This window comes from Malus domestica, chromosome 04 (genome assembly GCF_042453785.1).
Source record: "Malus domestica chromosome 04, GDT2T_hap1".
In the NCBI taxonomy this organism is placed as follows: Eukaryota; Viridiplantae; Streptophyta; class Magnoliopsida; order Rosales; family Rosaceae; genus Malus; species Malus domestica.
The window spans coordinates 28,069,246-28,343,717 of record NC_091664.1 but is presented as its reverse complement, the minus strand read 5'-3'; the positions used below and the strand labels follow the sequence as shown (position 1 = coordinate 28,343,717).

Here is a 274,472-nt window from a genome sequence, read left to right as displayed (position 1 = left end):
CTTTATTGTATTTGGCACAATACATTGAATGAAATAAAGCTTATTTATTAATATCTCTAAGAAATTACAGATATATACATACACATGAGTTAAAATAAACAAACAGGATGGAGCCTTCACAAAGGTTACTCATGTGCAGCCTCAGTACTCGGAAGTACCCCAGAAGGAGGAGGCACTGGAGATTGATCATGTGACACCCCAATACTTAGCAAAACACCAGAAGGGGAAGACATCAGTTGCTTTCGGAATCTAGCAACAAACCTCTGGTGATCACTTTGAATTCGACTTTCAGATTCCTGCAGTTGGTCGAGCTTTCTTTTCATGCTCGTAGTGTAACTATTTGCAAGCACGTGTAACACCCTATTCTCGTGTTTGAGCCCTCTGATCTCTTGTTTAAGACTTGCCACCTCCGCCATCAATAATTCAACTTGGCGAGTTTGAGCAAGTAGGCGTTGGCCCATATTGGACACAGAGCCAGCACACTGAACACTGAGAGCCAAGGAGTCTTGAACGGCCGACTCTTCAGACCGTTCTGAAAGGATCTTGTTATCCCTTGGAGTGAGAAGATTCCTAGCTACCACAGTAGCGGTTATGTTATTCTTCATCACAGAGTCCCCAACCGTAAGAGGACCATTCGAAGATAAGAAGGACGGGCGCCATATATTATCATGACGTTGCTCGTCTGTATCACTCCTAAGACTCAAATCTAAGCAAATGTTAGATGGGCAAGTCATTTTTTTCAGAAATGATGAAGGAAAAATAGAGGTCAAATAAAATTTCAGAAGTGCAAGAAGGTGGAAATTTCTCAAGCAGCAACTTTCTGAGCATACTCTTGAACGCAATTGATGTCTCTATAAAAGAAGAGGCAACAGAGCCGCTTGTTCAAAGATCGAAGCGACACGGCTCTCCGAATTTCAAAAAGCCAGATTTTCCTGAATAAAGTTCGTTGTCATTTTTCAGACGTAATCCCAGCTTTTCAGATGTCGCGTGCAATTTTGTCAAAGATCTCTGACAAAGTTGAAACCGCGTAAATCTTACTGTTCTATTTACACCACAGTTGCTGACAAGAGTAAAAGCACAGCACCACCACTTGCTATTGGGAAATCTCTATATATGTCGACCTATGTTCTTCATAACAAGGCAGACCTGCAACACTGCAAGAATACCTAACTTTTCCTCATCTTCGAGAATGCATCTTCAACATAGCATCTCGAAATACTTAGTTTTCTTCCTCTCCGAGAATACCTCTTCAAACATGTCACACCAGAGCAAGATTATCACATATCTTCAGGGACCAGAGCAAGATTATCTCATATCATGCAATCTCCCTGTCATTTCCTTTGTCCTTGTTCTTGCCTACGAAGACAAGGATAAAGAAAGCAATATGTCGGAACTTCCACTCAAACGCCCGGTAAGGAACCGACTGCCTGGAACCTTTCCTGATTGCTTACCTAGTGTTGCTCTCGAGTAGTCATCTTTAACGGTTGGAGCTGGGTCTCCAGTCACCAAGAAGTGATGAACCATTCAAATGCAAGGGTTTGCATTCCTCTCCTGCATCAGGGGACAAATCCTACAAGAGAAGATGCCACACATGCATGGGGGAAAAGCAAGGAAAATACTACTTAAGCAAGGGGAGCAGGTAAGGAAAGTGAAAATGATACATTGAAGCATGTGGAGACAAGCGCAACAAACGCGTGCTGATTCATCCCTAACAAAACTGAAGATCACTTGCCACATGAAGCTCCTCATGGTCCAATTTCATTCAAGATCAATCCTCGAAGGTCCTTGAAGAAATCACAAGTCCGATTCAAGATCAAGTGTCCACCACTTTTGAATCAAATTCCGCTCCAGATAAAAGGAGTAAATTCAGACCTTTGGATGCAAGTCTAGCAGAAATTCCTACAACCCAGTTCAAGAAAAAGCCTGTGGAAAGTTAACAACAAGTAAAGCAATTCTTTCAGCAACTCTTCTTACTAAGAGACTAAAGTAGAACGATCAACGATCAACCTAAATGATTTGAAATCAGGAGGAGATACTCATCAGGGGGAGCATTTAAAACAGATCAAGATTTTAACGAGTCAGTCGAAGATTTGTGGCCATCCAAGGGGGAGTGTTGTAAATATTATGTGGATGGCCCACATGAATAGTTTGTTACTATTTATTCACATTATTTTCACTATTCATTTGTGGAAAATTTGTAAGGTGAATAGTGTCCTCTTTGATTATAAAATGAATGAGAGGAAGAGGAAGAAAGGGGTTCACGGGAGAGAAGAAGGAAAAGGAAGAAAGGAAGAGAGAGAGAGAGGAAAGAAGAGAGAGAAAGAAGAGGAAGAGAGGAAGAAGAGGAAGATGAGGGGGAGATAATAAAAGGAGTTATATTTGTACTTCTATTATTTCAAATTATAATGAAAGCACCACTGCTGCCCCGAGGACGTACTCCAGTCACACTGACTGTAGAGGAACCTCGTAAATTTTGTGTCTTGTTTCATTTACTCCACTGCACCCGCCATCGATTTTACAACAGATAGCCGAATATTCTCAATAACACCCCTCAATCTTCAAGGCGTCTTGTACTTGTAAGGATTATTTGTAATATCAAATGGTACTTTGACTCTAATTTTTTAGAATGAATACGTGATTCAAATATTTTGTTTATACACTTTAGACAATCAACCATGTCAATAAATAAGATTATAACCCAAATGAATTGATTAACTTTTAGTTTTCTCAACACAATCTTTAATATGTCGTGCACAAGCTAAAAAGTAGAAAGTCATCCGCATACATATCAAAAGAGTTTTTATCAAGTAAGGACCTAAGATTCCAAAGTTGACTGAGATAGATTTACTTTGTATACAATGTTGTGGATTAGGATTTAGAAGAGCTTAGTGGTTAAGGTTGGATTGATTATTTTCAATTGCTCTCAACGTTAACCACTAAGCTCTTCTAAATCCTAATTTTGAAAAATAAAATTAAAAATTTCCATCTAGGCGAAGGCCGATAAACCTCCACATAGGTCTGTGCCTATTTTTTATGTCAATTTTATGGATGATAAATAAGAGGTAAACAATTCGCACCCTATTTTTGAAGAACATGGGGTCAACTGCATGACCATCACCATAGTTACCACCGCCGCCGTGTATGTACTATTCCATTCTCACTTCCATCGTCGTCACCATCACGTTGTCACTTACATCATTTATCGTCGTCACCATCACATTGCAACTTACGTCATTCAGTGACAGATTCAGAATTCAAATATTGGGAATCTCAATGTTAAAAGGTCTAAGCTTTTTTAATAGAAAAAAAAAACTAGTTTATTCATTGAGGCATTTCGTCAAACACTTAGTGAGTTTATTGTCGTCATGCTAATCATATTGCACATACATCAATAGAGATCAACTTATACTGAACCAATATGATGAGGTCATCAAGAGAATTCGTCAAGTGCTATCAACGCAACTTGTCGAGTGCTGCCGAAGTATGCTCAAAATATCCCCGTATGTATATTTTTCAGACACCAAATAATCCTGAGACCACCTTGATTCCAATATGTATCCGCCACTGACGACACCGTTGTTGCCACCACTATTAACACATTGGTCACCTACCACCTTTCAATATTCATTAGGGGTGTGATATCCACACACCCTATTTTACTTCTCACACACCTTTTTAATTTTTGGCCGTCGGATCAGATGAATTGAAGAAGATCAATGAACATAAATTATCAAGGGGTGTGTGAGAAGTAAAATGAGGTGTGTGGATAGCACACCCCATTCATTAAACAGAAAGTCCGAGTTCAAATATAATTTTCCTAAAAACAAATTTTGAGTAGTGCTTAGATCCCAACCAAATTAGACTCACAAAAGAAAGACTTTGACATCCCACGATGAAAGACTTTTGACATCCCACGACGCAGATGTCAAGCGCCCACGTCCCATTAAGCAATTGACTTCCTTCGCTCGACTTCTCAAAATTCCCAAACACGCCCTCCATCTCGAGAAATTTTTTTATTACGATGGAATATGGTATAGTTTTTATATAAACGGTAGAAAATTTTATTTTTTAAGTTATTAATTTTTCAGCATATATATTTTGTCATTTGTTTAGTAACTCGTAATATACTACTTCGTGTGCCGATCACTGATAAATCTCTCCTCAATCTCCTTCAAATATTTAATTTAATTAAATAAAACTCCCCACAAATCCCACAAATAATACGTTGCTCTTGCTCTCTCTCTTACAAGAAAACGCACGAAGCATAGACCCGTACCCGTTTGAGAGAAAACAGAGAAAAAATGGCTATGGCTCGGGCGAGCTCGGGGCTCCAATACCCCCAGAGGTTTTACGCGGCGGCCTCCTACGCCGGCTTCGACGGATCTCCTCGCTCCGCCTCCAAAGCCGTTCGCGCCAAGTTCAGCTCCGAGTCCGCTCTCATACTCTACGCCTTGTATCAGCAGGTACCTCCCTCTACTTCCTCCTCCGATCCCGTTCCTCTCACATTTCTGAAAATTCGATCTCAATCCCTATCTTTCTAATACTCGATCGCATTGCTCGTGCAAATTCCAACTGCGCGGTTGATGTGCTTCTTACTCCGCGGCAACTTTTTGCGTTTTCGATAGTTACTGATTTTCAATCTCATTTCTGACAATTTTTGCTCGGGTTTGTTGCCATGGAGTGGTTGATTTGCGTTCTGATGTGGTTTTGATTGGTGATGTGGTTTTCGATTTCGATTGTTCAGTAGAGTGTTTGATTTCTGCGTTGTTTATTTCGCGTTTAGTTTCTGCAATGATGTTGTGTGTGTAATTAAGGTAGATCTGGAATATCGAAATCCAGATTTGTATATTTTGGATGTTGATCTAATACTTGGATTGAATTCTCCTTATCTATGCAATTGTGTATGTATCTATGTGTAATTATGGATGCATGTTTGTGAATTATGTCAATGTAATGTGTTATTGTACGCATTCAATTGGTTGTACAATTGCAATGGCAGGCTACCGTAGGGCCTTGTAATGCCCCGGAACCTAGCGCTTGGAATGCTGTTGAGAAAAGCAAATGGAGCAGGTACGCTTCTAGTTACCACTTTCGTATTCTCATTTTAAGATGATATTCATGTGTCCGGAGGTGTGTACGATATATACTGAATCTGGACTGATTAGAATTTTTTCATAGTTTCATTAGTTTGGTTCAGTAGTTGCTGTTTTGATGGTTGAACTTACGTACCACTGAATAACAAGGTCTGACTATAAGTATGGAGCACTGGGACGATGTGGATTTGGTGTATCGGTATAAAAAGATTAGATGTCGAACCCCGCAAGTTATCTGTGGAATTTTTGGGCCTATGACTGCTAGATTAGAGAGAAATGTAAGCTAATTATGACTGATAGGAATAGGTTCACTGAAATGAAACCATCTGTGAAAATATTGACGGAAAATCTCTCTATATTGTTGCATTTCATTTAAATCTATCCTTTAGGAACCTCGCCTATGATACAATCCTATACAAACCTTTGGGTAAAGGACTGCAACTGTGTTATACTGCAGCTGCAAATTGTGTTTTATATATGCAATATTATGCATGTAATCGTACTGTATTGAGTTTGTTTTTAATGGTATTTCACATATACAATTTCCAGCTGGAAGAAGCTTGCAGACATGGCTTCCACTGAAGCAATGCGTCTTTTTGTGAAAATATTAGAGGTAATAAGATTTTCAGGTGTATGTTTTTGTCTTGCGGCTGAAGCTCTGCTAATATATCTTGATTTGCATTATTTTTTGGGTAGGAGGAAGACCCAGGTTGGTATTCAAGAGCATCAAACTTTGTTTCAGAGCCTGTGGTAGATGTACAAATGAATGTGAGTATGGAAGTTGTTTCTATGATATTCTATTTTCTTTCTTGTCAATTGCCAATTGATCATAAACTAGAAGAACTTGCTTAATCTGCAAATCTCTTAGAGATTTCAAGGGTTGCTTGTCTTCTTGGCTAATCCATGATTATTGTCCCTTACGGTGAACATGCGACTCTTCCTCAGTCTTTTGTACTTAGAGTTTCTCTGTGTTTTTGTTATTTTTGGTTGGTTATAGCAAAATTCAAGTATTCAGCCAGTTGTCGAGAATGGTAACTCTTTTCCCGAGACCAAGACAATCTCCACTGAAAACGGGAGCATAGTGGAAGCTCAGGATAAAGATGTTGTCTCTGAAGGCTTTGGATCAGTTGTTGTCTATGATCAATGGACTGCACCTCCAGTATCTGGCCTTCGCCCAAAATCCCGATATGAGGTATTTGGATATCTGTATCTTTATTTTCTTCATCTTCTCTGCCTTCTTCTTTTTGAACACAGTGTTCTCACCTTTTCAGCATGGAGCAGCGGTTATTCAAGACAAGATGTACATACATGGTGGAAATCACAATGGTCGTTACCTAAATGATCTCCATGTAAGCAACATATTTGCATGTATGCACCTATACAAATTCACAAATCATAAGTATTCTACATTGGACGGTTGGCCAAGTCTTACTATGGTGTAATTTTTGTGTTTTTGTTTTATAAATCCTTTTTCTTGTTCTTGCTAATTGGAAGTACAATACAGGTCTTGGACTTGAGGAGTTGGAGTTGGTCAAAGATCGAGGCCAAATCTGTGGCTGAGTCAGTTGAGGCAGCCTCACCGGTAACAGTAACCCCATGCGCCGGTCATTCGTTGGTTAGTAGTGCCCCTTAGTTAATACATGAGTATCCATCTCTTTTTGCCAACTTTTGTCGTCACGATTATGAATACTCACAGTAATGTGCAATCATTTCTCTGTTTCTGTAGATACCTTGGGAGAATAAACTTATTTCAATTGCTGGACATACAAAGGATCCTACTGATTCTATTCAGGGTAAGAACTAATAATAATTATTATTGTAATGCCCTTTCGTTTTCTGATGATATCAGACCTTGGGTGATATCTCAGTCTTTCTGCTTTAACCATTGCTCAAGAGAACCTCTGTCTGCATTCCAGTTAAAGCTTTTCAGGACTGGTCCATTTAAGTATTAAATTTGTGCTTTCAAAGTAGTAAGACAAACACATTTCACGTTCATGCAGCCTCATTATTTTGCCATATTTTCTTTGCCTTGATTCAATTACTGCTTTCTTATGCTTTCCCCCCTGTATTGGCTCGACAGTGAAGGCATTTGATCTACAAACTTGCTCGTGGTCATTGTTAAAGACTTATGGGAAACCGCCGGTATTTATTTATTTGCTCTACTGTTCATATTTGTGAAAATCTGAGTGTAAGCACAAGAGTGGGGTTGGAATTATGGGAATCATGGTCCTTTCCCATGCATGTTTTACAGGCATCGCGTGGAGGTCAATCCGTGTCTCTTGTTGGAGGTAACTTGGTTATTTTCGGGGGACAAGATGCAAAGAGATCTCTCTTGAATGACCTGCATATTCTTGACCTAGAAACAATGACGTGGGATGAGATTGATGCTGTGTAAGATTTATCTTGAAACTTCAGAACCATTAGTAGCATGTTGTTTTTCTCTTTTGATGGTTTGACTCACATATTGGCAAATTTTGTTAAAGGATGTATACTGCTGTATTTGAAAAAGGCATTTTTCAGCATTAATGATAACAATAAATGTTGGCACATATTTCTACAAGGGCTTGGAATGGGATAGACTAGAAAATATATGTTCAAGACATGCTCGTTCTTTGATCAACTTTTGAGGTTCATAAATTTCAATCTTTCACAGAGGGGTGCCTCCTTCTCTGAGGTCTGATCATGCTGCTGCGGTCCATGCTGACCGCTATCTTCTTATATTTGGTGGTGGTTCTCATGCCACTTGTTACAATGATCTCCATGTCCTTGATTTGCAAAGTGTGAGACAACTAGTCAATTCTGAAATTTGTTTACATGCTTGGTAAAACTATCACTCACTCATATATTTGGACTGTATAGATGGAGTGGTCAAGACCCACACAACAAGGTGAAATACCAACTCCACGGGCTGGACATGCAGGTGTAACTGTTGGAGAGAATTGGTTCATAGTTGGCGGTGGTGACAACAAGAGTGGTATGTATGCTATATTTTTTTTTGCATCTGGTTGGTTTATGCTATAATATTTGCATCTGGTTGGTTTTGGAATTCATAAAACTTCTGGTTGATCTATTTTTTAACCGGAATCCACTTTACTCTACGCGGTTAGGTATTGATCTCTTCATTTTTCATTTTTGCAGGCGTTTCAGAAACTGTTGTCCTAAATATGTCCACGCTTGTTTGGTCTGTTGTAACTACTGTTGAAGGGCGCATTCCTGTTGCTAGTGAGGTATTCGATTCTTGGGAACTCTGTATAGTTAACCTAGCTTGAATGGCTTTGAGCTACATTCCTTGGTACCACATTAATTATGAATCATGATAAGATCTTTGCATCCATGATCGATTGGTACCATGTAAAAGTTGAGATGATTCACTGCCAGCAGTAATGTAGTGGAATGACGATCTAATTGTTTCCATTTTCAGGGACTAAGTCTGGTCGTAGGTTCTTACAATGGTGAAGATGTCCTCGTATCATTTGGAGGATACAATGGGCGTTACAACAATGAGGTAAGGATGAGCTTTCATGGTCTTGTAGCGTATGGTGCTCCTGTTCTATTGTCATGTTAAATTTGCTTCTCTCTGTTAGGTTAACGTTCTGAAACCAAGCCACAAGTCAACCTTGCAATCAAAGATGAAGGAAACTCCTGTTCCAGACAGTGTTTCTGCTGTGCATAATCAAAGTGCTACCAGAGATGTGGAGTCTGAAACAGGGCAAGAAGGAAAAGTTAGGGAAATTGAAATGGACAATGTTGACTCAGATGCCATGGTATGTGATGTTAAAAATTATGTGGAGATTTGGCCACAATGTTGCGTCTTGCGTATTATTTTACTCAAACATCTGAACTCTTATGCAGAAATCAAGAGGCAAGGGTACCAATGAACATATAGCGACCCTCAAAGCAGAGAAAGAAGAATTAGAATCATCACTCAGCAAGGAGAAAGCGCAAACTCTCCAATTAAAGCAAGATTTAGCAGAAGCAGAGACTCGCAACACTGACCTGTACAAGGTACTTTATGTTCACAAAGAAATTATGATTGTGCATTTTCAAGGGCACAAATAATTCTTGGACAATTCTCTCGACGCTGGGGATTGGACGGAGATTTTTTTTATTGTCCACTATTGGTTTTGATTATCCAATTTTTCAAGAGCACATGTAATTCTTGTATGTTTTCTGCCCTATGAGTTTCCATTGATTTTCTCATACTGATTTTGTAGGAGCTTCAATCAGTACGTGGTCAACTAGGATCTGAGCAGTCAAGATGTTTCAAACTTGAGGTATGTTATCATGTACTAACCGAGTTTACCTTTTGCCTCGCAAATGTGGACGACTATCACTTGATTCTCGGTTCATCAAGATGATTGCGTCGCCAAACAAGATATGTTGCACTTCTGGGTTCAAATTTTCTGCTAATTACTCTTTGAACGAGCAGGTTGAACTTGCAGAACTACGACAGAAGCTCCAAACAATGGACGCATTGCAGAAAGAACTTGAACTCCTCCAGCGACAAAAGGCTGCATCTGAACAAGCAGCACTAAATGCTAAAAAGCAGAGCTCAGGTGGCGTCTGGGGCTGGCTCGCGGGAACCCCTTCTAATGAAAAAGCTGATGACGCCTAAATAGATTTCGAAACCAATTGGCAGTAGGGATTGTTACTCGTAAGATTCGGTTCTCATTGACTTTTCTTTTAATACCATTCGACATGATTTTGTTTTGCTCTACCAAAGTTCTTTCCTGGGATAGAAGAAATAAGATAATACGAGGTTCTTATCGGCGAGAGAGGGCGGGAATCCCCCTTCGGGGTTTTTGCGTGAATACATACATGTACTGCAATTTCAGCTTTGTAGTTTCATGTCTGTGAGTGCTTATGTTGTTCTTTTGGGTCACAATTTTTTGTTGTAGTTTGTATTCAAAGTGAATATATTAAGTGGAGGTGTAGATCTCATTTGTTTATAATTTGTGTCTAATGGAAGTATATTTGGGTGACCTTTCACATCTTTCTTCCCTTTGAGGCTTTTGTTATTTTGTGCACAATGTAATTATTAATTTTCATAAAATGAGTGATACACTACAAAAAATTTATTAAATTTGTTTATATATATATATATATATTGTTTTTTTTAAGAAAGGAACCAGCTGGTGGCGCGAAGCCACATCAATCCACTTTTCTGAGGCTGGGCAGAGTTACAGAGACATTTTAGTCTTCTTGGCCATCATCGTGTGATTTACCAACTCTATGAATCAAACTCAGGGCTAGTCGTGTGAAATGAAAATGTAGATCTTTATTATTTGTCGAAAAATCAATAATACTCTCCCACTTATAGCCTTTAGATCCAATCCAGTGGATTGAATTTAAGGGCTCTAAGGAGGTTCCCAAGCATTGTTGCCTCACCCTTTCTTCATTTGCTTAAAGCTCATATATTAATGGAGGTCAGAGGGCACACCTAATTTGTTGCCTGCACATTATATGGTTTCAAATTTCACTCAACTCGTGTTTTTTTTTTCATTCGACTGGGTTTTTAAATCGACAATTTAGAATTGGCAAATCTATGTAACAAAAAAGTTCTCATTTTAATACGAGCCATCATGGTACTATTCACTTTACTCTTTATTTTGTCCTTATCTTTAAAACTCAAAGTTTTCAAACCATTTTCATTAGTTTCCTATTAATCTAACCTCTCAATATTTTTTATGTGATTTACCGAGAAAGAAAAGTAAAATATTTGCGAGAAACATTAGTAGATGAGTAACACAAAATTGAATATGAACACACTCTAGATTCCATCTGTCACTAAGCAAGAGAAATTTGTATTCGTTTATTTTTCACATAAAAAATGTTGGGATGGACGCTAAGTGTTTGTTTGCCATCGTTAGAGTTCACTGGACTGGATTACTTTGCTAAAATTGGTAATCCCGTGTTTGATGCAAGTTGGACTAAACTTAAATGAGACTAAGTCGGACTCGTTTTGACTAAGTGCTTCGCTAGGTGGTCCTAGTGAGACCCCCCAAATAGCATGGGATTCCTAATCCTGTCTCCAGCATCATTTGCACGGCTTTGTCGTCTGCAGCTCCGACTCCCTTACCCATGCCCAAATCTCAAACCCACTGCCTAAATCTCAAAATCAATACCTAAAATTCAAAACAAAAAAATGCAAAACCCCCAGATTTAAGCACTTGCAGACAAATCCCCCACACAATTTCAAAATAAAAAGGCAAAATCACCAGAAAATTTTGAGATTTTCCTAGAAAGTCAGTGAAGGTACTGGGTGGAGAGCTCCGATAAATCCTCTGCGCGGATCTCTGCATAAGTAAAAGAGGGGGAGAGTGGATGAGGAAAAGTGGGAGAGGGGAGGGAGAGAGTGGGTAGAGGAAAATAGAAAGAGGTATATGGAGAGGAAGAGAATTCTAAAAAATGGTGAAACAGGATACAGAGAGGAGAGGGAGAGACTGGCGGAGGAAAAGAGGAGGAATGGGTTAAGATGAAAAAACATGAAAAGATATTGGCAGACAGAAATGATTCTAGAAACAAAAAAAATGATAAATTAATAATATATTATTAATAAATATAAATTAAATAATATAGTATTTGAATCTTTTAGTTACCTTCTTCTTAATCCGACACTGCATCAAACGCTTCACTAAGTTAGTACAGTTTAGTCTAGTCTAAGCCAGTCCGACTTAGTCCCTACAGCTAGTCCAGTCCGAGACAGTCCGGTGCAACAAACGCATCCTAAATTCATAAAGATTGTTGCTTTCATTTTGATAAAATAATTTGGAAGTTAGGTCAGTAAGCTAAGGCATTATTTTTTATACTATTCAGTATGCCGGATCAGCATTGCATGGTCATCTTGGTCATCTCCTTGCGGATACACGACATATCCTTCAGGGGTTTAAGCAATGGAAGATTTCTTTTGGACCGAGGGAGACGAATAAAGTGGCACATCGACTTGCACGGTTGAGTCTTACACTTGATTATCCACTTTCTTGATTCGAAGAACCTTCTGATGTTATTAATGATTTATTATTAGAGGATAGTCTAAATAGTTAATTAGTGCGAGACATTCTTTTTTCTTTTGATCGGATTGAAAGTCCCGACAAATTTTTTATTAAGATCCATTGTTAGCATCAGATCCTTATGTACGTATTTCTCTATTGAATGAATATCGTACCTTATCCTAAAAAAATGGCGGTTGAAACCAGTGAAAAAGTGAAAATTGGTCAAGCAAATACAAAAAAGAAACTTTATATATTGACGTGGCGGCATCCTTTTCCTTGTATAATATCTCCACGAGAGTGGAGTGAACCAAACTATTATTATTTCATTTCTCCAAACCCTGATAAAATCACAATTTTCCCCTAAATTTTCTTACCATCCAAACACCCTCTTCCTCTCTCTCTAGGGTTTTATCTGTATCCCTCAAAATCCCACACTTTCTCGCGTTTTCCCGGAAAATTACGCACTTTCAAAACCTCATCATGAGGTGTTAGAAAGCTATGCCGCCTCATTGGGACCCGCCAACTGTGTTCGTCCAGAGCTGCCAGAGGATTTGAATTGCTCAGCCGGTTCGAAGATCTCTGTGATGAACAACGATATCGGATTGGACGGGAAATCGGATGCCACTGAAGAGGCCGCGGAAGCTAGAGCTAGGGTTTCGCCAATGGAGCTCGATTCGGGGAGTGAGGCTGGCGGAAGATCTGAGGAGGATGGGGCTAGGGTTAGTACGGAGAGTGAAGGTGGAAATGTGGATAAAGTGATGGAATCGAAGGGTTCTGGAATTCAGGCGGATAGAACTAGGGTGGAGATTTCATTCAATGATGATGAAGACGATGTTTTCGACATTTCGCGGGTCGAAATCGACGACGATTCTGATAAATCTGAGGCTCACAATGGTGAGCACCCGTCTTTGTTGTCTGAGTTTGATGAGTTTGTAGCTAATGAGAAGAGTGGAATGGCTCTCGGGACGAAGAGGGCACTGAGCTACGGGTTCGAAGTGGGTGATATGGTGTGGGGGAAGGTAAAATCTCATCCGTGGTGGCCGGGACACATATATAACGAGGCGTTGGCAACGTCTCAGGTGCGGCGGACACGGAGGGAAGGTCATGTCTTGGTTGCTTTCTTTGGTGATAATAGTTACGGATGGTTCGACCCGGCTGAACTCATACCATTTGATCCCCACTACGCTGAGAAATCTCGGCAGACGAATCACAGGGGTTTTCTGAAGGCCGTGGAGGAGGCTGTTGATGAGGCGAATCGTAGGTGTGAACTTGGTCTGGTTTGCAAATGTAGGAATGCCTATAATTTTCGGAAAACAAGTGTGCAAGGGTACTTTGTTGTTGATGTGCCGGATTATGAGCCAGGAGCAGTGTATTCGGAGAATCAGATAAGGAAGGCGAGGGATAGTTTTAAGCCGATTGAGATGCTGTCTTTTGTAAAGCAGTTGGCTTTGTCACCACACGGTGATCATCAGAAGAGCCTCAGCTTTAATAAGATCAAGGCTACTGCTTTTTCTTTTCGCAAGGTTGTTTTTGAAGAGTATGATGAAACGTACGCTCAGGCATTTGGTGCACATCCAGGACGCCCTTCTCGTAGTCTAGTTCCAGCTCCAACTCGAGGTATATTAATAATTCTCCTCACCATTGGTAATAATGTTATAAATTTTGGACCTTCATGCTGTAACTTGTGTCTGTACTAGTCCAAGGAATGCCCGAGTAGGGTGCGATTACATTGCAGCAAAATATTTCAATAAATAGGTTCAGTAATTTGGATTGTAGATGTTGAACTCAAAATGATCAGTTACCTTAATCTCCATTCGTATTTGTAGCTATAGCTTGTAATGCATATATCAGTTTATGGTGATGTGTTAAGATATGTTCTTGACAGGAAGTGCCGTTGTAGTGGTATTTAAGTGAAGCATGGGGTCTAAACCCAAATTATTTGTTTTGTTAATTGGTATTTGTGAGATGATTTATCTTAAACCTTAAATTTGGTTTGACCCATAACATTGTGCAAATACGGAAAAAATGTTTACAAAATCCTTCAACGTTTTGCCTGAATTTACATTACCATTTGTGCTAGTGTATCATTGAGTAGTAAAATTTACAAGTTCGTCGAACCTTCTGCCCCTTTTTCTTCGTTTTAGTTTCTACAAAAGCAAAATTAGATGTTTCCCATCTGTATGCAAGTTGAATTCGCTGAACATGCTTTTCTAATTGGATTGTTTCCTTAACCAGCTGCTTTGAGTGGTCCTTTGGTGATTGCTGAAGTTCTGGGAGGGCAGAAGAGTGCCACAAAACCGATGAAAGTCAAGGACCATTCAAAGAGAGACAAATACCTATTGAAGCGGAGAGATGAACCTGGGAACTCGAAAACCCATCAAACTAGCCAGGGCCAAGCTAGTTCCTCAGCCCCATCTGCCGTCTTGGAGGGGTCAATATCAGTAGAAGATGAGAATTATATGTTACAAAAGAGGGCTCCAGATGTATCTGGAAAAGAAGCTGCAATCATTGATCAGGCAACAAATAGCTCTCTCATCCCCCAAGATGTTACTGTTGATGCAAAGCCATCTCTTGCAAAGGGAAGGGGGGCTCTGCAGGAAGTGAAAGAGGGAGAGGGAGATGGAGATGTAGGTCCTACAGCCACAGGATATGTAGATTTATTGGGGGATGGGACCAAGCAACGTACAATAGATGGTACATCACAACCTTTAAAGCAGGAAGGTGAGGGTGTAATAGAGTTTAAATATGAAGAGAGTGAAAAATTGTCTGGATCATATGAAAAATTTCAACAACCTTCGAGTTCTTTGAAAAAAGTGGAAGTAGCCTATGAACGTGGTGTTGGAGATCCTTTGCCAATTGAGGCAAAGAGTTTAGGTGGTAAGAAAGCAGCTGGTGGAGTGAAAAAACCGAAGGTTCTTAAACGGACTGCGGAGGACTTGAACATTGATGACTCTATGATGGGGGATAAAAAGAAAAAGAAAAGGAAGAAACAGTTAGATGCGGAAGCTAGCGCCAGAAATCAACAGAAGCCTCTGACTTCTGGAAAGGTACTGCACTCAGGGAGTAAAGCAGCAGGAAATGCCAATCATGTAGGTTTGGCTGCAAGAGAGGATACCCAGGTTGAACATAAGAAAGATGTCACTTACAGTAATAACTTGTCTGAATCTGTTGGAAAATTACCGTTTTGTGGCTTGGAAAATGTGCAGCTTGATATACCACAACTGGTAAGTGATTTGCAAGCCCTTGCCCTTGATCCTTTCCACGGTATTGAGACAAACAGCCCTGCAATTGTTCGGCAGTTCTTTCTGCACTTCCGGTCCCTTGTCTACCAGAAAAGTTTGGTTCTGTCACCACCCTCAGAGACTGAACCTGTTGAAGTTCGCTCCTCTAAATCTTCATCTGGTGTGAAAGCCTCTGATATATCTCCTACTGAGCAAGTTAGAGATTTATCATCCTCAAAGGCAGCAAAACCCATGTTCAGATCCGACGATCCTACCATAGCTGGGCGGAAACGTGCTCCATCTGACCGTCAAGGAGATATTGCGGCTAAGAGGTACAAGAAAATTACTGATATAAGAACATTGGCTGCAGAAAAGAAGGCTATTCAGAGACCTCCTATAGACTCCAAGCGTATAGAGGCAAAAGAATCAGCAACACCGGTTATGCGGAAGTCACTCAAGCCAGGTTTTGCAAAGAAAACGGACCCTGCATCAAAGGCAGTTGAGCCCACAATGCTGGTGTTGAAATTCCCTCCCAAAATCTCTCTCCCATCACCTGCAGAACTGAAGGCAAAGTTTGCCCGATTTGGGCCTATGGACCAGTCCGGTCTCCGTGTCTTTTGGAAGTCCTCGACATGCCGGGTTGTCTTTCTGTACAAATCTGATGCACAAGCAGCATTTAAGTTTGCTACCGCAAACAGCTCCCTTTTCGGCAACTTTAGTGTGAGGTGTCAAATTCGAGAAGTGGGTGGTCCTGAAGTTCCAGAGTTAGGCAAGGGTGACAATCCCAGGGAGACGCCACGGGCTAAGGATCCATCAGTTATGCAATCACCAGCATTGGCATCGGCACTCAGACAGCAGCAGCAGTATCAGCAGCAGGCTCAACAGAGTGGAGTGCAGCTGAAGTCGATTCTGAAGAAGTATTCAGGCGAGGAGTCAGCAGGAGGGCAGGTGACCGGTGGGAATGGAAATAGTAAGGGGACTGCGCGTGTAAAATTCATGTTGGGTGGGGAAGAAACTAGTAGGACTACTACTTCTGATCAATTCATGATGCCTGGTAATAGAAATAACAACTTCAACAAGAACAACAGTGCTAGTTTTGTGGACGTCGACGGTGCACCGTCTTCTACTACTTCCACTGCTATGGATTTTAATACAACTAGGAACTTTCAAAAGGTCAATCCTCCTCCAACTTTTTCATCACCACTGCCTCCTCTCCTCCCTAATCCTCCCGGCCCACCTCCACAATATGCCAAACCCCCACCCCATAGCAATTTTCCGCAGCATTCCGAACTGGCACCACCCAGAAATACTAGTCACAATCTTAACGCACCACCCACAAGCACTGTCGATATTTCGCAGCAGATGCTTAGCTTGTTGACTAGGTGCAGCGACGTTGTATCCAACGTGAAGGGCTTGCTCGGCTATGTGCCTTACCATCCTCTCTGATGAAGCCACCTCGAAAATTTATTACGCCATAAAGCCGCGTCACCAACAAGATTCGAACGCAGCATTTCAGGGCTCGAAAGCTTTGCTTGCGTCCGAGTTTTAAAGGACGTGGACGTGGGGCGAAAGTTGTTAAGAGGGAGAGATGCCAAACCAAAGAGAGTGGTGGACTCGGCGTAAACTTTACATGTAGTAGTTTTTACAAGTTGGATACTCTCTTGTACTGATGATATTGATAGTGCCGTTTTGTTTGCATTTTTTAATTTTGTTTGTATTTTTGTTAGGGTGGGTTTGACTTTTGGCCCGTAGGCCGGAATACGGCACAACGGGGGAGCTTTGTGTCCGAATGTCATATAAGGCATTCGGAGACCTTTCCTTTTGGACATAACTCGTGGTCAACGTTTATAATGGGGCGGAGAAAAGAAGGAAATTGTAGAGGACATAGTTGATGGGATGCCATTTATATTCCATTGATGGAAACAATGATTGGTAAGGTGGATTTTATGTGCTATGTTGATGGTTATGCAATTTTTTATCCTACATTTTGTACCAGCGATGCAGGAGGATGGAGATTCAAATTTGAGACATCAAGAGTACGAAAGTGGATATTTGTAATCGATTGAGTTACAAGCTGCTTGTATATATTTTTTATTATTTCTCTTCTCTTACACTCTTTTATTGATTAAATAAATTAAATAAAAATTAAAAGACAAACAGAAACAAGATTGCAAAAAAAGAAAACGAAGGTATCAATTTGGATTGACTTTTTATGCTTGGAAATTGAATGGTCCAAGTTGCAAAGCTTTTTTATTTTTTTATTTTTTTTAAAGGGAACAATTAGTGGTAAATTATGATTATTCATCTTTTTAGGGGCTAAAGAGGATATGAGAAATTTCACCTACCTGTGATTACAATTAAACAGACTCAGCAATTCAGAGCATCGAACTTAAGACCTCTCATATTTTTTTGTTTTTTTTTGCTCGCTCTCATATTTTTTTGTTTATTGAAAAGCCACAATCCGCACCTCTACCACTGATCACAGTCTTACGTTGCAAAGTTGGAGATGTAGAGAATAATGAGAAATGGACTAACATGACCTCGGCGTGAACGGTGGAGGTGGAATCTTATCCTAAATACCACGTTACGCTTTTTTAGGTCAGAAGGCTTCCATTCAACGGCCATATTTCATCAACGCAATTTATTCCTTCTTTCGTAAGCATCGACCAAAGCCAGTCACTCTGTCACTCACTCATTCCCACGTTCCATTTTTGTAAGGATCCTCGTCTTGATGATTCTTCAATCATATGTATTTATTGTACATCGTACGACCAATTTTTGTTAGGTATTGTTTATATTCAATTTTAAATAAAAAAATTTACAATAATTTATGATCACATAATGTACGATGAACGGATGTGATCAGATGATCCCCAACATCATCTTGGATTTTTTACGTGTTTTTCTCTAAAAAATCATTCATGATATTATTCACTTACAACACATTTTTATCATTTTCATTAAAACTCAAAATTTTCTAACTATTTTCATTAGTTTTTCTTTTATCCTATAAATGGTGACTTTTTATGTAATGTATAAATGACACGTGTAAATCAGAACAACACATGACAGTAAACTTGTTCAACGTGAGTTGCTTTCCTCGGTATATTTTGATGTGACCATGCTCTTGTTTTAATCTTGACCATCCAGTAAATTCAATGGATCGGATTATACATGCCAAGCTCTAGAACAAACTGTTTTTTTTTTTTTTTTTTTTTGAACAAACGATATTATTTATACTAAGGGAAATGAGATGGGCTTAACCTTACAATAGGCTAGCAGTAATGTGGTTCAAATTCGTATTTGGCGATAATCAAACCTAATACCTCTCACTTACAAATAAAGAGGAATATCATTAGACTGTAGTATTAAACGGCAGATCAAAGTTCAAACTGTTGTTTGAAGCTCCAACTAAAACTGTTATTCTGGAAGCCGTGGTTATAAATTTGGGTTTAGTGCCAAATAGAAGCCTTGTTCGAAATTAGAGAGTTGGTAAATTAATAACCACTCTGATTAGTTTGGTCCATGGAATGTTTAGTTTAGTTAAACATAACCAACATAACCAAAAAAATCAGAGGCCTAGATAGTTCAGTTTAAGGAAAAATTAAACAGATAATTAACAGATAAAAATAAAACAAAACACATTTACAAGAACAGAAAACCAGAAAATTAATTAATCAGAGCAAAGCTTGATTACTCCTTTGTTTACAAAGCATTAGAAAAAGGATCCAAAGTGGAAGAGAAAAGAGAGAACGAATAATAAAGATGGGAATTTGCTGGGGTTTTCTGGGTGATCATCCAACACCACTAGGCTCTTCTGGATACAGGTATCTATCTCTTCATTTTCTATTTTTCATTTTCCTGGTTTATTATTCATACAAGCAATTTGAGGGAAGAATTTTGGGTGCAAAGATAAACGCTTTTAACTATTTAAGCGACAAACTCTGCATTTTTCTTATTCTATAGTCTTAACTCTTAACAAATTGTGAGTTCGCATGAAAAAGTAGAAAAAAAAAATATGAAAAATACTTAGCTCCTTGGATGTTCTTTCAAGGAGATGCCAAATAATAGGTGTAGATGCACTATGCACATTTGACACAAGAAATTCTTTCAATTGAATTGTTATTTGCTGACTGGACTTTAAACTAATGAGCAGTCAAATTTGATATCAACGTCGAATTTATTTTTGATTAGTTTAATGGTAGGTCCCTTATTCCATAACATTTTAGCCAATAAAAATTTTGTTTCAAACAATTTTTCTAATAAATAAGAGCTCTACACAAATGATAAAATAATATTTTATATTTTGATTATAGAAACATAAAATTTGATATAAGATTTTCGATAAACATACCAACCATGAATTGTAATTCAACAGATATGATTTGACACGTTCTTAGAAATGTCAAATCCATGATCTATATATACGAAAAAGATTGATATATGTTAGTAGTTAAGGAGGAATAACTCTTTGAATGTATTTTATATGTATACATCCAAAACAATATCTAAAACCATTAGCATATGAGCATATTCTAAAGTTAAAGAATTTACAATACCAAATTGTGTGATTACGTCAGATGGAATTCATTCATTTTTGTTTTTTCCCCCATTAAGAATTTAAGATTAGACGCATTCCGCAGGACAAGGATCATTTTCGGATTCTCTTTATAAGGATTCAGATGATTAAGTAATTATGTTCGTTCATCGTATATTGTGCGATCATTTTTCGTTAGATACTATTTATATTTATTTAAAATAGTTTTAATTATACGATGTATAATAAACGAACACAAATAATTGATCTTTCGAATCCCAGAAAGGGAATCCTATTTACATTGCGCCACGCAAAACGTCTGTTGCTTTGCGCGGCTTTTACGTGTTTCTGGCCTGTCATTGTGGGACCACCGCTGCCCCACTCGCCTTAAATATCTTAATGACTAATCACCAAACCAACTGACTAAACTCTCATTAATCAATTCATTAGAGATAAGACAAAACGTAACTAGTCCTCGTCAATTGACTACACCCCACTCCACTCCACCATAAACATTATCTTCTCCAATATTCACATGAATTCTTTCACTCAATTTTAATTGTTGATGTGTTTGATCAATTTGATGAGAGAACCTTTTTTGTGAACAATGCTCTATTTGCATAATTTGTTGACATACGTCAAGTCAGTTAGTCAGGAAAGTAATGTTTTCTTCTTCGCGTTATGTTCAAGTGATAAGAAATATTTATTTTTTATGTTTAGATTTTTCTAATTGGTCACAACAGTGTATCGGCACTAAATTCAAGCTCAATCTTTACATTATAATCACATCAATCCTTTATTAGGCCAAATGGCACGTCAAAGAACAAAAACTATTAAACAAATAAAATTAATTTACGCGTTTCTCAAAAAAAAAAAAAATTTTAATTTACGCGTAAATATTTATTCATGAAAAAATCAATTTAAAAAAAATACGCGTAAACAAATATCCTAGGAAATACTCGAAATTAGAAAAGAAATTTATAACGTTGCCTAATTAACAAAATTGTAAAAAAATTAAATTAAAAATGTGACCCAGTGAAGGTTCACAGAAGCTGCCTTTTCTTTTGTCTTCATCCTCACCACCACTACTCTATAAATTCAAGATTTTTATCCCAACACTTTACAATTCAAGAATTTTCCAAATCTACCAAATCTAAGTCGAACAATCTTCTTCTTCCAAATTCCAATTTCAACAACTCTCAAGAATCATCGCCATGGATTGCAGGCCTCTGGAGGTAATCATCGACTCGGCCAACGACATCAAGGATGTCAACCTCTTCTCCAAGATGGACGTCTACGCCGCCGTTTCGGTCGCCGGCGACCCGCGCAACAAGAAGCAGAAGAACAAAACCCCCGTCGTCAAGGACGGAGGCACCAACCCCAAGTGGACCAGCTACCCCATCAGGTTCACCGTCGACGAAGCCGCCCTCCTCAACAACCGCCTCACCCTCAACATCAAGCTCGTCTCCGAACGCACTTTGGGAGACACCAAGATCGGCAAGGTCAAGATCCCGCTCAAGGAGCTACTAGACACCATGAGCGGCGGCGATGATCAGAAGAAGCAGATCAAGCACGTCAGCTACGGCCTCCGATCGTCGAGCGGAAGGCCCAAGGGGACCGTCAATTTCGGGTACAAATTCGGTGACAAGTTTTCGGTTCCGGTTCCAGTGCAGAGGAAAGTCCACGAGCCCGTGATGGCATACCCGACCGGACAGCCCGGGTCAAGCTCCGGGTACCCGCCCGCGGGTGCCTACCCACCTGCCCAAGCTTACCCATACCCGCCACCGCCTCATCAGCAACCGGGTTACGCGTACGCTCCACCGCCACAAGCCGGGTACGGATACCCGCCTCAGCCGGGGTACGGGTACCCGCCGCAGCAAGTTGTGCACCCGCAGAAGCCTAAGAGGGGCGGAGGAGGGAACATGGCGATGGGTGTGGGAGCTGGGTTGCTGGGTGGATTGTTGATCGGGGATATGATTGGGGATGTCGGTGAGATGGGCGCTTACGATGCTGGGTACGATGCTGGGGTCGGTGATGACTTTGGTGGTGGCTTTGATTTCTAGTGATATATATATATATTTTTTTTGGGTGTTTTAATTTGTTGTTTTGAGTTTTTGGTTTTGGGACGAAGGAAGACATAAAAATGTTAGTGGAGGTTTTAGGGTTTAATGTTCAATAATCATCAGTGGATTTTCACATCTTAGTTGGCCCTGTATATTTTTAAGCCATTTTAGTATGTGTGAATCATAACATATGACGTTGTATTCATATTCTGGACATACTGAAAATTTCTTCAACATTTGAAATAATAATAACTAAGTGATAGTGCAGTTACCTATATCATAACATATGGCCTTGTTTTTGATCCGTATAAACAGCTAAGATAAACTAAATTACAACTTCCTCCTCATTCTTCTATTTTCTTCTACCATATTTGTCTTTTTTTTTTCTCTTTTTATGAGTGATTCTATTATGCGCACCATGTGGTCAATGAAATACCTAAGTTGAAAAACCCTTGGCAGTCTTCAACATTATTCTACAGTATTCTTCATCTACCCTCGACAAGCCTCTATAAATAATAGTTGTTGATATATGTTCGCATAAACTTCCAGCATATGTCGACAGAAATTAACAAATGTCTACTAAGTGCTAAACGAAATGGTCTAATAAAACTTTTTATGTGATATTATGACCCATTATTTTAGAATCATGGCTACACCACTATTCCCGTCTAAATCCTGTCTTCTCGAGTCCCCTCCTCTCTCACTACCCTTTATTTCTTTCTCTTTCTATATAAAAAAATAAATAAATAAATAAAAATAAATAAATAAAAAGGTTACCACCAGATGTTAAACGCGGTTTAATTGCAACGGTTCAAATATGTGGGAATTGGAGGGCAGGATAATTTGAAGTGAAATTGGAGAAGTAGGTAAAGTTCACTTTCCAGTTTGTCAATCATAAAAACTATTCTGGACGCGTTGAAAACGATTTTAGTGACGCATAAGAAGAGTTATTGGAAGTCAATTAGTTGTCGGCAACCTATCCAAATCGCTTCCAGTCCAGTCCTTCTGCTTACTAAACTTTCCACCAAATAAAAGTCAAGGAATCCTTGTGTCAGTCACAGCGTCTGGCTCACCCAAGAAAGACTTTGGTGAGCGGCATTGATCATTTCAATTAGGCAATCGTACAAGGCCATGGCTATGGCGGTCTGCGTTCGACGCAGTGCAGGCCAAGGCTGGGCGAAGGCACACAATAATATGTAATACATAAAACCCTCATCCTGGTTCCATAGATATAAACATCAGCTTTCCTTTCCAAGACATTCGTAACCTCAAATGCATATTCTTCAACTCGCATAGAAACTGCAAAGGTGCTCCGACTCTACGGTATCATATCATAACCTACACCTTAGTGTGGAGAGACCATCCGAAACAGGAAACGAAGTTACTCAACCATCAGAAAAACCTAGAGTAAACTGCCGATTTGCCCCCTGAACTATCACCCAACTTTCGATTTCCCCCCTAAACTTTTTAATTGGAAAATTAAGGACTTCAACTAATTTTTTTTGGCCTATTTGCCCCCTGCTGTTAATTTTTCATTCATTCCATCCAAATTTATGTTAAATGGAAGCATATGCACAACATGTGTGAGTAGTTCGGTCGCTTCATTATTTAAAATAATTGAAAACCTTAGATTTTTATAATATAAACCTATGCAAATACGTGTGATTATATAGCTTTTGTGTCTGAATGTCTAGTAAAGTAACGCTTTTGTCCACAAATGAGAGTTACGTGGTTTGCACATGATAAGAGTTAACATTAATTTGGATGAAATCTATTAAAAACTAACGGTAAGGGGGAAATCGGCCAAAAAACTTAGTTTAAGTACTTAATTTTCCAATTAAAAAGTTCATGAGGGAAATTGAAAGTTGGGTGATAGTTCATGACACGTCCAGATCCCAATATTTCCCCGAATACCAGGATAGGCACGTGCTGACCGACACCCGAGGGTGACGAAAGTCATTTATTGAGTGCAATTGCTGAAAACAATGAATAGATAAGGTTTATAAATATAAAAGAATAAAGAATATGCATTTAAGGAACATGTTTAGAGTATACGACTAACTAGAATACTAAAATAAATAATATAAAATTGAATGAATAAAAGAATGGGTCCCACATCAAAAGGACTCGAAAATGCCGATGCAGAAGTGCCTTGATGCCGGGATTGTATGCCTCGATTCTAAGTCCTGAAGGGGGCACAAAACAAACATGAGCGGACAAAGTTGATATATATATATAATAAAACAATTATCAACGTACTAACCCCTAGGTTTTATGAAAACACATATATAATGTTAAACATAGGTTTTCCAAAACCTAGCATGCCGTGCAATGTCTCAAATCATAACTCATATATAATAATCACTAGTGACTGTCCGTTAACCCCTATGCCCCATGCCGGCTCCCCGTCTTTGAGCAGACAGGCAGAGGAAAATACACTTCAGGCCCCATACCGGCTTCCCGTCCTTGTGCTAATAGCCAGAGGAAACACACTTCAAGCCCTATGCCAACACCAAACCATCACTCGGGACAGACCGAAATCTATCCCTACGTCTCGTAGCGGAAATGACCACTAGGTAGGTACAAAACAATTGAACATATATACATTGAAAAGCAACTTCATAGTATAAAGTCATCCATCATCTATACAATAAAGAGGTGTGCGAAACATGTTCTAAATATCTGTTTAGACCCAAATTTACACCATCGGCCTGTGCAATCGAGGTCGTTGGTTGAGCATAGTTTCACACCGTCAGATGAAAAGTGGAGATAATTCATTTTATTATTAAAGGATAATGTTATGGTGATTTATCATAATTATCTTTTAATAGTAATTTATTATGAAAGATGAGATATATATTTCCAACTGGAAGAATGGCAGCACAAGTCAAGCTGACTTGGGTGTTCTGACATGCGAATGTGTGGTGCAAATTGATTATTGTTTATTTAAAGTATGTGAAGAAGCCTAAATAGGATAAGATTGGATTGGATTTTGGTGGTGATGTGATAGGCCTAGGTTGAGATGATGACACAACAAACCTAGGTAGACTAGGCTTTTTATGTGATTGAAGTGAAGGTTTTTGCTAGAGGTTTTTAATAAGATCAGAAGCCTAGGTGGATTAGGTTTATGATGTGGTGTGATAAAGCTTGGATGGGCTTTATTTTGGAAGTCGCAGAACTTTAAAGGCCACTGATCAAATTTTATTCAGCGAGTTAGAGTTGCAGTCAAACTCTATCTAGCCGTGCCAAGCAAGTACATCAATCACTATAAATACAGAGTCGCGAACAACGGGAATGGGACCTTTAATTCAACACACAAAACTACCCTGCGCAAACCCTCTTAACAACTTTGAGATTTTTTTTATTTTCTTTTTCGCCAACATATCTTCAGTTTGGATAAACAGCACTGTGAAGGCAACCGGCGAACATCTTCAGTTTGGATCACTGTTGCTATAGAATCAGCCGATCGCGGAGCACCTTCAGTTTGGATAAACAGCATTGCGTCGAGGCCGACTAGTTATCTATCCAAGTCTCGATCGAGAAGGATTTTCGAATCCTTATTGGTCGAGGTCATCTTGTTAGCCTTTTTGGCGAAGTGGGGTGTTAAAATTTATTACATTTGGCACATTGAAAGCCGAATTTGATATTAAACTTCGCAGAACTAGCAGCCTTGTCTTCAGGCTCTAGAACCTAAAGGCCGAGACGTGTTCCTTCCTCGGCCGCAGTCGCAAGATCAAGAAGTCAGCAGCACACTCAAAGCAACATCAACAAATTTTACTCCTCGATCGAGCTCGACCGACTAGTTGGCACGCCCTGCAGACAACCGAATGACGTAGTTAGCTTATAGATTACTCGGCCTGCGCGCCACGTATGCTTGGTAGTTTTTAGGGTCAACATTTTGGCACGTCCAGTGGGACCCAATGCTAATACTACGAAGTTCATATGATATATCAAGATTCCAATCTGGCTCAACGTAACCAATTGTACGAGCTCCTAGAGGAATTGAAAAAACACAATGAGGAATGTAAAAGATCTTTGGAAGTGGAAAAAGTTCTTCGTGGCCATAGAGAGATGCAAAAGTCATTTGCTTACATGTTGAGAATAAAAGCTCATGTTACCCTGCAAGAGCAATAGGTAAATGAAGACAGGGCTCGATTTAATGCCTGGCTAGATGATGACAGTTTTCCTTACGTATCTGATTACAGATCAATTCCATTTGAAAAATGGTTAAGTCCAAAGGCCAGGGGGCAATTTTTTGCTCCGGCCACTATTAAAATTCAGCCTCAGAACATTGTCGAGACATTCAAAGAAGAACCTAGGCCACCTGTTTTTTTGGTCGAGACTGAAATTATGGTAGGCCTAGAAGTAAAAGTTCAAGTTGCTGAGCCACAAATCGACTTAGAAAATGATTCGTCAGATGAGTGCTCCAATGACGAACAAGGCTGAGACATAAGCCTAGCCAAACAAACTACGCTACTCGATATGATTATTGGGGATAAAGCCGATATGAAGAAATCTCATTCGGCTAAGTTATTTGAGTTAAAAGCTGAAATTGACCAAATTATTATGCTTGGAGGACATAATAATTGTTCAACACATTCGACAGCCGATGAAAAATATTTCGCCAAGTCAAAAATATTTGGAGAAAATTCTTTATTTGGCCCAAGGCAAAATCAATTTGAAAATTTTGTTATTGCAAGATCTCAGCTTGGAATAAAGCATCGTTGGCCTCTACGGCTATGCAAGCCGATGTAAAGAAAATGGGGGGCAGACATTATAGGCTAAATCTCAATAAGGCCTGATGCTTGGTGCAGTACTGGCCTGTTGCTTGGTGCAGTACTAGCCTGATGTCGTGCAGTGTGCAATTTGTTTAAATTTAAAGCCAACATCATTATGGCATGATGCCAGGTTTGTTTTATGTGTGTGTGTCTATATATATATATATATATATATAGACAGATCACATCAGCCAGGCTACCTATTTAGTCATGATTGCTGACAATGGGTTATATATATATATATGCATGGCCGAGAAACAAGCTGCCAAGGAAGATCTTTCCCTCGGCTTAATATGTATATCAATACGACGAGATGTTGTCGAGCAGTACAAACATTACCAATGCGATGGCCGAAGAATTGATGGTAAACCAAGCTGTCGAGAATCAAAATTTTCTCGATCTTGTTTTCTTTAGCCAATTCCTCGACCGAAGACCTTTTCATTAGCACGTGGTTCCACTCGGTGGCATTTGTGAGGATAAAAGTTCGGCCACTACATCAGGCTACTTATATATATATATATATATAGGAAATCTTTAAGGAAAGGGATCCCTATTTTTTTATAAAAATGGGGATTAGTTGTGGGGTCCACATTACATCGAACTTTAACGATCCGAACCGTCTGTTTTTCAAGTTGCACCTCATAGATCATCCTTACAAAATATTAGCCAAATCGGAAATGTTTAAGACATCTAATTGGGTTCAAAGAAATGAACGAATACTTTGTTATATAAGAAACAATGAAATTTTATCTTGATAATTAAATATGCAAATGGTTTCGGATTAAATTGAATTTTTGCAAGAATGATCTATGAATTGAGACTTACAAAATAGACGGTTCGGATCGTTGAAGTTCCATGTGAAGTGAGCCCCATACCTAATCCCCATTTTTTGAAAAAAAAAATGGGGATCCCTTTGCATAAAGGGCCTGTATATATATACGCGGCATCCTTTTCTTCTCGGCAGTGAAAGCTGCAGTAATTTTCTCTTCTTTTCTGCTAGTCTGGTGCTCTCGGCTCTGCTCTCTCTGCTCTCTGTTGCAGCCTTTCTGCTATCCCACAAATGGTGCTCACTTTTTCACACCTTCGGCTGCTATCATTCGACGATAAATATATGTGTATATATATGTATATTATATATATATATATATATATAAGCATAATCATGATGTCTACACGTCATGATGATTTTCTTTAGCCGAAAGGTGATGTTGAGTTTGCCATCCAGGCCATTAATTCAACATTAATTTGCTTTGAGATAACAAAGCATTTGATGGCAGGATTTGATCAGTGGCATTCAGTCAAGGAATGGTGACCGAGGGTTGTTGGTCGAGCTCGACGAAAATTTTCTCGGTCTTATATTTGCCCACTAATAAGTAGGTCGACTAGTCGAAGAAAAGTGGATTAAAAATTTTTATGATCATGATTCCACTTTCCCTGACATGATGTGGTGAAGCAGAAAGATTTGATGTGACTCAAATATGGTGATATTATTCATTTCAAGCTTCTCGACCTCGGCTCAATGTATATATCTATATAGCAGGCCGAGCTGCTAAGGAAAATTCTGCTCGACCTCGGTTCAGTTTTTCTCGGCAAGATACTAAGAATCAAGTGCACGGTACTAGATTTCTCTCGGTCTGATAGGTAGACGGTCGACATACTCCTGATTGGCTGGAGAGACTTAATTTCCTTTACCATTCGGCTTACGAGCCGAAGTTTAAGGAAATTGGGGGGCAATGTTTGGACATAAATTTACATCATCGGCCCGTGCAATCAAGTCGCAGAAATTTAAAGGCCACAGATCAAATTTTATTCAACGAGTTAGAGTTGCAGTCAAACTCTATCTAACCGTGCCAAGCAAGTACATCAGTCACTATAAATACAGAGTTGCGAACAACAGGAAGGGGACCTCCAATTCAACACACAAAACTGCCATGCGCAAACCCTCTCAACAACTTTGAGATTTTTTATTTTCTTTTTCGCCAACACATCTTCAGTTTGGATAAACAGCACTGTGAAGGCAACTGGCGAACATCTTCAATTTGGATAAACAACACTGTTGTCGTAGAATCAGCCGACCGCGGAGCACCTTCAGTTTGGATAAACAGCATTTCGTCGAGGCCGACTGGTTATCTATCCAAGTCTCGGTCGAGAAGGATTTTCGAATCCTTATTGGTCGATGTCATCTCATTAGCCTTTTTGGCGAAGTCGGGTGTTACAAATTATTACATTCGGCACATTGAAAACCGAATTTGATATTGAACTTCGCAAAACTAGCAGCCTTTTCTTCAGGCTCTAGAACCCGAAGGCCGAGACGTGTTCCTTCCTCGACCGCAGTCGCAAGATCAAGAAGTCAGCATCACACTCAAAGCAATATCAACAAAGTTTACTCCTCGGCCGAGCTCGGCCGACGAGTTGGCACGCCCCGCACACAACCGAATGACGTAGTTAGCTTATAGATTACTCGGCATGCGCACCACGTAGGCTTGGTAGTTTTTAGGGTCATATCGTCATCCATCGGATATTCTATAAGAACATGGATTATAGGAAAAATAGTAATAAACTAGCCTTAGTAAGCATGTTATCTCAAAGCGTTTCATAAAACGTAATCATTAAATCATGTCTTTCATGTATGCATTTCTACTATTAAAACATGCATTTTTAGAAGAGGGACACTCACAGTACTTAAACGCCGAAGAGCCACGCAAACTAGTAACCATGAAGACGTCACAATTATTGCCCCTAAGCACATAAATGGTACATTTAGTCAAACTCTACTCAAACGATTGAATTTGGGAAAACGAACTTCAAAAACAGATCCAGGACGTCGATTTAGCATAGGAGGGGTTTCAGATGTAATCCCGAAAAGTCAACCCTAAAGTCAACGCTGACCGTTGACCGATCAAAGTCAAAGTCAACAGGTCAATCGGTTTGGTCAAACGGTTTAGGGTTAGGGTTTAGGTTTAGGGCTTTTAGGGTCTAGGGTTGGACTTAGGGGTTTAGGGTTTATGGGAAATAGGGAAAAGGGTTTAGAATTTGGGTTTTAGGGTTTAGATAAATAGGTGGGTTAGGCTTAGGGGTTTTAGGATTGGGTTAAGAGATCTCTGGGCTCGGGCCCGGACCCACACAGCCCGAAAGCCTAATTCGAAAGGGTTTAGGGTTTTAGATAAGGCCCAAAGGCCTTGGTTTAATAAATAAAATAAAAACAATTTAAACTAAAGGGTTTGGGTTATAAAGGGTTTTTGGATTAGGTTGAATGGCCCAAATGCCTTTAATAAATAAATTAAAACAAAACAAAACAAATAATAAAAAGGGGCTTGGGCTTTAGTGGCAACGGGCCAAAGGCCCACGTTCTACACGGCCCCAAGGGCCTGGGTAAAATGGTTGGGTAACCCGGCCCAATGGCCAGGGTTGAGGGTGGTTTTCAGGCCACCCTTTGGCTGGTTTGGTGGTTGATTTTCAACGGCTCATAACTTCTTCGTTACTCGTCCAAATCAAGTGATCCAAACATGAAAGTTGTATTACTCGACGATATGAAGAGATTGATACCCTGCACGCCGGCCAACTCACAGCGGTTCTGCTGGAAAACACCTCGAAAGGGGCGGTGCTCGTCGGGAAAACTGGGATTTGGCCGAAGGTTTGGGGAATTTTCAAAGCTTCGTAACTTCTTCGTTACTTAACCAAATTGAGTGATTCAAAAGCCAAAATGTAGCTAGAAATGTGGAGAAGAGAATCATACCAAGTGGGGTCCAAGTGGTGTCCGGAGTTGGCCGAAAAATGGCCTGAAAGATGGCCAAACGACCACGGTTTATCGTCGGAAAAACTGCTAAGGTCCTCCCGAGGTGTTTCTACGTCCTACAGCTATCAAAGCTACTCAATTTCATCCCATAATTCCATGTAAACACTAACCAAGGGATTCTAGGGCTTACCTACGTCGAAGGGAGTAAGAACTCGCCGAAGTTCTCCATTTCCAGTTTTCCTCCGATTTGAACATGGGTCCAAGGATTGTTCGACGAGTTTAGGCTCGGGGAGGAAGACAAGACGATGTGAGGATGATGATTGTTGTGTGTGTGTTTCCAGAGAAGAGAGGAAGAGCTGAAGAGAGAGCTAGAAAGAGAGAGACTTTTCAGAAAAAAAAAATTAAAAGAAAAGGGGAGAGGGAGACTCACGGGTCCAAAGGGAAAAGAGAAGAAATGAGGCCGGGTAGGGGAGACCAAAAAGAAAAGAGGGCCCCACGGACACACACATTAAGATTAAAAAGCAATTTTAAAAGTAAGATAATCTTAAACTTAGTGAAAATACAATTTAAATTAAAGGTAGGTGTAACAGTTTATGGGTCAAATTGACAGTTTACTCGAAAAACCTATATGATCAAAACATAGACCATGCCTAACATGAGTACAATGTGGCTGCATCTTCAAAGAAGTTGCACCCAATTCTAAACACTTTTGAACACCCTAAGGGGTGGTTTAGGAGTGAGGTGCTTAAAAAAAAAACACACATGAAAAAAAAACTGTGAGGGTTTTAGGTGTTTGGTAAACTAAAAAAAAAAAAGCTTATTTTGGAAGCTGATGTGAGAATAAGCTGAAATCAAAGGAAAAAGCTGAAGCAGCTATTTGCAGCTTTGGAAAACTGGTTTTTTTTCAAAACACACGGAGCTACAGTGCTCCTTTAATGAAAAGACCTATTATGTTTTTTTTTTCAAAAAGCACTTTTACAAAAATATTTATCAAACACTCTGCTGATTTATTTCACAGCTGCTTATTCTCATAGCACAGCCGCTTATTCTCACAACAGCTTTTTTTTAAAGCACAACAATACCAAACCAGCTCTAAATCTTGTCATTGTACAGTTGTACTCCTAAATTAACCTTCATATCTTAAAGAGTGCAACTATGAACTAAATAGTCGATATGCTCTTTGTTTCCGGAGCTTATAGCATAAATCGAAAGTGGTCAGCGGGCGAACTCTGCAGCAATGACAAACTAACTAAACTTCGATCAATTGATAATAACAATTACTGCAGCTCAAGCTCCTCGAAAAATAATTCCTCAGCGACAAACTTAACTCGTTTTATCATCTAAAAACTTTACAAATACTTAACACAGCCTCTCAAATAACCAAAGAGAATCCAAGTTAGGCAACAACATTTTGATAAGAGAAAAGGTAACAACTTTCTATCAGTCAATGAGTAACATGCCCTGTCATGGCGGTCTAACGTCTAGCGCTTTAAAAAAAGTACACTTTACTCTTTAAAAAAAGTACGCGTAAACGGATGTTCCAGGAAATACTCTGCGAAGCTTCACATCTTCATCCTCACAACACCTCCCCTACTCTATAAAATTCAAGGTCTTTATCAACCAATTCACAATTCAACAATTTCCCAAATCTTCCAAATTCCAGTCAAACAATCTTCTTCGTCCAACTTCCAATTTCAACAACTCTCAAGATCCCCCACAAGCACGTCAGCTACGGCCTCCGATCGTCGAGCGGAAACCCCAGGGGACCATCAATTTCGGTGACAAGTTTTCGGTTCCGGTTCCAGAGCCCCAGAAGAAAGTCCACGAGCCCGTGATGGCAAACCGGACCGGACATCCCGGTGGTGGGTACCCGCCACCGCAGCAAGTTGTGCAGCCGCAGAAGCCTAAGAGGGGTGGAGGAGGGCGGCAGCAAGTTGTGCAGCGGCAGCAAGTTGTGCCGCGGCAGCAAGTTGTGCAGAGGCAGCAAGTTGTGCAGCGGCAGCAAGTTGCGCCGCGGCAGCAAGTTGCGCCGCGGCAGCAAGTTGCGCCGAGGCAGCAAGTTGTGCAGAGGCAGCAAGTTGTGCAGCGGCAGCAAGTTGTGCAGCGGCAGCAAGTTGTGCAGCGGCAGCAAGTTGTGCAGAGGCAGCAAGTTGTGCAGAGGCAGCAAGTTGTGCAGCGGCAGCAAGTTGTGCAGAGGCAGCAAGTTGTGCCGCGGCAGCAAGTTGTGCAAGTTTTGCAGCTGCAGCAAGTTGTGCAAGTTGTGCAGGCGCAGAAGCCTAAGAGGGGCGGATGAGGGAACATGGCGCTGGGTGTGGGAGCTGGGTTGCTGGGTGGATTCTTGATCGGGGAGATGAGTGGGAATGTGGATCCGCCGCAGCAAGTTGTGCAGAATCTCATGGCGCAGGGTGTAGATGCTGGGTTCCTGATCGGGAATATGTTTGGATCGGGGTGATGACTTTGTTGTTTGAGTTTTTTCAATAATCATCAGTGGATGTTGTGCCTATTCATTTTTCCACCAATTTTTTAGTTGTGCTGCCGAATGATTTTCACATTTAAGCCATTTTAGTTTGTATGTACGGCACAATGAAAATCTCAACATTACCGTCGAGGTCGGTCACGTTAGGGGCCTCCGAGTGCCTATTCATGTTAGGGGCGTTTTTGGCATAATTTGGGCCTCCGAGCTCCACAATCCGCCGCTCCCAATGTACCTTCTCTCGAATCAGCTTGTTGATCTCGTCGTTGAGGTCGCGGGTCCGGTGTTCCCCGAGGGCTTCGTTCTGGATCTCGGCGACTTTCCGGCCGATCTCCCCCATGATTTGCTGCCGCCATCTGGAGGCCTCGGCGAGGTCGCGGCACTCGGAGGCGAGGTAAGGGCGTCGCTCTTTTGGCTTCTTCTTCTCTTCGGCCTTGAGGGCAATGAACCGATTGAGCATCGACTGCGCTTTCTCTTCGTTACGAGCCATTGCGATTGATTTGCAGTAGAGATTGATTCAGGCGAGAAAAGTCGATGAAATTTGATTAAACCCTAATTTGATATACAGAGCGTGAGGTTTTGGAGAAAATTGGGGATTTTTTTTGTTCAACCGCAAGAGCGAAATAAATATAATCTTTTTAAATCGAAAAATCTCAAATTTATAAAATAAATATTTATATTAAAAGGTCGAAATACCCAAATTCCCAACACTTCCACCGCCCTTCTGATTTACTCACCACTCCCCACATGGCGCAGCCGCAGTCAGAGCAGCCTCCCAGTTCGGCCTCCGATTCCGAACCCGACGACTCCCGCTCTCCCTCCACCCACACGATCCCGAACCAAAACCCCAAGCTCCTCCACCTGTCCTTCAACCAGGACCACAGCTGCTTCTCCGTCGCCACGGACTCCGGATTCCGCGTCTACAACTGCGACCCCGTCCGCGAGCTCTTTCGCCGTGATTCCGATCAGCGGGGCGTCGGAATGGTCCAAATGCTCTTCCGCTACCAAATCCTCGCCCTGGTCGGAGGCGGACCCGACCCTCTCTACCCGCCCAACAAAGTCATGATGTGGGACGACAACGAGTCCCGGTGCATCGGCGAGCTCTCTTTCCGGTCGGAGGTCAGAGGCGTCAGGCTCCGCCGCGACCGAATCGTCGTCGTTTTGGAGCACAAAATCTTCCTCTACAATATCTCCGACTTAACGCTCGAGCATCAGATCGTGACCATCTCCAACCCTAAAGGACTGTGTGAGGTCTCGCAGGGTTCGGGTCACCCCTTGCTGGTGTGCCCGGGGCTCCAAAAGGGTCAAGTTCGGGTCGACCATTACGGGTCAAAGCGGACCAAGTTTATCGCCGCCCACGATTCGAGGCTCGCTTGCTTGGGGCTCACGCAGGACGGCCGGCTCCTCGCTACGGCCAGCAGTAAAGGGACCTTGGTTCGGATTTTCAATGCTTTGGATGGTTCATTACTACAAGAGGTATTTAAATTTCAAATCTTTTACTCTGAATTTTCAAATTAATGTGTTTTTGGTGTTAGTCAAATCCGAATCGAATTCTCAGTGTCTGTTCTTCTGGGTTTGATTTCATGTGAATATGAGTGTGCTTTTGTCGAAGTTGACATTCATGTTTGATTAAGGTTTAGGATTGATTAAGGTTTTATGTTTCAATTGACTGGTTTGCGAACTTAGACATCGTTATCCAAGTTTGAGGGAAACCCGAAACCAAGCATGAGTTTGTCATAAACGTAAGGTGTTAACTCTGGCACTGGATGCTGCTGAGATGTGTGCTATATTTGTCGTCTGTTAGAATGTTTCGCTTCAGGAATCGTGTTCTTTACTACTCTGCGGAAAATATATATGAACGCTTCTGATCACTGGAAAGTATTTATATCTGACAACTTACTTGGTATCTTGTGCAGGTAAGGCGAGGAGCAGAGAGAGCAGAGATTTACAGTCTTGCTTTCTCTTCTGGTGCACAATGGCTAGCTGTGTCAAGTGACAAGGGCACCGTTCATGTTTTCAGCGTTAAGGTTGATTCGGGATCCTTGGGGTGTGAGAGATCACACAGACGCAGTGCATCAGAATCCAATCTTCCTAGTCCATCAGGCATTTCATCCCTCTCTTTCATGAAAGGTAACATACTTTGCATAGCTTATACTTGAGGGCTCTTCGGCGACAAAAATGAAAATTTGATTTTTTTTTTTTGCTTATCTTGTACTTCAACTAGTAGTTTCTCGTTCTAATTATTGCGAAATACTAAAAATTATCGGTTGGGGGGTTGAATATAGTGAAAATATTGCATCATGTAGCCTATTCTTGCTTCACGGTAACAGCTAGTTTGCCTTTTAACTTAAGCTTAACTTGCAGACCCTGTTTCTCGGAATATCCTATGCCTGCTGTGTGTTGGATTAACGTCAATTTTGAAATGAATGACAGTTGCGGATTCTGATCTTGGTCTTTCGGTTTCATTCTAGGTTTATCGTTCTCAGGCGTGCTGCCAAAGTATTTCAGCTCAGAATGGTCAGTGGCTAAATATCACTTGCAGGAAGGTTTGCGGTACATTGTTGCCTTTGGCCACCAGAAGAACACAGTAGTGATTCTCGGCATGGACGGAAGGTAAGGGAATTCGTTATTGTTTGTTGTTTTTTGTTTATATGTCTATTGATTCCGTGGAACTAGCTTCAACTAGGACGTTCTTGATTTTAGTTCGGAATCAACTTCATTCTTTTCTTAACCGCGTGTGAATATTACTCGTCTAATCCAATTATCGAATTGCCATTGCAGCTTCTACCGATGCCAGTTTGACCCCGAAAATGGAGGAGAGATGACTCAGATTGAATACTATAATTTTCTAAAGCCAGAAGAAACTTCCTGAACTAGTGCAAATACAGAGTTTAAATTATTTAGGGGTTGAGATTAGTACGTTATAAATATCTGAGGAGATGAGGAATGTGCTAGAGATTGTTCAACATCGGGGTTGCATGTATATAACAGTTGGTTAGTTTTTCTGGTAAATTTTCATCTCCACAGTCGCAAAAACAAGCGCAGTGACGTTTTAAGATTCATACATCAGACCCACATGGTGAGTTAAGGCTTTGATGTTGTTGCACGTCAATTTACAAAATGGTTCACATCAATATCAAGAGTGTTTTCTTTCAACCTTACACGAACGCGTGCTTACTAGCTGGCGAATACATATGCTCTTCTTCCTTTAAGTCACAGGATTACAGGAACCAAACTAACAACAAACATGTTGAAAACAAAAGGTTTTCGCTTACATATCTGAATTGGACTCCTCCGGGATCACTGTTAAGGTCACTATATCGTCTCTCGCTCGTATCACGACTACCCCGATGGGCACCCCGACTCGGTCCCCCATTATTTCAATGATCTGTAACAATTTCACTAGTCATATGAACCATCACATTGCATAATCATGTAACCAAGTCATATGCTAAAGTTTGGAGTGAATACTATTGATGTCTGCTCGGATAAATTTCAACAAAAACCAGCCATATGCCTAATTTGGTGATTTCAAAATGTAATGATATTATGATAAGGGTTCTGAGTACCTCCTTGATGCTTCCAACAGCGTTTCCATCAAATTCAATAACGACGTCGCCAGGACGGAACCCGGCTCGTTCAGCAGGAGACCCAGGAGTTACCTATAATACGACGAACAATGGGAAAATTATTAGATGATTGATCCAGCTATCTTAACAGTCAAACGTAATTACAAAATACTTGTGCGTGAACGTACGAAGAAAAAGCATCGTTTTCATATTTGTACATCACACACCCATTTAGAAAATACGGATACATAAAAAGGAACTCTTGGCAGATTGGGTACGAAAGTACGAAGTCATTTAAATGTCTTTGTGATTCAGAAACTGCCAAAGGATGGTATGGATATATTCCCCACCGCTGTGGAAGTAAGAAAATATGTACATACCATTGGCACAAGAATGCCTTTCTTCACGTTTGGAAATGTAGGATCTCTTTCTTTAAGCTGGGTGATGATCACCTCAGTGAGATCAACCATCTTTAGTCCAACCCAAGGCCGAACAACCCTCCTGCCAAACATGACTGGTTAGCTTCACAGATGCTTTCATAAAGGAAACCGATTTGTCATACAGTTATACTTTTAGAGTCCTAGAATATGAGTTTCATGCTGAAACAAGCGAACCCGCTTTTCTTGAAGTGCTCCATGATTTTGGTGACTGAATCAATTGGGAAGGCAAAACTCAATCCATCAGCAGCATAGACTTTCATAATATTAACACCAATCACTTCTCCGTCAATATTGACCAAAGGCCCCCCAGAATTTCCCTGCACCAGGCAAGTGAGATACCAGAAAAAAAGGAGCCAAATCTTAGACACATTCCATGGTCATTATTAAGGGACACACAAAATGAAGAGAGAGATACCGGGTTGATTGCACAATCTGTCTGTAAATACTCTCTCCGCACTCCACCAAGACCCAAGTCAGTGCTCTTTCGGTCAACACAACTACATTTCACAGAGAAAACAAAATGAGGAAACGACAAGAACAAGGATGCTTACCATTGTCAATTTTAGAGACAATGCTAGCTTTTCTTAACATCTATCATCTACATAACATGGAAGGGTTGAAATTGTTTCGTTGCTAGGAGTTTCATCTCATAACTGGTAAAAGAAAAGAACAACTCCTTATTACTCAAAATTATTATTTTTACCTTACAATACCAGCTGTGACGGTATTCTGAAGTGAAAGTGGACAGCCAACGGCTATCACCCAATCCCCAGGTTGAAGTTTACGCGAACTGCCTAGCTTTGCCGTTGGCAGTGGGGTTTTAGAATTTATCTTTACTATAGCCACATCAGATTGTAAATCTGCATTGACCACGGTACCCTCAAATGTTCTACCATCTTGCAAGGTGATATGGACCTGTACCAAGTTACACCAAACATCAAACCTACTGCATTTCGTAACTCAGTCTTACCACTCTTACCCCTTCCAATATGTAACAATGTGATATCTTAAATGACGAGAACTGGGATGTTGTACCTTCCCTTTGGATGAAGCTCTCAGGCCATAAAAATCAACTACAGTATGAGCACATGTTAAAATTGTACCGTCCTCATCAATAATAGTCCCAGAGCCTATACTCTTTCCCGGAGTGATCCCATATGCACCTACAAGACTCAGTTGACAAACTAGCATTATTGTCGATTTCTCGATAAAATACAACTACCTCAAATAAAAATGCAAAACCAGAAAAACAGAAAACCCAAAATCCGTTCTCACCCTCTGGAACAGAGATGTTGACAACAGCAGGACCGACCTTTGCAGCAGCCCTTGCGAAAGAATCTCTGCCCAAACATCCACAACATGGCTTAGGGGCCTCTTCGGATGGGGAAACACCAGAAATATCCTTCCTTATATCTGATGATGGAACTGAACTAGTTCCCACAGAAAACAGTGGACCCAATAGCCCCGTTTGCCATGGAAGCTGCAAGGATTCGCGCAATGGCGCAGTGATTGACACTGATGCCGTATAATCTAAAACCCAATTCATGAGCAATAATATGATTATTGTAGCTACAAACAAATGGACTAAAACCACATTTAATCAAATTAAAACCCCACTAATTTTTAGTTAAAATTTATAAATGTTAAGGCCAAAAACATCTCATATGAATTACGAATCTCGATCTCAATTAAAAGTTTGATCAATCAAAACCCAACATTTGACATCTCCTCAATTACCCACCAAGCAAAAAATGCTTGACAACAAGAAAAGACCAAAATTCAATTTGGAACAATAAAAAACAAAGAACTTGGAGCTCACCGGAGTTTCTGCTGCCGTCGGATAACAAAAAAGCCGACCCTGCAGCGGCGGCAATGGCGGCAATCCGGTACGGAGTTGAAAATTTTCTCTGCCGGATTCAGACAGGAAATTCATAAGTTTCTAGCGAAGTAACAAAATTGAAAAAAAAAATTAATTTAAATTAAACTGCGAGAATACCAGAAAATGGTTCATGAGTAAACAGAAAAAGAATGCTTCTTTATTGCGCCTGGAAATTTAGGAACGCAAAGCACCCCAAAAACCCGCCCTTTTACTTTTGGCGACGGTGCCTTAAACCTCAGAGACCAAAGTACTAGTAGCTTAATGGGCTCTTCGACCCACCGTGAAGTTTTAATGGGCTTTGGCCCATATCCCAATAGGTTACTAAGCTTCAAGCCCAACAAGGCACGAGGTACCCAAAAATTGCCATCAGAGGGTTAGGCCTTCCGGATGGTAATACAAGGGTTTTATGGTAAATAGCAAATTGGTACACAGTTAATAGAAAATAAATCAGGATTAACAACTCTTTTATCCTTAATCACATAGTAAGACGGAGTTTTAATCCACAAAACCAAAAGCTTTTCCATTGAAATTTTCAGATATACCCCTACTGCATTTTTGCACTACATACAATACATCCGGTTACGATCGCCTTAGTAAAAAGACCAAAATACCACTGAGCCTTACAGATCCCTACTGAGATTGATTAGTCCTAAAAAACGACATGCGTTTTAAGCCTTCTTTGGGGACTTTGCTGCCTTGGGAGACTTGGGCGCCTTCTCGCCTTCTTGGGAGCCAGAGGTCTTCTTCGGAAGCAAGACTGGATTGATGTTGGGGAGCACGCCGCCGCTTGCGATGGTCACGCCGGCGAGGAGCTTCCCCAGCTCCTCGTCGTTTCTCACCGCCAAAAGCAAGTGCCTCGGGTTGATTCGAGTCTTCTTGTTGTCACGCGCCGCGTTTCCCGCCAATTCCAGCACCTGATTTCAATCCGCCACCACGAATAAATTAGCAAAAGTTAAAAATATATATAAGCGGAGAATATTTAGATCTGAGAAACGTGGATCGGGAAATCACCTCGGCGGCGAGGTATTCGAGGACGGCGGCGAGGTAAATGGGAGCGCCGGTACCTGTACGCTGGGCGTAGCGTCCCTTTTTGAGGAAACGAGCGATACGGCCGACAGGGAATTGGAGGCCGGCTTTAACTGACTTGGACACCGACTTCTTCCTCTCTCCGCCTCTTCTTCCGCCGGCGCCCTTGGTGGCTTTCGTGGCTTCCATTCTCTCTGAGTTTTTGGGGAAACGAAAACGATTCGTTTAGGAGGGAAAACGAATTGTTGAAAACTGAAATGCGCTCGGACTTGAATTTTGGTCTGGAGTGTTTTGGTGCGTGGTGTTTTATAGTGGGGTTTGCCACGTTGGCGATCCAAGTGCTTTTGGGCTGGCCAATTGGATTGGTTTCAAACAAGGGAACGGTTCTGATTTTTTTATGAAGATGAACGGCTGTGAGTTAATGACATGCTGGCAATCCAAGTCCTTTTGTGGCAACTCGTTGGAGCACTGGATAATGCTTTTGGTTAAAGCGCTATTTACTCGTATTTTTTCCTTTCACATTGTCAATTTTTTATCATTAATATTTTTTAATTCTTTCGATTCGACAGTTGAAAATTGAAAAGTTTGAGAAGTAAAAATCGGTGGGTGTGGATAGCACCGGATGAGGATCCCATCCTGATCCAAATGGTGGGGATCCTCATATACTAACCGTTCATCGTATATCGTACGGTCAAAAATCATTAGAATTAAAAGTAAACATAAATAGTAACTGATGAAAACTGACCGCACGATATACGATAAATGGTTAAGATGTGAGGATCCCTAGAATCCCCACCATTTAGATCCAAATGGGATCCTCATCCAATAGCACCAACCTTTCTCGGAAGGTCAAAAAGGAAATACTTTTGTCCACCACCCTATTTATTCAGTGACAGTGATGTTTAGCACCCTATGTATCATCGTTAGATAAATTTAAATGGGTAAATATCAGTTTACTACCCTCAAGTTTCATGGTTTTCAACATTTAATACATGAAGTTTTTTTCATTCCAGAGTCATTCATAAAGTGTTAATTTTGGGACAATCTCATGCATCTGTTAAGTTTTCCGTTAGAACTTATGTTAACTGATGACGTGACACCCATGTGGACAATTACTGGATGCCACGTGTCAATATGGGCCCACTTTAAAAATAAAAAATAAAAACCACATCATCTTCTACCTCCCCCTAACCCGTCTCTTCCTTCTTTCCTCTACAACCCCCACCCTTTCTTCTCTCCTCTACAACCCCCACCCACCCTCCCTCCCTTCACTCATCTGCAACCCACACCACCCACCCTCTCTCATCTCCTCTGCAACCCGCACCACCCACCTCACACCAATGGTCCCACCCACCTACCAAATCAAAATCATAGCATCAATGGAACCTTAACCCTAACCCCCCAAAATTATCATCACCCTCATCTTTCCTTCTCTCCCTCTTTTCCTCTTTTCTTCTCCCTCTTAGAGCAAGTCCACCGGAGGACTTTTTGCCCAGCACCCAGCTGAAAAAATAGACCAAGACCCAGTGAATCCCCTCCAACCGACCCAATTGACTGACACCCAGCCCAAGCCAGTCTCTAGCCCAGCCCATTTTTGACTGACCAAGGTACTGGCTTGTTTGCTTTTTTGCACTGGCGCGTGGCCTTCACGCTCGCGTGGGCGCAAGTAGGAGACAAGAAATCAGGCGGCGGGGCCCGCGCGCAGGCGCACTCATACCACAACCCGGGCTCGGCGACGTGGCCCACTTGCAGCCATTGGATTTCCAATGGCTAGTTATTCTAGATCGTTGGATTGTCAACGGTAAAAAAAAAATTGAATTTCACTTTTAAAAAATACATAAACTTTTTAATAAATTTAGATATTATTATTATTATTATTATTTTTTTATAAATTCAGAAATAAAAAATAAAATTATTATTTTTTAATAAAATGGACTAGGCTATTTTTTGTTAGGGGTGGAGATGCTTTGGCCTATTACTGTTCACTGGAGTCTATTACTGTTCACTTGAGTGGATAAATGTGTTGGGTGCTGGCACAAAGTCCTTAGGGGTGGAATTGCTCTTAGAGTCGGAGCAGCAAAAAACCCACGCACGCTTAAATCATCATTTTCCAATTTCAATTCTCACTCTAAAAAAAAAAAAGGAAGAGAAAAGTGGGATTCTCTCTCCCTCTCCATTCTAGGGTTTCCGCTTCCGCCATTGCCACGCACGTTCACGCATTCTTTCCGCCACTACGACCATTGCTTGCTCCGAGCTTGCCAGAACTTTTGATTGCTGCCAATTGGGATTCTCCGATTCGGTGTCGTTTTTGGTAATTACGAGGTGTTTTGTTCGAACTCGAATGAAGGCTTCTTGTACGGACCATGGTGTAGGTGAGGTTCATCTGTTGCTTGATTTTTTATTTCAATTGTTTGAAGTGGTCGATTAAGCACTTATGCGAATTGCTCTTTAGGTGGTAGGGTTTTAGGTTGTGGTTTGCACTTTGATTAATTCAATTTTTTTTAGTTTTGTTTTGCTAAATTTGTGTCTGAATAAAATTATCATCACCCTCCTCACTATCTTTGTCGATCAAATCAGAAGCATCCTCGAGCTTTCCATCCAAATCAAAATCAGATCCAAAATCTTGGTCTGTGTATCTCATTCTTTCCACCAATTCCCCAATCAAAATTTTGGTGCGAGGTGGTTGGTGCGGGTTGCAGAGGGGACAAGGGAGGGAGGGTGGGTGGGGGTTGCAGAGGAGAGAAGAGAGGGTGGGGTTGTAGAGGAAAGAAGAAAGGGACGGGTAGGGGGGAGGTAGAAGATGATGTGGTAACAGATTGTTTCCTGGAGGGCAATGCTGGAGAAGATCGGAAGGCCTGCTGCCACCGACTTTACTAAACAACATTTCGAGCAACCTGTTCTGTCGCTCAGCAGAACTGACTATCGCATCATGCAGTTTGTCGATGCCTCGACTAAATGTCTGCTCGACTGACCGAGACTGCTCGTCTAGTCGCTTTCGGAGAAACGACCTCGTTGGTGGGTCAGATCCTTCACCACCATCCTCGTCGCAATCCTCTATTATCCCTTCATTGAGAACGCACGTGTTTCTGTTAGGGATCTCTAAACCACGGGGCTGACCGCCGAGATTAACTTCTCTCTCTCGGCGAGTCGCGCTCGTGGACTCAGGTGTCGCAGCGCTAAGGAGGTTCTGCGCCTGTGGCACACTCTGTCCTATGCTCTGACTCGGCAAATCGGCTGTCGACTTTCCCATAGCTGTTTTCTTTTTTACCAATCGTGTTTCAATTGGCATGAACTTCGTAGTTTAGCACTGGGTCCCACCGGGCGTGCCAAAATGTTGACCCTAGAAACTACAGAGCCTACGTGGCGCGCAGGCCGAGTATTTTCTAAGCTAACTACGTCCTTCGGTGATTGCGGGGCGTGCCAACTCGTCGGCCGAGCTCAGCCGAGGAGTAAATTTGTTGATGTTGCGTTGAGCGTGCTGATGACTTCTGTGTCTTGCGATTGCGGCCGAGGAAGGAACAATTCTCGGCCTCTTGGGTTCTGGAGCCTGAAGACAAGGCTGCTAAAATGCGAAGTTCACGAACCGAATTCGGCTTTCAACGTGCCGAATACAATAACCTGGTAACACCTTACTTCGCCGAAAAGGCTGATGAGATGACCTCGACCAATAAGAATTCAGAAATCCTTCTCGACCGAGACTTGGATAGGTAACCAGTCGTCCTCGCCGTAGTGCTGTTGATGCCAACGGAAGATGCTGCGAGATCGGCTGATTCTACGGTGACAGAGCTATCTATGCCGACTTAAGATATCACCAGTTGCTTTCACAGTGCTGTTGATGCCAACGGAAGATGTGTCAGCGAAAAAGAAAAAGAAAAATCACAAGTTGTGAGAGTTTGCGCAGGGCAATTTTGTATTGATTTTGTAGGGGCTTTTCCTGATGCACAGCGTCCCCTATTTATAGTACTGAACCTTGAGTCCGAGTTTACATCCTACTCGGACTAGGTTTCCATCTCCGGATCACCTCGACCAATCCTACACCTACTAGGACTATGAACCTAGTCCTTAGCTAAGCTGGATTAGTTTCCTGGATATCCGATCCCGTCGAGACTCCCCATTGCACTAGGATTCGTCCTAACCGCCCTAGGTTTGGACTCCCACGGGTTGACCGATCCATGGTCCTTTTGCCGCCTGGCCTCCTGGGCCGAGAGTGATCCTACCCTCGGCCCAAACTATTATTTTGGGCCCAAACATTGCCCCTCGCTTCTGAGGTCCTCGGCCTGAAACCTTCGGCCGAGTTTCGGCCTTGAAGAAGCGAATCTACCACTCAGGATCCTAATACCCGAGTTCCAAGGCGCATTTATTGAGCACGATCGCACGATCTTGAACCTGCTAACCCACTCGCCACGTGGCGTCTTCTAACATGGCCAATCCCCCGTAATGACGTCTAAGGCGTGCGGCAGCCTGAACCGTCTTGCCATCATGACCACTATCTCAATCCGCGAGCCACTACCTCAGTCCGTGAGCTCACTATCGTGCGGGCATCGAACCGTCTTTCGTCATTAATTTCGCCGTCACACGCAATCCTGCGCCCCCAAAACCCTGACCTTCGGTCTTCTCAACCGCATTTCCCAAATGTTCATCATGATCAACAATTTCTTCGGTCGATTTTGCCCTTTGTTTTGAATTTCGAACGATTGCTCTTCCCCCTATAACTCTATAAATACCGAGATTCCCTCATTTGTACCTTTACGCTCTCAAACCTCCTGAAATCCTCTGCCGTTGATTTCTAGTGCATTTCCCCTATTCCAAGTCTTCGTCTTTAAGTCCCCAACCCAGACAACCCTTTTACTCCGTGCTTCTTTCTCACAATGGCGTCCTTCATCTCCAAGCTTTCCAGGGAATGTGACCAACATCAGAAGATTTTTTATCGGAGCTCGATCAAGACCATCCGGTTTGAAAACGACATGAGCACCCAGTACCAAATCCTGGGTCCTCTCTTCAAGGCTACAATACCGCCGACTATCATCGGCCTTCTACAGGAGCACTGCCTAACACCCTTGCTTCAAGGGTTTGAATGGTCGCGATGGGATGCGGCTAAACCCCAGGGCTCTTGGCCCTCGACGACCACATCCTGGGCAGCCTGGGTCGTTCGAATGGAACGACTCTTCGGCGAGCAATGGAAGGCCCTTGGCATCTACGACGCCATCCTCCTTTCGTCTATGGAAATTGTCCCCGACAAGGAGCTTCTCCAAGCCGCTCTGTGCTTCTGGTGCTCAGCCACCAACACAATGGTCCTTCCTTTGGGTCCCATTGGTCTCACCATCCTGGATATCACTGCCATTCTGGGGACTTCGGCGACCGGGATCCCTGTCGACGCGACCCTCTCTGGGCATCCGTCGAATATCGACCTGAAAACGCTCTTCGACCGTCGGGCCTCCGAGACCTTGAACCGTGACGGTCATATCCCGTCGAAGGAAGATATTCAGAAGCTCCACAAGAACTTCTGTAATTACAACACCCTCTATCTCCACTTCGCCGGCCGAGGAGAAGAGGACCTGCGAGAGGAAGAGCATGAAGCCTTCCTCTTCTACTGGTACAACAAATACATTTGTTGTACCAAGTCAAACAAGTGTTTGGTCGAGAACATGCCGGTAGCCGAAGCCCTGGCTAGTGGTCACGTCTTGGCACTGAGTTCCAACATTCTCGCCCAACTTTTCCGCTGCCTGGCCGAGGCGACCCTCCACAAGGTCGACCCACACCAGAATGGTCCTCTCTGGGTCTTCCAACTCTGGTTGCAGGTATACTTTGCCTCCCTTCGGCCGGCCATAGCTGAATTCTCACCAACAGAGGCGATTGGGCCTCAACTGGCCTCTCGACCGACACCTCCCCATCAAGCCGAAGAGGTATTTCGGTACCTCTTCGCCCTTGACGACTTCTCCAACGACGAGTTCCTAATATGTCGTCGTCGAGACTACCCTTCCTCCATCAGGCTGCCTACCTCCCCATGGAGCGCAGAGGAAGACGCCGATCTTCGTCAGACCTGGGGGTCGTTTGTGCTTGCCCGTGACCTCCCTCTCGGCTGTGATGGGAAACGGTCAGGTTGGGAAGTATATCATCCGAACTTCCTTGCCCGACAGCTCGGCTACCTTCAGGGCTGCCCTATCCCCCTTCTCTCCTCCCGAACGGTCCTAAGCCGTGGACGCGAACCTCGTTCCTCTGAGAATGAGTGTAGAACCGCCGTGAGGGAGTTCCAAGAGCGCTGCCAAAAATTCCGCCTTCGACCAGCCACCCCGGAAACCCATTGCACCGACACCTTTGGTGAGTGGTGGGAGAAATACACCCAGGAATTCTTTGGTGCGCCGGTCGGAGAGGTGCTTAGCAGACTCTTCGGTGACCGGCCTAAGAAGGCCTCGGCCCCTCATCCTCAAGGTACCTGTTCCACTTTCCTCATTTCCATCAACCTTGCATATTGATTTGCCTTACTGAATTGTCTTTATCTTTTTAGGTAGTCGGCCTTTGAGAAAGACGGAGGCAGTTGCCGCTGCCACGGCCGGGAAAAAATCGGTCGTGGCCCAAAAGGACAAACCCGCTGGTAGGGCCGTGATGATCAAACGGCCTCGCCAAGAGGCCGAGCCGGCTGTCAAGCCTTCCCCGCCTGCTAAGCGGGTTAAACAAATGGCGAAGAAAGGTGCACGGGAGATCCACGTTATCTCCAGTCACACGACGACTCCCAGTGCTTCCCCTTCTCCCGCCGCCGGTCATTCTGGGGTCGAGAAACAGCCGGCTTTGGCCGCAGAGACGGCCCCAGCGCGGCCTGCCTCTGTGGCCGGCGCATCAATTGTCCCTCCCTCTATCGAGAAGGCACCTGTCTCACAACAGGCGGTTTCTACGACCGAGGGAACCTCTCCCAAGAATCCAACGCCCTCGGTCCTCGTGTTGGAAGAGAGTGAGGGGAGCGACGAGGTCCCGCTGGCGCATCGTCCTCATACTCGTCGACAACCTCCTCCAGTATCCGAGATGGCGGTTCAAACCGGCCCCTCCTCGGCTAATCGTGGCAAGCGCACGGTCGAGGAACCGACCCCGGTGGCCGAACCTCTCGTTCCTTCTCAGGACCAGGACGTCCCTGCCTCCTCTGAAGCAGCTGCGCCAGTCGGCCCATCGGCAGCCGACCGTGGCAAACGGCTGCTCGAGGAACCCGAGGCCACGGCGGAATCGCCGGTCCATCCTCAAGACCAAGGCTTCCACATTCCTCCACAAGAGGTTACCTCGGCTTTTGTAAGTACCTTCAATTGTCTCCTCCTGATTGCTTTTCTGCTTTAGAATTCTAAACAAGGAAAATACTAAATGTCAGGTGCCTGTACATTCTTTTCACCGTCAATTCTATGCGCCGAAGGGCGTTATCTATATTTCCTGGCCGCCTCAGTGGCCATCAAACGTAGATAACTTCCATAGGCCGCGTGAAGTGAGAAGCAATCTGAGACACTGGGCTCGGCCATTGAGTTCTTTAGGTTCGAGCAACGATCCTGGGGACATGGCCGAGGTCTCCTCTCGGCAGGTTAAAAAAAATGACACATTCTTGCTATTCTTATCATGACTTCCTCTAAGCTTAACCTTGTCTATTCGTGCAGGCTTCATGGGAGGTTGAATTCAAAGCCCTCCTTTCCAGCACGACTGCAGAGTCCGGCCCTTCGGCCGCTCCGACTGAGGCTGCCGATCCAAGCGCCTTAACCCAGTTGCGGGAAGTCCTGTCGCTCTCATCTTCGCAAGTACTTGAACGCAACGGTCTTGATCTGCTCGGCGTGTGTCTGAACGACCTTGGAGCCGACGGTCGCCTGAGCGGAGATGCCATTGTTCGGGCATCGTCTGCCTTGGAGCGCATTCGGGAGACATTTAGTATCTTCCAGACTGCGCTGAAGGCCGAACAAGACCTGCAAGCCGCCACGGCCGTTCAAGACACCCTCCGTCCGAAGATTGACGATCTACGGGCAAAAGGAGAAGCGTTAGCCGAGCTCGACCGTCAGATGGCCGAACTAGCAAAACGCCGGTCGGCCATTGCTTCTGAGCTTGCGAGGGACTTCGAGTCAGGTGGGAATGATCGCCTAACTGAGTATGCGGCGGCCAAAAAACGGGTCGAGCGGCTGAAGCTGGACAAAAAGAATCGGCAAGCCGAAGTCATCATGGCCGACGTGCGGTGGTTGGAATTGAAGGCTCTGCTCAGCACTCTTCTTCCCTCGTCTCCTTGAATGTATTCGACCTAATCATTTTTGTAATACCTATCAATCTTAATGGAATGATTTTTTTTTGTACTGGTACAACAATTTTTTATTCACGCATTTCCCATGTGACCGGATAGTATTTCTTCAAGAACTTCCCATTAATCGGTAATTTGTGAACTACTCCAGTCCGGTCTTTAAGATGATACGCCCCTTTGCCGTATACTTTATGCACAATGAACGGCCCTTCCCAATTCGGCGACCACTTGCCGAACCTAGGATCTTTTAATCCTATGGGCAACACCGTTTGCCACACCAATTCACCCTCGCCGAACGTTTTCTGTCGCACCTTCTGATTATAGCCTCGCTCGGCAATCTGTTTTTGTACCACCAGTAAGTTATAAGCATCAAGTCGTGCCTCTTCCAAATCTTCCAGTCCCTGTCTCATGGACTGATTATATTCGGCGCTAAACAAACTACTTTGTTCAATTAATCGCAACGAATTTATGCTCAACTCGACTGGTAGCACCGCATCGTGTCCGTAGGTTAATGCGTATGGGGTTGTTGCAGTCGCCGATCGGGGCGACGTTCGGTATGCCCATAATGCCTCGTTTAACTTCAAATGCCACATGCCAGGCCTTTCTTTTATTATTTTCTCGAGGATGCCGATCAACACTTTATTACTTGCCTCGGCCTGCCCATTCGCCTGTGGATAATACGGTGTAGACTGTTCCAGCCGAATTTTTAAATTGGCCGTGTATTCTTTGAACCTTTCGGCTGTGAAGATTGTTCCATTGTCAGTTATGATCGTTTCTGGAACACCGAATCGGGTCACAATGTGTTCCTCCACGAAATCGCAAACTTCTTTAGATGTTAACTCGGCATATGATTTTGCTTCGACCCACTTAGTGAAGTAATCAGTTGCGACCATTATCCATGCATGCTTAGCAGCTCCGGAAGTCGGCATGATTTTGCCGATTACATCCATGGCCCATCCTCTAAACGGCCACGGCTTAATGACCGAATGTAGTGATTCGGCCGGGACCCTTTGTATAGGCCCGTGGATTTGGCACTGCACGCATCCTCGTGCAAACTCGATACAATCTTTCAGTATTCTCGGCCAAAAATAACCGTGTCGTCGGAGTAGCCATCGCATTTTTCGTCCAGACTGGTGAGCTCCGCATACCCCTTCATGAACCTCTGCGATCGCTCGAGCACTCTCTTGGGGGCCGAGGCATAGCAATAACAAACCATCTTCGCCTTTTCGGTACAACTCGTTCTGGTACGTGACATAATTCGTGGCGTGAACCCGTGTCCTGTGACTATGTTTTCCGTTAGGATTGTCAAGGTACTGCATAATGGGCTTTCTCCAATCATCTAGTACTGCCTCGGCCACGCAAATTTCTATAGAGTCCTGCCGATCTAACAACGAAGGCAAGGACATGACCCTGGTGCGTATCACATTGTCTCGACGGAGGATTTGCTGATCAACCAAGGCCGGGTATAATTGTCGTAATATTGGTATCTCCCGGCCTAGCTTGCCCCCCAGGAGTTGTGCACCGGAGGCGATTTGAGCCAACTCGTCTGCGTCGGTATTATGAACCCGAGAAACATGCTCGAATGTAACACCGTCAAAAGACTCGGCCAAATAGCTGGCGACCATGTGGTAAGGCGCCAGAGTACAACTCATGCAGCGAAAAGACCCATTAATTTGGTTAATCACTAATTCAGAATCCCCGAGGACGAGGACACGAGTGGCGTGTAAGTCAAGAAGGAGGCCCAGACCAATGACCAGTGCCTCGTATTCGGCCTGATTATTGGTGCAGTCGAAATCCAATTTGAGCGAAAAATACCAACGATCGTTGTGGGGAGATTGAATGACGATGCCTGCGCCGGCCGAGGACGAAGTACTAGAACCATCGAAATACATCGTCCAATAGTTGTCGCGGGTCACCACCATGCCGATTTCGATGTCAGCACTCCCAAACCCGTAAGGCGAAGGGTGCTGGGCAAGGAAATCGGCCAATGCCTGTCCCTTCACAGCTTTTTGCGGCACGTATTGCAAACTGAACTCGGACAACGCCATCGTCCATTTCCCAATTCGGCCCTTCACAATTGGCCGGGTAAGCATGTACCGGATAACGTCGGTCTGGGCAATGACTTGGGTGACCGACGGGAGCATGTAATGCCGAAGCTTGGATGCAGCGAAGAATACGGCGAGACAGAGCTTCTCAACGGCGGAATAATTGATCTCCGGATGACTCAGATTACGGCTGAGGTAGAAGATAGCCTGTTCCCGTCCGGCATCGTTGTCTTGCGCGAGAAGGCAACCAATGGACTCCTCGGCCGCCGAAATGTATAGCTTGAGAGGCTTACCGCGCCGAGGAGGGACCAGGACAGGTGGATTTGTGAGAGAAACCTTGATCTGTGTAAACGCCGCCTGATGCTCCTCATTCCACACGAACTTATCTGAGTCCTTGAGCTTCAAAAGTGTAGAAAACGCTTTCATCTTACCTGCCGAATTAGCAATAAATCGGCGTAAAAAATTGATCTGGCCGAGTAAGGATTGTAATTGCTTCTTCGTTGTTGGGGGTGGAGCATTGATGATTGCGCGAGCCTTATTCTCATCGACTTCAATCCCACGATGATGTACGAGAAAACCAAGAAAATTCCCGGCCGATACACCGAAGGCACACTTGGCAGGATTCATCTTGAGGTTGTGCTGACGCATGCGGAGGAAAGCCTGTCTGAGATCGTCCAGATGTGTCTGTCGGTGTTTAGATTTGACGACAACATCATCGATATAAACTTCGACGATGGTGCCAATTAAATCATGGAAGATAGTGTTCATCGCCCGTTGGTACGTGGCGCCGGCATTCTTGAGGCCGAATGGCATGACAACCCATTCGTAAGTGCCGAGTGCCCCCGGGCAACGGAAAGCGGTTTTGTGCACATCGGCTTCGGCAATAAATATTTGGTTGTACCCGGCATGTCCATCCATAAAGGACAAGATCACATGATTCGCCGCGGCATCGATTAACAAATCTGAAATCGGCATTGTATACTCATCTTTGGGCGTTGCCAGATTCAGATTTCGAAAATCGGTGCAGATGCGCAGTGCACCACTTTTCTTTAATACAGGAACAATATTCGCCAACCATTCGACATATCGAGCTGTCCGAATGAATCCGGCTTTCAAAAGCTGAACTAGTTCGTCCTTGATACTGAGTTGTACTTCGGTCGAGAATCGACGAGGTGGCTGACAGAAAGGCTTGAATCCGGGCTTAATACGTAATTCATGCTCGACCAGAGCACGATCTAAACCGGGCATTTCATGATAGCTCCAAGCAAAACAATCTTTGAATTCCGTAAGCAAGGCCCGCAACTCGTCCTTCATTTGTTGAGGAAGTAAAGCGCTAACAAACACAGGCCGTGGGTCACCGGCCGTCCCAACATTAATTTCTTCTAGGGGGTCCTTAACTTGGGGCCGATAATCCTCGAGCTCGGCCGGGGCGGCTCGAACTTGATCAAAAGATAGGGCAGGACCAGGATCCTCTTCGGCAAGGAATTCGACGAGGTTAACGCCTGAATTCGGTTGCCGAGATATAGTATACCAATGGGCCAGCAGTCGTTCCATCGTAGATGAAACCGCGGCCCTACGTTTGTCCTGGTCTGTGTCAGACATCAGACTCGGGGAGAAAATTGGCCAATCCGAGTCTCGCCGAATCCTGGTGGACAGTCTCGGCGCCAACCTCGATAGCTTTCTGAACCGAAATCCGAGTCGGCGGTCCGTCTTCATTAAAGCCTTGCAATGTAATGTAGCCGACGTGGTCATCATAATACCGGGCTTGGATCATGTTAGCTTCGAAGGGTTGGCTATCGGCCGGATGAACAGTGACCGATTTGCCGTCCCAAAAGACAAGCACTTGATACAACGAAGAAGGAATACAACTGGTTTGATGGATCCAATCTCGGCCGAGCAATGCATTATACTCGGTTTTGGAATCAACCACGAAAAAGGCGGTCATGTGGGTGCGACCAGCAATATTGACGGTTAACGGAAGTACCCCTTTGGTTTGGGACTTGTCGCCGACGAAACTACTCATTGTGATTCCTGACGGAATAAGCTCGTCATTCGAACGGCGTAAGGCCTTCATGATGTTCAGGGGCATGATATTGACGGTAGCCCCACAGTCGACAAAAACTTTAGAAACTGGATACCCCTCAATGTGGGCCGTCACATACAATGGCTTTAAATAGTGAAGTTTGGCCGACGATGAACGAGGGAACAATTCGGCCAAGGCAGCCTTTAAACCATCATCTTTTGTTGCTGACTCTCCTTCAGCAACCGACACAAAATCAATATGGCCGGGTTCTTCGGCAACCACATCTCCATCGAGGAAATTTGGTTGAGCCGTGCGTGATTGAAAATCGGCAGGTAACACATGGACCATACTGATTTCCATATTCTCCAGGACTGATGGGCCCATTGGGTCGATACCCTCCTTGCTCGGTTGGTCGGCAACGAACGATTCCGTTGCTGTCAAAGTTGGACAACAAGACTCCTCTGTTTCCTCTGTGATGGCTTCATTCGGCGGTGCTGCATCAGCGAGTCGTTGGTCCTGTGCGACCGCTTCAGGCAGGGTCAAAATTGACAGTGCTCTTGGGGCCAAAGCCTGAACCTGCTCTTGATAGTGGAGCCGGGCATCCCTGATGTCGAGATAAGCATCTAGACGTGCGACACGTGCAACTTCATCGGCCGTAAGGCCGAAGAGAGAAACAGCCGAAAATACCTCGAAGTGATCTCGTAAATACTGAAGGTCCTCCATCGAGAAAGGGAGGTCAGCTGCAACGATATCGGTGTACGGGTCAACTTCAAATCCAAAGACACGAGCTTCTCGGATATGCTGGAACCTTGCTTTTAATCCTGGATCTGAGGTCTTTTGGATGACTCGCTCGGCATCCGGACAAGTCAGGACCAGATCAATAGTGTCCTGGCATGCCTTCGGTAAACCATACAGATCGTTGGCCGAATGCTTCTTATGAAATTCTCGCATATATTCCAAGGCCTCCCCAAGAAATGGTGGATGCAAATTCCGTCGAATTTTGATCAAAGGTTCTTGTATAGCTGGCGGTGCGAATTTGCTTTCGGCCTCTTGTCTGAAAAACTCGAGTCGTGCCTTCATCTCCCCTGGCCGAAGAAGAAGTTTGATCCGTTTATCAGCCTCCTCGAACGTAGTTTCAACATCTCGGTCGACCAACCGTTTCCCTTGAACCAACTCTGTCATGATAGAGGGACTTGGTCGCTCATCATCGGGAGCAATTGTGTCCTTCGGCCGCCATTTAGGGACCGAAGTTTCATGGGTTGCCCGTCGGCGAGCCATGCAATCTATCCTTTGGTGCCTACGTTTCTGGGATTTGGACAGTGCCGTGTAAACTCCCCTCGAAGAATGATATGTATACCACCGTTGATCTTTAGGTTCAGGAGGTTTGAAGGTTTTCTGGCTCCGCGATGATTCTGAGTTGCTAGAATTGCGTTTGTAGTAATCATCGTCATAGAACGAATCATCAAAATCGAGGCGTCTCCGGACCGGGGGTATCTCTTCCATCCGTACTTTAGGACCAAGCCTGTCAAAAACCCCTTGATGTTGGCCTATCTTGGCAACATTCCGCCGGGTTGCGGCCACGGGTCGTTCCGTCCCAAGTAAAGGGGGCTTCTCCTCTGGCTCACTCTCGACCTTTGTTCTACATTTCCTGCACAAAACCGCCGTCCCGCTGTCTTCATCGGTAGTATAATCCATCATAGGTTTGACAACAGCGGGTCCTGTTAAAGCCGTAGGTGGTGCGTTTGAACGGAAATCGGCCATGAAGCGTGGCCGAGAATTCTGAGTCCGAAAACGTTGCGTCGTAACGACTTCGGCCTTCCCTTTCCCTTTGTCCTTAGGGAGGCACGCATCGACCATATTCACGGTTGCCGTGGGGAACGGATCAGCGTCAATACCCATCTTCTTCTCGGGAAATTTCAGTTTACCATTATCAATCCAGCTTTGGACGTTGTCACGAAATACGACACAATTGTTTGTCGTATGTTTGCTTGAATTATGATATTTGCAATACACATTTCCCTTAAGCTCTTCGGCCTTAGGAATGTTGTGACCAGGCCGAAGCTTGATAATTCTTGCGGACAACAGTTGGTCAAAAATTGCGTCAGCCTTGGTAATATCAAAAGTGTAAACCTTCGACGGTTTCAATGCTCCTTCGGTAGCCGAGCGACTTTTGACTTCTCTAGAATCAACCTGAGTCAACGCCTTGCAAACGTATGGCTTATCTATTACTATCTCGGCCGCATCCACACTAACACATTCATCCTCGGTGGACGCATAGTTGACAGTAGGATTCTTGTAAAGCGTCCCCCGAGATGGCGTTTTCGAAACCTTCTCCTCGCGAAGCAAATAGTCATACTGTTCGACATGTTGGGCTAATTCGTACATGTCCCGAAAATTTGCCCCCAAGAATTTCTTTTTATATTCGACGTCTAATCCGTTCAAAGCAAGCCTGACGAATTCTACTTCGGGTAAAGGTACTCGGCACCAATTCCTGGCTGACTTGAACCTAGTAAGATAATCCATTGGTGATTCATCAGATGCCTGAGCCATCCTTGCCAACGAAGAAACTGACATCTCCATTCCTGGCCGATAAAACTGCTCATGGAATTTCTCGACCAACTCTTCCCAGTTCTGGACGGAATTGGGGGGTAAATTAATGTACCAAGCGAATGCCGAGCCGGTCAATGAGAAGTTGAATAGCCGTAACTTATGAAAGTCACTATTAACATCTCCGCATTGCGCGGTAAAACGAGCCACGTGTTCTAACGAAGATAAGGACGATTCACCGGCAAAGAGGCTAAAATCTGGAATCTTGAAGCCTTTAGGGTATCCAAACGTTTCCACGTAAGCTGGGTACGGATGGATAAACTTAGGAAACTTCGGCCCCTTTTTCATGGCCGAGTCAATCATCCGCTGGACTTCGGTCATATCAACAGGTGCTGCTTCACTCCTCTGGTTGGTTCCGTCTGACCCGCTATTCGACCCTCCACCTTTTTCCAATTCAATTGGTTTGGGGCGAGCAGGAATAGGTTCGGCCGGTACAATTGGTAACGGATTGTTTCCTGGAGGGCAATGCTGGAGAAGATCGGAAGGCCTGCTGCCACCGACTTTACTAAACAACATTTCGAGCAACCTGTTCTGTCGCTCAGCAGAACTGACTATCGCATCATGCAGTTTGTCGATGCCTCGACTAAATGTCTGCTCGACTAACCGAGACTGCTCGTCTAGTCGCTTTCGGAGAAACGACCTCGTTGGTGGGTCAGATCCTTCACCACCATCCTCGTCGCAATCCTCTATTATCCCTTCATTGAGAACGCACGTGTTTCTGTTAGGGATCTCTAAACCACGGGGCTGACCGCCGAGATTAACTTCTCTCTCTCGGCGAGTCGCGCTCGTGGACTCAGGTGTCGCAGCGCTGAGGAGGTTCTGCGCCTGTGGCACACTCTGTCCTATGCTCTGACTCGGCAAATCGGTTGTCGACTTTCCCATAGCTGTTTTCTTTTTTACCGATCGTGTTTCAATTGGCATGAACTTCGTAGTTTAGCACTGGGTCCCACCGGGCGTGCCAAAATGTTGACCCTAGAAACTACAGAGCCTACGTGGCGCGCAGGTCGAGTATTTTCTAAGCTAACTACGTCCTTCGGTGATTGCGGGGCGTGCCAACTCGTCGGCCGAGCTCGGCTGAGGAGTAAATTTGTTGATGTTGCGTTGAGCGCGCTAATGACTTCTGTGTCTTGCGATTGCGGCCGAGGAAGGAACAATTCTCGGCCTCTTGGGTTCTGGAGCCTGAAGACAAGGCTGCTAAAATGCGAAGTTCACGAACCGAATTCGGCTTTCAACGTGCCGAATACAATAACCTGGTAACACCTTACTTCGCCGAGAAGGCTGATGAGATGACCTCGACCAATAAGAATTCGGAAATCCTTCTCGACCGAGACTTGGATAGGTAACCAGTCGTCCTCGCCGTAGTGCTGTTGATGCCAACGGAAGATGCTGCGAGATCGGCTGATTCTACGGTGACAGAGCTATCTATGCCGACTTAAGATATCACCGGTTGCTTTCACAGTGCTGTTGATGCCAACGGAAGATGTGTCAGCGAAAAAGAAAAAGAAAAATCACAAGTTGTGAGAGTTTGCGCAGGGCAATTTTGTATTGATTTTGTAGGGGCTTTTCCTGATGCACAGCGTCCCCTATTTATAGTACTGAACCTTGAGTCCGAGTTTACATCCTACTCGGACTAGGTTTCCATCTCCGGATCACCTCGACCAATCCTACACCTACTAGGACTATGAACCTAGTCCTTAGCTAAGCTGGATTAGTTTCCTGGATATCCGATCCCGTCGAGACTCCCCATTGCACTAGGATTCGTCCTAACCGCCCTAGGTTTGGACTCCCACGGGTTGACCGATCCATGGTCCTTTTGCCGCCTGGCCTCCTGGGCCGAGAGTGATCCTACCCTCGGCCCAAACTATTATTTTGGGCCCAAACAGGGTAGTAAACTGATATTTACCCAATTTAAATTTTAAGATCTATGTAGTGGATAGACACCAATATCAAAATTTAAACTCATTCAATGATAATAAATAAAGTAATAAACATTATCATCACTTGAGGATAATGAGGAAAAATGCACCCATTCAAAAAGACATGCGTAAATCATTTCCAAATTTATAACACAGCAAAATGTTAAATTATATCAACCCACTAAACTATTTCTACACATAAATGATCACAAAGCTTTTATTGGGATAAATTTTTTAGTGTGTTGAAAACATGATACATCAAGTGACAAAAAACAAGTGGTTGCATATTCGAAAAAGAAAAAAAATCCAACAACTTGTGTTATGATATTTGGTGTACCGGGCTGTATTTTTGGCACACTGAAAAATCTCTCCTCTCTGAGTATTCTTCACGAAATAAAAATATCATGGATTGGTCTTTAAACAAACTTCCTTGAATCATTGGCATTTGGAAATGAAAACTGGTCATTTACTACGTCATAATTAATGATTAATTCCAACATGATCCTATCATTAGCTCCTAATTAATTAACCTGCATGTGTTATCATGGCTACAAGCTGATCATCACTTGGGAAAGAGCAAATGATCTTCATCTGCAACTTCCTCAAATTTGCAGCAAACTCCAAAGCTTCATTCATCGCAGCCCGAGAATCGGCCAACGCCCCCTCGAGCTCCTTATTTATCAAGTAGAACGAGGATATCTGACGTAGAATTTGATCATGCCTCTTTTGAAACCTCGTCGCCCTTTTTTCCGCTTGCTTCAATGCTTCACTGATGATCCTCAGTTTTTCAGTCGTTACTTGTTGCGTACGCCAACTCTTGACGTTTGGCACGAAGAAGAAGAGCGAGGAGGAGAAGCCGATTAGAGCGAAAATTACGCGGCCGAAATCCATGGAGTTGGTGTTCATTTGTTGAAGACTTGAAGAGGAGATGTGAGAAAAAAAATGGAAGAAAGAAGGGAACGTAGTTGAAGGTTCTTTACTTTAAGGGATGGCATTTCAAGTAGAGGTACGTACGATATGGGTTTGCCATATAACTCGTTAAGGAATAATCTTTACTTTTCCTTTTTGCCTGGTATTTCAAGGAAACCTGCCCATCATCTCTAAGAAAGATAATACGTGACATCATCTCCGAAATTATACGAGACCTCTTTATTCTTTGAGACGGGTTAAGGATCTCGACAAACCTTTTCTCAAAAAAGGCGGAGCTTGTTTTATAAGATTGAGGTCATAACTTTAGCCAAAAAAACTTATTTGGATCATTTCATCACGCTTCTGATGAGTACATACCAAATTATGCTACATTCTGTTTAGTTTTGTCCAGGCTTAACAAGTGAAACTTTTTATTGAACATAAGAAATATCAGAGAAAAAAAAAAGACAAAGGAAAGGAAAAAACAATCTACAAAATAACTATACATGGGGTAGCAAAACAGAACCATCAATTTATAATTCAGTGTTTTTGACTTATCCTTTCAGTTTGCCGTAATTATATATAAGTGTCGTACACAAATATACAGATAAACATATATTGATGTTATAAAGTTATTGGCATCAGCAAACAATGGACTCATGTTGGCTCCGCCACTGTGTATTGGTTGTTACTTCATATGTACTAATGTTCTTGTCATCTTAATGAGTACCATGCTGATTGTAAAAAGTATAAAATGTTAAAAAAAACTCGTGCGCATCCAGGGAATCGAACCCTGGTCAGTACCGTGGGAGGGTACTATGATACCACTACACCAGATGCGCTCGTTGTTGAGTGGGTTCTCCGTTTGCATTTTCCTTATATTTGTTTTTCTCAATAACAAATATACATCTTAGAAATTTTGAAATTTGTATGCTCCTAAAAGCTAGACTGATTTCCTCTATAAAAACTGCGCTTAGATATATAAAGACAGTTTATGACACACGTATTAATTTTTTTGCCGATTCACGTGATGTCAATAATAAAGTTGGTTTGGTGACAAAAGAAGCGTCATCAGTTTCACATGAAATTAACAACAAAAGAGGTGATACATACATAATAATTACAAAATTTAAATATCATTTACTTGCTTCACGTGAACGGACATATAAAGCGGGCAGTAGTTACATAAAATAAAGGTTAAATGAAACAGTTTTTTGACACACGTATTAATTTTCTTGTCAGTTCACGTGATGCTGATAATAAAGTTAGTTCGGTGAAAAAGAAGCATCAATGGTTAAACGTGAAATGACAGAAAATGTCACATATGCAAAGCTTTTCATTTCCTTTTTTCACATATTTAAATCCTTGATCACATCACAATGTCTTACATGTAAATTCCAAACTTGTCAATGATTCAAGGACCTTGGCCGGACACTTTTATTGGAGAGTTTGGCCTCTATTCTACCTCGACCAGTTTTCAAACTTGGACTATTTCGTTGCCTTCGTGACTTTCGTCTTCCTCTTTTACCTCCGGAGCTAAATGGTTTTCTGTTGCCTCGAATGCTCTCTAACCGCTGACGCCGAATCTCAGGATCAGCCCAGCCTTTGCCCCAGTCCGAAAAAGTTGAGAAAGATTTAGGTCTGCTTGCAGAGAGTACCATATCCGCTTCAGGGTGAACGTAGAAAGTTTGCTCCGTTTTGGATTTGAGAAACTCCAACCCAAGTTCTGTTAGCTCGGGGAACTTTAGCTGAACGTGTGTCTGCGTAGAATGTTTAAGTCGAAAATGTGAGATCACACCAAGCAAGAAACTGACGCACGTGTGGTGAATCAAGCATGCAGAGAAAGACTTAGCTGATCAAGATAATGTTTGTACCTTTGTATCACCCTCTTTGACGTAGCCTTGACCTTCCACGATTCGAACAAGGCCTTGCCACCAAAGAAGTTCGGTTGCCATAAATTCTTGAGACTGCAAACAGCATCCATGCCCATCGTATGAAAATGACCAAACAATGTGTTAGAATTTGAGTTGCATCTTAAGTGCCACTGCAAGAATTTTAAAGAAGCGGAGAGCGAGAGAGAACCCACCTGCTCCCTTATTTTACTGACAATCATCCTGAGATTTAGCTTTCCCATATACCTCTCATGTCTAATATCAGTACCCATGTCATCATCATATAAACCGGTCCTGTATTTACTTGAATGATGAGCAGCAATAACCTGCATTAGGAGATCCGTCTCCTTCCTCAAATTTTGCAGTTCGGGGGGTCCATTTACACACACATCACAGCTGCATTGAAGCAAATTGATTAATATGCATAAAATATGAAAAACCGTCACGCACGAGTAAAGATAAAACACATTAAAAATAAACTGGCCAAAAGCAAACTCTGGTGAAGAAAATATACAAAACAGAACCTCAAAAGAGGAGAAATGATACATACAAGAGACACTTTTCATTACTGAAATCCTCCCCGAAGTACTCCACAAGTTTTTTAGCCCGACAGCATGAAGAATTCATTCCATACCTGCAAGTAAACAGAGAAGCATAGAATACCGGTCCTGTATTTGCCTGCAAGCGTGTGAAACAAACAAGGTTGCAAGGAGATGTATTTAACATAAACCTGAAACAATCTGATAACATCTTATATGCTTGCTTTGTCTGCTCTTCACTTCTTCGACTCGGCAAAAGTGACGGAGCTCTTGTTAAGTTTGCAAATAAAACTGCTCAAGAGAAACAGACGAGGTTTAAGTCCAATCCCGCAATCTGGACTTCAGAACAAAAGTCACATTTAACAATGCAAATATAAGGAGAAAAAGCAGATATGTTTCAAGCAGAATATACATGAGCTTGGAATGCATAAAGTTAGCTTATGTCACAAAGAGAAATATAAGGTTAAAATTTTCAACTAACTTAACCTAGTTACAGCTCATATTCTGAAAATCAACTTACTGCAGTCGGCTAATTTTCCATCTCTACCCGCTCGACCAGCTTCTTGATAGTATGCTTCCAAACTCTATAATAGAGCAAAATGTTATAAGAAGCTCACACACAGCAGTGTATAGTTAAGTAATAAACCAATAGCTGTAGTCCGCATATAACTGCGTAAACAAAGAAGCAAACTACTGAATCTATGTTTAGTTAGAACAAACAAAATGAAGCAAAACTAGAGTAAGAAGATCACCTGTGGCCAGCCATAGTGGATGATTCTTCGGACATTTAGTTTGTCAATTCCCATTCCAAATGCAATTGTTGCAACAACAACCTACAATGGGAGGAAAATAATTTTAATGTCGAGTTTAGATTCCCCACCTTTTCTCTTCAATACTTGGTTTTTAAGTTTAAGATGATTATTTTTCAGAACTTAATGGATCATTAATGAACACAAATGAAACTATAAACCTCAAGTTGCTAAATTGAAATTTATTAACAAATGCCTCAAACAAATTCCAATGCTTAACAGGTGATCCAGCATATGCATAAAAAATCTGTTTAAGTTTTAGATGTGATATACATATACGTATACATATAGAGCACAGAACAATCAGGAATTCAACATTTTTAGCATCTTCCGTAAGCCTGAAATTCATACCTCTAAAGTATTTTCATGAAACATCTTGTGGACCTGCCTTAGGTGCGACTTTGGCAACTGGAGAAAAATTAAACCCACATATATGTTAGCAAACAAGAGATAGACTTCAGTGGCAGCATGGAGTATCTTCAATTTAGCAATTGGATAGCAAACAAGAGATAGACTTCACTGGCAGCATGGATCATCTTTAAGTTAGCAATTGGATAATGAGTAGAATTCAATAATGAACTAGCATGATAGGAAAGTCAAAAAAATCCATCACCAACATTCATCTAGAAGAGAACACTAGAATAATATGCATTTATAAAAACCTGCAACTGTCATAAATCCATGACGTACCGCTGCATTATAGGCAGCAGCTTTCACCCCGCACCGACAAAGATAATTTGCAATGCTCAACGTTCCCTTTCTAGTAGGAACATATATGATGGTTGACCCTTTCTGTAAAGGCTCTTGCACAAGTCTTAGTCTTTCTTCCGGTTTATTTGGCAGATCAGTTATATTAGATCTAGTTTCTTTTCTAGTATTCCAGTCATCACGAACAGTTTGTCTCAAGAATTCACCGCAGCTAACTGTATGAAAAGATAAGTGCATTGAACAATAATCATATCTGACAACTATCAAGTCTATTACTGATATCACAGGAGTCCTAGATCATATAACAAAGGAAAGGATAAGAGAGAAAAATAATAGAAATTGCAAATAACAATACCATCCCAATCATTCACGCTCTGGAAGATGTCAAGGTCATTTTCCAAGTAGTCAACTGACAGCTCCCTTCCCTTTGAAGCACTTGAACCATTTTCCTGGGATGAACTTGCTTCATCATCTCTGTCAGAGAAGTCATCCTCAATATTGGCCAAATCATCCTGAGAAATGCTATCTGCCTCTGATATGGTATTATTAGCAGAGCAATTCAGGAGGTCGTTTATTTCTTGTGACATGATCATTTTTTTCTTTTCACCTGTTTTTCTCTTTCCAGTATACATGTCTACCAATTCACGGAAATCATCCTCATAAGTTGATGCAGATGTTCTACTATGTTGTACCTGTAAGTTATGATAAAAGTAAATGGATGAAGAATATAAGAAATTATCATAACTGGAATCTATGATTTATCCATGCAGAACAAAACCCTCTGCTGATAATTTTATTAAAAGAACCTAAAATAAGACTAAAACTTTTTCTAAAACTAATACAATAAACTTACCTTAAATCTTAGATTTGGCCGGAAAAAGGAAGTTAGCACAACCTTTGTTTCCTTTGACATGGACAATGACTTAAGAATGTCTTCCCGGACCTGAATTGTGGCAGTAGCAGTCAATGCCATCAGTGGTATATCATATTTTAAGAATTTTACCTTGCAAGCACTGAAGTTCTTTCGCAACTCAGACAATTTCCTGAAACATTTGGAAATACGTGTCAAGGAAACATGATAACTTTCGAATCCAAAAGAACTAAAATGATGCCATACCGATTTGGAGGCTAGATCCAAATGACTAATAATGCTCATGTCATCTATGCCCACGTTTAGGACATGCATCAGTCATTCCTAAATCCAACCATTAATTTGTAGTGGTGTATATGATGCACTTGTAAACAGACATCTGGCAAACCTGTAGTCAGGCCGAAAATCATGCCCCCACTTCGAAACACAATGGACTTCATCAATAGCGAAAAGTGCGATTCCACGATTTTCTGCTAATTTTTGAAGTGGCTTTATCAGTCTGTAGCACGATAGATTGCAATTTCTCAGACACTTCAAGACATTAGTAAAACAAAAGCCACTTAATAAAGAAGTCTCTTACCTCAAGATAGTTTCAGGACAAACATATACTATGTCGTACATCCCTGTCATTGCTTTGTTTTCCACAGTACTATCTGGTTGCCCAGATCCAAGAAAGCAAGCAGAAACCCCATGTTTTGCCAGCTTTAAGCATTGATCGTGCATCAAGCTTATCAACGGTGAAATCACCACCACCACCTTCCCTGTCAACAGTGCTGGAATCTGGAAGCACAGAGATTTACCTGCATAAAAGGTAATTATGAGTAAATGTAGCCAACCATCTAACAGAAAGATAAGGAAAACAGACACAAAAATAAGCAAGAAATAATACCAGACCCTGTTGCGGCAAGAACAAGAGAATCTCGGTGAGCCATCCAAGCAGCCAAGACTTCCTTCTGGAAACTTTTTAATGATGAATAACCAAAATGCTTTTGCAAGAGACTGTTAGCTGTCTTCTCCCAATCTGATTGAATGTCCAGGCAATCCGATGCAGACGATTCTGTCAAGACTTCAACACTATGATCCACACCAGAAGGAGGTCTCTCACATTGTTCTACAGAAGCACATAGTTTTGATCCAGAAACAGAAACGTCAGGTACAACCTCAGTCTTAATCCGTTTTGGTCTACCGGTGGAATGAAAATGATCCAGTATGCTAGACTGTCGAATTTGACCCGGAGCAGTAAAAGCCCTTTTCCCCAAAGCCTTCACATTCCTTGTGGTGCATCTTGAACTACTCAATGCTCCCTGATTGTTTCTACTACAACCATTCAATACATAATCCAATGCATCATCAAATGAAGGGCCTACTTCTTTTACAGCATCTACGACAGCGGAATTCTCAAATCCCATATCAAGCAGTTTCGCAATGACTTCATCTTCATCAGATGAGAAGCCATTGACATTCATGGCCACGAAAAATGCTCTCTAGCGAAAATTTACGAAACCAAAAGTCAAACATGCATCAAAATGCAAACCAGAAAAACCGGATTCCCATATGAAAATACGATTCCAAATCCAATTGAAATTAATTTTCAATTCAATTTCTCGTTTTTACTAACAAAAAAGGGATCTTGCTCTTGCCCTTAAATTTAATTACCTCAATGAACAAAAGAAAATTAAAACAAGTTCTAATTTTTAATTTCTTCATAAGAAAACTGATTCGACTAATCGACAATGGTGTGAGATTCACCTTGAGCAATCAAAGTTCAATGGTGAAAATTAAAATTAAAACACACCAAGAATAATTCCACGTATTCAATTAATTAATAATTAAGCAAAAATTGAAGAAAGATATGTACACTAATCAAGATTAAAACTCAAAAGACGAAAATCGAAAGCATGAGCTTACTTTAGCCCTTCAGCCCGCGCAACGGCGCAAGCGCTCTCTTTTCTCTGGGAAGTTGGGAACTCACCCCGCCAAACTCCGAAGTTGGGAATTTTGAAGTGGAGGCGTTTCGCGTGTATTGTCTTCTCTCATCCTACGTCATGTCGTCCGTCCGTCTTGCGTCAGTAAAATGACAACATTAATAGTTGATAATACAAATATAGGCTCAATTAGCCAACACTATTCTCTCCGGATCGTCTTTGTAAGGATCTCGGGAATTCGTGAATTATGTATGTTCATCATATATTATGCAGACAGTTTTTGTCAGGTATTGTTTGTATTCAATTTTAAATAAAATGATTTCTGACAGTAAGATGTACGATAAACAGACATGATTCACTAATCTCTGGAATCCTCAAAAAGATGATCCGTATTCCTCAATTAGGAATGGTTTCAAAATCATGAAGCGCTTTTCGAAAAAGAAAAAAATTTTGAGTTCCAAAAACATTTGAAGTATTTTCTACAAGAAACACTTTATGTGTTTTTTTTTCTTCCTATAAACACTTAAATGTTTTTCCATGATTTATTTGTATTTTTGTTAAAGATCAATTTCACAAACATTTTTACAAAAGACGCTTTTAACTATTTTAAAAAACACTTCCAACCAAACTCATAGATAATTTAACTCGGACACAACCTATTGCTTCTCACGCATTGTTCCATCAAAATCTACTTGCACTGGTGTAGGATAAATCGAAAAAAAATTCCAATTTTCATTCAATATTAAAAAGTTGTAATTAAAGTTCAAATATACATCTTACTAGACTTAGGGCTGGTTTGGTATTGATGTGTTTTGAAAAAAAAACTGTTTCTGCTGTACTGTAAGAATAAGCTCATTTTTGCTGTTTCACGTTTAATTTCAGCTTTTTTTCACCCAAAATTGTGAAAATAAGTTGTTTTTAAGTGTTTACCAAACACTTTTTTGAGCTCAGTTTTTTTTTATAAAAGCACCTCAGTACCAAACCAGTACTTACTCTAATTCTTGGAGTAAAACTTAAATTTTAGGTTCTAAATCTATCTCAACTTGCTGTCAACCCTTGTGGGTCAAATATGAGTTTTAACCCCAAACTCAATTTTGGGGCAAATTTAGCCCAAGATTCCACTCGGTTAGTGTGTTGGGCCCACCATATGTGTATTTTTTTTTAGTTTTGTATTTACAAATTTATTGAATCCAACATCTAAGAGCATCTCCAAATGAGATGTCAAAATTGCCATGTAGACATACAACAGTAAAAAATGGTAGCAAACTCTCTCCAACTGAACCTTCAATTTCTTAGGTAGCGCTGAGTCATTTGAAGGCAAAGTCTTTTGCAATCAAATTTGATAGCAGATGTCAAATTTATTAAATGATATTTTAACATATTAATATAATATATAATAAATATTGTTATGTTTTTGAAATATTTGATTGGTTGCCTTAATCATTGGACTCTGTTTGTACCATACTTGACCAATCCCGAAACTACCGAGCACCGGCCAACGCTATACTGTCAAGGACCCAGAAGAGTTCCCCTTCGACCAGGAGGCCAATCACTACTCGACACGTGTCAAGATTAGAAGCCAATCAGAGCGCAGCACGTGTCGACATCAAGAACCAATCATAACATGACACATGTCAATGTGACAAAGCTACAAGTTTTTCTATAAATAGGGGTCATTCCCCCACAATATTGGCTAATGCCATTTGTGTTAAATCATTCATAAGAACTCACTAAATTGAGAGCTTGATCCCTTGTACTTGTGTAAGCCCTTCACTACTAATAAGAACTCCTCTACTCCGTGGACGTAGCCAATCTGGGTGAACCACGTACATCCTGTGTTTGCTTCTCTGTCTCTATTCATTTACGTACTTATCCTCACTAGTGACCGAAGCAACCAAGCGAAGGTCACAAAACCTGACACTTTCTGTTGTACCAAAGTCTTCGCTGATTTTGTGCATCAACAGACTCCAAAAAAGATAAAAAGCTTATTAAATGACATTATTATTTAACATATCGGGAACAAAATATTATACAAAATGTCAATTGAAACAGTCCAATTACCCTTGGTTTCTTCCCCGCCTTCGCCACTGAGAACTCCACCTTGAACTGCAGCACTGTATGCAACAGCCTTATCAGGATTGACCCCCTTGCTTGGCTCTTTCCCATCGAAGAAGTCTTTCAACATCTCTTGCACCTTAGGAATTCGGGTACTCCCTCCAACGAGGACAATCTCGTGAATATCTTTCTTCTTCAGGCCTGCATCTTCTAAAGCCTTCTTTACCGGTCTCATGATCTTCTTGAACAAGTCCATGTTCCTTTCGAAGTTTCCCGAGAGCCTTGGGTCCTTGCTAATATCCTTGTTATATTTCTTCTTGATGAACTTGATGACGTAGTCCATCACTCCATGGTCGAAGTCCTCTCCTCCCAAGTGAGTGTCTCCACTCATAGACCTCACCTCAAACACGCCGTTATCCATTGTCAAGATGCTAACATCAAATGTACCACCACCAAGATCGTAAACTAATTAATATGTGTTGTGATTGGCTCATATTTTGAGCTGGCAACAATGAAGTGATATGTGTTTGCTTTCGGTGGAAATATCACATGGTGTGGGCTGCATGAAAGTTGCAGACAAGTGTTGCAAAGTAAAATCAAAAGTGGGTTTGCCTTTTGACTTTGGGAGCATTGCAAGAAATGTGATGATGACTTGGCCTTTATTTAATGCAAGGAAATGTTTGCATTAGGTGTGCTTGCCGAGGGAGAAGGTTTGCATCAGAAAAGCATCCAAGGTGGAGAGAGCATTCGACTCTCCCATGGGAAAGGTTGAACATGGGTTGAGAGAAAATCAAGAGAGCTAGAGTGAAAAGTATTATAGTGAAAGAACTCTTGGGGTAGAATGAGGCTCTTGGAAAATTTTATGAGTGGGTGTGCAAGGAATTCAGGATTGGGTTATGTTGATTTAACTCATGTGTACTTGTACTGTTATTCTCATAGTGAATAGCAATATCTCTCCGGGGACGTAGGCATGATTTTGCCGAACCTCGTAAATTTCTCAGTGTCTTTATTTCTTGCATTTTATTCTGTTCAACTGAGTGTGATTTGGTGAGGTTGTAATTTGAATCTCGTTTCCGCACTAACGAACGGGCTAAGGCACAACAATATGTTATTCTCTTCTTTCTTGTCGGATCATAATGGTTGCGGCTGTAGGCTCGTTGATCATCCGAGCCACATTGAGCCCGGCAATGATGCCCGCATCCTTGGTAACCTGCCTCTGCGCATCATTGAAATAAGCTACAAGAACCAATCAAAAGCAACCCATCAAACCAACGAACACAATAACATAATCACTATGTTTTCTCGTTGTATTATGTAATAACCATCCGCAGAACTATAGAAGATTTAAGTGAGGAAATTTTCGAGCATCACCTGGAACGGTTACCACGGCGTCTTTGATTTTCTTCCCGAGGTAGGCCTCCGGCGGTTTCCTTCATCTTACCCAAAATCACAGCACTTATTTCCTCAGGGCTAAAAACCTTGGTTTCACCTTTAACGTTCACATGCATGTAAGGCTTCCCATCTTCGTTCACAGCTTTGTAACGTAAAAACTTAATATCTCTTTGAACATCTGGATCATCAAACCTACTGTTTGGATCAAAACTTAAACTTTGGGCTCGGGGGAAGTTGGCCCAAAGAGCATCCTAAAAGGAAGAACCCCAGTCAAGGCCAGTCAAAACCCAGCCGAAGTCCAGAAGACAGGAGAAGCCCGTTTCTGACTAGGTGCAGGCCATGCAGACTACTTGCTCACCTACCCAATGGCCAAGTGGTATAGACCAGCCAGCTAATCAGCCCAAAAAGTACTTTTTAATGGCAGTACAAGTAAATAGCTGATGAGTCACTATCCTTCAAACTACATTCGGGCAAGATTATTGCTACAGGAGGCCAAGCCAAAGTGTCTATAAAAGGAGAAAGAGAAGTCAGAATCAAGGACACTCAAACAAACAAACAAAAGCCAGATTTGCCTTCAAAACGAAGCTGTAGTCAGCCCAAACCTTCATCCCTTTCGGGATAAACCCTTTGTAATAGCTCTGATACCCTGCTCAAAGCCTGCTGTAGTATCGATTTTCTTTCTGCAAACTCATTTCCCAACCCCTTTTCTAAGCCTTCAAACCTTCTGTTAACCCACAAAGATAGGAAGTTGCAAGACGACCAGCCTTGCCCGACCTGCTTTGTTTTTGTTTTTTTCATTCATTAGCCTAGCAATATGTTGTATACTTCAAGTTGTATCCAAGTTATTTCTAGTAATATGGCTATTAAAAGACTCTCTCAGCACTTGAATCTGATTTGAATATGTCTTCACAGTTCAAACCAGATCTAAGTTCTAAGCCCTCGGGCATATAAGATTTGATCACCCTAAAAGTCCTTGGCCTCAAGGCATAAAAAAGAACCTGATGTGGACTTAACCCATCCACTACAAGCTTTGATAACAAGAAGTCCGAAGTTACTTGGGGCGCAAGTAATCGACCTGCCACTTGGTTTTATTTCTGTTATATTATGATGACCATATAACGTTCGAGTACATGATGAATTCTGATGGGAAGCCTCAAGGCCTATTCAAGGCTCCACAAATGCACCTATTTGGATTCATCATATTTCTCGGGCAAAAACATTGAGTATAGAAGGGTTTCTGATGGGAAGCCTCAAAGCCTATTCAAGGCCCCACAAAGGCACCTATTTGGATTCATTCTGCTCTTTGAGCTCAGGTAATTAGAAGTATGATGGTTATAAGACTCATATAACATACAAAAGGAACCTTATGTGTTTGAGTACTAAGTTAGTTATTTACGGGAAGCTTCAAGGCCTACACCTAAGGCCCCACAAAGGCACCTGTCAATAACTAACATAGTCTCTCGAATATATATAATTAAAACTCAAACATCTGTTCTACATTTACCATGTTGAAGATGGTAGTGGCACGCCTAAGCAATTCAAAGTTAATCTTGATCGTGAGCCTCAAGGCCTACATTCAAGGCCCCACAAAGGCACATTTCAAAGTTAACTCTGTCCTTCTTTTTCAGCCTTGCCCAACAAGCCTTGCCCGACAGGCTTTGCCCGACAAGCCCGCCATTAAAGCAGAAGCCCGACAGAAAGCATCAACCGGCGCCAACCTCTCGGGGAGCTGTGTGCTCGTCGGCCAGGAAGCATTCCCCACGGAAATTCCCACCACGAACACCTACAAATCAAAACACCGAATTGAACAAAACCCAATTAAGTTCATAATCCAAATTAAACACACAGATAATCCACAACATCTTCCAATCCAAGTACCATGTAAAGTTGCTTAAATTCTTCCCATCTAAGTTCATAATCCAAATTAAACACACAGATAAACCACATCCCCTTCCAAATAAGTTAATAATCCAAATTAAACACACATAAAATCAGTCTCTTTCGCCCAATGAGCCGCTTGACGTCAGAAATGGTGCGTTCTGCGTTGAGAGGGGCTTGATTCGTGGCCGCCTCTCCGATCAGACGCACCGTATCAGTGAATGCGACCCAGGAGGGCGCCTTGATCGTTCGCATGACCGTTCTTGTACACTCCCACACAGGAATACGTTGTTCCGAGATCGATTCCGATCAGAGTCCCAAACTTGGATGAATCATAGGCCGCTACTGCTATTCCACACAGGAATTCTACCCACAAGCCAAAATTAGAAAGAACAATTCTTCAGCAAATATATGAAAATAAATAAACTAGAAATTTTACGTGCATGATGTTATGTTCTTAAAACCGAGCACATGTTAGTTGTAGACTTAAAATGAGTCGCATGTTGATACATTTTGTTAACGACAATGACATGTTATACATTACCGATGACAGATTAACGTTCGTTCTTTAGTATTTGTCACTCAATAAAAAAAGTAAGACGTTCGTTTCATAGCCAGACTAGTTAAGAAATTAACATAAAAGATTTGATTATGTTGTACCTGAAACAAAGAGAAGTAGAAACGCGAACGACATTCTTGGATCATCTTCGCCTCCATTGATTTCCTTGTTTTTTTTTAAGTTGAGATTTTTGTGTTTGGGAATTTGAATTCTGAGTGTGAAAGATGAAGGTTGAAGGGGTTTTTATAAAGAAAATTAACGAAAAGTTAAAAAAAAAAGTTTTAATAATACTAGAGAAAGGTAAAAATGTGGTTTTTCGTTAAAACTAAACAGTACCGGAAATGTTTCGTTTAAACTTCATTATTATATACTGTGGGGCCCTGTGCGGCAATGTTTATGTCGTGCATACTATTGGCCAATGGCGATGCGCCACGTTGGCAATTTTATCAGTGCACGTTGCTGCCTTGGGACAAGGATTGTCTGCCTTCCTTGTTCCTATGCCCTCCTGTTTGTGTGGTCACGGTTAAGCTACGTCAACATTTTATATTACTATTTATTTTTGTCTTATTATCTCTATAAAAAACATTATAAAATGTTGATGTGGCTTAACCGTGATCACACAAAACAGGAGAGTACGGGAACAAGGAGGGCAGACAATCCTTGTCCGCTGCCTTGTTGCTGGGAAATGTCAAATGGCGTATGGGAGGTTGACGCGTGGAGTCTGTTGGGATCCAGACTGTTCTTGAATTGTAAAGACGGGAAAAAAGGCGTGCGGGGAGTGCATGGCAGTTGGAGGGTAAAATGGGTATCGGACGAAAGAACGAGGGTGTTATAGTAATTTGGACGCTTTGTTTCAGATGTCTAATTGGGTCTTTGAGTCTGGGCTGGGCTGGACCACAATTGCTTTGTTTTTATTATGGCCCATTATCACTTTGACCACACGGAAGCCCAAATCATTCCAACATGACATGACAACCTTAGTGGTGGAGAAATTCTTGAGTTCCGGCAGTCGTCCACGTCATCCGTCATCTGAAAAGACACGTGGGACCTCGACATTCAGGTCTACCAAAATGGGACCAGGTGTGGGAACCGGATGAAGGAGAAATTCTCTTCACTAAGCTTAAATTTTAATAGCGTCACTGTTCAATAAATATTTGTCACGTGTTTAAAAAGTGCATTATCTATCTAATTGATTGGTAACATGTTATTGATTGATTCTCTTTGTATGTTTCTTAGGCGAACTAGTTGATGTGCACAATTACTCACACCAAGATTATCTTTTAACTTTCTATTTCATATTAAGTTCTCCTAATACTTTAAAGCGTGTCAAATTGGCACAAAAGGAAAAATGTATCACCTATTCCGTTACTTTTTCATCACTCAAATGAACAAAATAACCCTCGATTTGACAGAAAAATTGACAGATTTGACGATATGAAACGACACATTTTGGATGAGGTAATGAAATTCATATCCAACGCAGCCTTAAGGCCGAAACCCTACATACAAAATTCAAAACCAGGTTAACGTTCTTGCTTAGTGAATGAAAATCCATCATATGAACACACCAAAACAATCTCACAAAATCTACAGCCTATTTGAATGGAGCCAGAGGATTTGGAGTGCGTGGAGCTTTTGAGCTTCTAAGCTCTTTACAAACATGATCCAACATTCCCAAAAAGTCCCTAACAATCACGAAAATCCGAAGCGGATTCGCTTCTTCCTTGCTCACATTCCCGTGAAAATATTCTGTTATCTCCTTCACCTGTGACAGAACCCTACTCTCATCACCCTGCAACTCTCTCAAATGTTCCTCTGCATAACATATGAACGATTTCATCGAATTGACCAAATTACCACTGTTCTCATCCATGCACAACTCCTTGTGTATGAGATGTTTGATGTTCTCCATTCCATCGGAGAGATTTGATACACTGCTTGCAAGAACATCCAAGTCCAATGTGGCTGTTTTCTTCGCGTTGTAGAGCTCGGTGCTGAGGCCGGAAACTAGGTCAAGCCCCATTCTTCTGTAGTCTTCTTCTTTCTCTTCTAGGGTTTTGGTTTTGTTCTTCTGGCTGATCTTCCCCATGATGCTGTCCGAAACTCGAATCCCTTCTGTCCGTATTATTTCTTGCACAACAAAATGTAGCAATGTGGTTTTTCCATCGGTTCCTTTTACATCGGAGAGCTTGAGGAGAGTGTCTAGCTTGAATGCTTTGGCACCTCCTCGGATCGTTCCAACATTCATCCGGTTTCCTGTTTTCAACACCGCTTCGAGTAGCTTCAAGAAGAGCCTGCTTGACCTCAGTTCCTTACAGGCCTCCTATAAACCATAATTTACACAAAAGAAAAAGATTATTTTGTGCTCAAATATGTTTCTTGTTGTATAATAAAAGCGGATCTAGCAGAAGCGCTTATAAACAGAAGGCTTCTTACATAAGTATATTCCCAAACAGGCCTACCTCTAGCACTGAAAAGGAGTTCCTAAGGTGAACCACCTCATCTTCAAACGTTTCTCTGTAAAGCATTGCTTCAACTCGTTGGAAAGCGAAAGGTACTCTAAGCACCGCCTTCACAAACTTCTCCGCTGACCCGAGTTCATTGATGTCTCCTTTGTAGCCGGTGAGCTTACCCTCTTCCTCCTTGGTGAGTTCCATCCTCACGAGCGCTTCCAGTTGTTGTAGGCGCAAGCCATTTCCTGTTAATGTCGTAATCTTGTTAGGTTTTGGTTGTTTATAGTACCAGTCCGGCTCTGTGAAAGACGTCCTGATTTGGTAAAGTATATTTATAAGTTTAGGAGTTGCATATATACCTTGCACTAGTGCTTCACATACTTGATCAGCGGTTGAATTCAGGGCTTTCGAGAGTATGGTTATGTTCTGTAGTCTTTTCGGCTCAAGAACATGCTTGCTTGGAGAAGGGCTCTTGCTCTTTGCTTCATCATTCTTCATTGAGCCTTGTAGATTGTATCCGAAAAGCGATTCAATCATTTCCTCATCCAGCCTGTTTCAAGACTCATAATCAGGTCAAGGTTTTAAGCAGAAAAGTAGATACCAAGACACATCTGAAACATAATGTAACTTACTCGAACGAGCTTGATCTCAGTTTGTCCCACACCATAGAATGATCCGGTGCAGCTCTGACTTTGTCCCAATGCAACGGCTTCAGTTTAGGCAGGGGAGTTCCATCTTTCCCCAGTGGTGTAGCCTGAGGGAGGGGTGGAGGAGGAGGACCTTTCAAAAAGCTATTATTCGCTTTCGAAAAGGGAGGTGGGCAGGGTGGTGGAGGAATTGGAGGTGGAGTTTCTGAAGGTCTAGAGGAGTTCTGAGGCGAAACAGAAAATCCGCCTTCAGGGGTTTGATTTGATCCACAAGAAGAACCTGATTTTCTTGGCGGTGATAGATTTTGCAATGTAGAAGACGAGCACGAAGCTTTCGATGCAATTCTAGTTGATCTGGGAGAAGAATAAAAATGAGGAAAATGTTTGATTGGTGGTGGGGGTGGAGGAGGTGGTGCTGGAGGAGCGTTGACATTCTTTTCGCAATTGGAAGAGCACGGTGCAATCAGAAGTTTGGATTCTTTATTTCGGATTATGGTTTCTGGTTGATCTGGTAAGTTTATAGAAGGTGCTTCTAAACAAGGTTCTATGTTCGACACATTTGTGGAGAGAACATCTGATGAGTCACCTAGGCTACCAGCTGAGGCATTTGAAAGGCGGATGTTGGATGAATTCGAATTGTCGAAAGAATGGAAAGATTCATCATCGGAAGAATACGAATCAACAGGAATAATTTTGTCACCGGTTGCGGAATTAGCACAATCAGAGGCATATTTCACTGCCTCTGCAATTATATCCTCGTGAACAGACATAATTTCCCCAGTGGAAGAACTACTACAAGCATCGTCGAATTCCGATTTCATCACTTGTTGATTTGTTTCTTCCCTCTCAAGCAATGTATGATTTCGTGACGTAATTACAGTTTCGCAAGTTTCTTTGGAACAAGAAATATGGTGCTGTTGCTGCTCTAAATCCAACCCTAACGAATCAGGATAAATGAGATCAGAACTAGTGGTGGTGGTGGCAGCATTTAGTTTCACCTTGCTTGGTGATTTAGCTCCTCCGTTTTGGCCGAAAACCGAAATCACGCTCGTGGGTTTCTTCTTATGTTTCCTCTGCTTCCTGCAACCCCAAACGATGCCGAGCACACAAATCACAACCGCAGCTCCCGCAGAAACAAGAACCGGTACAAGTATCCTCGCCATTCCGCCTCTGTCTTCTCTGTGAATGTCTTGAGGCTTTGAGGTTGAGCGCAGGCGATGCGGATGATGCGAATGCGCATGGATGTGGGGCGCCGGAGAAGGAGCAGGAGCGGGAGCGGGAGCTGGACTCGGAGCTTCAGCTTCACTGTAGGGCGACGGAGAAGGAGAAGGAGAAACATTTCCACTGTCGGCAGCTGACGGCGTTCGCTTGTGGAAGCTGTTCAGTCCGAGTAAAGCTCTGAACTTTTCGACAACCGGAACTGCATTCTCTTCATCTTCCCCGGAAACTCTGTGAATCTGTAAGTTTTGGGGAGCCTCGGCATTGTCCTCCATGAAATGCAGGTGGTGTTGCAGGCCATGAACATTGAAGCATTCCTCTGCTGCATTGTGTAATGACAGGAGAAAAGATATGATGAAAAAGATCATAAGGAGGAGAATCTGAGAGAAAATATATGCCATTTTTCTCTCTCTCTCTCAACCCAAAAATCATCAAAGCACCAATCTAACTTTCTGATTATAAATCATCTTCTTTTTTGTTCATTTATTTGGAACAGAAGGGAAAAACAAAAAGTTCTTTGGGTGGGTATAGCAGAATAGGTGGTGTGCAATGAAGGTATTGCAGAGAGAGAGAGAGAGAGAGAGAGAGAGGAGGGAGGGAGGGAGGGAGGAGTGAGGGAGAGACTTTAATGCTACTCCAAGGAACCCCTGAGCCTGGCAGTTGAAGGTGTACTGACCATTCTTTTACTTCTGTGTTCATGCAAATCTTATCTCTTCTCACCTCCATTAATGCCTCTGCAAAAACATTTTTAATTTAATAAAGAGCTGGTGATATAGTGGTAAATGACGGATTACGAATTTTTTTAAAATTAAAAACTAGTGGTCACATGTTAGAAACTCGATGTTGATGTGGAAGTCAGACTTATGGTTAGGGAAATGTTGAAATGCTTCTGTGAGTCTTCCCAACCTCCACAAGAGATGTATAATCGTAGTTTGCCACCACTTATCCTTATTTTGAAAAAAAAAAAAAACACATTTAATTTGCTTCCTATATGTCTCTCAAACAATGTTCTATCTAAACCCTAATTTTAACACAATTTTTAGCCTACTTTTTTTCTCTTTAAATATTTTTTAGTTAAGGAAAGTTGAAGATGTTTCTGCTATATATTCCTCAATTACCAATCATGAAGTTGATCATTTTTTTTTTCAGAAAGTTTTAGTGATGATTTACAAGTTCATGAAGGCCACTGTACATGTTAAATGAGTCATGGGATTTGCAGTTGAACGTGGCTTTTTTAGTAGAGACAACTCATCAAAACAAAACAAGGCTTCGTGGGTCCCATTTTGTTTTTTCCCTACCTAACTCTATACATTGAAGATTTTACCATGCAATTTTTTTGGGACCAACAGTTTCGTCATTACAATTTATTTTTTGGAGGCAGAGTAGATTCACATAGCCACTTCAACTTTCCCATAACCATCATGGTGTGACTCACTAACGCCAAAAATGTTCAATAGGTGGTTAAAATTCTATTATGCATTGATGTATTGCAAAAATGTTCAATAAGTCATCAGCAGATTGAAAAATGAATGGTAATTTATTTTTAGATTATTTAGGATCGATAATAAATCACCATTTTAAGTGTATTAGTGTCAATTCTTATTAACAAATTCAAGGGGGGATGATCTCAATTTTTAGTCACCAAGTTCCATGATGTATTGCCACATTGTCTTGTAGGATCTTGCATGAAAGAAGCCATTACAAGACTAGTTAGGGACATCATCTTCCTGGCGTCTTCGTTTCATACGAATACGATGCTCTCTCCCTATGTAGAGCGGGATGGCACCAGTTCTCTCCAACCCTTATAATCGCAGAGCGGAATATACAAAGAGAGCGGACCATCACTTTCCCATGTGATCTTCGGAAGCCAAAAGGAAAACATCAAGTGTAAAATGATAAGATCTTGATGGGTGCCAAATTATGGGATGCTTAAAAGTTTATTAGCAACTGCTTGTCCCTTTCTCTATTTCTAATGTATTGCTCACATATTCTTGCTTTTGAACTTGCATCCAAATTTCAGTGGGATTAATGTTGGTTTTTCACGACCTAATTCAATGTGTCATTAGCTTCTGCGTTGTCCCTTTCACCTAACCACAGAGAGAGAGAAGAGGAGACTCAAAGCTACAAGACAGAGACTACCTGCATGTCGTGCTAACCTTAGTGGTTGCTTAGAATTTAACACTGTGCAGTGGGGGACCTTACCTTACCATGTTACTTCATGCACCACTTTCTTTTGGGAACAATTAGCCTGCACTGCAAGGCTACAACCAATTTGTTACCTAAGTTACTGAAAAAGCATAGAATATTTAGCTTAAGAAGTTAGTACCATTTGTAGAAACATCATAGTTTAATATGCATAAACTGTTCTTTTTGTAATTTTAATTAATTGCTTTCGTATATATTCACACTCTAGTTTGCAGTTAAGTAAGAATGTCTCGTTTGTAAGGAGTCAAGCAATCTTTTTGAAATGAAAGGTTGAGTCGAAATTTCAAGTTGTGTTTTATCCATCATCTTCAGCACGCGATTTGATCAACTTACATATTTTCTCCTTTGTATAGAGTAATTTAGACTGATGGTTAGTTTCACATATATTTTTCTGGAAGCGGAGCCCGCTTGGATTTGCTCATGTAAAGTGCGCCTCATTTTGCGAGCCACATTTTTCATGTGTTGAGACCGCCTTGTTTAGTGTGATAGAAGCTTAGCTTGTCTCATTTTTCGTTACGGAGCCTGCCTCATTTTCTGTGCTCTCGGGTTCCCCTCGTTTAGCATGCTTGAAGTGCATCTCATTTTATGAGCCACGTTTTTCGTGTGCCGAGCCCGCCGCATTTTACGTGCATTGAGCCCTTGTTTTTCATGCATAGAGCTTGACGGAATACGCCTCATTTTGCGTGCACAGAGCCCACCTCGTTTTTTGAAAACATGGGTTTGCCTCATTCTGTGTGTAGAGTCCGCCTTGTTTTACGTGTTATATTTTTTCGTGCACCGACCTCAACTCATTTTGAGAGCTATAAGTCCGTCTCATTTTCTGTGAGCAGAGCCCGCTTCATTTTTTGTGCGCCCGAGTTCGCCTCGTTCTGTGTCCGCAGAGTCCGCCTTGTTTTGCAGGTGCGGAAATCGCATTTTTTTGCACCCACCAAGTAGGACTTCAGGGAAATGTTTTGCATGGAAGTGAAGAAAAATGTTGCAAGACCTTTGGATGTAATCCCACCGTTTATTAGGTCTTGGAACTAATTTTTTTTTATATAGATTTTTAAGTTGAAAAGTAGAAAAAATAATATAAATTAGTATCAAGGCCCCCAAAGAGATTTGTGGTGTTGAAATTTTTTGGAATGTCCTAAATTAATTTTTAAAAACATGTGTAGCGAATAGAATGACTCAAATTTTGGCTTATAATAAATCTTGTAAAAGTTATCAAAGTCGATTGGAAAACGTGGGTTATAACTCATAGTTTTTGTGAACAAAATTGAAGTTTTTAGTTTTAGAAAATATTTTGCATGAGAATGAACAAAAATGTTGCAAGACATTTGGATGTGATCATACCGTTTATTAGGTCTCAAAACTATTTTTTATTGATTTTTAAAGTTGAAAAAATAGAAAAAAAATAATATAAACTAATCGTGAGGTCCCCAAGGAGACTTATAGGTATCGAAAATCTTTAGAATGTCCTAAATTAATTTTAAAAAACATATAGTACAAGTAAAATAACTCAAATTTTGGCTTATAATTAATTTTGTAAATGTTCTCAAAATCGATTCAAAAACTTGAGTTATATGTCCATTGAATGTACCATAATTGTCCCCTTGGCCATACCATAATTGTCCCCTAGGCCATACCATGTCTGTCTTTCAATACAAACATGATGTACGGTCACAGCTTTTACTTGAAAAAATATGATTCACTATTCTTTTGCTCAAACCTCATGCTGCTCCGGTTGGTCATTGTTTCATTTCATGCTAATATGTAGTAAGTTAATTCTTAGTCATGATATATTGCTTTCGTTAATTGTTTTCAGCAGATATTGGTCTAGTCTCCCCGCTTGTTTTACTTTTCTTTTTTCTTCATATTATTAATAAAATCAAGTAGAGGGGAACGGGCGAGGGGTTTTCTAGGTGCAACGGTTCTTTCTTTTTCGGGGGAGGGTTGGTGCCTTGACATGACTGTTGACGAATGATCAATCTCGCCTAATTCCTCTCTACAAAATTTACATAAAAAAAATAAAATGGTGAATGTAGTTTAGTTTTGGTCAAAAAGATGATGTATTGGGATAGTCAATGGGTGCCCATGGATACTCCATATATTCGTCATCATCACAAACACAAATATCACCACTCTTCACTACATTAACACATATCTACACGTAAATAAACTTCCATTTAACTAAATAGGGGAAAATGATCGTCTCCGGATCCCTTCCACCTAATCCTCTTCATCAAACAATCCGGGCTTTTGAAATTTGACCCAACGGCTAAAAACACAGGCCCATTTTAAAAATTATAATAATTTTAGCTGTTAGATCAAATTTCAAAGATCCAAATTGTTTGATAAGGAGAATTAGATGAAATGGATCTAAAGATGACCCCTTTCCCTAAATAGGTACCCATTGACCAACCGGGTACAGAGTCAGTTGCTAACCCAGAAGCAGGTCCCAACTGAAGAGCACAACCCTACACGGCATACGGCAGTGGTACAGGAGGCTGGCCTACTTGATGGCCTACTTGATGGAGGACAACTGGAGGAGGATTGGGGTCATTGCCCCATGGATTTCAATACTTTTGGACCACTTCACTTCGAAATTCATTCAGTATAAGAATCGGGCCATGTTTGATGTAATGGGCTATTGTGTGTTTATAGCTAAGGGTGGAGCTGAGACCCTCAAGTTCAACATGGCCCTAATTCTTCTACCAATTTGTGGAAATTCAATTACTTGGGTGAGAAGCAAGACCAAGCTACGGGTTATAGTCCCTTTTGATGACAATATCAATTTTCATAAGTTAAGATGCTAAAAAACTTTACCTAGATGTCCCTAATGAATAATGTTATCAATAAATGTGATGCATGTTACATTATTGATAACATGTCGACACATGTTATAGCATCTGTTTATACCATACTTAGAACCTCCGTATTTAGATCTTGTATAAATACTTGGGGAACTCAAATGTAATTATGTAATAAAGGAAGTGACAAATATGTAATAAGTGAAGAGCCCTTATTCTATAAAATGACCCCTCACCCTCACAATTGAGGAGGGCCTGACCCTGACCCTCAGAGGCCAATTCTTAGGCCATACCCTCACCCCTCTCAGAGCTCTCATCCTCACAAAGAAGCTCTCTCTCTCCCTCTTCAACATCTCAGAAATACAATATTAGTGTAGACGTAACCCAAACCTTGGGGTGAACCACTATATATCTTGTGTTATTTACTTTCTTGCAGATTCACGGTCGGATTTACGTTGTTCCAAGACCTCTTTGGTTTTGTGCATCAACAGCATCGATGACACATGCAACATGTTCTTCAATAAGAAAAATGTTCGTTTTATAGTATGACTAATGCTAGTTATCTGAAACTGTTTAGGTGATCGCATTTGGGATCCTAGTTGGAGTTGAGCTATATGTCGGTTCACATTTGACATGTGACTTTTGTAGACCATTACACTCGACCGATGATGAATTTAAGCCGATTAAGCTGTTTTACGGGACCAATTGGCCAGACGACTATTGGTGGTTCGTGTTTTCAATAGTGCTTCAGTGGTGTCTATATATTGCTTTCAATTATAACCTTGCTATGTCCATTTATTGTCACAGATGTAGATGTATAAGGCTGTTCCAGTCCTACTCTACGCATGTGAGGGCTTGATTCGTGCATATTCAGATCGGGCTAAAAAACTGTTAACATTTTGAAGGTCCGTTCGAAAGTTGATCAACTTCTTTCTCACCATGAACATCTTTATCGAAAGGATAAATACAAGCACTATTTATTGTTTTGGTCAAATCTTTGATTAATATTTCGGGTTCCAGTTTATCCTGGAAATGTTTTGGCACTGCATATGTCAAAACCTCAAAGATTCAAATACACTCGTGGGCGGTATATCTATGTAAATTGTTCAGTGTTTTTTTATTCAAAATGGTCTTTGAAATTGACATATTTCTTCATTTTAATCTTTGAAATTTAAAATCGATGGAAGTAGTATTTGAGATTGTCCACTACCAATCATTTTTGTCATTCTATGAGAAATTTCTATTAAATTGAGAGTATTTTATCAAATCAACCGCTCCCCTTTAACTGATGGTTTCTTCAACTTAACAAAGATTTTTCACAGAAAAACCAAAATGATTGACGGTGGATAGTCTCAGAGACTACTTCTATCGATTTTTAATCTCAAAGACCAAAGTGAGAAGTTATGTTAATTTCAATGACCATTTTGGCTAAAAAGCTAATTGTTCAACTACATCCCCATTTCATTGGTAATTTTCTGTACGCATAATTTTCATCATCATTAATATTTGCTTACTACTACATTACTAATACAAAGTAAATCCATGCATGAACATGATGATTTAGTCTACCGATACTTAGTATTGGTTTGATACTGAGGTGGTTTTATAAAAAGTGGGTATCAAAAAAAGTTGAGCCCAAAAAGGTATCTGATAAACACTTAAAAACAACTTATTTTCACAATTTTAGGTGAAAAAAAGCTGAAAACGTGAAGCAACAAAAATGAGTTTATTCTCACAGCACAGCAGAAGCAGTTTTTTTTTTCTTTTCAAAACACAACAATACCAAACCAGCCCTTAGTCTAAATTTTGATTTTAAATGTTATAAACGACAGTAATTGATAAAAAATAAAAATAAAAATAAAAGATAAAGCTATTGATAGCCAGAATTGATGTGTTTTATAGGCATCTATTCTCGATTACTTCGGCTCCCGGAGACGATTATTCACATTCAAACATAAGGTGATTGGATATCATAGCTCAAACAACTTTTCTCTAAGGTAATTTCATGTGTATAAATGATGCAGACAAAGTAGCACTTGCACACAGGAATTATTGTGATAAAATTCATGTACGAGGAAGTCCATGCAGTGCATTAAAATGTAACTTTGGCTTTATAATATTTCGTGTTCATTAGGATTATCTAAAAGTCATCGTAAGTATTTGGTAATAGGCTCATTGTATTGGGATTAATTGTGGGTTCACGCCCAAAAAAAAGTGGGTTAATTAAGCTTTATATTTATGCCAATATTTAACAAAACCAAGAAGTAAAAAATTGTTTATCTTGTTTTGCATTTAGAAAAGTGATTTCCGCACATTATACTCTGCTTCTGCAAACTTGTATAATTTTTTACCTCTAGAGTAAATAAAATGAAGAAAAATTAAGAGATAAAATTAAACAAAATTGTGTAGGATTAGAAATAAAATAAAGAAAAATTAAGGGTTTGTTTAGATGTGAATTTAAAATAACTGTAAACGCTTTTAGGAAAAATGTTTTTGGGTTCCAAAAGCATTTAAGTGTTTTTTACAAGAAGCACTAGTTTTGTGCTTCTTCCAAGAAGCACTTTAAGTGCATTTCCAAGATTTACTAACATTTTTACTAATGATTGTTTTTTTAAATATTTTCATCAAAAACGCTTTCAGTCATTTTAAAAACACATTCAAACGAGTTCGAAGTTGGTTTTCTTATGTCCTTTTGCTGCAGGAGTAATTTACTGTGGTGTACATGGATTACTTGGGGAGTTAAAGAGGTTACTTAGGATTTTTCCCGGAAAACCGAGACCAAATTTTATTTCCATAAAAGAACTTTTAAATTGACTTCCTTATGCAACTTTCCCTTTTGGGTATAAACGTAATGAGCAAACAATTATGTAAATTAATTCTATATTCTTATTAATTTTTTAATTTCAATTTTCTAGTTGTACCGTTGCAGACTATAATATGTAGAAGATTTGTAATTTTTTTTAGGTCAAACTAAATAAATTTTATTAATAAAAAAGCTAGTACAAGATCTCAAAAGGCGTCCAAATTAAGCAACCAAGTATAAGCAAAATGTTTCGTAGGTTCATTTTTTGGGTGGTGGCGGTGTCTTTGCAATGGAGGCGCAGCCGTTTGATGGAGGTAAACGGTACTCCAGATCTAAGTTTTTCTTGCTATGAGCCAGCTACTTTTGGGCCTTTTCACAAAAGCACGAATGATGAAGTTTTGCTTTAAGTTTCTTCCGTATTCAAAGATGCTTAATTCTTGCATTATTACGACAACCCGTTGGCAAATTAACCGTAAGCAAATTGGCAAATTAACTGTAAACAAATGTTTAAAAAAGCAGATTTAAAGGCATAAAAAAAATGAACCAGTAATTTAACAGTTAAATAAAGGGAAACTTTATTCTCAATGCCTTCTAATTGGAAAGTTGTTCATACAGCCCATAGGTGGTACCAAATTAAGCAATTCATGTTAAAAGGCTTCTTGTTTTCTTTATTTGTTTGTTAAAAAACAGTACCCTTTTCAATAGGCTAACCAAAATTTTCTTTTTTAAACTCTTTCATAATTTTTAGCTTTTGGATTTTTAACGAACCATTAGTTTAACAGTAAAATTTTCAGGTAAGTTTCTCTTAAATTTGAGAGAGTTTGTTGGGTGTACAACTTTTCCACTACGGGTGTTTAGACGAGAATAAATTTTAAGTTTAAATCTTATAAACGACAGTTGTTGAGAAAAAAAAAAGTAAAGCTATTGATAGTGAGGATTTATGTGTTTTCTAGGCAGCCCTTCTCCATTATGCTTTGGCTTTTGGAGACGATTACCTAAGTATTAAGACCATCTCCAATCGAATGGTCCAAAGGGGTAGATGGCCGAAAATAGCCCGAAAACCATCTCCAACCAAGGGTTAGGCCAAAGGGCTCGGGGCCCCACGGGACAAAAAATGGTCAAAGGGCCAACCGGCTGGCCAGGCTAGCCCTTTTTTTTTTTTTTCTAATTTTGTTCCTACACCATTTCTTACATATTTTTCACCATTTCATACTATCTTACCTCATTTTATTTCAATTCTTCACATTTCATACTATGGTCCTTTGGCCCTCGGTTGGATACGGTTTTTTGTGACATGGCTAAACGAGCCCTATGGCCCTATGGCCATTTGGCCCTCAATTGGAGATGGTAAGAAATATGGTCTTGTACTATTTATTAAAATATTAATTTATTGGAGGGCGAGATGACTAAAATGAGTCAGATGGCCCTCATTCGGTTAGAGATGGTCTAACATTTGAAGATTAAGTGACTGGGCATCACAGCTCAAACAAATTTTTTCTAGGTAATTTCATGTTTATATCTATAAACATCACTGATTTGATTGATTTCTTGTATATGTATATGGGTTCAGACCCATTTATCCTCTTTCTACACCCAACTTATAGTTTTTAATCTTGAAATTCTGAATTTGCCCAACAATTTTCTTTCCATACCTATAATGAAAAAGAACAAAAAAAATAAAATATAAAATTCCAACACTAGAAAATCCAGGCCATGCCATCACTCCAAACCCTAACCACCCCCAATTTCTACCCCTCCCTAACCCCTCACCACCATCTTCTTATCACCCACAATGAAACCCCCCAAGATCTCAACCATCAATGTCACTTTCCCGACCTTTCACCGGCCACACAATAGCTCTCTCTTCCATGCAATCCTTCTAACATGTCCGAATTATGCTGAAATTGTCATCGTATCGAATCTAATTGTGTTGGACCATATGTTAATAATACCATTAATTTTTGGGAACTTTAACGAAAAGCTTCCGGTATTGTTCACTTTAACAAAAAATCACAGTTTTACATTAAAAAGTCAATCATAGTACTATTCACTTTACTATTTATTTTGTCCTTATTGTTAAAATTCAAAGTTTTCAAGCCTTTTTCATTAGTTTTCCTTTAATTTTTCCAAAAAATAAATAAAATATTGACATGTTTATTTTGGGTTTTTTAATTGTCGGGTGTTGGGAATAATGTTCTAATTTCCAAATTGTTGTGGGTGGTAAGGGAGGTGGCGGTGGGGAGTTGGGGAGGTTAGAAACTGAGTGGTTGAGGTTTGAAGAGATAGGATAGCTGGAGTTGCCTATTGCTAAATTATTATTATTTTCTTTTTGTTCTTGTTGGGTGTATAAAGAGATTATTGGGCACATTTAGAATTTCAAGATAAAATATAATAAGTTGGATGTAGAAAAAGGATAAACAGGTCTAAATAAGATTTCCCAAACCAAAAAGTAAAAAATTGTTTTCCGTGCTTTGCATTCAGAAAAATGATTTTCGCATATCATATTCCCTTTCTGCAAACTCTTGTGCAATTTTATGGCTTATTATATTAGCATCCCACAAATTGTTGAATAAACTCACATACTTAATACACCTCACATTTACTTTTTCAATTAAAAATTATCTTAATACACCCCACTTCCTTCCCCATAATACCCTCATACCCTACATTCTTAATACACACCTTACATTTTCTATGCACACCCCACATTTTTTATACACCCCGCATTTCTCAAATCTTATAACAGTCATTTTTAATTTTGCCGAATGATTTCAAACCATCTAAACTTTAGTTTGCCGAATGATTTTCTAATTGAATGACTTGAAAAAATGTTTAGGTTCATTTGAATGTTTTTCAATAACAATAATAATGATTTCAAAGCTTTCGAAACACCAATTTCGTGTTCCATTCGTCAAAAATAATTTTTCTTAATCAACATGTTTGTAGTTTCATTGCTTAGAGTTTTATTCAACAATGGAGGATGTAAGGGGTTTTGATAGTTGAAGGAGATAAATATTACGTTAAAAATTATTTTTATTTTTATTTTTTAAACCTAATAATGTCAAAATTGTCATTGCATAGTAGAGTAAATAAGTCATTAATATTAAATTTTAATGTCAGGTGCATTCAACATTTTGTGGGATGCTAATATAAAAAGCCCTTTTAGATTAGAATAATACTAGAACGACTAAATTTGCAAACCAAATATGTCACTAATAAAAAATAAGCGCATTAATCAATAATCGAGTGATAATCCAATTGCTATAAATATCCATATAAGGAGAACTTGTAAATTAACTTCCTTATGCAACTTTCCCTTTTGGGTATAAACGTAACGTGCAAGCGATTAAGCAATGATCTCATAATCATCATTCATGTAAATTAATTTTATTCTCACTTTTTACTTGGAAGTAAGAGATTATAGGTTCGAATCTTGTGGATGATAAATTGATACCAAATTAGGTTGCCTATTGTGTGGCTTTACCGAACTTCCTCTCCACTCTGTGTAAAAATATCGATGTATCAAAAAAAAAATTTCTATAATTTGATTATTTTTAATTTCAATTTTCCAATTGTATGGTTGCAGACTATAATATGTAGAAGATCGTTAATTTTTTTTTTTTGGGTCAAACTAAATAAATTTCATTAATAAAAGGAAGTCTTAACAAAACAATTCTTGTATTATTCACTTTTAACGTTAAGGATATTTTTACTCTAAAAAGTCATTCCTAATATCATTCACTTACAACATCATTTTGTCCTTTTGGTAAAAACTCAAAGTTTTCAAATCATTTTCATTCATTTTCCTTTAATAAAAAGGTAATATAAGTTAGGGTAAAAGACTATTTACTACCCTCATGTTTCGTGGTTTTCAACATTTAGTACATCAAGTTTTTTTCGTCTCAGAGTCATACCTAAAGTGTAAATTTTGGGACAGTCTCATACATCCGTTAGTCAAACTGTTAAGTTTTTCGTTAACTGTGACGTGGCGCACTGACTGGGCGCCACGTGTCATCTACGTTTTTTTTTTTTTTTTTGCTTCTTTCTTCTCCTTCTTCTTCTTCCTCCGACTGCAACTTTCTTTTTTTTCTTTTTTCTTTTTTTTTTTTGCTTCTTCCTTCTCCTTCTTCCTTCCCCTTCTTCCTTCTTCTTCCTTCTCCTTCTTCTTCTTCTTCCTCCGAAATCTGGGGAAGTTTGTTTTTTTTTTTTTTTCTTTCTTTCTTCTTCTTCCTTCTTCTTCCTTCTTCTTCTTCTTCTTCCTCCGACTGCAATTTTTTCTTCCTCCTTCTCCTTCTTCCTTCCCCTTCTTCCTCCTTCTTCTTCTTCTTCTTCCTCAAAAAAAAAAAAAAAAAAAACTTTCATCTTCCCCCAAATTCGGAGGAAGAAGAAGAAGAACGAAGAAGGGGAAGGAAGAAGGAGAAGAAGGAGGAAGAAAAAAAAAACTGAATCTAGGCAAATTCGGAGGAAGAAGAAGAAGAAGAAGAAGAAGAAGAAGAAGAAGAAGAAGAAGAAGAAGAAGAAGAAGAAAAAAAAAAAAACTGAATCTAGGCAAATTCGGAGGAAGAAGAAGAAGAAGAAGAAGAAGAAGAAGAAGAAGAAGAAGAAGAAGAAGAAGAAGAAGAAGAAGAAGAAGAAGAAGAAGAAGAAGAAGAAGAAGAAGAAGAAGAAGAAAAAAGAAAAAAAAAAGAAAAAACTGAATCTGGGTAGATTCGGAAGAAGAAGAAGAAGAAGAAGAAGAAGAAGAAGGAAAGAGGAAAGAGAAAGAAGAAGAAGAAGAAGAAGAAAAAAAAAACAAAACAAAAAAAAAGCTTCCCCAGATTCAGGAAGAAGAAGGAGAATGAGAAGGAAGAAGAAGGAAGAAGAGGAAGAAAGGGAAGGAAGGAGGAAGGAGGAAGGAAGGAAGAAGGAGAAGGAGGAAGAAGAAAAAAAAAAAAAAAAAAAAAACGTGGATGATACGTGGCGCCCAGTCAGTGCGCCACATCACAGTTAACGAAAAACTTAACAGTTTGACTAACGGATGTATGAGACTGTCCCAAAATTTACACTTTAGGTATGACTCTGAGACGAAAAAAACTTGATGTACTAAATGTTGAAAACCACGAAACATGAGGGTAGTAAACAGTCTTTTACCCTATAAGTTATATAAAACCCAAAAGGCATTCCACAACAACCAAGTACAAGCACAACGTTTTGCAGGTTCTTTTTCTTGATAGTGGTGGTTATTTTGCGATAGAGGAGAAATTTTTAGTTGTGATAGAAACACGAGTGGTACACCACATATTTTAATATGAACGGTGAGAAATTTTATTTTTTAAATTATTAACATTTTAGCACACATATCCAACTATTTGTATAATGATATATAATGTACATCCCGTGTACCGGAAAAATCTATCGTGACGTAGCTGTTTGATGGAGGCAAACGATACTCCAGATTTAGGTTTTCTAGCTGTGAGCCGGCTATTGTTGGGCCTTTTTGGAAAAGTACGAATGATGAAGTTTTGTTTTACGTTTCTTACGTATTCAAAGATGCTTAATTCTTGCATTATTTGACAAACCGTTGGCAAATTAACTGTAAACAAATGTTCAAAAAAGCAGATTAAAGGCAGAAAAAAATGAACCACTAATTTAACAGTTAAATAAGGGGAAACTTTATTTTCATTGCCTTCTAATTGGAAAGTTGTTCCTCCAGCCCATAGGTGGTACCAAATTAATCATGTTAAATAGCTTCTTGTTTTATTTATTTGTTTGTAAAAAAAATAGTACCCTTTTCAATAAGCTAACCAAAATCTGCTTCTTTAAACTCTTTTATAATTTTTGGCTTTTGGATTTAGGGTTAATGAACTATTAGTTTAACAGTGATTGCATTTCTGGGAAGTTTCTCTCTAAATTTGAGGGAGTTTGTTGGGTGTAGTTGAGAGATAACTTCAATTATATTGTCTAAATCTCTTTTAAGGAAACATGATACTCAAGATAACTTTGTCTCAAACTTATCACGTGTCATGTACAAAAGTTACAGTATACGTCAACACGTAATAAATTTAGGGTAATGCCACATTGACAACCCCATTTCCTATAAGCTACTATACTCTCGAAAACTAGATCAAGATTTATTTCATAGCAAATTATACTAAACTATGTCTCAATCTTATCATGTGTCGTTATATGTATTAATTAACACGAAATTCGAAATTTTGTAGGAAACTTTGCCAATGACCGAGGAGAATCAAGTTTCTACTCAGAAGAGTAAGGCATGCAATTGACCTCCATCATTAGCACATAAGTGTCACTTGGGTTTTGATGATTTTGATAGTTATCTCCATTCTCCAGTCCAGCATAATGATCACACAATTATTCCCAAAAAACCAAGACCCAAATGATAGAATCTTCACAACCGAGCCAAATCACTGCACTCTTAATCTCTTATTACAATTTTAATTGCAAATATAAGAAGAAAGATTTGGGAGGGAGAGATGTTTTAACGTGTTTGGAATACAAATGTTATTATACAAGTAAAAAAACATTTTTTTTTTAAAAAATATTTATTTACTTGTATAATGACATAAGATGTATGTGCCCGTATTTTGGGAATATTGAAAAAATCTCTCTTTGGGAAGAACAGTGAATGTGTTACGTTTGTTGAACTTGTTCGAAAAACAGGACGGAACACTACATGAAGAGTAGTAAACGTGTTACGTTTGCTGAACTTGCCTGAAATACAGGGTGAAACACCACTTGTCATTATACCATTGAATATATTTTTTTTTTCTTCAAGAGCTTTCTAATTGTATAATAACATTTCATATTCAGTTATGTATTTCGAGTACAATGAAAAGTCTCTCCGATTTCAATAAGAAGTTACATGATTTGGTATTATAAAACTCAAAGTGCTAGTAATCTTAGCTAGCAGAGGCATCAAATCCTACGACATTTCATAGGTCTCCAAAGTTTCAAATATAAAATTAGGAATTTTATATAAAAAAAATTTATTTCACAATAATTCTCATTGTACTAAAATGAAATTTAAAAATATAGAATTCCCCCAAAACATTTATAAAAAAATATAAAGCCACCCCACCAAGCACCAACTTCAAGGGACCCCACTGTAATTTCCACTGTGCAACTCTGTTCCCCTTCAGTCACTAGATCTTTCCCCTCCATCATAAACCCCACTTCCTTCTGAAGCATTTCCCAGTTGCCTCACTCATTGCAAACCTCTCTTCCTCTCCTCTCTTCCTCTCTCTCTAAAAATCAAGAGTTGCTCACTCCCTCTGATTCTGTCTAATGGCAAAAGCTGAAGCTAAGTCTGAAGCCAAACCAGAAAAACCGAAAGAAATTGAAGAAGTTTCGGTACCCACTCTCAAATACAAAGTAATTTACTTTCGAAGAACACCAACTTGTTATTTTTTCAGAAAAAGGTTTCAACTTTCAGATTTTCTAACAACTTCTTCTCCGTTTTACAGATTTGGGTTTTGAAAGTCCCTATACACTGTGGGGGCTGCAAGAAAAAAGTCGCAAAAATCTTGAAAAAAATAGATGGTAACCTTGAAATCCCTCTGATAGGATTTTAATCTTTTTTTTTTGTAGTTTTTTTAATCGTACGGTCCTTATTGATTTGATGGTTTCTGATTTGCATGTCTCCTGTTTCATCAACTTTTTTCGGTTACAGACTTACAGTTCGGCTCAAGTTTTTTAATTTTTACAACTATGGGTTTTGTTTTTGATGAGTTTTTATTGTTTTAATTCAAAAAATTATGTGAATTTTACTGATTTTTTATGATTTCTTTGGTGGGTTTCCAGGGGTTTACAAAACAGAGTTCGATGGGAGCTTCGGGAAGGAAAACAAAGTGACAGTGACTGGGAACGTGGAGCCGGAGATTTTGATCAGGAAGCTGGCCAAGGGAGGGAAACATGCAGAGCTGTGGCTTGATCAGAAGGCTAACAACAGCAATAATTCAAACGACAAGAAGAAAAAAAAGGGGAAGAATAAGGAGAGACAGCAAGGGGAAAACGCCAAAGGGTCGCAGGACGGTAACCATGGCGGACCTGGCTGCGGCGGCAGTGGTGATAAAGAAAGGGAGGCGGTTAAGGCTGAAGTTGTTCAAGTCCAGGATAATGGTGGTAAGAAGAAAAATGAGGGTGCTGGTGGCGCGGGTGGGAGTAAGAGCGATGAGGGGGCGAATGCTGTGAAAGTGATTGAGGGCGGTGGTGCACCGGCAAAAAAGGGCGCGGGTGGCGGTGGAAAAGGCAAAGAGGTGAAGGTTGAGGTGGTGAGGCAGGGGAAGGCTGTGAACGTGTCAGGACAGCCGGATGCGGCGGAGAAGTGTTTTGGTGGGGACGACGATGACGATGACAGTGACTGTGCGGTTGAGAAACGTGGAGGCAGCGGTGGAGGCCGCGACGGTGCTGGCGGCAGTGGAACCAAGAAGAAAAAGAAGGGGCAAAAGGGGAATGCAAATGCTGGGGATTCGGATGAGAATGAGCAATGTGGTGATGCTGCTCCAGCACGCACTGGATTACCGCCTAATCATGGCAATGTGCCACGTGGTCCTCCCGTGCCTTACATGTTTAATGGGTTCAATGCGCCTCGCATGCCTCCATATGGTACTCAATTCCCAAACTTTGCTCCGGCTCCGGCACCAGCTCCAGCCAATCACATGGCTCCACATCAGCTGCTGTATGAGTACCAGTACCCCAGGCATCCAATCCAAGCTATGAACTTCAATACGGCCTACCCCGCCAGTAGCTACGGTGCATCCCAGTATGCTGCACCACCACCTCACGCACATTCTTACTCTTATGTGTCTCAAAGTGTGGCAGCTGAGACCGAGCCCCGGTCCTATCATTCGGACTCATATCCGCAGTACCACCCGTCTCAGCCGGTATATAATCCGCCGCAGCAGTCCGATTCCTTCGTGCTGTTCAGCGACGAGAATCCGAACGGGTGCACCATTATGTGAAGCATCGTGGCCAGTGGCAGCATTGGAGAGTTCGGAGTTGGAAGGTGAAGGCCGCATAAGGGCTTATATTACTTGTATAAGTGCTTTCGGGGAACTTATACTACTTGTATAAGTGCTTTTGGGGAATGACTTGGAGCTTTGTTATTTGTTATGTCATCTGGCAATGTGAAGGCTAATTAATCCTAGCTTAGTGGGGAAGAATAAATGGGGTTTTATGGTGTTCTATGTTAATTTTCTATTAGGGTTTCCGTAGTAGTTGGTCGTTATGTCTAGCTCTAGGCTAATTATCTTTAAGTTTTTGCTCTTTTAATCAGTTTTAAAAGAGTAGTTAACTATGTAATGATCGGATTAATTAATTATTTAAGTAGGGTCTCTAATTATGTCTCAACTCTGCGTTCTGATGTGTAAAGTAGATTATGGCAATTTGGCTTCTTATTTCAGCTGTTTGTTTACTCGTAAAGAAAAAGAGGGAAAATACATTTCGACCATTCAAAATTGAACTATATCACTTTGATGATCTGTCTAGTTGCAAACAAGAACCCTTTCTAGGTTGTTGAGAGAAGGGTCTTTGGAGCGACCATTTGGAACTTATTTGTTCCGAATATGTCATTGTGGCAATATTTCAAGCTTGTAATGTCATCATGACGGTCTTTCAAGCTTATAATGTACTGACACATGTTTACATTTTTATTGTATTACTTTTTGCGTGTAATTTTGAGAGTAAGTTATAACAATGGTCTCTCAACTTTAATTAAATTGGAGCAATGATCCCTCAACTCATCAAAACATGTAGGTATAGTTATTTTCGTTAACTCCGTCAGAATTCTGTCAAAATGAATTATGTTGGAATGACCATTGCTACAATTGGATTAAAGTTGAGGGACTATTGCTCCAATTGGGCTAAAGTTCAGGAACCATTTCTTCAGTTGGATTAAAGTTGAGGGACCACTGATACAATTTTTCTTATTTGATTTTTCATATTTGCCCCTTGATTCAGCCTCACATGCATGACACATGACTCATTTTAACGGAAGTTCTAACGAAGTTGACGAAAAAGATCATAGTTACACATTTTAATAAGTTGAGGAACCAATAGTAATGGATTTTTAGTTGAATGACCATTGCTCCAATTGGGTTAAAGTTAATGAACTATTGCTACAATTTTTACTCTAATTTTAACATTTTCACATGGATGTTTATGGTTAGTTTTGAATATCACCATATGGAAGTTATTGTATCAAACTTTTGCAAGCAATGTCCATGGTGCTTTTTCTTGGTTAGCTTGTAGGGCCATTTCAATCGTTTGAAATACTCTCTTAATGATGCGTAAATGGGAAAATTAATAGAGAAAGTGGAAAGATTAGTCAAAACTATTTATTAGAGATGTGCTTAAAAGGATGCTAATCACATTGTTAACTGGAAATTAAGAAGCAAGTTAGTGTAATGTCTTAGATTAAATGAGATCAAATCTTTTGCATTCATTTTGTGTGTAACCTCTCTGTGGCCTAGCCTTTATTATTTATTGACACGTGTTAATAAACTTAACTTACATTAGAGTTTATTATCATAAACTTAACACATGTCAATCAGACCACATACAAAATAGTTCAGAAGATTTGATCTCAAATGAATTTTGTCTTTTCTAAGATGTGGGAAACCCATTTCTAGATTCCAATAAAGTATATCCGAAATATTGAGATAGGATTTATATGTTTTCTATGCTGGTTTTGTGAAAGAAGAAAATGTTTACATTCACCAAATGGTAAAGTCCCTTGTTCTTTACTATAAACTTGAAATTTTAATATAATTGATCTCCTTTGAAAGTTTTTACCTTAAAGAGGTTGAGGATCCTTTCCGAATCTACTTTGTGGGGATCCTAGGATTCTCATATCATAGTCATTCATTGTACATCATGCAGTTAGTTTTTATCAGATACTATTTGTATTTAATTTTAAATAAAAAAAGTCAAATGATTTATAACCACACGATACACGATGAATAACTCATATATGGGAATCTTTAGGATTCCCACAAAGTGAATCCATATGGGATCCAATCCCTTTAAAGGGTGGTGTTATCTACACTCATGTTTACCTGTTACACACTCTTTAATTTTCAGTTGTCAAATCAAATGAATTAAAAAACATTAATATATAAAAATTAAAGTGTGTTATATCCACACATCCTTTTTACTTCTCACACCCCCTAGTTGATTTTTATCTTTTAATTTTCTTTAATTCATATAATCTCACGGTTGAAAATTAAAAAAATGTATAAGAAGTAAAAAAAAAAAAAAAAAAAAAAAAAAGGGTTAATAGTACACCTCAAAAATTAATAAAGCCGTGTGCAAAATAAAAAATAATGTGTGAAAAAACAATGGTACACTTTAAAAAGCAATCTCTTACTTCCATTCCCTTTTGGAGTTTGTGATGGGCTGTCCTCTTTGCTTTAGTTTTCATTTTTTTTCTTTCCCTTCTTTAATCTGTAGGCTAGTGCTTTTGGATTTAAAAGCACTTTTTGGAGATGATTTTAAAAGCAGATTTGTACGGTAGTATGGAGGCCTTTTCTTTAATTATTGCTTTTGAGACCTGTCTCCTGGGGCAAGCAACCCCACAAGCAAGCAAATCATGTCCACGATAGAGTCAGAAGCAGAAGCACGATGCTTTTGCTTACAAGCTTCTGTTTGACTTTGGTTTAGACTGTTTTAGACTAGATTATGAATTATTATTAACAAAACTTGATCACAATTATCTGTTGTTAAGTAGTGACACTTGGCCAAACTCCACCCTAATTACTTTAGTCATGCCTAATTAAGGCTATTAGGTTTATTAGCCAAAATGGTTCATGAAATTTGTATAACTTCTCATTTTGGTCTCTGAGATTTGAAATCAATACAAATGGTCTATGAGATTGTTTACCATCAATCATTTTAGTTCTTCCATGAATAGTTATGTTAAATAAATATTAAAATGACAAAACTACCATCAATTTAATAAACAATAGGTAAAAATGATTTGAAAAAAAAAATAGTTATTTTTGTCATTTTATTCTTATTTAATGGAGATTTTTTACGGAATGATCAAAATAATTGATGGTGGACAAACTCATGCACCAATTCTATTAATTTCGAATCTTAGGGATCAAAATGAGGAGTTATGCAAATATCAGGAATCAGTTTGAATAAAAAGCCTTTAATTAATTATTTACCACTATTTTTCTATTTTTCCTACCACATGCGTTGGTTTATATTCTGGGGTTTTTTCTTGGGTCTTATCAGTTATAATATTTATGAGAGATTTTTCGTGTTCTTGAAGCACCGCACATATGTTATATGATATTATATAAGTAGATGAGATATTTGAAAACAATTTTTTTCTTTAATAGTATAGTAACATATAGTCTACCGTTCGTGTTCCGAACACGTTGAAAAAGCTCACAATATTTAGAGGAAGGCCAGCATCTGATGGGTCCTACATGTTATTCTCCATTGCCAAATATTGAATGGAAATTATGGACTTATAATTTTCCGCAACTTTAATCTAAATTTTGTTTTGGTCACAGTTGAACCCAAAAAAAAAAAAACCCTAATATCTTCTAATTTATTGATAAATGGCCACTTTTTAGGGTTTTATTCCCTTGTCCACTCGTGGTCAATTGACATTCCAAGCTTTATAAGCAAGAGAACCTCTTTGTTTTATTCTTATTCTTGCATGAACAATATGGTTTCTCGAAGATAATTATACTTATCCTTTATTGACTAAAAAATAAGGTAAATTTCTAGACACACTGCTTCTTATTTTGGCTTTGGTTTTCCTTTGATTCGTTTAATCAAATAACAACAACAACAACAAAACATTATCTCATTAAGTGGTTTGCTGTATAACTGCTAGAACGTCACTGTACTCAGTTTTACGCCAAGTATTCTTTTAAGTCTTTCTAGGTCTTCCTCTACATTTTTTGCCTTGAGGTTCTGTCTCATAGTTGCATCTTCTAAGCAAAGTTTATATAGGTCATCGGTTCACATGTTTAAACCACCTTAACCGATCTTATCTCATTTAATCAAATAACTAGAAAAAAAGTTGTGCAGAAAGTAAAATAAAGGGTACAAAAATTGGCACTTTCCTAAAAATAAAACAAAAACTGTGCTGCTATGCAGCTGTTGTATTACTCTATGCAAAATTTTACCCACCTACAAAAACAGTAAACTCCACTTCCTTTCAGATAAATGAATTCTGAAGCTTCCGACCAAAAAAATGAATTCTGAAGCAGCTCAAAAGGGTAAGTGTGGTACAAGGTTTTGCCATATATATGCAGGAAGACAGGAAGAAGATATAATGAATTATTGAAATGGACGATGCGTCCATTCTAATAATTCATTAGAGAATCTTAATCCAAAAAGAAATCCATCGATTCATTAGAGAATCTTAATATATAAACAAACACTTTATATTTATATATTCAATCACTTGAGCCTAAATACTGTCCCCATTTGCATATTCTTCCTGACGAGTTTCTGGGAAATTTCCATCTAACAATCTGGAACCTGGTTCCCTTTAATCCAATCAACAAGCTCCCATCACAAATACCCTGTTATTTTGCCTTTAGGCCGTTCACACTGCAACAGAGGTTTTGTGACGTTTGATATCAAACGTAGTTGTAAACACTTTTAGTTGTCAAAAAAACACTTTTAATCATTTTAAAAATAATATCAAACAAGCTTTAAGCGTTATTCACTACGGAAGACCTCAATTAGCCTTCATTTACGTTAGTTGTCTGAAATTTAGGTGGCAAACGTATACATACATACATACATATATATATATATATATATATCCATGAAAAAAAAATGATAAAAACTAAATCTGCACGACATTTACAGCATCCGTTGGGAGTCATGAACATAATTGCTGCTGATTCCTTTTATCCTAGGCTGTAAACAAAGCTATATATCTGATAAAAAGGGGAACGCCTCTGGAGTCTGGGGCCATGTTGCCCCCCTTCATCGACGGCTCTGGTTAGCTGTTTAACCCTTTAACCACCGTAGATCACATGCACAGCTAACAAGGAATATTATATATATATGTATGTATGTATATATATATATATATGTATGTATGTATATACATGTATATACACTTTTTCTTGGGTGAACAGTGTCCTTCTTTGCACAATAGCAATGACAAGGCCCTAATTTTGCAAGCACAACTCTAAGTTAACCAGAAAGCCATGCCTACAGGTTGTAATTTGGCCTGCACTTGCACTCGCAAGTACACAATGTTCTCTGTCCCTTTTCTCAAACTGTTCGACTTCTTTGCTTCTTTTGGTTGAGTTGATCAGCCTCACTTCACGAGAATCAAGAGGCGTGGCAGGTTGAGCATTGCACTCCATACTCCTTTGGATAATGAACAGTACACATTTCTGGAGGATCAAATGGGAGAGGGGATTTTTAGTGCACATGAGGAAAGTTCGATTCAATTATTTAAAGGGAACTTTATCGAAAAACTCCCGATACTGTTCATTTTAACGAAAAATTATATTTTTACACTAAAAAGTCAATCTTGGTACTATTCACTTTACCCTTTATTTTGTTATTTTCGTTAAAACTCAAAGTTTTCAAACTCTTTTCATTAGTTTTCTTTTATTTAAAAGGTAGGGTTGGAATTGGATATGTTTGTTTGTTTTCATTTGGGAGGGAACTGGAATAGGGGGATCAATCATTACAACCTTAAGTGTGGGTGATTAGTTGGGATGATGTTAATTAGGTTGGTAATGACCCCAATCATGACACATTAATACAATGATGCAAGCACCTCAAGCTACGCTATATGATATGGTTTTTACCTAATCCAGATCCTCTTCGGATCTTTGTGTCAGGAGCCAACAGACTAAGAAATCCGGATTACTCAATTTAAATTATGCGGTCCTCATTAGCACATCTCATTAACCCATCTCACATAAAATCTAGCCTTTAACGGTCTGAATCTCTTTCTTTCTCTTCAACAACTTGGATTCTTTGGTCCGTCAGCTCCGGATATAGAGTTTCTATAAAGAATTTGAATTCATTTTTACCATTGCATAACCAAAGCTACTTAAAACTTTTTGTGCCTAAGATGCTATTTAAACACATAAAACTAATCACATTGTTGATACCGTCTCCAATACAAGTGAGGTTCAAATACAATGACAAAAGTCACCTGTAATATTTGAGAGTGCCTCAGGCCCTTAATACAATGCGATCAATTTCAGTAATGTTATTTGAACACTTAAATTTGAGACTAACATCATTGCTGACACACCCTTTAATACATAAGGGTTTCACAAACAATAATACGAGTCGTATACATGTATTAGAGGAGCATCAAAAATGTAATTAGTTTTGTGTTTAAATAATATTATCGAGGATAAAGTACTAATTAAATAGAGATTAAAATTAGGGAGATGTCTCCTTAAAATGAAACCATGTCCCATAAATATTGCATAATATGGGATTTGAGCCCCATGCTATAAGTTGGTGTAAAAGTGAAAGTGTAGTTAGTTATGACCATCAAAAAATATGTGCTGGGTAGCACTTTGGCTTTATTTCCTTTTTCTTAAACTCAAATCTTCTCAACTTAAACAAAATCCAAAACATCATGAAAACAGTATATAAAAAGACAAAAAAACATAATGAAAAGTTGAAACTATCACAATAAAGCGTGAAGCTAATACAATCACACAAATTTATAATTGTGATAGTTTCAAACGCAGGAACGGCTGATGCTAACATATCTCTCGTATAATTAAATAACATGATCAAACCTACCCAACAAAGTGTTTGATAATATTCATATGTTTGTGTAGCTTTATAACTTGTTTGGAAATAATTTTAAAATGTCTAAAAACATTTTTAGTGAGAATGTTTTTGAGTTTCAACAACACTTGAAGTACTTCAAGTTTTTTTTTCTTCAAAATTTACTTGTATTTTTTACTAAGAATTAATTCCAAAAGTATTTTTATCAAAATTTTTTACAGTCATTTGAAAAACATTGACAAACACTCTAAACATGCAAAAGCAAATTGCCGTAGCACACAAGTAGTTGGAGGCTAGCGTTTGGTTGGTGGGTTTGAGAAGTGTAGCGTGTTTGTATAGACCAAGGCAAAGGACCAATGAAGAGTTGACACAACAGCCTCCTCACATTTAATAATGTATTGACATGTAAACAAAAATTATACACAAGCATAAAATATATATGTTCACCGGTACGTCATATGACGGTAAACCATACACTACATAAATAATTTTGAATATAAACGATTCATTATTAGGTTAATTAGTTTCGTATCGCTCTTCCTTTTGGTTTCATGATTTAGGATACTCTCATTTTACTAGCCAATTCTAACCACTAAGATATTTCAATTGTATCAATTAACAACCATTAATGGAGAGTTTACTCTACGGAGAACTACTCAAGTTAGTCAATATCAACTTATGCGGTTAAAATTTAAAGATATGCTACGATGAGTCGCTCACGCGTGTATGCATGACTTTCAACGGTTAAACTCTAACTGTTGATATATGCGGAACCCTTGATACATCAATGGTTAGATTGAAGGTGGAAAATGCTAGCAAACTTGTAAAATTACTCCACATGTTTGTGAGAACTATTCTCCTTCTAAGAATTGTAAGGATTTTGATTAAATCTAAGCTTGTTCAAGCTTGTAAAGTTTTTCTTTTAAAAAAAAAATTAAATGCAAGCTTTATATATATATACAGTGAGAGGGGCCTATAACCCAACAAACCCAACTAAGTAAATACCCACCTGACCTAGCAACTCCAGCCGAATCCTCTTAATCAGGGTCAACATCTCCTTTAAGGTACCCAAGCGTTGCAAAACTACAACCCAAATAAGGGCTTGTTTAGAAAGTGCTTTTAAATTACCATAAAGGCTTTTAGAGAAAATAATTTGGATTCATAAGCATTTGAAGTGCTTCTTGTAAGAAACATGGTTATGTGCGTCTCCTAAAGCTTTAGCAAAATTCACTTGTATTTTTACCAAGAATTGGATTAAAAAATATTTTCACTTAAATTGCTTTCAGCCATTTAAAAGCACTTCTTAAATGAGCCCTAGGTCCATGTGTGGGACTCAGGGACTGTTTATGCAAAAACTAAAAGCGCTTTTTTTTTTTAAATAAAAAAACATTTTTGGCTAGTTTGACATCAAATTTTTCTATATCACAGGAGCGGGTTACGAAAAATAAATTATGAAGTGTTTTTTTAGAGAACACTTCAAGTGATTTGAGTTGCTTCTTACTTAAAGCTCTTATAATGGGAGTGATTTTGTTGTAAACAAGTTTAATGTTTTATTAAAAACCCAAGTTTGAACATTTCATGCTTCTCTAAAAAGCATTTGACTTGTTTAGAAATATTTTTAAAATGACTAAAAATAATTTCGAACTCACTAAAAACACTTATGTTAATATTTAGCTGTTAATATTTAGCAAAAGAAGCTAAAACTTTCCTTGTACTACAGGAAGCAGGCATTTCAAGTGCTTTTTAAGAAAGCACTTAAATTTTTTTATATTAAAAATATCAATGTTCTTCTAATAATCGCTACTGAAAAAAGTGCTTTGTAGAAAAGCATTTATAAGTTTAGCCTTGAAAATGTGTTTTAAGTTCTTCTAATAAAAAAGCCCGCAAGTAAAACGGGCCTTGAAAAAGCTCGAGAGTAGTTCCATTCCATTGATACTTTGTTCCAAAACCGAGTAAATCCTTCCCGCCAACGCCAAGTTACAGAGCGCGGCCCTCTTCGTCTGCGACCGATAGAGATGGAGTTCAGTGTGAGCGGCAACGCCCTGAAGACCTTCGCCCGCTCCATCACGTGCCTCGCACGCATCGGCAACGAGCTCGCCGTCCAAGCTTCTCCTACTCAGGTTCTCTCAGAAACTTCCCTTTTTCCACTTTCCCTCGCATTTTCCCTCCCTCCAAACACTCCACACAGTCTTTACTTATCAGTAATTAATTAACACCGCACGCCTCAAATTCGTGCGTGTTTCTTGTTAATTCGGTTTTAATGCAACAAAATTGATGAATTAACTAGTTAATTAATTTCAATTTTATGCAGAATCGGGCCGTTAATTTCAGCAGTTGTTTGCATTTTATTGTTGTAATTGTGATGAAGCTTGATGGTAGAATCAATTTTAGTGCCGTTAACTACAAATCTGTGGCGCGATTCGATCGAGTTCTCATATCATTTAGTACTACTGGCAATTTGTATTTTGAAGCAATTATCTGTTGGTAGATGGTGATGAGTATTTAAGGTTTTGCTTGTGCATTTTAGGGTTTTGGAAAAGATCTGTATGCTAAGTTATTAAATTTATCCGGGGTTTAGATGAATCGTTTGTGAGTAGTTAAAGAGATTAGTAAACGGATGCTAGGTTTGCTTCCAATTGAAGCTCAAATTCATTGTTACTTTTGGTTTGAAATGTATCCTAATTTGGGGATTGGCTGGTTTATGTTTGGTATTCAGTGAAAAGAGCTCTTGAGGTTCTCGGTATTTATTCAACCGTCTACTTCATAGTTTGTTTTGTTAACCTGCGTACTGATTTTTGTGAAATATAATGGGTGGACATAATTGGAGACCAAAATCGAGAAAATGAGTTACTAATGATTTTGATACCACCACAGCTTTACTAAAGATTTTATTCTATTGTATCCAGCTTGCTTTGCACTCCCTCAATACGTCACGTTCTGCCTATCAATCGAGCACATTTAAGCCTGATTTCTTTGACGTCTATACTGTAACTGGTAATCAGGTGCAATGTAGTGTGCTTTTAAAGGTCAGACATCATCTTTCTGTGGAATTGCGTTGTTTAACAGGTTTGAATAACGTGGTAATCTTACTGACATAGTTTGTTCAGGCTGTTTGCTCTGTGCTTAGGACACCTTTAGCAAGTATAGATAATTTGAGCGTGAAATTGCCTGATCCCGATGCATCAAAACTGCAATGGACTTTACAGTGCTTCAGTGGTAAATTATCCTTTTTCATGTTATGTGCTGTTGATTTTTTATACAAAATTTGGTATGACAGAATTCAATCAACTTTTTGTAGCTGATTTAACTTCTATTCACAATCAAAACGAGGGGGCTTCTGGAATTGTAATTTGAGCACACCAATAAAATTTAGAATGCGTTGAGTTTTGTTGTGTAGAGGGGTCATGATGTCGTACTAGACAATTTCATTTTGCAGCTTTCCTTATCACATAATTTTCCTTTTATATATGTCGTTCACTTTCCATCATTTTAAACTTCATACCTACATTTTGCAGGTATGAAAAAAACCTATTGGATTAGTTGCAATGTTGAACCCGATATACAACATTTGTCTCTTGATAGGAGAAAATTCCCAAGCAGCTTAGTGGTGAGACCCCGAGATCTGAACAGATTGCTGGCTAATTTTCAGTCATCGCTTCAGGAGATTACAGTCATAGCAACAGAACCCACTTCCTTGCCTTCTGATGCAGCAAGTGAAATTGGAGGAAAAGCTGTTGAACTTAGAAGTTATATTGACCCAACCAAAGGTAATAAGGATTTTGCATCTCAGTTTCTTAAAATTGAAATTACCACAAAAAGGATGTTTATGCTTCAATTTTTGACCAGCAGACAGTGATTCATCACTGCATACTCAACTATGGATAGATCCTACTGAAGAGTTTGTGCAGTATACCCACACTGGAGACCCCATAGATGTGACATTCGGTGTGAAGGAGTTGAAGGTTAGTAAATTTGTTGTCTGGGATCTAATTGTATTTGAATTTGTTTACACTGTGAACAGCATTGTCCAATTTGATAAGCCTTGTCTTTTAGATAGAGATAACATCCAGCTAATTACTGTTGTTATCATCCCAATTAACTTCATTGGTTGAGGCTTTCTAGTAAGGTGTATAGACTTCCTAGGCTATTTTTTTCTAGGGTGCTTCACATTCTTTTTAGCTGAATCCTAGGTCCTCCAATTTGTCATTTCATTTTTTTTCTCGAATTATTTCAGGCGTTCCTTTCTTTCTGCGAGGGCTGTGAAATTGACATCCACTTATATTTTGAGAAAGCTGGACAGTAAGATATACCTAGTTTCTTTATCTTTCGCTTGCATTCTTTTTCCTGTATCCCATGACGAGTTTGAGCTAAGAGCTTAAAGCTCATATGCAAGTATTATATTTAGCAAACTGTGACTTAAAGATTGGTTAATTATATGTTGGGATTGCAGGCCTATTCTAATGGCACCAAAGTTTGGTCTAGATGATGGGTCCACTTCAAATTTTGATGCTACGCTTGTACTTGCAACCATGCTAGTGTCACAACTGCATGAAACCAATCCCGCAGAACCTCCACAAGCAGCTACCGAAATGCACATTCGGGATGAGCATGGGACAGGGTCAGAAGCACGACGAGAAAGGTGTAGGCCAAGTGGCTCTGAGCATCCATCTGACCACACCAGAATTTGGTCTGATCTTTCAGGTAACAGTTTCTTCAATGTTTTAATAGTGACAAGATGTTGTACTCTTATTTGTTAACTGTTTTACCATTTTCAGGAAGTGGTGCAAGAAGTGGCAACGGCACCGAAGGAGGACAGGTTCAAGGGGAAAGAAATTTGAATGCTAATGGACAGAGAGAAGTCCAAAGGATGAGTAAACTGCATATTTCGAATCCTGCATCTGCTGGGGGAAATGAGCCTGTGGATCCCAATGCGTATCCTAAACCTCTCTATTTGCTTCAGTTTTTGCTTATATGATAATTCTGAAAGTTTTCTTGTTCCATTACGACTTCTGTCCCAGTCCGTATTTGTTTCTCTCGTGTGGGTCGGACCAAAGTCATTGCATGATGAAATATATTCTTCATCTATTACAAAATCGTTCTCTTGACTTGTCATTCTAGCTGCCACCCTGAGGAAAATGATCATATGGAAGAACCTAGAGGTTTGTAAGAAAATAGTTAGGTTAATCTTGCTTGTTTTATACAACTGTAGTAACTAAAGCTTGTGCATTCTGTTTCTTCCAGATAGATCACAAATTAACGGCGGTGGGTTTTCACAACACCATCCTAGTAACTGGGTAGACGCAGATGAAGACGACAGTGATGAGGATGAAGAGAATGACCTTTGTATTCAGGCAACACCACCATACTATGAAGAACAGTAGGTTCGTGGCTGGAGTGATGGTTGGCCAAATTTCTTCTTGCTCTCATGTTGTAAGTCTTATCTTTCTCCTCAAATGACATGCTTTAGTTCTAATTTCCTTCTTGTCAAGTACTTAGCTTTACATATTGAGCACGACTGCTTCGTGTTTTAGTTTGAGGGATTAATGGATTATGCAATTATTTAAATAGAATTAAGTACCGGAAATGGATCAGAAACTGTGAAATATATCATTAAATTCAAATGGTTGTTGATATAGTTTGTTTGCACAAAACTGTGAAACGATTCGTGGTGTCAATGTTACCAAAATTGGTGGGTTTGGATCAAGAATTCACACACGGACGTTGATCCGTCACCATCACACGGCAGCTTATAGGACCCCTACTGTTTTCATGGCCTTAAATGTGAATCAGATTTTAGTGTTGATTTAACATTACCTCTCTAGTCTCTATTGCAATGAAATTCTGTCTGTCTTGAGATGGTTTTCCCGTACAACTGGTAACGAAAACAGTCGGAAAAATTCAGTTGCAGTGAATTCCTGCCTCTCCATTGCAGTGATTTCCTGCCTTTTTCTCACTTCAACGTTCAGCCATAGAGGACACACGATGCTTGGTGTAGAAACACGGTGTTTAGGGAGTTTGTTATTAGTTTGGAATGCTGTCACCGTAGCATCTGGGCTTTCGTCTCCAACTTAGGACCGTTCTTTGGATTGCTTATTCAATTTAGGACCTTTCAAGTCGTTGATTGTGAAATCTTAAAAACCTGCAGTTGGGACCCACTCACACCTAGTCGGCTAGTTATCTCAAGAATTTTGGGGCGGTATGTGTTTTTCTAGTTAATGTCAGCATGAACCCTGAACATAGCTACGTGCCACGATGTATTATTTGCTCGTTCTTTTTTAATCTTTTGGCACGCATGGACTGCAGGTTGAGTTTTGGCACCTGGATATATATATATATATATATATATATTTTAACAAACGATATTATTTACATTAAAGAGAGAAAGGGATGTGTTTAGCCTCATAACGGATTAGCAATAATGTGATTCAAATTCGCCTTTAGCGATAATCAAATTTTAAGACTTTTCACTTACCAGTGAAGAGAAATACATTAGATTATAGTACTAAGTGTCAGCACCTAGAGCTATTTTAGATACATTAATTAAATAATAATTTGGGGTGAGGGCACTTCTGTCCATCTGTGAGAATGTCTCTTCATCCGTTTCAACCTTTGAATTTTTTTTACCAAAAAACGTTCACTTCCAAAAAATAAAATTTTAAAAATGATGAGGCAAGATTCACGAGGAAACAGGAATTTAATTAAAAAATTGCACATATTATTTCTTTTAAAAAAGTATAATATAATAGTTTACTTTGTGAAAAATAAAGGAAGCGAAATTAAAAATATTTGTAGGGGGAAGAGTTTGGTAAGGAACCAGCTGGCTTGAGGGGGACTGAGGATTTGGTGTTGGGACGCGCAAACACCGTCCTAGCGATCTGCGGCGGGCCCGCGACCTATCTAACGGCTACGGCACGTAGCCGCCTAATCTAACGCCGCTTATTTAAACAAGGTAACCGTTGTTCCTTTTCAGAATGGTCAGACTCATAGCCATATGATAAAAAAGCGCGGGTATTTAGTTGAAAACAATAGCAACTATAGACTCGTGCTATATGCAAATGTCAATGGCATACACATGAAGAAGAATTATTCCAACATTTCTACGTGGATCCAACTCAACTTTTCAATTTTTTGTTTTTTCCTTTTTGATGGAATGATTCAAACCATATATTTGATTTGACTTGATTGGATAAATGATCTCCGTGGTAATAAGGTATTTGGAAAATAGCTGTAGTAGTAAGGAAAATATTATTTAAACACTTGTGATGTAATTCGTTAACAAATTCAGTTTAAAAGTGATTTTCTGTTAAATGCAGGAGTACAAAACGTATTTCTATCTCACTCTTTCTTTCGTTTCACCTCCTCTTTCCCTCTCTCTTCTTCTTTTTGTAATTTGTATCTTCACCTTATTCACGTCTTTCTCTCTATGTGCAATCATTTTAACGAAAATATCATTTTTGGACTAAATTTGCTAATGGACTATACCACAAATGTTCCTAATTTTTTTTAGTATGAGAATTATCTTTCAAATGTCATATCACCACGAAGACCAGTTATCCTATTACGTTTGGTAAATTAGTGCAGTCGTAATGGATGAAAAACGAAGAGTAAAATGGGGGACGGTTAACAACTACAAGTGAGGTAATACAAAACCTACAAGGGGCACAATAATGACTAGCTATTACTCACTGATAAAATATTAAATAAATTATCAAATAAATAATAAATAATCAAATAAATAAATAAAAGAGAGAAACAGGTAGGAATAGGATTAGGAAGGGGAAAACGTGTATCGGTTAAGATTCTTTGGATGGACGTGCCCACTTGGGATAGGCGTAATGTAAAACCCTAGATGCCGTCTTCCATCTTCTCTCTCTGATCTCCATTTTTTTAAAAGAGACAACCAGTCAACCATTTGTGTTTCTTAATAGTAGGTTGGGTTATGAATGTGCAAATGATTTTGCTTCTAATTACTAGGTTTGCCATTTGATTTATGTAATTTGGTGTGAGTTTGAATCTTACAATTAGCAATTTAACTCACTCACGTTATCATTGTAAAAAGAAAAGTAATCAATCCTAAAAAAGAAAAAAAAAGGGATTAAGATAAAAAAAAAAAAAAAAAACGTACATGAACATAACCATATTGAATAACGAATAAGCTCTCTTTGTACTCTTGGGGGGCGTTTGTTTCACCTCCTTAGGAGGGACTGGACTGGACTGGACTACAGTCCCATGTTTGATAGGTGTTGGGACTAAGTTAAGTGGGACTAAAGGGGACTCGTGTGGACTACGGGGCTCGCTAGGTAGTCTTAGCGAGACCCCCAAAATACCACCGGATTGCTAAGATCGTTGCTCTGCTCGACTCCTCAGCGCTTTGCTCGACTGCTCACCCTGCTCGACAACCTCACCGGACCATCCCAGGACAACCGCCGTGTCCTCGTAAATCGTCGCTCTCATTTCCTTCTTCCTCACTGCCTCGCACATTAAAAAATCCAAAACATCCAACCCCAGATTCAGAGTCCACAACCTTCGACAGCCCACAAACAGAGACAAATTTAACAAAGAAGACAGAATCCAAACAAAAAAACAGCAGCAGAGAAGACAGAATCCAACCCCAGATTCGGAGTCCACAACCTCCGAATTTTGCAAAATGAAGAATCGAGCTTCGTTTTTCTCGTTTGTCCACCGGGTCTTCCTCTTCGATTTGTCCACCGGGTCTTCCTCTTCGATTTGTCCTCCACCGGGTCTTCCTCTTCTTTTTTCTCCTCCTCTGGTGGACAAGCCCGACGATCCCATGAACAAAAACCAGAAAAACGAAGCTCGATTCTTCATTTTGCAGAATTTTTTTGGCAATTAATCAGTTTTGGCAATTAATCAGAAAAAAAAAGGAAAGGGACGGAGAGTGTGGGACGGAGAGAACGAGGAAGAAAATGATGGAGGCTTTCAGAGAGAGGGAGAGTATTATTAGAAGAAAAAAAGATAGAATTAATTAATATAATATTATTAGATATGAATTAAAAAATATAAAATATTGTAGTTTGTTATTATCCTTCTTTTTAGTCCGACACTGCACCAAACGCTTCACTAAATCAGTCCAGCTTAGTCTAGTCTAAGCCAGTCCAGCTTAGTCCCTAAAGCTAATCCAGTCCGAGATAGTCCGGTGCAACAAACGCACCCTTGAAGTTCTAATTCCATCTCGTAGTTAGATAAAATTATAGCAATAGTTCCTCAATTTTAATCTAATTGGAGTAATGGTCATTCAACTAAAAATGCGTGACTAGTGGTCCCTTAACTCATCAAAGCATGCAACTATAGTCATTTTCGTCAACTTCATTAGAACTTCCATCAAAATGAGTGACACTAAATCAAGGAGTAAATATGAAAAACCAAATGAAAAAAATTGTAATAATGGTCCCTTAACTTTAACACAATTGAAGAAATGGTCTATCAACTTTAACTAATTGGAGTTATGGTCCCTCAATTTTAATCCAATTGGAGCATAGTCCATCTAATAAGACCTTTTTTGACGAAAATTCTAACAAAGTTGGCGAAAATGACTATAACTGCACGTTTTGGTGAGTTAAATGACCAATAATCACATATTTTTTTAGTTAAAAGATTATCACTTCAATTAGATTAAAGTTAACAAACCATTGCTATAATTTTCTCAGTATTTTAAGCAAGTTTAAAATAAAATATCGCTAGCTTCAGTTTGAAAGAAAGAAATAAACCCTCAGAGGGGCACCATTGTAAATAATGCCCAATTCCAATGTCATTTGTTGACAACGGGCCTCTTATAAGTCCTTAACCGAGATTTAGCTCTTGTCTAATTTCCCTTGTCCTCGCTCTCCCTCCCTCTCTCCCTCTCTCTCTCTCTCTCCCCCTCTCTCCCTACTGGTGGAGATAATCAACAAACAAAAGGAAACAAAGGGCAAGAAATTAAATTAAAGAAGAGACCAAGAGAAAACAACAACTAAAGCAGCTCAAGCAAAAATCAAAGAAAGCATTCAGCTTTGAAGAAAATCAACAAACGAAGAAGAAAAAGCGAGTGGAAAAGCTTCTTACTTTGGCAGAAATGGCTAGTCTGCACAGCTTCTCACTCCTCCTCCTGATCTGCGCCTCAATCTTGGTGGTGGGTTCGTCAAATGGGGACCAGCACCACCTCTCCTGGATGCCCACCGCCGAAGCCAAGTCAGCCTCCTGCAAGGGCTCCATAGCCGAGTGCGCCTTGGCTGCCGGGGATGATGAGGAGTTTGACATGGACTCGGAGATCAGCCGTCGCATCTTAGCCACCACCAAGTACATCAGCTACGGTGCGCTGCAGAGGAACACCGTGCCTTGCTCCAGGCGCGGCGCCTCCTACTACAATTGCAAGCCCGGGGCCCAGGCCAACCCCTACAACCGCGGCTGCAGCGCCATCACAAGGTGCAGGAGTTAAATTGCTTTTCTTTTTTCGTTTTTTGTTTGTTTTTGTTTTTGTTTTTGTTTTTGTCCATTTGGAAATGGGGTTTGATTGTTATACATGAACAAAGGGAGAGAAAGTTGGGGTTTGGATTTGGAGGTGATGTGTCATTGTTTTTGTTGTTAATTAATGGAAATATTGAAGTTATCAAATCATATTTTGCAATGACTGTTGTAAAAATTAATAATTTGCTAGTCTTTTTTCTTCGAATTTTGTAGTTTTTGCCTCTCTTTTGAATGAACCCTTTTTGATATATTAGTCATTCTTAGAGGGAGAGGGCGAGTTTTGAATGTTGCTTCTTTGTGACCAAAATCACGATTCGAGTTGTGAAAACAATTTTTCTGCAGAACAAGAGTAAAGTTGCGTACGATACACGTCTTCCTCCCGACTCTTTGGCTTGGGATCACTCTTTAGTAGTTCTTTTTGGGAACGTAGATAGTGTAGCTATAGAAAATTATTCCCCCTCTCATTTTTTCATGACCAACATATCCTTGTCTCTATAGAAAATTACATGTGATAAATTATGTATTTTGTTCATGAAAGTTAGCATCTTTTGGGGACTTGTGTTTGATGGGATGTAGTGTTGGAGTGTGCTAGTTGTGGAAAATCCTCTTCCCAATCCTGGTGCTTGGCTTCTTCTCATTTTCTTCTCAAACAAGAAAAAGGAAAACCAAAAATTAGGAAGTTAGATTGAGACATAAACAAAGCAAATGACAAAGTATCAAGAGAAGAAAGAGAAATTGGTGACCTGTGATGACAAGAAAGATGTAAATTTGCAAAAAGGGGAAGAGGGACAATTCAAAGATTGGATCTCTTTTTATTCAAATTTTTTTCTATGAAATATGAATCATATTTCATATTGTTTTTTTGTCCTTTTTCTTTCAAGTTCTTTGCTTGAATGGTATTCATGCAAGAGGGACAAATAAGTTGATGGTTTCATTTGATATAAGCTCAAATTTGGATGGAGTAGATGGATATTTTCAGGGTAGAGCTAACCAAACACCAATTTTACTTCTCACCACATCTCTTTTAATTTTCGGTTGGATCCAATGAATCGAAAATAATCAATGGCCAAAAAGTAACAAGGATACGTGGAAGGTAAAAATAAGTGTGTGAATATCAGTTTCCTTATTTCTACTTGCAGTTGGCTTTCCTTATTTCTACTTGCAGTTGGCAAATGTCAAAATAGAAATTTACCTACTCCATGGATGTCACTATTGTGGGCTTTTACTGTTTCAAATGTCAATGTGTAATAGGCTTGGAATACTTCTACAGTGATTTCCCATTGGTGGAAGTTCTCAAATTTTAGACATGACGATAGACGTATTTCAAACCAATCGCTCGCTGACATGTTATGATTTTATTTCATGATAATGTGTCATTGACTTGAGATATCAGGATTGTAAGGTTATACTTTAATTGCATGGACAAAGTGAATTTGTACTTAGAGTAGAAGATCCACAAACTAGTCCTGCCAACATAGCTCCATTGAAATTGTCCTCCCCCATGTCCCCATGATCATAATGGTCTCATAACTCATAAGCCAGAAGGTCTCGATTGCACCCATCTCTTTCAAATATAATTTGAAGCTCCACATTAAATTCTTCCACGTGAAGGGTATGAAAGCAATTGAAAGTTTTGGCTTAATTGTTATGAGAGCCATGTCAATAAAAGATGATATGATCCCCATGATTTAAAATTTATGTTTTATAGGTGTGCATTGTGTTGGGTTGTTAAATGCCTTTAGGTACTCCATCACATCACTCCAATAGTAGAAGTAATGTTCACCATTTTATTTATCGTCTTCAGATCTTTGAATAAGTTTAAATTTTAAGATTTATGTCTATACGCTACACAGTTCTCAAAATTTAAATTTATTTAACGGTAATAAAACAAATGATGAACATCACTGTCACTAGAAGATAAAGAGTAAAAATATTCTTTAATAGACATATGATCAAATTAAAGGTAATGGTTGTTTGTGGTCCCTTTTGCCAAATAAGTAGTGCCAAAAGGACACCTATGAGGTCTCTTTGGTTTTAGGCTGCCGGTAGCTTTTTGCTTGCATTATTGAGGGTTTGGAATCTCTTAGGTTTACTTTTGAAGCACTTCAACTGTTCACGATGGAAAAAATTGGATTCTTTCTTAATTTGTTTTGTATTAGTTATCCGCATGCTGAACAGTCTACTAAAATTATAGCATGTTTAAGCACTTTAAAACGGACACAAGGAATGAGAATGCGATCAACTACTTTCTGACGTTTCTGTAATTAATTTAATAATTGAGTTTACAAGTTTTGAATTATTGTAATGTGGGATTAATAAAAATGTATGTGTGAATAAACGCACGAAATCATTCCAATTCCTAATTCTCGTAATGTTCACTAACATCCAAGGGATAATAACATCAATAATCAAATACTTTCGAGAACTTGAATTGGACCAATTAGGGAGAGTAGTTGATTCCATTCTTATTCTTTCCTTTGTTACCACATTTCTGATAAGTAACCATGCCATAAAATAATTCGGAACGCTCATGTGCTAGTAAACACAAAAAAAATAAAGAATCGAAACAATTCCAATACTCAATCTTATGTTGAAGTTAGCTAATGAACCCAATAAAGTTGTCAACAAAGATGATGATATAATGGTGATGTCATTGCATAAACTAGTTAACTTGACTGTGATTTTCATAGTATTTAAAATGGAGTTGGTGGAAATTTATATTGAAACAATCTTTGGTAGGTAAAAAGTAACAAATTGAGTTAAAAATGGCTTCTGTGACTGCATTTTGTGCACTATCATTTAAGTGGTGATAATGCTCATCATCTTATTTATTATCGTTTAATGAGTTTAAATCTTGAGATTTGTGTAGTGGATAGAGATAAATTTCGAAATTTACACTTATCCAACGATAATAAATATGACAGTGAACATTACCAACATCATCATCACTTGAGAATTAGGTTTAGTGTTTAAGGTGGACAACTTGATATAAATTCAGTTTGGTTTGTGCTGAGCTACTTTAGCCTGTTGAGAATAAATCAATTATCGGAAGAAGTGTTTTGCGTAGGCTTATAAGTAAGTTGAATCATTACATTTATTACCAATTAATTTTAGGGAGTTTTAACAAAATAATCCCGGTACTTTTTACTTTTAACGAAAAACCATATTGTTAACTTTAACTGGTACTATTCACTACTTTAAAAAGATCTTTTCGTTAAAAGAAAAGCTTTTTTAGACTTTTTGTTAGTTTTCCTTTAATTTTATGATAAACCAACTTTCTTCACAATATCATAATTATATTGTCTCACGTCCAAAGCCTAATAGCCGCACACGATCCATATTATCTCATTTGTGATGTGAGACTCCAAACAAGCCGCTAGTACACAAGCAGACCAGTTCAGCACACCCATATGTGTTTGCCAGAAAACCAAGTGAAAGAATTTAATGTTGCAGAAACTGAAAACCGGATAACCTGATTATGTTTGCCTTTTCCCTTCCGTTAATAAATGAAAACCTGGTAGTTGGAGAGAATTTTCAATGTGATCAGAACATAGGGTGGTATATCACGTGTTATTATATAAATAATGTAATATGTGTGTTAAAAAGTTAATAACTTAAAATATAAAATTTTCCACCACTTGTATAAAAATATGTGGTGTATCTTCTGTATTCCCGTCACAATGAAAAATTTCTCTGATAGTTGAGAGAGCGTTTTGTATACGACTACTCCATGCGGCATCTCCATCTATCAATCGGGTGAGAAAAAAAGTAAGGATGAGAGAAAAAAAATTACATGCTGTCTTTTTGTGTGGTCTTATTATCACGTGATTTGACAGCCAGATAAACCTTAGAAATTTTTTTTCTAATATTTGAACTAACCATGAGCTTGAATTGAACACTAATTTGGGAAAATTTTCAAAATCAACCAAATTTTGGATGGACCATGTTATAGAATTTACCCTTTTCTTTGAATTTTAGAAAGTTTCATTCGAGGAGGATGTGAGTGTTGCTCGAGTGATATATTTTTAAATTTTTGAAAAATCGATTAAAAGCCCTTAATCACTAGAGATTTGGCTTACTTGCATGTATTTTATACAATCACAATCTCGATGATCAGATGATGATTGCATTTCAGATGATGATTATATTAAACACATATATAATAACAACATTAATTTTCCAAATTTTTTCATTATAAAAATGCTAGGAATACTATATTTTTATATCATATTTTGTAAATCACATAATATGACGATTAATGGTTGAAACGCAACATCCTATAGTCTACAATATATAATTCAAGTAAATAGTCTTTCTAGCATCGTCATTTCCATTATATATGTGCTGTATCTCAATTTGGGCCTTAAAGTCCAAAGATTCTCAATGCCTCATATTATTATATTGGACCTTGAAACCTAACCCACCTTGACCCAGTGGGTCAAGCACGACCCAAGAACCTTCTCGAACTTAGCCCCACCGCCAAAAGGTCCAAAACGTCATTCTCCCCACGCAGTCAACGGCTTAGCGTTGACGGACTCCTTCCCCGCCAAACATAACAAACTTTCACACGGAGTTCGGATTCGGTTGGCGTCGCCGAAACACACGGCCACCGATCATTTCTTAATTGCTAAGATTTAACATTCGGTTTTCTTCCTCCTATAAAACCCTAGTCGTCGTCCTCCAAATCTCCAACAAATTACAGCAAAAACCCAATCTTTACCTTCAATTTTCAATTCCAACCAACGAGAAAGAAAAGCATTCGGTTATGGCCCAGGAAGACTTGAGCGTGCCGGTGCAGCAACAGATGGTATGAACCGTGAAATTCCTTCTGATTTTCCTTGTTGTGTTATTTATTTGTTGATTTTTGGAAGATATTGTTGGTGTTTGGATGCCCAGAAAATTTTGAAATTGAGAAGTTGACGGGCTTTTTGAGAAAATACCCATGTGTTGTTATTAGCAATTTCTTTGATAGTGTTTGGATGCCCAGAAAGTTTTGGAATTTAAATTATCATGGGATTGGGGTTTTGAGATTTTCCCTAGTAATTTACCCTTTGTTCTTATTAGCAATTTATTTGTTCATTTTGGTTGGAGTTTGATAGTGTTTGGCTGCCAGGAAATTTGGAATACAAAATATAATGTGATCGTAAGAAAAACAAGTTTTGTAGTTTTTCCCTTTTGCTCTTGCCATTTTTTAAGATAACAGTGAATAATTTTGATTAGTGTTAATTACTTATGTTTTTGTTGAAATGTTTAGGCTGAGTAGCAGTTACTTTGTTCATTTGTGATTGAGATTGGCTGGGTTTGGCTGCCTAGAAAATTTGGAAAAGAAAATATAAGGGGATTTTAAGAAATAGTAATTTACCCAAGTCATGTAATTTGCTCCTTTGTTCTTATCAATTTCTTAAATTGATAAACAAAGAGTTATTTTTTAAGTGTAATTGTATTTACTGATATTTTTTTTTGTAATTTTTTAGACCGAGGAGGAGGAACAGAGGCTCAAGTACCTCCAATTTGTTCAAGTGGCTGCTGCTCATGCCGCGGTTTGCTTCATAAACCTGTACGGTTTTGCCAAGGAAAGGTCAGGGCCTTTAAAGCCTGGTGTTGAGTCCGTGGAAGGAACGGTGAAGACCGTTGTTGGACCTGTCTACAACAAGTACCATGATGTCCCCGCTCACCTCCTCACCTTTGTGGATCGCAAGGTACTTCGATTTTTTCATGTTTCAAGGTTTTTTCCTTGCTATCGTGGCGCTCGAGTTACGTAGGAATTCTTGAACCCAAGAGCTGAGAATAACCATGCTCTTCGTTACCTAGAATAGAATAACCACTTTAGAATAAACGAAACAAGTTATATTTGTCAAAAAAGAAGTATAACCGGTATAAATTTGATCCTCATTGCGCATCTTGATCAATGCGATCGCTTCTTTGTACATTTTGATGTGCCTTACGGTATTTGGGTTACTGTGCGGCAAATCAATGATTGCATCTATTTCGATTTCAACTAGCTTAGTTAAATTGGTGGTTGTATTACAAAGGTGCGAAGTTGTTAATTATGATGCAATTGGAACTTCTTCAGGTTGATCAATCTGTTACCAAGCTGGACAGCCGTGTGCCACCACTGGTTAAGCAAGCCTCATCCAAAGCTCTATCCGCCGCTCAAAAGGCTCCAGAGGCAGCACGAGCGGTTGCCTCTGAGCTTAAGCGTGCCGGGGTTGTAGACACTGCCTCGAGCTGTGCTAAATCTGTCTACTCCAAGTGTGAACCCGCAGCTAAAGACCTGTATGCCAAGTACGAACCACAAGCCGAGCAATATGCTGTTTCTGCTTGGCGAAAGGTGAACCAAGTCCTCCCGAAGGTGGTTGATGTTGTTGTACCAACCGCAGCGTATTGTACAGAAAAGTACAACCAGACCGTGCAGAGTACTGCGGAGAAGGGTTACAGGGTCTCCTACTATCTGCCTTTGGTTCCAACAGAGAAAATTGCCAAGGTTTTCGCCGAGAAGGCTCCCGAAGCAGAGCCTTTGCTTGCAAGTCACGGTGAAACTGAAGTCGCCACTCATTGAATGGGTTCTTCAAGTGTCGGTTTTGTTTTACCCTTTTGATTGATGATTTTATGTAAGAATTTTGGCCATCCGTTAGGCATGGTTTTTTACTCTGTGTCAAATATTTAATATTTATATATGTTTATTTGTTTTTACTACCATCTTGTGTAACTGTGTTGAATTGTTTTACTTAGCTTTTATTGAGGACTATGGCTTTTACAATAACTAAAAGCGTTTTTAGAAATGAAAAAAAAAAGTTTGGTTTTTTTTGAGTTCAAGAAGCACAAGTTATGTGATTGTAGGAAAAATTTCAAGTATTTTTCAATAATTCACTTATATTTTTACTAAATGTTTGTTCTAAAAGCATTTTTACAAAAAACGGTTTACGGTTATTTTAAAAGCAGTAGAAGTTAGTCCTCATTTTATATTGCTTTTTAGAGTGTATGATAATTTTATATTGCTTTTTTGAGTTTTATGACTATTTAGAGTGTCAATAATCTTAACAAATGTTTTTCAAAATTTATGACTCGCGTGTTCGCAACCAACCTTATGATAACTCTGATTCATAATGGTTTGTTGTCTAATAATTAGTTATTGTGAAGGGGAAGTGATTTTCATACACTTTTTAGTTTCTTACACATTCTTGTTCATTTTTTACGTTGATTTCGTTTTATTGAATCCAATTACTATAAATAAGGAAGAGTGTGGAAAGCTAAAAATGGCTTGTAAATGTGATTCTAGAAGTTGCTTTGTCATCTACTCATCGCCAATGTGATGGCATACAAATAATCTTCAAAATTTATATAACTCACACGTGGACAACTGATCCTAATACAATTGAGCGAGGTGAATTGTATAAGTTACTCTTTTCTTTTTATTTGATCCATCCACGACACATTGAAATTTAAAATTTATCTAATAGTGATAAATATAATGGTGAGCATCAGAATCATTTGAGGTTGGTGAGAAAAAATATTCCCTATAAATGTACAATTACACTCAAGTAATAAATCAAAGGCTCGGTTGGAAGTGTCTTTAAAATAACTGAGAGTGGTTTTGGTGAAATTGAGTTTGGGTTTCAAAAACACTTTTAAGTGCCTTTTAGAAGAAGCACCATATATGTGCTTCTTGCAGGAAGCTTTAAGTGCTTTTCTAGGTTCCTCTTGAATTTTTGCTAAGAATTGTTTTCAAAAATATTTTCACTAAAAACGCTTTCAGTTATTTTAAAAGCGCTACAGTGGAAAAATAAACATCGAAAAGTATATGATTATGAAGTGTTTATGATGCCAAGTATTTTTATTTTTGGGCCGATATGGACAACATTTTGTGGGCTCTAAAAGGGCCAACAGAACATCCCCAACTTCTTCCCCACCACTACCAATCCAAATTCCCAGCCGAAGCTTCAAAGCCTTCCAAGTTCCGACTTCAACGAACCAACCACCAAGTATCTCGAATGGCGAGCAGTTTGCAGCTGCCAATCTCCATATCGTCAGCATCTACGTCGTCGTTTAGACCCAGAAATGCTCGAAAGCTTACAGCTTTTTGCTCCGTTAACGCCAAAGCAACGACTAAAATCCCAACTCCTCCAATAAACCCCAAGGATCCCTTTCTTTCGAGGCTCGCTGCGGTGGCTGCCAAGTCCCCGGAAACCTTGCTGAACCGGCCGCCTCAAAATTCCGACTCTCTCCCGTACTTGGATGTGTTTGATGAACCAATTCTCATGGCCACTCCCGCCCAAGTACCCCTCTCTCTCTAAATTTTTACTTAGAAGTATGAATTGCTTCTGTTTTTGAAGGATTGAAGTGAAATTTTTTAATTAATTTGATGGGCACCATTGATATTATTGAAAGAATCTTAGTTTTGTATTGGTTAAGCTAGTTTTTGTTCAAAAGGTTTAATTTTGAATTAGTTATTTTAAAAGAAATTAATAAAAAATACTTGGAAAATTTTGACTTTTAAGGAAAATGACAAAAGAAAGGCAAAGTAAATAGTATTAAGATTGATTTTTTAGTGTAAAAATGTGATTTTTCGTTAAAGCATGCAGTACCGAAAAGTTCCCTTAATGGGGGGTTTTAATGATATGGTGGTGCTAGTTGGATTTTCTGGTTTTTTCACTGTATATTGATTTTTGTAATATAGTTAATGCTGTAGTAGTAATTAATGATTTGTTTCCATGTTATTTTCAGTTAATCCGTATTTTGTTTGGTTATTAATCTTATGCTGTTCTCTGCTTCAACTAGGTGGAAAGATCGGTTTCTTACAACGAGCATAGGCCCAGGAAGCCACCTCCAGACCTGCCCTCGTTGTTACTCCACGGAAGAATAGTTTATATTGGCATGCCTGTGAGTTTTTGATTCCAATATTTATATTATTGTAGATGCCATCTTATGGAAGTATCAAATTCTGCTGTCTTTTCATAGTACATGTCGTTTTTGGGGTGCGAATTGGGAGGCCAGAGAGCATGTCTTCGGGGCTGAGATTAAGGTTAAGGTCGTACCCAGTGCACAAGGCTCCCGCTTTACGCAGGGTCTGGGAGAGGTGAATGTCGGCTAGCCTTACCCCCATTTATGGAGAGGCTGCTCCCAAGTCTCGAACCCGAGACCTACCGCTCATGGGCGAAGACACTTGCCATCGCACCCCAAGTCTTCGGGGCTGAGATGCAAAAACAAAATGGGCGAGTGTTTGTCTTGATAAAGTAGCACTGTTTCTGAGTGTAAGCCTTGAATTGTACTGGAATTATACTGGAATAATGGCGAAACTATTCATAATAGGTTTCAATCAATCTTATTGTCACTTCGTTCGTGCATTTTGTGAAATCTGTTGAAAATTGCTCTTATGTTTCAGTTAGTGCCAGCGGTCACAGAGCTTATTGTTGCGGAATTGATGTATCTGCAATGGATGGATCCTAAACAACCTATATATATTTATATTAATTCGACGGGAACCACCCGTGATGATGGTGAAACCGTAAGTCTGGTGTTTCTGTTCAAAGGAAGATGCATATGAAATGATGTCTCTACCAATTATCTTTATCATGTATTCCAAATGCTTATTTTTCAGGTTGGCATGGAGTCAGAGGGATTTGCCATCTATGATGCTCTGATGCAGATGAAGAATGAGGTGATTCACTTTAAGAATTGTTGCACTGAGCATAATTATTGCTCTAGTTTTAGTGTTCTGGGTGTCAGTTTGGAGCTACATGAGGTGTTTCTAGATTAGCAATTGTGTTAAGGTGGAGATATGCACATGCAAGTGGAGCCACATGGAGTGTTTATTGACATTTTTATGTTCCTCTTCCTACTCCCCGGACTACATGTGCGAAGGGTTTTGGGCATTGGAAAATATGGAAATGATTTGCTTTTGTTTATGATATGAATGTTGTACGTTTTACCATAGTACATACTTGTTCTTGCTCATTCAGATACATACGGTTGCCGTTGGGGCCGCTATAGGTCAAGCATGTCTATTGCTTTCAGCAGGAACTAAGGGCAAACGATTTATGATGCCACATGCCAAAGGTATGACACATTTTGCTTTAAAAGGCTGCAATCTCAGATCTTTAAAACTTTTGTTAACTTCCTTCAATCCTGTTTCAGCAATGATCCAGCAACCTCGTGTCCCATCATCTGGACTGATGCCTGCTAGTGACGTTCTTATTCGTGCAAAAGAGGTGAATTCCTCGTTCATTTCTTTCTACCATTTAATTGTTCTTGTCCTAATCACATATTTGTGCATCACCTCTTTTTTTTCCATGGCCTCCGAACTTATTTGGAGGATTAAAAATAGGAAGGTTTCTTTCACTTTGTTATTATCTGTTCATTATGCAAAATATAATGAGAGGAAATTTCTGAGGGGCTGTGAGGACGTAAGCTTTCATTTCATTTATAACATCACAATCTTTTGAATTTAATTTATTTTGTGCATTTTGTGGAAACTTTTACATTGGGTGAAGTACTTTGCAGGTAATCACAAATAGGGACATTCTCGTAAAGCTTTTGGCCAAACACACTGGAAATGTAAGCTCTCTTTATAAGATTTAATCAGCATATGAGCAAAAGTAGGGAACTTATGTTATCGTGTTATTTTGTATTAGTCAGAGGAGGCTGTTGCTAAAGTGATGAGAAGACCATTTTATATGGATTCCACAACTGCTAAAGAATTCGGGGTGATTGACAAGGTAAGTCCTTCTACATAGTCTTAATGTAACCTATTTCTTCAATATTTGTGGTTGACTGATCTCGGGTGGGAATACCTCCTGCAGATCCTTTGGCGTGGTCAAGAAAAGATAATGGCAGATGTAGCCTCCCCTGAGGATTGGGATAAGACAGCTGGCGTCAAAGTTGTAGATGAACTCGGTGGTCTGTAATTGAAGCAATGTGGTCGTTATAGGTAACACCTTTCCTCAGTATGCAACGATTGTCATTTTCCTCAGTATGCAACGACTGTCATTCATGGTTCACTAATTATAGTGCAGGGGCATGACAGGTCGATCAGTGTTTATTTTAAGTGCACAGGCTACAACGCCATTAAACTAGTTGTATCTGTGCATAAGTGTCGGCGTGATATACATGTCAGGCTGCTTTGCAACTTGAATAAAATGGCACGAATGACAGATTAACTCATGGTTATGCAAGAACGTTGCAAGCTAGTGTCAATACTATTTCCGTTCTTATATGTTGTTAATGTATTTGATGGCAAGATCCTTACGGCCAGATTTCTGATCAGAACGCTTCTCTTGGTGCAGGAGTTATAACATGGATACTGTAGAAGTTACATGGTTGGTTGCTTGTTGGAGGTTCTTCGGTGATCGGCGAAGCATTAATGTAAAGAGTGCGAAATCTTCATGTGGGGAGTATAAAGATGAAGCGACAAGACAACCTGTTTATGTGCATTGTTTGAACGGAAGAGATGGAACAGTGATGCCAAAATTGCTTCTAGCACAAATCTGGACGGTACACAAAACACGTACTATTTGAAAGTTGAATGACAACACTTCTATTGTGTTGAACGCTTTGGAAAATTTTAATATCACATCTTGACTAAGTTTTATTTTATTTTGTTTTATTTATCTTTTTTTATGAATGACATTTTGGAGGCGGTCAATTTTTTTTTCTTAAAAAAATGATCAACTGGTGGCTTCGCCATGACAATCCACCATTTCGAGGCAGGAAAACTCAGCCTGCCATCATCATGTTTGTGTAGAAAGCATTGTTTATGTTAAGGGAGGCAACAAACAAAGGACATACATAATTCTATTTCTGGTTAGCAATATCCAATATCTATGTTTGATTTGTCCGAAGATAATGAAATCATCTGTCTTTTTAAATGGAGTCTCATTCTAGTTCCCACCAAGGGTGGGCATTGGGTGAGTTGGTCAGGTTGGATTTTAATCCATTGGCCAACTCAATAGGTTCATGTCATTATTGAATTTGAAAACTCATTTTCACCGAAAAATTGGACGAACGAACCCACCCAAACCATTGTAAGGCGGGTTGGGTCGGACAGATTTAACAAGTTGAGATTATTTACTTTCTTTCTTATTCCTAAAGGGAGTATGAGTGACAAATAATTTAAAACATATGTAATAGTAAACTTAAATCTTGTGAATTTGGTGTTGTAGAATCACTATTTGTTACTTAATACTTAAATTTTATCATGTAACTAAAGTTGTAAATAAACAAATGTGCTTAATAACTATTAAATTTTATTTCAACAAACAAAAAAAAAACTATTAAATTTTATGCATATGAGTATGTAATATATACGTATGGTAAAGAATTGTTGATATTCGGATGGATCGTTTTTAATCGGTGAATAATATTTTAATTCAACTTAACTCACCCATTGGACGGGTGATCGGATTTCTATCCGGAAATAAATTTTTTAAAGTTTATAACTTAACCCAACCCAACAAATTTCAGTTGGATTAATCGGTAAACCCACTAACCGAAGAAAGTCAAACTTACATCATAAAATTTAGGGAATTTTAGCAAAAAAACTTCATGTACTGTTTACTTTAATGAAAAATCACATTTTTACATTAAAAAATCAATCCTGATACTATTTATTTTATCATTTATTTTGTTCTTAAAACTCAAAAGTTTTCAAATTTGTTCTTAAAATTAATTGGCAAATATAAATCTCAACCATATTTTGTAGGGGTGATGTTAGAGGAGAGGAAGAGAGCAAATGGGGAAGCCCTCTCTCTCACTACGACTGACAATCTTCCTCTCCCTCTCTCTCACTGCTTCCTACTCCATCTCAGCCTCTTCATCTTCCCCAATCTTTCCACGACGATCTTCTCCAAACCCTTCTCTCAAAGCCACTCCTTCGGACCTGCTCTCTCTGCTGGGCCCCAAGTCCCATTCTTCGTCCGTTGACCCCATTGTTGCCCAAGAACTCACTTCCTGCTTCAGATTCCTCGTACCCTTTTCGCCAATTGCCAAGAAAAATTGCCCGCCAAGTTATTTGAATCGGAAATTCTTGAGCTTGAAGCAAAAGGGTGGTGATTTGTGTCAGCGGGAGGAGGATGAGCTCGTTTGGTGGCCGCCTCGGCCGGTTTTGGAGCTGGCTCGCCTGGCTGTTGACTCCGGCGGAGACCCGGCTGCGATTCAACGCGCTTTGGATCCGACTATGATCACTGTCAGTCTCCTTTTCATTTTTGCTTTTAATAATTGCCAATTTATCATGTATGTAATTGCCTTTTGTGCTTGAATTTGGAGAAAAATTGTAACTTTGGTGTAACATTATGATAAATTGTTGCAGAGTGATTTCCAATTGTTCCGTAATCGGTCTTCATTGTGTTGGATTTTAGTTAGTTTGGAGATGGAACTGAAATTATGATGAATTTAAGTAATGTCCGGATTGTCTTGTTATTTTTTCCACTAGTTGTAACTAGAGGATGTTTAATTTAGTAATGTGTTAGGTGCCTGATGTTGAAGGATCGAAAGAGGACAGATGCGAGCTTACTAGAACTCCGTATGGGAGACGATTCATAAGTGAGGTTTGCATCGAAAAAAATGAAACTTCAAGTTTTTGAGTTGTTCTAGTCATGAAATTAATCCTCTCTTTGAATTCATAGAGTGCTTTTCTGTTGCATTGCAGGAGTTGAATTCATATCTTGAATTTTTGTTTGAACTTATTCTTGCTCGGGGTCCCAATATTGGATTGAACGTGTCGTTGAGTCGCTATGATTTATTCCATGGACACCTTTTTCTTGCCATAGACAGTGGAAGACTTGGTATATTGTAAGTTGGTATCTTTCTTGCAGTGTCCTTTTGTCGGAACATTTGAGCTGTAATTTGCATGGCAAACAATGTTTAACCATCATTGGCTCGTTTAAGATTATGTCTTTTTATGGTTGATAGGTTCCATGCTAAAGAATACCCTGCATATGACAAGGAAGTATTTCCATACAACATGGGATACTGTCAAGTAGGTAAATCCCTATGTAACATCTTTAATTTTTCGCAATTCATAGATCTGTTTTAGTACTCGAATACTAGCCATTCTGCTTTTGTAGTGACTTATCTGAAAATAGAAAAATTAACGAAGAAACAAGCTAAAGTTGAATCCTCCTTTCAGCATTACTAATTTGTTCCTCGAATTTTTGGTTACTCATATCAAGCAATTACACTGGTGATATAATGTTGTAATACCTTGTAGTGAAACGTGTGTTACCCCTGTTGTTCTAATATCACCTCCTTTAGGGTCGAATGTGACTTATGATGATTCAATGAACTTGCGAAACATCCTCTGGCTTGCTCCATTGCCAAGCGATTCAACTAAAGCTTGGGCAGCACCAGGTACCTTTGCCTAACCAATTTGAAGAAATTAGCTTCAATGGCTATCATATCATAAACATAATGTAATGCGGCTTGTTGATTTTCAGGTGTCCTTGTAGCGCTGGATGCCCGTCCAGATGGAATCATATATAGAGATCTCATACCCGAATATGTAAATATTGCAAGGACTATATACGAAGGTGCGATATTTTATCTTGTCATATGCCATTTTTGTTTTTCTAAAATAAGTTCCTGAAGATTAAGAATACAATTTTTTCATGGCGCTGGTCAGACGATCTTGGGGAAGTTGCAGTTGATGTGAACTACTTGGATGTTGGGAATGCGGGGTCAAAGTTTAAAATTTTTATTTGCTGATGCTCGTTTCAAGGTTCATGCCATATCCTTTCCCATCATCGACTAGTCTATTACGCAACAACGCCAAGTAACCATGTACAGAATCTCTCTTCGTTTGTACCTATTAGTCTATAAGTTTTCCTTGGTCGTTTTCTGTTCATCCAGATTGATGAAATGAGCTTCTAGTTTCCTTTCGGGCCAGTTGCAGATTATGTATCAAGGGTGATCCTCAAACGAGAGAGGGGCGATGTATGCTGGCCAGGATGATTCCTTTGGTGCTTGCAGAAAGTAGGATCCGGGAATGCGAAAGAGATTGCTTTGGTTTACTCTGGTGGCAGATTGCGAGGCAAGCAAACCGAATGCACGAGGGATGTGATCTGCAAAGAATGTGCATTACTATTTACTAGCTTGTTAATAAGAAATTCGGGAGGCCATGAATGAAATCCCTTCAAGTGTTTGTTAGCAAACATTGTCCCTCATCGATGTGGGACAACTCTCAACATTTGTTACGAGGTTGAAACTTGGAATTGAATGATAAATTAGAGTTATCTGCATAGTTGAACAATTACATTGCAAACTGTTTTGGAGTTTTAACTTTTGTGGCGGAGCATTCTACCTTCGTACGCGTGATAAAATTAAGAGTTCGACTCTTGTTCTTATTTTTGCGCTGAAAGTTTCGAGTTCGATTCCTCTTTCTTATTATTACTTGCATAAAAAATAAAATATAAAACAAAAACTATAGTATTATGTCCATTAATCTATATAGGGCATGATTTGGGCCTTTTAATCCGGCCCCCAAAATATCAAGTAATCCAAATAGAACGGGTCGGGTCCGGGTTTCTATCCGGACTCCCCCGCTAAAACAGCACCAAGAGGAGAAAAACCCAGGGTTTTGTTCTCACTGGTTACTCTTGTGACCATTTTCTCAGCAACCAAACACCTTTGACAAAAAAAAAAAAAAAAAAAAAAACACCTCATACAATCTTCAATCGCCTTCTAATCAAAATCCGTTCATTGTTTCGTCTGGAAGATTTAATTTTCGGTAAGAAGTTACTTTCTCGTCGTATCTCCTTCAATTTTCTCAGCAACCAAACACAAACTTGCACTAGTTGAGTGACATTTGCTGATTGCTGTATAGTATCTTTTTACTTATTATTTGGTATCTGTGATCTTGAATTGCATAGACGCACGATTTTTAATTGGGAAATTTTCTTTTTTCTTACTCGGATATTTTTTCCCGATTTGTTTAATTGTGAATTTGTGATGCAGAATTCGGTGTTCTAGGGCTTGATTTTGGGATTATTATCTTCATATGAATTGTTAATTATTTGCCCAGTTAAATTCCTTTAATTGGTAATTATTTTGCTGCAAATTCCAGTTTTAAGATTTCTGCATAATTTTCAGAAAGCATTGGGTGAAATTATGGATTGAAGAAAATCTGCATATAATTAGTGCTCAATGATTTGCTTATGGGATTGGCTAATGATAAGTTGGATTAGTTATTGATGTACTTGATTAAGTTTTAAACCTTTTCATGACCAATTTACCATCATGTTTTTTGCGGTTAAATTTCCATTGGATTTCTTATTTACTGTTGTTTTTTTGCTTGGCGTACGACGTTCAGATTCAAGGTTGTGCAGGCTCTAAATTGAACTATTTTACAGTCATGGCCACCGAAGAGCCAAGAGACCCGTTCAAAGGGGTGGATTGGAAAGCTGTAGGCAATGACATGCAGAAGGACCCTGGTGTTAAACCAGGGATAAAGAAGCGGCTTCCCAGAAAGATTAGGCAGATTCCAGATTGCTATTTTCTTCCTCGAAGATCCCTACCCTACAACATTGCGTTTTTTGGAGCATGCATTGCTGGTGGAATTGGTGCTGGCATGCTTTTGGAGGTCTGGATAAACAAGAAAGTTAGAGGTATGCCCTATAATTCCGATGTTAGTTTTCTTTCCTTAAGGTAGGGGTTCAACCTCTAGGGCCGAAAACAAGAGTAGGATTGAACACCTTGCGTTCTGCATACTGATCACAGGTTCTGGTCTGGTCAAGAGACAAATACAATAATTTTAGGAAAACTAATGAAAAGGGCTTGAAAACTTTGAGTTTTAACGATAAGGACAAATAAAAGGTAAAGTGAATAGTACTAAAAATGTGGTTTTTCGTTAAAGTGAACAGTACCGGAACCTTTTCGTTAAAGTTCCCTTATAATTTTCACCTTTGCAAGTTTATAATGTTTTTGGTTAGATGCAATGCTAACAGTAGACAATGTATCTTTGAGCATTTTCCATGATGGGGAATTATGCACTTACGGGTTCTCGGTTTATACTGGACATCTGAACATTAGGAAATTACGAAAGATGTTATAGTAAGAAATTTGTGATCAGACTGCTTACCTTCACGGCATTGTTTGTTGTAATGCCTTAATAAGACATGTACAAGCATTTTTTGTTGTATATCAAGAGAGATGGTTACCTTAGGCACGCATTCGATCTCTTTTGGTCTGTGCATTCGATCTCTTTTGGTCTGTGCAATCAGTTTTAGCCAATCTCGGTTGTTCTGAACTGGCTTATACATATCTGATTGTTGTAAGTTTTGTCCTGCTTCGTTTATAGAGCTTATGCTAACATATTCCTGCTTCGGTGTTGCAGAGGATGGAGGCGTCATATGGGAGTTCGACAAAAAATAGCCTTAGATGGATGGAATTGTTCAATGTGACGGCATTAAAAACATCCCGCCTTCTTTCTGTACCTCTTCTCTTTCGGAATTTTCTTTAAGTCGGCATAGGCTGTGAAGCCATTGGAATTCGGTTTCTACGCCGATGTTTGCTCTTGAAATTTTTGTGTAACGACTAATGAATGAGCATACGATGTTGTTCTCACAGCCTCTTTCGGTTTGTTTCTTACAATGTTCTGCATGCTATGATTCGGATTTATATAACGGAGAATGAACCGAGGGGCAATACACTTGGGCCTGAGATGGGCCGAGTCTGGACACCTCCCATGCATTGGCCGGAAAACCGATTGTGAGTCTGTGCCATGTTTTGGGCTATGATTCTTTCAGCATTCACCAAGTAATAGTTGATTTAGTGACACAAAATCTCAATTTTTTCGTGGTGATTCTGAGTTCAAATCTACGCATTGTTTGATTGATTAGAAATTTACATTGATAATTTTTTCACTTATAATTGTCTTTTTCAATTACTAAAATTGGAGTTAGGGAGTTTATATTACTAAAATTGATAAAAATTTCAATTTATAATTGCCATTTCAAATTATCCAGGTTCGAAACTTACCCCTCGTGAATTTTGAATCCCCTCCCTCTTTATAATAATGATAATTTAAAAAATAAAAAAATTCCCAAACACATTTGAGTTGAAAATAATACCATATCTACTAAAACAATCTATCGCTCCCAACTTTTTGAGACAGTTTGACAAGAAAAGACTTCTTTTTTAAGACTTGGAGAGAAACTTTTGGGATAATAACAAAAGATATTACTTTTTAAATCATATAATAATATGATTGTTGATAATTAAATTATTAAATTAAATATTATAAACGTATTTAATTCTTATATGTGACGCATCATATAATTTTTATATTCGGTTTAGAAAATTAACCTAACATTATCCAATAACGAATAGTATAGGCACCACGGGCCCGGGCACAACGAACGTGAACCCAACACTCTCTATACTCGCGCTTAGGTACTCTCTCTTTCTCTTGAATCGTCTCGAACCTCAGTGTCTCTCTCTCTCTCTCTCTCTTCGATTTCTGATTCAATTGTAATGGCTGCTGCGAGGGTTGAGCGTGGCGATCTATGGAAGAGCAAGGCCCTGTCGGTGCAGCTGCGGCTCAGGCAGCGGTTCAGGGTGGAGGTGGATCGCCGCCTCCGGCACCACCCCATTTTTTCCAACGACGGTTACTTCTCCTCCACATTGCAGCGTTGGCTCGAGCGATTTCGCGACTTCCGCCGTGATTCCCTCCCTTCCTCCACCGCCTTCTACCGCAAACGAGGTCCTTTTCCTCCCTCCTTCCTTCAATTAAATTGAATTCATTTTCTTTTTATTGTAATTTTCGTTTCCGATGGATTGCAAATTTTGATTGATTTGTTTCTGTGAAGGAATTTCAATTTCCTAACTTTGTGTAGTAAAAGATTGTGTCTTTCTGTTAAAAATCAGTTAGCTAACTAGCATAGATAGGAGGCAAGACTGATTAGCGAATTTAAAAGTTGCATCTTGAGGACAATTTCCGGTTCGTATCGGTATAGGCTTGCATTTCGCTATGATTCCATTAGCGAAGTGAAAATCTTTGAGCTTGAAGAATTTGCATATGTTTTTAGGAGTATTTGATTAGTTTGCGCGTTTGTAATCTACCCAAGTAAGAATCTGCGGCGGTTTTTCGGTGAGGACAGCAGTATAAGGGCGATTTTTTGTATTGTGGTGCCTGCAGTGGGTAAGGATTTCAATGCTGAAGAAGAATCAATCCTTCTACGCATGCTTCAAGCTGTGGCTGTTCCGGTCATTGGCAATGTTTGTCATGTGTTTATGAATGGATTAAATCAGGTTCAGGTAGGTGAGATTGTGGGGTATTATGTGTTTTTTATTTTGTAATTTTGTATTTTGAGGGCTGCAAGAATAATGTGGGTTTTCGGGTGTCATAGGTGTATGGTGTAGAAAAATTACATGATGCCGTGCTACGCAGACCCAAAGGCAAGCCTCTTATAACGGTAACGCCCCAGCATCCTATTTACGGGTCTAAAACTTAATGCATCTGAATTGATTGGCATCAGTACCATTTGCTCCTTCGCTATTTCTGGCTTCCCATTGGTAATTATGGCTACTTTTTTAATTCTCATTTCAGGTCAGCAATCATGTTGCTTCTATGGATGATCCGCTTGTTCTCTCTGCGTTGCTTCCTCGACATGTTCTTCTGGATGCTCAGAACTTGAGGTGGACACTTTGCGCGTCTGATCGTTGTTTTGCAAATCCTGTAACTTCAGCATTTTTTCGATCTGTCAAAGTCCTGCCAGTTTCTCGTGGTGATGGGATTTATCAAAAGGTAGTCTTTTAATTATTTCACTAAGTTTGTTGAAGGTGTTGGGTAGTTTGTTAGTACTAGTGCCGTCATGACACGTATAATTGCAAATAAAACCAAACCTCTGCAGCATATAAGTAGTGCTTTGATGGTTATCTTCTTCTTTTCATATGTTTCTAGAAATGGGTCCTTTAGTATGATAAATCAAAAGATAGGATGCTCTTTCCTTACTTGTTTTGAACATTTCATATGTACCTTGGGTCTACGGAAGGGCTAAAAGTTATAAATTTGTCTTATAATTAATTGGCGCTTAACTGAATGATTCTGGTGCAGAATGATGGATACAGTTCTATATACTCTATATGCAGATTTTAGTTATTGATGTTTGATTTGGTTTTTGTTCTTCTATGTTTTCATCAGTCACGTTTTATTTTATTTTTTGAGTAATGACAGTGTGAGAACCATGCCACGTTCTCATCTTTATGGTTTGATTGATTCAGGGAATGGATGAGGCTATTTCAAAATTGAATCAAGGTGGCTGGGTTCACATCTTCCCAGAAGGTAGTCGTTCTCGAGATGGTGGAAAAACCATGGGGTCTTCCAAGAGAGGTGTCGGGAGGTGAGGATCCGATCTCCCTTTCTTGAAAGATATATTGCTCCCTTGCTTGTATCTGTAAGCTGTAAAGAGAGTCTTCAATAGTAACTTATGGCACATTGATTAGACCAGCAATTGGATGTAGTGTTCTTTTCATTGGAACACTTTGCGGTAGTAACTATTGCGTTTTCTTACTTGGCAGGTTGGTCCTTGACGCCGACAATATTCCCATGGTTGTTCCATTTGTGCATAGTGGGATGCAGGACATTATGCCTATTGGTGCTAGCATCCCAAGGATAGGCAATACGGTAAGTCCAATACTTGCTATTATCAGTACATATTCAGTGTTGATCTGCTCAGTTTCCGTTCGATAGGGTATAATCCTTCCAGCTAGATACTTTGATACTTAGAAATTATACGAGTGAGCAGATATACCTTCGCATGTAGCCTTGTCTGCTGTAGGATTTGATTGTTGTTTTTACCATTACAGTCCATGACACCTTTCACGCTTTATCCAGTGTTTTGTTCTTTTATGATACACTAGCTAAGTCGCACACGCGATGCACGTGTAAAAATTCTTTGTGGTCTCACTGCAAAAGCCTTCCTACTGCCGCCCCCCCCTACGTTTACCTCTATCAAATCTCATGTACCTGATGTGTGCCAATTTTTAATTTTTGACACAAACAAAAAAAAACTTTTGGAAACCCGATACGACATCGTCCTTCTTGGCCCCAAAACATTTCATTTTTTTGTCCTTCTCTCTCACCTGCTTCACCGTTTCGTCTTGCATACCAAATCTCTCTCTCTCTCTCTCTCTCTCTCTCCCTCTCCCTTTCTCTCTCATCGTGAGCTCCTCGCACAAAATCTCTCTCTAGATTCAGCCAATTGAATAACCTTCCTCCTTCGTTCTCAATCCCAAATCCCCAAGTTCCGCGTGTGCCTTTACTGAAGAATAAAACTCCTCTGCAAAACTGAACTCAGAACCCAGCATGCATCATAGCCGACGGAAACCGCACCTGCGTACCAAATCTCTCTCTCTCTCTCTCTCTCTCTCTCTCCCCCCCTCTCTCTCTCATCGCGAGCTCCTCACACGAAATCTCTCTCTAGATTCAGCCAATTGAATAACCTTCCTCCTTCATTCTCGATCCCAAATCCCCAAGTTCTGCGTGTGCCTTTACCGAAGAATAAAACTCCCCTGCAAAACTGAACCCAGAACCCAGAACCCAGCATGCATCATAGCCAATGGAAACCGCACCACGCCCTCAACTCATCACCACCACATGTCTCTTCCGATCTCTGTCTCGTTCCTATAAAAAATCTACCCAACCACCAAAATCCACGAAACACCGAGTTCTCTTGTCCAGAGGGTTTAATTTTTAATTTTAAAATAGGGGCTGTTATTACTACATAGCAGTGAGGTTCATATAAAAAACAGTAAAATTTGTGTTTATGTAATTACTAAATTGTCCATAATTGTTAATTCTGTTTTGTTTTGATTAGAGGGTTAGAATTATAATTTCATAGGGTGGTTGACAAACAGGGTTCTATTAATATGTAGTTTATATATTGTTCAGCTTACTGTTTTCACATATAATTGGACAATGTAGGTAACGGTGGTTATTGGCGATCCAATCTACTTCGATGATTTGTTGAATTCTGAAGGAGCTAAGCATGTATCAAGAGGAAAGCTGTACGATGCTGTATCTTCAAGGATTGGTCATAGACTAAGCGAACTGAAAGTTCAGGTCGACAAATTAGCTCAAGTAACTCGGTCACAAAATCTTCCTGCGCAGAACACAGACCGAGCTGCAGTGATTTTGCAGCATGTTGATTGGGAATCATTCGGAATGGGGAACCTTACATCTTCCGAAGATGATGGTTCACCGGTGCAAGAAACTGAGATCCAACTAGCTGCTCCTCCCCATACGCAAGAACCCCGGTCTGCTGATTGGAGTTACAGAGTGGGTTTCTCCCGTGAAGGTGGCTTTGCATCACGGATGCGTAGTTTCATGGACCAGAGTGAGTTTATGGGTTTCGCAGCCAGAGGCATATTTATGAACCGTAGAGTCCAAGAAACCTCTCCGAGCGGCCGAGGGGTTGGTCCGTTGAAAGCATGGAGACGATACTTGGAGGCCAATGTATTACCACAATGGAATTAGTTCCAACATAAATCTGGCAAAGGCTTATGTAAATTAAAATTTTGGTGTTCATCATAAAAGAACTGAAATTTTGGTTGAAAATTTTCCGTTTGTTATGAAGTATCAAGCTTTGGTTTAGAACGTTTTCAATACCAAAATGGTTAAAGTTTCCTATTAGTGGTGTGTTTTTAGGACGTTTTGTTTATATGTATTGTTTGAAAGTGCTTTTATCTATCATTAACATGTCACCTGCATTGTTAAAATTATCGATACCTTGACTACATCATTACGTCACTTGATAAGGTCTATTGAACAAGACATGAAACCCAGCCTCATAATCCAAGACTTACAAGCACTTGCATCTCTGACCAATAACACATTATGTATGGAAAAAAAAAAAAAAACATTGCGTTATTTGTTTGAGAGATCACCAAAGTGACGGTGAAAGTAATCACTAGAGTTCTTCATCCAAGTTATCCTCATAAAGGTCTAATGATCGAACGGATCAGATCATATCACTCATTGACCCCAGTAGGTTTTAGTGGTTACAAAGCCATCCTCACCACTCAAAATCATTTCGGTTCACAATTCATAGACTCATCGCCATTTAGTACTACGGTCTAGTAATATTATTTTTTATTTATAAGTGAAAGGTTTTAGGTTCTATTCTCGGTAAAAGTAAATTTGTTATTACTAACTCATTGTGAAGCTTAGTCCACTACCTTCATCCTTAGTGTAGGTAGGGATGGGCAACGGTTATGGCGGGCGAGTAACCGCGATTATTTACCCATAACCGTTTATGCTCATACCCGCATAACCGTTTACCCGTTGGGTAATTGCCTAAACGGTTATATCCATATCCATAACCGTTTATGAACGGTTAACCATACCTATAACCGCATATCCATTTAAGCGTAACCGTTTAATACCCGTTTACTCATTTACCATTTTTAACCCGTTTATCGTTTTTTTTTACCATTACCCATTTTTCACCCGTTTACATGTTTTTTAACAACTTGAAAATTAAAAAAAAATGTCATAATTTTCTTTTTTTTTTGACAATTAAACACCGTTATAGATACATTCATCATACATTTATGTATTTTAATTTTTTAAGTCCTTATACCATTCCAATAATTGAAATAATAGTTTACGGATGATATTTTTAACTGTTACCAATGAAGGTAAATATAATATTTACCAAGTATTATTGGGTTACAAAAATTGTTTAGAAGACATTTCTGTCAAAACATTTTTGTCAATTTCACGGTTACCCGCAAAGAATTTAAATTAATTTGGTGAATTCCTTGATGATGAGAATCATCATTCCTGTAGCAGTGTTATTGAGAGAATGACCTATGAATTCCTTGCTAATGTATTAGGTGCTAAGTATTATTGGATCGAGAATATGGTTTGTGTTAGTTTTTTTACATATATAAAATAAATGAGTAAACGGTTACCTATTTATAACCGCGGTTAATACTCATAACCGCCCATTTAAATTTCAAGAATAAACGGTTATACCCATAACCGTTTATTTATCTAAACGGTTACCCATAACCGTAACTGTTTAATTTAAATGGAAAGGGTAACCGCGGTTACCCATAATCAATGGGTATTTGCCTACCCTTAGGCTTTATAGACTAGCACTAAAAAGACCTAGCATGTGATTCGCATATGCCAACTAAAGAGCCACAACAATTTGGGTTTAGGTCCGCGTAGAAAGGGTCGAGACCCAACAGGACTGAGCCATCAAATCCAACACAGAGGGATTATTCTCCTGAGTTTTCCTTTGCCCCATCAGGAAGTACCAATCTTTTAGAATACAAATCTTCTGCGTCAGAGGTATCACTTCCATTTTGTTCACCCTCGTTATAGCAACACCCCTCACGGTTCCTCTCAGAATGAGCAACTCTTACCAGTGATTTGCAAAAAGCCCCAAGTTCGGCTTCAGAATTCTCATGATGATAGTGTTGTTCTGGAAAGTGAAATTGATCTGGCTGTATCATGCTTCAATAACGCACCACCTCAAATTTGGGATAAAAGGGACCACATGGGCTTACAAGCTGGTATGAAAAAAAGTTAGGAACTTTTTTGTGTTTGGTAAACATTCAGCTTCAGTTTTTTTCACAATTTTGAGTGAAAAAAAAAGCCAAAAACAAGAGGATGCAAAACCCAGCTTTGAAAAACCAACTTTTTTTCGCATATGTTTTACATAAAAGTTTACCAAACACTCTACAGGTTTATTTCACAGCCGCTTATTCTCACAGCACAGCAGAATCAGCTTTTTTTTTCAAAGCACAGCAATACCAAACCAGCCCTACAAGTTACAATTAGCTTCCTCTCACAATTGGCATAAAAGAGATTATGCACCTCCTCACAATTGGCATAAAAGAGACGAACTCCACTCCTGATGCGATGCTGTTGAACTGGTGCCCCAGAATCACATAATCTGACTCAAGTAACATGCCCCTTGTGATTCTCAAATCAAGCAAATCAAAGCAGAAACCGCGCTCGCCATGCTCTCATTTGAAGGTACAAAAACACAGAGCAGATAGATCAGATGTATAATGTGCATATTATCCCAAAATCTTATGATCCGAGACTGGTAGTAGATTCACGGTTACGGAAGATCTGCTACACTGATGGCTGGACCAATCTAAAAGTTTACTTCCAGGAAGATACATAAACAAGGAAAGAGGTTGCAGATTACCCTGCAGAATGAAAACAAAGGTAAACTGGACCTGCATTAGATATGTTTCGTACTTTCGCACGTAGAGAGAGAGAGAGAGAGAGAGAGAGAGAGAGACATGATGAGCTTCCACAATATCTTCAAATAGATTTTGCACCAGCTGGAAGCAGTTTGAAAATGTCAAGTAAAGATTCTTGGGAAAAAACTTGCTTGGTCTTGAAACAGATTCCAAAGCTGTGCAATCATGGGCATCTATGAACCTCATAGTTGATGAAAGCTCTGGTATTGATTTCAGTCTCTAGCAACCTTCCAATTTGAGACTTGTTAACCAATGAAGCCAATTCATTTCTGCAGGCAAGCTCTTAAAATTGTTTCTGCAGAGTTCTAATGTATTCAATAATGATAAATGAGCAATACCCAATAATTACTTTGGGCAACCAGAAAGACTAAGATAGTGAAGGGACTTGAGATCACAAATGCCGCTTGGGAGACTCAAGTTTTTTGCAATCTCTTAGGTTCAACGTAATAAGCCCTGGAAGATTTCTAATTGAAGAAGGCAGTTTTTTAATTGTAGTCCCATCTAAATATAACTTTGATAGCTTCTCTATAACATCTGAAATATCTAGAAACTTCTCAAAGTTTTGAGCAAGCAGAAAGATTAAGGGCTTGAAGAGATCCCATATGAATGCTGCTCGGCTGGCTCTTCTGTTATTGACACCCATATAGGTCCAAAACAGTAAGGCCCGTGAGTTTATTAATGGACGAAGGCAGTTCTTTAATGGCAGTCCCATCTAAATATAACCTTGATAACTTCTCCATAACATCTGAAATATCTAGAAACTTCTCAAGCATTGAGCAACCCGAAAGAATAAGGGTTCGAAGAGATCCCATATGAATGCTGCTCAGCAGGCTCTTGAGTTCTTGACAACCAGATAGGTTCAAAACAGCAAGGCCTGTGAGTTTATTAATTGACGAAGGCATTTCTTTAATGGAAGTCCCATCTAAATATAACTCTGATAGATTCTCCATAACATTTGAAATATCTTGAAACTGAGCAACCCGAAAGAATAAGGGTTCAAAGAGATCCCATATGAATGCTGCTCGACAGGCTCTTGAGTTCTTGACACCCAGATATGGTTTCATCTCCCTCTTTGTTAATTTGTTCTACATTTAATATTTGTGCCTTATTTCCCTTGGTTGAGCTTTTGTAAATTAAGTAACTTGTGCTTGTCTCATTTCTTTGAGTCGTTGTATATGTGGTTGTTGGCCTTCCGCGATTCCGTTGAGTGATGGTTCGGAATCGTATCCACTCGGATTCCGTTGAGAGATGGTTCGGAATCCCTCATACTTCGCGATTCCATTGATTGATGGTCTGGAATCGTATCCACTCGGATTCCGTTGAGAGATGGTCCGGAATCCCTCCTACTCCGCGATTCCTTTGAGTGATGGTCCGGGATCGTATCCACCTCAGGTTTCATTGAGTTTGGATTGAGAAAGCTTCAAAAATGTAGGCTTCGGCCGAACTGCATCCCTCTAACCCTAGTTTTTAATGTATATATGAACGATGGATTTTGAGAATCTTGTGCTTTGAATTAGAAAAGTTGTTGGATATCTGGGTGACTCCTTCGAAGTTGTCAGGGACTTGATTATGATTTCATAAAGCATGATTCTATACTTGATGTTTATAGATTGTGATCGATGACACAAATTTTACATGCGAGAAACCGATTGATAATTTTGGTTCCGTTAAGTGATCTGGAACCCAATGTGGTTAGATTCCGTTGAGTGGTCCGGAATCGTATTCTGATTTGGAATCTGTTGAGTGGTTCGGAATCCCTACTCTTGCTCATATCCATAAGTTAGATTTGTACACTGGATTCGAGTGAATGTAAATTACCCACAATAGATCTTGTAAATATAAATTAGAATTATCAAGTTATTACTTGAAATCCAGGCAGGGTATTACATAGAAGTCCTTTATTAATTTTGTGCATTGAGGTGTGATCTAATTGATTGATTAACATAATTAAATGTTAATATTGTGTCTCCTTGATATCATGGAATGGGTTACTAGAGATTATTGTGGAATGATGTTGAATATGATTGTTATTAATATGATTAGATCAGTGATCATTGCGACTAGAGGATACTATTGTGCTTTATTGATTCTTTGATATATTACATGATATGAATAACGATTTTATGCTGAAATATAATGATTTATATGATAGATGAAATAGAAACTTTGATTGTCATGCGGGCTGTTATGTAGTTTGAATCGAATAATTCATGCTCGTTAAGTCCAAATGTTTGATTGAGGAGTGTTATGCATTTTGGCTTGAACAGACTGTGTTATATGTCGAGTTATAGCGAAGTTGAACTACGAATGGCTTGATCTCTATTGAGGGTGCGTAGACAGTCTAACGAAGAGCTTAGATGCAGCCATAAAGTATACAAAAATTACTACGCAATTTGGACCTTGAGTGGTGCTTTATTCATATCCCGGAGATGGATATGTTAGATATACAAGTATTTGGTGACGTCGCGTGTCGATCTGGGACGTATGTCGGGATCGAGGCATGACAATAATATTGGAGAAAGGGAAATTTTATTTGAACCCAGTTAACTTATCTCTACATCTATTAAATTTTTGATCAATTTTATATTTCAATTATACCCTAAAAAAAAGATGGGTGTAGAAAGATATTATCAACTAGCGAATGGGTGGGTCAAACTTGAGAGCCCCAATTGGCAGCTGGGTGGGTTGCCGGAAATCGAAAAGAGGGATTAATGGAGGGTGGAGAAGAATGGTAAAATGATAGTGGAGGAGGTTTGTGGCCTTCAACGATATCGGGAGAACGTGTTGCTAGAGCTGGGTTGGGTTCGTCAGAGAAATATAGGGGTTCTGATGTTGATATTGATTACTGCCACAGTAGGTGGTTAAGTGAGTTTATGTGTTTTTGTGTGTGTGTGCTTTTTTTTTTTTTTTTAGTTTGTCAATTTTGTATATGGGGGTAAAAAGGTAAATTAACGGGACAAAATTTTCAGTGTGGGTGTGAAAAGAGGATTATTGGGTATAAATAAAATCTCCATTGGGGCAATTAAAGGATAATACTGAGAGGCATTATCCATTACTCAAAACTTGCTATGTGTCATTAAATATGATTTTCTCCAAAACCGAATTTAAACCATATTATTATGATTAGTTCATTGTGAGGCTTAATGTTAGATCCCACATCACCCAGATGAGTGGATCTTCTATGCCTTAAATGCACATACCCACCTTTATATAACATGAGGCCTTTTAGGAGCTCATTGGCTTCGGGTTCCGTAGGAACTCCAAAGTTAAACGAGAATGGGCCAAAGCATTCCCAAGATGAGTGACCCACTAGGAAGCTACGGCAAAAGCGGGGCCGGGATGTGACAATTTGGTATTAGAGCCAATCTCTGGCCAAAAGTGTGTCGACAAGGACGTCGAGCCTTTAAGAGAGGTGGATTGTTAGATCCCACATCGCCTAGGAGAGTGGATCCTCTATGCCTTAAATGTACATACCCACCTTCATATAGCACAAGACCTTTTGAGAGCTGATTGGCTTCGGGTTCTGTAGGAATTCCGAAGTTAAGCGAGAATGGGCCAGAGCATTCCCAGGATGAGTGACTCACTAGGAAGTTATGCTTGCGTGAGTTTCCAGAAACAAAACTGTGAGGACATGGTCGGGGCTCAAAACGGACAAAATTGTGCTACGACGGAGGAAGGGCCTGGGAAGTGGTGAGGCCCAGGTCAGGATGTGACACTTAACCCACTCTCTCACCGCTTAATGTAGATACTATCGTTTATTAAAATAAATAAAAAGATTAAATATGATTTTTTTAATTTAAATTTTATATCTAAGAAACATGAAAACTTAAAGCATTATTTCAAAAAAAAAAAAAACCTTAGATAGTAGACGTTAAAGGATGATACTTGCATCCTCTTGGAGATGACCTCGTTACCCACTTGTAAACAACATATCTTCAACATAGAAATCTCATAAGCGGAACCATTCAATCTCTTAATCTTTGAAGATAATCATTACAAAAATAATTTGAATTAGTGATCGTTTGGTCACCCAAACATATCAAATAAATCAACAATATAAGTACTAAATAGCATATTCATGATAAACCTGTAAATATCAAGTAACATACTTGAGAAATTAGAATACTATGACCATGTCGACTAAATTACAGGTTCGAACAAGAACAACTGAATCACATGTTTTGCAGTATGGAGATGAGTCATAAACAAGAGTTTATGTCCTCGATAATTATTTGATTAATAATTCATCTCTTCATGATGTTAGTCAGTATTAAGAAACCCAATTCAGCTCTTCATGGATTAATGAATTTTTAATCCAGTAATTACACAAAATCTATATTAAATTTTCTCACCATGGAAGTTGTGAGAGATAGAAAGTGAACCTTGCGATTGTGGTTTCCGTGAAAGCTACGGCTTTTAACAATTAAGAAATGCTAGGGAGAATAAATTTGTTGACAAAATTTTGTACTCTAAATGACATGAAAGTAAATGATTGGAATTTGGATTATTACTTAAACATTGAATAAATATGTTTATTTATATTGGTGACACATCATTTAGTTTGCAAATTTTATCTCCAAATTTAATCTACTTAGCATTGCCCCTCTCAAAAGTGGGATTTGCTGCCACCTTGTGTTTTTGGCACAATTCTAGTGCTAACATTATAAAACATTATGCCGAAAGTATGAGATGTGAGAAAAGTCCACGAAGAGTCACATTTTTTTTTTTTTAAATAGTCTCCTTAGCATTTCTCATTTACTTTTGCATATAGTTTTTTCATTAATTTCATTACGGTAATGTTAGGAAGACACAATTTGTATACAAAGTTTTGAAAACTAAATGACATGGAAGTTGATGATTGGTTTATTACTTAAACGTTAATAAACGTGCTCATTCTTATTGGTAATACATCATTTAGTTTTCAAATTTAATTTCCCTAGCATTACCTATTTCATTAAGATATAAAATTGAAAATAAGAAATTGTAAAAATGCTTTTTAACACATGGCAAGTTATGAATGGAATGGTAAAGCAAATCCGTATTGATGAAGTGGCGAGAGGGTGCTTTAACTTGATTTTTCTTTAATTACAAAAATAAATAAATATATTTTTTTGTTGGATAAAATTTAGGAAGTTTTAACAAAATGCTCACGGTACTGTTCACTTTAACGAAAAACCACATTTTTACACTAAAAAATCAAACCTAGTACTATTCGCTTTACCTTTTTTTTTGTTCGTATCATTAAAACTCAAATTTTTTAAGTCATTTTCATTAGTTGTCCTTAAAATTTAAGAATGAGCCAATTAGCACATTAGCTAGCTAGCTAGAAAATCATGTCAAGAAGCAGAGGAGGCTGCTTCATCATGATCATCAATTCAGCACATTAGCTAGCTAGCTAGAAAATCATGTCAAGAAGCAGAGGAGGCTGCTTCATCATGATCATCAATTTGTCACCGTGGAAGAACCGACTCCGCACCTTCTGATGCAGGGTATTCGGTGCTGGTGCCCTGAAATCACTTGTAGACACTCGACTTTCAACAACAATTTCAAATGTGGCCTCATCGTCCGGTTCACTTCTTGGACCATGGCATATACCCCAGGAACATATGTACTTGAGTAACCTGTCATTTTTCCTATTCCAGCAAACCAAATTGAACATGAAGCCCTACTGACCATCGTTTCCTTTTAGGGTACATAAACATTTAGGAGTTGATACCGTCAAAGTTATTAACAGCGCAGTCAGCAAATCCCGAAAGCTCATGACTGAACCAATTTGGTGGCAGCTTCGCAGTTACGGAAGATCGCATACTCTGACTGCTGAATCAATCTGGAACTTCATTTCCAGGAAGACAAATAGGCAAGGAAAGAGGTTCCACAATATCACCCTGTACAAATGAACACAACAATCAACGTTAACTTGAGTTAGCTTTGTGTTTTGTGTATGTGCCAATTGTTGTGTGTGTGTGTGTGTGGGAGAGAGGAAGTTCCCAAAATTTTATCCTAAATGGATTATTTTGTACCAGCGGGACAGTTACAAAATGTGAATGTGAGGTAAAGTTTTGAACAAGCCAAAAGGTGAGTTTCCGTCCATAAAAGAAAGATAAACCCTCTTTCTTGGACACCAAGTATCATAATCACGTATAATTAAAGACTTCATCAATCCTACTTATAATATAATATAAGATGGATATCTTAGGATATCTAGTCACAATCTACATTATTCTCTATACATTCCTATTACATGTAGTATACCACTTACAGGTTGATTCACATTGAATAAATCCAACAGGAGTAACAAGGAGATATGGACTGGGTGATCAGAGGGCTTAGACTCTGCATTTCCTCCTAATGAGCATCAAAGAAGCGAACTCCACAACTTGAGATGGCACGGCGTCGTAATTCTGTCCCAAAATCACTTGTATAGATTCCATCTTCTAATATAATTGTAAATGTGGCCTCAGTGTAAAAGCGTTCACTGGCCCGCTCTCCTTCAATCAAGCAATAATCAGACCATGGAACATATCCCAGGAACATGTGATCTGACTCCAGGACTCTGTCAGTTCCTCTTTTTCGGAAAGAGAATCTGTCGGCTCTTAAACCTGCTTTGAACAAATAGAAACTGAAACTGTGCTGCCCATGATTTCCTTTGAAGTTACAGAAACATAAAGCTGATAGATCAGATACAGAGTGAGCACCCTGCAAGTTGCAAACAGCACATATGGCAAATCCCGAAAATTTATCATCGTACAAATTCAGTGGTAGCTGCACATTTACTGAACTCCCCCTACAGCGATAGCTGAACCAATCTGGAACTTCACTTCCAGGGAGACACGTATAAAAAGAATGAGGTAGGATATCCTATACATGAATGAAAACAAGGGTTAGCATAATTGGGTCAAGTTTATTATGTAAACAGTATGCACGAGTTGTGTATGTGTGTAAACATGTATGTGAGAGAAAGAGAGAGAGAGAGAGAGAGAGAGATACCCAACACAAATGACGTAGCATAATATGCATAAATGGATTTAGTTCCAGGTGGGAGCAATTAGAAAATATGAAGTAATAGAGATTCCCCCAATGAGGTTTCGGTGATGAAACTTCTTCCAAAGCTGTGCAATCATGGGCATCTATGTAACTTATACTTGATGAAAGCATTGGTATTGATTTCAGTCTCTTACAAGAATCCAGCTCAAGAGACATTAATCCATGCAGGTGAATCATTGTTCGTGGTAAGGTCTCAAAGTCATTTCTGCAAAGACTTAATCTTTTCACTGAAGACAAATGAGCAATACAATCCGATATTTCCAACAGATTGCAGTCACTTAAATCAAGACTTTCCAGACTAGAGTAACCATGATATCTAAGTGCTGACTCTCCACGAACTCTAATTGGTGACCATGATGAAAAGGGTGCCCTAAGTTCTTTACATCCATCACATGATAACGATAAAAGCTTATTCAAGCGTAAAATGGAGAATGGGAAATGCTTTATACCACTTCCTTCTATTTGAAGTTCCCACAAAGATTCTAAATTACCCAAGTTATCAGGCAAGTTTGAAAGTTTGGAGCACCCGGAGAGCGTGAGACCTGTAAGACATGCCAACTTACAGATATTTTCCGGAAGACAGATAAGGCTTTTGCAGTTTCTCAGATTCAAAATTGCAAGCCTCATAAGCCGGTTAATTGATGGGGAAAGCTCTTCGATAGATGTTCCATCCAAATGAAGCTCTCTCATTCCTTCCATATTTTCTTCAAGATCTGGAAACAGCTTGAGCTTTGAACAACCAGAAAGAGCAACATAGCTAAGGGACTTGAGTTGACAAATGCTGCTTGGAAGACTCTCAAGTTCTCCACAACCTTTTAGGTTCATATAAGCAAGCCCTGTAAGATTTTTAATTGAAGAGGGCAGTTCTTTAATTGCAGTCTCAGCTAAATGAAGCACCGACAAGCTCTCAATAATTTCGGAAATCTCTGGAAACTTGTCAAAACTCGAGCAGCCAGAAAGATTGAGAGTTCCAAGAGATTTCATAGGAACAATGCTTGGGAAACTCTTCAGTTCCTTGCACCCTTTTAGATTAAAAACAACCAGGTTTGTAAGAGTTAAAATGGATGGGTGAACCTCAAGTAACCTTGTACAACCTTCAAGAATTAGTTTCTCAATATTTGTTGCCTCAGTGAAGTCGGGGGTTTTGGTAAGATATTGAGAGTGACTTAAATCGATGAAGTTCAACTTTTTCAGAGACTGACAAGAAAACCAGGAAAACACGCAGTAAGTAATAGTAAGGCATTCAAGAACTTAATCATTTAAAAGAAAACAAAATAAATGGGGATCGTACCTTGGTTCCGTCCCAAAGTTTCTCCATGTGACTATAACGCATGTTAAGGTCAATAAGATTTTTTGGCTGAAAATTGGATGGCAAAGATTTTTGGGGAAATCCATGCCAGAGGAGACACCTCAACTCATGAGAAAAAAACTTTGACAAGTCCCCACTCAGGTGTTGTTTACAATAATCACTTGGATGGAATGCATCCTTATATGAAAGGTCTTCATCATCAGAGTGTAGGGAGTGATTATAATGGATCTTCAGCAGTCTTAGCCTCGTCATTCTCTCAAAAGCTTCAGTTTTTAAGCATACCTCTTTCGATGAGTTTGACAAGTCCAAGATTATGCTTTCAACTGCTTCCGTAGCCTGGATGATAACCAACAGTGCAAAGTAAGGGTATGTATTTAACTGGAAATTATTAAGATTATATATAAAGTTGTACATGTTTCCCAATGAATTTTAATTTTTGTCAAAAGCTGAAGTTCTACTAGAGATTACTCACATATTATGATATGAGAAAGAGCTAGAGGTCATGATCATATATACATATCTCACCGTATTTTGAGTCAACACACGCTCAACATCTTCATAATTCCACAACCTACTGCGTTTCCCAGGTTCTTTAATAGATTCTTGGCGGACAATTTCCCTGCCTGTGTCAACTAGCAAATCATGCATCTCAAGTGTACCATGATGTGAGAGAGTCACAAGAGCTTTATCAACCAGAACTCTTAACCCACTATGGGGGAAGAATCCACTACTAGCCAGAACTTTTGTTGCGTAGTCTTTTTTCATTCCTTTAAAGAAACATACAATATCGAGAAAAATGTCCTTCTCTTTATCATCTAGCCCATCAAAGCTTGTCCTAAGCACATCCTGAATTCCTAAATGCGGGGCTTTCTTTATTTTCTCTAGCACATCTTCCCACTCATTTACACTTTTGTTATCAAGGAAAGCTCCCAAGACTTTAAGTGCTAACGGTAAACCTCGAGCATATTCTATGGCATGCCTTGAGAGACGAGTGTAATCTCCTGTGGGTTGGAGTGTTCTGAAGGCAGACTGCCCGAAGAGTTCAAGAGCTTCATCATCACCTAAAAACCTGGGCTCATACGTCTCATCAACTTTACTCAGCAAATGCTTATCTCTAGTTGTTATAATGATTCTACTTCCAGCACCAAACGAATGTTTCTTCCGTGGTAAGAAGAAATTTCTCCCCAGCAAGGTTTCAATTTGAGCCAAATTGTCCACATCATCTAAAACAAGAAGAACCTTTTTATTACCTAGCCTCTCCATTATCATATTCGAACCTCGATCCAAAGTGCCTAACCTCTGCACTTTCTCCTTCAAGATTCTAGATAGAAGCAATTCCTGCATATGCACTGCCCCATTCTTGGAGAAACCTTCCTTGACATTTTCAAGAACGCAATCTGCTTCAAATTGACAAGCGATTTTATCATAAACAGCTCTAGCGATGGTTGTTTTGCCTAAACCACCCATACCCCATATTCCAACGACACGAACATCATCCTTTACCCAAGGCCTTAATCTTATATCCATTTCCTGAATGTGGGAATCCATTCCAACCAAGCCATCATCAGCTTCACTTGATGACATCTGAATCAACTTATTAAAAATATCTTCTACAATTCCGTCAATAAGCTTCGCATCATCCCTACATAATTTCAAAACTACCGTAATTTACAATGTCACAAATTAATTTGCTACAAACTACTGTAATTTCCAATGTCACACACATTAATTTGCTTAAAAATTTAATATATTGACATCAAATAAAAGGTAATGCTATGAGACTAAATTTTTAAACTAAATTTGCAATTCAAATGATGTGTCACCAATAAAAATAAGGACGTTAATCAAGTAATAATCCAACCATAAAAAACCACCTCATTTGATTTAGTCTCCCTAATATTATTCGAAATAAAAACTACAGGAAACTGTCAACTGAAATTAATTAAGTGGATTATACCAAACTTACTCGTATTTTCGCGAATCCCAACCGGATAAATTGGTGGCTCTTTTCAGAGCGTACCTCCAGCTCCGCACCTCTCTCATGGCGGCATTAGGATCGCTTTCATGCTCGGCAAAAGCTTCCGCGAAACGCCTCTTCATTTTGCGGACATGAGAAGGATCCACTTGGTAAAAAACGGGCACCACCATCTGGTTCTTTACATCCATACATTCCAGTATTTGGACGAGCTCCTTCAAGCACCATGTGGAAGATGCGTAGTTTTGAGAAAAAACTACGATCGAAACGCTCGAGTCTCGGATCGCCGTCAGTAGCTGCGAAAGGTCGTTGCCTTTTCGGAGCTCTTCGGCATCGATATAGGTGTTGATAAATTTCTGATTCAGAGCTTTGTAGAGGTGGCTGACGAAGCCCCTACGAGTGTCTTCCCCCCTGAAATTGATGAACACGTCGTATTTCCAACGAGGGACAGAGGAAGAAGAAGAAGAGGAAGCAGCAGCCATTAATCGATCGAGCATCTAAGATAATGTAAGCACCGAAACACTGAATTGATCTTCAAATAGGAGCAGCAGCTGATGTGATTCAGTCAGATGGATCCCATGTGAAAAAGAAGAAATTGTAGGCCCCCTCGTACGGCCCAGATTTTGTGATCATTGCAATCCAACGGTCCAAATAAAGCTGATAGTTTTTTTTTTTTTTTCGGGCACACTAAACTATTTGCCGGACAGAGGAAAAATACTTCAAAAAATTTTAGGACCAGTTTGATATTTGATTTGGATCCAAATGTTTTTAACTCAAAAATAAATTTTGAGTCACAAATTTAAATCTTTGTTTGGTATTTTATTTGAATATAATTCTCAAAACCACCACTATAAAATATTTGAAATTAAACTTATTTGTTGAAAACACAAAAAGTGTGTTTTTGTGACTCAACAAAGATTTACCTCACTGGCTTTATTTCCCACCGTCTCATCCAAATTGCACAATGTGAGGCTTTATTAGGGATGGACATCGGTTATGGCGGACGGGTAACCGTTCTTATTTACCCATAACCGTTTATGTTCATACCTGCATAACCGTTTACCTGTTAGGTAATTGCCTAAACAGTTATACCCATACCCATAACCGTATACCCATTTAATACCCGTTTACCCATTTACCCTTTTTAACCCGTTTATTGTTTTTTTTTTACCATTACCCCTTTTTCACCCGTCTACATATTTTTTAACAACTTGAAAATTAAAAAAAAAATTGTCATAATTTTTTTTTTGACAATTAAACACCGTTATAAGTACATTCATCATACATTTCCGTATTTTAATTTTTTTAAGTCCTTATACCATTCTAATAATTGAAATAATAGTTTACGGGTATTAAAAAGGGTAAATGGGTAAACGGGTATTCAACGGTTACGGTTAAATAGGTATGCGGTTATGGGTATGGTTAATCGTTTATAAACGGTTATAGGTATGAGTATAACCATTTAGGCAATTACCCAACGGATAAACGGTTATGCGGGTATGAGCATAAACGGTTATGGATAAATAACTGCGGTTACCTGCCTGCCATAACCGTTGCCGATCCCTAATAAAGTCTCACATTGCAAATTGCACAATGTGAGGCTTTATTTCCCACCGTCTCATCCAAATTGCACAATGTGAGGCTTTATTAGGGATGGACAACGGTTATGTGCGGACGGGTAACCGCGGTTATTTACCCATAACCGTTTATACTCATACCCGCATAACCGTTTACCCGTTGGGTAATTGCCTTAACGGTTATACTCATACCCATAACCGTTTATAAACAGTTAACCACACTCATAACTGCATATCCATTTAACCGTAACCGTTTAATACATGTTTACCCATTTACCTTTTTTAACCCGTTTATCCTCTTTTTTTTTTACCATTACCCATTTTTCACCCGTCTACATATTTTTTAACAACTTGAAAATTAAAAAAAAAATTGTCATAATTTTTTTTTTTTACAATTAAACACCGTTATACGTACATTCATCATACATTTTCGTATTTTAATTTTTTAAGTCCTTATATCATTCCAATAATTGAAATAATAGTTTACGGACGATATTTTTAACTGTTACCAATGAAGGTAAATATAATCTTTGTTAAGTATTATTGGGTTACAAAAATTGTTTAGAAGACATTTCTGTCAAGACATTTTTGTCAATTTCACGGTTACCTGCAAGGAATTTAAATTAATTTGGCGAATTCCTTGATGATGAGAATCATCATTCCTGTAGCAGTGTTATTGAGAGAATGACCGATAAATTCCTTGCTAATTTATTGGGGGACAAAGATTGTCTGCCCTCCAGTTCCGGTGCCCTCCCCGTGCCCTCTTGTTTGTGTGGTTACGGTTAAGCTACGTCAACATTTTATATTACTATTCATTTTTGTCTTATTATATCTATAAAAAAAATAATAATATAAAATGTTGACGTGGCTTAACCATGACCACACAAAACAGGAGGGTATGGGGAGGACAAAAAGTGGAGGGCAGACAATCCTTGTCCTTTATTGGGTGTTAAGTATTATTGGATCTAGAATATGGTTTGTGTTAGTTTTACATATATAAAATAAATGGATAAACGGTTATCTGTTTATAACCGCGGTTAATACATATAACCGCCTATTTAAATTTCGCTGGTAAACGGTTATACTCATAACCGTTTATTTATCTAAACGATTACCCATAACCGTTTAATTTAAATGGACGGGTAACCGCGGTTACCCATAACCAATGGGTATTTGTCCACCTCTAAGTATAGACAAGGAAGAAAATGTTGATAATATCGACGAAATATCACCGATATTATCGGTTTTTCGCGCAATGGATATTTAAATAGGTATCCGAATGGTTTTCGTCAAAATATCGCGATATTTTTTTAACGATGCAATCGGAGAAGAACGCCGGAGATGGTGTGCCTATTCCCGAGCCGATTTCGTCCCAAAAACCTTGCAAAAACATGATTTTGAACTTAAATTTCACATATAAGGTTCAAATTTCACGCATGCAAGAGGTAATCAGCATATGTGATGTCGGTCAGAGTGCTGAATTTCAATGGAATCTCACCTGAAAACTTGTTATCTTCGAGTCGAAGACGAACCAAAGAGTCACGAACAGTTTGACAGAGAAGTGGAAAGATCGCCGGAGAAATTGTTCGAAATCTGTCAACAACCTCCTTGCTCAGCGGCGCACCGCCACAGACGAGAAGCTGAAGCGAGCTGAAATCGTACTTCTGAGCCAACTCCGACTTCGTCAGAGCCACGATCAACGGTGGCGACATTGGCATTTACGATATTTTGTGCCTCTCCACGGCCCTCAGCATAGCTTCGAATTCGAACCTCTCCATCAAAACCAAGGTCTTGCCCGTAGCCACCGCCCGAACAACCACGAAGAACCCGAACACGTGGAACAGAGGCAGCGTGAACAACAACACGCCTTGGTCGTCGGGTAGGGTCGGGTCAGATTTACGCCGAAGGGCGTGAAGCACGGCCATGAGGGCGATGAAATTACGGTGAGTCAACATAATGCCTTTGACACAGCCGGTGGTGCCGGAGGAGAAAAAAATCTCAGCTCGCTTCGGCTTCCACGTGTTCGGGATCCACCCAGAAATCAGATTGTCGGAAAGATCCAAGCTTTGGAGAGCTCCGATGTTGCTGAGCTCAGGCGAAATTGACCCAGAAAGCTGGTTTCTGAAAAGGAAGAGGGATTCGAGATTGTCGGACTGAGGAGCAGAAGGATCAAGAGAGTAGGAGAATGATCGAGAGACCTTGGGTCTCTGTGCGTGTGTGTGGGAGAAGGATCGAGAGAGTGGGAGATCTGTGTGTGTATGGGAGAATGGAGAAGGGGGAGAAGAGAGCTCAGAGAAGAAGAGAAGGATCGAGAATTCGAGATTCGAGAGAGAAAGACGTATGCGTGTGAGATCTGTGTGCGTGTGTTGTGTGCGTGTGTGATGGCATGTCTGTGTGTGTGTGGTTGGGTCATCTCATCTGACTCACCTAACTGATTTTACAATCACTTTTTACAATTTCAGACAATAGACAACAAATAATAGAGCTTTAATAATGAAACCGTGTACCACTGTGAGTCTGTGATATTCTTTCACATGCAAAACCATGTGCCACTGTCTGTTATATACTTATATTCTTTCACCTTATCAGAGGTGGAGTATTAGAGGCATTCAGAGCATTTTCGTTTCTTCTTCTTCCCTTACCATTTTCAAAGCCATTCCAGATCCATTCCAAAGCTTGAACACAAAGGGTTCCATATTTAAGGTAAGTTTACAAACTTATATTTATATTATTGTAATTTATACAACAACAAATAAATTTGTATCGACTCGTATGTTAATTTTTTTAAGTAATTAATACTTGCATGTTAATTTTTGTAAGTAATTAAGTAATGTTAACAATTACATGTTAATTTTTTTAGGTAATTAAGTAATGTTGTATAATCATTCCCTAGGATAATTTTAATATGTTTAATGTTATTTATTATTTTATTTCCCTTACCATTTTCAAAACCATTCCAGATCCATTCCAAAGCTTGAACACAAAGGGTTCCATATTTAAGGTAAGTTTACAAACTTATATTTATATTATTGTAATTTATACAACAACAAATAAATTTGTGTGGACTCGTATGTTAATTTTTTTAAGTAATTAATACTTGCATGTTAATTTTTGTAAGTAATTAGGTAATGTTAACAATTACATGTTAATTTTTTTAAGTAATTAAGTAATGTTGTATAATTATTCCCTAGGATAATTTTAATATGTTTAATGTTATTTATTATTTTATTAATATTAGGTTTTATTATCAAATTGGATTATTATTCATTAATATTAGGTTTTTTTATTATCAAATTGGATTATTATTCATTAAATTAGATTATTATCAAATTGGATTATTATTCATTAAATTGGATTATTCATTAAATTGGCTTATTATCAAATTGGACTACTCATTAAATTGGATTATTATCAAATTGGATTATTATTCATCACTATGTTTTATATTAGGATTATTTTTTTATCAAATTGGATTATTATTCATTAATATTAGGTTTTTTTTATTATCAAATTGGATTATTCATTAAATTGGTTTATTATTAAATTGGATTATTATCAAATTGGATTATTATTCATCACTATGTTTTATATTAGGATTATTTTTTTATCAAATTGGATTATTATTCATTAATATTAGGTTTTTTTTATTATCAAATTGGATTATTCATTAAATTGGATTATTATTAAATTGGATTATTATCAAATTGGATTATTATTCATCACTATGTTTTATATTAGGATTATTTTTTTTATCAAATTGGATTATTATTCATTAATATTAGGTTTTTTTTATTATCAAATTGGATTATTCATTAAATTGGATTATTATTAAATTGGATTATTATCAAATTGGATTATTATTCATCACTATGTTTTATATTAGGATTATTTTTTTTATCAAATTGGATTATTATTCATCACTATGTTTTATATTAGGATTATTTTTTTATCAAATTGGATTATTATTCATTAATATTAGGTTTTATTATTCCATATTATTTTTTTAATTACTTAAAATTTTTTCAATCATTTTCTTTACTTCGTATTTAATTATTCCGTAAAATAACTTTATTATTTAGGTTCTCTTATATAACCGTCATCACTACTATATTTTATGGCCAAAAAATATTTGTCTAATTTTCATGAAAAATAAATGTAGGTACGTTTAAGATGTCCAGTGGAGCTACTAAACGTGATCTAGCTTGGGAACATGGAGACCCAATAGACGGAAACAAACATGGCACAATTTGCAAATATTGTGGTCGGGTAATGAAGAGTGGCGGAGTGACACGACTTAATTTTTTGTGATTTTTTGTGATAAACTAATAGATAATTGACTAAATAAACATCATGCAAAGTTTCAATAAAAATTTCCAAGTTTTTCTTACAATTTCCGTGGTTTCCATGTAATTTTTATCGATATCGATATTATCCCGATATTTCCATCGATATTTCCTTATTTTCGAACTACCGATATTTTTGATATTACCGATATTTAATACCTTGAGTATAGATAATATCGTTTCTTGGAAACAATTCAGACTCATCAGAGTCACCACCTCACAGGCGAGACATCTCCCAAAATCCCACAAGTGACCCTTTACAGATCACACCTCAAAGGCAGCTCTTCTATGTGACGCGTTTCGATAATAACAAATCTTGGCCGTTTATTTCTGTAGGCGCCGCTAAAATAAACGGACAAGATTGATCAGGTTCTTCGTGCTCCACAGGGAATCACGTTTCTCTCTTCCTTTCTCTGCCCCCTGAATCTTACAGTACACCGGTTCATTTCCCATTCAAATCTCAGAAGAGAGAGATAAAGAGGGGGGAGAGAGAGAGAGAGAGAGAGAGAGAGAGAGAGAGAGAGAGAGAGTCTGAAAACAGAGAAAAATGGCGGACGAAGAAGAAGCAGAGCTAAGTGAGAAGCAGAAGAAAGAGATAGCAAAGTGGTTCCTCCTCAACTCTCCCCCCGGAGAAATCCAATTCGTCGCTAAAGGTCTCACCTTTCACCCCAAAAGCTTCACATTTTTCTCTAATTTTTATTTAATTTCGTAAAATTTCAATTTTTGATCGACCATGCGAATCGCATTCTGTATTTGATTTTCTCTTCTGGGTTGGCAGATGTGAAGGCGGTAATCAACGACGACGTTTTGTACGAGGAGGCTGCGTCGGAGGCCTTCCCACTGTACAACAAATCCCACTTGATTTCCATCGAAATGCCGGGCCGAATCGGCGACGTAAGTTTTCCTTTTTACTTTTTCGAATGAAATATCGGCATTGCGAAGGATTTTCGAGTTCCCAATTTGTGAAATTTGCAAACTTTAATTGCCTTGTTGATGTATTTTTGGTTCCAGAATCTGAAAATATATGGGGTTTTGTTTCTGTTTGTGAGAGCAGGTTATAGTTACATCATATGGTGAGGTCGGTGAGACCGAGTTCATTGATCCCAGGACAGCTCAAGTTGCTGTAGTTAACCACACTAAACAGGCAAGTGTTTTTATTTTTCTTCTGATATACGAATCCGATAACTGTAGGATTACATCAAGGCTCATCCTTAAGTCCTTACCTTTTTGCGTTGGTAATGGATGAGTTAACAGGACATATTCAAGATGATATTCCTTGGTGTATGCTTTTCGCAGACGATATAGTGTTGATAGATGAAACTCAGGAAGGGGTAAATGCAAAGCTTAACCTTTGGAGAGAAGTGTTGGAATCTAAAGGTCTTCGCCTAAGCCGATCAAAGACAGAATATATGGAGTGCAAGTTCAGTGCAAATGGAGGCCAAAACGAGTTAGGGGTGAGGATCGGAGATCAAGAAATGCCAAAGAGCGACCGTTTTCGTTACCTAGGATCTATCTTGCAAAAGAACGGAGAATTAGATGGAGATCTCAACCATAGAATACAAGCTGGATGGATGAAGTGGAAGAGTGCATCCGGCGTGTTGTGTGACCGCCGTATGCCACTGAAGCTCAAGGGAAAATTTTATAGGACGGCAATAAGGCCGGCGATGCTGTATGGCACAGAATGTTGGGCGGTGAAACATCAACACGTACACAAAATGGGTGTAGCGGAGATGAGGATGCTTCGTTGGATGTGTGGGCACACGAGAAAGGATAAGATTAGGAATGAGGATATCCGGGGTAAAGTAGGAGTAGCCGAAATTGAAGGAAAGATGAGAGAAAATCGGTTACGGTGGTTTGGACATGTGCAAAGAAGGCCTACTGACGCTCCAATTAGAAGATGCGACTATGGGACAGAGGTTCAGGGCCGAAGGGGTAGAGGAAGACCTAGGAAAACTTTGGAAGAGACTCTAAGAAAAGACTTAGAGTACTTGGATCTAACGAAGGACATGACACAGGATCGAGCACAATGGCGTTCTAAGATTCATATAGCCGATCCCACTCAGTGACTTGGATTTTCCAAGTCTCCAACCGAGAAGTTTTCCTCACTCGGGAAATTAAGGGAACACTACCCCAACCTACATGCTCCACTCAGAAAGCTTCAACATACAAGCTTCAACAAAAGAAAATTCAAAGAACTTAGCGAAGAAGGCTTTGGTGTATTTAACACAATACGTTGAAATGAAGGAAAGCTTATTTATTGATATCCCCGATAAGCTACAAATATGTACATATACATGAGTCAAAATAAACACACAAGAGGGAGCCTTCACAAAGGTTGCTTAGGAGAAGTCTCAGCAGTCGGTAGAGCCCCAGAAAGAGAAGGCACCGGAGGGGGATCATTTGGAGCCTCAGTACTGGACAGAACCCTAGAAGGAGGAGGCATCAGAGGTTGATCATTTGGAGCTTCATTACGCGGTACAGCCCCAGAAGACGAAGGCAATAAATGCCTTTGGAACAAACCCACAAATCTCTGATGATCAAGTAAAACCTGACCATCAGTTTCCTTCATCTGGTCAAGCTTCCTCTTCATGTTTGTAGCATAGTCATGTGCGAGCCGGTGCAACTGTTTATTCTCATGCTTGAGCCCTCTAATCTCCTGTTTGAGACTCATCACTTCAGCCGCCAATGATTCAACTTGGCGGGTTCGAGCAAATAGGCGTTGGGCCATATTAGACACAGAACCTGCACACTGAACACTGAGAGCCAGCGAATCCTTAACAGCTAACTCATCAGACCGTTTGGAAAGTAGTCTGTTATCTTTGGGAGTGAGAAGGTTCCTGGCCACCACCGCAGCGGCCATATCATTCTTCATCACGGAATCCCCAACGGTAAGAGGACCAGTAGGGGAGACGAAGGATGGGCGCCATATGTTGTCTGGAGAAGGCGGGGCTGCCTCTTCAACAAGGTTCAAGTCAAAACGACGGTCGGAGGGGCCAGACATTTTCAAAGGTGTTGAAGAGAGAAGAGGTCGGACAAATCAAGATCTTAGAAGTGCAAGAATGAAGCTTCTACTGGTGGAGATTCAAGTGTGCTTTAGAACTTAATGCCAGCCCCTATAAAAATCTGCACTCGACGGAGCTTCAGAAATCGAAGAGGCGCCTGCTCAGAAATCGAAGAGGCGTTTGCTTTCTCAAAAGCTGAGCTGCTTAGAGATCACGAGGGTTGATCTCAGAAATCGAAGAGGCTTTTGCTTTCTCAAAAGTTGGGCTGCTCAAAGACCACGAAGGCCGATCTCAGAAATCGAAGAGGCGCTCGCTTTCTCAAAAGCTGGGCTCCCCAGAGACCACGAGGGCCGATCTCAGAAATCGAAGAGGCACCTATTTTTCCAGCCTTGTCAGCACCTGTCACACGCACACTCAGCTTTGCGAAATTATGGGCATTCTGTCGAAGACTTCTGGGGAAGTAGAAAACACATGAATCTTACTGTTCAATCACCCACTTCCCACACGCAACAATAGCTCATGGGTACCACAGATAACTTTGCCAAAGTTCTCTGCCAAAGTTGAGCACGTGAAGCTTGCAGCTCCCACTACATCGCTCTGACCAAGAAGGGTAAAAGAATAGCAAAGAAACAGCACTAACAAAGTTTAGACCCATAAATTTTGAAGGTCTAGCTACCATATTATTACCCACAAGGGTAAAGGAACAGTACCACTGCTGGATAATTGGAAAGTCCCTGTGTGTCAACCTCTGTGCTTCGTGGCAAGGTAGACTAGCAAACATGCCCAACCTTTACTCACATTCGAGAAAACACTCCCAACAAGATTGCTTGCTCCAAAATCGAAGAGGCACCGCCTTCCGAATCTCGAGAGCCAGACTCCCAACATGATTACTTTCTCAAAAATCGAAGAGACACTGCTCCCCGAATCTTCGAGAGCCAAACCCCCAGCATGATTGTTTTCTCAAAAATCGATGAGGCATCGTTCTCCGAATCAATCGAAGAGGCGCTCGCTTTCTCAAAAGCTGGGCTGCTCAGAGACCACGAGGGCCGATCTCAGAAATCGAAGAGGCACCTACTTTTCTAGCCTTGTCAGCACCTGTCACACGCACACTCAGCTTTGCAGAAATTATGGGCATTCTGTCGAAGATTTCTAGTGAAGTAGAAAGCACATGAATCTTACTGTTCAATTACCCACTTCCCACACGCAACAATAGCTCATGGGTACCACAGATAACTTTGTCAAAGTTCTCTGCCAAAGTTGAGCACGTGAAGCTTGCAGCTCCCACTACATCGCTCTGACCAAGAAAGGTAAAAGAATAGCAAAGAAACAGCACTAACAAAGTTTAGACACATAAATTTTGAAGGTCTAGCTACCATAATATTACCCACAAGGGTAAAGGAACAGTACCACTGCTGGATAATTGGAAAGTCCCTGTGTGTCAACCTCTGTGCTTCGTGGCAAGGTAGACTAGCAAACATGCCCAACCTTTACTCACATTTGAGAAAACACTCCCAACAAGATTGCTTGCTCCAAAATCGAAGAGGCACCGTCCTCCGAATCTCGAGAGCCAGACTCCCAACATGACTACTTTCTCAAAATCGAAGAGAGGGTAAAGGAACAGTACCATTGCTGGATAATTGGAAAGTCCCTGTGTGTCAACCTTTGTGCTTCGTGGCAAGGTAGACTAGCAAACATGCCCAACCTTTACTCAAATTCGAGACAACACTCCCAACAAGATTGCTTGCTCCAAAATCGAAGAGGCACCGCCCTCCGAATCTCGAGAGCCAGACCCCCAGCATGATTGCTTTCTCAAAAATCGAAGAGGCATCGTTCTCCGAATCTCGAGAGCCAGATACCACAGACCACTTTTTCAAAGTGCTCTGACAGAGTTAAAACATGTGAAACTGACAGCTCCCACTACCGTGCTATGACCAAGCAGGGTAAAGGAATAGCATTACTACTTGTTGTTAGGGAGACGCCTATATATGTCAACCTCCATCCCCAACGGACAGGCAGACCTGCAAAAATGCTCAACCCTTCATCATATCTGAGAGGGCACTCCCAACGAAGCCTTTCGAAATATTCAGCTTTCTTTCCCCCCGATAATACCTCTGCAAACAAGCTATACTAGAGCAAGAATATCTCATATCATCAGGGTTAAAAGCAAGAGTATCCCATATCATGCTTTTTCCCTATCTTTTCCTTTGGCCTTGTTTTTACCTGCAAGACAAGGAGAAAGAGAGCAATCAGTCAGCACTTGGAATCAAGCTTCCAGCCAGGAACTGACTGCCTGGAACCCCTTACCTGATTACTTACCTGGCATTGCTCTCGAGTACTCATCTTCAACATCTTATGTTTCCAAGGAAGATTCCGCATCTGCTTGAGGAACAGATAGGGCAAGTGCGAAGGATACAAGGAAGCATGTGGAGACAAGTGTAACAGCACACGTGCCGATACATCCATTACTCTGTCAAAAGCAAAAGTATCCCATATCAGCAGGGTGGAACGTACTCTAGATTTGATGGACTTGTTTTGACCCTCAAATTCTTCAGTCGGCCTTATACTCTGGAGGAAACCAGAAAACCCTCCAGCTCAGTTCAAGAATAAGCCTGTGGAAAGTTACTTCTTCAAAAGCAAAAGTATCTCATATCATCTCTTCTCATTTTTCTTCTCTTTATCCTTCATGCTGTTGCAAGATGGGGAGAAGGTGAACAATCAGTCGGAGCTCTGATTGCTTACCTTGTCTGTCACCTCTTTCAGCAGACCCCCTAGCTCGGCGACTTGGGGGACTCCTACTACATGGTTTGTATCGCGCTTGACCAAGCCTGAAACTACAAGTAAGCTTCAAGTGAAATTGATACATTACCTTGTGCATCTCCACCAGTTAAAGATACCACCCCTGGATGGAGGAAAAGTACTTCCAGAGAAGATGCCACATCTACCTATGAGACAGATAAGGCAAGTCAAGACGACACCACACTCCGATACTTAGAAGTTTCGTGATTACGAGATCATTCTCCCACAATATTTCCTAATGTCATTTGTACTAAATCATTCACTTGTACTCACTAAAGGAGAGCTTGAACCTATGTACTTGTGTAAACCCTTCACAATTAATGAGAACTCTTCTATTCCGTGGACGTAGCCAATCTGGGTGAACCACGTACATCTTGTGTTTTCTTTCCTATCTCTATCCATTTATATACTTATCCACACTAATGACCGGAGCAATCTAGCGAAGATCACAAAAAGCGACCGTTTTCGCTACCTAGGATCTATCTTGCAAGAGAACGGAGAATTAGATGGAAATCTCAACCATAGAATACGAGCTGGATGGATGAAGTGTAAGAGCGCATCCGGCGTGTTGTGTGACCGTCGTAGGCCACTGAAGCTCAAGGGAAAATTTTATAGGATGGCAATAAGGCCAGCGATGTTGTATGGCACAGAATGTTGGGCGGTGAAGCATCAACACGTACACAAAATGGGTGTAGCGGAGATGAGGATGCTTCGTGGGATGTGTGGGCACACGAGAAAGGATAAGATTGGGAATGAGGATATCCGAGGTAAAGTAGGAGTAGCCGAAATTGTAGGAAAGATGAGAGAAAATCGGCTCCGGTGATTTGGACATGTGCAAAGAAGGCCGACTGACACTCCGGTTCGAAGATGTGACTACGGGACAGAGGTTCAGGGTCGAAGGGGTAGAGGAAGACCTAGGAAAACTTTGGAAGAGACTCTAAGAAAAGACTTAGAGTACTTGGATCTAACGGATGACATGACACAAAACCGAGCGCAATGGCGTTCTAGGATTCATATAGCCGACCCCACTTAGTGGGAAAAGGCTTTGTTGTTGTTGTTGTTGTATACGAATCCGATGATGCAAGCGACAATGGTAAAGAATGTAGTTTCTGTAATTTAAATTTTAGGAAAATGGTAGTTTTTTTATACAAGCGATAGTGGGGAAGTGGGAATCTAACTGGGATCTCGGGTGCAAGGATGAATGCTCTTGACCACCTTAGCTACAAACCCTATGCTATTATAATGTAAAATTATTAGTAAAGCATGAACCTTGGAAAGGGCATAAGCTGATCTTCCATCTCACTTATGGGGAAGATCATGATGATAGAAATCAAGCATCCATGTATTTGTTCCGTTATGATATTTGTCACCCTTTATTAGCTTTTTCGTTTAAATTGGTACCAATTATTTCATTAAAATGTGCTAAAATTGGTTCAGGTTTGTACAGAGGTGAGACCTGCTCTGGATGAGGAACTTCCATCCGCATATGTTGAGGAATTCCGGTATGCTTTATTTTCTGTGAAACTTTACACACGTTTTTTCACTCCTTTGAAGTTTGAACTGAAATGAGCATTTGTATGCTCCAAGATATTTGGCTCTGCTTATGTTCATGTGCTTATTCCAAGTATTTGGCATGGGAATAGTTTAACATTAATCCTGTAGGAACTACTACTTTATTAATATTGAGTTACCAAACCAGTAATACTTTTACCAAAGAAAGTTAATATTTGAGTAGTGCCCTTTCCATAATGGCCTAGACAGAACTATGCAATATATGTGTTACTTCTCGTCCAGTTATCTTCATAACATGCTCGTTGAAGAAGGAAACAAATATAAAAAATTATTGGAAACTTGTGGAAGCAACACACAAATAGAACCACAGCTGTTTTCATGTCAGTCGTGTGTGCATGTGTATATTGGTGTGCTTGTGTCTGTGGGAGTTTGGTGGGCTTGTGCATAAGTTAATATTCTTTCCTTTCAGGTGTGCTCTGGATGCAGAAATACTTAAATATGTTGGTGAAGCTTATCCAAAAGGAGTCTGCTCAGTGTACTGTGGCAATGGTAAAGGTGTGGAGGGCCCTGGATTTGACTTTGAGCTTGTAGTGGTGATTTCAGCTGCTAGACACAGCCCACAAAATTTCTGGTATGTGAAATTAGTGCTGTTCCCTACCCGCGAGCTTGTTTATTTCTCTTTAACATTTGTATTTCAGTTGGAACAGATGTACTACTAAAAAAATCTGTCTTGTTATTATACCAGGTCCTTTCTTAGTTACATGAAAGAAGAAAATGTTGATTTTCCTTTTCCTGCCTTTTTTTATGTGGGAATCTTCTGATATAAGTTTATTTGTCATGCCGCGTAGTAACGGTAGTTGGCGTTCTGTATGGAGCATTGAGTTCAAAGATGAAATACAAATGCTGGAATTAAAAGGCAAACTGCAGGTATTTCATATGTATTTGGCTTTCAGTATGGAGCATTGAGTTCATAGCTTAAGCACCTAACCAAGAAGGAACTGTTTCTCATCCATGCTCTTCTATTCTTCTCCTTCTTTCAGGTGGGTGCCCACTATTTTGAGGAGGGCAATGTGCAGTTAGATGCAAAACATGAATGCAAGGATACAACAATTTTTCAGGTTGATGTTACGATATCTATCTCTGGTTATTGTCATTTTTATTTTTGTGTTGCTTTTGGTGATCTATCATACAAGGTCATTGTACCTTCCCTTATTTTGAACCCTAGGGCTCGTTTGGTGTAATCCCCTCAAAATGAAAAATCATCCGCCACAGCTTTCAAAATACATTGAATTTAGAGGGTTATCCATAATCCAATCATCTCCACCAAATGAGGTTTTAATGTATTGCTTTTAGTATAACTGTGTACTTAATTTTTATAGAAACGGTATTAATCACAACAGTTTCTTAGTCTTTTCGGCGTGTTATGAATCAGCTGACACTTTTTGTGTGTAGAAACAGAAAGGCTATAGTTGAAGTTGATATTATTCATACAAATACTTAAGCATTGATACGAGGCTCGGTGATCTTATGAGTTCCCGTGTCATGCTTCTGATACATTAATGATAAAACATTTCCTGTGGCTGTTTGAATTTTTTTTCATAACTTTAACATTTCCTATGATTCTTCTTTGTTGCAGTCCTCTGAAGATAGTGCAATTGCCATTAGCAACATTATTCGTCAACACGAGACTGAGTACATAACATCTCTTGAGGTTCAAAATACACCAATTTCTCTAGTTAATAGCCGATGTTCAACTTTTTGGGCTCTTCACTAACAAATTTACTTCTGTAGGCATCTTATTCAAATTTGCCTGATACCACTTTCAAGGTACTATTAACTTCCATCGAGAATGAAATTAAATTTATTATATTTGTACCGTTCAACATATTCGAACATAATATGTTCATTATGAACATGAAACACATTCGCAGAAGAAAAATTGTTTCTTTACTATTACCTTACCCCAAAACATCTTTGTAATTGATTTCAGTACTAACCTTCAAAACTTAATGGATGTGATGCAGGATCTTCGAAGAAAGCTTCCAGTTACGCGCACCCTGTTTCCATGGCAGAATACCTTGCAGTTCAGCTTGACGAGAGACATCACCAAAGAACTTGGCATCGGAAAGTGAGTTCACCATTTCAAATGAAGATGTTCAACCAAGAGAGCGAGTTTCTTCCCATGCAGTCGTACTTAGGGTTTGCCTACCTATGATTCTTCCCCTTTGCTCGTTTCCATTCTGAGTCATGTCTCCGCCATTGGAGCTTCTCTCCCTCAGTTTTGGTGCACTGTAATATAATTGTTGTTTATGTTGTGTATAGTAAAAGGGTTGTGGCTGTTTCTCGTTGTGTTATGAACTTGTCAATGCGGAGGACGTTGCGGAGTTTGTATTTGTAATTGTTATGAAGAGTGGCTTAATATGTGTATTGGCTTCCTTTTATCAAATCAACGATGTTTGTTTCAACAGTACATCAAAGATGTGTACAAGAAACTCAATGGGATTGTTGAAGCAACAACCCGAAAAGGAAAAACCAGAGCGGACAAAAAAAGCCGCGCAAACCACATCACAAATCTAGCATAATTTGTATTCGGTTTTTTTTTTTTTTTTGGGCGGGGAGGGGGTGGGGGAGAGTTTTCGAATTTAAGATGCATTAGAAACTTAACACTTTATTTACTAGGATATTGGATTACATGCGAAGTAGGGCTGTTCGTACACGGAATGCCGATATACTCTAGTTTTCAAGCACGAGGAAAACTTCATAGGGCAGTTTTCACATGGAATGACACTAGCATGGGGTCCCCTCGGGGGGAGGGGGGGTGTCCTTAACAAGTTTTCAAGGTGTATCAAAACTCGTTGAGTGTCCTTAACAAGTTTTCAAGGTGAATCAAAACTCGTTGAGGAGTGTCTCATACTTTATAAGAAGTGCATTACAAATGTCACGGTTAAAATGTCTCTATATGAAATTTTCTTATCAAGATATTAGAGCACTTCCAGTGTAGTAAGACCCCATAGGCAATAGGCAACTCAATTCCCTTAAATCAACCGTAACAGTCGTGAATAGTAACTACTCAAGTGCATATCCACTCATAAACTGAATAGCCCAGACAATTTGTATTAAAATATTAGTATTTTTTATTTTATAAAATAGTAAAAGATAGCTTTATTTTTAATTTCGGATAATCATAAAAGATTAGTTAAAAGTATTTAAAAATATTGAAATGTGGTGTAAAGTGGAAGAACATGGTTAGGGATTTATAGATTTTTTTTAATTATAATTTTTAATAATTTAAATTGTGGCTGACATCATGATGACTTCAACCTTAAGTCACATAAGCAGGGTGCTGGACTAGACGATTATTGTCTGACTTCTTCATCAGACTCACCTTGAGCCCAATTACCCGAGTGGGTTGGAGTGTTTTGGAGAAGGGGAGGAGTGTTTTGGGTTGCCTATCCCCAGGGTAATAAGCAACGGTAGAGTTGCTCCTATAGAGCGGCGTCTAGACCACTTGAGAAGGGTAAAACTTCCCTTCAAAATCATAAAAAAACATATGAAGAAGAAAATTGAAGGAGGAGTTTTGGGTACAAAACTAGGAGTGGGCAAACGAACCTTAGACGGTTATACCCGTCGCGTTTTATTTTCAAGCGGATATGATCTGGTCCCTTCAATTTTAGGCCCGCCCCGACCGTGCACACCAATAACAATAAGTGATGACTCATAAGTGCGATTAGGTCAAAACCCCGCGCTAATTAGTTGTCTATAATATCTATATCACTTGCGAGCCTTGGAAACAACTGCTCGCCGCAACGTTTTTCTCGTTAATAAACTTCCCCTTTGATTATTCTCTCTGAGAAATTGTGATGGAAGAAGATTGGGTTGCAGGGCAATTTCTTACTTATCGGCGTAGAAACTGGTTTGTATTTGAATTTTAGGGTTAGGGTTTTGAATTTGATTCGCTTCTTGCTCAAATTTTGAAACTTTGGTATTGTATTTGAATTTTTGTTTTGTATTTGTTCTGATAGTGTTGTAGTTGTTGTTGGCTTGATTGCAGCTTCCATTTTCTCTGCTTAAGTTAGTGCAGGGCCATCATTTGGTTAGTAAAGTGAAGATCTTTCTCTCAATTTTACTATGTTTGGTTGCTGAGAAAATGTAGGAGGAAAATCTAATTTAAACAAATAGAATAGACAGACTAACAAGAAAATAAAAAAGGAATATACTTGTCTACCGATTGGTAACTAGCACTCAGTTGTACTCTGAAGAGATTACGGATTAGTTGGTGGATTAGTAGTCTGCTCTGTTTCGTAATCGTGGGGATTTGATTCGTTGTAGTTAGGTTCTTCGGGGTTCAATCAAGTATTCTCTTTGTCCCTGATGAGGTATTTCTCGTTATTTTGTTCTTGAGCATATTCAATCTGTCAATGAAATGTTTCCCTCAGCGTCTTCTTTGAATGCGTCTTTTATGTTGATCTGATTCGGACTCCCCCGATGTGTGTTGTGTTCTGGTTTGAATTCATATCTTTTGTGCGTGTCTAATTTTCTCTGGGATGATGCAAATTAGCCAAATCATACGTCGATGTGCTCCATAAGGCATTTTTTTCGAAGCGCTTTGCCAGTCTCTTCCATGGACTTGGCAAGGCTTTAGAAATTTGCCTTTTGTAGAAGCGTATCTATCTGATGATACAATAGAGATAGGGTTCCTTGCTGACCGGAATTTTCCTCTCTTGATATTCGATTTCATAATCGGTTCTTATTGTGTCACTTTTAATTGTTTTTAGTTTCGTTTTGCATAAGTATTTAAAACAACTGTATGTATCGGTACTGCAGTCTGAACTAGAGCTCGTTGCCATCACCATAGCCATCGGATATGCTTGGTGAAAAGAGGCAGACGTTGATGTGTTGAGGATTCAAAAGCATTGAGCATTATTCGAGAGATGGTGCCACTGAAAGACATAGTGCCAGCAGCACAGAACAACATAAACACGAGGTTCATACTTTTGGACAAAGGCATCGTCAAAACTACAACTACTACTTCATCACAAGCCCAAAACAAGACATGCTTGGCGCTAGTGGCGGACGAGACTGCGGCGGTTCACTTCCAGCTGTGGGGGAACGAGTGCGACGCCTTTGAGCCCGGTGACATCGTGCAGTTGAGCAATGGCATCTTCTCTTACTGCAGGAACAACCTTTTGCTCAGGGCAGGCAAGAGAGGCAAAATTGAGAAGGTTGGGGAATTTCTGATGGCATATGTTGAGACGCCGAATTTGAGTGAGATTCGTTGGGTTCCTGACCCTAATAATTCCAAGAAGTACATTCAGGAGGCTGTGATCTCCCCACATTCTCGTATATTTCCTCCCAAATACTGATCCATGAAGAAGAAGTTCTGTATTGAAAAACCGCAAACGCGAGTGTAGTCATATTGTCTAGAGCTGATGTGTTTTTTCTACCAAGAGCGGCGCTAGAAGTAGAAAACTACATAGGGGCGGGCTAATTTCGTTTACTTGTAGTGTGAAGTGAAATTTAGGCGTTGTGGGCGATGATCTCCTTGTTCATATGAGGAGAAATGCTTGAGGATTTGTGTATAGTGATTGGGTTTGGTTCTGCAGTCATACCATTGCAACCAAATCTGTTTTTTTTTTTCATTTCTTCTTAATATTTCGTAGGTATTTTAAACATTGTCCACGACATTCAGAAAAAAAATAAAAAATGCAAAAATTACAATATTTAGACTAATAATTTTTTTTAATTAATCATGGTTATGCTCTCGGCCTGAGAGATTTTTAGAGTATCCAGAACATAAGACATTATACTGATATGTGTTCGGAATATATAGAAAAATCACTAGACCTAGTTTAAAATAATAATAATAATAATAATAACAGGGGAATATATTGTCACATCTCAATGATTCAATCAACCACAATGACCTAATGGTAAATTACAGATTACAAGGCTTCTTTAAAATTAAAAACTAAAGGTCTTGAATTCAAAACTTGCTCCAAGCTTGTGGTCAGAGAAGGCTGAAATGCTTTTGTGAGTCTTTTCAGCTCTTGAAATAGGTAGATAACTGTGACTTGCTACCAATTTTTCCTTATTTAAAAAAGATTCAATCCTATGAGGGGCCAAAATGCAGTTTATGGATATCCTAATCACTTGGTTAGGAATCAGAACTGGCGGCCCCACATGCGACTTTCCATGCAATCATCAGTCTATATCAGCTCATCACCAAAGACAGTTGAACTCGAACCCACAAAAATGGCTGAAATCAAAGCAGATACGAGCCACCACCAGAGTCTAATCGTGTCGGAACCCGATGTTTCCGACCCCAAGCCATCCAAATCGAAGCGCCTCGCTTCCCTCGACATCTTTCGTGGCCTCACCGTCTCGGTAGGTAGTTAATTCACACTATTTTTTTACTCTTTTTACTTAATTCACTGTTTTACCTTGTGCGTTTTACCTTGTGCTTGAATGATGTAGTTGATGATTCTGGTTGACGATGCGGGTGGAGAGTGGCCAGTGATCGGTCATGCGCCATGGAACGGCTGCAATCTTGCAGACTTTGTGATGCCCTTCTTCCTCTTCATTGTGGGCATGTCCATTGCTCTTTCTCTCAAGGTTTGCTTTCCATTTCTTTCTTTGTTACTTCTTCTTTTAATTAGGCCGATTACTTATACTTCTGCTTATAAGCACTTTTGGTAGAAGCACTTTTATTAGAAACACGTTGAATTTTTAATTTAAATTAGGGCTCGTTTGAAAGTTTTCTAAAATGACTGAAATAGCTTTTAGAGAAAATGTTTTTAGGTTTCAAAAAGCACCAGTTATGTTCTTTTTTCCAAGAAGCATCAGTTATGTGCTTCTTCCATTAAGTGCTTTTCCAGGATTTACTTGCATTTTTACAAAGGATTGGTTCCAAAAACGTTTTCACCAATGGCGTTTTCAGCTATTTTAAAAGCACTTCCACACGATCTAGCAACTTGTGCTTCTTCATAAAGTGCTTTTATGACTCATAAGGCCTTTAAGTTTTCCTACCAAATACCGTTAGAAGCGCTTTTACTTGGCAGATTGTACGTTAAGCTCTTCGAGGTGCAGTCCCAAATAGGAATTCAACTAGATGATAACACTTGTAGGGCAGTGTGACGACCCCTTGCACCGAGTTTGAATCCCCCTCTTTTTTTCTATATTAGACTAGTTTAGAATATCGCATCGTAGGAAATGATAACATAGCGTGTTTTTCTTATAGAGAATACCGGACCAATTTGTGGCTGTCAAGAAGGTGATTCTTAGAACTCTGAAGCTACTGTTTTGGGGTCTCCTATTACAAGGTTTGAGTTCTTCCTTTGAAAATGTGATGTCTTTTTATTTGTTGGGTTCATTATTTACTTCATTGTCTTTATATTCTAGCCTTGCGCGAAAGCAACGTTACAATAATGTGCTTAAACACTTAAATAACTAGTTAGGGAATTCAATGCCAATCAAAACCTTGGTTTTCGTATCATTGTCAATCGAATGATACTTTCTGTGTGATGCATTACTTTATTTCAGACTTGAAATTACCAGGTGATTTGAGAAACTGTCGATTGCTTTTGTTGTCGTGAGGTGAACTGGATGCCTACAGTCTTTAGATATTAGCTCAGGTGGCGCTTAGTAGTCTAGAACATGTCGATGCACTGTTCAAAACTTATTTCCGCTTATAAGTAGTCCCAGAGGTCATTGACAAGTTAAATCCTGAGAACAGTTACCAAAACTCTTTCGTGATAATGTGGCAAACCCTACTTTTCCGTTCTTACATTGACAATGACACGCATAACTTTGATATGCTGTGAAGGAGGTTACTCACATGCTCCTGACAAACTAACATATGGTGTCGACATGAAAGAATTAAGGTGGTGCGGTATTCTCCAGGTAATTTTGCTAATCGTACACTTTTATGCGGATTTATATTGATTATGTACGTTGAACATTGAGTAGTTCTTGTTGCTTCTTGTAGAGAATTGCTCTTGCATATCTGGTTGTGGCACTGATTGAAATTGTATCGAGAGGTGCAGAAACCAAAGATATGGCACCCGGCACATTCTCCATATTCAAGTTGTACTATTGGCACTGGTAATTCTATATTTCTATAACGCTATAAAGTGTGTTTTTTTATTTTATAGAATGATGACAGAAGAATTCTTCGTTCCAAAATTTGTAGGCTTGTAGCTGGATGTGTTCTCGTTATTTACTTTGCTGTGATTTATGGGACATATGTTCCTGATTGGCAATTTACTGTCCAGGACAGAGAGAGAACCGATTATGGGAAAAGTTACACCGTAAGCCTTTGATCCTCAAATTATTTCTAAATGATAAGCACATCTCTTAAAATTGTTTGAGAATTGTTGAATTTGCAAAATTTGGATGTGGTAGGGATCTAAAATATGAAATTACAATATATTCTGCTTTGAATATTCTTTGTCGTTAGGTAGCTTGTGGCATGAGAGGAAAACTAGATCCTCCGTGTAATGCAGTAGGATATATTGACAGAGAAGTGTTGGGAATCAGTCACATGTATCAGCGTCCGGCTTGGAAACGATCCAAAGTATGTAGTTTAATCTTTTCCTTGATTGATCATTTATATGATTTTCTGATCAAGAGCTTACATCAGTGCCAGTTTTAATGTTTAAACTTCTTGACTTTGAAATTCTGCAGGCTTGCACTGAGAATTCCCCCTATGCAGGACCATTCCGAAATGATGCCCCATCATGGTGCCGTGCTCCGTTTGAACCTGAAGGAATTGTAAGGTATTTATAACCCTTGACTTTGTTGGATTTGAACCGCTCGGTCCTGTACTAGTTTCGGACACTTCAGAGATAATACCAGGCCTCTGGTACCAGATAATCCGATAGATGTTAATACTGAGGCACTTTTTAGAAGTTTTATGTGGATTTCTTTCCACCTGCAGCTCTATATCTGCAATTCTCTCCGCGATTATTGGAGTGCATTTCGGACATGTGCTTATACATATGCAGGTCAAGTCTCTGATTCGTATATTTGGTGCTTAGCATGTGGAAGACTCTAACTCATTTTTCTTGTCTTTCCGGTTACAGGGTCATCCAGCCAGACTGAAGCATTGGGTTCCGACAGGCTGTGCTCTCCTTGCCCTGGGAATTATTCTCCATTTCAGTCATGGTGAGAACTGAGGCGAACTGGCGAAGTTTATACAGCGATTGATGTGTTTACCAGTAAGTTATTCTTTCTAATGTTTTATTCCCATTGCAGCAATTCCTTCAAATAAACAGCTGTACACATTTAGCTACGTATGCATAACATCGGGAGTGGCAGCCTTGGTGTTTTCAGCCTTCTACCTTATGGTATATTAACTCTTCTCATGTGGACTTCATAGTTCTTTCCTTTTTCTCATGAGGCCATAAATTTTCAAATGAAAGATTAACATCGCCTCCCTCCAGGTTGATATCTGGAGCATAAGGTACCTGTTCCTGCCGCTGGAATGGATCGGCATGAATGCTATGCTCGTCTATGTCATGGCAGCTGAAGGCATCCTCGCAGGATTCGTTAACGGGTGGTATTACAAGGACCCCCATAACACGCTTGTATGTTCGCGCACCATATGTTTTTACCTTCATATTTTTCCTGCAATCGCCATGTTTTGTGTTAAATTGTGTTGAGTTGTGGCGTGGCAGGTGTACTGGATTCAAAAGCACGTCTTCGTCGAGGTTTGGCATTCGAGGAGAGTAGGCATTCTACTCTACGTCCTCTTTGCAGAGATCTTGTTTTGGGGCATTGTCGCCGGCGTTTTGCATCGGCTGGGCATATATTGGAAGCTTTGAAGTTTGAATGCGTTGTTAGTGTCTGAAGAAGTGTGGAAGGTTGAATAATTAGCAATTTACCATGAAATATTTGTACATATCGTTGGATAGCACCGGGCCACTGCCCCTTGAATTGTAAATCTTCTTGTAAACATAAGTGTCGTCGTATTGACGAGGGACTTGTAACTCAAGTGGTTAATAGTATTTATCTCATCAGCTAAGTGCTAGGTTCGATTCCCCTCACCCTCCAATTTCATTTGTTGTAGGTTTTTTACCACCCATGGTTTTTCATTTTCTTTTTATAGTTTTTTACCACCCGTCAAATTTTTCATTTTACACTTTTGATGCACGGAGTTTCTAGGAGTTTCTAGCATGATTAAGAGCTTATTTTGCCTTGCACTCGAGGTCTTAAAAGTGCGAATATGATTCTCTTATCTCTGGACATCTCTAATATTAAAAGAAAAATAATAACAATTTGAACATCAAGTAACACTAAAGTTATTAATTGGTGCTGGAGCATAAGATAAAATAGGTATGGCAATCCCTTGAGGAAGATCTTAAGTTTGAGCCTTGTGAATGGAGAAGCCCGCATTGGAAGAGTTTGCCCCCCAAATGGGGTCCGACCCGACTCATACGATTAGTTCTCGCCTATGTGTGGGGATACCCTAGATTCATCCAAAAAAGTAGGTATGGCATTTGAAATATGTTCACCGCAGTTGGTATCCTCCGATGGAGCATCAAACCTTCAAGGCAAACTATCTAAGTAATTTAGTCAGTTTATACCATATTTAGGGCCTCGTATTTGGACCTCGTATAAATACTCGAGAAACTTAAATGTAATTATGTAATAAAGGAAGGGACAAATATGTAATTAAGAGATGAGCCATTATTCTATAAAAGGGCATCATCACCCTCGCAAACCCTAAGTCTCTCCTATCTAGAGCAAAGCTCTCACATCACACTCTCCCTCACTTCTCAAATAAATACAATATAATCAGTGTGGACGTAGCCCAAATCTTGAGGTGAACCACGATACATCTTGTGTTATTTATATTACTTGCAGATTCATGGTCGTATTTACGTTGTTCCAAGACCTCCGGTTCTGTGCATCAACATTTGGCGCCGTATGTGAAAAACGATACAAAAAATTGTGTCGATTCTCTTTCATTTTCTCACATCCACCGTGAATCTGCAAAATCACAAAAAACCAGAAAGAAAAAAGAAACCTACTTCGTGTCTACCTTGTTTTATTTTGTTGGCAATCTACTCTGTAGATTTCAATCACACAAAAAAAACAAAAACAAAAAAAAACCCAAGGAATCAAATCTCTCCTCTCTCTGTCTTGTAGTCTCTCTCCCAGAATTTTCTTGTCATTCCTCACTCTTTCTCATCCACCAAAATGCGTGAGATTCTCAGATCTGATTTCGTTACGATCCGCCGGAGTTTCAACCAAACAGTCGCCATGGTAGTCGGCGCACATCCACAGCCGCAGCCACAGCAGCAGCTACAACAAAAATTCGCCACACCTTGGCACCTCACTCGATACCCGTCGTACAAAAGCTTGCTTCATACGAGAATCCGCCACACCTTGGCACTTCACTCGACATCTGTCGTACAACAGCCGAGTCGAACAGGCAGTATCGACGAGAGAAGTGAAACTGAGGCGAGAAATCGAGAAGCAGAGGTACGAGAACGCGCTGCTCGACGAGAAGCACGAGTTCGAGCGGCTCGAGAAGCTCAGAGCAGAGAAGGAGCTCAGGCTCAAGCTCTCACTGATCAAGACGGAGGCGGTGAGCGAAAAGAACCACGGCGAGGGCAGAGAGGAAATTTTGGAGCTCCGGACGCAGAACGAGGAGCTGGAGCGCCGCATTTCGCGGCTGGAGAAGGGCGGTAAGACATTGAGGAAGAGGGGTTTGAGTAACAGCATCCAGAGAAGAAGGAGCTTCGTCTCCATCTCTGCAGAATCTCTCTGCTACTGCTCTGCAGAATCTCGCAGTTCCAACGATACCGCCGAATCAACACGGCCCACCAAAATCCCCAGTACCGCGAAGCAGCGGATTTCATTCTCTCCGAGGCCGCAACATAATAAAGGAAGAAAAGTCAACAAGGAGCAGCAACATAATAATAAAAGGAGAAAGCAAAAGCAAAAAATGAAGTTGCAGGGAAAAAGAGAACGACAAAAGCAAAAGGAAAAGTACAGCAGAAAAGAGAAAAGAGAAAAAAAGAAAAAAGATAAAATTATAAAGTTCCTATTATTACGATTCTTTTTTTCTACAGGTGAAGAGCCGGAGAGTGCGACGATGGAAAGCAGAAAGCAAAAGTAAGGAATAAACATCCCATTAAAATGATATGATTGTTGTAAACATTCCTAGAATAAGTATGATTGTGTAAATCCTAGATTAGATTTAATTCTAGTTATCCTTTCCTATTACAACTTGTATTACTTGGAGGAGAAGGAATATCTTCTCTCCCTTTACTACTATAAATAAAGGCACAATGTAGGAGGGATAACAACACACACATTCTTCTACAATTCTACAAACACACATCTCTCTTCTCTCTTTCTCTGCCGCCGGCCCTAGTCTCTCTGTCAGATAAAATAGACCACAACACGTTATCAGCACGCTCCTACCGCTGCGCTTAGGAATCTGACGTTGAAGAATTTTTCTGCATCAAACCAGTTCATCCATATCATCACGCAATCAGGTTCTTTCCAAACAACGGTTTTTAACTCGATATTTTGCAAGCCCTGATAGCATGAACATTCACCATGATGCATGACCCAACTTTACGTTTTACGTATTTTAGATTCTACATAAATTGTGTATGCTTCATAATCAAAATTGCTACGATTATGTGAATTTGATATTTGTCATGAATTGAATCTTACATATGTACATGCATTGAAACTATTATTTGCATATGCATCAATGTAAATATGTGATTCATTAAAATTATACATGCATATAATATAATTGAATTGAAAAAAAAAAAACACATTTTTTTTTTTTTGCGATTGGGACCTGGGTTCTTTAGAATCCGTGACCACCATCCTGCAGATGGGGTCTCCACGCAAGCAGAGAGCATGCAGCTCTCCTTGATCCCAGAGAAAAAACCCACGAAGCCAAGCCCCAAACCCAAAATCCCAACACCCTTCCTGGTGTCCCCCGACCATGGCATGGCCTGCAGCCACAGCCTTAAACCTTTGGTTCATATTCTCGACGACCTGAAGTCGTCCCATGTCGACAATTGAACCGAGATTCAACGGAATCTCGTCGGAATTTTTTTAAAATTCGTTTCAATTTTTAGGGTTTTGATATCATGTCGAGATTTCATCTACGTCGATGGATACTTGGTTCTTCGACGAACCATGGCTTGCACACACCAATGACAACCACCTGCAATGGCGCCGTCCTAGTTTTTCCGGCCTTCTTCCTCGGCCACGCACACCCAGCGCCGCTGGGTTTGTTTTGTCCTGCACCCCAAAACCCTAACGGGCTCCAGCCTCTCGGCCCGTGTGACAAGAAAAAAAATAAACAAATTTTTTGCTGGGCTCGCTTAAAGCGGCCCAGCCCGCAAAGAAAAGAAATTTTTTTTGATTTCCTGGGCGCACCTGCAGCGGCCCAGACCGAAAAAATATTTTTTTAGTTTTTTTTTTCTGAGCCTGCTTATTGCAGCCCGTATCTGTGAAACAAAAGATTTTTTTTTGCGCTGCACACAGCAGCCCATTCCCTCTTCTCACCCCGTGGGCCTGCAGCCTACACCCGAGGGTTCTTGGCCTATATTTTTAGGCCCCGAGATTTTATTATTTAATACTTTTAAATAATATGGGTTTTTATATTTTCACCCACACTTTACTTTGGCCCCGAAGACCAAAAATAAATTAATTCAATTATCATTATACAATATTTTTGCATATATTCTTTGTATATTTGTTTGCATATATATTTGTGTTTGCCTGCAGGAATATATGAACCTGAAGTTTATAATTACTTTGAAACCCGAAGTTTCTTATAAACATGCCTTGTTTGAAAACCCGAAGTTTTCTCTTAAACATATCACCCATGAAAACCCGAAGTTTTTCATGCAAAATTAAACCAATACATGTCTATTAGAACCTATATGTTCTACTTCTATGTGAATGGATTGATTTTTTCTCCATTACACTAACCACATCTTGTCCATCTATTTTGTGATAGGAACATGTCGAATTTGAACAAACTCGACTTCACCGCTTTGGAGGTCTCTGGAAGGAACTACCTCTAGTGGGTTCAAGATGTGAAGCTCCACCTCACTGCAAAGAACTGCATCCTGCTATTGAAGAAGCAACAGATGCACCTGTTGGCGAAGCTGAAAAAGCCACTACTATGATCTTCATCCGAAGACATATTCATGACGCTCTGCAAACTGAGTACCTTGTTGAGGAGGATCCACGTGCATTATGGGTCGCTTTGGCTGATCGTTTCGATCACCAAAAGGACATATTCTTGTCTGAAGCAAGACACGACTGGCAGCACTTGCGCTTCCAAGACTTTAAGTATGTGAATGAATATAATTCTAAAGTTTGTCGAATCCGATCACTTCTCAAGTTTTGCAATGAAACTTTGACTGAAGAGGATCTCCTGGAGAAGACCTACTCGACCTTCTCTGCTTCTAATATTGTCCTGCAGCAACAATATAGAGCTCAGAAGTTCACTAAGTTCTCGGATTTGATCTCTGTTTTACTTCTTGCTAAAAAGCAGAATCAGCTGTTGATGAAGAATCATCAAGTTCGACCTACTGGGGCTACTGTTGTGCCTGAAGCACATTATAGCACTCATCAGCACCCAAAACGCCAAAAGAGGCGTGGTAAGGGCGGCCAGAAGCCATCCTACCAAGGTCAACAGAGCCAAGGCCCATCCAAGGGAGGAAACAAAGCCCAGAAGCGCCCAAACCTCGCTCCCAAGGCCCTGAACTTCAAGAATAAGGGCAAAGCACCTGCCACAATGAATGACGATATGTGTTATCGTTGTGGTTCCAAGGACCATTAGTCCCGTATTTTCCGTGCTCCCAAGAAGGTTGTAGATGAATATCATTCTCGTCGTACGAAGTTTGAATCAAACTTCATGCAAATGGACGAACCGAAGACTACAAAGATTGAGGTTTCTGACTTTCAGGAGGATACCACTCCTATAGAAGATTAGAATCTTAGACATAGACTTATTTTTCAGTTAAAATAAGACAATTGGGGCCGAATTCCACCAAGTGGCCGAACCCCACCTTGTTTTTTTGGTTGATTTTGAACAATTTTCCTTTATGTTTTGGATTATTAGTTGGCGATTTATTTTGGATATTAAGTTTTTAATCCTTGAATAAATGAAATTATTTTGAATTGATACTTGTTTTTTTATAAACTTTTATGCATGTGACCGATTCAAATTAATTTTTCATTCTAGGTATGACTAGTGGGAAAGTTAGTTGTCTGGTAGATAGTGCAACCACGCATACTGTTTTGCGTGAACGCATCTATTTCACTAACTTCGTACCTAAGAATGCACCTCTGACAACCCTCTCAGGCCCATCCAACCTGATAGAAGGATACAGTAAGACACGTATAATGTTGTCTAATGGTACAATCTTGACCATTGCTGAGGCACTCTATTCTCCACGTTCCGGCAGAACGTTACTAAGTTTCAAGGACATTAGAGATAACAATTACCACGCTGAAACCCACGTAGAAAACGGAGTTGAATTTCTGTGCGTAACTTCCTACGAATATGGCCAGAAACGTATTCTAGAGAAGATAGAGCGTAACCCGAGTGGTCTGTATACTACGACCATACGCCCCATCGAATGCCACTATGTGGCCGGCCTTACCACAGGGACCGCGCACGAAATTACATTTTGGCATGATCGTTTGGGACATCCTGGACGAATAGTGATACGCCGTATCCTCAAAACTTCACACAGGCATCCACTAACTCGAAGCTTAGGTTCGATCCATGAAATTGCATGTCAAACATGTTCTATGGGAAAGCTTATTACTAAGCCTTCTTATAACAAGATTCGTTCGAATCCTCCCATTTTTCTACAACGGATTCAGGGGGACATTTGTGGACCGATTCAACCTCCCTGCAGACCATTTAGATATTTTATGGTTTTGGTTGACGCTTTTACACGTTGGTCACACGTGTGCTTGTTGTCCACAAGGAACGTTGCATTCTCCAAACTGTTGGCTCAGTTTATCAAGCTCAGGGCTCACCACCCTGATTATCCGATCAAATCTATTCGATTGGATAATGCTGGAGAATTCACATCTAAAACTTTTGATGACTATTGCATGTCGGTTGGGGTTGAAGTTGAACATCCTATACCCCATGTTCACACCCAGAACGGCCTGGCAGAGGCTTTCATTAAGCGTTTACAAATGATTGCTCGATCGTTGGTCATACGTACCAAGCTCCCGATCGTTGCTTGGGGCCATGCAATATTCCTTTCAGTTGGTCACCGGATGCGAACCCGACATATCGCATCTGCGCGTTTTTGGTTGTGCGGTCTATGTGCCGATTTCGCCGCCCTTACGTACAAAAATGGGGCCTCAGCGAAGGATGAGAATCTATGTCAGCTATGATTCTCCTTCGATTATTCGTTACTTAGAACCTTTGACAGGCGATCTGTTTACCGCTCGTTTTGCGGATTGTCACTTCTATGAGACAGTCTTCCCGTTGTTAGGGGGAGATAAGAATGTCAACGTTCCTAATGAACGACGTGAATTATCGTGGATAACTCCCACTTTGTCTCATTTAGATCCCCGCACAGCTCAGTCTGAAGCTGAAGTGCAGCGCATATTAGATCTCCAGAGCATAGCTCAGAGCATGCCAGATGCTTTCACCGATCTAGCGCGCGTGACAATATCACATATTCCAGCTGCGAATACGCCTGCAAAGATAGATGTACCAAATGTACGACAGACTACCCTCCTGGAAGCCCGGGACGCCAATTCTGGTGATCCACGTACATTAGCGGCTAGCCAATCATCTGCCTCTACACAAAAGCGTGGCAGACCCCTTGGTTCAAAAGATTTACACCCCTGGAAGAGGTAGAGCTGATTGGTCAAACTGGAAACAAGCAATCCAAGTTGAACGTGATTCACTTGCGAAACGTAAGGTGTTTGGACCTGTAGTTCCTACTCCTCCACATGTGAAGCCCGTTGGCTACAAGTGGGTTTTCGTTCGGAAGCGTAATGAGAAGAACGAAATTGTGCGTTACAAAGCTCGTCTTGTAGCACAAGGTTTCTCACAACGCCCCGGGATTGACTATGACGAAACTTACTCACCCGTTATGGATGTGATTACTTTTCGATACCTTATCAGTTTGGTAGTTTCCAAAAAACTGGACATGCAGCTGATGGACGTAGTAACCGCGTATCTCTATGGGGATCTTGATACGGAAATTTATATGAAAGTTCCCGAATGACTTACATTGACTAGTTCAAATATTTCCCAAACCCCGGAACACGCTCTCAATTCGGCTGAGGCGTTCACTATACGGTTTGAAACAATTCGGAAGAATGTGGTATAACCGTCTGAGTGAGTATTTAACTAGTTAGGGATATGTGAACAACGAACTATGCCCTTGTGTGTTCATTAAGAAGTCACATTCCGGATTTGCGATTGTTGCAGTATATGTCGATGACATGAATCTCATCGGAACTCATGAAGAGCTCGCGAGAACTGCTTCGCACCTGAAGTCGGAATTTGAGATGAAAGATCTAGGAAAGACTCGATACTGTCTCGGTCTCGAGATAGAGCATTGTTCAGATGGAATCTTAGTACATCAATCGAACTACACCTAGAAGGTGTTGCACCGTTTTAATGAGGATAAAGCGAAGTCTTCGAGTACTCCTATGGTCGTTCGTACGCTAGATGCAAAACGAGATCCCTTCCGTCCGAAGGAGGATGATGAAGAGATTTTGGAGCATGAAGTTCCTTATCTAAGTGCGATAGGCGCTTTATTGTACTTAGCTCAATGCACTAGACCCGACATCTCCTTCGCTGTTAATCTTTTGGCAAGACACAACAATGCACCAACACGCAGACACTGGACTGACGTGAAAGACATCTTCAGTTACCTTAAGGGTACTACGGATTTGGGCTTGTTCTATCCCTACGAATCCTCGAGTGATGCCGCACCCTATGCTCATCGGGTTGATTCTCGCCTTGTTGGTTATGCCGACGCTGGATACTTATCTGATCCGCACAAGGCGCGTTCTCAAACGGGTTATGTCTTTACCGTTGGAGGCACCGCAATATCTTGGAGGTCAACTAAACAGACCTTAGTTGCCACTTCGTCTAACCATGCTGAAATTCTCGCCTTACATGAAGCAACTCGGGAATGCTTTTGGTTGAGAACAGTAGTGGGCCATATTCGAAGCTCTTGTGATCTTCATCCCGCCGTTAATGCCCCGACGACGATTTTTTAAGACAACGCAGCTTGCATCGAACAGCTCAAGAAGGGTTACATCAAAGGAGACAGCACCAAGCATATTGCGCCGAAGTTCTTCTTTACACATCAACAACAAGAGCATCAGAAGATTGAAGTCACGCAAATCCGATTACAAGACAATCTAGCCGACCTCTTCACCAAATCACTACCGAAGGCGACGTTTCAGAAGCTTGTTCATGGAATTGGTATGCGTAAACTTTGAGTTGTAACTTTGCTATTTCTCTTTGGAATTATGTCAAACTCAGAGGGAGTATCTTCTGGATACTTGCTTGATCTTAATGTACTCTTTTTCCCTACGATTAGGAGCATTTTTTCCCACTGGGTTTTTGCTACCTAACTAGGTTTTAACGAGGCACCCACCTTGGGCTGGTCATATCCCTGATGACGTCCTGTAGACGTTTCTTTTGACGTTGCATTTCTCACGCATTTTTCCTTAGACTATGGATTTTGTCCCTACTCGAGTTTTTGCCATGTTTTTTTTAGTGAGACTTACTACTTATGCAAGTTCCTACCTTATTGAGAATAAGCGTTGTTCCTTGGAATCAGTGCCGACGAGTCGACTTCCTCAACTTCTGCATGATGCTGAATCTACCTTGAGTATTTACACACTCAAGGGGGAGTGTTGTAAACATTCATAGAATAAGTATGATTGTGTAAATCCTAGATTAGATTTGATTCTAGTTATCCTTTTCTATTACAACTTGTATTACTTGGAGGAGAAAGAATATCTTCTCTCCCTTTACTACTATAAATAAAGGCACAATGTAGGAGGGATAACAACACACACATTCCCTTATAATTCTACAAACACACATTTCTCTTCTCTCTTTCTCTGCCGTCGGCCCTAGTCTCTCTCTTAGATAAAATAGACCACAACAATAATTTATTTTTCTTATCTCTCATAGACATCTGTATAAACCCTATCAAAGAGTAATAATACTAAAATGATTTATTACTACTACAATCTAATAATATCTTTATTTATTTGTAAATGAGAATTTTAAGTGTGGTTTTCGTCAAAGTAAATTCGAACTGCACTATTTCTCGTTCTGACAGCAAGTCCACCGCCGAACAGTTCACACAAAAACCTTTTTAGTTGTCGTTTTCGTTGGAAAACAAAAACAAAAACCTGTACTCTTTCCCAGCTCTCTGTGAAATCTGCCGCAGAAAACTCTCTCGGTTTCTGAAGAGTAATCGGAATCCGATGGCGAACCTCATGGTAGAGGACACGACTTCTGAGGACGATCAGCTCGCCGCGATGACGACGGAAGACATCATTAGAGCAACTCGTCTTCTCGACAACAAGATCCGCGTACACAAGGTCCCTTCTTTTCTTCTTTTTCTCTCTCACTTTGGCACTTGTTGTACTCTAGGGTACTACTGATCGGTGCACAATTGGGATGAAATACTTGATTTTGATTTTAGAGTTGATTTATGATTTGGGTTTCCGATGGATTTGTTTGGGAAATTTTGATTTTTTAGTTGGATACGTTGGTCGATGCTTTTGTTAGGTGGGTTTTTTTTCTTCTAAATTTTGGGGATTTGAGATTTTAACATGTGAATCTTTTACCTTTTTTTTCTGGGTTTTTGTTTGTGGGATTGAAGGAAGAAATGTCAAGAACAAATTTGGAGCTGGACTCGTACAAGGAGAAGATAAAGGAGAATCAGGAAAAGATTAAGCTTAATAAGCAGTTGCCCTACTTGGTGGGCAACATCGTTGAGGTATGTGTGTCTTCTTGTATTCTCAATTGTTTATCTTTTCTTTTCTTGTTAGGGTGAGTGAATTTGAGGTCGGTAAAGTAACTCTCTTTAGTGAAAATTAGAATACGCTGAATATTGAGAATCGAACTGGAGTTAAAATGTTGTACTGTAGTTTAGGGTTTACCTTGTTTGAGTTAAGAATTCGCGGGGCAAGCAAAGTTGATAATGGAGTCACCCTAGCTTAAATATCTCAGGAATGGAGGTACAAATGATGACTGTTACTAAAGTCTGTGGACTTGGGGAGTTCTATTAGCCTTACGCTCTTATTGGGTTTTTTATTCTGTATCTTTCAGATTCTGGAAATGAACCCAGAAGATGAGGCTGAGGAGGATGGTGCAAATATTGATCTTGACTCCCAAAGAAAGGGAAAGTGTGTTGTTTTGAAAACATCTACTCGCCAGGTAATCCAGCGACTAATGCTATGCACTTATTTACTTATACCACCAGCAAAACAAATTACTGCAGTCATCTGCATCATTGCTTTTCTTTTATTGGTGAATTTTAATTGTGTGATATGTGTTTACGGCTAAAAGAGACTTGTGTGAAAATCATATTTGATGCATTATTCAAAAGCAAAATTATGGGGTTTTGTTTTACTGCAGACAATCTTTCTCCCAGTTGTTGGGCTTGTTGATCCTGATACCTTGAAGCCTGGGGATCTTGTTGGTGTGAACAAGGATAGTTACCTGATCTTGGATACTCTTCCATCCGAGTATGATTCTCGAGTAAAGGCTATGGAAGTTGACGAAAAACCAACTGAAGACTACAATGACATTGGAGGGCTGGAGAAGCAGGCAAGTTTCATATTTGAGACATTCTCTGTTGAGGCGGTCATGGTTGTTCTTAGATACCAAACATTTGAATTTCGTACGCTAATTTGTTTTTATTGAAACAGATTCAAGAACTAGTTGAGGCGATTGTTTTACCCATGACCCACAGTGAGCGTTTTCAGAAGTTGGGAATTCGCCCACCAAAGGGAGTGTTATTGTATGGACCTCCTGGAACCGGTAAAACTTTGATGGCTCGGGCTTGTGCTGCTCAGACAAATGCCACTTTTCTGAAACTGGCTGGTCCCCAACTGGTTCAGGTATACCATTATTCGATACAGTTATCACGGATACCTTTTTTTAAGCTAAGTATTTATGTATATGTTGATTTATGTGCATGTTGAGCATTGAGCAGCCGATATTCTAATGGTTTTGAGAAATGCCACTTAAGACATTATTTTCATAGTTGAATTTTTTGCATTTTGGCATAGCTTTTGTTGTTGCTCTTATTGCTCTGAGTAGACAAGGATTGTCTGTTTCTTAAATTTATAATGCCCTTGTATGCACTAAAGGGTCCCATGCCCTGAAGAATTTATTTGTTTGTGACTTTGGGTTTGCTAGATTTAAAGTAGCTGTTTCATAGATTGTCCTTTATTTTACCTGTGTCGTATAAGGAGGGAATTGATCCTTTTGGGTACGCACCTAGAGGGTCCTGCATCCTGAAGAATTGAATTATTTGTTTGTGACTTTGGGTTTGCTAGATCTAAATTAGTTGTTTCTTAGGTTGTCCTTCTTTTTACCTGTTTCATATTAAGAGGAATTGATCATTTTGGGGAGATGATCTCTGTATTAACAAGCCCTTTATCTTTAAACATGCTCAACTTTGTAGGATGTGAGTAAACTTTGGATTTGTAACTGGGTCTTTAATGAAGTAATCGTACTTGTAATTGATGTAGATGTTTATTGGAGATGGAGCTAAACTTGTTCGCGATGCCTTTCTGCTTGCAAAAGAGAAATCCCCCTGCATCATTTTCATAGATGAAATTGACGCAATTGGCACGAAACGGTTTGATAGGTAAACTATACTTCCTGAGCAGTCATTTGAACTAACAAATTTATCCATAGATATTGTTTCCCATTTTGATCACTCCATTCTTTCCTGTTTGAAATTTATGCTCACTTTTTTTTATTGCAGTGAAGTGAGCGGGGATAGGGAGGTGCAGCGTACAATGCTTGAGTTGCTAAATCAGCTTGATGGATTTAGTAGTGATGACCGTATCAAGGTTTGTTTCCTTGTCTGCAATGTATTTGCTTTTCCTACAACTATGATTCACTTCACAGTACAAGGTGTTCGAGACTTTTGAACTTCAGTTGAATCTTAACATGTTCCATACTTTTAACTACTGGGAATCTAGCATGTAAAATTTGATAGTGGTACCATTCTTTTGTCTTAAATGCAGGTGATAGCAGCAACAAATCGTGCTGATATCCTGGACCCTGCTCTGGTGCGTTCTGGTCGGTTGGATCGTAAAATTGAGCTTCCTCATCCCACTGAAGAAGCAAGAGCTCGGATTTTGCAGGTTTGTCTTTTACCATTGCATATGTTTTGTGATTACTTTTGTGCTTGGTGATAACATTGTTATTAAAACCTTTACCTCAATCCTGTAGATTCACTCAAGGAAGATGAATGTTCATCCTGATGTCAATTTTGAAGAATTGGCTCGCTCGACCGATGACTTCAACGGAGCACAGCTAAAAGCTGTTTGTGTGGAGGCAGGCATGCTAGCTCTTCGCCGTGACGCGACTGAGGTGATTCTCTCTCTATCACTTACTGCATACGTCTACTGACTTGACTTTGTGGGTATACTTAAAAACCTGCAATAAGACGTGCGGTAATCGTAAAGTTTTGTTTTGATTCTACTTCAGGTGAACCACGAAGACTTCAACGAGGGGATTATCCAAGTTCAAGCGAAGAAGAAGGCTAGCCTGAATTATTATGCCTAGACCGAACGTTGGCGCGTTTTCGTTCGGAAAAACCAAACCCTCCTTTGTGTATTCATCGTTGTAGTGATATTTGAAATCTAGTGAAAAGATATTTAGGTCTTGCTAGGAACCGCTACTGGTCAGCTGCTTTCCCCAGTCGCTCCTTGTGTAACTGAAATGTTAGTTGATGGGGAAATACCTCTTTCTGCATGTCATATCTCTAATTTTCATTGCTTATCTTTGAATCTTTGGTGGCCTCTGTTTCCCTTCAGATTTTGCAAGAATATGGTTTACCGCTTCTGTTTAATGTGTTGCAGGAATATGGTCTTTGAAATATGTTACTGTGAGATTTTTTAGTATGTCGGGAACACGATCTGATACACCCAAGTACTCATTGAAAAATTTCTCGTTCACCGCAGTTTCTGTGTTCCCCATCCCCTCCCGCATGTCAACTGTTCAAGACTATTTGAATATTTTAGTTTCATTCCCAACACATAATTGCATTATTTGTCTGTTTTTCTCTGTTTTTTATTTTATTTTTTTAATTTTTTTTAAGTAACCTTGAGGGTACGAGGGAGACTACATTTAGGAGTCATAGAATTACAATCATCATCAAAAGAGCGACCCAAATTATATTTGACGACCCTTCAAACCATTCAAGCACAATTCATTAGTTCAAGAGAATTTTGTCAAATGATGTGTGACTCTATTACTTTCACACAGTGTTCTAAAAAACGTCCTAAGCGGCCGCCTAGGCGCTAGGCGCCTTGGAACCGAGGCGATTTTGTACAAAACGATTGGAAAAATCGGGATGGGTCTAGGCGGGCTAGGCCGTTGGGTGGTTTTTTATTTTTTATTTTTTTTTTTAAAGTTGTTTAAAGTCTAAGTATAATTATACCTTGAAATTTTGTTAATTTTATAGAATAGGTGTGTTGTGTATCAACTTAAATTCCGGGATGCTAAAGATAAGTATCTTACTTTACTAAATTTCTTTATTTTCCTCCTATTTTCCATTTTATGTTGTTTTAAATTGTAAACTTGTTGTACATGCGTCATTCTACAATACTTCTCACTATGGTTGTATGGCATATATGCTTAATGTGTTTTTAAATTTTAGACTTGTTGGATACTCTTTTTGCATTTTATCATTATTTTATTATCTTATCCATGAATTTCATACAAGTATAATTTTTTGTAAGTGTCAATATGCACTTATTTACAAGATATACAAGAAATTTACCTAAATCCGCCTAAGCGCTAGCCTGCCTCCCGACTAGCGCTTAACGTTTTTTAGAACGTTGCCCTCACATCGAACAAACAAGTATTTGTTTCTCGGAGTTGTCTTCAACAGCAACTTTGTATCATATATAATATATTACACATCCCACAAGTGGTGTATCCTCTCCTGGGTTGACTAATCCCCTGTACATAGTCTACTAGTGCGTTTGTTTCGTCGGATTATCTCAAATATTTGTATCGGTTTCCCTTGGATTCCTTGCCTTACAAACTGAATTAAATTTGTTTCGATCCTACTCTCGTCGTTGATCTATTGGGCCGGGCCCAGCATTTATTGTCTATACGCAATTGGGCCCAATAAGAAAAACCTCCCATTTTTACTCGTCTGTTCAGAAAAATCCTTTCTTTAAGAACAAGTAGAGAAGCACTCTTCCTCTCCCCCAACACTCTCTCAATCCGCAGCTGAAAACTCTTCTCTGAGAAGAAGAATCGGAATCGATGGCGAACATGATGGTAGAGGAAACGAGTTTTGAAGATGATCAGCTGGCCGCGATGAGCACCGAAGATATTGTACGAGCCACCCGTCTTCTCGACAACGAGATCCGAATACTCAAGGTCCTTCTTTCTCCCTATCTGTGCTTGCGCTTGTTTAGTTATTGCTTTGATCGATGCAAAATTAGGATGAAGGACTTGATTTTGATTTCAGGGTTTATTTGTACTTCTGTTTACTGATTGATTTGTTTGGGAAATTTTTAATTTTTAATTAGGGTGTGGGTTTTTCTGAATTGGGTAGCTTTGGGATTTTATTATGTGAATGTTTGTGTTCGTTTGTTTTCCTAATTTTTTGTTTGTGGGATTGAAGGAAGAAATGTCAAGAACAAATTTGGAGTTGGACTCGTACAAAGAGAAGATAAAGGAGAATCAGGAAAAGATTAAGCTCAATAAGCAGCTGCCGTACTTGGTGGGCAACATTGTTGAGGTATGTGTGTCTTCTTGTATTCTCAATTGTTTTCGTGCGAAAACCCGTTACATAGACAATTTGGAGAAAGTATTGATTTTTTTTATTAGGGTGAGTGAAGTTGAGGTCATTATAGAAACTCTCTTTAGCAAAAACTAGAATACGCAGAATATGAGAATCGAAATTGGCATAAGATCTTGTACTATGGTTAGCATACAATCCAGTTGAACTACACTCTTTGAAACCATGAAAGAATTTATTTTTTTGAGAACAGGATATGGGCCAATATGGCTTGTTTGAGTTCCAATTTTGCCGTGTGAGCAAATATCTCAGATATGGAATTACGAATGATGGCTGTTATAGTAAACTGTAATAAATTGGAGGACTTGGCTCCTTATGTATGTCATTGCAACACGACATCTATTTCCGCGCAGTCCTTTTCTAATTTTAGTCATATAACGAGTCTACAAAGATGTAATTTAAATCTTTACTAGTTATTGTGTGGTTGTTTTTCATTTAATATTAATAAGAGTGTATTGAGAACTTTAAGCTCTTTTAGTTGATATTAGTATGTTGGTGGTGTGTGGGAGGGAGTTCTGTTATCCTTAGGCTCTAATATTCTGTATCTGTCAGATTCTGGAAATGAACCCAGAAGATGAGGCTGAGGAGGATGGTGCAAATATTGATCTTGACTCCCAAAGAAAGGGAAAGTGTGTTGTTTTGAAAACATCTACTCGTCAGGTAAGGCTGCATACTTATGTTATATAATTTTATCCCCGAATGACTTTGGTGACTTTATCATTGATTTTCTTTTTTCTGATATATGTGTTCTCGGTTAAAAGAGACTATATAGGATGCATTACTGACAAGCCAAATTATGGGTTTTGCTTTACTCCAGACAATCTTTCTGCCAGTTGTTGGGCTTGTTGATCCTGATAAATTGAAGCCTGGTGATCTTGTTGGTGTGAACAAAGATAGTTACCTGATCTTGGATACTTTGCCGTCTGAGTATGATTCTCGGGTAAAGGCTATGGAGGTTGATGAAAAGCCAACTGAAGACTACAATGACATTGGAGGGCTGGAGAAGCAGGCAAGTTTCATACTTTGGACATGCTATTTTGAGGCATTCATGGTGTTCTTAGACTTAGATACCGAACATTTGGATTTTGTACCCTAATTTGTTCTTCAATGCAACAGATTCAAGAACTAGTTGAGGCGATTGTTTTGCCCATGACCCACCAGGAGCGTTTTCAGAAATTGGGGGTTCGTCCACCAAAGGGAGTGCTATTGTATGGACCTCCCGGAACTGGTAAAACATTGATGGCTCGGGCTTGTGCTGCACAGACAAATGCCACTTTTTTGAAACTAGCTGGTCCACAACTGGTTCAGGTATAGCATAATTCAATATGATTATTACTTATACCATTTTTTTTTTTCCAATTAAGAATGTGTGTTGAGCATGGGTAGGTGTTTTCCTAATGATTTTGACATACTAGTGCATAATAGATTTGTTTGTATACTTTGGGGTTCGTTGATTTAAATTAGTTGTCCATAGATTTTCTTTTGTTTCACCTGTTTCTGATTAGGAGGAACTGATCCTTTTTGGGAGAGTAAATAGTCTGTGTAAATGTGCTCAACTATTGTAACTTCAACTATTGTAACTTCATATTTATAACTGTGTCCTCAACTATTGTAACTTCATATGGATGTAGATGTTCATTGGGGATGGAGCAAAACTTGTTCGCGATGCCTTTCAGCTTGCAAAGGAGAAATCTCCCTGCATCATTTTCATAGATGAAATTGATGCAATTGGTACAAAGCGGTTTGATAGGTATGCTATACTTCTTGAATTCAATTTCGTGGATATCCAATTTAATCATTGCATTCTTTCTTGATTGAAATATATTCTCTCATTTATGGTTACAGTGAAGTGAGTGGAGATAGGGAGGTGCAGCGTACAATGCTTGAGTTGCTTAATCAGCTTGATGGCTTTAGTAGCGATGATCGAATTAAGGTTTGTTTCCGTGTCTGCAAGTCTATTTGCTTTTCCTGCAACTATGATGCATTTGGAAATACATAGTAGATGTTCCAGTTCCAGTACTTGGTTGGTATCTTAAATGCAGTTGATAGCAACGACCAATCATGCTGCATAACCAACTTCGTTTTGATGACATAACCAACTTTGTTGTCTTAATGCAGGTGATAGCAGCAACCAATCGTGCTGACATCCTTGACCCTGCTCTTATGCGTTCTGGTCGGTTGGATAGAAAAATTGAGTTTCCACATCCCACTGAAGAAGCAAGAGCTCGAATTTTGCAGGTTTGTATTTACAATTGCATGTGTTCTGTGATGACTCTGCGCTTGACAACATTCTAATCTATTACTATTTTCTTCTTAATTTTGTAGATTCACTCAAGAAAGATGAATGTTAATCCCGATGTCAATTTCGAAGAATTGGCTCGCTCAACCGATGACTTCAACGGAGCACAGCTAAAAGCTGTATGTGTGGAGGCAGGCATGCTTGCCCTCCGACGTGATGCCACAGAGGTGCTTCTCTCTCTATTAAACTGTTCATACTAAAAAAGGACAGTGATTTTCACTCTCGTTTTCTCCTTTTGCACTCTGTTTGCATCTGTCCCTTTGATTTGATTTCCCGTATTTATTCAATCCAAAAACTAGGGGGGGGGGGGGGGGGGGAGAAGAATAGAGAGCAGGGGGAGAAAACTGGAGTTTGAAAATCACTTCCATACACGAATTTAGTCATTCTACTAGTTAACTGTGTGTTTGCTTAAAAATGTTATACGAAGTGTACTAATCTCGAGTATTTGTTTTGATTCTCCTCCAGGTGAACCACGAGGACTTCAACGAGGGCATTATCCAAGTTCAGGCAAAGAAAAAGGCTAGCCTCAATTATTATGCCTAGACTGAATCATTTTATGTAACTTGTTTCGATTTTTTTCAACAGACTTGTGTAATTTGCATCTCGAGTCGTCGTATTTTCTGTATTTTTTCTTCCTTTCTTTCTGTATCAAGTAACGGATAGGCCACTGCACTAAGCAGCCATTCTGCTGTGATACTTGAAATTTAGTGAAAAGATATTAGATCCTTTTTCTCGACTCTCTCGCTCTCTCCCGGTTTCATGTTTCTTTCTTCTAACAAGACTTTTGATTATGTCAAATAACGACGACATATCAATCAATTATTAGCGACATTATCAATGGAATCCCCATTAGTTGATTCATTTAAACTGATGGATACACAGAACGTAGCCTACCCAGCAGTATTGAGGTCTTTTGTGTAAGTACCAAAATTTGAGTAACTTTCTGGGTTCATAGAGTTTGGGATCAACATTTGGAGAGAGAACCAATTCAACCCGCCGGCGGTGGTTGGGGTGGCTGTCCGGTGTGCGAGGAGTTGGGTTAAGTTGGAAATTCTGAGAAAGAAAAAAATTGAAGGGGAGGTACCTTCATTAGATTGTGCGGTGACGATAAAATGTATTTAACCAACTGAGCAACAAAACCTTATTAGGATCTCAAATCCAAGGACGAATCCAGGATTTCAGTCAACTCGTGCTCCCAGCCTCCCACTGTCTCTGATTTTGTTTGTTTATGAAAAGCTACGTACGCAGATCATGACATAGGAAAAGTGATCACAGAAGATACGGTGGGCTTGCGAATATCATTTTCAACGGTTTTGATTATGAAATTTATATAATTAAGATACGTTATTCGCCAATAGGAGAACGAGCTCATTTCAGATATATGCCGAAAGTAAATAAACTTTTTTTAAATGATACATAATGTGAAGTTAATCCGGACACTAAAACTGTTGAGGAAGTAAGCCCACAGTATGCATTTACAAGGTGGTTCTGGGAATATTCGGTGCATGTGGACAGAGATCGATGTTGCCATTACTTCGTCAATGAAAACTTAGTGGGATAAGTGAAAAGGTTCATTAGTATATAGAATGCACATGCATCACCATTAATCTTAAATCTTGACCATCTAATTTTCTAACTATAAAAAGACTACAAATTGGAATACGTGGAGTACGTGTTCGACTTTACACGTTGGTTAGTCTGCTCTGACACCATAAAAAAAAGTTGAGGTTCCACCATAAAACCAATTGACAATAGGAAGAGTAGCTTAACTTTTTATAAATACTTATATAATTTGATCCACATCAATATAGAACTTTGTTCTCACATTTTCACAATAGTTGCGTGGATTTAGAGAGTGCATAAACATAATTAAGAAAAGCTTGCACTTCTGTTTAGATCACGAACCCTAGTATTTTTAACAAGACTTCCTCTTTGACAATTGCTAAAAATGAAGGAATTAATAGAACGTGAGGGTGATGATATGAAGGTTTAGACACTACAAGTTGGATGGAGCACGATGCGATTCACATGTAATTTTCAACAACTTAAACTGAGTGATTGAGAAACAAAGACCGTTAGGCATATGTCGACGCTAAATTTCTGTAGACACACAAAAAATTTGATTCAAATGACCCCATAGAGAACAACTTATATTACCAATGTATACTGTCGCGTAAGATCTCGTGTCAATAAAACAAGGATATATGAATAATAATTTACACATGACTTTATTTTATTGATGCATGATACATTATGATGGTGTATACGTGTCATATACGTCATTTTCACACTAATGATCCTTTTCAGTTTTTGACTTTATAATACAAGACATATTTCATTACATATTAATGACAACTAATCCTCCTCTGCATACAGCTCCACATGTACCACATGAGATAATATCATATATCTAACGCACGGGTCAAACGATACGTCGAAACAGAGCGGATGACTCCAAAAAATGTATGAAATAATTCGGTTTTTTGTATGAAATAATTCGGTTTTTTTTTTGTTATGACTTCAACAAGAGGCAGCTAGCACACAGACGTTGATAAATTGGTGGAGATAGATAAGAGCAGTGTGATGAACTGATATGACTGATGAGAATATAACATATATTAATGCAGAGGCAACTGCAGAATTGTGATATGCAATTAGGGAGGTGGAAGTTCACATTATCTGACGTAGGGTAGAACCGAAAACCGAAATCGAAACACGAATCAAATTGAACCGCATCGAACGGTTTGGTTTTACGGTTTTGAAACGGTTTCGGTTTTGAAACCGAACCACAACATAGAAAACGGTTTGGTTTTGGTTATGGTTTTTGAAAATCGCACCAAAACCGAACCGCACCACAAATATTAATAAACATTTAATTAAATGTCCATATTAGATTTGATGTTTTAATTGGTTGTTTGTTAGAATTCATGCACTTAGTATGAATTCAACCACACTAGAATATCATCATTCATCACTTTATTATGTTCATTAACTTGAAGGACCTTTGTTATTTTATACCATCACACACACACACATATATGTACAATGGTGGATTAATCTTGTTATCAAGAATCGAACAATGATCTAATGAAGTCCACTAATTTGAAGCATGATATCACATATTCTAGTATGAAAGTTTCGCTCATGTTTAATGAATTCAAAGTTATTCAACTTGTTTTATGCTATACCTTGTACGGAACACCCTTTTGTTGCACAAACATATTTTAACATCACAATTGCATGCAACATACTAATTGTTTACATAACAAATGTCTTTTTCCTATTGCTACTGGAAAATGCTTATTAATATGTTAAATTACAAATTGTACATTTTTTCTTAAAAACCAAACCGAAATAGTTTGAAACTGCACTGAATCGAACCAAACAGTTTGATTTCATTTCGGTTTTGGCTTCAAAATCGCATCGAACCGAACCGCAAAAAATTTCAGTTTCGGTTTCACTCAAAACGTCACCGAACCAAATCATGCCCACCCCTAATCTAACATGCAAGGCAGGTGGTGGTTGTGAATTTTACGTCGGATACAACTTCACTACTAAACAAATCAGCAGCTGCTGCTTACGACCAATCCCAACTGGATACGTGTATAGCTGGAATTGATCTGAAGCAGCTGCTGCTGAGCCAAGTCCAGTTCTTTTATGTCTACCTTTCTCTCTGTGATGTGCAAAACGGATGGGAAGCCAGATCAACGATGAACAAACGCGTGTTCTTACCCACGTTTTTGGGTTGAAACGCGTGTTATGACAAAATCATCCGCTTGGCAATTGCGGACTTATCGATGCATGCAAGCAACACAAGGACAAGATAGTTAGTTAAGTTTAGGAGATAATTAGGTTATACTAATAAGGTCAAAAATGTCAGAAGGTCCTCAATACATTGAGCTAGCTTGCTGTAAACGCCAAGCTTGATCTACTAATAGCGTCTGTCAACCACCTCAATTGTTTATTATATGAATCCGGATTCTCTTTGTGAGGATCTCGGGGATTCGTAAATCGTAGTCATTTATCGTACATCGTATGGTCATAAATTATTTTAAATATTTTAATTTAAAATTAAACACAAACAATACATGATAAAAACTGATCGTACGATGTACGATGAATAGACACGATTTACGGATCTCCATGATCCTTACCAAAAGGATCCGGAGAGGATCTTGTTGGTTATTATATGATTAGACCAAGAGTGAATTCTAGTCCCACTATCGGCAATTTCTCTTAATGGGTGATTTGTAAAAACCAAAAAATGGGCTAAGACTCTTTGCGGCTTGTGGTATGCCCTAACACTAAGATGGAGTAGTTTTTGGTTTCTTTGCAGTTGAGAGGGTGACGCTTGGCACTTGGTGTAGCGTCTTTGCTTTTGTCCCCCCCTGCTCTGTGTTTGTTGCTTGTTGTGTTGTTCCCCCTTGGGTGGGCTTCGCGTTCCTTTGGCTTCTGCCTTGGTTATTCTATTTCTAGTTCTCCAAAAAAAAAAAAAAAAGGGGTCAAGCTCAAGTTTAAGTACCAACCCTTAACCAAATTCTTGAGGTAGGGTAAAGTAAGTTGTTATTTTGTAATAATCATATAAGCACCAACCCTTTGCCAAATCCTTGCAAAATTCATTGAGATTTTAATTATTTTTTATAAACTAAATTATAAACATGAAATATTATCACCTGTTTTTTTTTGAAGTTGCAAAATAAAGAGGTGGATAAAGCAAACCCTTCAACCATTGTAAGATTCCCATCATAAAATGTAAAAAAAATTCTAAAGTGACTATAAAAGAAAAATTACAGAATCGAAAATAAGTATTAGGTTTCGTCAAGATTATATAAAGACAAGTCAGCGGCTCACAACTAACCACATTAATATTGACAATCAACTTGCATCTTATAATTTATTACATGCACATTACAGCATGTGTATTATAATTTATTTTATTAATTTTCCAATGCAAAATTCTTAAAATTTAAACATTATGCATGTGCAATTTATAAGTCATAAAGGTGACATCATGGGCAGATTTATACAGTTTGTGAAGTGCATGCATCAATCCTAATATACCAAAAATAATACATTCATCAAACATAGTACACTCCACCTGCACAAACTCACACGAAAGGTTTTTTAAGACAAAAAATGTACATTTTAGGCAATGTATTGATGGTGAATGAGTTGTACTCCTACATGGCAATAGAATCTTTCCTAACTTAAAAGCTAAAAAAAAATATAAACATTACAATATGAAAATGGAATGAAATTTGTTTAATATGCATCTAAATTAGGCTTGACAATTTATTGCACAATCTTTTTTTTGTCAAACAATAGATTTTGTTAGATTAGTCATCACTGACGAGGTTTGAATTCATGTCGTCATGCAAAACCTTAATACCCTTCAACTACTGTGATAAAGGGCCACTTGCACGACCTGTTAACTCAACATGAACTAACACGAAAATAATAGATTTGGGATCAACTTGTTAACGAGTTGGGTCATTATCAAGTCACCTGTTACGAACCCGTTAACGAGTCAGGTTGTTATTGAGTAACCTGTTAAGAACTCAATTAGAAATTGTCTACTAGATCTAGAAATTAGGCATAAATTTTTTTTGCATGACTCGTTAAACCGACTCAAAACTATATGACATGTTAACAGATCAAATCGTTATCTGGTCATTTGTTAAAAACTCGTTATGATAACAGGCTTGATACGACATTGGGAATACAACACAAAATCTTGGTCGTTTCAGTATAATACACCGGAACATGATGAATTTTTTGAATGAATGACCTTTAAATGATGTCTCAATACAAAGTTTACAAACCTTTTTGTTTATATTATATACATATACATATATATATATACTTTTTTTCACATTACCAAACCTTTCTCTAACCCGATAAAGTAGAAACAAAATCTTATCTAACACCAAAATATGAAAAATAAAAAAAATTGAGACAAAACAACAATCAAAACGCAGAAGATATCGAGAGCGAATTACAGCCGTTGATTGGGTTTTATTTGGACAGCGGTTAATTCGCGAAGTCCAACCTCTCCCTAATCCAACGGTGCGAATTACACGACACGCAGATAGAGAGGCTGAGCGATTTCTCGATTGTCCATCAAAAATCAAAACTTCTCTCTTCCCAGGACACCATCTCTGACGACTGACGGTCTTCCTCCGTCTCTACTTGGATCCTAACGACGTCGTCGTGATTCGCCGAACCAAACGCTCTGTTCCGCCGGATTTACTTCGTCTCGGTATTTTCTGCGCTGTTGAGAAAAAAACAGAGAGAAAGAGAGAGGGGGAGGGGAATTGACCTTTGAAACGCCGGCGTATCGGAATTTAGGGTTTTGAGGGCTGGATTTCGGGGTTTCTATGGGGCTCGGCAGCGATGAAGAGGTTGTGGTTGACGAAAGCGATGGCGGTGGCGATGGCGGTGGTTGTGGAGGCAAGTCGTACGGAGGCTCTGTTTCCTGCTCGATTTGCCTTGAAGTCGTCGCCGATAAAGGGGATAGATCTTGGGCCAAGCTGCAATGTGGGCATCAATTTCATCTAGGTAAGTCAAAATTGAATCGATTGGAAGTTTCGTTTTTTTCTAACTGCAATTTGAAAGATCCGGGTTCAAAATTGGTTTCTGATTTCGCAGTTATGTTGGATTTTTATTTTTTCGGTGATGGGTTGTTTGATTGGTCAAGAATTGAGGAAAGAAAAGAAATTTAAAAAAAAATTACGAAACTTAAACTGAATTTTGCTTCCTTTATTAAAGCTTTGGTTTTGTTGGGTTGTCATTGTTTGCCCTGTTCTAAACTTACATGTATTATATGTTGGGTTTTACGGCTCAAAATTAGGATGATGCAAAAAATTATGTTTGTGTTACCTATTTGGTTTTGGTGTCTTATTTGGGTTTGGATTTTGACTTCTTAGTTGGTTTTCTTGGTGGAGAGGTTTTATTAATTACCTATTTGATTAGGATTTGGATTTACTTCTTATTAGGATTCTTTTTGTAACCTAAGTCCTATGCATTATAAATAGGACCTTAGGGTTAGTGTATTTTGTGTGGCAATTTGGTAAGAGTCAATTTGTGAGGTAGAGAGCAATTTGGAAGAATCTTCTCTGTTTGTTTTGAGTTCTTTACTCGTTTGGTTTAGGGATTGTAATTTGTGGGATTTGGGTTGTGAGAGTTTAAACATTTTTTTGTAATCTCCGTTTGTTTAGTGAAATTCCTCGCCGTGCTTCACTCGTGGACGTAGGCTTTCCGCTGAACTACGTAAATCTCTAGTGTTAGTTTGAGATTGTTTGTATTAGCTTTCACCTACGACGTTGATATTGATAATTTGTTAGAATTCGCTTTCGTTTGTGCATAAAAGTACAAGAAGTGGTATTAGAGCCAGGTTTCGGCTTGGGCTTTGCTTGGCAATCACTATGAAGCCTTCTATGTCATCGGTGAAAGTTGATATTGAAAAGTTCAACGGCAATGACTTTGGTATTTGGCAATTGAAGATGCGTGCTTTGTTAGTTCAACAAGGGCTTTTGAAAACGCTAAAGGGTGTGAAGGCTTTGCCGAATTCGTGGACTGATGAAGAAAAAGAAGACGTTATGGAGTGGGCACTTGGAGCAATCCTGCTGACTTTATCGAATAAAGTCTTGCGTGAAGTTGTTAGCATCAAATCTGCACCGGAGTTGTGGATAAAATTGGAGAGCTTGTATATGACTAAATCCCTTGCTAAACGGTTGTATTTGAAGAAAAGTTTGCATACTCTTCGTATATGGATGAAGGTACGTCAATTCATAAGCATGTTGATGAATTCAATAAACTTATGATGGATTTGAAAAGTGTGGATGATCAAATTAGTGATGAGGATTATGCGATAACTTTGTTGTGTTCTTTATCTCCTTCGTATGAACTCTTTGTCGATATTATGTTATTTGGTAGAGAAAGTCTTAGTTTGGAAGATGTTAAAGTCGCTTTGAATTCTAAAGAGCTAAAGAATAAAGTGTCTGACACACAAGATGGAGCTTTGGTAGTTCAAGGAAGGAATAAGGAAAGGAGCAAACTTGGAAAGAACACTTGTAACTATTGTTATAAGGAAGGTCATTGGAAAGTAGATTGCCCTAAACTCAAGGGAAAAAAGAAGTCGTTTGATAAGTCTTTTGCTAGTGTTGATGCAAACATTGCAGAAGATTGTTCTGAACTCCTCTAAAGGTTATGTAAGGAGGTGGAGCTTGATACTCAAGCTCTTGGGGTGGAGTGCAATTCGCACTTTTTGTTTGTATGTTCAAGCTTTTGCTTGGATTTTGTTTCGTATTTGCTAGTTTTCGTAATGGAATTTGTTGGAGAAGGCGTTGGAGGAAATTTCAAGTTTGAAAGACTTTTGGATTTTTTGAGTCTAGGTGGAGTCGGTTTTGAAAGAATTTGGTGCACTTTTGTGTTTGTATTTTTGTATCCCAAATTTGAAGTTTGTATTTGATTTGGAAGTTTGCTAATTTTTCGCCGAGGTGGAGATTGTTGGGTTTTACGGCTCAAAATTAGGATGATGCAAAAAATTATATTTGTGTTATCTATTTGGTTTTGGTGTCCTATTTGAGTTTGGATTTTGACTTCTTAGTTGGTTTCTTAGGTGGAGTGGTTTTGTTAATTATCTATTTGATTAGGATTTGGATTTACTTCTTATTAGGATTCTTATTGTAACCTAAGTCCTATGCACTATAATTAGGACCTTAGGGTTAGTGTATTTTGTGTGGCAATTTGGTGAGAGTCAATTTGTGAGTTTGTGAGTTAGAGAGCAATTTAGAAGAATCTTCTCCGTTGGTTTTGAGTTCTCTACTCGTTTGGTTTAGGGGTTTGTAATTTGTGGGATTTGGGGTGTGAGAGTTTAAACGCTCTTTTGTAATCTCCGTTTGTTTAGTGAAATTCCTCGTCGTGCTTCGCTTGGATGGAGGCTTTACGCCGAACCAGGTAAATCTCTTGTGTTAGTTTGAGATTGTTTGTTTTAGCTTTCACCTACGACGTTGATATTGGTACTTTGTTAGAATTCGCTTTCGTTTCTGCATAAAAGTACAACATTATATATATATATATATATATTTCACTTTATCAGCATTATTAATCCGTTGCTTATGCAAGATATGATGATTATATCTTTCTTGCAGAACCATGTAGTTGGATTTCTACTTTTCAATTTCTTGTAATTTGATTCAATGGATAGAACCAGAATTTTTACTGGAAGATGCGGAATCGATACAATATGTCAATGAAAATGAAGTATTGTTTTGCATGATGGTCTCTTGAATATTTTTCTTTGAAACCAGTGGAGGTACTGGAACTGGATACTTTGGGAGATTTGATTTCTCTGTGAACCTGCAATTAAGTGAAATATATAACAGGTTTCTGTACTCCCATTGTCGAAAGTGCGGTGTTGACAACCTGAATTTGTATGGTATTGAGAGCCTATAGTGTCATAATTTAGTCACAGGTTCAGTAGACCATTCTTCAGATTACTTTGATAATCTTTGTCTTCGTATTCTTAATCTAGAATTATTTTGATCTTAAAGATGACATTTGGATATCCCCAATAGCAATTTCTTTCCTTTGGTAGCTCAAATCATCTCATATCAGTAAGTGGAGTTGCATGTTTGCTGAGGCATAGTTATATAGTTCTTACAAGGGCATAAGTTTAGTTATGCCTTTTCAGTAAAGATGATACGGAGCTTTCATGTTTCTTGATTTTTTTTGTGACGCCCTTTCAGATTGCATTGGTTCAGCCTTCAATGTAAAGGGGGCAATGCAATGCCCTAATTGTCGGAAAATCGAGAAAGGTCAATGGCTTTATTCTAATGGATGCCGTTCATTTCCGGAATTTAGCATGGACGACTGGACACATGATGAGGATCTCTATGATTTAAGTTATTCTGAAATGGTAAATAGTTTGGATCCTTTTTGAATTTAATGTTCTGTTACTTTTTGTGAATATTCAATTTTTGTACTCAAACACAAACTCTAGTTAATGGTTTTCTATATGCTGACATTATGGTTATGGCCCTTTGTTCATGTTTAGATACGTCTCTGTGGGTTCAACTTATTAATGACAGATAGTAAGGTTGTAAACAATATATAGATTAACTTACCTGATAGAATCAATATAGCATCAAAAGGAAGTTCTGCTTCAAAGGCTAGGATAACCCATTCCTTATTAAAGAGTGCGTTCCCTTCAAGCCAAAGGCCATGCTTCTAGATTGTCCTTGTATGTTATTTATTAGGAATAACATCTGCATATTAAAGCTTCACAGAAGCAGAAATAGTTGACTTTCTTCAGATATTTATTGCTATTCGTAACTCATAGGCAAAATCTCAATTTTCTCTATTGCTAGTGGTGAACCATCACCTCAGCTTATAGGTGCAGGTAACCTACTTTCTGCCTCAGGATATGGATGTCTATTTTGCATGTAAGCAAAATAGTTTGGCTGGTGTGTGATTTTTGTCAAATCTGAAGTTAGTGATGATAATGAGGAGCAAACTCTAAAATTGGTTAGTAGGCAGAGCCCAGTAAGCTGACAAGTAAGACAACGTATTGATGCTCGAAAGCAATAACTTAAGGTAAAACAAACTGCAGGACTCACACTGATTATAAGTTTTCAATTATAATTAAATAATAAGTAAAAAGAGCTACAAACGTCAACTAAATAATCAAAAGCAATTCGGTCTTAAACAACCAAACAAAAAAAAAAGCTTCAAAAACTCTACAATATAGCTGGATAAGAAATGATAGAATTTTATTAAAACAATAGAAGGAATTACAATAGGTGGATAAGAAATCCACCAACTAGAAAAACTAGCTAAGACCTTTCAAGTAGGACTACTTTACTAGGAACTAAGCTAAACCAACTTCATTTTATGGCTGCTAACACATCCATCACTACATGGGAAAGAGAATAATCCATGAACTCATTCGAAATTGATACCCAGTATCTAACTCTATCTCATAGTTCCTCTACTTCCACTCCCTTATAATCCTAAAAAATTCTTCTATTACTCTCCAACCAAATGTTCCAAAAAACTACCAACACCAAACAGCCCCACAAAGCTTTAGCTTTCTTCCCCTTCCATAAATCCTCGAACTTGGTGGTTAGAAGCTAGAAACATCCCTTTGGAATAACCCAACTAGCTCTAACATCCTTGAACAATTTCCATCAAAGCTGTATCGAGTAAGAACAATGGAGATAAACATGATTAACACTGTACTCCTCTGATTTACATAAACTGCACCATTGAGGAGAAATGCAAATAAAAGGCCTTCGCTTTTGAACCTGGTCACAGGTGTTGACCTTCCCAATAGCCACTAACCACGCAAGAACTTTGACTTTTGGACGAGCTTTTGATTTCCAAATCTGAGAATAGGGTGGAAAATGTTGTAGAGTTCCACACAAGGAGCTATAGGATTTGCAAGTATCTCATTATGCACTCCAAATTTTTATATTTAGAAAGAAAAAATGTACTCTTATGAAGAGTGCACAATGAGAATTTGTAGTGCTATAAATGCACCTTTTCTTAACATATAACATTATTATATATATATATATATATATATATATATATATAACAGATGGCAAAAAACTTTGGGACAGCATCTTTCGCACCCCCCCCTTTTCTTCTTTCCTCCCCCTCCTCCCAAAAGCCGCTACTGGCAAAACCTTATGAAGAGTAAATGGATGAACAATTGTAGATAGAGCCCACCTAGAATTCTTCATGTGAAGTAGTAGTACCACGTGAAGAAGTTTGATACCACTGCATTTATTTTGTCTCATGAGTAGCTTCCCACATAATTGTGAGGACAATGTAATGTCTTCTACATGTTATTCTGTGTTGGATAGTATTAAATCCAAGTGACATGTTCTGACTTTCAAGTTCTATGTCATGCGTGTGTATAGAATAGATAAAGACTTATAAACTGATGTGCTCTATAGACTACAGTGTAAAAATGTCGTTCGTCATTTTGATATATTGTTTGTATATGAATGCTTTTTGCAGTCCTTTGGTGTGCACTGGTGTCCATTTGGTAGCTTAGCACGACTTCCCTCATCATTTGAGTAAGTGATCTCATTTGCTAAAGCTAATGTTTAAATTTATGTTTGCTGAAGTTTCTTTTCTGTAGTTAGCATTTAGTTTCTTGGGTTCAAAAGATACCAGTTTCCTTAGGCTTTTAGGCTCTTAAGAAACTTGGTTTTAGCCTATGTCAATAGCTTGCCAAAATCGAGATTGAGTTGAGATATGCGTTGAGATGGGGATTCAAGATCTCAAACCCCATCTTGATTCACATAGACCACAGCTTGGTCCTTTCAAGTTTAAAGCAGGTGAAGTTTTCAAGTTTGTTTCAAAAGGGGTTAGTATTCCAATGGACCCCTGCAAAGGGGTACCTTGATCCCAACATCTTTTTTGTTTGTTATAGTAGCAAATTTGAACAGAAAAACATTCGTATTGATCTTTACAATAAAATATTCCTCCTGGTATATGTGGCTAAATGGATTCAATTCTGGCGACTTATTTTTACCACCCCAGTGTTTTTCTTAATATAACTTCAGTGATGCTGCTAATTTTGCTTATTGGCTGGCTTAGCAAATCATGTGGAATCGTATTAACATAAAGTGTTATTCCCAGTTGACCTTTATCGCTCTGTTGTACACATTTGGGCACAGTTGCGTTTTCCTGGGAAGTTACATGAAAGTACTAAGGCCCATCGTCTGATTATTTTCTATCTATAAAGAGTCTTTTATTTTCCTTCTACGTGGTCACAGTTATTTGTGTTTACTCTATTTATATTTTGTTTCCATGTTTCCTATATGCTTATAAGTTTCAGAAGAAAAAAAATGAGAATTTGGTTTTCGACTGGGTGCTTGCTATTTGGACTTCATAATGTATTTGTTGTATCATTTTACTCTTGTATCTTTATGTCTTTCAAGTTTTAGAAATTTGTTAGGGTTGTAAAATAGATTCAAATTTGGTACTATCCTAGTTTGGATATTATGAGATATGACCTGACCGGTCCATATTACCAGATAAGCGACCAATTGAGAAGTTTTATAAATATTAAAGCAAATCATATAACATAATTGACTTGAATGCATGTGTTCTGAAAGAAAAAATATGAATATATTGTAGACATGCAGCATGTTACATTTTTAAATATGAAGGTTTAAAAGTTTGTTTTTACTGGCAAGGTATTCATGTACACAGTGAGGGTGTTGCGGGAAGAAGGAGAGGAGTTCAAATAGAAAAAAATAAAAACAGAAACGCCTCTAAATCAACTATATGTTACATGCAGACGTTCATTTTTCATTTTACTTGCTATTCAAGTTTAATATCTTCTCCTATAAGTTGAACATTTTTTTCTTCACAATTAACAGGGAAGGGGAGTTTTCACCAACATCCTGTAAGACTTTCTTCTTGTCATTTTAAGTTGTGATACTCTATTCTGGTATTGTGGAGGATTGTAATACAATGTGTGATATTCATATGATTAAATGTTGTCGTGCAGATCATGAATTACTTGGACAGCATGCTATCTTCGCTGAGCATACAGCTGTATCATCTGCTGCCCATCCTTGCCCATATATCGCTTACTTTGGGCCAATTCACCCTTCATCCTCAAACTCCAGTGGAAATGTGTCAGAAGCTTCCAACTTCAACCATCATTGGAGCGGCACATCTGTACCTAGTGAAATGCCCAACTCCTACGCTTTTCCTGCCATGGATCTTCATTATCACAGCTGGGAGCATCATTCCCCGCCTCCATTCTCTACAACCAACAATCATATTGGTGGCGCTGACCAGGCTTCAGTTCCATCTGTTACTCAAAGATCTGCTAGGCCGAGCGCAGATATACCAAGATCAGGATCTTTTATGCATCCATTCCTTGTCGGTCACAGGTAAGATCCTTTTTTTTCTAAATGAAGCAATTTTAATTGGTTGTAGTTTAGTTTCTAAAAAAGTTAATCACACCAGCAAGATCATTCCTGGTTCTCAAACTTATCATTGAATTTGATTAACGATGCAAGAGTACACAAATCTCTCTCGATACGGTGCTGCATAACATGCTTATATATAATATAAGTGTTATGTTTATTGAATCATTTGTGTTTGCTTCCTGCAGTTCTAGTGCTAGAGCTGGCAGCTCAGTCACTTCTTCGATGATTCCTCCTTATCCTGGCAGCAATGCACGGGCCCGCGACAGAGTCCAAGCTCTTCAGGCATATTATCAACAGCAACAACCTAATAATTCACCAACCATGCGTACGCCCATAGTTCCAGGAGCCCGGAGATCCAGCAGTCAAAGAGGGGTAGCTCAAGTAGGGCCAGTGGCTTCATCATCGGACCAAAATGGTGGTTTCTATTTTTTCCCATCCGGTTCATCAGGTCGTAACTACCAAGAGGCTGAAAATCCGTTACCTAATCGTTTTCATCCATGGGAAAGAGATCACATGCCTTCATTCTCGATGAATCAGGTAGACCGAGATCAAGGTTGGTCTGCTTTTAACCAAGGTGGCAGTGGTTCAGACTCGGCCATCAGAGGGAGCAGCTTCCGGCAAAGGCATGGGTCCGAGAGGTCATCCTCACAAAACCGGTCATAGGCTTTTCTCCTCATCCTTTTGTTGGTGAAGCAAACTATCGCTATCTATAACTGAAATCAAAAGTTATGTATGCTTGAAAACGATATATAATGCTTGGCGTCTTGTCAAGTAATGACAAGACGCCAAAATACTGTCAGTGTGGCTCGGAAAACGCTCCTTTTGCAGCCACATGGTGGTGTGATGGACGTAACATTCGTCTAGTTTGTTCGCCTTCAGGGGTATGAAAATAAGCTCGTTGTGGATGGCAAAGTTATGATTCGAGCGCCTGCTTGGCCGTATTTTATGATTCTCGGGTCATCTGCAAATGTCCCGGTTTTTATCTGGATGGCCAGAACCAACTGTTGTTGAGGATAAGTAATCGGTGGGTCGTTTATTTATGTCCGAAAACATATATTCCTGCAGTGCTTGGTTTCCTTTTTGAACAATTGTTGGATGGATGTACATGAAATCAAATATTTTGATAGTTATTATCCCCCCATTTGCTTGTATAAGCCGGCAACTAAGAGCTCGTTTGGATATGTTTTTAAAATGACTGGAAGCGTTTTTGGTGAAAATATTTTGAAAACCAATCTTTAGTAAATATGCAAGTAAATCTTGGAAAAGCATTTAAAGTGCTTCCTAGAAGAAGCGTATAACTAGTTCTTCTTGCATAAAGCACTTAAAGTGCTTTTGGAGCCCACATTTTTTTTTCTTTTCTAAAAGCACTTTCAGTCATTTTAAAAACACATCCAAACAAGTTCTAAAATAAATAATTTGTTTTTCATTGCGGATAAAAGTTAATTATTTATATTATATTTGATGCAGTGCGACCCAATTCCAATGAATTTGGATCTCTTCAGACCTTAGTGTTTGACGCCCAAGGATTGGGGAATCCGAACTCTTGGTTTGTGTGAGAGAGAAACCGGAGCTCTTGGTTTATGTAAGGTGAGTCTACAGGATGAATTAAAACGAGTCGTTACTGATTGTCTTGTCTTGTTACGGTAACCGTAATAAGAACCAAAGTGGATCTCTGCCCTATTACAGTAACCGTTTAACTAGGGGCCAAGGCCTTGTTTGGTAGTGGGGATACGGCATATTGAAAGTAGATGAGAATGATTTTTCATTTTAAAGAAAGGTTATCTATCCAGTCCATGATTTTGGTGAGCATTCGAATCAATCGGTTTTCTTCATGAGTAATTAATCTCCGACCTTCAAGATTTTAGTCACAAATATGCGAAACGTGTAAGGTTCAGTGAACGATAAGACTATTACTAATTCAGACGTTAGCAACGCAAACGCGGGACAAACACAAACCAATTCAGCAAAAGACGGCATCGGTTAAGAAGATCACTTTTAATACATGACACTAACTTCAACGTCACAGATTTCACAGATGCAAATCACGATCGTTCAAGGTACGTCCTAATCTGAATCCGAATGTGTGTTCTATAGTACATCTAGTTCCTAACTTCCTGTCTCTGAAGAGACCACCGATACTCAGACGACGGCGTCTGGAGCCTACAAAGACGCTTCCTTCAGAGCTCCCCTGGAAATCACAACCATAGTTGGTACCTGACATGCAACTACTCAAATCAGCTGCTTATTAGGTAAAAAGTGCGGATAACAAGTATTTGACTGAACAAGCTGGAGTAACAATCAGGAAAAATTTCGGCAATACCGTGCATAAGGCGAAAGAGACCGAGACAAGCTTCTGGATCTTGAGCTCGGTCTGCTCAGAGTCCTGGGACGAGGCTGTGAAGCATCAATTTTTGTTATTAGGAGCACATAATAAAAGAATGCATTTTTATGATTCACTTTGTTTTCCATATTGTTTCCTTTTTAATTCAACACAAGATGAAACAGAGCGAAAACGGAACTTACAGAAGAGTTCGGAGACCTAGATCTTGTCCCAGATCTGCAATATTTCCAAGAATCCAAGTTAATATCCACAACACTATCCAAGTTAATATCTACGTAATTGGAAACGTAGAAAAGTACAAATCATAAACCTTTATCTTCAGATGCTCTACACCAAGCACCCCATGATCTTTCCAGCAGGTCTTAAAATATAAACCAATCAACAACAGTAAGAAATAAAAATACCAGAATCACACAAAATCTAATCCTTCGTGAAAAGCGGAAAAAATTCCACTCATCCTTGTCGTAATTTAGTGAACGTAGAAGTTTTGAGCTCTATGCTTCCCCAACGCTGATTTGCGGTTTTTGGTAGCTATAGCATGCGTTCGACAGCAATCCATCTTTAGAACTGAAAACTATTAAAATTATTTTCATTTAGATTTTTTATTTTTTTTCCAGAGGTGCTCATCAACAAAGTCGCGTCACCTCAACTAAGATTTGCAGGCATGAGCACCACATCAAGTTCCTAAGATACAGTCCCCAGATCTCCGCAACAGCCAGATCTGGCAAGAAAGAAGGAAACCTTCATAAACAGGTTAGGATAACTGGCTAACCTGCTAAACCCTTTAACCCCTTTACACCATCGAAAACTTAGGACAACTGATTTTGTACACCGAGTTTGTTCTAAAGAATAAAAGAGATGGAAGATAACAACCTCGCACCCTTTTCCAAAATACAATGCTCGGAATTTTTTTTTAAAAGTAAAAGAGGTGGGAAACACTCGAATCCTGTAGAACAAATCTAAAGGATTTGATAATTTGAACTGTAGCACACATATGGGTAACTAGGCAACTAGATAGGAAACGTAAAGATACGGCTGGCCTGTATGCCAGAAACTTCCAAGATTGAGAACCCATCATGAACAAATTTAATTTGAAGTTTTCTTCACATGTATAAACACAATTACGCATCTGACCCACAATAAAGCAAAAGCTAAGCACTTGGCCATTATAGCAACACAACTACTAAGTTCAAAATCTAATAAACACAACGATCATACAATTTCAACAAAATAAAAGTACATAAAAGGAAAAAAGTACATGTTCCGAGCCGATGAATCTGGAAAAGAAAAGGACACAAGAACTTAATCAACTCACCACCACGGTCACGGAACACTTGTGAAAAACAGACATCGCCAGCTCGAAGCATGTGATCCTGATCATCAAATACAAATAACTATAGTTAACAATCATATGATAAAAATATTTCAAGCATCTAGTCTTATAATATTTAATGCAATACCAGAAATCATATGTACGTGAAGAGCACACATTTACAGAATAAATGTAGGTTCTTACTTTCAGATCCTGCCACGAAACAGAAGGAGGCAATCCAGTGACCAGTACTGCACATGGGAGTGAAAATAATAAGTCCAATGAATTCAACTCCAAAAAGATGCAGCAAAAATTATTTTAACTCGCTACATACCACGATAGTCAGAGCGCCGGGAAACACCACGGCTACTGCTACTACGACTGTAACTTCTGTAGCGATCTGATGAGGAGTGTCGGCCACCATGCGCTAGTTCAACCTATAAGGCCAGATAAAAATATTAACACAAAGAGAGAATAAAGTAATATGCACTAAGTAGAAATGGTAGATAGAAGATGCAATCGAAGAAAGTATTGACTAACCCGTAAACGAACCCCATCAAAGTCATACCCATCCCGGCCGTAAATTGCATCATCAGCATCACGAGGATCTTCAAACTGCAATTAAGCATCGAATTTGAAAGCTTTACACAAATATCAAGCAACTTTTCAAACAAAAAAATAAACTCGTAGATGCAAATGAAATTTAAACTTACTTCAACAAAAGCATAACCTGGCGGTCTCGGAGGGATTTTGAGATCAATGTCAACAATTGGCCCATACTGCAATTTACATAGAACTATTAAAGGTAGATACAAACTAAAGAATTTGCAGTTAACATTTCAATTAGGGCAAGCATAAAAAATTAAGAACTGACTTTTTTTTTTTTTTTTTAACAAACGATATTATCTATAATAAGGAGGTTGGGGAGTAGACTAAGTCTCACAATGGGCTAGCAATAATGCGGTTCAAGTTCGTCTTTGGCAAACCTAAGACAGAATACCACTAGACCGTATATAACTGAATTAGGCGAAGCCCAAAAAATTTCTACCGAAAATCAAGATGGATACATAAAAATAAATTAACATTAAATATATCGTTAAACCTAACAAATTGTTCATCTTATTCGGAAACAAAATGGATAGAAATAAGAATTTTATTTTCACACATAAATATATCAAAAACTAAACACTCATCAGAAAATAATTATGAATTTCAATTAAAATTGTGAAAAAAAATGCGACCTTGAGAAACAAATCTTCAACTTCTCTCATACGAATATCTCCAGGCAGATTGCCCACGTAGATAGTGCGACTCGATCGCCGGCTCATTTTTTCTCCCCTGAAAAAAATCAGAATTACATAACCATAAAAATAAAAATCCAAACTTTAATCTGTTCATAAAAAAAAAAAGGTTTATTTACCTTTAATTCAGAGATTGCCGGGGGGGGGGGGGGATTATGGGTCAGTTATGGTCTGATAGAGTTGGGAGTTTTCTGAAGACTGGAGAGTTTTGAGAGCTTCTGGAAGAATCCGGATGCTCGTTGCATCCTCGTTGCTAAATCTATAAATAGTCGCTAAATCTATTAGAAAGTGACGGAATTCAGCAATAGTCGCTAAATCTATAAATAGTCTCCTTAACGACAAAAAATTATTTAAAAGTCGTCCCTTAAAAGTTTAATGACCAAAATTATTTATATTTTTTTATAAATTTTTATTTCTATAAATAGTCTTCTTAACGACAAATAATTATTTAAAGGTCGTCATAAAAAGCTTGACGACCAAAATCGTTTACATTTTCTTTTTCTCTTCTCCAAATTTTTATTTTTCTATAATATTTACAGCGGTATTTACTAAAAAGACAAGAAGTTGACCTTAGGATAGGAAAATAAATTTCATTATGACAGAAATATGAATAGTATATTACAGTGTTTTTATTTAAGTTGTGTAAAATTTTATTTTTTAAGTTATTAATTTTTTAAAACACTAATCTTACTATTTATACAGTAACACATGATGCTGAAAAATCAGCCTAGGAAAGGAAACATATGAAAAATATGGGACATGTGTAATACCGCAGACCTCGCCCACCGATTCGCAGGCACACAAATTCGGTTTTATTTCCGCGTCCTCGTAAACCAAAAGCCGCCACCACAAGACCGCAACTTCAAAACCCGCTTCAATCATTCTCTCTTTGCAAAAGAAAAGAAGAAGACGTAAATATCTCTCAATAATGTCGGAATCCAAGAGCAAGGTCGATTCTCTCAGGGAATGGGTTGTCGAGCACAAGCTTCGATCTGTTGGTAAATTTCCCTGCTCTTTTGTTCTTCGATTTTTATTGGAAAACGCAAGATGTTTTTGTATTTTCTTTGGCTTAATCGCATTTAGGGATTAAATACGTGTTCTTAATTGAATTATTTGATTCGGGTTCCAGCTTTATGATCTGGGTTTTCAAATTTTGATCGATTTCGGCATCCGTCTGTATGATATTGGTGAAAAAAAATCTGTCCTTTGGCTTTAATTCCAAATTTCCAATGTAATTTATTGAGATTGTGGTTCTGGTTTTGACAAATTTGATTTTCCTTTCCATAACGCTTGCAGGTTGTCTATGGCTAAGTGGAATTGTGGGTTCGATAGCTTACAACTGGTCTCAGCCCGGCATGAAGACCAGTGTGAGGATCATTCACGCCAGGTAGTTTTCCAATTTGTGGATTCTTAATTTCTTTTTCGACCGATAGCTATGTGCAGATTTTGCTATTTTGTGAATATTTGCGTTTACTTAACGGGTTAGGACCGTGGACACCCATTGTTTTGACACACATTTTGACACGTTGTTTTGATAAGCATGATCGTTGAGAGAACACCTAAAGATGGACAGTTTAGATTGTTGAAATACATTACGGGGTGTGCCTACAAAATGTGTCGAAAAATGGGTGTCTCTGGATCCTAACCCTTAATTTATAACTTTATGCGAAACAGGTAGGTCGATCTTTTCACTAAATGTTGTTGAGGCAAGAGTTTAGAGTTGCATACTCGTTTGAAGTCGAAATAATATTTGACCCACGGGAGCTTGTGCACATTTCTGATGATTAAATGATACTATTTGTAGTTTGTAATGTGAATGTGTATGCCATCTTGTTTGGCATTCGTCTCTCTCTCTCTCTTTGAACTGGATGTTGTGATTGCTGATTATCTATGCCTCAAACATTGTCGGTTCCGGTATTCCCTACCCTGCCAGTGCTGTTTGTGTCTCTAAGTCCTGTCCATAGGCGGCCCCGGGTATGAAAGTTTATGCCTTGGTTAAGATTGCCATTCAATTATAAATTTTATTATGACTGGTATGATAGAATTAGTGATTTTCTCCTCCCAACAACGTCACTGGACGGAATCTGTAATTTATGTGAGAATGAATTCCGGCGGGCAGGTATTATGTTCCCGAATTTGACAAAAAACAATGTATTGACTATTGAGTGTAAAGTTTTCAGAGTCACTGAACTCTTGCTAATTTGATTGTGGAGGTCCAGATTGAATTCTCATTGTCAGTTATTCTGGTTATAACTTTTCTTCCCCATGTCGACCGGGAATTCTCCCCTAATTCTGGTTTGCATTCACATTGACTACTTGTGTTTTATTTCTGACTTCTTACTCCTCGATGTTTTTCAGGTTGCACGCACAGGCTCTGACGCTCGCCGCATTAGCCGGTGCAGCAGTGGTCGAGTACTATGACCACAAAAGTGGAGCAAAGCATGATAAATACGCGAAGTACTTCCCAATTGAGAACTTTAACAAGGATTAAGCAAGGCGTGTGACGACCCTTCATGGGGTAACTTCCAATCCCATGTAGCATGGCATGGCCTTGTGGAAGTTTTGCCAAAAAATAGTTGGAGGATAATAAAAACACTTATTTGAACAGCCTTTCTTCAACCATTTTTTTTTTTTTTTTGTAATAATTATTGGATTTAGTTGCCATTATTGTATAACTTTGTAATAATTCCGGCATCGGGATTTCCCTGCTGCTGATTTCCAAATATGCTGTAATTAGGGCCCTGGCTTCTCTGCCCTTCCACTTCTCATATACTCTCATCCCCTCCTATTTATGCGGTCACGGTTAAGTCACGTCAATATTTTATATTACTATTATTTTTTGTCTTATTATCTGTATAAAAAATCAATATAAAATGTCGACGCGGTTTAATCGTGACCTCACAAAATAGGAGAGGATAAAAGTGTATGAGAAGTGGGAGGGCAGAGAAGCCGGGTCCGTAATTAGGCCTCGGCCTTAGTTCATTTACTTTCTTGTTTATTCTGTTTCTTGCTGCACAATCTAAATATCTATTCTGAGCATGACTACTTTCGTAACGTGAATTGATCGTTTGTCGGTGACATGTAGCGAGAGGCCGTCGTAGGGGATTCCACCGTCGGTGGCAGGTTTTCAAGTCAATCGTGCAATGCTATGTGTTTTTAACTATTTTTTATACAGCTAATTATGATCGGTGTGGATATTGTTCCCGTGGCATTCCTGTTGCACAGAATTCTTCTCTATAGCTATTGGTTTTGTGGAAGTATGCCCATAATCTTGAGATGTATGATGAACATGAAATTTTGAATATTATTTTGAAGAAAATCATAAACTCAAAACTGCACGAACTTTTGAATATTATTTTGAAGAAAAACATGAATTATCTTATCTTTTGTAAAAAAAAAAGGTTCCGAACAACACAAACGTGACCACACGCCAAGAAATTAATCAGAGTGGAAAACTAAAAAACAAAGTACTTTCTAATTAAAAATCAACAAACGACTAGCTAGCACTAAAGATTTGTCACAATACTACGGTTTGGTGGTATTTATTTTCGCTTAAACGTGAGAGGTCATAGGTTCGAATATCGTAAATGGCGAATTTGATACTAAATTTGGCTGCCCATTGTGTGGCTTAGCTGAACTTCTATTTCTCCTAGTACATCGATAAAAATATCAATGTACTAAAAAAAAAAAGCTAGCACTAAAGATTTAAACAAGAGATACAATGCTGACTCTTATAACTTGCTCTTGCAATCCACCAACTTTCCATCGATGCGCACTTTCTTGTAGTCTTCAAACCTTTCATCGACCCGCGCGTTCTCTTCTTGCACTCCACCGGCTTTCCGTCGGCCCGAAAAGCTCTCTTCTTCTTGTTGTAATTCACCCACATTCCATCGATCCAGTCCTTATGAAATCTCAGGATCCTCTTAGGGTACGCAATATGATCCGCAGTCGTTTCAAAGTACACCCAGTATTCGTCCTCCCCTCTCTTCTCAGTAACGGTACCTACCCACCAACCCTTGTTGTCCAACACATCGACCCTGTCAAGGACATCAAACCCTAAATCCGCTTTTTCTTGAGAAGGCTGAGGAGGAAGAGGCCGGACCTCGTCCGCCATGACAACACCTTCTAGAGGTTTGGACTCGTGGTGCTCCTCCACAAGGGTCTTGTACTGTAACACTAGTCCCCCGAGTTTGCAACTACCGTTGCTGCGTAGTACGAGCCGATAAATCCATATTCTTTGCTGGAGACTTCCACCTTGTCACCTTTTTGAAAAACCAGTTCTCAAGGAAAGTTAGCTATTTTCTCGCTCTCGTTACCTTCTTGAAAGCCCATTAGAGAGAGAGAGAGAGAGAGAGAGAGAGAGAGAGAGAGAGAGAGAGAGAGAGAGAGAGAGAGAGAGAGAGAGAGAGAGAGAGTAATAATGCAAGCGATTAGCAAAGTAACTCAATTAGTGAGAGCATAAGGCTATATATAGCAGAGGTTTAGGGTGGAGGCATTTGCTATTTATAATTGTTTTAGTAACTCAATTAAATTCCAACAGAAAATAAATAAATTAAATTTAGCCCAATACATTAAGCTCGAGTAATTATTAATAAATAGTTAGTAACTCAATTAAATAATCTACCTAGTACCTATACAATTAAAAATGTCAAACTCTCTTCTAAAATGCCAATGCTGTTATATATGCAACTATTTGGACACACAAAACTAACACATTTGTTGATATGATTTCTAATACAGGTGGAGTAAATACAATGATGGCACCCAACTCTATCGAGAGCATGTTCAAATTTACGTGTTCAAATAGTTTATTATTATATGCTGAAAAACAATAACTAGGAACTAGCGGTATCACTACTCTTGCTTTGAACAAAAAGATAAATCATTTGAACAAAATTTGATTAATTCTACTGATATCTTTTAACAAGCTAATTAGCTTAATGACGTGCAAAAGTGAGGAATTGTATTGCTAGCTAAAGCTTATTAAAAATGGATTGAATATTTTCTATCTATCTTCTGCTGCAATAGCAGCAGATATTTATATACATCATATTACACACGCATGCAATAAAGAAATATATTGGAAGATGCATCTTTGCTGTCCACAATGATGCAGTCCATGTGAAGACCCTTGCTGTCCACGATGCACTGTGAGTGGAGCATCTTCGACAGAAGAAAATGGCTCCCATTAGAATAAGCCATTAGAATAATCTTCTCATAATCTTTTCAACAGACTTCATCTAACAGCCCCCGCAAGCTAACAGGGGGTGGTACAACTGGGAGCTTGGAGATAAGGAACTGAAATCTGGACGAAGACAATCCTTTAATGAAAATGTCAGCAAGTTGGTCCTGGGAACACACATAATTAACCAACAACTGACCACGAACAACCTTCTCACGAACATAATGATAGTCAACCTCAAGATGCTTGGTTCTCGAATGAAAAACCGGATTGGACGCAAGGGCAATTGAAGAAACATTGTCACACCAAATGGTTGGTTGAACCAGATGGAGATGGAGATCTTTATAAAGAGACCTTAACCATGATAACTCTGCTGCAGTATAAGCTAACTGCCTATACTCTGCCTCTGCACTCGACCTCGATACTGTCTTTTGCTTTTTTGAACTCCAGGATACAAGGTTGGAACCCAAATAAACACAGAAACCACCTATGGAGTGACGAGTATCGGGGTTGCCAGCATAATCTGCATCAGAAAAAGCTGTCAACTTCGCAGTTCCTGATTTATACAATAGCCCATGATTATACGTAGCCTTCAGATACCGTAGGATTCTCTTTACAGCCATCCAGTGCGTTGTTTTTGGAGAGTGCATGAACTGGCACACTTGATTCACAGCGTATGATAAATCAGGCCGAGTTATCGTAAGATACTGTAGTGCTCCAACAACACTACGATACATCTCTGGATTGGCAAAAGGATCTCCAGCATAGGCACTCAACTTCTGACCAGACGGCACTGGAGTGGAAATGGGCTTTGCGTCTGTGAAGTTAGTTCGAGTCAGTAGGTCCAGAGCATATTTGGACTGACAGAGATGCATGAAATCACCATTATACTTGACCTCAATACCCAGGAAATAACTTAGTGGTCCCAAATCCTTCATTGAAAACAAACTACCAAGTTTCTTAATCAAATGATCCATCTGGCGAGGACTATTCCCTGTGAGGAGAATGTCATCGACATAGATTAAAAGAATGAGATATACACCCCGTTGATTAAACACAAACAAACTGTAATCACATGTGGACTCCTCAAAGCCCAGTTGAAGCAAGAAATCTGAGAAGCGTTGGAACCAAGCCCTAGGTGCTTGTTTTAAACCATAAATAGAACGTTGCAGCTTACAAACATGATTTGGAAATTGTTTGTCAATGAACCCTGATGGTTGCCGCATGTAAACATGTTCATTTAAGTAGCCATGCAAGAACGCATTTGATACATCCAGTTGGCGTACAGGCCACTTCTTTGACACAGCAAGACTTAAGACAAAACGAATGGTGCTGTGTTTAACCACAGGACTGAAAGTCTCAGTGTAATCCACGCCAGCCTTCTGATGAAAACCATTAGCCACTAACCGAGCTTTATGACGCTCAACAGTGCCATCTGCTTTGTGCTTAATTTTGAACACCCATTTATTTGGCAGTACGTTCATGTCAGATTGATGTGGAACTAAACTCCACGTGCCACACCTTTGTAATGCATTAAATTCTTGCACCATAGCTTCCCTCCACTCATGATGCTTGACTGCCTGACTGAAGCAAGTTGGTTCAACAGGAATATCTTTAATGGTAACATGCATAGCATACTTGGGATTGGGTTTGACAACTCCAGACTTGGAATGTGTAGTCATAGAGTGGCCAGTATCACTAGACACATTAGCTGGCAAAGATGGTGAATTGACTAACACTTGCTCATGTGATTGTAGTGTGGGTCCTAAGGAATGGTTAGATGGTAATGGTATTGGGGGTGGAGATGTTAGATCAGGAGAGGAAGAGATATGTGGCGTGATGGAAGTATCAAGAGAGGACTGGGCACTATGGGTATTGGTTGTAGTAGGACACACGGGAACAGTTGAGGTTAAGGGAAAAGTAAATAATAATTGGGGTAAAAGATTGTTACCTTGTGATGCAACGCTTTCAGGAGGAGATGTGAGTCCCTTGAAAGGGAAAAAATCCTCATCGAATAGGACATGGCGAGACAAGTAAACTCGTCTTGTGGACAGATCCAAACATTTGTATCCTTGATGATCAAGAGAATACCTAAGAAAGACACATGACTTGGATTTTTGTTGTAATTTATTTTGATTATATGGTGTTAACCAAGGAAAACAACGACAACCAAAAACTTTGAACATGGCATAATTTGGTTTTCTTTGAAACAATTTCTCAAAAGGAGATATGTTTGATAGTACACGAGTTGGCAGACGGTTTATCAAGTATGTAGCAGTTAAGCATGCATCAAACCAAAACTTATTAGGCATATGAGATTGAGAAAGCATAACAATACTGGTTTCGACAATGTGTCGGTGTTTCCGTTTTGCCAATCCATTTTGTTCAGGATGTTTTGGACAAGAAAAACGTTGAGAAATTCCATGAACGCCAAGAAAATTTTGAAAGACATGACTTTTATATTCACCACCTTCATCACATTGAAAGGTTTTAATTGAACAATTAAACATCTTTTCAACCTTAACTTTAAACTTTACAAATATGTCAAAAACTTCAGATTTTTGTTTCATGGGAAAGATCCAAGAATATCGGGAATAATCATCCACAAACAACAGGTAATAACGAAAACCTTCATTAGAAATAATTGGAGAACACCACACATCAGAATGTAAAAGTTGCAAAGGAAATTGAGAGACAGACTCAGACTTACTGAAAGGTAACCTAGTACTCTTTCCTAAAGGACATGACTCACAAAAGATGACATTAGATGTACCATGAATTGGTACAAATTTATTTGAAATTAAAAACTTGATTATTGGTTTGGCAGGGTGACCAAGACGAGCATGCCACTTTTGAACAGACACCCTAACTCCCACAAACGCAGAAACTGGATACTTGAGTTGACCACTGCCATTTGGAAATGGGTATAACCCATTCTCACATCTCCCTCGGAAAAGCGTCTTCCGTGTCTTGAGGTCCTTAACAAGGAAAAAATGTGGAAAGATTAGTAAATAACAGTCATTGTCTAAGGTGAACCTATGGGCGGAGATGATATTGGTAGAAGCAGTAGGACAATGAAGGATATCTTGTAAAGCAAATGAGCAAGCAGTAGTATTAAGTTGAGTTGAACCACAATGTGCAATAGAAATTCCAGAAGTATTACCTATACCTCCCACACCATCTTTACCAGTATAGTCTTTAGGATTTACCAAATTCTGAAGGTCTGGAGTAATATGTGCGTTGGCACCTGTGTCGAGGAGCCAAGTTCCATTTTGCTGCTTGTTGATGGGGATGGTGGAGGACGTCATTGCCGAGAGAGGTTGGGCAGGGATTCGGCCTTCAAAAGCAGTATTCATGCGGTGGTAGCAGTCAAGAGCGGGATGTCCAGGTTTGCCGCAGATTTGGCAAACAATGCGATCACCATATGAAGCAGATCTTTCAATATTACCTGAAGGATTGCGCTGATAATTATTATTGCGTGGGTTGTAGCTTCTTTGAGCACCACGAGTGGATGGAGAGGTGCCTCGTCCATTTCCACGAGAGTGGCAGTTAGAGAACCATTTATCCAACTGAGGATCATTTGATCCTGTTGTACCCAGGTAGTGTACGCTGGGTTCAGAGTGGTTGCACCAGTCACAATCTTTGGAGGACACACCAGCGTGCCATCAACATATCCCATCAGGTCCCTACTTTTTAGGATAGGGAGTATTTGAGCCAACCACAGTGGGTAGTTGGTTCTATCAAGTTTGATATTAACAACAGTGGAAAACGGATGAAAAGAGTTGTTCGGGAGGGTGGATGAACTAGCGGGAACATTGTTTTCAGCCATGGAAGCGAGGAGGGGAAGGATAGGAAACTAGGATCGTTGTCGTTAGACAAAAAAAGCTCTAGAAACCATATTAAAAATGGATTGAATATTTTCTATCTATCTTCTGTTGCAATAGCAGCAGATATTTATATACATCATATTACACACGCATGCAATAAAGAAATATATTGGAAGATGCATCTTTGCTGTCCACAATGATGCAGTCCATGTGAAGACCCTTGCTGTCCACGATGCACTGTGAGTGGAGCATCTTCGACAGAAGAAAATGGCTCCCATTAGAATAAGCCATTAGAATAATCTTCTCATAATCTTTTCAACAGACTTCATCTAACAAAGCTATCTTTGATCTCTAACCTTTTATCACCATTGACAGAAACTATACTATCGACACAAACAACAGCTTGAAAATCTCCTCGGGACACACCATGAACAGGAAGATACATAAGATTTTCGGTGTTGAAGTTGTAGCTGGCTAAGCGTCCATCTATGTCAACCAAAAGAACCTCGTCCCTCTTCCAAAGTATTAATGGAATATCTACCTCTTGATCCAGTTTGCGCACAACAGATAAATGTTTTGTCCAACCATCATCAAATTCATCCATCAACCAAATTTCAAAGGGTTCTTCATCTTCGCCATGGTAAAAGCCAAAAAGAGCAACAGATTCATTCCACACTGTAAGCGAGAACTCATGCGTCGGAAACTCGTAGAAACAATCCGGAAGTAATATATCATGAAAAACTTCATTAATTGCGTCGTAAGAAATGACCAATTGCCTCTTTTCCTCTTCAAGTCTGCCATAAAATGGCAGAAATTCCTTCTTTTCCTCATATCCCAACCCATAAAAAACTCCCTCGAAGTAGGTCGAGAAATTATCGTTACCCCAAAAATAAGTATTTTCTGTTTCCAAGTAGTCTGTCCCGATCTTTTTCCAAGAATTAGTACTCAATGTGTATATTTCTGCTTGGGGAGGATGAATAATGAGACGATCATCCTCTAATATTTCCTCACCATAAGATACGATGCTGATGAGTATGTAATCTTTACGTTTCGGATCATAGCCAAATCCCAACGTACACGAAAACGCATCTTCGAAGCATGACTCGGGAAGAACCCTAAATTCCTTGATTGCCGGATTGTATAAAACAAGTTTTCCGGTATAAAGATATAAACAAAAAATCCCATCACAATGACCTACAATACTCACAGATTCACCAAGTTCTTGGCCAGGGAGCTCAATAAATTGTCCCCTGCTTTTTAATCCCATAGAATGCGGAAAATGTAGGTCCTCAACAGTACAATTAGGGTTGTGATAAACATCGCTGTCTTTGTCATTGCGAAGACTTAGGAATGAAAACACGAGTTCCTCGTTGTTGAATTCGGTAGTGCTGAGGACAGAACGCTTGAAAAGGATGCAAGTGGAGGAGCTGGAGGGTTGGTCGTTGTATAAACGGAGGTGCTCAGCTACGAAATGGGGATTGTTAAAAAGGACATACCACGACTTACGGACACATTTGAATCGCATTAGGGATTTGGGAGGCAGCCTTGCTAGGATTTCCAACCCTATTTCGTCTGGGATGTTGCAGAAGTATGTCATTTCGGCTGCGATCCTCACCTTTCATGAGTAGCGATGGGCGGACAATGCCAGATGATAACAATGGTCAAATAATAGTTTCTTTAAAAAAATCAGATGACAAGGGATAAGGGATATTTCACAGAAGCAAAACTTTCCATCCCGAAGAACAAAAATATTCAAGCAAGTTCAAAGAACAATTTAGAAAACTTTTTTGAGCTAGGACTAAAAAGATAGTGAAAACATATCGTCGAAGTCATACCAAAGAATGTTGGGGCAACATACTTAAGGTCGAGAATGCAGGGGGGAGAGACAAAAAGATGTGCAATATTGATTGATATGCGGACTGGAGAGAGATTTACAGTTTTACTTGGCATGATGGTAAGGGAAGGGAAGGGAAGGGAAGAGAAGAGAAGTTTTCAGTTGGACATTCTTTATATAGTATGTTGCATTAGGTTAACAAACCTTTGCATAAACTCTGTGGCCCATATTACTACCTGTAATAACTTTTAATAACCACACCCTGATATTCATCAGTTTAAGTTTTCCCATGGTATACACGTATGCATATATATGTTATTCATCAGTTGAATACATGAATTTTTGCTTATTTCTTTTATACAAGCAATAGCAGGAGGGGAGAGTCGAATTAAGGATCTCGGATCCATATGCTCTTAACTAACAAACTATCTTAATCTGCATGATCAAACGACTAATTTATCTCCTAAATTAACTCAGGTAGCAGACATGAGTGTAATCCAACTTCATGCATGCAAAGCCGGCTATGAGGGTAGCCGAATTGATGATAGGGAATGCATGGGAACTAAAACAACAACAAAAAACTAAAACTAAAACCAAAAAAAACCTATTATCTACTGTACTTCATTATTTAACCATCTTACATATAAGCATGATGGGGAATAGTTCCTCGATTGATGAAGAGATTTTTCTAAAAAGCTACAGTATGGTATGACGCGGTCAAGAAAGATTGGAGCCTCTGAAACCATAAAATAGGAAAATCCTATGGGAAAAAAAAAGAGTAAAATTAATTTGCTTTTGCTTTTTCATCATGACATGTTTTGACCAAAAAAAATCACTATGACATGTGAATTATTGCAGACCAACCACTCATCTTTTGGTATATCTTACTCATGTATAGTGTTATTATTTCATTTTAATTGTAGAATGTTTGTATTATTTTTATATTCATACTAGCATATGTGCACACATAAAGTGTGTGAGAAATTTTTTTATTTTTGTTTTTGAAATAGAAGGAGAGAGGAAGAGAGTGATAGAGAATGTGGGAGTGGGAAGAAGTTGTTTTTTTTTTTTTTAATTAGAGATATGTTATGATTACATGTAAGTGAGATTTTGAAAAAAAAAAAGTAAAATTTGGTTGTATGAAATTACATTTCTACCCCATATTTCTTATTTATGTTTTTTTTAATTAGAGGGTTAAATTAGTAATTTCTTAAAATTTTGGTTGACTATGAGTGTTTTATTAATTAGTAAAGATAAGTGAGACATATCAACAATATTACATTATATGTGAACATAGCGAATTTACTATAAGATCAGGGTGTGGTCCTGGGGCCACTGAAGATCGGCAAAAAATGATTAAGAAAGTTCTTCGGGGACTCGGCAGATGGTAATTGTTAGTTTGGTACAGGACCCAAAGAGTTCCCACAAAGTGTTCGAAGAAATGTTCGCTCGGCAACATGCGTTGACTACACTCGGCAATACACAACACTAGACAATATGTGTCGACAGAATTCGATGTGACTCACTCATCATTTGTCGACATTTGTTTATAAATACGCAGCATAGTCGACAAATGACTACATACAAAGTATTCAACAAAATACCTCACTTTAAGAAGTGAAAATATTTCCCACGTTGTACGCACTTTTTCCGTCTAAAAAAATAGCTTCAATTATTTTACTGTAAAACCCTCCGAAGTTAAAATCATGAATTACTAGGTATGAAATGATATACCATGCGACACTTATTTTGCAACCGAATTTCTCCCAAAAACCAAGCATAAATAACCAAGCATGTACCATGATGATTGTTGTTTCTACAGGCTTTGATATTTGTGCGTTGCGTGTACAAACACTCCCACGTACAACATATTCCTTCTCGTCGTCTTTTCCCTCTCTCATGTTTAAAGCATTGCTTGCAATTTAAGGTTCGTTCATCAATATATATGGCAGGGCAGCACTGCATGTCTTTCTTTCTTGTCCCCTTTCCTCACTTCAATTTCCAACACTCCAAAACTCTACAAAAATCAAATCCAAACTCTTCATAAACTCTTTGACATCTCATAATTTAACGTTAACTTTTATGTTAAAATTATAAAATATTATGTTAAAAATATAAAATAGCAAAGAGTACTTTAATAGTCTCATTTTTAAGACTCTACTTAGCATTTCTCAAAATCAAAAGATTATATAAAGCACTTAAAAACGAGAAGATAAAAAAACCAGTCCCCCACTTTTTTAGGCAAAGTGCAAGTACTACCCTTTGCTCACAGTCCTATCTTTTTGACTGCCAAATTTACAAAACCTTACGCCATCTTTGTGTCAAAACTGGTCAGTCTCAGACGTGTGTGTTTGCTTTAACCTGTATAGTGTTTAATTAAGTTAGAATAGTGTGGTCAAAGGAAGAGAGGAGGACTTGGAAGGCCTTTTGCTGTTTGCATAATTTAGTATGGCGTGGTGAAGACTTTAAACAAACGACAAAATGGGACTAATGTAGTTTACTTCTCATAAAAAGTTAGTCCAACAATCATGCATATCACACAATTTTTTGATTGGCGTTGCAAATAGCAGAAATGATCACCTCCGCACCAAGGTTGTATGCATGGTTTGTGCGCCCATTTGACGACGCGACTTCACCATATTGACATTACAATAATGAGATACTATTTAAATATTATTAATATGGTCTAAATACATTGTCAATACTATATCTACCTGTGTCATACGCAAATCATGTGCACAAACCCACAAATTCAAGTGTGCGGATGAGCAAACCTCTTGCAAATAGTAGCACTAGAGACATTAATTTTTAGGATTTTAATTGATAGGACAATGTTTCATTCGTTTTCTATTTAGATTGATTCACTATGGACGTTATTCACGTAGAAGTTGTCACTTCAGTAGTTTAACCAAAAATCAGTATAATAAGTGACGTCTAGTTTAAATTGTAATTTTGATGTGCCAATAAGCTCCTATATTCTAAGAAATAAAGCTTTTCAGAACCCTTCAACAATACTAGCTATTTTAGCTTCAGCTAAAATATTTTAATGTTATTATTTTCTAAACCTAACAATCCAAGCTCTTTTTCTTCTCTTGACGCCCCATAAACAATGCAATTTTATATTTATTAATGTTTAATTAGCAAAAAAATTAACTTTCTCTCAGCTAAATTTAGTAGTTACTGTACACAAAGTAAAATAGCTAGTCATTTAGCTAGCATGTTGGAACTTACTTTTTCTGCATTTTTTGTTAAATTGAGTAACCAAAAAGCCTCATCATTTAGCTAGATTGTTGAAGCTGCTTACTTGACAAGCATCCTGAGCCAATATAATCTTTAGTATATAGGATGCATGGTTCACAGTTTACAAGAAAATTGTTCTCCACTTAAAAATTACATTTACCTACTAGAAATTTCTTGTCTCAAGCTGTTGTTTCGTCATAATATCCTTTTTTTTTCCTTTTGGGCGCAGTCACCCGGTGATGGTACCCGTTCTTACGTGACTTGCATCTTAAAAGTAAATGTTAAAACAAGTTCTTTTTAGCTAAACAAAACAAGAAAAAGGCTAATTGTGCTGAGGTGAGGTTATTATTGAAGCAGAAATGTATACAAGCTAGCGTTATAGGGAACTTAAAGAAAAAATTTAGGGCTTGAAATGGATACAACCGCCCATAAAATTGACAGCACCGCACGCCTCATCTGTGTCTTGTACATGCAGAATTCAGTGTCTTTGTGATCATGGTCACCGTCCCATATTTGACATCCTCATGCTCTGAGAGAGAGAGAGAGAGAGAGAGAGAGAGAGAGAGAGAGAGAGAGAGAGAGAGAGAGAGAGGGAGATCTACATAAGAACCAAAACATATATATGAGTCAGAGTCAGTAAATATTTCAAAGACACAAATGAAACGAACCATGTCGCGTGGCAGTGGAAATCCAAGACCAAAAAGAAAGTGCGAAGAGAAGATAATCGAAAGTTCTACGTTTACTTTCCTTAACTTTACTATCATACGTACGTACAGCGTTCACATGGCTGGTTGGTCGAGCTGAGCATGCAGAAATGAGTGAGGAAGAAGTGAGGTGAGAAACTTGTGTTGGAGAAGGGGAGCACGTGCAAAGCTTTGTTAAATCTTAAGCTAAGCTCCCAGGGAGGAAGTGCTTGAGCTAGAATTTGCACGTGCCCTGCTTCTCCAACAGGAGCTACTCACCCATGCACGATTACCCGCCATAACTCCCAAAGACCCCCATAACCCTAGAGCTACTCTCGACCCATCTGGTTTTGATTCAACCAAAAAGTGAATCAGAATGGTGAGGGAGCCCATGCATTTATAAACAAATTTCTCTAGGAGAGAGAAAGACTCGAACAGAAGTAGAGTAAAGACGTTGAGTCTTGGAGTGTCCATTCTTTAAATACCTCATTTGAATTCACAAGTAAAAGCAATGGATCGAAGTTTTGAATAATAAAAGGATTTCACCTGGTTTTATTTTTATAAAGAAAACTAATAAAAATGATTTGAAAATTTTGAGTTTTAACGATAAGAACAAAATAAAGGGTAAAGTAAATAGTATCATTATTAACTTTTTAGTATAAAAATATATTTTTTCGTTAAAATGAACAGGACCGAAAACTTTTCGTTGAAATTCGTTTCTTTAATTATTCAAAATAATATTACTCTTCTAAGCTACATTACAAATACAAAAGACAATTTGAAAACAGTGATTTAGAAAAGAACGCTTTATTCACCCCGAGCAATAATGCATCACTTGCAGCCACTTGAATTGTTTTAACTATTTAAAAAGAAGAAAAAGACTTGAAGGTGTTTAATGTACATATTTACTCAAAAACAGTGGACTCACACGTAGACATAGCTCTCTTCCCCTCCCTCACTAAAGTAACACACAGTAGATAAGGATTTTCTCTCCTCTCTTTTTCCCTCTCCTTCCTCTCCTCTCTCATCTCACAGTTTATTTCTTCTTTTTCCTATCTCTACAAAGATAAAATTTTGAGTGTTCAAATAGAAAGAGAGGACAAGAGAGAGAAAAAAAAAGGAAAGATAATCCTTATCCACACACTATTTACAAAAGTAGGTTTTCTTACAGAAAGAGATCATCTCCGGATCCCTTCCTCCTAATCCATTAAGTTCGGAGATCCGCACCATTGAAATTTGATCTAATGGCTAAAATTATTATAACTTTTAAAGTGAGCCCCTATTTGTAGTCGTTTGATCAAATTTCAATGGTCTAGATTCCTGAATCTGGTGGATTAGGAGGAAGGGATTCAGAGAGAGGATCCTTTTCCTTTTCTTACAACTTAATGAACAGAAGTTTGATGGCATGGCATTATAATAGATTTGACCCTGCGTATGATATTGGGAGCAGTACTATTCATTTTTAACGAAAATGATATTTTTACTCTAAAAAATCACTCTGATACTATTCACTTACATCACATTTTTGTCATTTTGATTAAAACTTTAAGTTTTCAAGTCTTTTTTCATTAGTTTTCCGTATGATATTGGCTCATGGGAAAAGGATCATCGTCAGATTCTTTTCCTGGAAATCCTAGGGATCCTGTGATTAGAATCGTTCATCATACATCGTGCAGTCAGTTTTTGTTAAGTACTATTTATATTTAATTTTAAATTTTAAAATGATGTTTGACCGCATGATGTACGATGAATGATCTTGATCACCGGATCCTTAGGATTCTCAAAAAAAGGATCCGTTCCGACTCAATGAATCTTAGGGAGGTGTATTCAATTAGGATTTTGAGGGATTTTAATTCTTTTAATGAATCTAGGGGTATTCCATTGGAATTTTAAGTGATTATCTAAAATTCAATGTGTATTCAATCAGGATTTTAAGATAGTTTATTAAAAAATTTAGAAATCTGGATGTATTCAATTAGAATTTAAAAAAAAAAATTATAACATTTCAGGTGTATTCAATTAGAATTTGATTTTAAAGAATTTGAAAAAGTTGAGGAATTTGAGGGAATTTGAGAGATTTTGTAGTGTATTTTAAGCATATACAAATCACACCTCTCTCCATGAGATTTCGAAGGAATTAAATTAAAATTTTACATGAAATCTCTACAAATCAATTAGACTCCATAAAAATCCGTTGAAATCTCTCGAATTCTACATTGAATATTCTTGCCCCTTTCATGATTACCTGTTTGATCAAGTCACCTTGAGATATTTTCAGTGAACAATGAACGTCACTTTGTGGGGGTGGTACGTACATCCTGCCGCCAATTTGCGAAATAGAGCTCCCTCCAACTAGAAAATCTTGGGTAAAATCTTGAGTAAAGTCGTCCGAACATGGTAATTGAAAACTCTCCCTCATAATTAGGCAGGACTTCATGTATTAAGGTCTCACTCGAATTCAAAATAGTTTTGTCTGCAATGCATGCATGGGCTTCACTTGGTTACGAGATTGCCATGCGGATGATGCGAGCAAGCACCCTACTTAACGCGTACACCTCCCCAAACGCTTTGTAATTAATTTGTATGTACTTTTTTTCTTTTTTTTTTCCTTCAAAACCGTTGTTTGATGATTATAAATTTGGGTGCTTTTTGTTTGTGTAAATTCATCTACAAATTATTTTCTTGATCATTGGAATATCGTTACCAATTGACACTTTTGTATTGTTTGGAATTATAAATAAAATATCAAATATCGTTGCTTGTTATAGATTTGGGATGCTTCTTAGGTCCCACGATCCAATTCTGTGTACCAAAAAGATGTAAAATTTGCCTGAATTTTCATTGGCACGTTTGCAGATAATCTTCCCGGTACCATACTTGATGACATATTTGACCAAGCAATGACCTTGAATCCATGATTAGGATGAAGAGTGAAAGCTGGGTGAAAATGGTACACTGCATCTGCATGGCAAGACAAGGAGGATAGTGAGTGAATGACAACATGACACTGGCTGTTGAGGGTTTGCGTGTTGGGAGCAAAAGTATTTGATTCTTGTGTTGGTTTTGGGGAGAGCAGGGTGAGTCCCTAGGTGGATATGATTACCCTGTCTTTGCTAGGAGTAGCTCTCTTCGGAAATGGATTCTTTTTTTCTTTTTTCTTTTTAAGAAAAATTAATAAAAATGATTTGAAAATTTTGAGTTTTAACGATAAAGTCAATAAAAGATAAAGTGAATAATACCAGAATTGACTTTTTAGTATAAAAATATATGAATAGTACCATAATTAACTTTTTAAAATAAAAATATAATTTTTTGTTAGAATAAATAGTACTAGAAGCTTTTCGTTAAAGTTCTTTTTTTTTTTCCACATCTTCTCTCGTTTTTTATTTCAACATTTAAGATTTCATCTTTGTAAAGAGAGTAAGAAAAAAGAAAAAAAACTGTAGAAGGAGGGGAGAGAGAGAGAAAGAATCTACCTTCAATTTTCCCCTCATCTCAAAGACTTCGAAAAATCCTTATATAAGCTTATAATGCTATGGGCTCATTTGAAAGAACTTATAAATGACTAAAAATGTTGTTTAAACCAATGTTCTAAAAGATGTTAGGCGTTTGTCGGAGGTGGATTGGGGAGGAGGCCTAGGCGGCTAGAAGAAGCATAGGCGAATTTAAGTAAATTTATTATATTTTATGTAAATAAATACCAGTTTATATATATATATATATAATTTCATTATAAATTACAAAATCGAATAACATATATATTATGAAGTATTGAAACATAATGAAAACATGGGAACAAACATATAATATGTGTTCATTTTAGTGTTCAACAAATCACTTACAATTTATTGAAAAATTTAAAATACAAAATGAAAGTTATCTATTAACTGTCTAAGTGAGTCGTAACCTAAGTGGGTGCTTAGGTGGGTATGGGCAGGCTAGGTGGGTGCCTAAGCGGTCTTTTTTAATTTTCAAACGTCTAAGCATTAATTGGGACAGTTGGCCACCGTCTAGCGCCTGGACATAATTAAAAAAAAAAAAACAAATACGTGCTTTCCTCCTAGCTAATTGCCCTCACATTACAAATTTTCAATGCACTCTTCATTTATAAACATATCATTATAAATCAAGTAAATTTTTTTTTAGCACATCGATATTTTTACATTATGAGGAGTGGGAGTTCTGCTAAGTCAGATAGCTGATGATGAACTCCTAATTAAGCTCTTAGCATCAACTTTATGTTATGTTTAAGGATACAATTTGACGTGTAATCTTCACGACTTTCTTTTCATTTTTAGTTATTTCACCTCCAAGTTTACATTTCAATTTTTATTATCATACTTTTGAAAACACAAAATGTATGTGAAAGAAAGATTACGCATGTCATGTGTTTTATACCTTGATAAAACAATGAACTGCTTGCATTGTTCGAATTGATATGTTATGGTAACTAAATTAAACTCTCAATGATTGTTTACAAAAAACGATCGAGTCCCTTCGTTCTCGGAAAGAAGAGGTAATAAAGTCTCAGAGGCGAGTGGTATAACACCAATTCTTTGCTGTAAAATTATAACCAACACTGTCAAAAACATGCCCAAACTTCTTGTGAAACTTAAAGTGACGGGCAAAAGACCCACGCCTCCAACAATACTAATATTATCCCCACCTCTCAGGTGAGATCTAATTAGTAGGTCACACCTACAATCCGTTAGGTATAAAGTTTTATCATAAAATATCGGTACTAACTAAAATAAGATTAAAATATTTAAACTCTTATTTTCTCAGATCTACGTTGTGAGCTTCTCACCTAAAAATAAAAAAGTCCGAAGTCAAATATCCCGGTAAAAAATGGCCCAACAATTTTTGCCTTAATTTTCGAGAACTTTAACAAAATAACTCTTGGTATTGTTCAATTTAACGAAAAATCATATTTTTACATTAAAAAGTCAATAACATACTATTTACTTTATCATTTATTTAATCGTTATCGTTAAAACTTAAAGTTTTCAAACAATTTTCTTTTAATTTTCTCGATCTGTAATTTCTCTTCCCATCAGAAAATAGAAAACAAAGAAAGAAAAAGCGTACTAAACCTCTACTGCTTCGTTTTGGCCGATCAAAGTATCAAACCGTTTTCGAAAGTCCTGAACTTTGAGCACTTCAGTGGGTTCTGAATCTATCGCTTCAATCTTCCTTTGCGAGACATCCGATTTGGTAAGCGACTCACTTCTCTCTTGATCTTATTTTCGGAACCTAAATCTCTCAAACGGGCAGTCAAGGTTCTGTTTGGTTCCCCAGAAAATCCAGGAAAAATTGAAAATCGAAATCTATATATTTCTTCCCTTCAGTCTATTCAGCCCAACTCTCATTTTGTGCGAATTGTGATGGGAGAAATTGGTTTTTTCTTGGTTAAATTTCAGTACCCATTTCATTTTGGGTTTTATTTTAAATTCCTGGTTATTAAACAGAGATTAATATAATGTAAAGTGTCGTTCTTCGTGTACTAGGTGTTGCATTAGGAAGAACCCATGTCGTGAAACCGATTACTTTAAGCGCATTTCGTCTAAGTTTGGAGGTTAAGAAGTTGCACACCAATTGTTTGATAGAAGTTGCGAATGAAAAACCAATAGAACCAAACATTGAGCAATCAATTTCAATCGCTTCCTTCGAGCTTTTATGTCTCTTCCTTTGATCTGATACATGCCACGGTATGGTTTGAATCCTATACAATCATAGGGGTTCACATACTTTGTGTAGGTGTAGGTACCATAGAGGCATAGGGATAGAGAGTATATTCAGGTTGGAAAGTTTGAACCGAAGATCTTTTGGGAGTTTTGGTTTGATTTACCGAATTGTAGAGCCCGTGGAAATCGAGGGAAATCGAGGAATTCCCTTCAATCGCTACCTAAATTAGTAGCTTTGGTTTGTTTTTTGATGTTTTGCTGCATGATAGGAGTTATATATGATGGTAATACTGCATTGTTTCTTAATTTTTCTACTTCTAGTACTAGTCTAGTTCTAAATAAATCCGATGTTTTTGTTCGTGTTTCATTTTTCGAGTGCCTAATCGCGGTCCATAGATAGTCAAAATTTTCAGTTAAACATTTTTGATTGAAGTTCTGACTTATTTGCAAACAGAGATGGGTATTCCCCCGGTCAGGCCACCAAGTATCACAAAGTATCTAAAGCCGTATCTTCTGAAAATGCACTTTACAAACAAATACGTAAGTGCCCAGGTGATCCACACACCAACTGCCACTGTAGCCTCTTCTGCAAGCTCCCAGGAAAAGGCCTTGAGAGAAAGCATGGAGATACAGCGGGACGTTGCTGCTGCTGCAAAGATAGGGAAGATATTGGGGGAGCGCTTGCTGCTCAAAAACATTCCCGCTGTATCTGTCCACTTGAAGAAAGAACAGAAATATCACGGTAAGGTTAAAGCTGTCATTGACAGTGTGGTCGAAGCAGGTGTCAAACTACTCTAATGAATCGTTCGAGTTTGCTTACATTACGGTAGTCAGTGACTTTTGATTCTCGATATAATGTTCTCGTTGGATGTTGGTTTTGATTTCGATAACATTATTCATCTAAATGCACCTTATAAGTTGTGATCACGAGAGTCATTATATCATCAGCTTGGTTTTAGGGCATATTCGGGGTTGAAAGAGTTTTCGAGAAACAGAAAGCGATTCTGGTGTGTGACATAAATAACCAAAGGTGCTTATGTAACGGAGAAGCGCTAACAGAAGATAAAGCGTCTATGAGCAGAAGTGTAACTTATAGGATGTTTCATGGTTCTGAATTCTGATTGAAGACAACTAACATGGACGAAGAGATTGGACGGATTGAATTTGATTTTTATTTTGGTATTGGATCAAACAGCCCGGACCAAATCCAAGTGGCAGGCCCAGAAGCTAATGAGCGCAATTAGCAAACAAACCAAGTCCAATTGGATGGAGTGCGCAACCTGGCTCGATAGCAGTATTTCAAATCTATCACACGTCAACATATGTTTTAACTTACGTGACATCTCGTGATTGGTTTATTTGATATCATCATCTTACCGTCCAAGTCGGATGTACCCTAACGAAACATGAGCAAATGTTAGAGTGAATGCTCTTATTAGATCATCTCCAATGGAGAACGCAAACGTGGAGTCAAACCTATTTTGATGAGCCATGCATACAAAACATACTCCGACGAAGTAAGCATAAGAATTGTCGTTAAACGGTAAGATAATCCTGAATTCATACCGAGTCAAACTTAATATAAATCCGGATAAAGTTGAGGGCATTCTAGTATCTTCACTCTCACTAACTCACGTGAGATAGCCGCCCTTAAAATCACCCATTAGCCTTGGGTCCGCGTCTGTCACATCGATCTTATCCCCAACTATGCGCTTCTCGATCTACACGCAACATCAGCACTCCCTCTCGATCCGACGAACGTTCCAGATCTCTCTGGATCTGAATACTTGTTCGACCTTTAACGCCCACGCCGCCGATAAATAACTACCCGATCTCCTCGTTTCACTCCCTCTCTAGTCTCCAGTCCAATCCCACTACCAAAGTCGTTAAAGTACGCCTGATCTGCTATCCTACGCCGATCCTTCAGGAACATGGGCCTACTTGATCAGCTTTGGGACGACACCCTCGCCGGGCCTCAGCCCGACAGCGGTCTTGGGAAACTTCGCAAGCACAAAACCTTCAGTTTCCGGTCCAGCTCCGCCACTGGTGCGTCGTCGTTTTAGTATTTTTCTGGCGGCGCGTGTTGGCACACGTGTTGAACGCAACTAACTGCTAAACCTTTACCAATTTTACGTTAAATTCTCCAGGAATAAAAGCTTTTAATCGAAAATCTCAGATCATTTGCAAATAGATCGAACGGTTGAAAATGAAATCGAAACATGAAAGTGTTGAGATCATGCGGCTGTTATTAATTAGGGGTGGCAATCTTGTTGGAAGTTTAATTGTTTGTTTTGGTTTGGTTTGGTTGAATTAGGATCGTCAGATGGCGGAAGCGTAAGATCGTTGGGTGGGAATTCGCCGGAAGAGGCGAAAATTACGCGGAGTATTATGATAGTGAAGCCCCCAGGTTATGGGAGCGCTAACGGCGGATCAGCTCCGGTTTCGCCAGCTGGGGTTTCTTCTCCAATTTCGCCAGCTGGGTCTACGCCGCCGGTGTCCCCGTTTTCTGGTAAGCATTTGAAATGGCAGATATGCCTCTGCCTCATTGCATGTGGGACCAAGTTTCCACAAATGGTGGAGCCTCCACTCTTCACTGATGTGTTTGGGAGACAAGGGTGTGGTAGTAATTTAACTTAATATCTATGTTCTAGAATTTGGTATAGATTTCTTTGTTAACTGACGTTTATGCCCTTGTTGAAAATACCATCAAATCTTGAGGCTTATTTGATATCGTATCTGAATTTTTTATCATTTCTCTAAATATTTTTTAAAAACATTAATTAATAACAATTTTATTTAAGACTGAAAAACTTGATTGGTTTGTGATTTAAAATTTTTAAATCTTACGGTTTAAACTAAATAAAGAGATAAAAAAAAAGAGGGTAGCAGGAGAGGGAGAAAGAGAGGAGGGGGGGAATAAAGTAAGAGATGATTGAAGAAAAGAAAAAGAAGGGAGAATCGGATGAGATAGAAAGAAAGAGGAGTGAGATAAAAAAAGAAGAGAATGAAGAGAACGGATCGAAGGAGAGATGAAAAAGGTAAAAGAAAAAAAGGAGAGAAAGAAAAAATGAGAGATAGATTTGGAGTGAAAGAAAAGAAACGAATGAATTTAAGTTTATAAACTCTAAAAATCAACTTTTTATGTTTTTAAAGAATAGACTATATTATTTAGTTAATCTTGAGTTCAGTTTTTGAAAATAGTCATACTAAATAAGTTTTTATGGTTTAAAACTTGAAACTTATTTTTTAGTTTAAAAAGTTGGATTCAAGTAGAGGACCAAACAAACCTTTACATTCTTAAGCCAGATTTTTTGTTGCCATTTTGTAACAATTATGAATAATGTAGTTAACAAGGTGCATAAAGAACTATTCTTTGTAATGAGTATGTTTTTGCGTACGTGTCAGATTATAGTGATTCGTGTCTGATTGTTAGTGATTCTTAAGTGCATTGTAACGAGTCGAGCAGTGTTCCTAAGCAAATGTTGATAGTGTTGTATTGATGGTGGTTTTAGGTGGCAGGGAGCCATTCGGGCGGTTTCGAAGGAGGTCAGCGTCGGATGCATACGAGAAGGCGAGCGAGGTCGTTGGAGGAAGGAGCGCCCGTTCTCCTTGCGACGTGTGACATATGAAAACTGCGTTCTTGTCCAATCGAAATCATCCATGAGATGAAATGAACGTGTTTTCTGTGGACGGATCAGCCATGCATGGCCGGAGGGAAGAAGAAGCTGTTTAATTAGGGGTTTCCACGTGCTAATAATGTATTGATATAAGTAAGCATTTTGTATGCTAGGGTTTGGGTGTTGTTTGTTCTGGGTTGCAATCTAGTGAGTGCGCGACTATATAAATATAGTAGTAGTTGTTTGTAAGATGTGAGAATGCCGATGGATTTGGAGTTGGAGTTGCTATCTCTGCTGTTATCTGTAAATGTAAATTGAGTGTGCTTGGTTTTCCCTTGCAAGTTCCTGCTTTGGTGTTTGAATAAGAAAACTGTATTATATCTATAATCTGCTGCTTGTGTCAATATTACTCGTTTTAGACGGAAACCGTGCACGCAAAAAAAAAAACAAAATTCAATAAGGAAATTTGTTGAGCGCGTAGTGGTATATGCGTTCATTCGACAAATGTCAAAGCAATTTGCCGAATGATGTTAAGATTTCATGTCAAGTGTTGTGGACATGAGTGTCGTGTCATTTTTAAAAAGGAAAACTAATGAAAAGGGTTTGAAAACTTTGAGTTTTAATGATAAGGACAAAATAAAGGGTAAAGTGAATAGTACCAGGTTTGATTTTTTAGTGTAAAAATGTGGTTTTTCGTTAAAGTGAACAGTACCGTGGGTTTTTCGTTAAAACTCCCTTTTTAAAAAGCATTTCATCATACGCTTGATGAGCACAAAAAGATTTTGTACTTACATCGTTTTATTTTATTTTTAACAAATGATATTAGTCGGCTAAATCTCATCATAAGTCAGCCATAATAATGTGGTTCAAATTTGTTTTTAGCAAGAATTGAACCTAAAATTTCTTATCTACAAGTTAAGAAAAATAACAATAGACCGTAGTACTAAATTGCGTACATATATACATCTTTCTTGGCATTCCAAGGGTCATTGGACGATTGGAGTTGAAGTGGAGGAGTGAAAAATATGAGAGTTGAAGTTGATGAATCCGGAACCTCGCCTGATCCTCTTTGTGAGGATCTTGGGGATCCGTGAATCGTGTCCGTACATCGTGCGGTCAGAAATCATTTTAAATATTTTTATTTAAAATTAAACACAAACAGTACCTAACAAAAACTGACCACACGATGTACGATGAACGAACACGATTCACGAATTCCCAAGATCTTCACCAAAAGGATCCGAAGAGGATCCTGTTGGGAAGTTGACACTACACTTGTGGAGTGTCAATACTAAATATTTTATTATCCAATATTAAAACAGCAAGAAAAATAAAAAAAGTTTGGTTAAATATGCGAAAAAAAAGAAGTTCGGTTAAAATGATGTATACCATTAAAATACAAGTTTTATACAAGATATAGCCGTTGAAAGATTCATTATATGCAAGATTTAACCATTTTTTTCGGTGCACTAAACGATACATAACAAACGAATAAAAATTGAAAAGAAGAGAGATTAAAGAAAAATAAATGAGATAACGAGGGACAGTCAATCATGAAGACAAACGAGGAATGCTTGTAGATTAAGGTTAGGTTTTAACATCTGTTAGTTTCGTAGTTGCTGTCAATTATGTTTTGTTGAAACAAATGTAGTAAAAGTTCTTTTGCTAGAAAAATTGTCATCAAATTTTTGTTGAAGGTTACCTGAAAACCAAAGTAGAGTTGGTAAATGCAAACGAAACATTAACTTTTAACAATTTAAGTTGTAAATTTTTTATGTCTTATTGAAATTTAGGTGTGATTTGATTACACTTTTAAAAAGTGGAATTTGCACCTACTACGTAAACAGTTAATAAAGACTTACATAAGTCTCGAATCAGAAATCATTTATTCGTCCAAATATATCAAACAAATGATTCAACATGAAAGTGATCCCAACCTTCTTGGTGGGCCTAATTTGTAATTTACTAAAAAAATAACGGCAATTTAATTAAAAAGGCGTCAACAATTTTTTTCTTAATCAAAAGCACTCAACAACTTATTTAATAGAAAGGACAAAATTATACACACTCAACTTTTAATAACAATAAGAACAAAAGTATAAAGTATTAAATAGTGGTTTGATACTGATGTATTTTATATATAAAAAATGGGTATAAAAAAATTGAGCTCAAAAAAGTGTTTGGTAAACACTCAAAAGCAGCTTATTTTCACAATTTTGGATAAAAATAAACTAAAAACGTGAAACAGTAAAAATGAATTTATTCTTACAACATAACAGAAACAGTTTTTTTTTTTCAAAACACAATAATACCTAACCAACTCTAACTGGAAAACTTTACAACTGTGCACGCAAAGAGCGAAAAGGGAGGGGCCCATCCCATGTGCCCCTTTGTATACTTTTATAAGTATTCATCTCTACTCATTGATATTCCTAAAGAGGTGGCAGACAATCTGCCTCCCTTGATCAATTGTCTTCCCTTACAAGCAGAGATGACGTTGTTCATATTAAGATTGCAAATATATGAATATCTTTCTTTAAATTATAGTTTTTTTTTGTTTTTTTTTTTTATAAATAAAATATGTGCGTATCATGTGCCCCATTTTCCACTTTCGTTCATCTCTCACTCGTTTGTTTTCGAGCCTTTGAAACGTTGTGCATGTAGCCAAAAGCTAATTCAAGGTAATGGATATTGCCACTGCTGCTTCTTCCCAATGGACATGTAGTCATTATACATGCATTTTGTAACATATTTAAGAAACTGTGAAAGCAAAATATAATTATGAGGACAATATTTGTGTACTCACTAATGAGAAAAAAAGATTATCTTCGGATCTTCTTTGTGGGGATCGGGGGATTCATCAATCACGATCGTCATCGTACATCGTGCGTTTAAAAATCATTTCAAATTTTAAACTTAAAATTAAATATAAATAATATCGAACAAAAACTAATTGCACGATGTACGATGAACAATCGTGATTGATGGATCTTCGGATTTCCACAAAGAAAATCTTGAGAGGATCCTTTTCCACTAAGGAGTACTCACCTCTTAATTTTGTCCAATGATAAATTAACACATGTTTTATTCTTGTATAATATAATGTACATGTCATTAATTTTTCTTGGGCTTTTAAAACAAAAAACACTTGTCAACTGCGTGAGTACATAAAATACTTACTAGGGAATATTTAAGTATTATTCAAATTATTTTTGGAAAGAACTTGGGTGCTGAAGAATTCAGCAGCTGGTCCTACTTACAAACAATCCGGAATGGACACGTGTCTAATTTTTTGATTGAAAAATCAAAACTTGGACACGTGTTCATCCTAAATTGGTTGTAAGCAAGACCGGCTGCTGAATTTACAGCAACCAAGTTGTGTTCATTATTTTTTAAGTATGTGAAAGTGACTAATCCTTGTCTTTCCATATTTTCAATTTTTGTCCTTCTGAAACATTTGTAACCTTGTGCACATACCTAATAGAGAGATGAAGTTGATTGCCTTGATTCAAGTTTTCAACATCATCATCATCGCCATCGGGACTCTGTTGTAAATGTGCTGCAAATCATTTTCTTCTTCGTCTCCTGCGGCTGATTCTGCTGCTGTTAAGGATGATGATGATGATGCTGATAACCCCCCATGTCGAGAAAAGTACGATGTGTTTATCAATTTCAGATGTGAGGACACCTGCCTTGGTATTACCAGCCATCCTTAGTATTACCAGCCATCTTCATGTTACCTTACTTCATAAGAAAGTTGAAACCTACATTGATAATAGACTTCAGAGAGGAGAAGAAATCGAACCTGCCCTTCTAGAAGCAATCGAGAAATCCACCATCTCGGCGATCATTTTCTAGCAAAACTATGCTTCTTCCGCATGGTGTTTGGATGAGCTTGTGCATATACTAAAATGCAACAACAGAGAAGGCCGGATGGTTATACCCGTATTCTACGACATCGATCCATCTAATGTACAAAAACAACACGGGAGTTATGCAGATGCATTTGCTCAACTTGAAAAACGATTCACTAACTGTATCGACAAGGTGCACAAGTGGAGGGATGCTTTGATGACTGCAGCCAATCTATCTGGGTTTGATCATTCAAACAAATCCTGGTTGTTGATGCACAAAATCAGTGAGGACTTTGGTACAACAGAAAGTGTCAAGTTTGTGACCTTCGCTAGATTGCTTCGGTCACTAGTGTGGATAAATATGTAAATGGATAGAGACAGGGAAGCAAACACAAGATGTACGTGGTTCACCCAGATTGTCTACGTCCACAGAGTAAAGGAGTTCTCATTAATTGTGAAGGGTTTACACAAGTACATAAGTTCAAGCTCTCTTTTAGTGAGTACTAGTGAAAGATTTAGTACAAATGACATTGGAAAATATTATGGGAGAATGATCTCCTTTTATAGAAGAGAGTTTCTAGCTTTGTTATGATATTAACACGTGTCGTGTTGTGATTAGCTTCTGATGTTGACACGTGTCGCGCTATGATTAGCTTCTGATGTCGACGCGTGTCGCGCTGTGATTAGCCTCCTGGTTGGAAGGAAACTCTCAGTATAAAGTTGATTGGTGATCGGTAGTTTCGTGATTGGTCAAGTATGGGACAAACAATACTCCCCTAAGTTCCCGAGTGAGGGAAGCTCCTCGGTTGGGGACTTGTAAGATCCAAGCTGCTGAGTAATCATGAAACTTCTAAGTACCGAAGTGTGGTATCGTTTTCACTTGCCTTATCTGTCTCGTAGGTAGATATGATATCTTATCTGGAAGTACTTTTCATCCATCCAGGTGTGGTATCATTAACCGATGAAGATGCACAAGGTAATGTATCAATTTCACTTGAAGCTTACTTGTAGTTTCAGGCTTGGTCAAGCGTGATACAAACCATGTAATATGAGTCCCCCAAGTCGCCAAGCTAGGAGATATGCCGAAAGAGGTGACAGACAAGGTAAGCAATTAGAGTTCTAAGTAATCAGTCCCATATCAGAAGTTTGATTTCAAGTTCCGGCTGATTGTTCTCATTCTCCCTATCTTGTAGGTAGCAAGAAGGATAAAGAGAAGAAAAAGGAGAAGAGATGATATGAGATACTTTTGCTTTTGAAGAAGTAACTTTCCACTGACTTATTCTTGAACTGGGCTGGAGGGTTTTCTGGTTTCCTCTAGAGTATAAGGCCAACTCAAGAATTTGAGGGTCAAAACAAGTCCATCAAATCAAGGGTGTGTTCGACCTTGATGATATGGGATACTTTTGTTGTTGACAAAGTAATAGATGAATCGATATGTGTTCTGTTGCGCTTGTCTCCACATGCTTTCTTGTATTCTTCTCACTTGCTCTATCTATTCCTCAGGCAGATGTGGTATCTTTTCTAGAAGCACAAGCTGTTGAAGATGAGTACTCGAGAGCAATGCCAGTTAAGTAATCAAGCAAGGGGTTCCAGGCAGTCAGTTCCTGACTGGAAGCTTAATTCCAAGTGCTGACTGATTGCTCTATTTCTCCTTGTCTTGCAGGTAAGAACAAGGGTAAAGGAAAAGACAGGGAAAAAGCTTGATATGAGATACTCTTGCTTTTAACCTTGATGATATGAGATATTCTTGTTCTGGTGTAGCTTGTTTGCAGAGGTATTATCGGGGGAAAAAGAAGCTGAGTATTTTTTAGAGACTCTACTTAGAGTGCCCTCTCGGATGTGAAGAAAAGTTGAGCATTTTTTTATTTATTTGCAGGTTTGCCTGGCTGTGGATGATGGAGGTCGACATATATAGGAATTGTCCCAACAACGAGTAGTGACGCTATTCCTTTACCCTTCTCGGTCATAGCAATGTAGTGGGAGCTGTAAGATTCACGTATTTTAACTTTGTCAGAGCACTTTGAAAAAGTGGTCTGTGGTATCTGGAAAGTTGATGTTACGTGTGAAGATTGCAAACAAATTTTATCCAAGGAAATCTGGCTCTTGAAGTTCGTAGAGCTGTGCCTCTTCGATTTTCAAACAAGCAATCATTTTGGGGATCTGGCTCTCAAGATTTGGAGAGTGTTGCCTCTTCAATTTTTGAACAACTAATCCTATTGGGGATCTAGCTCTCGAGATTTAGAGAGTGGTGCCTCTTCGATTTTCGAGAAAGCAATCCTGTTGTGAGTCTGGCTTTCGAGATTCTGATAACGGTGCCTCTTCGATTTTTGAGAAAACAATCTTGGTGAGAGTCTGGCTCTCGAGATTCGAAGAGCGGTGCCTCTTCAATTTTTGAGAAAGCAATCCTAGTGGGAGTCTGGCTCTCGAGATTCGGAGAGTGGTGATTCTTCGATTTTTGAGCAAGTAATCCTGTTGAGAGTGTTTTCTCTCGATGTGAGTAAATGTTAGACATTTTTGCCAGTCTGCCTTGCCACGGAGCACAGAGGCTGACACACATAGGGATTTTCCAATTATCAAACAGTGGTGTTGTTCCTTTACCTTTGTGGGTAATGGTAGGGTAACTGGACCTTCAAAATTTATGTGTCTAAACTTTGTCAGAGATCTTTGGCAAAGTTATATGTGGTACCCGAGGAGCTAATGTTGCATGGGGAGATTGTCGACAGATTTTACGGAAAATATGTTTCTCGAAATTCGGAGAGTGGTGCCTCTTCGATTTTTGAACCAACGGCCATGTTGCCCTTTCTTTTATAGGGGCACCAATTGTGTGCAAGAAGTACGTTCAGAGAGTTATTGCTTGTAGGAATTTTCCCCTTATTTTTGTACTTCAAAGATTTATTGGACCTCATTTCTCCTTCATCATTTCTGAAAATGTCTGGCCCATCCGATCGTCGTTTTAATTTGAACTTTGATGAAGAGACAATCATGCCTCTTCAAGACAACATATGGCGCCCATCTTTCTTATCCCTTACCGGTCCTCTTACCTTTGGGGACTCTATGATGAAGAATGATATGATCGCTGCAGTGGTGGCTAGGAACCTTCTCACTCCCAAAGATAACAAACTACTTTCTAAACAGTCTGATGAGTTGGCTGTTAAGGATTATCTGGCTCTCAATGTTCAATGTGCAGGTTCTGTGTCTAATATGGCACAACACATATTTGCTTGAACCCGCCAAGTTGAATCATTGGCGGCTGAAGTGATAAGTCTCAAACAGAAGATCAGATGGCTCAAGCATGAGAATAAACAGTTGCACAGGCTCGCACATGACTATGCTACAAACATGAAGAGGAAGCTCGACCAGCTGCAGGAATCTGATTGTTAGATTTTACTTAATCATCAGAGGTTTGTAAGTTTGTTCCAAAGACATTTATTGCATTCGTCTTCTGGGGTTGTACCGCGTAATGAAACTTCAAATGATCAACCTTCGGTGCCTCCTCCTTCTGGGGTTCTGCCCAGTACTGAGACTCCAAATGATCACCCTTTGGTGCCTCCTCTTTCTGGGGTTCTGCCGACTGCTGAAACTTTTCCTGAGCAACTTTTGTGAAGGCTCCATCTTATTTGTTTATTTTGATTCATGTATATGTATATATTTGTAACTTATCGGAGATATCAATAAATAAACTTTGCTTCATTTCAACGTATTGTGTTAAATACACCAAGGCCTTCTTCATTAAGTTCTTTGAATTTTTTCTTTTGTTGAAGCTTGTATGTTGAAGCTTTGTGAGTGAAGCATATAGGTTGAGGTAGTGCTCCCTTAATTTTCCGAGTGAGAAAAATTTCTCGGTTGGAGACTTGAAAGATCCAAGTCGCTGAGTAGTCGTAAACCTTCTAAGTACCGAGGTATAGTAGCATATGGTAGGAGTCCCCAAAGTCTCCGGTCGAGGGAGTTGACGAATGAGGTGTCTTGCTAGTAGCCAAATTTCCAAAGTAACAAAACTTCACCGTTTTCCTTTCTAAGTGGTAACCCAAAACTCATCATTCATATATATTTGTTATGAAAGTTGTTAGGCATAAAGAAGATGAGGTCTAGGCTTTTTTTTTTTTTTTAATTTTCAATTTTTTTTTTCGAATTTTCGAATTTCCTAATTTTCAAATTTTCGAATTTCCGAAAGAAAAAAAAAAAATATATATATATATATATATATATATATATTTAAGCTTTATAGGTGAAGCTTTGTAGGTGAAGCTTTGGTGTTGAAGCTTTGTAGGTGAAGCTTTGAGGTTGAAGCTTTGATGGGTATCATGAAATGATTTTGCTTCACACTATCTTGATCAAGGGTATGTGAAGCTTTTGGCATTTGAAGTGGAAGTTTTGTAGATGAAGCTTTTGTGTTGAAGCTTTGTAGGTGAAACTTTTATGTTAAAGCTTTGTAGATGAAGATTTGGAGTTGAAGCTTTTGTAGGTGAAGCTTTGGAGTTGAAGCTTTTGTAGGTGAAGCTTTGGAGTTGAAACTTTGTGGGTGAAGCTTTGGAGTTGAAGCTTTTGTAGGTGAAGCTTTGGAGTTGAAATTTTGGAGTTGAAGCTTTGTAGGTGAAGCTTTTATGTTGAAGCTTTGTAGGTGAAGCTTTGGTGTTGAAGCTTTTGTTGGCACCATAAATTGGTTTTGCTTCACACTGTCTTGATGAATAGTGTGTGAAGCTTTTGAGAATTGTGGTTAAACTCCTTTGATGAAGCTCTTGTTGGCACGATAAATTGGTTTTGCTTCACAGTGTTTTGATGAGGAATGTGTGAAGCTTTTGAGAATTGTGGTTGCCCTCCATTGATGAAGCTCTTATTGGCACCATAAATTGGTTTTGCTTCACACTGTCTTGATTAAGAGTGTGTGAAACTTTTGAGAATTGTGGTTGAACTCCTTTGATGAAGCTTTTGTTGGCACCATAAATTGGTTTTGCTTCACATTGTCTTGATCAAGAGTGTGTGAAACTTTTGAGAATTGCGGCTGTTCTCCATTGATGAAGCTCTTGTTGGCACCATAAATTGGTTTTGCTTCACATTGTCTTGATCAAGAGTATGTGAAGCTTTTGAGATTTGTGGTTGTCCTCCATTAATGAAGTTTTGTTGAATTTCCCAATTTCCTTTTTTTTTGTGGGAAAATTGGAAATTTGAAAATGTAGGAGAGACAACATATATAAGCCATACCTTGTAATAGTCGAAGGTTTGGATGAACCATATAAATTGAATTTGCTTCGAACAATCTTGATGAAGAATGTGTGAAGCTTTCTACGAGTTGTAGTGTTTGCATTGTTACAGAAGAGAAATGTCTAAAGCAAATGCAAGAGGGCTGAATAGCTTGATCTTTGTATACCATGCACTGAAGTTGTTGTTGGCTTGCAATAAGACTTTGTTGGTGACTATAACTCTTGTTGGGTATAAGTGCTCCCTTAGTTGAGTTGTAAAGCTTGAGGGTTTCTGATTATTTGTGAATGCTAGGAGTTCACATGTACAAGTTGTACCACTCGTCTTCTAGTTGGTGGAATGAATGGTGAATTGCTTTCATCACTTGGTTGGTGGTACGAAGGTGAGTTCCTTCATCACCTTTCATCACATTTCATCACCTGGTTGGTGGCATGAGTGACAAGTTGCCAAATGATATTAGAGTATGGGTTGTACATTTCATCACCTGGTTGGTAGCATGAAGGAGAGTACGGGTTGTACATTTCATCACCTGGTTGGTGGCATGAAGATGAGTTCTTTCTTCACATTTCATCACCTGGTTGGTGGCACGAAGGTAAGAGTGGCAAGTTGCCAAATAATATTAGAGTATGGGTTGTACATTTCATCACTTGGTTGGTGGCATGAAGTTGAGTTCCTTCATCACCTAGTTGGTGAGAATAAAGGCAAGGTGTAGAGGCACATTGTAGCAAGTGTCGAATGGCATAAAGTATGTTGAACCCTTTTGAAGTACAGTTGGTTTATGTATGGATGTGTTAGAATGTATGATGTTTATGTATGAATATGTTGAAATGTATGATATTTATGTTGATTGACATGAGTGATGCTTATGAATGTTTTGCTATGCATGAAGGGATTCATACTTTCGATATGTGAACCATGTTGGTTGTAACACTTAGTATCACATACTTTGTGTCAAAGTACGCATGTTGAAGCTCTGAGTTGGAGTATAGGGGTAGGTCAACATAGACCAAGTGTTCCAGTGCTAGGAATGCAAAAAACTCAGAAGAAGTTGTTTGAATTCCCTCTTCTTTAAATATTTGCCAAATGGCTTGTGTGACAAAAGATCTTAAGCGGTTGAGAGTCAAAACATTTGTAATATGTATGCCTTCTTATAATAGCATTTCCTTCAGTACCTAGTCCTCCACTTTGAAAAAGTGAGGCTTGGCCCCATAGTCATAATAGTCGACGATACGTTCACCCCTGGTTGTCTTGATACTAACTTTTATCCATCTTGTTGTAATGGGCTTGCTGAGAGTAAAAATCATTCTTCTTTCCGAGAGACAAATACGTTTAGTGACTTAGCGAGTAGCTAAATGAGACAGGAGATGATGCAATGGGTGTCTGAATGGCCAAGATCTCCTTACTTGGTAGAACTTGACTTCCACTTTCCACTTGTTGATATGGGTTAACCATATGGGGGATTCCCTTGGTATGTCCTTGCTTCGGCAGAGGCGTGGTTGTAAGCTTGTGCCATCACCTCAGAGTAAGTATTCTAAGTGTCGACATTGATCATGTACTTGAAGAAACAATCATGTAGGCCTGCCGTGAAGGCCATAAGGGCGGTCTTGTCATCTGCCTCAACGCATTGAGAATACTCATAGCTGAAGTGACCGGCATACTCTTGTAGTGACTCGTCTGGCTTCTGACGAATAGTGTACAAGTCATCTGTAGAATGCAAGCGATCGGTCTGGAAGATATGTTGAGAGACAAATAGTTTCCGTAATTCCTCAAATCAGTCTACTATCTCAGGTGGAAGACGACAATACCATTTTAGAGCTCTGCCAGAGAGGAGAAGAGAAGATATCGCTCTTCGTCGGTGTGCATCCGATATGCCATGGTGGACTTAAAGAGGTTAAGGTGTATAATTGGGTCCTCCCTTCCAGTATAGAGTTGTAAACCAAGCTTTTGTTTTGTCTTCGCTTGAAGGGGGTGTCGATGATCCTCTTTGTGAGAGTGTCAGGCTTGGGTTGGTTCCAGTCAGGTATCTTGGCCTGGCATTCGGCCTTCAACTTGTTTACTTCCTTAATGAGCTGTAGGACAAGGGGGTCCTGAGTGAAGTCATGTACCACTGGAATTTTCTTCCGTCAGTCTCCATCGTCTCTTGGAAGTAGGAAAGTTTGAGCAAGAGCGTGTGATTTTTCCTTGAACTCGCCGTACTAACTTCTAGGGCGAGTCTGTCGGAATACCTCCGAGTCCCCTGTACCTTCATGTTCCTCTAGAACCTTTCGTTCCTTCCATAGATGGGCAGTTGACCTGGGTCGTAGGAGGGGATCGAGTCTTTTAAAAACCCTTGGGTCATTAATCTTCGAGCTTATGTGGAGGGGGTTCTCTCGACATTGCTTTAGGAAGTATCGGCAGTCACAATAAAAGGCTTTCGATCCTTCCAACCCTTCTGCAAGGAGGTATCTTCCTCCACTTCTCCTGCTTCGGGTCGAAGCAGCTGGGTTGAGAGAAGTCTCATGTTGATCAATGTTTTGATGATTAGCTCGCTCCTCATCAGGGATACCCATGTCGAAGGAAAGTGACCCTCCGTGTTGAGGGGCACCCAGATGATGGTTGATGTCCACAGGGACAACAAGCTCGCGTGTTTTAGTACGCCTAGTTTCATGGAACGTCTCAAAGAGCTTCTCATATTGTTCTTGGATGATCTCATTCTTCATTGATATATTGTTGTTCTGAGCCTCCAGCTCCTCGACTTTAGCTTGAAGAGTGAGCTTCTTTCGTATCCTCACACAAGGCGCGATGGGGGTATCGTTCTGTGTGCTATGGCTTCCTTCGCTAACCATGTTAGAGAAGGATGCCTGGTCAAAAGAAAGTGTACGAATGGTGGAAACCAGCTTGACAAAGTTGAAGAGAGTAGGAATAAGTGCGTTTCCTACAGACGGTGTCAAATGTTGATGCACAAAATCAGTAAGGTCTTTGGTACAACAGAAAGTGTCAAGTTGTGACCTTCGCTAAATTGCTCCGGTCACTAGTGTAGATAAGTATGTAAATGGATAGAGACAGAGAAACAAACACAAGATGTACGTGGTTCACCCATATTGGCTACGTCCACGAAGTATAGGAGTTCTCATTAATTGTGAAGGGTTTACACAAGTACATAGGTTCAAGCTCTCCTTTAGTGAGTACTAGTGAATGATTTAGTACAAATGACATTAGGAAAATTGTGGGAGAATGATCTCCTTTTATAGAAGAGAGTTTCTAGCTTTGTTCTGACATTGACACATGTCGTGTTGTGATTGGCTTCTGATGTTGACATGTGTCGTGCTATGATTGGCTTTTGATGTCAACGCGTGTTGCGCTATGATTGGCCTCTTGGTTGGAGGGAAACTCTTCTGGGTCCTTGACGGTATAACGTTGATCGGTGCTCGGTAGTTTCATGATTGGTCAAGTATGGTACAAACACGGGTAACTAACTCTCCTTTAACTTGTCTAAAGTTATAAATTTTCTTTAAACTTGTGACAATTTGATTTGTGCTAAGATTTGGAAAAGTGTATTTAAGACTTACTATTGTTTTTCTACGTAATCATATACATCTATACGCCAGGACGGAGGCAGATCTAATTCAGAAAGTTGTCGATCATATTTGGACCAAATTATGCCACAAATCATCCTGCGATTTAAAGGGCTTTGTTGGAATTGAAAGCCTCATCGAGCAGATCGAATTGCTGTTAGGCATTCATTCACCGGACGCTTGCATCACTGTAGGTATTTGGGGCATGGGTGGTATTGGCAAAACCACCGTTGCCAAGGCTGTATTTCGCATACACTCTTCTAAATTCAAAGCTTCTTGTTTTCTTAAGAATGTTAGGGAGAAATTAAAACAAGCAGGTGGATTAGATCACTTGGAAAAAAACACTTCTTAAGGAGCTATTAGAGGAACATATTCTGACCGTAGGATCAACTTTGGTTCAAGAAAGGCTTAGTCTACAAAGGTCCTCATTGTTCTAGATGGCGTGAGTGATTCATTGCAAATTGAACGTTTAGCTGGCAATCGTCTTCGGTATGGCACTGGAAGTAGAATCATTGTAACAAGTAGAGATAGGGGCACACTTGGGTAAATAGTTGAAGAGGATAATATCTACGAGGTTGAGGTATTAAAACCGAATGACGCTCTTCAGCTCTTCTGTTCGCATGCTTTCAAGAATAACAGTACTCGTAGAAAGATTATAAAGAGTCGGCAGAAAAGGCCGTGTATTATGCCAGAGGCGTCCCTTTGGCTCTTACAGTTCTGGGGTCCTTGATCTTCAATTGCAAGAGCAAAGAAGACTGGGAAGATGAATTCAACAAACTGAAACGATTTCCCAGTGAAAGTTATCAGAAAGTGTTGAGAATAAGTTATGATAGATTGGAAAAAAAATGAGGAGATATTTCTAGATGTAGCATGTTTTCATAAATGGAAGGATGTGGATATGGTAAAACGAATGTTTAATATTCGTGGATTCTTTGCGACAACCGGAATTAGAATTCTCATTGATATGTCCCTCATGTCAATTGTTTCAATATGGGGAAGGGAAGGCATAATAGAGATGCACGATTTGCTACAAGAAATGGGAAGGACAATTGTTTAGGAACAATGTATTAAAGATCCTGGTGAACTTTCACTGACGAGGATGTTTATCGTGTATTGAAGAGTAACATGGTAAGATCCAAATTCATTCAATTTTTTTCTTTTCTTTTTTAGAAAAAAAAAATTACAAACTTCATATGATAACAGAACAAAGTAAAACTAATTTATAATAAAGAAGTGAGATTTTAAAAAATGAATTTGATTGAATATTTATTGTGTTAGGAAGTGTTTGGAATATGAACAAATGTTTGTTTATTTAGACAAGTAGAGGAGGATACAATTACGTTGGATATTTGACTAGACTAAGACACATGTGCATCATTACCATGACAAATACTCTTTGTTCCAAATGTGCGTTGCATTTGAACATATTGAAAACATATGTATTCACATTTAAACTTTCTTCTAATTGTCAGGAAACTCCAAATGTTAAAGCCATAGAGGTTGATTGGTATAATCTTGAAGAGCGACCATTGAAACATGCAGACTTCAAAAAGATGTCTAACCTAATAATTCTAAGCTCGTGTGGTCAATTGACCGCTCCTCTAGACCTTCCCGATTCTCTTCGTTATCTTTACTGGGCTTATTATCCGCTGGAATCTTTGCCGTCAACTTTTTCTTCGGAAAATCTAGTTGAGCTTCACATGCCCAATATCAAAGTTAAGAATCTTTGGAAAGAAAACTAGGTATATTATATTATATGCCTATTTTAATTCTTGTATAAAATCAAGTGTAGAAATTATATTAATTCTTTATATTTCTATTTCATTTGTTGCAGATGCTTGTCAACTTACAAGTTATCGATCTGTCGCACTCTCATTATCTAACTGAAGTTCCAAATCTCTCTAGGAGTCTAAAAATTGTGCACATAAATCTCTGTGGCTGTCCATGTTTGGTTGAAATTCCATGGTATTTTCAACATCTCCACAAGCTTACTCGTCTTGGTCTTGCAGCTTGCTGGAGTCTCAAGTATCTTCCAGAGATGCCAGGAAGTATTAAATACTTAGATTTACAAGAAACTGGTATAAAGGAGTTGCCTGAATCAGTTTGGCCTAACGAAAATATTTCTTACTTGAATATACGTTATTGCAAAGACCTTGATAAACTTCCAAGCAACATGTGTAAACTGAAAGTCTCTGATTGTTTTAATCTAGATGGCTGCACATCTCTTGGCAAGTTTTCTGAGCTTCCCAAGGATATAACTACATTATCATTGGTTGATTGCAAGAGACTTGTGAGTCTACCAACCTACATTTGTAAGTTGAAATATTTGGAGGAACTCAATCTATCTAGCTACTCCAAACTTGAAAACTTCCCAGAGATCTTGGAGCCAATGGAACATTTAAAGTGCTTAAATTTAGGTGGAACAGTGGTAAAAGAGCTACACTCATCAATCGAGTTTCTCCCTTCTCTCAAAAGACTTGAACTAGAAGGTTGCAAAAGGCTTTCAAGTATCCCAAAGAGCATTTGTAAGTTGAAATATCTCAAAAAACTCGATCTCTCTGGGTGCCCTGAACTTGAAAACTTCTCAGAGATCTTAGAGCTAATGGAACATTTGAAGTTCTTATATTTAAGTGGAACAACAGTTAAAGAGCTACCCTCATTAATCGAGTTTCTCCCTGCGCTCAAACATAATAAACCACAAGGTTGCAAAAGGCTTTCAAGTATCCCAGGTAACATCTGCAAGTTGAAATATATTGAGAGACTTGATCTCAAAGATTGCTCTAGATTTTCCAAATTCCCTGAAATCTTGAAGCCAATGGAACTTTTGGTGTCTCTTAGTTTGAATAGGACAGCTATCGAAATGCTTCATTCGTCTATTGAAAACCTAATTAGTCTTCAAACTTTAGACCTTAGTGGCTGCAAGCACCTTAAGGATGTCCCTGATGGTCTCGTTTGCTCAACCTCATTGCAAGAATTATATCTGAGTGGAACCAAGGTTAGGAGCATACCTGCAAGCATCAAACAAGCTTCTCGGTAGTCTAAACTCGGCTTAGTCGGCTGCAAGCAGCTTCAATCTTTACCAGAGCTCCCAGTGCTATGTAATGTTGAAGCTGAAGGCTGCACGTCGCTGAAGACAGTGTCAAGTACAAGGACAACACTCACACAAGGTTGGGTTCAACATGATCGTTTTTGCAAACGTTTTATTAATTGCCCAAAATTGGATAATAATGCAAGAAGCAACATAATGGAAGAAGCACAGATTAGAATTATGCGAGAGGCAAACTAGTGCTCCATCAAAGCACACTCCTTGGCATCAAATTAATGTTGTATGCGAGAGGCAGCTATGAACTACTATTACGACCAACATCACGTGTATGTGTGGAATGAGGCCTTTAGAATTGAAGAGGTAGAAGAAGAATGCTCCCCTAATGTTTACAAACTTGCCAATGGGGCCTCTGTTGACTTCTGCCTGGAGGTTGTGTCGGATGAAGACAACACGTCGGATGAAGACAACCGACGCGTTGTCGATATGAAGGCGGAAAGTTGTGGTATATGCCTGTTGTATGCCGAAGATGCTGAGAAATTCAAATTTGATCGTGTCTTCATGTCGAGAGAACCAAAAGTAGAAGAAGAAACTAGACAAGATGACGATTCCAAAGGTGGTCGATCAAGTTACGAGTCTGAAGCTAGTGTATCAAGTTATGGGTGTTATGGGTCTAAGTACGAGTTTGGTACTGCTTAAATTTTTTTAAAAGTAGGGATGAAAAAAAGTTGAGCTCAATATTGTGTTTGGTAACTCAGTAACAAAGCACTTATTTTCAAAATTGCTACGAAAAACAGCTGAAAAGTAGAAGCAACTATTTGCTGCTTTCAAAAACCAGCTTTTTATCTTAAAAACACAGGTGAACAGTAATGTTTAATGAAAGTTTGCAAATGCCGATTCTACCCTCAACTCTCGCGTCGTCCTCTTCCTTGCTCTAGCATCTCAATGGTTCTCTCTCTCCCTTCTCACTTGTTCACTCCCAACTCGTCGCCCCAAACCCAATCCCTAACATGAAACTGTTGAATTATAAGTCTCTAGCTGATTGAGTATTAGAAATAAGATGAGTTTAATGTGTGTATTCATTTGAGTATATCTGCCAAGTGTAGAGTTAAAATGATGTAAGGCCATGAGTGCCATGTGGTGTTTGATCCATGTAATTAGGTTGATGAGTGACTAAGATTAAAAGTAGTGTTTTGTGTGGTCCTAAAGCTAAGGCTACCAGTTAAATGTAAAGCAGTGTTAGTGCGCATTTTTCAGAGTAGTACAAATTATTCCTCTGCAAGATTTTTGCACGAGTGAACAAGAAAGAAAAACTTTTCGGTTCAACTTCTTCTATCTTTGTTTTGCTTCTGTTCAGCATTTTTTAAGAGAAAAACATCCAGCTAAATCAAGGGACACTAACGGAAACTTCATTCCCAGCTCAAGCCTCCACCTCCTACCACATCAAAACTCCTATATAATTTGATTCTAACCCCTTTTTGAACCCCGACCTACCCTCTTGACCCAATCTCCTCCTAAACTTGCCATGGCTGAAAAGCTGAGGTACCCAGAATCCAATTCGATAAATTCAAGCTAAAAATTGATATATTTTAAATACCCACAACTGAACTTATCTAAATTTTAACGAATGTGCCGAGAAAGAGCTGCAGCAATGAAGAATTTGAATTAGGTTTCTTTTTTTGTATTACACAGAAGTAGGGAAATGATAAAGGGTTGGTAAAAACTTGAATTCGGTTCAGTGTGTTGCAGAGAGGAGAGAGATAGTGGATGGGTAGAGACAGGGATGGATGGTTTCTTGGGAGAGACATGTAATGATGGAGGAATTGGGGTTGGAGTGGCATGACCTCTCCATCCCACCGATACCCTGGTGCGAATGCAACCTCACCCAAAACCCAATTTTTAGTTAGGGAATTCGCCATTTCTATACTGCGGATAGAGGGAACGAAGACTTAACATTCTGGTTAAATGAAAGATGCCATTTTTTTTTTGGTAAATGAAGATGAAGCATACGCTACATACGAAGGTATTTTGAACGTGATTGTCATTTTGATGATCTCAGGAATTTTTGTGAAGAGAGCGATAATAGTGATGATGATGAAGAATACCAAAATTATCAAGTTGAAAAATCACATGAGATAGAAACATTAAGAAATAGAATAACAGCAAGTTTAATGAATGCATCTAATTAGACTACTTTTAAGTACATTAACAATATTGTACTAATGAATCCTAGCTATTTAGTCTAAAATATTTCAATGGAAGTTGTTTGTCATACTAACTAATATTTAAGATAAAGTTTATAAATATTTTTCTTTTACAAAGAAAGTATATTTAGTAATTCACATTTATTTGTTAAGAAAATTAAATTTATGGCACATCTAGTATTATACTCTTATTTGTCATTTCATACAGTCACAGCTGTTTTACTTAAAATTTTACCAAACACTATAATATTTTTTTTTTCCAAAAACACTTTTACAAAAAAAATTACCAAACACTATGTTGCTTTATATCACAATTGCTTATTCTCACAATATAGCAGGAATTTTTTTCTTCAAAGCATAGCAATACCAAACCAGTCCTAAATATTCTCTTGACAACTAAAGCTCGCATATTACAAGTGAATCCCTGATAGATGACGCGCGTATACCACGCCCTAGTCAACTATCTCTCTTTCACCCGTCCCATCATCTCTCGCTCACACATTGTCCTCACCCCTCTACTAGGAATGGGCAACGGTTATGGTGGGCGGGTAACCATGATTATTTACTCATAACCGTTTATGCTCATACCCGTATAACCGTTTACCCGTTGGGTAATTGCCTAAACGGTTATACCCATACCCATAACCGCATACCCATTTAACCGTAACCGTTTAATACCCGTTTACCCATTTATCCTTTTTAACCCGTTTATTTTTTTTTACCATTACCCATTTTTCACCGGTCTACATGTTTTTTAACAACTTTAAAATTAAAAAAATTTGTCATAATTTTTTTTTTTTTTTACAATGAAACACCGTTATAGGTATATTCATCATACATTTCCATATTTTAATTTTTTTAAGTCCTTATACCATTTCAATAATTGAAATAACAGTTTACGGACGATATTTTTAACTGTTACCAATGAAGGTAAATATAATATTTGCTAAGCATTATTGGGTTACAAAAATTGTTTAGAAGACATTTATGTCAAAGCATTTCTGTCAATTTCATGATTACCCACAAGGAATTTAAATTAATTTGGCCAATTCCTTTATGATGAGAATCATCATTCCTGTAGCAGTGTTATTAAGAGAATGACCGATGAATTTCTTGCTAATTTATTGGGTGCTAAGTATTATTGGATCGAGAACATGGTTTGTGTTAGTTTTACATATATAAAATAAATAGGTAAACGGTTACCCATTTATAACCGCGGTTAATACCCATAACCGTCCATTTAAATTTCGCGGGTAAGCGGTTATACCCATAACCGTTTATTTATCTAAACGGTTACCCATAACCGTAACCATTTAATTTAAATGGGAGGGTAACCGCGGTTACCTATAACAAATGGGTATTTGCCCATTCCTACCCTCTACTCTTTCATGAATTTTCTTCGTTGCCTTTGTGTGAGAAGAAGATAAAGAAGTTGGAAAACAGGGAAATGGATCATCTTCAGATTCATTCCATCAAATCCATCCAATCATCTAATTCGGGCTCTTAAAATTTGATCCAACAATTAAAATTATTATAACTTTTAAAGGGGTTTCTGTTTGTAGTCGTTGGATCAAATTTCAAAGATCCGAATTGATTGATTGAGTGAATTTTGTAAAAGGGATCCAGAGAGGATCCCTTTCTGGAAAAAAAAAGTACGAGGGAGTGAGAGACATTGAGAGATGTTTTTAAGAAATTAGTTTTTTTGTTCTAACTATTAAATAAAATTGTTTAAATGCTTTTTTTTTAGATTAATTTTTTTGAAGCTCTTCTGATTAGTTTCTCTAAAAAAATTAAGGGTTTGTTTGATACTATCCTTAAATCCAACTTTTTAACTCAAAAATACTTTTTAAGTTTTAGTCCTTAAAACTTCTTTGGTAGGTATTTTCAGAAATTTGACTAAAAACTAACTAAAAATAATAATCTATTATATAAAAACATCAAAGAGATCCAAAGATAGAGTTTTAAAAAAATAAAAATTGTTTTCAAGAAATGTTTTAAAAAAACGATGAAATTTTGTTAATAAGATACCAAACAGATCCTAAAAACTAGTATAGAATCGAAAGGGACACATATATGGACCTCGATCTTGTTCAACTTTGCTGGCACCTGCAGTCTGAGCCCAAGTCTCCCCTTCAACCCAGTTAGCAAGTTGGGTCAATCAACACGGACCTTTAGTAACCGGGTCATCGTGTACCCACAGAGCCACCGTTCTCAGCGAGTCAAATTTTCTCTTGCCTCACTTCCGTCAATACTCTGATTCCGAGTCTTCCAGGAGCTCAATGGAATAAACCACCGATTGACCAAAAAAATGGGTTGCGCGTCTCTGATCCTGCTGCTCCTTCTCAATACACTCGTCCCCTCTTTATCTGGTAATTACATATATATATATATATATTTCAATTTTCTTGTTTGTTTTCAGATCCTAATTGTTTGATTTTCGGGAGCTCTGTGTTGAAATTATTCGACGAACAGTTTTGGGGTCGATTTCATATTATCCCAACTTTTCAGCCATCGAAAATTATCATCTTTTTATGAAAATAACGACATCATGAATTTGTTTTTGTTTTTTTTTTCTTTTCTGGATTATAGATATTGGGTATTGGTCAAAATCTAGTTAGGATTCAGAAAGCCTTGTTCTTTTTGCACTTAATCGGTGCAGTTTATGCAGAAACACTGGATTGCTGCTGTTACATGAGAATTGCAACATTGGGGTTTTCATTTTCTCACACTAGATTAGACTCCCTGTCCCCAGAGTGTCAAAATATAGGTTTTATATGAGCAGTAGTTCCGGTGTGGCGGATGCAACAGACTCGGCTCGAGGAAGCTGAGATGGGCTAGAATCAGTTTGGATGTGGAGCTCTATGTTAATTATATTTGTAGTTGACAAGCCATGGAGGGGCATGCTTTATATTAAAGCTCGCATAAGTTGATCTTTGGTGTGCCTCGACTGCGTTATCACATCTTATGAGTGTATGGTCATAGCTCGTTTTTCGTATGTAATGGCGGTGTGGGAATTGGATGCAATCTGCTTCTTGTTTCCCGTGGTTCCATGTTCTCCTTAATCAGCAGAATGGCATTTGCTTTCTGAATTTGTTCTCTTATCAGTGTTGCTCTTCTACTCTGATTTATATAGTTAATCATGGTTTATTTTTTAACCTAGAGGCTTTTGGAAGAAATTCTACCTCTAATATGTCACTTTATCGAGTTTTTGTTTTTCTTTATTAATTGTGTGGTAGAACTTATTATGAAACGTTATCTAAATTCGTTTTAATGCAGGTAAGCCTGACAGTGTATGCATTTCCCAAGGCGGGCGTTTCCCGCCATTCTCTTCTGAGGGAAAGCCTCCAAAACGTGTAAGCAAGGGATCCAAAGATCTGACTCTCTGCAGGGTGTTCCGCAAAAAAACTTGCTGTGATGTAGCCCAGACACATCCTGCACTGGTATCTGTTAGGAAGTTGGCTTCATCAGGGGAAGCTGGCCCAGAGTGCTTGCATTTATGGGAATTACTGGAATGTTCCATCTGTGATCCTCGCATTGGCGTGCAGTCAGGACCTCCGGTTATATGTGCCTCTTTCTGTGACAGGGTTTTTGAGGCTTGTGCTGAGGCTTACTACTCTACGGATGCAATAACACAGGTATGTGGGTGGCTTATTTCCAGTCCAAGATTTTCCTTGCCAGTTTATTAAAGTGAAGGGGGAGTGTGAAGTGTTGGGTTGGAGTGGGTGTGGCATTCTGCTTGGTTTGTCCTCCTAACCGGTCTTCCTTGAAGTATCGTCATCATTGATAGTATTAACATTTCTTTTGTGTGCAATGTTTTGTTAATGATGCAAATGGTAGTTGAACTGACACTGCTAACTAAATCCATTAAACTTATCTCCTTCCAGATGTAATAGAGAACGACTTTGATGATTAAATATTTTCTTCCAGGTTCTAGCACCATGTGGAGTAAATGATTATGTTTGCGGCAGGGCCTCTGAATGGATTCATAATGGCACAGAGTTCTGCTATGCTGCAGGATTTGCCGTTAAAGATGACATATCGGTGAGCAAGGAAGAACCATTTTGCTATGGCGGGAAAGCCAGTCTTGATTTGATTGCTGATTCATGGAAGGCTTCACCATCTGAGGTGCCCCAGAAAGCTGAGAGCTTGAGGGTGCTAGAGGAATTCCAGCAGCGGTGGAGGGAAATGCCATTTAGTGAAAGAGTTTCTTGGGCCATCGGAGGATTGGTGCTTACAGCAGGCCTATTGTTTGTAAGGTATGCGCTTCCTCTGTTGCCATGTCAATTTCCATAATGAAATTCTGTTAGCGTAGCTAGGGTGGATCGTTTTGGCTCCGCTGTTGATCTTTTCTGTGTTCATGTGTATGTGCAGCAAACGAAAAAGACATAACCAGCGCCACAATGTAGCCGCTCTACGAATCAGGAAATTTGAAGCCAAGAAAAGCCAGAAGTCTCCTAATAGTCCAGGAAGTAGGAAAACCAAGTAAAAGATGAATTTCTCTCTTGTACGGGAAAACGTTTAGTTATGACTATTTACAGATGATGGATCAATATATTGTTATAAAAGTTTGTGCCTTTTGCTATTCTTTGAGCTGCGAATGATGTATTAGTTTTAGCATTCATTCAGAAGTTACAACCTTGAACCTGCACTTCTCCTCCATTGCTTACTTCTCAAGCCTTCTATCGTTGCAACAAACCAAAACTATCCAACAGTTACGAGGGAAATAAATTTGGAATTTGTACAGAAGTTAGAATTTGTAAATGAGGTATTTGTTGATTTTCCTCATGAACTTTAATTTTAGCCGATTACCTCCTGAATTTTTGTAATCGACCAATTGCTTCCCTGAACTTTATTTTTATAATTGCAGAAATGTAATTTTATCTCTAATATCTTCTTCTTCTTTTGTTCGTTCACTTTAGAATTTTAGGGTTTAGGGTAGGAAATTAAAGTCTATGAGAGAAATTGGCCAATTATAATAGTTTCCGGGGATAATCGGCTAAACTTAAAGTCTAAGGGAAAAATTGGCAGCTTCTTACAAGTTCAAGAAGGAAATCGGCTAATACTTCTTTATAAATTAACATGCACAAATTCCCTTATTCAGATTCATAAACATAGAAATTTAGAATTCCGTGTGAAAAGAAAACTTGAAATTTTGGACTTTTATTTTCTAAGTTCAAATTCCATGTAAATAATTGTTATTTTTAACTTCCCATTATGGAGAGTTAAAAAACAAACAAGCAAAAAAATACAAAGAACTCGACCATGAATGGGCTACCACCACCACTTGTCACCACCGCATACCATTGTCACCACCACTACCTACCATCACCACTGCAACCATAATCACCACCATTGTCGTTGCCAACACTACACACTAAAATTCACAAATTTAAAAAGTTAAAATTCCGTCATATTAAATTTTCTTAGTCATCTTAAACTTACTCATCCAAACACAGAGTAAGAGGATATCGTAATTTTGTTCATTCCAAAAAAATATATTCCTTCACTGGAGATCTCAAGAACATCTGCTTGGGAGTTGAGAATTCACATCTTACATAAAACATAAGAGAAGTACATGTGAACTGTGTAACATAATGGATACGACTATCTTACAACGAATTTGATTAAGGGGTGAAATATTCGATCAAGTTGATCACTCCACATACAAATACAAAACATGTAATTCCGAATACGGTATACAATTAACTCTTTAAGCTCCGATCTAACACTCGAAAGACCGAGAAGTCGACACCACATTGATGAAACTTTAACATAAATTTCTTCATGTCTTGTTGGTGATACCACGGTTAGTCTTCAATATCCTCAATCCAGATGTTCCATCTGCCAAGCGAGGCGAAATATGTATCATGGAAACGATAATTAAAACACCAGCAATGGCTATAGATACGTAGTAAAATTTAACTACATACCTTCCAAAGACCGTCATTAAGATAATGCATGTTGTCAACTCCGATTCCCTTGTTGATATCTCTTCTGTAAGCCACGCAGATAAGGCAATCAGCATCGGATTACTAAGCTGGCTTTGATACATATATAAGTTCGCTATAGTACGAACTTGGCTCTACTGCCCAAATTTACAAAGAACAAGGGCAGAAACTTTAAATGTTTATGATTTATTCTAAATTTTTAAGCTTTATCATTTGACGTCAGATTCTGAGGTCGGTGAACAAAAGTTAGGCTCTATGTATTACATATCTTGTTCTCAATATCCTAAGGGTTTCTCAGGCATTACTCTAGGAGAAGCAACTATGAAGTCCTTCAAATGAGGTAACAACTTACATTTCTTTTGCTGACATTTTTGTGAAACCAATTGCGAGAGCATGTTGCTTCCCTTCTGCCATGATTGCCTGAGATGCAAACAAACCAAACTGAACTTCAACATTTCCATCTCATGATAAGGAAATGATTTAAACCAACTCAACATAATATTTGTTCTCGCGTGAGTTTGACATTAACATTAATCCGGAGAAAAAAAAAGAAGATAAACTTGTACCACAGGAGTTTCTGCTCCCACTTCATCATCCAAAGCACCTCCAGGAGAAGTAAGACCTGGACACATTATGTTTGCACCAGAGAGAACAAACCTAATGGCACCCCTGTCTACTTGCAACTTTTTCATTATATCTGGATCTGTAAAACGCAACACGGAATCCCTGAGTTTTCTCAAATAGATATGTAAACCTTTACAAATAACATAGATAATTCATGGAAAAGATGAAAAAGGAAGATTGCACAGGAGAAACATAGACCAGACTTAGAAACAAAAGCACAAAGCCCTTCGCTGCCCTTCAAAAAAGAAAAAAAAAAATATTCCCAAAATTTATGCAAAGACTTGTGGCATAGTTTGAATATTTCTCTCCTCTTTAATAAGGTACTGGGACATAGTTGAATCGGAACTTCCAACCATGAGAATCAATTCACCTTTCAGGTCTCACCTGAAGGTAAGAATTCTCACTTTCTAGAGTACATGTATGATGGTTCCACCTGCCTGCACCGTAAACCCAAACCCAACATCCATGGCTGAAAATATTGACAGAACTGTCCTAGAGTTTCCACTACAGTAGGGCTCATATCTCATTTGGAACCCAACGCAGGAGGCCAAGAATAGCAAGAAACCCACCAAATAGCTGGTTTTCCATTGCGATTTCAACAGATCATTGCATTCTTATTTACTGATTGTATGGCGTGTGATTAAGAGAACTTCTGATCATTCTCATTCAATTCATTGAATCCTAAGATAAAAAAATACAAGCAACTCTTTTGGTATAAGTAAAGTTAGGTTTATCATTCTCATTATTAGAAGTTCCTTCCAAATTATTTACTTCCAAAACACCAGAATTGCGTTTCACCGTGCTACAAAGAAGCATTGACGTCACAGTGACAATCAACAAATAAAGTAATAGGGAGATGATTCTTCAAGAAAGTAGACTGTAGAATAATGAGAAGACAATTTTGTGGGACAGAAATCTTACACTGATGAAGAAGTCTTAGGGTAGGCATATATGGCCCATCACGAATGTTGAAAAATAGTGGCACGTTGTTTACCACAACCAAATTGAGATGGTTCTGACTGAAAAAGTGGAGAGAGTGGGAGACAATGTTAGATATACAGGATAAGACAGCACCAAACGAACAGCTTAGTCAACAAGTAAATCCAACAGAGTAACAAACCATTTAGCCACAATTAGAGGAGACTTCTTAGGAATCAAATCTTCCAACACTTGTTCGAGCCCAGGGTACTGCGGTTGAAGTTAAATTTTCGTTAAAACGAATGTAAAGCGTATCTTAATGCATCAGTTAAATTCCTATGAACATCTTACCTCATCTGCAATACTTTGCCGAATTTTGCGCTGGACTGATGCCTTCACTTGGTTTTGTGCAGACACCTCTTCAGTGGAAAACCTACAACATAACACATACATTATGCAATTATATAACAAAATATTCCCCTTATGTATCTCCATTGCCCAAGAAGTATTTGCTACTTCAAACCACTTCCACACGGAAACAAATTACTGGGAACCCTAACCATCCTCCCTGAACCTCATCTTCCAAAAAAGCAAAAAGAAGTGACCTTTCAAAAATCATTGTGAGAACGAGCCTTGGCACCACGGAAAAATTGCTACTTTGTGACTCAAAGGTCACGGGTTCAAGTCGTGGAAACATCTTCTTTGCAGAGCAAGGGTAAGTCTAGATACGATAAATGTTCCCCAGACGCTCTCGGGGAGCCTTGTTGGCTTGGGAGGATAGCTCTTTCAAAAATCATCGTAACATCAAAGCAGGGAAAAAACAACCACCACCACTTAGACGAGAAAGCTCAAGCTTTAGAACGATTGCTTATACACAGAGTACACAGAGAAGCAATGGGACCATTCAAATGCATTGAGAAGCGATGGGACCATTCAAATGCATACTTCCAATTACACAAACAACAACAAAATTCAAGGCACAAATCGAAATTCAAAACCCATATAAGCACAATCGAAAATCAAATTAAAATCAAAATTAAAATCAAACTGTTTGTATTTCCATCGAATCAAAGCAAACCCAGAAATTATATGCCTCAATGATCAACAAATTAAAACACACAAAGCATATATTTATAAATATACAACATAAAGCTTACTTCTTGAACATTCTGGAAACGGAGGAAAGAGAAAATCTAAGATCTTCAGCAGCAAGCAAATAAAACCCTTCGACGATTGATTTTAAGGTCGAACAATATACCTTGAATTCTGGTTCCAAAGTTTTGTATTGCAGCACTTTTCCCCCGCGCCGGTGTAGAATTAGGGTTTTGGGTTGGGCTATGTGTGATCTTCGGCAAGGTGACTTTTCTGTGGACTGAGACTGATCCTTTATTAAGGCCCAACTAGGTAATTTCGACATACCAAGTTTTGTTTTTCACACACCGTTTTTAGCTTCTTACTAATTCTCATATTAATTTCGTTTGATTTATTCAATCTGAAAACCTTAAATGAAAGGGATGTGTGACAAGTTAGAAAAAAACGTACAAAAATCACCTTTTTATCGTTGCAGCACGTGATTCATAACACCGGACTTTTCATCCACGAGAAATTTTACATGTGAAGCACAAACCCTTAAATAATGTTACAAATTTACGTGTCAGTAGTTGTGGATGCAAATTCGAATCTCATGTAAATGGCATACATAATATTAAATTTGTTTTTGTTGCCAATTCATTGAAATATGGCTCAAACGTAAAACAATATTTAAAAGGAGGACGTAGAGGTCACGTCCTCTCATGGGTGAGGACTGAGTGAGGAACTGACACGATTCACATTCTCTTATAACTCAAACATAATAATAATATACGATGAACTTACACGATTTACGAATCTAAAAAGTCTTCAAATTAGAGAGAATCCGGGTTTCTAAAACATGAACCCACGTGTACAACGTTGCTATCATGCGCCGGTCTATCTTCCTCTCCCCTCCCCCACTTGTCCGTCCATCTTTGAAGGTTTTCAACACAATTGAAACTTACATGGCGCTGCGAGAAAAATTTAGGAGGAAATTAATAAAAAAATAGAAAAATAAATAGAGATAAGAAACATTCAAGGCAAATCCCAATTTTCTAATCCCAAGAAAAATAAATTTCGCAGCTTTTCTCTGTTGACCCACTTGATCTTTCTTCTCCTTCAATCCAAAAAGTTGGGATCTTCATTCGAATCTCTGGATTTCAGAGCAACCCATTTCTCCAATCTCTCTGGTTCTTCAGAAATTTTAAAACTTTCAATCTGGGTTCTTTCGAGCAGAGTAGATGATGATGATGACAATGGAGGGGATGATGGATAAGGGCGTGTTGGATGATATAATCAGGAGGCTTTTGGAAGGCAAAGGAGGGAAGCAAGTGCAGCTTTCGGAGGCGGAGATCCGCCAACTTTGCGTCAACGCCCGCCAAATCTTCCTCTCTCAGCCTAATCTTCTCGAGGTCCGAGCTCCGGTTCGAATTTGCGGTCAGCTCTCTCATCCTCTCTCACTGTATCTTTCATGATCATGATGGTGTTGAATTGTCTAATTTACTATACCGTTTATTTTCTGGTATTTGCTTGTGGATGATTATGTTAGAAATTTGGTACTGAATTAGAATGGTGGCAGAACTGATAATTTGATTAAATTGAGGTGCGAAATAAAAGGCGACCCCAAGCCAACAAGGCGGACCGCAAGCGGGTCTGGGGAACGCTGCGTTCGTTTCGTTAGATGAATTTGGAATATGTTTGAGTTATCAATTTGGGACACCATTGGTTCATTAGTTTCAATTTCTGCACAATAATGTTCATTTTCTGGTGAGTAATGTAAAGAAAAGACAAAGACAAAGAAATGATTTTTGTTTTTCGTAATGACCGGTGTTTTTTGCTGGTTATAAGGATATCACAATCATGTACTTTTGGATTGTGTTTTTCCTTAATCAACCAACATACACATTCACCTTAGAATTTTGAAAACGACTCGAAAAGATTGGAAAACATCTTGACTTGGATGTTCCTTTGCTGCATTTTGAGTACTTGGTATCGTCGAATTTATATTCAGAACGTTTCTTGTTCCTCTTATTGTACATCCTGGTACACTGTATTGATGATGCTCTAGTGTTTCTTGCATGAAATAGAGGGCAGAAATGATACTTGAAAGCATACATAGTACAATTATCTCCTTATATTTCTTTATGTCCACGGTCTTCCTAATATTGCAGGCGTCTTACAGGTGATATACATGGACAATACCAAGACCTACTAAGGGTTTTCGAATACGGTGGTTATCCTCCTTCTGCAAACTACCTGTTTCTAGGAGACTATGTGGATCGAGGCAAGCAAAGTTTGGAGACAATCTGTTTGCTTCTGGCCTACAAAATAAGATACCCAGACAAAATTTTCCTTTTGAGGGGAAACCATGAAGATGCAAAGATTAATCGAATATATGGGTTCTATGACGAGTGTAAAAGGAGGTTTAATGTGAGGCTTTGGAAAATATTTACCGAGTGCTTTAATTGTTTGCCTGTGGCTGCACTTATTGATGGGAAGATACTTTGTATGCACGGGGGTCTCTCGCCAGAGTTGGAAAACTTGGACCAAATAAAAGAAATTTCACGGCCAACTGACATTCCAGATAATGGTCTGTTATGCGATCTGCTTTGGTCTGATCCTGATGCTAGGGTTGAGGGCTGGGCGGAGAGCGATCGAGGTGTTTCCTGTACTTTTGGAGCTGATAGAGTTAGTGATTTTCTAGATAAGAATGAGCTTGATCTCATTTGCCGGGGTCATCAGGTAATCCTATTCTTACTTGAACAAATTGAATCCTAATTACAAACAACCTAACCATATATGCGTTCCCCGCCTTTTCTTTTCCCATTCCCCTAGTAGTCTTATAAATTATGTCCACAATGTTTTGAACTAGTAGAAAATTGTAGGCATTACAATTTACCTCAGTTTTTATGGTCGATAGTTGGTACCTCTAGGCGTCCTTTGTGCAAACCATTGTCACTATTTGCTGAATTTTTTTGTGATCACTTAATCCAAGTTGTCCAGATGAATGATTATTTAAGTTACACTGTAGGTGGTGGAGGATGGCTATGAGTTTTTCGCAAAACGAAGATTAGTCACAATATTTTCAGCTCCTAACTATGGCGGGGAGTTTGATAATGCCGGTGCTCTATTGAGTGTTGATGAAGCTCTGGTGTGTTCCTTTGAGATATTGAAACCAGTTGATCATAAAGCGTCCCCGAGTGGTTCAAAGTTAAATCTTAAAAAGGTATTTGTATCGCCATCTATATTTGTTTCGACAGCAATTGTATGATGATATTATTTAATCACGATGTCCTTATGTTTTGCGTCTTTGGGCAGCCTCCTAAAAAGAACTGATTATTTGGAGATTTCTCACAGCTCAATTAGAAAATACAAGAAGCTCGACAGGTGCTAGAGTTTGGATTCCGTTTAATAGATGAGCTTGACAAGGGAGAAGCGCCATCTTAATCCGAGAGTTCCAAGCGTTGATCACATTGAAGATTTTCTTGTGTTTTTATGAAATTTGTAAATCGTAACTGCATATGTTGTTCTTGCTTGTGCAGGGAAGAGGTTTTCGGTTTAGACACTACTTTTTGGTCAATATTTGCTCGTTCTGGTTTGGTTTTTGTTGAGCATTTGTAAATTATCATCACAGCACTTCAGAAGTTTCGCTGGTTTCCTGATTAGTCTTCACTTCTTTAAATCAAGGATGGTGCTATCCACACGCTCTTTTTAACTTCTCACACATCCTCTTGATTTTCGGCCTTCAGACCGAATGAATTGAAGATGAAGGGAAAATTTGAATAGGGGTGTGTGGGAGGCAAATCCTAACGGAGTTGCCTCCCAATTCTTTGAAGCAATTCAAGTGTCCTCATGTGCAACATTGTGTCATAAGCGGAGCCGAGCTTGATGATGATGAAATTCTTGTTTTTCCATTTCTCGATCTTTCCATTGATAAAGATTCCATTGATAAAGATTTTGATCGTGATCCATCCCAAGTACTAACAAGTTAATTAATACGAAGCTAATCACTCTTTAGCGTCTAATTTACCGTGTCATCCCATATGATCCAAGTGTTTAGGTCATCAATGCTAGTATCCATCACCCACAAAAGAGTAATTCATCCCAAGCTACAAGATGGATAGCTGCCGATGGGGAACTTTTGGAAAAGATCGGCTTGTTTGGAAAGTGTTTTTAAAATGACTGAAAGCAATTTTAGAAAAAAATATTTTTCAATTCCAAAATCACTTCAATGCTTCTGGTAAGCACGAGTTATGTGCTTCTTGTAAGAATCACTTCTTTTTCAGGATTCACTTGCATTTTAACAAGATTGGTTACAAAAACAATTTCACAAAATCACTTTCAGCCATTTTAAAAGCAGTTCCAAACGAGTCCATCGTTACTCAAGTTATACATATTTACAAATATCATTGGGCCAAGCTCGATAATGGGCTGTTCGATTGGGCCGAAAACAGAAGCATGTCAAACTGCTAGGGCTCCAATTAGACCACTCCCCAGCAGACCCGCCCGACATCAGTATCAATTGTAAACTTTATAAAGCTTGTCAAAACCCTAGCTTCACTAAGCGGCGTCCCGAGCAACCGAGCTTCAACACCAGCAGCAACAATGGTATCTCTCTCGCTCTTCCTCTCTCTCGTTCTCTCTCTCTCTCTCTCTCTCTCTCTCTCTCGTCATTTGTATTAGCATCTGTATTAATACGTAAATAACATTGGGTGCGGTGTGGTGCGAAACAGGGGATCGATCTCGTGGCAGGAGGTAAGAGCAAGAAGACGAAGCGCACTGCGCCCAAGTCCGATGATATCTATCTGAAGCTTCTCGTCAAGGTATATACACTTTTTTTGTATCTTTGAACACTTGTACGTATTTGAATTTATACGGATTTGGTATACGGATTATGATTTGATTGCCATTTTGTATTTTACTTGAAGAATGGTCGTAGGCTTGTAGCAAATGAAAGTTCGTATTTTGTTGATTCCAGTTTCTTTGAATCCAATTTTAATTTATGGGTTTGATAATTTGGGGATGTTGTTGTTTGTGCAATGATGATATATGTGTATCCCAGCTCATTACGAGACCTTTTGTGGTCAGGGAATAAAACTGATTCCACATCTATCTGAGCCTTTCGTAATTTCGGTCTGTTAAATCTGGATGTATCGCGTCGAAAAGTAATCTACTTTTGTTTCTGTAAAGATTTTGATTTACATTCCAATGGAATTGAGCATTGTTTGGTGTAAAGATTTTGGATTTTCGGGATCAGTACTATCATGCCAATATATTTAGTATTTTTTGTCGATTGTTTTCTGGTTCGAAATATCTAGAAAGCGGTTTTGTTTTATTTTGGATCCCAAGTTTGGGTATCTTCCTATTTGACATTGCTGAACTGTGGAGGAATTGTTCCCTGTGATGTTTATGAACCATGCTAATCCTGATTTTTCATGATTATTTACTTCTAAATATTCTGAGGGAACTAGCTTTTATTTTTGCAAATTTGATCATTTGAGTTAGTCAGATTTTGTTTAGCGAGGCTCATGAAATCTCCCTCATTTCTCTGTAAATCTATGGTCATTTTAGTTTCCCATATTTTATAATCTTATGAGTGTGTAGTCTGATTGGGTTCTTGGTTTTTCCCTGGTCAGCTGTACCGTTTTCTTGTCCGGAGGACTGCAAGCAAGTTCAATGCAGTCATTCTTAAACGTTTGTTCATGAGCAAGGTCAACAAGGCACCACTTTCTCTCTCGAGGTTGATTAAGTATATGCAAGGAAAGGTTAGTTTTTTCTCAATCGTCATCACCTTTTCACTTCTAAGTAAATTCTATACATACTATCGAGATATTTGTATTTATATCATTCTTTTCTGCTCTAAAAAGTCTTGAGTCTTCTATATAGGACAACAAGATTGCTGTTGTTGTGGGGACCATCACTGATGACATTAGGGTTTATGAAGTTCCACAAATGAAGGTTACAGCACTGAGGTTCACTGAGACTGCAAGGGCCAGGATTGAGAAGGCAGGAGGAGAGTGCTTGACATTTGATCAGCTTGCTTTGAGAGCACCGTTGGGTCAGAACGTGGTATGAGTTCTGAGTATACCACCAAGTAGTTTTAATTTCAAATCTGCTAAATTGATCCTTACCACTTAATAGTTTCACTGTTAAATTTAAAATCTTTTTCTCAAGATATTAAGTAACCTTGTTTTGGCCGCCAATGCAGGTTCTCCTCAGAGGTCCTAAGAATTCTCGTGAAGCAGTGAAGCACTTCGGACCAGCTCCTGGTGTACCACACAGCCACACTAAACCTTATGTGCGGTCCAAGGGAAGGAAGTTTGAGAAGGCTAGAGGAAAGAGGAACAGCAAGGGCTTTAGAGTTTAAGCCGGTAGGATTGAAAACGCTATTTCTGGAATCCAATTTTGCTTTGGCTCTAGGTGTCTGGTATCGTGTTTACTTTTTATTTCACTGTTAACTCCAATTGTCTCTATTATTTCAAAATGCTGTTCACTTCACTAAAAGAGAACAGTGTTTAGTACATTTGAGGAATGCATTATATTTCTAATCCCGATTTGCGCCATCATAAGTTCTTCTTTTGCCGTACTGGTGCCTATGATTTCGCTTATGCTTCGTTAAACAATAGATAGAATTTACTAGTAAAAATGCAAGAACACAGAATTGGAATGGTAGACTACCAATATTACATCCTTGTGCAACAAGAAATATGATTTGGCAGATTTTGGTCTCTTATCCTTTTCCGGTTTGAGGTTGTATGAAACTAATGAGCTCGTTGTTAGTAATCATAAGAATCTTGTTGCTCAGCAGTGATTTCTTCAATCCTCGATAGCAGAATCCAGGTTATCGAAATCAGCATCACTGTCGTTAGGAAGATCGAGGAACGAAAATGCAACTTCCTCCTTGGTAGTTTCGGTCTCCTTGGCCATGGTCCGCTTGAAAAGGATGCCTGTGGAGGAGACATCGTTGTACGAGTGGTGGTGTTTGCTCACAAACTCGGGGGTCAGTGATTAGTGCATACCATGACTTTCGAACGCACTTGAATCGCATTAGAGATTTCGGATGCAGCCTTGCTAAGATTGGCACCACCATCTCTTCCGGCATCATGCATGAGGCTGCCATTTTTACTGTGTTTTCGATTCGTAAATCCCAATTTGGCGTTGATGGTAAGGAATTAAGGAAGCGTAAACACTTTTTATGGCAATGTGGTTCAAGATATTGGGAGAATTAATTCAATCGAGCTTTACATAATTATACATTTGTATACAAATTTCAGACCAACAAAAACAACTCGAACATTATCAAATTATTAAACTCAGGCGCCTTTCAAGACGGATTGAGTACTTATAGTTGCAGTTTTCGGTTGGTTCCTAGTGGTCAGGCCGGGGATATAGGGCACACCGGAGAGCCTAATCCACTTATCGCCCCTGAAGAACCTACCGGGTGTGAAATCTGCAGCATGATTTTCAGTAATCTTCTTGATCCCGCGCCATGTCACGCGCCTTGCCTTGTTAGCAGCAGGGCCTGTGTTGCCTAACTCTGCGTAGAAGCATGTCTTGAGCCCCCACTCACCCTCCCATGGCAACCAACCTTCCGGTTGAATCACGTCATCAATGTACGAGTCCATGATGATTGTCCTCGAGTATTCCTTCCATGGACGGCCAAGATATGCCTTGTTCTCATCCTTGACAGGGAAGTAATCAGGATCGGCGGTGATTGTGCTGTTTTGAATGATGATTGCAGATGGTTGGCGCCGTTCTTTCCTGCCTTGAGCTGTCACAATGCAAGACTGGTTTGGCAATGGCTTGCGGATCAAGAAAGTGCAGTTTTGGAAGATTGCAGTAGCATCTCCGAACACAAAATCTATGGTGCCGGAGATGGTGCAGTCGCGGTAGAATTGGCGTTGAGCATGAGTGTAGAGGGTGTCTTGGTAACCATCCATCGAGCACCTGTAGAAGATTGCCTTGTCAGCGCTTACCCTCAATGCAACAGCCTGATGTTTCTCCGGACCAGCAGAGTTCTCAAACCCTATGTCCATTACCATGAAATGGTCTCCCTGAATAGCTGCATGCATACGACAACCAAATTAATCATATGTCCAATTAAGCATATTCACAATCTGACAACATAAACATTTATCTGCCAATATAAGTGTGTTAAGAGAATATTTAAGGCAATTTACGAGAAGCATTCTTACCAACAGTGGCAGTATGGTAGGTGGTCGTGCCATCTACAAAGTTCTTGTTTCCGGTTATCCTGGTCTTATTCGCACCATCTCCGATCATCATCACATTCGTCATGCTCCTAGTAACCAGGATATGCTCATTATATATACCTTCCTTGATGTAGATGATAAAGGTCTCATTGCCATACTTGGGGACATGTTTTAGTGCCTCAGTGATGGTCTTGTAGCTTCCACTTCCATCCTTTGCCACAATGATATCGGGCTTATTAATTTTCGGAGCAGAAGTGGTACTGGTTGTGAGAAGTTTCCTGCCTTCACCTCCATACCATTTTGGATCTTCGAATTCCCCATGACCAATAACTGGGAAGGCATCAAATTGGAGGAGCCGGCGGAGTTTCCTGCCTTCACCTCCATACCACTTGGGATCGTCAAATTCCCCGTGACCCATAACTGGGAAGGCATCAAATTGGAGGAGGCGGCGGAGTTTCCTGCCTTCACCTCCATACCACTTGGGATCTTCGAATTCCCCATGACCAATAACAGGGAAGGTGTCAAATTGGAGGAGGCGGCGGAGTTTCTTGCCTTCACCTCCATACCACTTGGGGTCTTCGAATTCACTGTGACCAATAACAGGGAAGGCATCAAATTGGAGGAGGCGGCGGTGGCTAGGGTCAGGGTTGTTCAAGTCAGTGAAGGCTGAAAAGACTTGAGAAACCATGGCAAGGGCATTGCTGCTCAAATGCATGGAGGTTTTCAACACATTCTTCATCTCCTCCGCTGCATCGGTAGAACTAGTTGTGTTCTCAAAAGCATCCAAGCAGCTTTCTTGGTAAGTGATTGTAGCGCTCAGCCAAACCTTCAAATCCATCAACATGTCATTAAACTTCGTAAGATCATCGATGAACCCCAATCGCACAAGCGATTGCCTGAGCTCACCAAGCGCCAATTCCATGAGCTCTTCGCATGTGTCGAGGGCATTGGAGGTTCGGGGATCCTTCTCGAGCTTTCGCAGGAAGTCGGATTTTTTGGCAGCATCGTAAACGTACTTCATTGCAACCTTGAAGCCGTATCCAATGAGCTGTACTGGATCCGTGGTGGTGTTTCCGGAGGCGTAGCTGAGGCTGTCGAGACATTCTTGCTTGTAATCGGTTGGTTGGCAAATGGCTTTGATTGCTTTCATTGAGGCTGGCTTGTCATGGGACCTGCCTTTGTTGCCACTATATGGACTATTGTAGAAACTCTTTTCCATGGCAAAACCAACCGTCACCGCCACCACCATTGCCACCAATAAAAACGCCGAGACGCTGATAATGACGACTCGCTTTCTCGATCTCCTATCTGCGTCGTCTCCGTACGCCATTTTCGAACAATTTCCAAGAGAAAAATATTGTTTTTCTTCCCTATTTGTTGTTTTTGGGAAATGCATTAGGGAAATGTGAATTTATAAGGGTGAAGAAGAAGGAAGGGAGATTTGAATGGTGGTCCTTATTAGGTTATAACAGTTTAGCAGAAGATGTGGCTTGGCGGGCAAGGAAGGTTCCATGCCAAGCTAGATGTTGTTACTTTTCACAAAAACAAGAACAATTCTACTTACTGGCAAGGCTACCTTAACTTTGGCAGGATTAGTAATTAGTAATTACGAATTAAATGTTTAAACTAAATGGTTATATGGATGCTTGTAATCAAGAATAATTTAATTTATAAAATTGGAAGTTTTCAAATAGTTGGGCTAAAAATTAGGCCGAAAAATATACATACGGTTGCATGCAAGTATCTTCTATATTTAGACAATGAAATAGGAAATTTATGTGATAGCTTATTTGGTACACACAGAATTTCTTACAAAAGTGATATGTCGCGTCAAGATTAACATGTCCTTATCAAAGAAATAACATTTTGACAAAAAAAAGTGAAGAAATAACATATTTTATATTTTTTCAAGAAGTCGTGAATCAATGAAAAATTGAAATTCTCAAAAAATAAAAGTGCCCGTCTATAAAGTTAAATACTTGGCGAATTACTTGTGATGAGTAATTGCAAGCAAAATCATTATTTGAAATTATGAGTGTTTATTTTGATACAAGCAATAGAGAAAATCGAACTTAAAACTTTTAGTGCAGATGTAAAGTACTCATAAATAAACAAGACACCTATTTTTCTACAAAAATAGAAAATCACACTCCCCTTTTTCTTTTGGATAATACTTTTGTTCCCCCTTAAAGGGATGAGCTCATTCTCCTTATGCAAATATGTATATTTACCTTACAAATTTCATAATCGAAACCGTTTAATTTCTTTATCTTCTCTTGGAGAGCACCCCTACAAAAAAACATTTGAATCGTAGATCATTAGTAATTGAAATGTATAAAACTAATCCACGGTGTAGATATCAAGTAACATATTGATTATTAAATGCTTATTTATTTGATATTTTTGGATAATTCAACGATTTTTTATTCAAATGATTTTTTTTAAAAGTGATCTACAAATGATGATTAAGAAGTTGAACAGTTTTAATCGTTAAGTTTATTTGCTTAAAGTACGTTATTCTCAATCTCATGTAGTTGATAAATACTCTATACTAAAGCGGAATGACCAAAACATTGTTCATAAACAACATCGTTTTTACTTTTTTTGCCCTCATTTTTAATGTTTATGTGATCCCCTTTTTTGTCCCTCTACAGTGAAATCCCCAAATTGCCTATAGGCATACATGTTGGCTCTCTGCATACCAAAAAAAAATTGAAAACTTTAACGAATAATTCTCAGTAATATTCATTTTAACGAAAAATCACATTTTTAAAACTCAAAGTTTTCTAAAAAAAATTGTTTTGCACGGGTGGCGTGCTAGGGAGATTTCTCTACAACACCAGCACCGCTTTATTCTTCTCATCTGCACCGTTTCCTTCTTGCTCGACTTCGAATCGATACCGAATACTGCTCATCCAAATTTTCTCACCATTTTTCTCACCCAATTTGCTCATCCAGATCAATTTCAATTAACCCAAAGTTCTCCAGATCGTTGGATTCAGTTTGCTTTTGTTGTTGCTAATCTAGAGGTAAAACTTAAATTTACATACATAAATTTTTATTTTTCTTGATTGGAATTTTGGTTTTGCTCTTTTTTTTTTTTCGCTGTTTTATGATTATGATTATGGGGTTTTGTATTCAGATGTGTCCCAAAAAATGGCTAAGCTTTGCACTGTTCTTTTCAGCATTGTTTTTTTTTTAAGAAAACCAATGAAAAGAGTTTGAAAACTTTGAGTTTTAATGATAATGACAAAATAAAGGGTAAAATGAATAGTACCATGATTGAATTTTTAGTGTAAAAATGTGATTTTTCGTTAAAACGAACAGTACCGAGAATTTTTAGTTAAAAAATAAACAAAAAGAGCATAGAAACATCGATGACCGCTAAAGCTTCTTAAAAGTAAAGGAGCAGTTGAAGCGGCAATTCCCTTCAGTAGTATATCACCATTTTGATTAGTAGAGATGATATTGGGAGAAACTCACGTTAAATTATCACGTGATGTTACACATTTACTTATACTATAAATTTGATGAGCAATTTATTAAAGTTATGCCCTAAGTCAATAAAATATCAATCATATCTGTCATTTATATTGTAGCAATTAATAGCAACTCATGACACTCCTCATAACAATCTTCCCAATATTTATATGATTTATCTATGCAATTAATAGCAACTCATGACACTCCTCGTAACAAATTTCCCAATATTCCATGTTTATATGAATTTATCCACGCGAAAGACTATATATTCGAAGATAGATTGAAGAGGCGTGCCCATTTCTTATGTTTTCTTTTTTGTTTATACACCGTGATCTGCATTTGGCAAATAAATTATATAATCAGGATGTTCATATTGTCTTGGAGTGTACAATTGCAAAGCTCCCAATAGTTGTGTGGAAATGGGAAATGATCATTTCCATCAAGTCCACCAAGGTACATAATTCGGATATTTAAAATTTGATCCAACGGCTAAAGTTATTATAATTTTTAAAATTGATCCCTGTTTGTAGCCATTGGATTAAATTTCAAAGTTCCGGATTGTTTGCCTTGGTGAACTTGGTGGAAATTGGATTAGAATTTGAAGACAAGAGATTTAGAAATGCGTGTTGATTTTTTTATTTATTTTTTAATTGTGATATGATTACTATGTATTTACTTTATTTAATTATAATATGGATGTAATGAAAATTTAAAATTAACTTGAAATTTAATTTATGTGTGTTCATTTTTTTTTCCCCATCTTATAATTTGGTGTTCGAAGTTTACATTTTTTTGCATGTGATGCCAAAAAGAAATTGAAATAGCAAAACAAATCAGATGGTACAAGACCATACTTCTCGCAATCCTTGCAACGACGCGCGGGCAATTTTATTAGTAAATACTAATCTTTATGCTACATTCACTGCATTATAGATTACGTACACAATATAGAGATGACACAAAACAGCCCAATAATATAAAGGTCCAAATAATAATCGATACTAATATTTTAATTTAATTACTCAAACCCGCTGTAAACTTGACACCTGTCGACGGCAACCAAGCCCTCCCGTCAATAAACCTCCCAACGGTGAAGAAGCTCGCGGCGGCGGCATCCTTGAGTATATGGTAACCAGGCCATTTGACCCGACCCGCTAGACCCGCACCCGGCCCATAATTTCTATACTCACCATACCACAAGGTGCTCAAAGCAAAATCCCCATACCACTCGAGCCACCCTCTGGGCTGGACCAGCCCGCTCATGTAAGTGTTCATATAAACAGTCCTGGAATATTCCTTCCACGGCCTGCCCAAATAAGTTGGCTGGGTGGCCAGAACAAAACTGTCCTGGATCGTAAACCCGGTGTTTTGATGCGGGTTTTTCCTACCTTGGGCGGTGATGGTGACCTTTTGTAGCGGGAGTGGGACCCTTGTGTAGATTTTGCAGTTTTGGAGGACTGCAGCTCCGTTGCCAAATATGAAGTCTATGGTGCCGTAGATGCTGCATTCCCGGTAGAACTGCCGGAGGGAGTGAGCATAGAGGGTGTCTTGGTTACCCTCAATGCTGCACCGGAAGAAGGCCGACTGGTCGGAGTCGACTCTTAGCGCCACGCCTTGGTGGTTCTGAGGGCCGGCGGTGTTGCGAATTGTCATCTCTCTTGCTATGAATCCCTTCCCGGATACCGCTGTATCAAACATGGCATTCATGAGAAGGTGTAAATTTACGTGGACTATTAGTAAAATGTGTGAAAAATGCATGCACTGAACGTGAAAAACCATCAACTTACCAACTGTTGCAGTTCTAAACGTCGTCCATCCTTGCATGAAATTCCGGTTACCGGTGACGATAGTTTGTCCGATCCCATCCCCAACGAACATAATATTGGTTTTCTTCTTCTTCAGATCGATGTTTTCCTTATATATTCCCTTCTTCACATATATAACGTACCTGCTAGGGCTGTAGTTTGGAGCTTCGTTAACAGCTTCTGTGATCGTACGGTACTGTCCACTCCCATCTGCTGCTACAACAGCATGCTTCGCACCCGATTTTGGATTCGATTTAACCAGCGCTTGATCATCCTCACTCATCCACGCCGGGAAATCATCCCCTGACGAACTTTTATTCATCGGGGGACCATGATCCCTAGGAGGAGAGGGCAAGCTGTATAGTTGAGTGTACAAGGCAAGAACATTACCAATGAGCTGCGTCACTTGCTTCAAACTTCCCCTAACGAAACTTTCGAGGCGTCGGTCGGTTCCTTCAAAACCCTCAAGGCAGGTATCTTGGTTACTCAGGGCAGCACTAAGCCAAGATTTTAAGTCTCCTTCGTAGTGAACATTTGTGTCGCCGCCACGGATTTTGATCATTTCGCCTAGAGACCAAGCCAACTCGGAGACAGAGTAGTCCAGGAGCTCCTTGCAGTCCTCAATTGCTACACTCTCCCTGTAACTTATGGACAAAGAGTTGAACTTTGTGATCATTTGGATTGCATTTTTTGTTTCATTGAGCGTGTGCCTAAGAGCGGCAGTTATGATCGACACCGAATCTTGAATTTGAGGCCCCGTTTTTTGGAGCTCGGCTTGCACATTCGCAAGGCACGAATTCCGGTCTTCGATATCAGTGCAAGTTTGTGTAACCATGGATTGAATGGAATGGGAGGAAGTAACCCCATAAGAACAACATGCAATTGAAAGTAGGAGAAGCAAAAAATTGGCCAAGGCCATGTTTGGCTATGTTGGAAGGAAGGAAGTGATTTTTTTTAGGACCATAGTAAAAAGAAGATATTTACTTATACGTGTGGGAAAGGAGGAGAATGTAGGAATGCTTGTTTGGAGAGGAAAGTTTCGTCCTTCGAGTTAGGAATAATTAACCTCTTTTTTTTTTTCTTTTTCTTTTTTTTTGTTGGCTTTTTAGACAAAGTCCAAGGCTCTAAGTCATGCTTTTCTTTTGTAGGGCGTGGCCCTAATATTCCATGCTATTTTGAATTGACACGTTAGGTTGCCTTGTCAAACAAGTTATCCTTTTCACACTGCTTCAAATATTAGAGAGATGTACCCTTGTCTTCCCAATCAGTCTTGCTTTGGAGAAGAACTTCCATGCACCTGGGATGTCAGCTAACGATATTTCAACCAAATCATACACGCTATGCATTCTAACTTTTCCACCAACATGGCATCGTTAGGTACATTAAAGTTTTTCTCGTCACTTTTGAGTCATATGGAAGGAGCATATGTTTCCGAAAATAATATGCAAGCGTGTGATGCATCATGCATGATTATGTACAATCATCCCAAAGCTTGTATACGAAAAGGGCTCACCGTCTCTCACCTAGTATCCCTCGTTTGTACAACTTATCGCCGCCTTCCTCTGGCGAATAACTAATACCCGGTTGAGTAGTAAAATGATCTGCACCCTCTGATGCCATAATTACCTTTGCATTCCAGTACCAAGGTTGAAGGTAAGGTGACGAAATGGAAGAACTTGAGGAAGGGTGAAGTACTACCGAAGCCCAATCTCGAGTCCCAAGTTTTACTTCCTTCAGTCTTCTTCTAATCAGCAAACATCCGAGATCTTCTTTTCTCATCTCCGAAACACTTCTTAGTATCGAAATGGATAGAAGAAGCACCAATACTGCATCTTCTTCAGGCAGCAATTCAGCTACCAATAGCTTCCAATTTAAGAGAGCTGTTGCTCTTCCATTTGGATTATCTTCTGTGTACCGGACTAGCGTTAAAAACCCCTCTTCTTCGTCTTCGTCTTCTTCCTCTTCACCTTCTTCCTCATATTGACGATCTTCATCTTCGGTCACTGGCCTTTTTTTCCATACTCGATACTGCATTTTCCGTCCTTTCAACAGCTTAACCTGCAATTTATGATTTAATTTTTAAAGCAAAGTATGAGAATTTATGTACTATTGTAGGTAGTTGAGAAAAGGAATTCCACCGTACCGTTGATTCTGCATCTTGACTCTGTATACCAAAACTGAGACCTGATATCGATGATGACAAGTCCCACTGTATCATCAATTCATCACCTGTTGAAAAATTCCATGCAGCTGTCCATTGTTCCAGCGGTTCTTTGGGTATAGCTGTTCCCACCAGTTTCGCTGTACTAGAACAGTGTCAAAATGTTTACAATTTGATCCCAAGAAACGCAATGAATGCACCATTCTTAACAAAAAGTTGTCTAAGATTTCTGTGTAAACAGTCAACAAAGCGCACGTAGATTGCTATATAAAACATACCAGGGGCTCTACCAATGGAACCAGCAACATAAGACCAAGAACCTTCTCGAATCTCTATAATCCTATCCTCCCATTTCACAGCTGACGGTTTTTCTCCTCCTCTTCTCCAAAATCCTTCTCCCATCCTACAATTATTGCATTTCCAATTTCATTCGATAAGTAAGAGGTACAATGTCTCTATAAAAGTCATAAATGTCAAAAGATTAAAATTGGTCCTTCCCATAAGGAAAAAGATTTGTTAGAACTTAACCTTATTCGGATCACAAAACACTCTCTCCCTGCATGATCAAGAACAGTGCGAGACAACCACCGGCCTTCTTGGGGACGATACTGGTTCATTCTCAGAATCACATCTGATATCATTGCCCCTGAATCATCTGTGACACGGTCTGGCACACATTTCAAAAGGTATGGTGCTTGAACAGGTGGAGTTATTGAAGCAAAGATATCCACTTGTTGATATTCTTTCTCCAAAGTTAGAGACGGTGCTCTAAGTAAATCATTCCAATGGAATGTAACAGTCTCTTGCACGCTAGTTCCTTTAAAACAGGAGCCACCTCGCCGGCGAAGCTCAAGTACGACTCCTTTGGTGCCAAACTCACAGTAGAGGTGCCAAGCTTTTTGCCACGTTGCATACGGAAAGTCAGAAATGGGTTTTTCAAGCTTTAACTCCCTGTGGCACCTCACCATCCGAAGACGAAGGATATTGCGCTTTGTATCCTCTTGCATTACCTTTGTTTTATCCCTAAGCCTGACAAGCACACAGACCTACATTGAGGCACCAAGGCACCATCAGTATAAGACGCAATATTTAACCAGGATCAAATAGCTTGTCTTAACAGAAGCACGCAACTTTAAGCCCTGGCGAAACAAGTTGTCATTATCACTTAGTACCATTAGCAGATTAGCAGAAAAAATACAACTCTTGGTATTTCGCTGTTTCGAGTAATACTCTCTTTATTTTCATGTTAGTTGTGATAATTTCTTTCCTCTTCCTTTTTTATGCAAATTCATCAACTGTATGTCCCACAGCGCTTTATCAGCGAGAACTTCTCTACACCCGCAATGCCACTGTCATGGTATTCAAGTCAATCACGCACTGCCCTAACTTCCCTCCACATCAGTATGCAACTCATCTCTTAATTTGGGTCTGCGGGGCATCTACTTTGCTTGTTTTAGTTAGTGAATCTTTTAGTGGTCCAACCATCCAATAATTTCTTTGACACATGGTCAGTGAAGTTAGGTTTAAGAGAGTGACGGGCGGAAGAGAGATTGCTAAACTGACCTCAAGCAAGAACCTGGGATGCATGGGCTTGTATTTGGTATTGACATCTGTATCAGATGCCTCCCAGTAAACAGGCGGCTTGAATGAGACACCCCGGTCCAATTTTAAAGCTATTTCTCCACCAGCTTTCTCATATGGTTGATCAAACGTCCTCTCCCAAAGCTTCCTGGTCTCTTCCACCTCTTTTTCCTTCACAGCGGCCCACACGGTCACCACCTTCCCCAAATCACCCTCCATCCCTTTCAAATCCTCAGCATACACTGTTGGGTAACTCTGGTTCATACAAAAAAAAAAAAAAAACAAAACAAGCAGCAATTTAGAAAAAAATTCAACCTTGTTTTTTACCACGGCCCTAATCAGAAGTATCCCAGTCCTCGGGTTTTTCAGAAACCTTTGATAACATTACACATTAGAGAAAAACACTTTCGAATCCAATACTTCAACAAAACACCACGTTGATTTTCGATCCTAACTTTAACATACCAAACGGATTCAATTGAGCTTTCAGTGTTATTTCAATAAAAGTTATAGTTGTCAGACTGTTTTTACTACTTATAAACTCATGTCTAACCGCACCTTTGAAAATGTCACATGTAACTCGTTTCACACACACACGAGAAGAACTTTCCTGCAACGGGTGCCGATAGAAAAAATTTACCTGACTACTTACTAGTAGGATAAAGAGAGATATTAAACAAAATTGAAAAAGATGAAGCACCTGGTGGGTGAGCCACATGAGCATAATATCAGAGGCAGGGACCAAAGGAGAATCCAAATCAATGGAGGACCTCTGCACCATGAACAGAAACCTCTTGTACCTCTGCCTTGCTGCTATCAAATACACAATTTCAGACCTGTATGGCTCCGAAAACTTGGAATACAAAAACCTATTCTTTTTCACTTCCTCCAAAAGCTCTGCTTCTTCATCGGCTACCTCCGAAAACCTCACTTCTGAATTTGAATCCGAATCAGCTTCGTTCTCAAACGGCTCATTTGGGTACCTTCTAATCCATATTTCTCTGCACTTCATCAGTGCATACTCTTTGTTCTCTTCGTTGAAAATGGTTGCTTTTCCTATCAAGTTTGAGAATTTTTGTTCACAGTAGTGCCTGTAAGAAACCTGCCAGGAAAACCCAACAGTATTATCAAGAGTCTGATTCGCCTGCTTCTAGAACGGCTAAAAGAGCTTTTGACTTCGATTGTAGAAAACTTGAATTTTATCCTTCATATCTTTTGCGCTTTTGAACGAAAGAAAAAAATTTCTCCTTCATATAAGCGCTTTTTGACAAAGCTCCTGTTTTTTCTGGGAAGCACTTACAATTTTCATATAATTTCGACATGTTTCTAATAAAAGCACTTACTAGAACGGATAAAAGCTCTTCTAACTCCGTTTGACAGAGAACTTAAAACATTCCCTGTTCGTATTAAAGATTTCTGGGAAAAACATTTGTTTTTAAAGGAAGCACTTTGATTTCTTGATATAAATTTGGACAAGCTTCTAACAAAGTGCTTGTGAGCAAAGTGCTTTCTACACAAGCAGCGCAATAAATCCTAACTTTCCCAGCAGTTTAAACGCAGAGCTCGCTTACCGGATTCAGAGTGTGGCAGAACCAAACCCACTCAATGTCTATAGGAGGATGAATCACAGGAACCGCCGCCGACTCCGCCATCAGATCAGAAACCAACGGCATCCAGAGCTCATTGTACCTGCAAAACACCAACCCAACAATCTTTAACATCCACCGTCCGATCACACAACTACTTCACCGAAACCCCGGACCCAAGAGTTGACCTTCTAACGGCTTCAACAGCCGTTCCCTTCTGATGAAGCCACTGAGACTCGGCCACCGTTCTCAGGAACCCGATATTTCGCCTGGCAGCGGATACAAGATCCAATCCGAGTTTCAGCGTCTCCATATCCGATATCTCGCTGAGGCTGCTCGCCGCGGACATGGAGCCGCCAGTACTCAACGACATGTCGTAGGTGGTAGGGAGAGCGAGCAGCGTGCGAGTCAGATAGACAGAGGTAGGAGTTTTGGTTTTTTGAATTAATAATGTCCGAGGAGGAACAGGAACAGAGAGAATATTTAAAGAAACATGACAGGAGCAAAACAGTGGATGGTTACGTGGAACCGAGGGAGGATTCTCGCTGGATCCTCGAGGATCATGATCCTCCAATTACATTGTTTATCGTATATCGTGCGGTCAGTTTTTGTTAAGTACTATTTATATTCAATTTTAAATAAAAAATTTCTAATAATTTCTAATCACACGATATACAATGAACAAATATGATTGGAGAATACCTACCTAAGATGCTCACAAAGAGGATCCTCGCTGGAGTGGAACCAACAGGATCCTCTCCGGATCTTTTGGTGAGGATCTTGGGAATTTGTTAATCGTGTCATTTCATCGTACATCATGCGATCAGTTTTTGTTATGTATTGTTTCTGTTTAATTTTAAATAAAAATATTTAAAATATTTTTTGATCGCACGATATACGATGAACGGACATAATTCAAGGATCCCCAAAATCCTCACAAAGAGGATCCGGCGAGGATTCGAATTCTGGAATCAATAGGATCCTCTCCATATCCTTTTGGTGAGGATCTTGGGATTTGTGAATCGTGTCCGTTTATCGTACACTGTGCCTGTGTTTTTGTCAAGTACTATTTGTGTTTAATTTTAAATAAAAATATTTAAAATAATTTCTAACCGCACGATATACGATAAACAAACAAGATTCACATATCTACAAAATCCTCGTAAAGAACATCCGGCGAGGATCCGGATTCTAAGTGGAAAGGTGGTTGTTCCATCCCACAAACAAAACCAAAAACAAAAAGAAAGTGGAAGTGGTAGGGGCTGCGACAGGTGGCGCAGCTCGATAGTTGTCTTTCCGTGTCGGGATCAAGAGGTAGAAGAAGGGTTTGGATGATTTGTTGGCTTTAATCATTACATGTGATGAAAAAACTACTTTTTTTTAATTTTTTTAATTCAATTAAATTTTGTGATGAGATTGGAAGAACACTTTATGCTTTTCAAAATAATTTCACTATCGGCTACTATGAACGTTCCTGAATGTTTATGAAAGTATTACTCTTACAATTTCTTTGTAATATTATTTGTACTATTTTTTTTAATAGAAATATAGCTCAGCATCACATGTAGTTTTCATATTTAATAGAGAGA

General features: G+C 39.0%; 40 protein-coding genes, 1 long non-coding RNA gene and 5 other non-coding genes across 66 annotated transcripts; 29 read left to right on the top strand and 17 right to left on the bottom strand.

The window, feature by feature from the left end:
* Positions 1-4,205: 4,205 nt before the first annotated feature.
* Positions 4,206-10,082, top strand: LOC103433931 (acyl-CoA-binding domain-containing protein 4). The gene is made up of 18 exons (XM_008372233.4): positions 4,206-4,463; positions 5,000-5,070; positions 5,643-5,706; positions 5,790-5,861; positions 6,091-6,285; positions 6,365-6,442; positions 6,598-6,708; positions 6,820-6,886; positions 7,174-7,235; positions 7,345-7,484; positions 7,747-7,873; positions 7,953-8,067; positions 8,232-8,320; positions 8,515-8,598; positions 8,678-8,857; positions 8,946-9,098; positions 9,308-9,367; positions 9,523-10,082. The coding sequence occupies exons 1-18, from the start codon at positions 4,302-4,304 to the stop codon at positions 9,706-9,708; spliced, it is 2,016 nt and encodes a 671-aa protein (XP_008370455.3). The 5' UTR covers positions 4,206-4,301; the 3' UTR covers positions 9,709-10,082.
* A 2,281-nt stretch (positions 10,083-12,363) lies between these two features.
* On the top strand, positions 12,364-17,412 carry LOC103433929 (PWWP domain-containing protein 1). Of its 2 annotated transcripts, XR_011579718.1 has the most exons (3): positions 12,364-13,702; positions 14,321-16,938; positions 17,034-17,412. XR_011579718.1 is itself a non-coding variant. In XM_008372231.4 (2 exons), the coding sequence occupies exons 1-2, from the start codon at positions 12,670-12,672 to the stop codon at positions 16,750-16,752; spliced, it is 3,465 nt and encodes a 1,154-aa protein (XP_008370453.3). In that variant the 5' UTR covers positions 12,364-12,669; the 3' UTR covers positions 16,753-17,412. The 2 variants fall into 2 exon arrangements, 1 of the variants encoding a protein (XP_008370453.3); XM_008372231.4 differs by having other exon boundaries at positions 14,321-17,412.
* A 3,271-nt stretch (positions 17,413-20,683) lies between these two features.
* LOC103433930 (protein SRC2) lies at positions 20,684-22,041 on the top strand. Its single transcript, XM_008372232.4, has one exon. The coding sequence runs from the start codon at positions 21,058-21,060 to the stop codon at positions 21,904-21,906; it is 849 nt and encodes a 282-aa protein (XP_008370454.1). The 5' UTR covers positions 20,684-21,057; the 3' UTR covers positions 21,907-22,041.
* A 1,842-nt stretch (positions 22,042-23,883) lies between these two features.
* On the bottom strand, positions 23,884-30,809 carry LOC139194929 (uncharacterized). Its single transcript, XR_011579717.1, has 4 exons — positions 30,611-30,809; positions 30,421-30,542; positions 29,362-29,423; positions 23,884-24,092 (listed from the first exon to the last, which is right to left on the bottom strand). It is a non-coding gene; the product is annotated as an uncharacterized lncRNA (long non-coding RNA).
* Positions 30,810-32,972: 2,163 nt separating this feature from the next.
* On the bottom strand, positions 32,973-33,383 carry LOC103408616 (uncharacterized). The gene has a single exon (XM_008347453.4). It carries the CDS (start codon positions 33,381-33,383, stop codon positions 32,973-32,975), a length of 411 nt encoding a protein of 136 aa, XP_008345675.3.
* A 194-nt stretch (positions 33,384-33,577) lies between these two features.
* On the top strand, positions 33,578-36,054 carry LOC103408539 (autophagy-related protein 18a-like). The gene is made up of 4 exons (XM_008347382.4): positions 33,578-34,369; positions 34,810-35,023; positions 35,365-35,506; positions 35,675-36,054. Exons 1-4 carry the CDS (start codon positions 33,641-33,643, stop codon positions 35,763-35,765), a joined length of 1,176 nt encoding a protein of 391 aa, XP_008345604.1. The 5' UTR covers positions 33,578-33,640; the 3' UTR covers positions 35,766-36,054.
* On the bottom strand, positions 36,006-39,041 carry LOC103408538 (putative protease Do-like 14). Its single transcript, XM_008347381.4, has 10 exons — positions 38,899-39,041; positions 38,722-38,809; positions 38,178-38,432; positions 37,938-38,065; positions 37,606-37,817; positions 37,318-37,399; positions 37,077-37,219; positions 36,843-36,963; positions 36,463-36,555; positions 36,006-36,281 (listed from the first exon to the last, which is right to left on the bottom strand). The coding sequence occupies exons 1-10, from the start codon at positions 38,911-38,913 to the stop codon at positions 36,165-36,167; spliced, it is 1,254 nt and encodes a 417-aa protein (XP_008345603.3). The 5' UTR covers positions 38,914-39,041; the 3' UTR covers positions 36,006-36,164.
* A 233-nt stretch (positions 39,042-39,274) lies between these two features.
* LOC103408540 (histone H2A.1) lies at positions 39,275-40,216 on the bottom strand. Its single transcript, XM_008347383.4, has 2 exons — positions 39,793-40,216; positions 39,275-39,695 (listed from the first exon to the last, which is right to left on the bottom strand). The coding sequence occupies exons 1-2, from the start codon at positions 39,994-39,996 to the stop codon at positions 39,450-39,452; spliced, it is 450 nt and encodes a 149-aa protein (XP_008345605.3). The 5' UTR covers positions 39,997-40,216; the 3' UTR covers positions 39,275-39,449.
* A 4,744-nt stretch (positions 40,217-44,960) lies between these two features.
* On the top strand, positions 44,961-47,127 carry LOC139195091 (uncharacterized). Its single transcript, XM_070820284.1, has 2 exons — positions 44,961-45,312; positions 46,313-47,127. The coding sequence occupies exons 1-2, from the start codon at positions 44,961-44,963 to the stop codon at positions 47,125-47,127; spliced, it is 1,167 nt and encodes a 388-aa protein (XP_070676385.1).
* An 11,202-nt stretch (positions 47,128-58,329) lies between these two features.
* Positions 58,330-58,400, bottom strand: TRNAG-CCC (transfer RNA glycine (anticodon CCC)). Its single transcript has one exon. It is a non-coding gene; the product is annotated as a tRNA-Gly (tRNA).
* A 452-nt stretch (positions 58,401-58,852) lies between these two features.
* LOC103433925 (ATP-dependent DNA helicase Q-like SIM) lies at positions 58,853-64,453 on the bottom strand. 2 transcript variants are annotated; one of them, XM_008372222.4, is made up of 15 exons: positions 64,286-64,453; positions 63,267-63,861; positions 62,958-63,177; positions 62,766-62,876; positions 62,360-62,549; positions 61,862-62,198; positions 61,489-61,721; positions 61,150-61,206; positions 60,742-60,822; positions 60,510-60,573; positions 60,181-60,280; positions 60,001-60,084; positions 59,645-59,846; positions 59,433-59,525; positions 58,853-59,318 (listed from the first exon to the last, which is right to left on the bottom strand). In XM_008372222.4, the coding sequence occupies exons 2-15, from the start codon at positions 63,841-63,843 to the stop codon at positions 58,965-58,967; spliced, it is 2,703 nt and encodes a 900-aa protein (XP_008370444.3). In that variant the 5' UTR covers positions 63,844-63,861; positions 64,286-64,453; the 3' UTR covers positions 58,853-58,964. The 2 variants fall into 2 exon arrangements, with proteins under 2 accessions (XP_008370444.3, XP_070676908.1); XM_070820807.1 differs by having other exon boundaries at positions 63,267-63,694; positions 64,286-64,434.
* Positions 64,454-66,307: 1,854 nt separating this feature from the next.
* Positions 66,308-70,321, bottom strand: LOC103434089 (heat shock 70 kDa protein BIP3). Its single transcript, XM_029101699.2, is given in 7 exon segments — positions 66,308-66,849; positions 67,471-67,593; positions 67,729-67,777; positions 67,779-67,941; positions 69,731-69,865; positions 69,867-69,993; positions 70,288-70,321. Coding segments are annotated over 7 exon segments (1,173 nt in total).
* Positions 70,322-71,633: 1,312 nt separating this feature from the next.
* Positions 71,634-75,234, bottom strand: LOC103433926 (formin-like protein 11). Its single transcript, XM_008372224.4, has 4 exons — positions 73,272-75,234; positions 72,999-73,189; positions 72,649-72,884; positions 71,634-72,509 (listed from the first exon to the last, which is right to left on the bottom strand). Exons 1-4 carry the CDS (start codon positions 74,903-74,905, stop codon positions 71,781-71,783), a joined length of 2,790 nt encoding a protein of 929 aa, XP_008370446.3. The 5' UTR covers positions 74,906-75,234; the 3' UTR covers positions 71,634-71,780.
* A 14,219-nt stretch (positions 75,235-89,453) lies between these two features.
* LOC103433924 (heavy metal-associated isoprenylated plant protein 36) lies at positions 89,454-91,652 on the top strand. The gene is made up of 3 exons (XM_008372221.4): positions 89,454-89,675; positions 89,768-89,843; positions 90,105-91,652. Exons 1-3 carry the CDS (start codon positions 89,589-89,591, stop codon positions 91,262-91,264), a joined length of 1,323 nt encoding a protein of 440 aa, XP_008370443.3. The 5' UTR covers positions 89,454-89,588; the 3' UTR covers positions 91,265-91,652.
* Positions 91,653-99,949: 8,297 nt separating this feature from the next.
* On the top strand, positions 99,950-105,160 carry LOC103433915 (uncharacterized). 4 transcript variants are annotated; one of them, XR_011580213.1, is made up of 11 exons: positions 99,950-100,174; positions 100,961-101,080; positions 101,162-101,270; positions 101,570-101,821; positions 101,904-102,016; positions 102,289-102,353; positions 102,505-102,755; positions 102,830-102,986; positions 103,073-103,213; positions 103,296-103,484; positions 104,847-105,160. XR_011580213.1 is itself a non-coding variant. In XM_017331719.3 (11 exons), the coding sequence occupies exons 1-10, from the start codon at positions 100,070-100,072 to the stop codon at positions 103,433-103,435; spliced, it is 1,353 nt and encodes a 450-aa protein (XP_017187208.2). In that variant the 5' UTR covers positions 99,950-100,069; the 3' UTR covers positions 103,436-103,484; positions 104,847-105,160. The 4 variants fall into 4 exon arrangements, 3 of the variants coding, with proteins under 3 accessions (XP_017187208.2, XP_008370431.2, XP_070676907.1); XM_017331719.3 differs by having other exon boundaries at positions 103,173-103,213; XM_008372209.4 differs by lacking the exon at positions 104,847-105,160 and having other exon boundaries at positions 103,173-103,213; positions 103,296-103,689.
* A 2,710-nt stretch (positions 105,161-107,870) lies between these two features.
* On the top strand, positions 107,871-108,665 carry LOC103433916 (rapid alkalinization factor). The gene has a single exon (XM_008372211.4). It carries the CDS (start codon positions 108,127-108,129, stop codon positions 108,487-108,489), a length of 363 nt encoding a protein of 120 aa, XP_008370433.3. The 5' UTR covers positions 107,871-108,126; the 3' UTR covers positions 108,490-108,665.
* A 4,362-nt stretch (positions 108,666-113,027) lies between these two features.
* Positions 113,028-115,211, top strand: LOC103433917 (REF/SRPP-like protein At3g05500). The gene is made up of 3 exons (XM_008372212.4): positions 113,028-113,325; positions 113,993-114,217; positions 114,592-115,211. The coding sequence occupies exons 1-3, from the start codon at positions 113,284-113,286 to the stop codon at positions 115,075-115,077; spliced, it is 753 nt and encodes a 250-aa protein (XP_008370434.1). The 5' UTR covers positions 113,028-113,283; the 3' UTR covers positions 115,078-115,211.
* Positions 115,212-116,361: 1,150 nt separating this feature from the next.
* On the top strand, positions 116,362-120,110 carry LOC103433918 (ATP-dependent Clp protease proteolytic subunit-related protein 3, chloroplastic). The gene is made up of 10 exons (XM_008372213.4): positions 116,362-116,794; positions 117,297-117,398; positions 117,901-118,023; positions 118,117-118,176; positions 118,478-118,574; positions 118,653-118,726; positions 119,019-119,072; positions 119,150-119,233; positions 119,318-119,445; positions 119,801-120,110. The coding sequence occupies exons 1-9, from the start codon at positions 116,369-116,371 to the stop codon at positions 119,420-119,422; spliced, it is 1,125 nt and encodes a 374-aa protein (XP_008370435.3). The 5' UTR covers positions 116,362-116,368; the 3' UTR covers positions 119,423-119,445; positions 119,801-120,110.
* Positions 120,111-121,184: 1,074 nt separating this feature from the next.
* Positions 121,185-123,748, top strand: LOC103433919 (uncharacterized). 7 transcript variants are annotated; one of them, XM_008372215.4, is made up of 8 exons: positions 121,185-121,698; positions 121,982-122,059; positions 122,161-122,303; positions 122,424-122,494; positions 122,766-122,861; positions 122,948-123,040; positions 123,133-123,228; positions 123,360-123,748. In XM_008372215.4, the coding sequence occupies exons 1-7, from the start codon at positions 121,246-121,248 to the stop codon at positions 123,213-123,215; spliced, it is 1,017 nt and encodes a 338-aa protein (XP_008370437.3). In that variant the 5' UTR covers positions 121,185-121,245; the 3' UTR covers positions 123,216-123,228; positions 123,360-123,748. The 7 variants fall into 7 exon arrangements, 2 of the variants coding, with proteins under 2 accessions (XP_008370437.3, XP_008370438.3); XR_011580210.1 differs by having other exon boundaries at positions 121,202-121,698; positions 122,424-122,490; XR_011580211.1 differs by having other exon boundaries at positions 121,202-121,698; positions 122,424-122,490; positions 123,133-123,290; positions 123,403-123,748.
* A 326-nt stretch (positions 123,749-124,074) lies between these two features.
* On the top strand, positions 124,075-126,073 carry LOC103433920 (uncharacterized). 2 transcript variants are annotated; one of them, XM_008372218.4, is made up of 3 exons: positions 124,075-124,236; positions 124,859-125,113; positions 125,842-126,073. In XM_008372218.4, the coding sequence occupies exons 2-3, from the start codon at positions 124,861-124,863 to the stop codon at positions 125,877-125,879; spliced, it is 291 nt and encodes a 96-aa protein (XP_008370440.1). In that variant the 5' UTR covers positions 124,075-124,236; positions 124,859-124,860; the 3' UTR covers positions 125,880-126,073. The 2 variants fall into 2 exon arrangements, with proteins under 2 accessions (XP_008370440.1, XP_008370439.1); XM_008372217.4 differs by having other exon boundaries at positions 124,081-124,236; positions 124,819-125,113.
* A 790-nt stretch (positions 126,074-126,863) lies between these two features.
* On the top strand, positions 126,864-131,139 carry LOC103408535 (uncharacterized). Its single transcript, XM_008347376.4, has 7 exons — positions 126,864-127,209; positions 127,645-127,763; positions 127,856-127,921; positions 128,056-128,253; positions 128,730-128,848; positions 129,027-129,132; positions 130,432-131,139. Exons 1-7 carry the CDS (start codon positions 126,981-126,983, stop codon positions 130,981-130,983), a joined length of 1,389 nt encoding a protein of 462 aa, XP_008345598.1. The 5' UTR covers positions 126,864-126,980; the 3' UTR covers positions 130,984-131,139.
* Positions 131,140-134,124: 2,985 nt separating this feature from the next.
* Positions 134,125-134,797, bottom strand: LOC139195090 (disease resistance-like protein DSC1). The gene is made up of 2 exons (XM_070820283.1): positions 134,457-134,797; positions 134,125-134,359 (listed from the first exon to the last, which is right to left on the bottom strand). The coding sequence occupies exons 1-2, from the start codon at positions 134,795-134,797 to the stop codon at positions 134,125-134,127; spliced, it is 576 nt and encodes a 191-aa protein (XP_070676384.1).
* A 4,545-nt stretch (positions 134,798-139,342) lies between these two features.
* LOC103433923 (TMV resistance protein N-like) lies at positions 139,343-144,622 on the bottom strand. Of its 2 annotated transcripts, XR_011580212.1 has the most exons (6): positions 144,053-144,622; positions 142,612-143,728; positions 142,069-142,422; positions 140,721-141,974; positions 139,993-140,591; positions 139,343-139,618 (listed from the first exon to the last, which is right to left on the bottom strand). XR_011580212.1 is itself a non-coding variant. In XM_070820805.1 (5 exons), exons 1-5 carry the CDS (start codon positions 144,556-144,558, stop codon positions 140,079-140,081), a joined length of 3,744 nt encoding a protein of 1,247 aa, XP_070676906.1. In that variant the 5' UTR covers positions 144,559-144,622; the 3' UTR covers positions 139,878-140,078. The 2 variants fall into 2 exon arrangements, 1 of the variants encoding a protein (XP_070676906.1); XM_070820805.1 differs by lacking the exon at positions 139,343-139,618 and having other exon boundaries at positions 139,878-140,591.
* A 5,562-nt stretch (positions 144,623-150,184) lies between these two features.
* On the top strand, positions 150,185-159,737 carry LOC103433914 (F-actin-capping protein subunit alpha). The gene is made up of 10 exons (XM_008372206.4): positions 150,185-150,634; positions 150,760-150,875; positions 151,036-151,125; positions 157,217-157,281; positions 157,761-157,922; positions 158,140-158,218; positions 158,332-158,409; positions 158,928-159,002; positions 159,083-159,118; positions 159,316-159,737. Exons 1-10 carry the CDS (start codon positions 150,529-150,531, stop codon positions 159,421-159,423), a joined length of 915 nt encoding a protein of 304 aa, XP_008370428.1. The 5' UTR covers positions 150,185-150,528; the 3' UTR covers positions 159,424-159,737.
* Positions 159,738-161,043: 1,306 nt separating this feature from the next.
* On the top strand, positions 161,044-162,897 carry LOC103433912 (uncharacterized). 2 transcript variants are annotated; one of them, XM_008372205.4, is made up of 3 exons: positions 161,044-161,204; positions 161,343-161,384; positions 162,116-162,897. In XM_008372205.4, the coding sequence occupies exon 3, from the start codon at positions 162,223-162,225 to the stop codon at positions 162,652-162,654; it is 432 nt and encodes a 143-aa protein (XP_008370427.1). In that variant the 5' UTR covers positions 161,044-161,204; positions 161,343-161,384; positions 162,116-162,222; the 3' UTR covers positions 162,655-162,897. The 2 variants fall into 2 exon arrangements, with proteins under 2 accessions (XP_008370427.1, XP_008370426.1); XM_008372204.4 differs by lacking the exon at positions 161,343-161,384 and having other exon boundaries at positions 161,064-161,204.
* On the top strand, positions 161,831-162,001 carry LOC114824690 (small nucleolar RNA snoR127). The gene has a single exon (XR_003772963.1). It is a non-coding gene; the product is annotated as a small nucleolar RNA snoR127 (small nucleolar RNA).
* Positions 162,898-163,422: 525 nt separating the features above from the next.
* On the top strand, positions 163,423-167,328 carry LOC103433911 (uncharacterized). Its single transcript, XM_008372203.4, has 13 exons — positions 163,423-163,675; positions 163,766-163,903; positions 164,529-164,610; positions 165,114-165,190; positions 165,276-165,391; positions 165,480-165,597; positions 165,747-165,863; positions 165,974-166,065; positions 166,227-166,293; positions 166,372-166,453; positions 166,544-166,635; positions 166,732-166,875; positions 166,966-167,328. Exons 1-13 carry the CDS (start codon positions 163,472-163,474, stop codon positions 167,110-167,112), a joined length of 1,476 nt encoding a protein of 491 aa, XP_008370425.3. The 5' UTR covers positions 163,423-163,471; the 3' UTR covers positions 167,113-167,328.
* Positions 167,329-168,856: 1,528 nt separating this feature from the next.
* On the top strand, positions 168,857-180,296 carry LOC103433910 (26S proteasome regulatory subunit 6A homolog). Its single transcript, XM_070820023.1, has 11 exons — positions 168,857-169,411; positions 176,632-176,896; positions 177,181-177,297; positions 177,630-177,737; positions 177,939-178,130; positions 178,232-178,423; positions 179,060-179,178; positions 179,299-179,386; positions 179,564-179,683; positions 179,772-179,912; positions 180,030-180,296. Exons 2-11 carry the CDS (start codon positions 176,780-176,782, stop codon positions 180,105-180,107), a joined length of 1,272 nt encoding a protein of 423 aa, XP_070676124.1. The 5' UTR covers positions 168,857-169,411; positions 176,632-176,779; the 3' UTR covers positions 180,108-180,296.
* Positions 180,297-180,943: 647 nt separating this feature from the next.
* Positions 180,944-185,396, top strand: LOC103433909 (26S proteasome regulatory subunit 6A homolog). Its single transcript, XM_008372201.4, has 10 exons — positions 180,944-181,937; positions 182,185-182,301; positions 182,914-183,021; positions 183,179-183,370; positions 183,478-183,669; positions 183,993-184,111; positions 184,207-184,294; positions 184,480-184,599; positions 184,687-184,827; positions 185,126-185,396. Exons 1-10 carry the CDS (start codon positions 181,821-181,823, stop codon positions 185,201-185,203), a joined length of 1,272 nt encoding a protein of 423 aa, XP_008370423.1. The 5' UTR covers positions 180,944-181,820; the 3' UTR covers positions 185,204-185,396.
* Positions 185,397-190,617: 5,221 nt separating this feature from the next.
* Positions 190,618-199,762, top strand: LOC103433908 (E3 ubiquitin-protein ligase RFI2). Its single transcript, XM_008372200.4, has 6 exons — positions 190,618-191,218; positions 194,410-194,579; positions 196,688-196,746; positions 198,061-198,086; positions 198,192-198,582; positions 198,807-199,762. The coding sequence occupies exons 1-6, from the start codon at positions 191,038-191,040 to the stop codon at positions 199,282-199,284; spliced, it is 1,305 nt and encodes a 434-aa protein (XP_008370422.1). The 5' UTR covers positions 190,618-191,037; the 3' UTR covers positions 199,285-199,762.
* An 818-nt stretch (positions 199,763-200,580) lies between these two features.
* Positions 200,581-203,877, bottom strand: LOC103433907 (serine/arginine-rich splicing factor SR30-like). Of its 4 annotated transcripts, XM_070820019.1 has the most exons (12): positions 203,695-203,877; positions 203,516-203,612; positions 202,988-203,053; positions 202,815-202,889; positions 202,609-202,711; positions 202,479-202,525; positions 202,278-202,335; positions 201,607-201,683; positions 201,273-201,536; positions 201,145-201,178; positions 200,942-201,015; positions 200,581-200,835 (listed from the first exon to the last, which is right to left on the bottom strand). In XM_070820019.1, the coding sequence occupies exons 2-9, from the start codon at positions 203,600-203,602 to the stop codon at positions 201,432-201,434; spliced, it is 618 nt and encodes a 205-aa protein (XP_070676120.1). In that variant the 5' UTR covers positions 203,603-203,612; positions 203,695-203,877; the 3' UTR covers positions 200,581-200,835; positions 200,942-201,015; positions 201,145-201,178; positions 201,273-201,431. The 4 variants fall into 4 exon arrangements, with proteins under 4 accessions (XP_070676120.1, XP_070676123.1, XP_070676122.1 ...); XM_070820022.1 differs by lacking the exons at positions 201,273-201,536; positions 201,607-201,683 and having other exon boundaries at positions 203,695-203,871; XM_070820021.1 differs by lacking the exons at positions 200,581-200,835; positions 200,942-201,015; positions 201,145-201,178 and having other exon boundaries at positions 201,464-201,529; positions 201,607-202,335; positions 203,695-203,872.
* Positions 203,878-204,283: 406 nt separating this feature from the next.
* On the top strand, positions 204,284-206,561 carry LOC103419438 (uncharacterized). Its single transcript, XM_008357541.4, has 3 exons — positions 204,284-204,573; positions 204,872-204,962; positions 205,934-206,561. The coding sequence occupies exons 1-3, from the start codon at positions 204,504-204,506 to the stop codon at positions 206,064-206,066; spliced, it is 294 nt and encodes a 97-aa protein (XP_008355763.2). The 5' UTR covers positions 204,284-204,503; the 3' UTR covers positions 206,067-206,561.
* A 6,215-nt stretch (positions 206,562-212,776) lies between these two features.
* Positions 212,777-214,310, bottom strand: LOC103434087 (F-box/kelch-repeat protein At3g06240-like). Its single transcript, XM_008372398.3, has one exon. It carries the CDS (start codon positions 214,179-214,181, stop codon positions 212,910-212,912), a length of 1,272 nt encoding a protein of 423 aa, XP_008370620.1. The 5' UTR covers positions 214,182-214,310; the 3' UTR covers positions 212,777-212,909.
* Positions 214,311-218,488: 4,178 nt separating this feature from the next.
* On the bottom strand, positions 218,489-218,623 carry MIR164D (microRNA MIR164d). The gene has a single exon (NR_120880.1). It is a non-coding gene; the product is annotated as a microRNA MIR164d (primary transcript).
* Positions 218,624-223,413: 4,790 nt separating this feature from the next.
* On the top strand, positions 223,414-224,953 carry LOC108172527 (uncharacterized). Its single transcript, XM_017330201.3, has 2 exons — positions 223,414-223,555; positions 224,480-224,953. Exon 2 carries the CDS (start codon positions 224,482-224,484, stop codon positions 224,821-224,823), a length of 342 nt encoding a protein of 113 aa, XP_017185690.1. The 5' UTR covers positions 223,414-223,555; positions 224,480-224,481; the 3' UTR covers positions 224,824-224,953.
* A 682-nt stretch (positions 224,954-225,635) lies between these two features.
* Positions 225,636-228,029, top strand: LOC103427679 (dormancy-associated protein homolog 3). 2 transcript variants are annotated; one of them, XM_008365747.4, is made up of 3 exons: positions 225,636-226,071; positions 226,340-226,534; positions 227,538-228,029. In XM_008365747.4, the coding sequence occupies exons 1-3, from the start codon at positions 225,957-225,959 to the stop codon at positions 227,645-227,647; spliced, it is 420 nt and encodes a 139-aa protein (XP_008363969.3). In that variant the 5' UTR covers positions 225,636-225,956; the 3' UTR covers positions 227,648-228,029. The 2 variants fall into 2 exon arrangements, with proteins under 2 accessions (XP_008363969.3, XP_008363970.1); XM_008365748.4 differs by having other exon boundaries at positions 225,705-226,071; positions 227,545-228,029.
* A 14,255-nt stretch (positions 228,030-242,284) lies between these two features.
* Positions 242,285-243,283, top strand: LOC139195089 (disease resistance protein RPV1-like). The gene has a single exon (XM_070820282.1). It carries the CDS (start codon positions 242,285-242,287, stop codon positions 243,281-243,283), a length of 999 nt encoding a protein of 332 aa, XP_070676383.1.
* Positions 243,284-247,566: 4,283 nt separating this feature from the next.
* On the top strand, positions 247,567-250,075 carry LOC103434086 (folate-binding protein 1-like). Its single transcript, XM_017331919.3, has 4 exons — positions 247,567-247,862; positions 248,770-249,128; positions 249,421-249,749; positions 249,865-250,075. Exons 1-4 carry the CDS (start codon positions 247,802-247,804, stop codon positions 249,977-249,979), a joined length of 864 nt encoding a protein of 287 aa, XP_017187408.3. The 5' UTR covers positions 247,567-247,801; the 3' UTR covers positions 249,980-250,075.
* Positions 250,076-250,967: 892 nt separating this feature from the next.
* Positions 250,968-254,415, bottom strand: LOC103433905 (uncharacterized). Its single transcript, XM_008372198.4, has 8 exons — positions 254,141-254,415; positions 253,335-253,416; positions 253,186-253,253; positions 252,987-253,084; positions 252,008-252,144; positions 251,794-251,861; positions 251,424-251,487; positions 250,968-251,334 (listed from the first exon to the last, which is right to left on the bottom strand). The coding sequence occupies exons 1-8, from the start codon at positions 254,398-254,400 to the stop codon at positions 251,317-251,319; spliced, it is 795 nt and encodes a 264-aa protein (XP_008370420.3). The 5' UTR covers positions 254,401-254,415; the 3' UTR covers positions 250,968-251,316.
* A 498-nt stretch (positions 254,416-254,913) lies between these two features.
* LOC103433904 (serine/threonine-protein phosphatase PP1) lies at positions 254,914-257,719 on the top strand. 2 transcript variants are annotated; one of them, XM_008372196.4, is made up of 4 exons: positions 254,914-255,491; positions 256,237-256,796; positions 257,086-257,280; positions 257,373-257,719. In XM_008372196.4, exons 1-4 carry the CDS (start codon positions 255,296-255,298, stop codon positions 257,388-257,390), a joined length of 969 nt encoding a protein of 322 aa, XP_008370418.3. In that variant the 5' UTR covers positions 254,914-255,295; the 3' UTR covers positions 257,391-257,719. The 2 variants fall into 2 exon arrangements, with proteins under 2 accessions (XP_008370418.3, XP_008370419.1); XM_008372197.4 differs by having other exon boundaries at positions 254,998-255,491; positions 257,412-257,719.
* An 803-nt stretch (positions 257,720-258,522) lies between these two features.
* Positions 258,523-260,605, top strand: LOC103433903 (large ribosomal subunit protein eL18y). The gene is made up of 5 exons (XM_008372195.4): positions 258,523-258,662; positions 258,788-258,877; positions 259,691-259,819; positions 259,941-260,123; positions 260,263-260,605. Exons 1-5 carry the CDS (start codon positions 258,660-258,662, stop codon positions 260,419-260,421), a joined length of 564 nt encoding a protein of 187 aa, XP_008370417.1. The 5' UTR covers positions 258,523-258,659; the 3' UTR covers positions 260,422-260,605.
* Positions 259,084-259,179, top strand: LOC114824684 (small nucleolar RNA snoR69Y). Its single transcript, XR_003772957.1, has one exon. It is a non-coding gene; the product is annotated as a small nucleolar RNA snoR69Y (small nucleolar RNA).
* Positions 259,448-259,523, top strand: LOC114824686 (small nucleolar RNA snoR53Y). The gene has a single exon (XR_003772959.1). It is a non-coding gene; the product is annotated as a small nucleolar RNA snoR53Y (small nucleolar RNA).
* A 590-nt stretch (positions 260,606-261,195) lies between the features above and the next one.
* On the bottom strand, positions 261,196-263,792 carry LOC103434085 (probable pectinesterase/pectinesterase inhibitor 58). Its single transcript, XM_029101695.2, has 2 exons — positions 262,250-263,792; positions 261,196-262,116 (listed from the first exon to the last, which is right to left on the bottom strand). The coding sequence occupies exons 1-2, from the start codon at positions 263,661-263,663 to the stop codon at positions 261,368-261,370; spliced, it is 2,163 nt and encodes a 720-aa protein (XP_028957528.1). The 5' UTR covers positions 263,664-263,792; the 3' UTR covers positions 261,196-261,367.
* A 2,812-nt stretch (positions 263,793-266,604) lies between these two features.
* On the bottom strand, positions 266,605-268,606 carry LOC103433902 (putative pectinesterase/pectinesterase inhibitor 22). The gene is made up of 2 exons (XM_008372194.4): positions 267,538-268,606; positions 266,605-267,435 (listed from the first exon to the last, which is right to left on the bottom strand). The coding sequence occupies exons 1-2, from the start codon at positions 268,472-268,474 to the stop codon at positions 266,765-266,767; spliced, it is 1,608 nt and encodes a 535-aa protein (XP_008370416.2). The 5' UTR covers positions 268,475-268,606; the 3' UTR covers positions 266,605-266,764.
* Positions 268,607-268,873: 267 nt separating this feature from the next.
* Positions 268,874-273,344, bottom strand: LOC103433901 (uncharacterized). 2 transcript variants are annotated; one of them, XR_003772754.2, is made up of 8 exons: positions 273,072-273,344; positions 272,869-272,986; positions 271,998-272,399; positions 271,280-271,552; positions 270,245-270,762; positions 269,995-270,119; positions 269,699-269,861; positions 268,874-269,613 (listed from the first exon to the last, which is right to left on the bottom strand). XR_003772754.2 is itself a non-coding variant. In XM_008372193.4 (8 exons), the coding sequence occupies exons 1-8, from the start codon at positions 273,254-273,256 to the stop codon at positions 269,065-269,067; spliced, it is 2,328 nt and encodes a 775-aa protein (XP_008370415.3). In that variant the 5' UTR covers positions 273,257-273,343; the 3' UTR covers positions 268,874-269,064. The 2 variants fall into 2 exon arrangements, 1 of the variants encoding a protein (XP_008370415.3); XM_008372193.4 differs by having other exon boundaries at positions 269,699-269,856; positions 273,072-273,343.
* Positions 273,345-274,472: the final 1,128 nt, after the last annotated feature.

Coding starts and splice junctions, on each gene's coding strand:
- LOC103433902 (XM_008372194.4), bottom strand. CDS start 268,474: ATGGCCTTGGCCAATTTTTTGCTTCTCCTACTTTCAATTGCATGTTGT. Junction 267,436..267,537: donor GTTTAGAACTGCAACAGTTG/GTAAGTTGATGG, acceptor TGTTTGATACAG/CGGTATCCGGGAAGGGATTC.
- LOC103433903 (XM_008372195.4), top strand. Junction 258,878..259,690: donor ATCTGAAGCTTCTCGTCAAG/GTATATACACTT, acceptor TTCCCTGGTCAG/CTGTACCGTTTTCTTGTCCG. Junction 259,820..259,940: donor TTAAGTATATGCAAGGAAAG/GTTAGTTTTTTC, acceptor TCTTCTATATAG/GACAACAAGATTGCTGTTGT.
- LOC103434085 (XM_029101695.2), bottom strand. CDS start 263,663: ATGCATTTCCCAAAAACAACAAATAGGGAAGAAAAACAATATTTTTCT. Junction 262,117..262,249: donor CTACCATACTGCCACTGTTG/GTAAGAATGCTT, acceptor GTATGCATGCAG/CTATTCAGGGAGACCATTTC.
- LOC103433905 (XM_008372198.4), bottom strand. CDS start 254,400: ATGTCGAAATTACCTAGTTGGGCCTTAATAAAGGATCAGTCTCAGTCC. Junction 253,417..254,140: donor GTTTCCAGAATGTTCAAGAA/GTAAGCTTTATG, acceptor GTTATGTTGTAG/GTTTTCCACTGAAGAGGTGT. Junction 253,254..253,334: donor GGCAAAGTATTGCAGATGAG/GTAAGATGTTCA, acceptor CTTCAACCGCAG/TACCCTGGGCTCGAACAAGT.
- LOC103433929 (XM_008372231.4), top strand. CDS start 12,670: ATGAACAACGATATCGGATTGGACGGGAAATCGGATGCCACTGAAGAG. Junction 13,703..14,320: donor AGTTCCAGCTCCAACTCGAG/GTATATTAATAA, acceptor TTCCTTAACCAG/CTGCTTTGAGTGGTCCTTTG.
- LOC103433909 (XM_008372201.4), top strand. CDS start 181,821: ATGGCGAACATGATGGTAGAGGAAACGAGTTTTGAAGATGATCAGCTG. Junction 181,938..182,184: donor ACGAGATCCGAATACTCAAG/GTCCTTCTTTCT, acceptor GTGGGATTGAAG/GAAGAAATGTCAAGAACAAA. Junction 183,670..183,992: donor CTGGTCCACAACTGGTTCAG/GTATAGCATAAT, acceptor ATATGGATGTAG/ATGTTCATTGGGGATGGAGC.
- LOC103433924 (XM_008372221.4), top strand. CDS start 89,589: ATGGCAAAAGCTGAAGCTAAGTCTGAAGCCAAACCAGAAAAACCGAAA. Junction 89,676..89,767: donor TACCCACTCTCAAATACAAA/GTAATTTACTTT, acceptor TCCGTTTTACAG/ATTTGGGTTTTGAAAGTCCC. Junction 89,844..90,104: donor AATCTTGAAAAAAATAGATG/GTAACCTTGAAA, acceptor GTGGGTTTCCAG/GGGTTTACAAAACAGAGTTC.
- LOC103434087 (XM_008372398.3), bottom strand. CDS start 214,181: ATGACATACTTCTGCAACATCCCAGACGAAATAGGGTTGGAAATCCTA.
- LOC103427679 (XM_008365747.4), top strand. CDS start 225,957: ATGGGCCTACTTGATCAGCTTTGGGACGACACCCTCGCCGGGCCTCAG. Junction 226,072..226,339: donor CCGGTCCAGCTCCGCCACTG/GTGCGTCGTCGT, acceptor TGGTTGAATTAG/GATCGTCAGATGGCGGAAGC. Junction 226,535..227,537: donor GCCGGTGTCCCCGTTTTCTG/GTAAGCATTTGA, acceptor TGGTGGTTTTAG/GTGGCAGGGAGCCATTCGGG.
- LOC103433918 (XM_008372213.4), top strand. CDS start 116,369: ATGGACAACATTTTGTGGGCTCTAAAAGGGCCAACAGAACATCCCCAA. Junction 119,073..119,149: donor TGGCCAAACACACTGGAAAT/GTAAGCTCTCTT, acceptor ATTTTGTATTAG/TCAGAGGAGGCTGTTGCTAA. Junction 119,234..119,317: donor AATTCGGGGTGATTGACAAG/GTAAGTCCTTCT, acceptor TACCTCCTGCAG/ATCCTTTGGCGTGGTCAAGA.
- LOC103408535 (XM_008347376.4), top strand. CDS start 126,981: ATGGCTGCTGCGAGGGTTGAGCGTGGCGATCTATGGAAGAGCAAGGCC. Junction 127,922..128,055: donor AAGGCAAGCCTCTTATAACG/GTAACGCCCCAG, acceptor TTCTCATTTCAG/GTCAGCAATCATGTTGCTTC. Junction 128,254..128,729: donor GTGATGGGATTTATCAAAAG/GTAGTCTTTTAA, acceptor TGATTGATTCAG/GGAATGGATGAGGCTATTTC.
- LOC103433907 (XM_070820019.1), bottom strand. CDS start 203,602: ATGAGCCGGCGATCGAGTCGCACTATCTACGTGGGCAATCTGCCTGGA. Junction 202,526..202,608: donor CCGGCGCTCTGACTATCGTG/GTATGTAGCGAG, acceptor TCCCATGTGCAG/TACTGGTCACTGGATTGCCT. Junction 201,537..201,606: donor GCCTGCAAATCTTAGTTGAG/GTGACGCGACTT, acceptor TAATTTTAATAG/TTTTCAGTTCTAAAGATGGA.
- LOC103433917 (XM_008372212.4), top strand. CDS start 113,284: ATGGCCCAGGAAGACTTGAGCGTGCCGGTGCAGCAACAGATG. Junction 113,326..113,992: donor TGCCGGTGCAGCAACAGATG/GTATGAACCGTG, acceptor GTAATTTTTTAG/ACCGAGGAGGAGGAACAGAG. Junction 114,218..114,591: donor TCACCTTTGTGGATCGCAAG/GTACTTCGATTT, acceptor GAACTTCTTCAG/GTTGATCAATCTGTTACCAA.
- LOC103433915 (XM_017331719.3), top strand. CDS start 100,070: ATGGAGTTCAGTGTGAGCGGCAACGCCCTGAAGACCTTCGCCCGCTCC. Junction 102,017..102,288: donor TCGGTGTGAAGGAGTTGAAG/GTTAGTAAATTT, acceptor GAATTATTTCAG/GCGTTCCTTTCTTTCTGCGA. Junction 102,987..103,172: donor GAGCCTGTGGATCCCAATGC/GTATCCTAAACC, acceptor TTGTCATTCTAG/CTGCCACCCTGAGGAAAATG.
- LOC139195090 (XM_070820283.1), bottom strand. CDS start 134,797: ATGAAACCATATCTGGGTGTCAAGAACTCAAGAGCCTGTCGAGCAGCA. Junction 134,360..134,456: donor GTTATGGAGAAGTTATCAAG/GTTATATTTAGA, acceptor TGTCAATAACAG/AAGAGCCAGCCGAGCAGCAT.
- LOC103408616 (XM_008347453.4), bottom strand. CDS start 33,383: ATGGCTCGTAACGAAGAGAAAGCGCAGTCGATGCTCAATCGGTTCATT.
- LOC103433912 (XM_008372205.4), top strand. CDS start 162,223: ATGGTGCCACTGAAAGACATAGTGCCAGCAGCACAGAACAACATAAAC.
- LOC103433926 (XM_008372224.4), bottom strand. CDS start 74,905: ATGGCATATATTTTCTCTCAGATTCTCCTCCTTATGATCTTTTTCATC. Junction 73,190..73,271: donor CTGAGATCAAGCTCGTTCGA/GTAAGTTACATT, acceptor GTCTTGAAACAG/GCTGGATGAGGAAATGATTG. Junction 72,885..72,998: donor ATGTGAAGCACTAGTGCAAG/GTATATATGCAA, acceptor CGACATTAACAG/GAAATGGCTTGCGCCTACAA.
- LOC103433910 (XM_070820023.1), top strand. CDS start 176,780: ATGGCGAACCTCATGGTAGAGGACACGACTTCTGAGGACGATCAGCTC. Junction 176,897..177,180: donor ACAAGATCCGCGTACACAAG/GTCCCTTCTTTT, acceptor GTGGGATTGAAG/GAAGAAATGTCAAGAACAAA. Junction 177,738..177,938: donor TGAAAACATCTACTCGCCAG/GTAATCCAGCGA, acceptor GTTTTACTGCAG/ACAATCTTTCTCCCAGTTGT.
- LOC139195091 (XM_070820284.1), top strand. CDS start 44,961: ATGGAACGACTCTTCGGCGAGCAATGGAAGGCCCTTGGCATCTACGAC. Junction 45,313..46,312: donor GAAGCTCCACAAGAACTTCT/GTAATTACAACA, acceptor TTATCTTTTTAG/GTAGTCGGCCTTTGAGAAAG.
- LOC103433916 (XM_008372211.4), top strand. CDS start 108,127: ATGGCTAGTCTGCACAGCTTCTCACTCCTCCTCCTGATCTGCGCCTCA.
- LOC103433904 (XM_008372196.4), top strand. CDS start 255,296: ATGATGATGATGACAATGGAGGGGATGATGGATAAGGGCGTGTTGGAT. Junction 255,492..256,236: donor AGCTCCGGTTCGAATTTGCG/GTCAGCTCTCTC, acceptor GGCGTCTTACAG/GTGATATACATGGACAATAC. Junction 256,797..257,085: donor TCATTTGCCGGGGTCATCAG/GTAATCCTATTC, acceptor GTTACACTGTAG/GTGGTGGAGGATGGCTATGA.
- LOC103408540 (XM_008347383.4), bottom strand. CDS start 39,996: ATGGAAGCCACGAAAGCCACCAAGGGCGCCGGCGGAAGAAGAGGCGGA. Junction 39,696..39,792: donor TCGAATACCTCGCCGCCGAG/GTGATTTCCCGA, acceptor GATTGAAATCAG/GTGCTGGAATTGGCGGGAAA.
- LOC103408538 (XM_008347381.4), bottom strand. Junction 38,066..38,177: donor CAACATCTCTGTTCCAGAGG/GTGAGAACGGAT, acceptor TGAGTCTTGTAG/GTGCATATGGGATCACTCCG. Junction 37,818..37,937: donor GAGCTTCATCCAAAGGGAAG/GTACAACATCCC, acceptor AACTTGGTACAG/GTCCATATCACCTTGCAAGA.
- LOC103433919 (XM_008372215.4), top strand. CDS start 121,246: ATGGGGAAGCCCTCTCTCTCACTACGACTGACAATCTTCCTCTCCCTC. Junction 121,699..121,981: donor TGGATCCGACTATGATCACT/GTCAGTCTCCTT, acceptor GTAATGTGTTAG/GTGCCTGATGTTGAAGGATC. Junction 122,495..122,765: donor CATGGGATACTGTCAAGTAG/GTAAATCCCTAT, acceptor CACCTCCTTTAG/GGTCGAATGTGACTTATGAT.
- LOC103408539 (XM_008347382.4), top strand. CDS start 33,641: ATGGCGCAGCCGCAGTCAGAGCAGCCTCCCAGTTCGGCCTCCGATTCC. Junction 34,370..34,809: donor ATGGTTCATTACTACAAGAG/GTATTTAAATTT, acceptor TATCTTGTGCAG/GTAAGGCGAGGAGCAGAGAG. Junction 35,507..35,674: donor ATTCTCGGCATGGACGGAAG/GTAAGGGAATTC, acceptor TTGCCATTGCAG/CTTCTACCGATGCCAGTTTG.
- LOC103433925 (XM_008372222.4), bottom strand. CDS start 63,843: ATGAATGTCAATGGCTTCTCATCTGATGAAGATGAAGTCATTGCGAAA. Junction 62,877..62,957: donor TGTCCTGAAACTATCTTGAG/GTAAGAGACTTC, acceptor ATCGTGCTACAG/ACTGATAAAGCCACTTCAAA. Junction 59,319..59,432: donor TCAAAGAGGGTGATACAAAG/GTACAAACATTA, acceptor CATTCTACGCAG/ACACACGTTCAGCTAAAGTT.
- LOC103433923 (XM_070820805.1), bottom strand. CDS start 144,558: ATGCTCGATCGATTAATGGCTGCTGCTTCCTCTTCTTCTTCTTCCTCT. Junction 143,729..144,052: donor TGGGATTCGCGAAAATACGA/GTAAGTTTGGTA, acceptor GAAATTATGTAG/GGATGATGCGAAGCTTATTG. Junction 142,423..142,611: donor GTGTGTTGACTCAAAATACG/GTGAGATATGTA, acceptor GTTATCATCCAG/GCTACGGAAGCAGTTGAAAG.
- LOC103433930 (XM_008372232.4), top strand. CDS start 21,058: ATGGATTGCAGGCCTCTGGAGGTAATCATCGACTCGGCCAACGACATC.
- LOC103433901 (XM_008372193.4), bottom strand. CDS start 273,256: ATGTCGTTGAGTACTGGCGGCTCCATGTCCGCGGCGAGCAGCCTCAGC. Junction 271,553..271,997: donor TCATGTGGCTCACCCACCAG/GTGCTTCATCTT, acceptor TGTATGAACCAG/AGTTACCCAACAGTGTATGC. Junction 269,614..269,698: donor GTCAAGATGCAGAATCAACG/GTACGGTGGAAT, acceptor CATAAATTGCAG/GTTAAGCTGTTGAAAGGACG.
- LOC103419438 (XM_008357541.4), top strand. CDS start 204,504: ATGTCGGAATCCAAGAGCAAGGTCGATTCTCTCAGGGAATGGGTTGTC. Junction 204,574..204,871: donor GCACAAGCTTCGATCTGTTG/GTAAATTTCCCT, acceptor TAACGCTTGCAG/GTTGTCTATGGCTAAGTGGA. Junction 204,963..205,933: donor GTGAGGATCATTCACGCCAG/GTAGTTTTCCAA, acceptor GATGTTTTTCAG/GTTGCACGCACAGGCTCTGA.
- LOC103433920 (XM_008372218.4), top strand. CDS start 124,861: ATGGCCACCGAAGAGCCAAGAGACCCGTTCAAAGGGGTGGATTGGAAA. Junction 125,114..125,841: donor GATAAACAAGAAAGTTAGAG/GTATGCCCTATA, acceptor TCGGTGTTGCAG/AGGATGGAGGCGTCATATGG.
- LOC139195089 (XM_070820282.1), top strand. CDS start 242,285: ATGCCAGGAAGTATTAAATACTTAGATTTACAAGAAACTGGTATAAAG.
- LOC103433931 (XM_008372233.4), top strand. CDS start 4,302: ATGGCTATGGCTCGGGCGAGCTCGGGGCTCCAATACCCCCAGAGGTTT. Junction 7,485..7,746: donor TGGGATGAGATTGATGCTGT/GTAAGATTTATC, acceptor AATCTTTCACAG/AGGGGTGCCTCCTTCTCTGA. Junction 9,099..9,307: donor GCAACACTGACCTGTACAAG/GTACTTTATGTT, acceptor CTGATTTTGTAG/GAGCTTCAATCAGTACGTGG.
- LOC108172527 (XM_017330201.3), top strand. CDS start 224,482: ATGGGTATTCCCCCGGTCAGGCCACCAAGTATCACAAAGTATCTAAAG.
- LOC103433914 (XM_008372206.4), top strand. CDS start 150,529: ATGGCGGACGAAGAAGAAGCAGAGCTAAGTGAGAAGCAGAAGAAAGAG. Junction 150,876..151,035: donor TGCCGGGCCGAATCGGCGAC/GTAAGTTTTCCT, acceptor TTGTGAGAGCAG/GTTATAGTTACATCATATGG. Junction 158,410..158,927: donor AGGATACAACAATTTTTCAG/GTTGATGTTACG, acceptor TCTTTGTTGCAG/TCCTCTGAAGATAGTGCAAT.
- LOC103433908 (XM_008372200.4), top strand. CDS start 191,038: ATGGGGCTCGGCAGCGATGAAGAGGTTGTGGTTGACGAAAGCGATGGC. Junction 196,747..198,060: donor CGACTTCCCTCATCATTTGA/GTAAGTGATCTC, acceptor CACAATTAACAG/GGAAGGGGAGTTTTCACCAA. Junction 198,087..198,191: donor GGAGTTTTCACCAACATCCT/GTAAGACTTTCT, acceptor GTTGTCGTGCAG/ATCATGAATTACTTGGACAG.
- LOC103434086 (XM_017331919.3), top strand. CDS start 247,802: ATGGGTTGCGCGTCTCTGATCCTGCTGCTCCTTCTCAATACACTCGTC. Junction 247,863..248,769: donor ACTCGTCCCCTCTTTATCTG/GTAATTACATAT, acceptor GTTTTAATGCAG/GTAAGCCTGACAGTGTATGC. Junction 249,750..249,864: donor GCAGGCCTATTGTTTGTAAG/GTATGCGCTTCC, acceptor GTGTATGTGCAG/CAAACGAAAAAGACATAACC.
- LOC103433911 (XM_008372203.4), top strand. CDS start 163,472: ATGCGACTTTCCATGCAATCATCAGTCTATATCAGCTCATCACCAAAG. Junction 163,676..163,765: donor TTCGTGGCCTCACCGTCTCG/GTAGGTAGTTAA, acceptor TGAATGATGTAG/TTGATGATTCTGGTTGACGA. Junction 166,294..166,371: donor ATGTGCTTATACATATGCAG/GTCAAGTCTCTG, acceptor TTCCGGTTACAG/GGTCATCCAGCCAGACTGAA.